Source organism: Geotrypetes seraphini, chromosome 3 (genome assembly GCF_902459505.1).
Source record: "Geotrypetes seraphini chromosome 3, aGeoSer1.1, whole genome shotgun sequence".
NCBI classification, from domain to species: domain Eukaryota; kingdom Metazoa; phylum Chordata; class Amphibia; order Gymnophiona; family Dermophiidae; genus Geotrypetes; species Geotrypetes seraphini.
In genome coordinates this window covers 138,237,658-138,495,998 of record NC_047086.1, presented here as the reverse complement: position 1 = coordinate 138,495,998, position 258,341 = coordinate 138,237,658, and the positions used below count along the sequence as shown (strand labels likewise).

General features: G+C 45.1%; 1 protein-coding gene across 10 annotated transcripts; it reads right to left on the bottom strand.

Moving 5' to 3' along the window:
• Positions 1-54,072: 54,072 nt before the first annotated feature.
• On the bottom strand, positions 54,073-257,962 carry MAPRE3 (microtubule associated protein RP/EB family member 3). Of its 10 annotated transcripts, XM_033939399.1 has the most exons (11): positions 257,735-257,823; positions 199,574-199,627; positions 172,207-172,332; positions 151,471-151,547; positions 126,011-126,138; positions 119,043-119,188; positions 107,937-108,138; positions 89,370-89,524; positions 86,998-87,150; positions 55,579-55,682; positions 54,073-54,348 (listed from the first exon to the last, which is right to left on the bottom strand). In XM_033939399.1, the coding sequence occupies exons 5-10, from the start codon at positions 126,129-126,131 to the stop codon at positions 55,614-55,616; spliced, it is 846 nt and encodes a 281-aa protein (XP_033795290.1). In that variant the 5' UTR covers positions 126,132-126,138; positions 151,471-151,547; positions 172,207-172,332; positions 199,574-199,627; positions 257,735-257,823; the 3' UTR covers positions 54,073-54,348; positions 55,579-55,613. The 10 variants fall into 10 exon arrangements, with proteins under 10 accessions (XP_033795290.1, XP_033795285.1, XP_033795281.1 ...); XM_033939394.1 differs by lacking the exons at positions 172,207-172,332; positions 257,735-257,823 and adding exons at positions 172,333-172,534; positions 257,835-257,961 and having other exon boundaries at positions 54,073-55,682; XM_033939390.1 differs by lacking the exon at positions 257,735-257,823 and adding an exon at positions 257,835-257,961 and having other exon boundaries at positions 54,073-55,682.
• Positions 257,963-258,341: the final 379 nt, after the last annotated feature.

Here is a 258,341-nt window from a genome sequence, read left to right as displayed (position 1 = left end):
TTCCACTCCCTCTTCGGTGGCTACTCTGTTACAAATCTTGGTATCATCTGCAAAAAGGCACACTTTTCCTTCTAACCCTTCAGCAATGTCACTTACATACATATTGAACAGGATTGGCCCCAGCACCGAACCCTGAGGGACTCCACTAGTCACCTTTCCTTCCTTCGAGCGACTTCCATTAACCACCACCCTCTGATGTCTGTCCGACAGCCAGTTTCTGACCCAGTTCACCACTTTGGGTCCTAACTTCAGCCCTTCAAGTTTGTTCAACAGCCTCCTATGAGGAACTGTATCAAAGGCTTTGCTGAAATCCAAGTAAATTACATCTAGCATATGTCCTTGATCCAGCTCTCTAGTCACCCAATCAAAAAATTCAATCAGGTTCGTTTGGCACGATTTACCTTTTGTAAAGCCATGTTGCCTCGGATCCTGTAACCCATTAGATTCAAGGAAATACACTATCCTTTCTTTCAGCAACACTTCCATTATTTTTCCAACAACTGAAGTGAGGCTCACCGGCCTGTAGTTTCCTGCTTCATCCCTGTGACCACTTTTATGAATAGGGACCACATCCGCTCTCCTCCAATCCCCAGGAATCACTCCCGTCTCCAGAGATTTGTTTAACAAGTCTTTAATAGGACTCGCCAGAACCTCTCTGAGCTCCCTTAGTATCCTGGGATGGATCCCGTCTGGTCCCATCGCTTTGTCCACCTTCAGTTTTTCAAGTTGCTCATAAACACCCTCCTCCGTGAACGGCGCAGAATCTACTCCATTTTCTCGTGTAACTTTGCCAGACAATCTCGGTCCTTCTCCAGGATTTTCTTCTGTGAACACAGAACAGAAGTATTTGTTTAGCACATTTGCTTTCTCCTCATCACTCTCCACATATTTGTTCCCAGCATCTTTTAGCCTAGCAATTCCATTTTTTATCTTCCGCCTTTCACTAATATATCTGAAAAAATTTTTATCTCCCTTTTTTACATTTTTAGCCATTTGTTCTTCCGCCTGTGCCTTCGCCAAACGTATCTCTCTCTTGGCTTCTTTCAGTTTCACCCTGTAGTCCTTTCTGCTCTCCTCTTCTTGGGTTTTTTTATATTTCATGAACGCCAACTCTTTCGCCTTTATTTTCTCAGCCACTAGGTTGGAGAACCATATCGGCTTCCTTTTTCTCTTGTTTTTATTGATTTTCTTCACATAAAGGTCCGTAGCCATTTTTATCGCTTCTTTCAGCTTAGACCACTGTCTTTCCACTTCTCTTATGTCCTCCCATCCTAACAGCTCTTTCTTCAGGTACTTTCCCATTGCATTAAAGTCCGTACGTTTGAAATCTAGGACTTTAAGTATCGTGCGGCCGCTCTCCACTTTAGCCGTTATATCAAACCAAACCGTTTGATGATCGCTACTACCCAGGTGGGCACCCACTCGAACATTAGAGATACTCTCTCCATTTGTGAGGACCAGATCCAATATCGCTTTTTCCCTTGTGGGTTCCGTCACCATTTGTCTGAGCAGAGCCTCTTGAAAGGCATCCACAATCTCCCTACTTCTTTCCGATTCCGCAGACGGAACATTTCAGTCCGCATCCGGCAGGTTGAAATCTCCCAACAGCATAACCTCCTCTTTCCTTCCAAACTTTTGGATATCCACAATCAGATCCTTATCAATTTGCTGCGATTGAGTCGGAGGTCTGTAGACTACACCCACGTAGATAGAAGTTCCATCTTCTCTTTTCAGAGCAATCCATATCGCTTCTTCCTCTCCCCAGGTCCCTTGCATTTCGGTCGCTTGGATATTGATCTTTACATAGAGAGCTACTCCTCCACCTTTATGACCATCTCTGTCCTTCCTAAAAAGATTATATCCCGGTATGTTTGCATCCCATCCATGTGATTCACTGAACCATGTCTCTGTGATAGCAACAATATCTAGATCTGCCTCTAATATCAGGGCTTGCAGATCATGAACTTTGTTGCTTAGACTGCGAGCATTTGTGGTCATCGCTTTCCAGCTATTTTTCAGCGATAATCTCCTTTTTCGTATGGATTTTTGTGTAGTTTCACTTTCCGTTGCAATACTAAGAAATGAGTTGCTGATATTGCTTATGTTGCAGCCTTTACTACTATCACATCTTTTCTTTTGCCGGGGGTGGTCTCTATAATTGTCCTTCGTACATACACCACCCCCACCTTCTAGTTTAAATGCCTAGAAAAATATTGTCTAAATTTCTCTGCAAGGTTTCTTTTTCCTGCTGTAGTAATATGTAGCCCATCAGTGCAATATAGCTTCTTGTCCTTCCATGTATTTCCCCATCCTCCTATGTACCTGAAGCCTTCTTGATGACACCAGGCTCTGAGCCATCTATTAAAGTCCTCTGTGTTTTTCACTCTTTGCTCTCCTTTTCCATATGCAGGCGGTATTTCAGAAAAAGCTAAAGTCTTTACAAAAGGTTTCACGCCCTCACCAAGCTCCCGAAAAGCTTTCTGTGCTGCAAGTGTGGAGTTGTTGGCCAGGTCATTTGTTCCCAGATGGATAACAACATCAGTGTTAAAATCCTTAGTTTCTTCCTTAATTATAGTCAATATTTGCCTGGAACTCCTGGTAGCTGAGGATCCTGGAAGACATTTCACTATTTTGGTCTCCTCGCCCTGTGTTCCAAGGTTAATGCCTCTGATGATGGAATCCCCCAACAGTAATAGTTTTCTGTTTTTGGCTTTTTTATTTGTACTTAGGGTGCGCTTGTTCTCTTGAGTTACCTTCATTGGTTCCAGTCCCACCTCCCTTCTGTTTTCCTGAGTATCGCAGTGCACTAGTGGAGCGAAGAAATTCTGTAGAGGTAATATTAGTGAAGGTGGATGAAGTAGGCAGCCTATTCTCAACTTGTGGGTGACGTCATTCACAGTGCCCAGATGCAGATAGCTTCGCAAGCTGATTTGCTTGCAGAACTTAAAGTTCACAACTGCCACACCACGCATGCGCGAGTGCCTTCCTGCCCATGCAAGGGCGTACATCTCCTCAGTTTTCCGCAGAACCGAGAAGTTGTGTATTTGACGCTCTGCGTTAGACTCAGTTCTACTTCATGCCTTATCTCACCGCGGCTCGTATTTTCTTGTTTTATTCAGGGTCGCTGTGTTTCTTGCGCGTTTTTTTCTTTTTTTAAACTTTACTTTTATTTATTTGTCATGGTGGGGCCCGCTTTGCGGCCCGCACCACCGGGTTTCAATTTTGCTGAGGCCATCTTCCCGCCTATGTCCAGGCAGGTCACAGGCTTCAAAAGTGTAGCCGTTGCCAGCGCGCAATCTTCCTCACTGACCCACATAGGTGGTGTATTCAGTGTCTCGGGCCTGACCATCGTCCGGAGTCGTGCACTCGCTGTGCTACCCTTCAGCCTAGAGCTTGCAAGCGTCATCAAGTTCGTTCAAGCGGTCTCGACCTCGCAAAATCCGGTCAAGCCTCTCATGGGGATTCTGCCTTCTGCCTCGACCTCAGCTTCACCCTTGATCAAGCCTGCCTCATTCAGGACTTCCTCTTCCTCGGGCAAATTGGCTAAGTCTTCTCCTGATGAGACGCTTGCCTCGCTGCCTCCCTCAGGTCAGATGCCACCAGTAGTTCTCAAGCTGCCTAAGAAGCATGTCTCCAAGTCAAAGACTCGTTCTTCCTCGGAGACCACTCCTACATCAAAAGTTCCAGACTCTCCAGTCTTGGAGTCACGTTTGGAGGTTATGATCCAGACCATTTTGGATCGTCAGTTGGGCACTATCCTTGCCAAACTTCCTGTTGCCTCGACTCTGCTTCCTGCAGTCCAGCCTAAGAACTCAGCAGTTGCACCTGGCTGGGTCTCGAGCTGAAGCCACTCCATCTATACAAGGAGTCAAGTCCTTGGGAGTGCCTTGACAGGATTCTACACTCAATATGCAAGGAGTCAATTCTTTGCGAGTGTCTCGTCTGGAGCATGAGCACGATATTCAAGGAGCAGAGTCCTTGACAGTGCCTCGAGATGCCTTGACACCAGAAATTCAATCTTTGGTGGTGTCTCGATCTCCAGCCCTCGTTCCTCGCATAAAGCATCGCCCTTCCCAACGCACAGGGCAAAGACTGCTCGATAGCGAGACCTGCCTGCTTCAAGGCACAGTTCTCCACACAAGTCGAGGCATCCATCAAGGCACGGATCCTCTTCTTGAGACACGCCTCGTCTCTCTACACCTCGAGGCATTTCGAGGTTTTCTACTCCGAAGTCGAGGACACCAACTCCATCGAGGGATTCTTCTCCTAGTGAGTCGTCTCTTCCTGCATATTCAGGCCTCAGGTGTGAATACTCCAGGGAAGCTTTGCATTCATTCTCTGCTCGAGGCGCTTCAAGGTCGCCTTCTCAAGGTCAACCTACCTTGGAACAGATCTCCTTCTCGACTTTTCTACGTCAAATGAGTATGGAGCTCAAGATTGATTTGGGCTCTGATTTCAAATACACTACTGAGTATTTAGAGGAGATGGGTATGTCTTGACCCCTCCGGAGTCTCTCAAAATACCCATAAATAGATTCCTCTCAAACTTTCAAGAGGAACCTTGAAACACCCAATTCCATTCCTGCTGTTCCAAGCAAGCTGGAATCCCGTTATAGAATGATTCATTGCAAGGGCTTCGAGAAGTCTCAATTATCACATTAGTCCCTTCTCGTGGAGTCCTCTTTAAAAATGAATAATCCTTCCAAGGTGTATGCCACTATCCCGCCTGGAAGAGAAGGCAGGACCATGGACAAGTTTGGAAGCCGTTTGTATCAGAATTCTCTGATGGCAACCAGAGTTTTGTATTACAACTTTATATTCATCTCCTACTTCAAGCATTTTGTTGACACACTGCCTGCATATTTCAAGTATATTCCTCAACACTGTCAGGTTTCAGAATGCCATTACTATTCTGAACCAACTCCGCATGCATCTCCTCCAATTTTCATATGATGCATTTGAGCTTTCCTAGAGGGTCACCACCTTCTCAGTGGCCATGCGTAGGCTTGCCTGGCTTCGCACTGTTGACATGGACCCTAATCTACAGGATTGCCTCGCCAACATTCCTTGACTACAATCTCCGCAAGACATATGATGGTTCTCTTGGGTCACATGGCTTCTACAGTTCACGTGACTCCTTTTGCCAGACTTCACCTCAGAATCCCTCAGTGGACCCTGGCATCTCAATGGGCACAGGCTTGCAACCCACTCTCAACGCATCCAAGTGATTCCTTCCTTGAGACAGTCTCTCCACTGGTGGATGCTCTCTTCCAATCTCTCCAGAAGTTTACTGTTTCAAACGCCCCTTTATCAGAAGGTCCTCATGACAGATTCCTCGACCTACCGTATTTTCACCCATATACCGCGCACCCGTGTAAAATGCGCACACGGGTACAGCGCACGGGGAACACAAATTTATGTAAAAAAAATTTAATAAAGCACGCACACGCGTATATCGCGCATGCTAAAACCTCCTCCCGCCTACTCCGAACCAGCATCCTCCCCCCCGCTTGCTTACCCGCGTTTTACAACTTTTTTTTTTCAATCCGATCCGGCATCCCCCCCTGCGAACCGGCATCCTCCCCCACGATCCTACATCCCCCCCAGCACCGCAAAACATCTCTTACCCGATTGGGCACCGGCACCAGCACCAATGCACAGGATGTGCCAGTGCCCGAAGATCCTCCCTCGTTGGTTTGGTTTGGGCTGGGCTGGGCGGTGCGGTGCGGGAGAGATCCTCCTACCTGCGCCGGGCTGGACTAGGCTTTGAACATTTGCGCATGCTCAAAGCCTTCTGGTCTCGCTCTCTCCCGCACCGCCCAGCCCAGCCCAAACCAACGAGGGAGGATCTTCGGGCACTGGCACGTCCTGTGCATTGGTGCTGGTGCCGGTGCCCAATCGGGTAAGAGATGTTTTGCGGTGCTGGGGGGGGATGTAGGATCGCGGGGGAAGGGGGGTGACGTGAGCGGGGGGGAGGATGCCGGTTCGCAGGGAGGATGCCGATCGGATTGAAAAAAAAAAGTTGTAAAACGCGCTCACACGTATAACATGCACGGTTTGTAAAATCGTGTATAACACGTGCGTTATATGCGTGAAAATACGGTACACTTAGGGGGCTCACCTCAATGGTCTCTGTACTCAAGGCCACTGGTCCAGCACGGATCGTCAGTGTTATATCAATCTGTTGGAACTCAGAGCAATCTTCAATGCTCTCAAAGCTTTTCAGCATCTTCTCCACGACTAGGTAGTCCTCATTCGCACAGACAACCATGTAGCCATGTACTATGTCAACAAGCAGGGAGGAACAGGATCTCTCCCTCTTTGCCAGGAAGCTCAATAGGTGTGGCACTGGGCAATCCATCACAACACCTTCCTGAAAGCAGTTTATATTCAAGGAGAGAAAAACTGTCTGGCAGACAAACTGAGTCGTCTTCTGCAACCTCACGAATGGACACTCAATTTCTCGCCTCCATCACATTTTTTCTCAGTGGGGAACTCCTCAGATAGATCTCTTTGCATTTCCCCACAACCACAAACTGCCTCAGTTCTGCTTCAGGATATACTCTCCTCATCGCCTCAAGGCAGATGCTTTCCTTCTGGAATGGACGAATCAGTTTCTCTATCCATTACCTCCATTTCCTCTGATTCTCAAAACTCTTGTCAAACTCAAACAGGAGCATGCCACCATGATTCTGATAGCTCCTTGGTGGCCCAAGCAACCTTGGTACTCCCTTCTACTTCAACTCAGCAGCAGGGAGCCACTGCTTCTACCAGTTTTTCCCTCTCTGCTTACACAGAGTCAGGGGTCTCTACTTCATCCCAATCTGCAGTCTCTGCACCTGACAACTAGGTACCTCTCAACCTAACTGCCACTCTACAGTTTTCTCAATCTGTACAGGACATTTTAGTGGCTTCTAGGAAGCCTACTACTAGACAATGCTACAATCAGAAATGGACTAAATTTTCTGCTTGGTGCATCATACATCACAATGAGCCCCAATCTACCTCCTTGTCTTTAGTTTTGGATTACCTGTTCCACTTATCATAATCAGGCCTCAAATCCACATCCATTCGAGTCCACCTCAGTGCAATTGGTGCTTTTCATCAGCCTATTGAAGGGAAACCCCTTTCTGCTCATCCTGTGGTTTCCAGATTTATGAAACGACTTTTCAATATCAAACCACCTCTCAAACCTCCTCCAGTGGTTTGGAATCTCAATGTTGTTCTTGCTCAATTGATGAAGCCTCCTTTCGAACCAATGGATTCGACTCAATTAAATATCTCACTTGAAAAGTGGTTTTTCTCATTGCTCTTACGTCCGCTCGCAGGGTCAGCGAGCTACAAGCTTTAGTTGTGGACCTACCTTTCACAGTCTTCCATCATGACAAAGTGGTTCTCCGTACTCATCCTAAATTCTTACTTAAAGTGGTTTCGGAATTTCATCTCAACCAATCAATTGTACTTCCATTGTTTTTTCCAAAGCCTCATTCTCATCCTGGAGAAACAGCTCTTCATACTCTGGAGTGTAAGCGTGTTTTGGCTTTCTACTTGCAATGCACAAAACCTCATAGATCTTCACCTTTTTGTCTCCTTCGATCCAAACAAGTTGGGACATCCGATTTCGAAGTGCACCATCTCCAACTGGTTAGTGGTTTGCATCTCCTTCTGTTATGCTCAAGCTGGACTACATCTACAGTTGAGTCAGAGCCATGGCGTCATCAGTAGCTTTCCTTAGATCTACTCCTATTGAGGAAATCTGCAAAGCTGCCACTTGGTCCTCGGTTCATACTTTCACCTCTCATTATTGTCTGGATACTTTTTTCCAGATGGGATGGCCATTTCGGCCAGGAAGTATTACAAAATTTATTCTCCTAAATTGCCAACTCTCCCACCATCCCATCATGGTTAGCTTAGAGGTCACCCACAGGTTGAGAATAGGCTGCCTGCTTGTCCTAGGATAAATCACAGTTACTTACCATAACAGGTGTTATCCAGGGACAGCAGGCAGCTATTCTCACAACTCACCCACCTCCCCTGGTTGGCTTCACTGCGTGAGCGGGAAGGCACTCGCGCATGTGCGGTGCGGCAGTCATGAACTTTCTAAGTTCTGCAAGCAAATCAGCTTGCGAAACTGTCCACATCCGGGCTCCATGGATGATGTCACCCACAGGTTGAAAATAGCTGCCTGCTGTCCCTGGATAACACCTGTGCTTTATAGTTTATAAATCTTTCCTTTTAGCTAAGTCTTAATAATAATATTGTCATTTATAGCTAAAGAGACATGATTAAGAAACTTTTATTTTACTTTTGTGATTATAATAAACATACCGAGGGCCTCAAAATAGTACCTGGCAGGCTGCATGTGGCCCCCAGGTCACGAGATTGAGACCACTGGCTTTAGGGTTACCAGATCTACGCATGTGCTGATGCCTTCCTGCTCCACAAACAGGCAGTTCGGGGCGGGGAGCTGGGCATAATGGGCCGGGTCTAGGGGTCCAGATTATACTAATGTAAAATCTGGTAACCCTAAGTAAGCTCTGCCTGTAAGGGGTGCTGCAGCGTATTTCTCTGGTCACACTACCTTCAACATTTTTTCATAGCATTTAAGAGGTTTTTTAAAGCCAGTGATGTTTAAGGAGTTTGGCTGATTTTCTGGCTTTCTTCAAATCTGAGGCTTTTTCCTTCATTGAAGTTGGATATTTTTTAATGTGTAGTAGCAGCTAATTGGAGTTGTAGGATGGTAGAATTTTGTTCCTCCATTTCTTTTCTTTTTGGAGCTCTGCCTTAACCGCACAAGCCTCAAACATTTATGATTTTAAAGTATTTGTGGGAGAAGGGGTACAATGCAGACTTTACAGACCTCGAGGATCTAAAACCGCACATCCTTAAAAAACTGAGGTCCATGCCACTTGTAGTTTCTGGCTCTGACGGATCCTAATGCTTTTCCCTCCCGATGCTGAGACTAGCGGCAAAACCTTTGCCCTGAGGTCTGTGCCACTTTTAGTCTCAACATAGGGAGGGAAAAGCATTAGGATCTGGTAACTGAGTTCAAAGAAGCGTGGGATGAACACAGAGGATCTAGAATGAGAAAATAATATTAAATATTGAACTAAGGCCAGTACTGGGCAGATTTGCACGGTCTATGTCTGTTTATGGCGGTTTGGGGGAGGATGGGCTGGAGAGGGCTTCAGTGGCTGGGAGGGTGTAGATGGGTTGGAGTAGGTTTTGATGGAGATTTTGGCAGTTGGAACCCAAGCACAGTACCAGGTAGAGCTTTGGATTCTTGCCCAGAAATAGCTAAGAAGAAAAAATTTAAATTGAATCAGGTTGGGCAGACTGGATGGACCATTCGGGTTGTTATCTGCCGTCATCTACTGTGTTACTATGTTGGTGCTAAAATGTTATAGAGGTCTGTCAGAGCCAGAGACTAAAAGTGGCGCGGACCTCAGATTTTTAAGAATGTGCAGTTCAGATCCGTGAGGTCAGAAGCAATGCAGACCTTTGCACACATTTTTTAACCCCCCCCAACCCAGCTATTTGCCATCCAATGTCATATCACGGGGGCTCTTGGAATCAGTGCGGAGGGAGAGATCTGGAGGAAGGAACGATTGGGCTAATTAGCAAAAGCCACGGTGCGCCTCCTCCCTCCTTATCCATTAGGGAAGGCAGAACCGAGGGGGGCCCTGAGTTGAGTGTGCAGGGAAAACGGTGGAATAAGTTAAAAAGTGGACTTGTCAATGCACGGACCTCAGATTTTTAAGGACGTGCGGTTTTAGATCCGTAAGGTCTGTGAGGTCTGCGTTTTACCCCTTCCCTGTTTGAGGCTTGTGCAGATGAGGGCAGAACTTACAGGAATGGAGCGGGAACAGGAAAGAACACGCCAGGAAGGGAAAATGAACTCCCTTGGGGACAGGGAAAAATTTGTCCCGGTGTCATTCTGTACCTGCGTGCATGTCATCGCATCGACATGCACAGAGGCTCTCCAGATGTGGGCCCGAGCTTGGAGCCTTCCAAAACCTGGACAGACTGCTGCCAAATATCTTCTTACTTGAGGCCATAACACCAATAACGCTTTATGACATTCTTTTAAACAAACTCAGGGGGTGGCTATGGGGGCTACTTTAGCCCCATCGGTAGCAAGCCTCTATGTGGCTAAATTTGAAAAAGATTTAGTGTATCCAGCCCCTGTATTTTGTCAACATGTACGATTATGGAAGAGATATTTAGACGACATTCTGATTTTCTGGGAAGGGTCCGAGTCTGAATTGGAGAACTTTTTTGAATGGCTGAATACCCTCGATACCCACCTATCTTTTACTATGACTCACCATAAAGATCAGATAGCTTTTTTGGATATTATTGTAGCTCGAGAGAGAAAATACATTTCTACTACTCTTTTTAGAAAGGAGGTAGATAGGAATAATTTTTTACATTTTCAAAGTTTCCATCCATACTTTCTCAAATATAATATCCCTATTAGTCAATTCTTGAGGATCCGTAGGCTATGTTCCCATAATGAGGAATTCGAGAAGCAAGCTATAGTGTTGAGAGATCGCTTCTATGCCAGGGGGTATCCCAAGAAAGCAGTTCGTAAAGCATGCCTAAGGGCAAAATATGCCCAGAGATCACTGCTACTAAAAGAAAAAACTAAGAATAATCAAGAGGACATTTTAGTATGTGTCCTCCCATTTACAGCTCTCAGTAATTATTTTTTTGCTAAAATTAAACATCATTGGTCGGTGCTCCAATTAGATATTCAATTAGAGAGGCTCCCTATAGTTTCCTATAGGAGAGGGAGAACGATAGGTGAGCTGCTATCCAATCATCGTTTTGCAATTAAAGAAAAAACAATAGATGAGATTTTTAGTCATGAGAGTTGTGGTACCTGTCAATGGTGTGACTTAATTATGGGGGGACCTACATGGATGCACTCTAGTACGAAAAAGATCTACCGGGCAATCTCGAATACCTCTTGTACTAGTACTAATGTAATTTATATGATCGAATGCCCCTGTAAGCTCATCTATGTGGGTAGAACTAGCAGGAGGATTAATATTAGATTAACGGAACATAAATCACGGATCACTACAGGAACCTTGGAGGCACCTTTGGTTCAGCATTGGCGAGAGATGAAACATAACATCTCTGATATGCGCTGGAGAGTTATAGACCAGATACAGTTGGGGGTGGGCGGGAGGCAACTTTCAAGAAAGATTGAATTTTAAAGAACAAAAATGGATTTATAATTTAAATTGTGTGAAACCTTGGGGTTTAAATTCAGAAATCGAGTGGATGACATTAGTCTGATATGTCATTACTGATAGGCCAGGAGCGGGACGTATACGTATTACGTCCTCATCATGTGACTAGTTTGAAATAAATTGAGAGAACGCCGCGGCCATGTTCCCTAGCTGACTGAACAACTTAGCGCGGGGAGCATGAGTCGCATAGTGTAAGGTATTTATCTATTTATTTATTTATGTATGCCTGTTAAATTATTCTAAAAATGCTATTGAATTATTTAAAGTATATTTATTGTCTTCTATAATATTTGAATTGCTTGTTTGCACTTTATAGGGGGACTTTCCTTGATAAAGTCCAATTTGGGCGAAACATAGTCTCTATGTCGGAGTGCTGTCCCCACGCGCGTAGATTGAGATGAGTATTGTTTCTATACTACATGAGTTAATAAAGAAGTTATACTATTGATCTCTGCGTGCCATTGGTCTGTATGAAAGAAAGTTGGTTTTCATGCAGTAAGCACTACTGAGGTGTTGAAACCTCTTAAAGTACTATGAACATACACCCACAGAGACCATATATACAACAGACTATTCTTTCCTACAGAACATCTGGCCTTGGTCACATGTGCAGAACACAGATAAACCCTATGCAAATACAGGACCACAAACTAAAAGTCCTAATATACATAAACTAAACCCTAAGATGCCAGCTCTGCATGCAGTACAATACAAGAGAAATAGAAAGAAATATGTTTCTTCCTGAACAGTGCTAAATATAGAAAACTGACACACTTCAATCACTAAATTGAAAATAAAATCACTTTTCCTACCTTTGTTGTTCAGTGATTTTATTTTTCTATTTATCTTTTTTCAGTCTCTGGTTGTACTTCCTTCTGTCTGTGCTCTTAACTCTGTTTCTAGGGCCTTCTTATCCATTTGCTCTTTTTCTCTCCTTCATTTTCTGCCCTACATCCATCTTTCAAAATAGAACAAAACACAAAAGATCCCCCCCCCCCATCAACACTGGGCAAGTTTCCCAAATAATATTATCATATAACATTTAAAGGCTTTTAAATATTTAAATGTGCTCATAAGCTCTTCAGCAAGGCACTACAGCAGCGGTACAATGTCGCTGGAAAAGTGCTTGAATTTTAATCAACACATTGCATTGAGCAAGGATTCTTACTTCTATTGGTGTCAAATGTTATGGCTCTACAAAAGCTGTTTAACAGTAGACCACTTATCTGAAAAGGTCAGTTCATGGCTCCAACACAGTCTGTGTTTCGCTAAGCTACATCAGGAAGTCGGAAGGATAAGCTTTTTACATTGATTTTATTTGCAATGCCTGAGTCCTTTGAACAGGTATTGATGGATGGGAAGCAGGGAAGAGGTGCTGCTGGACAGGGGGGAGGTAAAATAAAGGTAGAAGGGCTACTGCTGGACAGGGGGAACAGGGAAGGGGTGCTGCTGGACATGGGGAAGGTAAAAGGAAGGGAGAAGGGCTACTGCTGGACAGGGGGAGCAGGGAATGGTGGTGGTAGACAGCCGAGGAAAGAGAGAGAGACAGACAGAAAGACAGCGGCCAAGGAGAGAGAGAAAGAAAGACAGACACACACATCTATTTTAGCACCCGTTAATGTAATGGGCTTAAAGACTAGTATGATGATATTATTTGAGAAACTTGCCCAGTATTGATGAGAGGGGAGTCTTTTGTGTTTTGTTCTATTTTGAAAGTATTGCCCCCTCGAGTAGACTGTAATTCAAAATCCCCAGTCTGTTGGATCAAACCTACATCCATCTTTGACATTAACTTTTAACATTCATCTTTCTTCCATATTTCTGCTTCCTTCTCAAATCTCTTCTTTTCCATGTCTTCCATTCCCCTCTGTCCATGTGAACCAACTCTCCCTCTTTCTTCTAGTTCTATCTATCCATAAACATCATTTCTTACATTGTCTTACTTTCCCCACGCCTCCCATCCCTATGCACAATCTCCTCCCTTGCTCTTCACTTCTCCTTCCCCACCTCTGTACACCATGTCCTCTCTCCCCTTCATCCCTGTGTACTATCTCCTTCCTCTCTTATGGTCTGCCATCAGCCTTTCCCCTTTCCTCCTCCTATGGTCTGGGATCTTTCTTTTTTCCAAATCTGGCATCCTTCCTTTCCCTTCTCCTCCCTTTGTGGTCTGGCATCTCTTTGGCTTTCCCTTCTCCCCCTGCCTTAGTCAGGAACCCCTACCTCCTCCTTCTTTTTCCTAGTCCGACATCTCTCTTTTCTTCTCCCCCTTCCCCATCCAGTAGTCTGACATCTCTCTCCTTCTCTTCAGCCCGTGGTCTGGTATCTCTATCTGCCCCTTCCCTTCTAGAGTATCTTTCCTTCCCTTTCCTCATTCCTGCAGCCCAGTGTCTTTCTTACCACTACCACCCCCAGGATCCGGTCCTTGCTTATTCGGCACTTCTGTAAATTCTTCATGCTATCAGTACAGTGAGTGAACTAAACACGCTGCTTTCGGTGGCCCAGAGGTTTTTCCTCTGTAGAGAGAAAGCTTCCGGGTCACCGAAGGCAGTGCACTTAGTTCACTCAAGCTGCCGACAGCACAAAGAGTTACAGCAGCACTGGGGGAGTAAGCATAGGGTCCCACAGGGAGTGCTGGGTGAGTAAGCACAGGATCCCACAGGGGAGGAGAGGAGAGGAAGGAGGACTCTAGATAGGTGCGTGAGTGTAGGGTTACTAGATGTTCGGTTTTCCCATACAAAAGCTGCCCGGACTCGTGACAGTCCTCAAAAAGAGGACATGGCCGGAGAAATCAGGGATATGGTAACCCTATGCAATATATAAACAGAGTGAGGGATTGGGAGGGGGGTGAATTAGAATTTCTGATAGAATAGGAGAGCAGAACATAGTGGTATTTTGAAGCAGGCTGGCCACACAGGAATCCAGCCTGTGGACTACAGCCCTCTAACCCAGTGTATTTCAAACTGTGTGCCTCCTGAGATTTCAGGTGTGCTGTGGCACACTGGGGAAGAGGGGAGGCTAAGTAGTACCTTACTGGTAAGCATCTCTGAAAAGGAAGGGACTAGAGTAGAATACTCTTGTTTCTCTTGAGTATGAAGAATAAGTGGTGGAAGAGAGAAAGTCAATGTGTAATAGTGTAATCACAAGGAATAAAAGACCCTTGGTCTTGAGAACCTAATTCATTATTTATTTTTTACATTATTTAAATCTTTTTTTTAATAAGTTAACAATTTAATTCATTATGTGCAAAAATATCAAGTGAAAACATCACTAAAATTTTAAAACATACATCCACATATTCATAGTGTTCCAAAAGGCCCTTAACTTTATGTTGGAATAGGGCAAAAAAACCAAACAAACCCAAAGTTATCCTTGTAAGGATCAGCTGTTTAGTCCTTCAATCAGTCTGTTGATTCGCTCCTTATGGGCCAATTCAGTATTTTGATTGATCCAATCTCTTTTAATCCAGTCTTTAAAGTCTAATCCTTAGTTCAATCTTCTGTAGTATCTTTCTGGTCCAATCTTTAAAGTCAAGTTCTTAAATTGTTAAAGTACAGTTCAGCGGCTCATCCGTTTCACAATAACTGCTTCATCGGGGACATGTTATAAAAATCATGATATATATAGAAATATCATTTATTCCTTGGAAAACATGGCATTACCATGAAGGTCAGGCTCCTACATGCTGGATTGTTCCCTTTCCGTTCCCGCAAGTTATTTTCCTTGCTCATTTCTGCAAGTTCCATCCTCATCTGCACATCAAACACTTTAAAATCATAATGTTCAAGGCTTGTGTGGTTAAGGCAGAACTTACAGGAATGGGACAGAGACAGCAACAAAACTCACAGGGACGGGATGGGGAAATTTAGTTTGTGTGGGGATGGGGACAAATTTGTCCCTTTGTTATTCTCTACTAGGAAGGTCTTGTTGTTGTTATAATCTTCTTTGAAGTGCACTGAGTGAGCCAGTAGAAGAGATGGGTATTTGTTCCCATTATGGAGCAGCATGGCTTTAATACTCATAGATGAGCTGACAATGAAGAGAAGCCACTCTCACGTTACAGTGATTCCAGTTGCCTCAAACAGACTGGTCACATTGTGGTAGAAGCAGAGCCCAAGATGGGTGAAGAAGGCTTGGTGATGCTTCCTCTGATCTGTGACTTGCACACTTTCATCCAACAAGTTTCACTGCTTGAACCTAGACATCAAAAGCTCAGCATTGGACTTGGTGAGACCAAGATCTCTGATTAAATTGTTGAGGAATTTTTGGTTTGGATATGGATTTCTTTCATATGCTGTACTACTGTTATTGTAAACTGGATCTACGTCTCCCTCACTCTCTGACATGCTGCCCTCTTCTAAAGATAGCTGCTCTTTCTCTGGGGGAGTGGGTATGGGGAGCTCAAGGCAATATGGCACTGGTGCAATGGATGAAGGAAATGTCCAGATATGTGATTGCAGATACACACTTGCTAGTTCGATGTTTGAAAGAATCCACCATGCAGAAGTAGCAGTTGTTTGAGTTGGTCGATGGATTCCCACCAGATTCTTGGGATAGCAAACATTATGGCTCTCTTTTCTCCTCTGTACCATCCTATAGAAGAACAAAATGAACAATTTATTTCACCTATGACTGTGTATAAAATTCTCAGAACATATTTCATATATGATATATTTTCAAATAACATTACAAAATTTTAAAGTTGTAAAAATTAAACATTCTAAGACATTTTATAGCAGAAAATTCCACTAGCCTAGTGAGAAACAAAATTATCTTACCTTCCAGAGTTTTTTGGCAGTGCTCACATGTGACGTGAGGTATCTAAGGTTTGTCTTGATCCCCAACAAGCATGTCAAAATATGCCATGTAAGCACTGCACATCTATGGAGTACTTTTTCCTTCTTGTCTTGATAAATTGGCCGCATATATAACAAAATGCATCTGCTGGATGTTTGCAGCTTCTGGATACCATCTAAAACAATGCAGATAAATTACCACTTAGGGAGTTGGAACTGAACTGAGCTGTTGGGCTTAATATCTCTATATTTATACCTACTGTACTACTATTTATATTGATGGAAAGTTCTAGAATGTTCTTGAAGTTACTCTAATGGGCCCTTTTACTAAGGCATATGGTCAAAATAGCGCAGCAGTAGGTACCTACTGCTAATTTTGGCCCACTGCAATTCAGAAATTACCATGGGTCAAAAAGCGTGACTTATAGGTGTGTCTGCTGAGAGGCAGGTTTCCGCCCACATACACTGCAGTAAAAGCATATCTGAAAAGCCCTTACTGCCTGCCTTTTTTTCAGGTGGTAAAGGCTTCTGTTCTAACCTGGCAGTAAGTGCTGCATGCCTTTCCCACAGCACGCCAGTACATTATGGGTATGCATGCCCACAAGATGCCCCTTCCTCACAGCCGCATCTGAATTGCCATGTGGTAAATCTTTTTACTGCAGTGGCAAGTGCAGTGCACCTGTGGTATTGTTTACTGTGCAGCAATACGCTACCACGTTTTAGTAAAAGGTCCCCTAGGTTTAAACTTGGAATCAATCTTGAATGTTCTGCAAAACAGGTAAATTCCAAAATATCAATGTCCTGGTCACAAAAGCAAAGATTGAGGGGAATAATAGCTATTTTCTATACTTTTGTAGCATAGGCAGTTAAGAAAGAACACTTATTATCCAGGAACAAAAAAGTAAAATAAAATTTTGTTACTTGGTGGAGGGGCATTTTTTAAATATTTTAACATATCATGTTTCCCTGAAAATAAGACCTACCCCGAAAATAAGCCTTAGCATGATTTTCGGGGTGGGTCCTAATCAATGTTCCCTCTAAGCTGTGCGCGCACACACAACTTGCCTAACCCGCGCACACAAATTAAAATAGCGCGCACAAAAAAATAAATTTTTGCCTAAAATGATTTTCACTGCTAAAATAAAATGTTGCATTAGACCAGCTGTTCCGATTTCCCATTTATCACATTTATTGAAGCGCTATAATATAAATTTTAAGTCATTAATGTGATTCCGTTATCATTGGCAGTTGAACTTGACACTTCACATGCCCCATAGGGCCATAGCCTATGGCCCATAGGATATGAAACACTTCAGATTCTTTGACTTCCTGAAGTTCCGCCATATTGTTTATTTCGTGGAATCGTAGTGTGCAGTGTGGTACTGCGGTTGTATAACTTTATTCGTTTATTAAATTGCAACCAGATATAACTCTTAAAATGTCTAAACCGCGAATGGTGAAAAGTGTAAAACGTAAGAGAGCTGCAACAGCTTTTAGGTCTGAATGGCTTGAAGAAATTGTTGAAACGGAGACACCGGAATCTCGAAATACAATGCGTGTTCGACTGTGTGAAATATTTACCTATGACGAAGACGGAGTTGTGTGTTGTTATTGTCAAGATGCCAAAGCAACTGGAAAATTCTCTACTGGAAAAATATGGGATGATGTTTGGAAACTGGACTTTCTGAAACGCCATCTATCAAGTAAATCTCATACTGACAGTATTTGGAAACTCAGAAGTAAAAATCCGAATTTAAGAGGGGGACTGGTTAACATGTTGCTTGAAAGCCCAACCAAAAAAGAAAACAGGCAAATTAGTAATGAACGGAAGCGTTCCAGTCCTGATGAAATTAAGGTTCTTGTCGACAGTGTTGTGCTGGCCATTAAGATGAATATCTCAATGCTCTCTGTTCAAGATATCAATGAGCACATGGCGAAGTATGTTAGTATTAAACCAAAAATAAAACGGAGAGCTACAACCAATAAACAATGGGATTCAAAAGTAAATCTCAAAGATAAGAAAAAGAAATCCCTGAAGGGTATATACCACAGAACAATACTATAATATCAGAGCAATGTAATCAAATTACAAAGTTAGAAATATTGTACATATTTATTAATTTAAAATTTATAAATGTCACAACATTTTCATAGAATAGCATACACAGAACACCATACAAACACTACAAACAAACCAGACAAGGTATAACAACATATAACATGCACTATCAAACTAAGCTGGAAAAGGCCACACAAAAAAATCATACAATGATATATAAATATAGCTGTGTTTATATATCATTGTATGATTTTTTGTGTGGCCTTTTCCAGCTTGGTTTGATAGTACATGTTATATGTTGTTATACCTTGTCTGGTTTGTTTGTAGTGTTTGTATGGTGTTCTGTGTATGCTCTGATATTATAGTATTGTTCTGTGGTATATACCCTTCAGGGATTTCTTTTTCTTATCTTTGAGAAGTATGTTAGTATTCCTGATAGCTGGAGAAGCATAAACTATGCGTTTGAATTTCTTGAAATTATCAATGGCATCGTTCAAGATGATCATATGGCAGACATTAAATTAGCAACGTATCATACGTTAACTGTTGATGAAAGCACAGACATTTCTGTCAACAATTACTTAATACTCTACTTTAAGTATCGGCCTGTCAATTGAAATGAGTATAGGACATCATTTGGTGGGATACTACAGTTGGAAGCATGTGATGCTACATCAATAGTAATAGCAATTAGGGAATTATAAAGGAAACATGAACTTGACCTGAATAAAATGGTTATGTACACCTCTGATGGTGCCTCTGTTATGTTGGGCAAAATAGATGGTGTTGCAGCACAGCTGAGAAAAGACATTCCACATTTAGTGCAGCAACATTGTGTTGCACATCGGGAAGATTTGGGACTTTCTGATTCATGGAAAGAAGTAAAATTGATGAAAGAAGTAGAAACTGTAATGAGAACTGTGTACACAGTGTTCTGTCGGTCTACTAAACGATGCAAATTTCAAGAAATAGCAGATGCATCTGAATGTGAATCAATTGCTTTCAGACCTCTGAATGAAGTGCACTGGTTATCTAGACACTTTGCACTTAAAAGCAATTATTCAAAATTATGATCCTCTGTTAAAATATTTTGAAGAAGACAAAGATAATGATCCTATTACAAAGTACTGCTATAAGAAGCTGAACAGTGAACAATTTCATATTACATTTGAAGTTTTGAATGATGTCTTATCAGAACTGGCTTCCTTAACCATGGCATTTCAAAAACGTGGTCTGACACCATTGGAAGTAGAGAATGACACGGTAGTTGTTATTCGCGGCTAGCTGCGAGTAGCCGCGGGTAACCCGCTGAAACGGGGAAAGAAAAATAGTAGTCTCTGCGGGGATGTGGACAAGGCCATTCACCGCCCCGTGGAGCGGTGAATGGTCTTGTCTCCGCAGTGAGGCATCAAGGATCGCGCGGTACAGCAGCCCCCACCCGCCCAATTGCAGCGTTTAGCCAGCTCCCTCCCTCCACCTCACCTTATATGCTGCTTGCCGGCTTTCTTTTTCCCAGCTGCACGCGTTCAAAAATACGCGCACGCATGGCTGCGCGAGTTGATCAATCTTCTCCTCTGACACAACCGGAAACAGGAAGTTGCAGGAGAGAAGATTGATCAACTCGCGCAGCCGTGCGTGAGCGTATTTTTGAACGTGAGCGGCTCGGGAAAAAGAAAGCCAACAAACAGCATATAAGGTGAAGTGGAGAGAGGGAGCTGGCTAAACGTTGCGATCGGGCGGGTGGGGGCTGCTGGACCGCGCAATTCACGCGTGTTCCCGACTCACACTAGGAAGGAGGGAGTGAAAGGGAAAAAGATTCTGGGCCAAGGGGATGAAGAGGGAAAGAAAGAAACCCACAGTAGGAAAGAAAGGGGAAGACAGGCAGGTGAGCCAGATGCTGGAAGCAGGAGGGGGGGTGGGAAGAAAGAGGGAGAGAAGCTAGATGGGGTTGAAAAGAAGAGACATACTGGTATGGAAGAGGAAGACAGGGGAAATCTGGACACAGAAAGATAACAGAAAGAGGGGAAATTATTTGCATGGGGCAAAGGGACAGAGACATAAAGGGGACATGCCATGGTGATGGTATATGGACACGGGGGGGAGGCAATGCCAGATACATAGGGGAGATATTAGAAATGGGGAAAATAAGAACACAGAAGCGAGATGGTTTGTGGGGATGGGACAGGGACCAAGCTCGCAGGCTCCAGTGGCTTGCACAAATTACATTGTAATATGCCACAAAAATAAGAGGGAGGGAGGTAGATAGATAAGCCACGCGAGAGGAGCTGAAGAAATGTGGTAGAAAGGAACAGATGGTGAAGGAGGGAGGGAAGGGTGGTGGTAGAAAGGACTAGAACAGACATTGAAAGAGGGTAGAGAGGAACAGACCCTGAAGGGAAATGTGGAAGATAGAGTGGGGAGAAGACACTGGAAGGGAAGAAGACAGATGCCAGACTATGGGGGAGCAGGGAGAGGCACAGTAACAGCAAATGGAAGATGCAGAGGGAAGACACACAGTGGATGGAAGGAATTGAATGAGAAGATGTGGAAAGCAGAAACCAGACAACAAAGGTAGAAAAAAAAATTATCTTTATTTATTTATTTTTTGCTTTAGGATAAAGTAGTATATTAGTTGTGTTGATAAAAATTTATAAACAAAGCCCTGCCAGCTGAACATCTCTTTCTCTAGTTCAGCAGCCAGAACTTTGATTTATAAGAAAGGAATAAGCTAAATATTGCAGTATTAAGGCTTATATGGATGCTGCGGGGACGGTGACGGGGCGGTGAAGGGGACGGTGGGCCGGGGACAGGGCGGTGACGGGGACAGATTTTTTCCCCGTGTCATTCTCTAATTGGAAGCTTATCATCTTGCACAGGGTAAATTGAATAAACTTCGAATGCAATACTTAGGCGACAAGGTTAAGTGGAGTGATAAAGTCAACAGTCTTCTTGACAACAGGATGAGGTCTGGAGAAAAAGTTTCAGTGGATACTAATTCCATATTAACCTTCATCAACATCCTATGTTTGCATCTGGGTGAAAGATTTCCTGAAAATGAAGTTGAGGAATGGTCTGCTTTTGACTGTAAAGCAATATCACAATGCGACTTTGACTTCAGAAATGGACATATCAGATCTCTTTTTTTAAAGTATAAACAATTTCTTCCAGAGGAAAGTGTTATTATTCAGCAATTCAGCAAGTGTTATTATTCAGCAAGGACTTTAAATTCCTTGTTGCAGAAAAAAATCAAAAGCAATCTGATAAACAACTTTCCAGATATGACGAAATTTGCATTTCAGAATGATCAATTTTCAGATTTAGCAAAATTGATGGACATTGGTGCCACATTCTTAGCATCTAGTTCAGATTGTGAGCATGGTTTTAGTCTAATGAACAATTTGAAGACTAAACAAAGGAATCATTTACATTTAGAACATTTGGATATGCTGATGCATGTTAAGAGTCACCTTCAAGATGGAGGCTCAACAGATCTTGACAGAATTTATTCAGACTGGAAAAATATGAAAGATCGCAGGGGAAAACTTTGAAAACTAAATTGCTGTTATTTTCTAAATTTTAAGTATAAAGTACATTGATACCTTATTTATAGGTAGCGCTCAATGAAACATTTCAATGAAACAATTTATGTTTATTGAAATGAGACTTTATATTACATAAAGTGTAACTAACATAAAGTGTAACTAAAATTGCATTGTGTTCTCGTTAATTCAGACTAAACTCAAAGACCTGCCCATAACTGAACTCCGGGCCCTCTGGCAATCATTTTTATAGCACACAAAAATTTAGTTTTTCTTTAAAATACACACAGATTAAATTTTTTGCGCACACAGCCTATGAAAAATTAGAGGGAACATTGGTCCTAATATAAGCCTTACCCCAACAATAAGCCCTAGTTGGATTGACCCCCAAGCCAGAAACATCAAGAAACTACTTCTGATCCTTCCATCACCAAAAAGGAATTAAATACAAGTGCATATTTAACATGCTTATCACTTACATTGGCACAAAGACCTAGAACAACCTCCCAACAACCAAAGCAGAACCCTATTATCTTAGATTTCGAAAGAAACTAAAAGCTCTTCTCTTCGAGACAATATACTCCCATTGACAATCGATAGAAAGCTCATAACTCCACTCAGTGTAATCTGTGCCTCTGATGTCCTCTCCTTATCCCCCTTGTAACAGCTCTATTGCTTGTATTTTCACCCCCTTATTATGCTGTCTGCTTAACTACTGCGTTCGTTAACACATATTATATTCTTGATTTGTATGTCATCTTCAACTAGTTAGGTATAGAGCGAATCATAAATTATAGATTAGATTAGGAGCGAGGGGGTTGTGCTTCTTCCCCAACCACTGCAAGGCTACCAGGGATGCAGGTAGGCCCTGAGGCTAGGGAGTGATCTGGAGGGAGGGGGACTGATTGATGCTCCTGAGCTGGGAGAGATGGGGCTTTGTGGGAGGAGGGTGAGAAAGGGCTCCAAGGCTCAAATTTAAAAAAAAAAAAGTGCTATGTGGGTACCAGCCCGATATTCAGTGCCAGCACCTGCATGACTCAGTGGTCTAATTTAGGACAGTGTTTGAGTACCTGCATAACCTTGGGCTCCTAACACTGGCCCCCTCCCACTCACTTTGTTAATGAGTGGTCAGAGGTGATATTCAGCGGCCCTGCCCTGTTTACTGCCGCTGAATCTCAGAGGGACTTTGAACTCTGGAACCAGTGATTAGGTGTGTTATACCTTAGACTTAAGAGGTATCATCTACACACCTGCTCATACATGGTTTTAGTGTCATGGTTTCCCCTCACACCAATCAGATACATATGGAAATTAATTTATGAACTTTTTCTCACAGAGGAGCAATATATCAAAAATATAATAGTATATAATAATAAATTGTAATGTATCGCAACAAGCAGATGTACTGACCATCTCACAAATTGTAATACTTATTATTATGTCTCTAATCAGCAATCTTGTACATTCCATTATTTTTCAATTCAGATTCAAAGTGGATTACAACAAGAAAAACCGTACATTAAAGGGGGCATGCATATTCTGTAATGAAATGTATTAATTTGTTTCTGCCCATGTCCTCTCTAGAGAATGACATGGGGAAAAATTTGTCTCCTTCTCTTCCCCATCCCCACAAGCTCATCACCGTCCCGTCATTGCGAGCTCTGTCCCCGTCCCGTCCCCATGAGCTCGGTCCCCATCACCGTCCCATCCCTGCGAGCTCATTCCCCATCACTGCCCCATCCACACAAGCCTCAAATAGTTTTATACTGAACTTCTTTTATTAAAGTATAAAAAGAAACAATATTATCCCAGGACAAGCAGGCAGCCTATTCTCACATATGGATGACGTCATCGACGGAGCCCCGATGCGGAAGCCTCGCAAGCAGACTTGCTTGTAGAAACTAGAAGTTTTGAGTCAGCAGCACCGCGTATGTGCGAGTACTTTCCCGCCCAGCACAGGGCGCGTCTCCTCAGTTCTCAGTTTTCCGCGGAGCAAAGGGCATTCGGAAAAGTTGAAAGGGGACAGATTCAAAACGAATGCTAGAAAGTTCTTCTTTACCCAACGTGTGGTGAACACTTCTGCTCAGTCTTCACCTGTGAGGCACCGGGACACGGTCCGCAGTTGAAGGCAACACAAAGCACAGAAGACCTGTTTCAGAATTTTGAGTTCACACCAGGTGAAGTTTACAGTGAACTGGCAAGACTCAAGGTGAACAAAGCCATGGGACCAGACAATTTGCACCCAAGAGTGCTCAGAGAATTGAGCGATGTCCTGGCGAAACCGTTGGCTGAGTTATTCAATCTCTCCCTAAGTAAGGGGAAAGTTCCCCTGGACTGGAAATTAGCTAATGTCGTTCCTCTGCATAAAAAGGGTTGCAGGGCAGAGGCTGCGAATTATAGACCGGTGAGTCTCACATCAATAGTGTGCAAACTCATGGAAACACTAATTAAAAGCAAATTGGACACGATCTTGAATGAAGGGAATCTTCGGGATCTCAGTCAGCATGGATTCACCAAGGGTAGGTCCTGCCAATCCAATCTCATCAGCTTCTTTGACTGGGTAACAAGAAAGTTGGACTTGGGAGAGTCTTTGGACGTCGTATACCTGGACTTCAGTAAAGCTTTTGACAGTGTCCCACACCGCAGGCTGCTAAGCAAGATGGAATCAATGGGGTTAGGAGAGACACTAACTGCATGGGTCAATGATTGGCTGAGTGGCAGACTTCAGAGGGTGGTGGTTAATGGTACCCTCTCTAAAACATCGGAGGTGACCAGTGGAGTGCCGCAGGGATCGGTCCTGGGTCCACTCCTTTTCAACATATCTGACTCAAGGGCTGACTCAAGGGCTTCAAGGTAAAATAACACTATTCGCCGATGACGCCAAACTATGTAATATAGTAAGTGAATGCAGTTTACAGAATTATATGGCGCAAGTTGGTCCTCAACCTGGCAGCTAGGCTTCAATGCTAAGAAATGTAAGGTCATGCACCTCGGAAGCGGAAATCCATGCAGGACGTACTTCTTGAACGGAGAAACTTTAACTAGGACTTCAGCAGAACGAGATTTAGGAGTAATCATCAGTGCAGACATGAAAACTGCCAATCAAGTGGAGAAGGCTTCATCTAAGGCAAGGCAGATATTGGGTTGTATCAATAGAAGTTTCGTCAGCCGAAAGCCTGAAGTCATAATGCCGTTGTACAGGGCCATGGTGAGACCTCATCTGGAGTACTGTGTGCAATTCTGGAGGCCACATTACAGTAAAGATGTGCGCAGAATTGAATCGGTTCAACGGACGGCCACCAGGATGATCTCGGGGCTCAAGGGTCTCTCGTATGAAGAGAGACTGAACAAATTGCAGCTCTACACTCTTGAGGAACGTAGGGAGAGGGGAGACATGATCAAAACATTTAAGTACCTCACGGGACGTGTCGAAGTGGAAGATGATATTTTCTTTCTCAAGGGACCCTCGGCCACAAGAGGGCACCCGCTCAAACTCAGGGGCGGAAAATTTCATGGCGACACCAGAAAGTATTTCTTCACAGAGAGAGTGGTTGATCATTGGAACAAGCTTCTAGTGCAGGTGATCGAGGCAGACAGCATGCCAGACTTTAAGAATAAATGGGATACCCATGTGGGATCCCTACAAGGGTCAAGATAAGGAAATTGGGTTATTAGGGCATAGACAGGGGGTGGGTAAGCAGAGTGGGCAGACTTGATGGGCTATAGCCCTTTTCTGCCGTCATCTTCTATGTTTCTATGACACCTGGAATGTGCTTCCAGAGGACGTAATAGGGCAGAGTACGGTACTGGGGTTTAAGAAAGGATTGGACAATTTCCTGCTGGAAAAGGGGATAGAGGGGTATAGATAGAGGATTACTGCACAGGTCCTGAACCTGTTGGGCCGCCGCGTGAGCGGACTGCTGGGCACGATGAACCTCAGGTCTGACCCAGCGGAGGCACTGCTTATGTTCTTATGTTCTTTGACTCTCTGCATTCAACTTATTTACTTTGTGCCTTCTCTCACCGCAGTTTGTGTTATTTTTCTTCACGAATTGCTGTCTTTAGTTTATTTCTTTTATTTCTCGTTAAAAAAAATTTAGTTCTTCCGTTCAGCTGCCGGGCAGGCTGCTCGGCCGCAGCCCAGGGGCTTAGACCTTGCCGCAGATGTCTTTCCTCCTATGTCCCAGCCAACAACAGGCTTCAAGAAGTGTAGCCAGTGTCAGCATGCAATTTCTCTTACGGACCCACACAGTAAGTGCCTCAAGTGCCTTGGGCCAGACCATCACCTTAAGTGCAAGCGCTGTGCTATTCTTCAACCTCGAGCTCTTAAACGTCGTCTGCTTTCAGTGGAGAAACTCTTCGGGATGGATTCGACCACTTCCTCGACTCCAAAGCTGACCGAGGTTCCTCCTGCCTCCACTGCTACGACCTCGAGCCTCATCAGACCTTTGTTTGCAGGGGGTCTTTCCTCGACGACGTCTGCTGTATCTTCCCCTGTATCCTCAGGTCAGATAGCTCAGCAATAAGTTCCAGTGGTGGTGCTTAAGGTGCCTAAGACTTCCAAGTCGAAGCACATTTCCATTGCCTCTGTGGAACCTCCAGCCAAAGCAGGAGGTCCGGTTTAAGACGCAGATCCATCCTTGCCGGCTTCTTTCCAGACCATGTTAGAGCAGCAATTCATTCAGTTCCTCACTAATATGGGACCGAAGCTAGTTACTCTAAGCCAGCCTGGGCATTCTGCAGACTCCTGCAAGGTCTAGCCTCTTCCTATGCCTCAGACTGAGACTACACACTCTATGCAGGGAGCAGAGTCTCTGCGAGTGTCTGGTCTGGCATCTATGCACGTAAAGCAAGGAGCAGATTCTTTGCAAGTGCCTCGACAAGAATCCTCACACTCCATACAAGGAGCAGAGTCTTTGGGAGTGCATCAAGGTTCCTCCATCAAGCCCCTGGAGCTTCGATCCACAGCTTCCAACCCCATCCATTCCTTGGTGCCATCGACTGCTTCCATCTCCGGGGTGAAGTCTCCTCGAACTTCGAGATCTCCTTCCAAGCACCGTTCTCACCGATTTTCGAGGCCTTCATCGAGGCATACTTCCAGGCATATTTCTTCTTCCAAAGAGTGTCCTTCAACTAAGCCTCGATCTACCCCTTCCAGTTCTACCAGACCACCAACTCCTCAATCGAGGTCTCCACTTCTAAACCTTGAGGACTCAGCGGCTTCGATTGCTTCTATTCTTTTGATGCCTTTTTTCCGGCCGAAGCTTCATCTTCGACCCAGGCTACCTTGACCTCGACTCCTTCTCGAGGCAAAGCATTGGCAGATCAGCTATCTTTCTCCTCTTTTCTTCGTCAGATGGCTCTAGACTTGGATCTTCAATTGGATGCTAGTTCCAAATACTCTAAGGAGTATCTCGAAGTCATGCATTTTCCTCAACCTCCAGCAGAGTCACTTAAGCTTCCTCTTCACAAGCTTTTGTCTCAGACTTTTACTAGATGCCTGGAGACTCCTTATGCAATTCCAGCTGTTCCAGGCAAATTGGACTCCAGATATAAAACTCTCCATTGCAAAGGATTTGAGAATTCACAATTATCTCACCAATCCCTACTTGTGGAGTCATCCTTAAAGAAGTCCCATCCTTCCAAGGTTTATGCTACCGTTCCTCCTGGAAGGGAAGGGAAAACAATGGACAAATTTGGACGTCGCATCTATCAAAATGCCATGATGTCCTCTAAAATCCTTAATTACAATTTTCATTTTATAACTTATTTTGAGTTCCTCATTGCTTTTTTGCCTAAATTTATCAGTTATTTAGATACTCAAAAGCACTTTGAATTTCAAGAAGTTATAGCTTCTCTATTACAACTCAGATTACATCTACTTCAGTCTTCTTACGATGCCTTTGAGTTGTCTGCCAGGGCGGCTGCTTGTTCTGTAGCAATGCGCCGCCTTGCTTGGCTTCATACCATTGACATGGATCCTAATCTTCAGGACCGCTTGGCTAATATTCCTTGTGCAGGGAATGACCTCTTCGATGAATCTATTGAGGTAGCCAACAAGAAATTGTTTGAGCATGAAAAATCCTTTGCTTCTATTGTCAGAACTAAGCCAAAGCCAGCTCCTGCCAAGCCTGCATGTCCTCCTCCTATTTATCAGAGGCGTTTTGCTCCAAGAGTGGCTCCTTATACTCGCCCTCCTCTTAAGAAACAGCAGAATCAGAAGCAACAGGAACCTCAGCCTTCTGCTGTACCTAAGGCTACACAACTTTTTTGACTGTTTAAAACAGAACATAACCTTCACCGTTCTGTCTCTATCCTATCTTCCCCCTATTGGAGGTCGTCTCCATCATTTTTACCACCGATGGGAGAAAATCACATCCAACCTCTGGGTACTGTCAATCATCAGGGAAGGATACTCTCTTCATTTCACTCAGGTTCCACCAGAGCTTCCTCCAAGAGAGTATCCTTCCAGTCCATCCCAGACCGCCCTTCTTCTTCAGGAAGCTCAAGCTCTGCTTCGTCTCCATGCCATCGAACCAGTTCCTTTGGAACAGCAGAACAGGGGTTTTTACTCCCATTACTTCCTAGTTCCGAAGAAGACGGGAGATCTGTGACCCATTCTGGATTTCAAGGCTCTCAACAAATTTTTAGTCAAAGAAAAATTTTGCATATTATCCCTGGCATCCCTTTTTCCCCTCCTAGATCAGAACGACTGGTTATGCTCTCTGGATCTCAAGGAGGCTTATACTCATATTCCTATTCATCCGGCCTCCCGCCAATATCTCAGATTTCAGGTGGGGAATCTGCATTATCAATACATTGTGCTGCCTTTGGCCTGACTTCATCTCCCAGAGTGTTCACCAAGTGCCTCGTAGTGGTAGCCACAGCTCTCTAAAACCATGGTCTTCAGGTATTTCCCTACCTGGACAACTGGCTCATCAAAGATTCAACATCTCAAGGGGTTATTGTAGCGACCCAACGGACTACGTAGTTCCTACAGAGTTTGGGATTCGAAATCAACTTACCCAAATCCCAACTTCAACCCTCTCAGAATCTACAGTTCATCAGAGCTGTTCTGGAATTTATCCAACTCAGAGCATTCCTTCCGCAACAACGTCTGGAAGTTCTCCTTCAACTCTGTCACACAGTGTCTTCCCGCTCCTCCATATCAGCGAGACACATGATGGTCACTCCTGGCCTCCACAGTACACGTGACTCCTTTTGCCAGACTTCACCTCACAATTCCTCAGTGGACCCTAGCATATCAGTGGGTGCAGGCTTGCGATCCACTGTCTCAACACATTACAGTCACTCCTTCGTTGAGGCAGTTTCTCCGCTGGTGGATGCTCTCTTCCAATCTCTCCAGAGGCTTGCTGTTTCAAACACCCCTCATCAGAAGATCCTCACAACAGATTCTTTGACCTATGCTTGGGGGGACTCATCTCAATTGTCTCCGTACTCTAGGCCACTGGACCAGTACGGATCGTCAGTGTCACGTCAATTTGTTGGAACTCATCTTCTATGCTCTCAAAGCTTTTCAACATCTTCTTCATGACCAGGTAATCCTCATTCGGACGGACAACCAAGTTGCCATGTACTATGTCAACAAACATGGAGGGACGGGATCTTCCTCCCTTTGTCAAGAAACTCTGAAGGTTTGGGACTGGGCAGTCCTCCACAACACCTTCCTGAAAGCTGTCTACATCCAAGGGGCGAAAAACTGTTTGGCGGACAAATTGAGTCGTCTTCTGCAACCTCACGAATGGATACTCCATTCCTTGCTTCTTCATCACATTTTTTCACAGTGGGGAATGCCTCAGATAGATCTCTTTGCAGCTCCCCACAACCACAAACTGCCTCAGTTCTGCTCCAGGATCTATTCTCCTCATCGCCTCGAGGCAGATGCTTTTCTTCTGGAATGGACAAATCTCTTCCTATATGCATTCCCTCTCATTCTCAAGACTCTTGTCAAGTTAAAGAACGACCATGCCACCATGATTCTGATTGCTACTCGGTGGCCGAGACAACCTTGGTACTCCCTTCTACTTCAAATGAGCAGCAGGGAGCCATACCTTATACCAGTTTTTCCGTCTCTGCTTACACAGATTCAAGGATCTCTACTTCATCCCAACCTGCAGTCTCTGCACCTGACAGCTTGGTATCTCTCAACATAACTCCTCTTCAGTTTTCTCAACCTGTCAGAAACATTTTAGAGGCTTCTAGAAAGCCCACCACTAGACAATGCTACAACCAAAAATGATTCCTCCTTATCTTCTGTTCTAGATTATCTTTTGCACTTATCTACCTCTGGCCTCAAATCTACATCGATCCGAGTCCATCTCGGTGCAATTGCTGCCAGGGCAGGATTAATTCTTTGAGGGCCCCTAGGCACACAAGTACACTGGGCCTCCCTGGCCCTGCCCCTAATCCACCCATGTCCTGCCCCTGCCTCGCCCATGTCTCGTCCCCATTTATCTGTTTTCTTCTTTACTTCTTTATTTCCACTTGTATTTCTTTTTAAAAAAAATTCAAAACAAAGATTAGTATGCGAGTGCACAGTTTTTCTTCTATGCAACCCCCAAACATCTCTGAACAAATCATCTTTCCTTCCCTTCCCACCTACTTACCCAGGAATTTAACTGTGAACCCTTTCCATGCATATATGAAAGTGTTCAAATATTTATAAAGCAGTAATACTATCCAAAATATGTCTATATTAATAACTAAGTTTACAACACCTCTCAACTGCCTCACTCTACATCAACCAACTGTAACCCATATGTATGTATAAACAACCAAATCTGTAACTCCTTTAGTACGTTCCACTCCATGTATGTTAACTTGCAACGAAACAACAAGGTAAGCAGTCCACCAAAGAATCCAACATGAAACAAAAGATTGGCAGAAAATAAGGAGATTCAAATCAGGTTAATTCAAGGTGCTCCTAAGAACCATGTCTGAATCATTTCACCAAACAAGGCTAGTCAACGCTAACAAAAAACCATGTCTTTCATACAAACAGGTCACAGAAAACACCTTCACCTAGTATGGAATATGTAATCACAAACTAACCTCTCCCCCTTTTACAAACTGTAGTATGTTTTTTAGCCACAGCCCATGCTAAAAAAATGCTCTACAGTTTTATAAAAGGGGTGATAAAATAGACAAAGGTTAAATAAAACCACCAAGAAGCTGGACTCTGCATACAATGCAACACCACAGAAACAGCGATGCATGTCCCCTAAAGCAAAAAAAATAAATATAATTTTTTTTTCTACCTTTGTCTTGTCTGGTTTCTGCTCTCATCTTCTAGTCAATATCTTCCTTTCATCTTTTGTCCTTCTGTGCCACTTCCAGAAACTGTATGCCTCCCCCTTCCATCTTTCCCTTCACCCTCATTGGTCTGGCATCCATCTTCTTCCATTCCCTCCTCCAATGGTCTGGCATCTCTCCTCTCTTCTTTCCTTCCCTCTTCCACACCCCAATGGTCTAGCATTTCACTCTCTCCTCTCCCTTCCCCCCACTTCCATCAGCATCAGCCCCCTTTTTTTCCCCTCCAACCCAATTCCATCCAGTATCCTTCCCTTTCCCTGCACACAGTTCCATCAGCATCTGCCCCCTTTCTCTCCCTCTACCACCCTTCCATACCATCCATCTCACAACCCTTCCATACCACCCTGCCCCCTTTCTCTTCCTCCACCACCCTTCCATACCATTCTTCTCACAATCCTTCCATACCACTCTGCCCCCTTTCTCTTCCTCCACCACCCTTCCATACCACACTGCCCCACCATCCTTCCATACCACCCTGCTCCTTTTCTTCCTCCACCACCCTTCCATACCATACTTTTCATAACCATTCCATACCACCCTGCCCCCTTTCTCTTCTTCCACCACCCTTCCATGCTCCTTTCTCACCCTCCAAACATTGCTGCTGGCTCTGCCCTCTGAGCTTCTTTGCCCAAAAGCAGCATTATAACAGCTGAAGGCAACTGCCCCCCCCCCCCGCAGCAGCAACCACAATACAGCCGGATCTGTTACTAGAAGGTCCCGCGATGACTACTTCTGCCGGTCCATCCCCCTCCGACGTTACTTGCTCTGGAAGAAGTGACGTTGGAGGGGGATGGACCGGCAGAAGCAGTCATCGCGGGACCTTCCAGTAACCGATCCAGCTGTATTGCGGTTGCTGCCGGGAGGGGGAGCCCGTTGCGGTTGCTGCCGGGAGGGGGGGGCCATTGCGGTTGATGCCGGGAGGGGGTCCATTGCAGTTGATGCCAGGAGGGTGAGTCGTCCTCTTTCAGTGGGCCCCCCTCATCGTTTCAGGCTGTGTCTAGTGTGCCTATCGATTAATCCAGCCCTGATTGCTGCTTTCCATCATCCTATTGAAGGGAAACCCCCTCTCTGCTCATCTGGTGGTTTCCAGATTCATGAAAGGACTTTTCAATGTCAAACCTCCTCTCAAACCGTCTCCAGTGGTTTGGGATCTCAATGTTGTTCTTGCTCAATTGATGAAACCTCCATTTGAACCAATGTCTACGGCTCATCTGAAGTATCTCACTTGGAAAGTGGTATTTCTCATTGCCCTCACATCTGCTCGAAGAGTCAGTGAGCTGCAAGCGTTAGTTGCTGATCCACCTTTTACAGTTTTTCATCATGACAAGGTGGTCCTCCATACTCATCCTACATTCTTACCTAAAGTGGTTTCAGAATTTCATCTCAATCTATTGTACTTCCAGTGTTTTTTCCAAGGCCTCATTCTCATCCTGGAAAATCAGCTCTTCATACTCTGGACTGTAAACGTGCTTTGGCTTTCTACTTGGAATGCACCAAACCACAAAGAACTGCTCCTCAACTTTTTGTCTCCTTTGATCCAAATAAGTTGGGACATCCAATCTCTAAGCGTACCATCTCCAACTGGATGGCTGCTTGTTTCTCTTTCTGCTATGACCAGGCTGGATTACAACTACAGAGTCGAGTCACAGCCCACAAAGTCAGAGCAATGGTCACTTCAGTGGCTTTCCTCAGATCCACACCTATTGAGGAAATTTGCAAAGCTGCTATCTGGTCCTCGGTTCATACTTTCACCTCTCACTATTGTCTCGATGTTTTCTCCAGACGGGATGGACATTTTGGCCAGAGAGTATTACAAAATTTTTTCTCCTAAGTTGCCAACGCTCCCACCATCCCATTCTGCTTAGCTTGGAGATCACCCATATGTGAGAATAGGCTGTCTTCTTGTCCTTGGGATAAAGCACCGTTACTTACCATAACAGTTGTTATCTAGGGACAGCAGGCAGCTATTCTCACAACCCACCCACCTCCTCTGGTTGGCTTCTCTGCTAGCTATTTGAACTGAGGAGACTCGCCGTGCGCTGGGCAGGAAGGCACTTGCGCATGTGAGGTGTGGCTGACTCGAAACTTCTACATTTCTACAAGCAAGTCTGCTTGCGAGGCTGTCCATATCCGGGCTCCATGGATGACGTCACCCATATGTGAGAATAGCTACCTGCTGTCCCTAGATAACAACTGTTATGGTAACTGTGCTTTTTACTACTTGAGATCTTGCCAGGAACTTGTGACCTGGGTTGGCCATTGTTGAAAAGGATATTGGCTTGATGGACCTTCAGTGTGTCCCAGTATGGTAACTCTTAATGTACAAGGGGTAATTCCACAACACATGTCCCAATTCCCCTTTTGTAAGGCCATACTTAGGACACTGAGACACAGCCCTCCCTACATGTTCTGGCCAGGAAAAATATGCCCTATGTAGAACCCAGAACCAGTAGGCCCTATATTCTGCAGAATATAAAATCTAAGGGATACATTTAATAATACAAATAAAATCTACATTCTCTGGAATTCAGCTCCCTTTCCTATCTACCCTTTGTATCAGCATAAATTTTCTGGGTATCAAAGTTCAACAGGGCTTTATGAAAAAAAGACACTGATAGTGGATCTGGGCCTTTATAAAGAAGCAAGTCTTGTAGTGTTGTAATAAATTCAAAATAAAGTGAAGCAGAATTTAGAGTTAATATAGTGCTGGATCTGGCAATATGCAAATTCATATCCAGTACAGTTTTCCAGTTTTTGTCTCTGCGCCAGCAGTGGAAGTAAGCCTTCAGTATCCAGCATCCAATGCCTAAAAAAAACAGTATCCTATCTGATCCTACGTGCCTGCCACTTCACAAAAATTGTATTATCCTGGCCAGGTGGAAAATTCAAGTTTCCTTAAAGTGGAAGTAAACAGGAGCTTTGGAGATCCTGATGCCAATGTTTTGTCAGCGCTACCCATAAACCCCTGATAGGTTATAAAAATATACTGTGATTAATATGAATTGGTAAATGTCCTTGCTTTGAACAAAATAAGAAGTTAAAATGCAAAGGGGCAAAAAACTCTTTCTCTAGGGAACAAGGAGTATATTTCTCTCTACCAAATACAGAATCCAATCCCCAAGATTTCTTCACAAATATGCCCAGATATAAAGCTTAAAAATCAGGAAGACCTAGTTCTCTCACCATTGTTCCCTCTGAGCAGGAGTACTGTTTCACTCTTATATTTTCAATAGTGAGGTATAGGCAAGTTTTGCAGGACTTCAGGGAACCCACCTCTCCCTAGCCATCAAAAACAATATTGAATCACCTCCTCCCCACACTGGTAGCAATGCAGTTGAAGGACTCCCGCTCAGCTTAATGGAACAGTGCATCCCACTTTCCAATTTCCTATTAAATATTCAAACTGTATTGTTGGTTTCTTCCCTGCCCAGCAGAATAGCAAAGTTACTCACCTGTAGCAGATGTTATCAGAGGACAGTAGGTATACGAGGGGGTGCTAAAAAGTTATCAGCCCAACCAAGAAGAGAATGATGTATATATGGTTCACTCAATGATCTGAAACAATGTCAAAATATAGAATTTTGCTTCTGCAAATTGGCATTTAAACAAAACTATTTTCAGCTATAGTGACAAAATATAGGGCACTTTTCAGCTATAGTGACAAAAATCTCAGAATTTAGGAAGTTGGTTGGTTGGGCTGAGAAATTTTCAGCACCCCCCTCATATGTTCTCATATATGGGTGATGGCATCCATGGAACCTGGTATGAACAGTCAAAAAGTGTACTGTCATTTTAAAATTTAACACCACCCATACTGCATGTGTACTGGTACTTTCCCGCCCGACATTGGTTCATGAAACCTGCAGTTCAGTAAAAAAACTAAGAAGCCAATAAGGGGAGGTAGGTGGATTGTGAGAATAGATACCTGCTGTCCTTGGAGAACAGGTGAGCAACTTTGCTTTCTCCAAGGACAAGCAGTTATATATTCTCACATATGGGACTCCCAGGCTGCTAGGATCATGCCTCTAGGAAGAGGGTTACAGTTAAACATGAACTTGATGAATTGAAAGGGCTGGAGGGAGATTTGGTATTTAGGAAGAAAATAAATTTTGCAAAACTGATTGTCCAAACCCATTGTCCCATCTGGAATAGTGCTCAGAACAGTAATGGAAAGTAAAGGTATGAACTGAGGACCAAATGTCAGCTTTACAAATCTCCTCAATGGGTGAAAAGCAGAGATAATAACGTTAATAATAATAACTTTATTCTTGTATACCACCACACAAAAGTGCCCCCTTCCTGAACCCCAAAAAGTCCCCTCCTGATGCCCACCACGCTGCCATCGGGCCCAGTTCTCCGCAAAAACTCCCCAACATGATGCACCAGGGTGGGGCCTAAGGCTGCAATTCGTTGTTGTAGGCCTGCAGGAGGGACTGAGCACCCCTTCTGCTCCCAACTTTTTAAAGGTACGGGGAGGTGGGTGGGCCAGGCCTGGCCAGTGGGGGGTTGGCAATGGCAGGAGGGAATTGGCATCCCTCCTGCTTTTTTCTTCAGTGGGGTTGCGTTTGTATGTGGGGGAACATTGGAGGGGTTTGGGGAGGGAGGAGGCACTTTGTCGGGGGGGGGGGGGGGGGCGCGGGCTTAAAAATGTTTTTTTTTTAAATCCAACAGTTATTTTGTGTGTGTAATACATGCAAAATATCTGCCCGGTTTAAAAAAAAAAGCCAGAAGAAGCCCTGACAGGAGGCTGCTTCTCCTGTCAATACTGTCGGGGCTCAGACAGGAGGCTGCTTCTCCTGTCAATAACTGTCAGGGCTCTGCCCTGACTCAATCGCTTTTGAGTCGGAAGTTTGCATGCAAATGATTTGCACCTCTGTGCAAATCATTTGCATGCAAACTTGATAGTGAATCAATCACTGTTTTAAAATCAGCCAACAGCGATTGACTCCCTATCTTTAGTGAACCTGGGCCTAAGACCAGTACTGTGGAGACTTCCATGGTCTGTCCCCCGTATATGGACATTCAGTTGAGGACGGGCTGGGGAGGGCTTTGATGGCTAGGATGGTTTAGATCAGTAGTCTCAAACTCATGCGGCCTGTCATGCTCTATTTTGAGGCCCTCGGTATGTTTATCATAATCACAAAAGTAAAATAATAGTTTCCTGATCATATGTCTTTTTAGCTATAAATTACAATACTATTATTAAGACTTAGATTTATAAACTATAAAGAGTTTTACCTCATGCAAAATTGTTATTTCTTTAATAAGACATTAACTATTTTTTTCTGAGGCCCTCCAAGTATCTACAAATCCAAAATGTGGCCCTGCAAAGGGTTTGAGTTTGAGACTACTGGTTTAGATGGACTGGAGTGAACTTTGATGGAGACTCCAATAGATAGAAACTAAGTACACTACTAGGCAGAGCTCTGGTTTCTGGCCCAGAAATATCTAAGAAAAAAGACAGTTTAAATTAAAGGATTAATTTATAGAGCATGTATGGTCAGGCAGACTGGATGAACCATTCGGGTCTTTATCTGCCATCATTTACTATGTTAATCCCAGTAGTTCCAATAGACGAACTGTGGAGTTGATGGCATGCTGAGCTTGTTGTAATGAGGCCTTGATCAACCAGTCATGTAAATAAGGGAGCAAATGAAACTCCCATGAGTGAAGGGTTGCAGCTATTACTACCAGGCATTTTGTGAACACTTTCGGTGCTGCCGCTAGTCTAAATGGTAAAATTGTGGTTTCATACAACAATGTCCCAAAAATAGTTACTTTAACCTTTTCCTATGTAATGTAATGTCCCGGATGACAGGACATTCCAAAAATCTCATTGCCATCATATGTCCTATACTAATAAAGAGCCAGGAACACAAAATATTTGAATTTACAGACGTATGACTTATTTACATTATGTTTACAATAACCGTAAATGATAATGGTGAATACAAAACTTTGCTAAAATAATTACGATTGGAACTAGCGTAACATAAAATGTATTACGATAAGAAAAGGTTAACTGGTGTTATCTGGGAACAGCAGACAGATATTCTCACATGTGGGTGACATCATCCATGGAGCCCAGTACGGAGAGTGTTAAAAGTGAACTGTCACTTTAAGCTTTAAGAAACTTTGCGACTGCCTGCACCACACATGCGCGAGTGCAATTCCTCAGTTCCGTAAGCAAGCTAAGAAGCCAACAAGGGGAGGTGGGAGGGATGTGAGAATATCTGTCTGCTGTCCCTGGATAACAGATAACTGTGCTTTAACCTAGGACAAGCAGGCAGCATAGTCTCACATGTGGGACTCCCTAGCTGAATATAATGGAATGGAGGGAGAGTTGGCCATTAAGAAGAAAATAAATTCTATAACATTGTTTGGGTGAAACAACCATCTCGTCTGGAATAGGATTCTAGAGAGTAGTGAGATGTGACTATGTGAATTGAGGACCAAGTAGCTACTTTGTAAATTTCATCAATGGGAGTGAAACGTAAGCAAGTTACTGTGTGCTGTTAACATGTTCCTTGAGCCGCAGCCCAGCCTGAGCTCAGCAGAAATACATGCCACTAGCCATTTAAAAATAGTTCTTTTGGTTACAGGCTTTCCAAATCTGTTAGGATCAAAGGAGATGAACAGTTGAGGTGAGGTCCTGTGTGGCTTAGTCCTTTGTATGCAGTAAGTCAAGGCATCTTTACAGTCCAAGGGATGAAAAACTGTTTTTCCAGGATGAGCATGAGGCTTTGGGAAGAAAACTGGAAGCACAATGGATTGATTGAGATGAAATTCAGTGACCACTTTCGAGAAGAATTTAGGATGGTTGCCAAGAACCACCTTATCATGATGGAATACTGTGAATGGTGGGTTCGACACATATGCTTGGAGCTCACTTACTCTACGGGCAGACGTAGGGGACAGATTCAAAATGAATGCTAGGAAGTTCTTTACCCAGCGTGTGGTGGACACCTGGAATGCGCTTCCAGAGGGCGTAATAGGACAGAGTTCAAGAAAGGATTGGACAATTTCCTGCTGGAAAAAGGGATAGAGGGGTATAGATAGAGGGCTACTGCACAGGTCCTGGATCTGTTGGGCCGCCGCGTGAGCGGACTGCTGGGCATGATGGAACTCGGGTCTGACCCAGTGGAGGTATTGCTTATGTTCTTATAGATCAAGAAGACAACTTTCCAAGTGAGAAACTTGAGGTGAGAAGGGGCCATTGGTTCTAAAGGTGGTTTCATCAAAGTGGCTAGGACTATATTAAGATCCCAGACAACTGGAAGCAGCTTGAGTGGAGGCTTGGAATTAGAAAGTCCTTTCATAAACCTAGAAACAAGAGGATGAGAAGCCACTAATAGCACCGAGGTAAACTCTGACCGAAGTGATTTTCAGTTCAGAATTGGAAAAATGGAGAAGATAGTCCAATACTAATGATAAAGATGGATCATCTTGTTGATAAGAGTACACCACATATTGAAATGCGACCACTTCTGCTGATAACACTGCTGAGGGGAAAAATTTCTGGAAATAGCTATAATGGCTTATATAGCATCAGAGAGATTAAGATCTGCTGAAATCAGGCCTAAAGGTACTAAATTGTGAGGTGGAATGATTTCAGATTGGGATGTAATAGAGATCCTTGACTCTGAGTGAGCAGAGATGGAAAGATTTGTAATGGAATTGAATCCTTGACACTCAGCTGAAGTAGAAGGGTTGTCTGGGCCACTGAGGAGCTATCGGGATCATGGTGGCTGACTGTCTTGAGTTTGAACAATGTCTTGAGAATGAGGAGGATTGGAGGATATGAGTATAGAAACTTTTCTGTCCAATCCAGAAGAAAAACATCTGCTTCCAGATGTTGAGAATACTGCCTGGAACAGAACTGAGGCAATTTGTGATTGTGGGGAGAAGCAAACAGATCTGAGGAGTCCCCAATAGTGAAAATATGTGGCACAATACTTTAGAATTGAGTGCACACTCATGAGGTTGAAGAAATCTGCTGCGGTTGTCAGCTAGAGGTTTCTGAGATCTCTGCACATACACAGCCTTGAGAAATATGTTTCAAGCAATGGTCCAGTTCTAAACGTACTCAGCTTCTTGACACAGTAGGAGAGAGACCATCCCTCCTTGCTTGTTGATGTAATACATCGCTACTTGGTTGTCTGTGTGAATCAGGAGGACTTGATTGGATAGGTTGCTCTAAAATGTTTGAAGAGCATATAGAACTGCTCTGAGTTCTAAGAGATTGATGTGAAATGTCTTTTCTTGAACAGACCAACAACCTTGTGTGTGAAGACCATCCAGTTAGGCTTCCCAAGCATACATGAATGTGTTTGTGGTGAATACTTTCTGATGTGGAGGGATGTGAAATAGTAGACAGTAGACCTCTGGGATGATTGGTTGGTTCCATCAACCACTGAAGAGACTGATGAAGAGATGCGTTGAGTGCAATCTTTTGAGAGAAGGGATCGAGAATCTGAGACCATTGAAAGGCTAGGGTCCACTGAGCTGGAGTCTTGCAAAAGAGGTAACATGGATTATGGACGCCATGTGTCCCAAGAGCCACATCAACTGTTTGGCTGAAATGGTTTGTAGAAGAAAAACCTGCTCACAAAGGTGAATTAAAGTATCTTGTCTTTGCTGAGGAAGCCCATAGCTGAATAGTGTTGAGAAGAGCTCCTATGAATAGCAAAGTTTGAAAGAGTTGAAGTCGAGACTTTGGAAAACTGACTTCGAACCCTAGCTGTTGAAGAAACTTTATCATCGACTGTGTTGCTGAAAGTACTTTTTGAGGTGAGCTGGCTTTTAATAGCCAATCGTCTCGAAATGGAATTACTTGGAATCCATGAGTATGCAGAGTTGCTGCAACGACCACTAGGTGCTTGGTAAATACTCTTGGAGAAGATGCCAGGCTGAACAGCAGAACTTTGTACTGAAAGTGTTGGTGAGCTATGCGAAACGCAGGAACTTTCTGTGAGCAGGATGTATGGATATGTGTGTAAGCCTCTTTGAGGTCTAGAGAGCATAGCCATTTGTTTTGTTCTAGAAGAGGGTATAGAGTCCCAAGGGATAGCATGCAAAACTTTTTTTGACTAGATATTTGTTCAGGTTTTGGAGATTGAGAATTGGTCTTAGACCGCCTGTCTTCTTTGGAATTAGAAAATACCTGGAGTAGAACCCTTGATTTTTCTGAGGAGGAACTAATTCTATGGCAATTAGCTGAAGCAAAGCTTCAATTTCCTAAAGAAGAGGGGATGTCTGTTGCGACGTGGAAGAGGACTCTCTTGGAGGGTGATTTGGATGTATGGTTACAAAATGGAGAGAGTAATCCTCTTTGATGACTTTTAGGACCCAAGCATCCGTTGTGATGATAGCCCAATGTCGATGTAAAACTGTATATGACCTCCAATAGGTTGGAGAAGAAGTTGAGCAGTTGGTAATCTGGCTATGCTCCCTAAAAGCACATCGAAAAGACTGTGCTGGCTTCTGAAGGGCTGACTATTGAGATTTCTGAGGACATTGTTGTTTTTGCCTCTTCTGTGGTGGTGGTTTGGAAGAGGAAGATGCTGCAGGATATCTTCTCTAAGAATAAGCAGGCGGTCTTGAAGATGATGTAGATGCTTGAGGCTTGAGGCTTATTCTTAGAACGGTTCAAAAGCTCCAATTTTGCTCATGCTGAGTGAGCTTTTGACTAGCCACCTCTATCTCCAAAAATTTCTTCTCCTAGACATGGAATGTTGGCAAGGTGATCCTGGAGGTTAATATCCATGTCTAACACTCAAAGCCAAGCTAGACATCTCATAGCTACTGAGATGGCAGATGCTCAAGAAGTCATCTCAAAAGCATCAAACGCTCTCCAAGCCATATATTTCCTACTTTGGAGAAGGCTGTGAGTCATCTGAAGAAAGTCAAGATGTTCTGATTGGATATATTGTTCGAATTCCGCCAACTTCTTTACAAGGTGTTTAAAGTAGAAAGTCATGTAAAAATTATAATTCAACACTATATTGGCCAACATAGAGGTATGATAAATGCATCAACCAAATTTGTCCATCGTACATCCCTCAAGGTCTGGTGGAGCAGAGGCATAGACTGGTACTGGAGGACTTCTTGAGGGTTGACTCTACTAGTAGCAATTGATGTTGTCTCTCTACTTTCTCATTCCTCTCTCTCCCCTTTCCCTTATCTGATCTCTCCATTCCACCCTGACCCCCTTCCCCTCCTGTAATCTCCCTGCCAGCTGTTTCCTTCCTTTTTTCTTTCTCCCTTACCTCCCAGCAGCATCTCTCCTTCTTCTCCCTTCCCTCCTCCCTCTATCCAACATTAACTCTCTTCCCATCCCTTTCCCTCCTCCCCTTCCAGCAGCATTTCTTCTTCTTTTCCCTTCCCTCCTCCCTCTATCCAACATTAACACTCTTCTCTTCCCATCCCTTTCCCTCCTCCCCTCCCAGCAGCATCTCTCCTTCTAACTCTCTCCAAGTCCAGTAACAGCTCTCCCTTTATCCAGCAGCTTCCCTGCCTCCTACAGTGGCTGTCTCCCCTTCCAGCAGCTCTCAGTACTTGCCTGCAGGAAGTTGCCGGTAAATCACTGCCCTGGCAAGTAGAAGAGCTGGTAGAAGGGGAGGAAGTCACTGTGAAGGCTCCCCAGGATCTTGCTCGCACACGCTGACCATCTCCCTCCACCTGCACCTGTATCTGCAGCTCTCTCCATTCTACTTGTAACTTCCCCGCGGCCCTCTTCAGCAACTCGGCAGGGCAAGACAGGCTGCTGACGTCAGGACCTTCACTCTCTGAGTCCCGCCTATTTTGTTTCAACTTCCTGTTTCCGAACAGGCGAGACTCAGAGAGGGAAGGCCCCGACGTCGGCAGCCTATCTTAATCGCCTGAGGCTTGGAGGAACATTAATGAGCAGGAACCGCAGTCGGCAGGAAATTTAACTGCCGACTTGATCTCGCCGGCCCTGTGCGGACCGGCAGAAATTTTCTGCGGACTGACACCAGTCCGCGGACCGGCGGTTGAAGAACTGTGCTGTAATCCACAGGATTCCTGAAACTTGATCATTCTCTGTTTTAAAAGCTTTTCCATTAATTTGCTTACCACAAAAATCCTGGACAAGAAATAATTCTATACGGAGAATCAATTTTTCTTGGAGCTACAGTGACCGAAAGAGGATTTTCCCAGTTTCGAAAAAGAGCTTCTTTAAGGAGATCATGTAATGGTAACTTTAAAAGCTCTTTAGGTGGTTCATCATAGTCTAAAGCATCTAGAAGTGCTGCCCTGGGTTCAGTATCCACTTCTAGCTTGACAGGCAGAACCTTCTCCAGCTAATATATTTAGTGAAAGACAAGCCTTCAGGAGGAGACAACCTTTGTGGGAAAGGAGGTGATGGATCTGATGGTATCCCATGACTCCAGCGCTGATAGGTTAGGCTCACACTCGGAGTCAGAATGGTGATGAGAAAGGTCAGAATCCTCTACAGGTACCTAGGTGAATCCCTGTATGAAGGAGGAGCATCGAGGAGAATGGCAGGATTGACAAGATGATGGTCTACGATGTCTCCGGTACCACCCCAATGAAGACAATGAAAAGGAACAATGAGGTCTCTTCTGTCCCGAAGCTGAACGATGCGAAGTAGATTAGCCATGTCTCGATGCAGATCATTTGGTTGATGAAGACTGATGATGCCCTGAAGTACTTCAATGTTTTGACGCAGAACGATGATGTTTCAATGTGGAGCATTGCTGCGATAAGGAATGATGTCCTGATGGAGACTGTCACTGCACAATGGAGGATCAATGCGAAGTAGACCGATGCTTCAACAGTGATCCAGATATAGTACCCTGCAGCTTTGACGTGCTATTCTTAGGCTGGGCTGGTACCAAATGAGTTGATGTAAGAAGTAGTGTCGCATGCAACTTGAACATGTCACTGATCTCCCTTTTAAACTCATTTAACTGCTCTTTAAAGAGTTGCACTGGTACCTTTGGCTCAATAACCGGTACCATCGGTGTAGTAGAATGTCTAGGGGTAGGTGACCTTGTGGAGGATGCACGTCCTGGAGAGATAACTTGCAAAGATGGGGAGCGATGACATCACTTTTTAGCCTGCATTGAGGTACTCAATGCTGAAGAGGCTTGCGACCCAGGATGGGAAGAGGATGGCTTCCTAGCTGGCTTTCCCAATGCTGGAATTTCCTCCGATATCGATGTTGATGCTGGTACCATCAGTACTGGAGGCTCAAACTGAGTCTGAGCCGTCAGAAAAAAAAAGTCTCATACAAAGTGAACAAAGACCCACACTAGGGCAAGAACCCGAGTGAGGAAATAAATGGAAAAAAAATTGACTTTTTTCTTTTTTTAAGAAAAAAGGAAAAATAATGAAAACAGAGGACAAAACCTGTAATTGAAACGTAGGTAGAAGGCATGCCAACCAGAAGTCCAGAAAACACTCTTCACTCTGCAGAGAATGAAGAACCGAGGAGCTGTAGGCTGAAGTCAGGCAGGAAGACACTCGCGCATGCGCAGTGCGGGTAGTCATGAAGTTTCTTAAAGTGACAGTTCACTTTTAACACTGTCCATACTGGGCTCCATGGATGACTTCACCCACATATGAGAATATGCTGCCTGCTTGACCTAGGATAATAGAAGCTGTAATCCAAATGAGCCATCTTCACTCCTTGTATCAAGGAGCAGCAACCAGAAAAATACCCATAATATATGGAAACTGTATGGATCTAATACTCCAGTCATCAATCAAGGAGAACCATTTCCAGTAGACAGTTCTACTAGAAATGCATTAGCTGGTTGCACTGCATTAAGAATCTTCATGCAGCCTTGATTCATTAACATGCAGCTTTACTGGGTACAACAAAGCTTAGCACACAGGGGGCAAATTTCTGTTGCTGAGCAGACATTTTAGCCAAGTAGTCCTGGAAGCAAAGAGTTTACTTTGCCTGGTATTTCAACAATTTCCCTGCTCTCAGAGCTGATAAGATGGCCAATGTGCACAAAATTTAGGACTTTTAAAATAACCACTCTTGGACATAAAGCACCCTCCCGCTTAGAACCCCAGTTGATGGACTTCTATATGAAGGGACCTGAGTCAGCAGTGTTTCCAAAAAGCTTTGAATTTATTGTTCAGTCACTGATTCCGGTATACCAACCAGGCACAGGTTATTCCTGTATGCCCAGTGTTCCAAATCATCTCTTCTGTGGTCTCCAGGCACTTCACAAGCTCTTTTCTTATCAGCATGATCTTCCAAGTCAGCCAGCCAGACCTGGAAAGAGGAAGACAGACAAAAATACGAGTATATGGAAAAGTTAAGAGAGGCTGGTTGTGTAGTCAGGAAAGCAAAGATGCAAATGGAAGACAAAATAGCTGACACGGTAAAATGGAGAGACAAGACTTTTTAGATATATTAGTGATAGGAAGAAGTGCAGAAGTAGCATTGTGAGACTTAAAGGTGAAGGGGAGGAATATGAAGAAGCTGATAAAGAAAAGGCTGAATTGCTTAACAAATATTTCTGTTCTGTGTTCATGGCTGAAGTGCTGGGAGCGGGACCTCAGAAGACAAACTTGAATAGAGATGGAGGAGTAATAGACCCTGATCAATTTTCAGAGAGTTGTGTTCGTGAGGAGCTAGCTAAAATAAAGGTAGATAAAGCTATGGGGCCGGATGGTGTACATCCGAGGGTGCTGAAGGAACTTAGAGAAGGTCTGGTAGGTCAGCTGATTGACCTTTTCAATGCATCTCTAGAGTTGGGAGTGATACCGGAGGACTGGAGAAGGGTGGATGTGGTCCCTCTCCACAAAAGTGGAAGTAAGGAAGAAATAGGGAATTACCTGCCGGTAAGTCTGACTTTTGTGGTAAGCAAATTAATGGAAAAGCTTTTAAAACAGAGAATGGTCAAGTTTCAGGAATCCAGTGGATTACAGCACAGTTCTTCAACCGCCGGTCCGTGGACCGGTGTCGGTCCACAGAAAATTTCTGCCGGTCCGCGCAGGGCCGGCGAGATCAAGTCGGCAGTTAAATTTCCTGCCGACTGCGGTTCCTGCTCATTAATGTTCCTCCAAGCCTCAGGCGATTAAGATAGGCTGCCGACGTCGGGGCCTTCCCTCTCTGAGTCTCGCCTGTTCGGAAACAGGAAGTTGAAACAAAATAGGCGGGACTCAGAGAGTGAAGGTCCTGACGTCGGCAGCCTGTCTTGATCGCCGCCCCTGCCGAGTTGCTGAAGAGGGCCGTGGGGAAGTTACAAGTAGAATGGAGAGAGCTGCAGATACAGGTGCAGGTGGAGGGAGATGGTCAGTGTGTGCGAGCAAGATCCTGGGGAGCCTTCACAGTGACTTCCTCCCCTTCTACCAGCTCTTCTACTTGCCAGGGCAGTGATTTACCGGCAACTTCCTGCAGGCAAGTACTGAGAGCTGCTGGAAGGGGAGACAGCCACTGTAGGAGGCAGGGAAGCTGCTGGATAAAGGGAGAGCTGTTACTGGACTTGGAGAGAGTTAGGAGAGATGCTGCTGGGAGGGGAGGAGGGAAAGGGATGGGAAGAGAAGAGAGTTAATGTTGGATAGAGGGAGGAGGGAAGGGAGAAGAAGGAGAAATGCTGCTGGAAGGGGAGGAGGGAAAGGGATGGGAAGAGAGTTAATATTGGATAGAGGGAGGAGGGAAGGGAGAAGGAGAGATGCTGCTGGGAGGGGAGGAGGGAAAGGGATGGGAAGAGAGTTAATGTTGGATAGAGGGAGGAGGGAAGGGAGAAGGAAAAAAGGAAGGAGGTAAGGGAGAAAGAAAAAAGGAAGGAAACAGCTGGCAGGGAGATTACAGGAGGGGAAGGGGGTTAGGGTGGAATGGAGAGATCAGATGAGGGAAAGGGGAGAGAGAGGAATGAGAAAGTAGAGAGACATTGATGCTGGAAAGGGGGTCAGCAGAGAAATGAGAGAGGGATAAAGATGCTAGATCTGGTGTAGGAGAGATAAAAATGAAGAAGGCAGTGAAGCTGGAATGAATGATGTAAAAAGGAGAGAGGAGGAACAGGCTGGATGGACAGGAAAGAGGGGCATAGAAAGAAGTCAGATACATATGGAAGGGGGAGAGGGCATACATTGGATGGAACGGGCAGATGCTGGAAGGAAAAGAGTGAAAAGAAGATGAAAGCAGAAACCAGAGACAACAAAAGGTAGAAAAAAAATAATTTTATTTCTATTTTGTCATTAGAATATATAAGATTTGAAATTATACTTTAATAAAATACGTTCAATATAAAATCATAATTGCGGCTTGTGCAGATGGGATCAGATGGTTTGCGGGGACCGAGCTCGCGGAGATGGGGCGTAAACGGGGTTTTTAAATTTTAGTCCTAGTAGTTTGCCGGGCCACAAAATAATTCTTTTATTTCTGCCGGTCCACGGGTGTAAAAAGGTTGAAGAACACTGGATTACAGGACTGGAGGCAACATGGATTCACTAGAGGTAGGTCTTGTCAGACAAATCTGATCAATTTCTTTGACTTGGTGACCAGAGAATTGGATAGAGGATGTGCACTAGATGTGGTGTATTTAGATTTTAGCAAAGCCTTTAACAGTGTTCCAAACAGACATCTAAATTGAGTGCCCTCTGGATGGGTCCCAAAGTGACGGGCTGGGTCAAGAATTAGTTGAGTGGAAGATGACAGAGGGTAGTGATCAATGGAGATCATTCTGGGAAAGGGATGTTACCAGTGGTGTGCCTCAAGGTTCTGTTCTTGGGCATGTTCTTGTTAACATTTTTATAAACGATATTGCTTAAGGGTTGGCTGGCGGGTAAGATTTGCCTCTTTGCGGATGATACCAAAACCTACAATACAGTAGACACGCCGGATGGTGTTAATAACATGAAGAAAGACCTGGCAAAGCTTGAAGAATGGTCTGAAATTTGGCAGCTAAAATTTAATGCTAAAAAATTCAAGGTCATGCATTTGGGCTGCAAAAAACCAAGGTAACGGTACAGTTTAAGGGGTGAAGAACTTATGTGCACGAAGGAAGAGTGAAACTTTGGTGTGATTATATGTGATGATCTTAAGGTGGCCAAACAGGTTGAAACGGTAATGGCGAAAGCTAGAAGGATGCTAGGGTGCATAGGAAGAGGTATGGCCAGTAGGAAAAAAGAGGTATTGATGCCCCTGTATAAGATTTTGGTGAGACCTCATTTAGAATATTGTGTACAATTCTGGAGGCCGCACCTTCAAAAAGATATAAAAAGGATGGAGTCAGTCCAGAGGAAGGTTACTAAAGTAGTGAATGGTCTTCATCATAAGGCGTATGGGGACAGACTTAAAGATCTCAATCTGTATACTTTGGAGGAAAGGCGGGATGGGAGATATGATAGAGATGTTTAAATACCTATGTAATATAAATGTGCATGAGTCAAGTCTCTTTCATTTGAAAGGAAACTCTGCAATGAGAAGGCATATGATGAAGTTAAGAGATAATAAGCTCCGGAGTGATCTAAGGAAATACTTTTTTACAGAAAGGGTGGTAGATGCGTGGAACAGTCTCCCGGAAGAGGTGGTGTATAGACTGTGCCTGAATTCAAGAGATTCTGCGATAGGCATGTGGGATTTCTCAGAGAGAGAAAGAGTTAATGGTTACTGTGGATAGGCAGATTAGATGGGCTTTTTGGCCTTTCCTTAGCAACAGCAGCAGATGAATCCAGAGACCAGTGGGATAGCACACATCTACCAGCAGGTGGAGATAGAGAAACTCCAAGAGGCATGCCAGCCAATTGGACCACCTGTTAATCCAGGGGTAGGGAACTCCGGTCCTCGAGAGCCATATTCCAGTCGGGTTTTCGGAATTTCCCCAATGAATATGCATTGAAAGCAGTGCATGCAAATAGATCTCATGTATATTCATTGGGGAAATCCTGAAAACCCGACTGGAATATGGCTCTCGAGGACCGGAGTTCCCTACCCCTGGATTAACAGGTGGTCCAATTGGCTGGCATGCCTCTTGTATCTTCAATATGCTCTATCTCCCAGCAGGTGATGGTCGCTATTCAACTAGCTCCTGGATTCTGGCTGTGTCTGGAACCTTATTTCTTCTGTTGAGGTTTTCTCTTCAGTGAGACAGGGGTGTCCGGCTGAATGGTGCCAGCTTTAGGGGTTACACCTGGGCCCTCCCAGGTCCCTGCCTCACCCTCCCTCCAGTGATAGAGGGTCTGACTGGGTCTCTATGTATATTTTTCTTTTCCCTTAATTTAAAAAAAAAAAACCCAAAAAAAACCAACAAACAAATCACAGGGAATATATACCATGTCTGCCCTGCTAGTGCTGAGCAACCAGCAATTACTGGTGTCAACCGGTACTTGCCGTCATCTGCAAGTCCTAACTCAGAGTTTATTGTGAGTATGTTTTGGTTAGGCTTCTTGTTCGCTGCAGGTTCGTTAGTCGCGGGTGTGTGTTTGTGAGGGAACCTTTCCTCTATTGGTTCCGGCGTCATGGGTGAGTGGCTTTGATGTGAGCAATTTTATTTCTAGCCGCATACTTTGCGAGGTCGGGTTTTGGGTGGTGTTCAACGCCTACCTTTTTTCGGCACAGGAGTGACTGTTGCTGTGGGGAGCTCCGGGTATGTATTTACCGGAGAATGGAAGGAACGGTTATTTCCCGCGCGTGGGAGCCGTGCGCTTCTTTCTTACACTGTCAGCAGTGCTGCAGCTTTCAAGTAATTCTCCCCCAGGCAGTTTTTCCTCCACTTTTGCGGCGGCCTATGTTGGCAGGGCAGTGCCTGTTTGCTGAGGGAGCTCTGGGTATTTACCGGAGCATGGAAGGAACAGTTATTTCCCGCACGTGGAAGCTGTGCGCTTCTTTTCCTACGCGGTCGGCGGTGCTGCAGCGTTCGAGTGGTTCTCCTCCAGGTTGTTTTTTCCTCCTCGGTGGTGGTGGCCTGTTTGTTAGTGTTGGCCGCGTTGAAGATATTACAATAGTTGTTGAAGCTGTGGCTGTCGGGTTTGTTTTCTCCCGAGTGCTGATTTTCATATCATATGCGTTCTGCTGGCATGGGGCCCATCTTGAACAGCCTGAGGGCGTTTTAGGGGGTGTTTTCACTCAGTGCTCATCAGTTTTGGATGGTCTTTGACATGGAGCAGCAAGAGGCTCATAGTAGCACAGATTTCTCAATGCCAGCAGAGTACCCTGTGATTAGTCCAGGTTTATCATAGTTGCTATTTCACTTTTTCTATGGTAGAGTTTCCTTCTTACTTCTCCCTCGGTACAGCACTGCGTTTGTCTGGTAGCCCTATAGAAATAATTTCTAGTACTAGGAGTGCGGCTTCTTGGGTTCGGGGAGACTCTATTGGCGGCCCTGGGTGACCTAGGGGGACACTCCATTTGTTCGTGCAGACAGCACGGTATTCTCTTCTAGGGTGAAAGTGTCTCCATATTGTTCAGGCTGTAGCACAGGATTCTGAAGCTCCCATCTTCTCCTCCCACGTGCCTGTCAGTTCCCTAACATGACAGCAAGAGCGGTACAGCTATTTTTACCCTTGGCACTGAATAAGTCAGTATATGAGTCTCTTTTCCCAAGTTGGTGCCTCGTCACATTATTATGCTAGCTCTATTTGAGGCTCCGCACCACACTACAGACAGGTTTCAGGGTGGCGCAGGCTGTGTCACTTGGGTCTCCCCTGAAGTTCTCTTCAGGATGCGAGCCTTGTATTGTAGGTATCAGGGTGAATGTAGCTTCTCGTTTGCACCTAGGGCGTCTGCCCTTTAAGGGCAGTTTGTTTTTTGGAGAAGCTTGGGTGACGTTGGTAGTGGATTTTAAGGATTCCGGATAATAGAGATCCTAGGAGTTCTTTTTGTTTCCTTCCTGTCATGGCCCTCTTTTTAGGTATTCTCAGAGGTTGGCAGTATGCTACTCATTATGTTTCTTGGCTGTTTCACAGGAGAGTTCTGTTCTTTCGTCCAGGACTTTCAACTTTCGTCCAGCTTGTTCCCCAACCTCCCGTGCTTCACTTGGAAGGGGTTTCATCTCCCTCTCGCAGCTGTTTAGCCTTTCTCGCACAGGGGAGGCCGTGCTGATGTCCGGTCCATAGGCTTAGCTTATTGTTCAGGATGCTTGCTCCTTTGAATACTCCTCTCCTATTCCACATTCTTTCTTGGAGTCGCCGAGTATTGAGCAGCCAAAAGGTGATCTACTGCTATGCCTCTTAAGATATTAATGGAACTCAGGGCAGTAGTTCAGTCCCGCTGGAACAAAGGGATGAGGGAAGTTCTTCTAATCTCCTTTAGGGTACCCTAGAGGAGTTAGGTAAAAAAAAAAAAAAAAAAAACCACAACAAAAACAAAAAACGGTATTGCTCATTACAGGGGTTCAGCTGGAGGATTTCCTTTCACCGCTTATTCTAGAAGATTACTTACATATTGTCTTATGGACACTGCATCAGCGGTAGCTTCCCTATGCTGTCCTCGGGCAGCGCTATCATTTTAAGCAGGTGCCATTTGCCCTAGCCTCGGCTACACGTACATTTTCAAAGGTTATGACAGTAGTGGTGCTGTTTTGGTGCACTGATGGGTTTCAGGTATATCCTTCCTTGGATGCCTGGTTGAGTTGAGAGTTTTACAGACAGGACAGTTTCAAGGTAACCAATGTGGGTGACTTTTCTTCTTCAATCTGTAAGGTGGATCTTCATATTTTCAACAAGTTCTCTTCTCCTAACCCAATCATTGGTACATTTGGGGTTGTGTTCCACACGAATGTGTGGAATGTGTTTCTTACCAGATATAAAGGCAATAATTTCCTGTGTCAAGTTGGCCTTCTACTCCTTCAGTCCCCCAGTCTGATAGTATGGGCTTATCTACTTGGTTCTAGAATCCGGGTGGCAACTCTAGAAGTTGGTCCAAGGCAGCTTTCACTTCTGTCCCAGTGGTTTCTGCTATCTCAAGGCTGTAATTGTAGTCTCCAGTGGTCTCCTCTATCATTGATCAGCCTGAATTGGTGCCTCAGTGAGATCTTTCTGTTCAAAAGCTTGCACACTCTACTCTGCCTCATTGTTTCCAAGAATGTCATCTGTTGGTTTGTGGAGTTTAGTGCCTTCAATCTTCAGCACAGCGACTCTGGTCCAAGGAGGGGACTCAGTGATCGCTCATTCTTCTGGAGTTGTGGACAATCAGGCTAGCGCTTCAGGCGTTTCAGGCCATGCTTCAGGGATGACCGATGAAGGGCTTTTAGGACAGTGTCAGGGCAGTGGCATTTCTCAATTGCCAGGTAGGTACGCGAAGTCCTCGGTTGTCAAGCACAGCTAAAGTCCTGCTTTGGTAAACGGTTCCTTTTCTTCTATCGGTGGCTCACTTTTCGGGACGGAAGTAGTGTTTAGACAGACTTATTCAGCGAAACTCTTATACATCCCGGAAATTCAGAACTGTCAGCTCAGCTCTTCCAGCTGATTGTGTAGAGGTGAGATCTCCTAGACTTAGTCCTCATGGCCTAGTTTCAAAATGCAAGCTTCCTCCGTTCTTTATCAGATGCAGGGAGTAGAAGTAAGAGGGAGTTGATGCAGTCATTCTTTGCTGGCTTCGGGGGTCGTCTTCTTTAAGTGTTTCCCCTTAGCCGATAGTTGGGTGTGTGTGACATCTCATGGCTCGCTTTGACAACATGGTCATTCTGGTTGCATTGTCCATGGTATGCAGATCTCAGGAGTAGGTGATTTACGGTACCTCTGAATTTCATCACCCAGGGGTCGATCACCATGGAACTTTGTTCCACTTGGGTATTATGGCCTAGCTCTTGAACAGTCATGGCTGAGTCAGAACGGGTTATGTCTACTCTTCTCCAGGCAACTCAGACTTCTACATCTGCGATTTCCACTAGCATCTGGATGGTTTTAGATTCTGGGCTAGTGCTCAGTGTATTTTGCTCTTTAAGACTTTTCTGTTCTGTATTCTGCCTTCTCCTAGAAGGGGTATCTTAGGGCTTAACGTATGCTTCACTTCCGCTTCACCTGTGGCACCCATTGTTTATTACAGGGGCCGAATGTCTCATTTTTTCACTTGATTCTCGGCTGCTGTAGTTTGCTTCCTGAATAGACTACTGCATCTTTGTCCATCTGTTATGAAATCCTGTTCAGACGTGAGTTTTAAGTGTTTTTTGAAAGTTTACAAACGGCTCCTTTTGAACTTTTCTTTCCTGAGGCTCTACGGTATGTCGGGTTGAAGACGGGGTTTCTTGGGGGCATACCTTTAGCTTGGCAGTTTTCTAAGTTGAAGGCCTTGTTCTGCAGGGTTTCCTTTTTGGTGCTTTACACATTCTATGGTGTCAGTTTGTTCAGTACCAGTTTCTTCCTAAGGTGGTGTCATCCTTTCTTCTTGCTGCTCTCACTTTTCCTTCCTGCTTTCTGAGAGGAGGACTGGGGAGGCAAGCTTTTCTTCACTGCGTTTCTTAAAAGTACGTAGACTACTTCTACACTATCTGTAGGTTTCTAGAGACTTTCGTCTTGTCCATCATCTCTTTTTTTATTCAAGGGATGTGACAAAGGTATGACAGTGTTCAAGGCCTCCAGCGCTTGAGCGGTTATGGAGGACATTCTTTCCAATTCATGGCAGGGAAGTGGTTGGTGGAAGACATTCATCACCATTCTGCCTGAGTGATGGCTACTTCTTGGACTCAGTTTAGGTTTTTCCTTGGACTTTGCTCTGTCTATGCATTTCTGATTAGAGGTGGTGTCACGTTCGGAGGCTGTTTTTAGTACTTTGGTTGTTGCGGAGGCAGTGTTTGCTTCCCACCCAGATTGAGGATTGCTTTGCTACATCCCACTGGTCTCTGGATTCATCTGCTGCTGTTGCTAAGGAAGGAAAAATTATGTTTTTACCTGTTAATTTTCTTTCCTTTAGATGCAGCAGATGAATCCAGAGCCCCACCCTTTCTGGATGTTTCTGTCAGGTTTCTGTGTCAAGATTTCGGACGTTTTCTTATGGTTGGTGGTTGTGTTCTATATTATTATCTTTGCAATTTGGTATGGGAAAGAAGTTTTTTACATGCTGTGACTATTGCTGGTTCCGGATGCTTGGGCAAGGAGCAATACTGAAGATACAAGAGGCCTGCTAGCCAATTGGACCACCTGTTAATCAGTTTCTCTATCTCCACCTGCTGGTAGATGTGTGCTATCCCACCTGTCTCTGGATTCATCTGCTGCATCTAAAGGAAAGAAAATTAACAGGTAAGAACATAATTTTTCCTTATCTGCCATCATGTTTCTATGTCCCTATATCTGTGGTTTTCATCCTGCTCTCCAAGGATTCCATTTTATTATCATAATGCTTCAGGAACTTCACTTCCCATGACTTCTCTCATCAGTGCAAACACCTCTTTCGAGTCTCCTAGGTTTACAGCAAGCCCCAGGTGAGCAAGTGGCATCTGCCTTTTTGTTGTCCATAGTGCAGGTCTTGTCACAGTTACACTTAGGGAGTTTAGAGGCCATAGAAAACAGGAACAATCACACCATATCATTGGGGCACTCCTCAGGTAATTCTTCTAGCTGTGTCATGCAGAATTGGGGTGATATATGGCGACAGGGCAGCTATTCAGAGGTTCAGGCTTAGGAATTAAGAAGCTTTCCTCCCACTCATCTTCTTGATATCACCTAAAGCCCCTCCACAGTTGCTTGTGTTTTAAATCAGATTGTTGTTAACTCCTGATGCAGTCACTCAGCACTAAAATATAAAATCATGTTGAGTCTGAATCTATCTTCTGAATTCCCACCATCTTTTTGAGATTTGTTTTATATAGACTCATGGTCTTTTTTAAACAATAAACTTTGTTTAAACTATTTATTTGTATCGGTCCACCCTTATTTAAAGGGTTAAACATATCCAAATTACCATTAGTGTCACTGATATGGGGAAAAAACCTATGGAAGCAGTACTTCTTTTACTAGAATATACCAACAAAAGGAAATTTTTTTTCTTTTTAGCAAAATGTCCTCCAATTAGGAGAACTATAGAAAAAGATAGTAAAAATGGAAGATGTTAGGCAGGAGAACTCCCAAATAAGTTACTGCTGGGAATAGACAATCTTACATGGGAAGGTAAGTTGAGATAAGACCAAAGAAAAGATAAGACCACTATTCTCTGTCTTTAACCACACAAGTTTATTTCAAATAAAACTTAACACAAATGCAGGTTTTGCACAGCGGTGTCATGGCCACAGTACCAATCAGACAGGTAACGTACAATAGAAAAAAAAGTGCAATGTCCCAAGGCAGGATCGGTGTAGCGTCCTTTGCAGAAGCAGCATAAACTGAATGGAGGCAGCACTGGAAAACCGGCACTCACCATGCAGCACCCACCCACAAACCTTTTGCTTCACTTTTCTTATCTTACACAGTCTGTTCAACAAACATCTATAGAGTAATAAAGTAGAGACGATATGAATGCTTGAAGATACTAGCATTATTAAGTTATTTTCCTCAGGCATTGTCTGCTCCACCCTCATACCCACTACTTATTTTTGTTTTTAGAATGCCAACCAACTGTACAATTGCATCAGATCTGCAGTTTACAGAACCTTAAAACCAAGCGGAAGTAAGTTGTAAAGGGAAAAAGAATGCAATAGATCACAGTTTTCCAGGTTGTCCACCTCTGTGGGTCACCTGGAGGTCCAAAATTTATTTAGGGCTTCCAAGTGAGTAGCATACAAGTTACTCATCTGTCTTTGCCATTCCATGATAGCTTCAGCCAAGCTATACTTATTCCTCTATAAATACAGATTTTTTAAAGATAAAAACAAATGTTTCTATTATGTTAAAACATTCCAGTGCTCATCCAGATATGCACAGAATAAAAACCTTCCAGCAAAAGCTCATTCCTAAACACATTAGGTCTTCCTAGTTTCAAAATAAGTTGTATATTTCCCCCTCCCCTCAAAGAGATCAACTCATCTCAAGCTGCATGCTATTACTAAAACAGAAGGTAGCCAACACTGGCATCCCTATCACTTCTCAGCCTTTCTATCATCACCCAGTGTGGCTCATGCCCAGGACTCGTTAAAACCAAACTGCCAGTTCTATTACTGTGAAAACAGGCAAAAAGTGCAAGTGAAATTCATTAAGAAAAAAAAATATACAAATGAGTTCTTTTTTTTTTTTTTTTTAATATAATACAGTTGGATCAGGAATGGGAGTTGAAGAAAAAAGAGGAGGGAGAAGGGTTTTCAACTATATGAGGTGTGCAGAACCAGAGTAGAGGATCATTTTCCTTTTCAGTTTGGAAGGGCACAATTAAGACAACAACAAAAATAAATATGAGACAAATCAGGAACTGACAAGCCCAAAACAAGCCCCAAAAGAGAGACAAGGACTCTATGGCCATGTCAGCCATAGCACTATTTACATTTTCTTTTATATATATATATATATTTATATATATCATATATCCAGTGGCTTACCCACAGTATGCTCAATTTACAGAAAAGAAACTGCTTGTGTTGGTTGGTAACTAGTAATAATGAATGTTAGTGCAGGACAGCTGAGACCTATCCTAACCTCATGAGTTAATGTCAGTAACTGGCTTGAGGAGGGGAAGGGGGTATTTAATAACAGAACAAAAAAAAACAAAATTTAAAAAAAACCCACGAGACACAGAAACTGGGGAAGCTGTTCTGTCACAGTTAGTATTCATCTTGGTCCTCTGGCTGCTGTTCATCAATTTCATCATCATCTGGAGGAGCAAATCCTTCCTGCAACAGAAAACACATGAGAAATGAGGTAAAATTCCCTGCCTGAAATGCTCCTTCTCTGATTAGACTAAGAAATATTGCATTTATCTATTTAGTTCAATATTTAGCTAGTCATGCAATGAACTCAGGATGAGTTAGAAACCATGACAATTAAAATAGAAAAATATTGATGATTTCATAAGCAACAGCAAACTTTTCATTCTAAACAACAGACTGAATAATTACTCTTCTCATTCCAACAGCTTTCATCCAACATAGAACAAAAAATAATTGCAGCACAGAAATTGTGGTAAATTATTCCAGAATAGTGGAACAACATGCGGATAAGCACATACACATACTCTGGAGAAGCTCCAATACCATTCTCCCTGTGACTGCAAAAGGTAGGCAGGTTGGTAATTTGTAACCGGTCAATTATATACCCCAGATCCAAGTTATGCAAAGTCTTAAAAGCTACAATTAATACCTTAAAACAGGCTCACTGGGACACAGGTAATCAATGAAGGGACACTCCTTTAATCCAGTCAAATCCAAATGCTTCACTGTGACTTTACTGACTCAGGCCTAGATGCACTAAAGAGGATTGGAAAGACCGTGAGAGTCTCTCCGATCCAATATTTTGGCCAATTCAAAAAGAGCTATTGATACACTAAAATGTTTGCATGCAAATGATTCATGCAAAAGTTTGTCATAATCCCCATCTCTCACATTCGATTGATGGGTGTGAGAGCAACTCCCACACAAGCGCAGAGCCAGTATGGAAAGCCTGAAAGCTGAGAAGCAGGAGAAACCTCAAAAGCAGCCTCCTGCCATGTGGCTGTTCGGGCCAGGAAACCTTTTTTTTAATGGGCACAGATGCTGTGAGAGTTACACATGCATAATATCTACCCCATTAAAAAAAAAAAAAGCATCCCCCGACGAACCGGGTGAGTTGGTAGGAGGGAGTAAGCGTTTCTCCTGCCAATTTTCTTTCGTGTGGGGAAGATTCACCATGGCAGGAGAGAATGAGCATCCCTCCTTATTTAATAAAAGTAACAAGTTACTGTGAAAAGTAATACATTAACAATTACTAGTTACTCTAGAAACATAGAAACATGATGGAATATAAAGGTCAAATGGCCCATCCAGGCTGCCAATCCACAGCATGCACTCTCTCCTCCTCTTCCTATCCCTTGTGCCTGTCCCACGCTTTCTTGAATTCAGACACAATCTTTGTCTCCATCATCTCTACTGGGAGACTATTCCACACATCTACCACCCTTTCTGTAAAAAGATTACTCCTGACCTTATCACCTCTTAACTTCATCCCATGCCCTCTCACTCTGACGTTTCCTTTCAATTAAGAGACTCGCCTCATGCGTATTTATACCACAATGATACTTAAAACATCTCTATCATATCTCCCTGCTCCCACTTCTCCTCCAAAGTATACATATTGAGATCTTTGAGTATGTAATGGAAGCATTGCTGAAGGAAAGAATAGTGAATTTCTTGGAATCTAATGGATTACAAGATCCGAGGCAACATGGCTTTACCAAAGGAAAATCATGCCGAACGAATTTGATTGGCCCATATTCTATAAACGGTGCCTTAACTTACGCACCCTACTGTTTAGAGAATTTGGGCCTTTGTAGACATATTATAGTTAATATAGTTACTTGTTTAATAAAAGTAGTAAGTTGCTACTGTGAGAAGTAATCTGTTACTAGTTAAGTTTAAAGTAATCTATTACAGTTACTGATTACATTTTAAATAAAAGTTACTGCATCTACATAGATTATTCATCAGTGAAAAAAGTAATGATTAGAATTATTTAATTTCATATGAGCAAAAGTTATCATTAGTTAGTATTTTTAAGTATATATATATATATATATATATATTCTGGTCATTTGTTCTTGGCATCAAAATGTTGGCACTCTTTTCAAACAATTACTCTCTTAATGTTCTATATTAAGAAAAAATCCCTAGTAGCAATGGCACAGACACAAAAATTGGCCTTTACTATCGACCCCCATGACAGACGGAGGAAACAGACTCAGAAATGATAGAGGAAATCAAACAAGAATGCAAGGCAGGCAATGTAATAATCTTGGGAGACTTCAATTTCCTGGGGATAGACTGGAACCTGGGAACCTCCAACTGCGGCAAGGAGGCCAAGTTCCTGGAGGCGCTAGGGGATTGCTTCCTGGAACAAATGGTAAGAGAGTCGACAAGAGGCAATGCCACCTTGGACTTGGTCCTAAATGGCCTCATGGTACCGACAAAAGAAGTAGAAGTCACACTGTGTTTCAGGGTCTAAGGAGAATACACACATTGCAAACAATACCAAAGGAGCCGATGGAGCTCAATCGGGAATATCACTAGATAGCCATAACAAACCTAGGATTTGGAAGGCTATGTACGTCAATGCCCACAGTTTGGGCAACAAGATTCTGGAATTGGAGACGGAAATGAGGGGCGCCGACCTAGATGTGGTGGCGATATCCGAAACCTGGCTTACGGACTCTCACAGGTGGGACATGGTCATACCGGGTTACAATTTGTTCCGCCGAGACAGGGAGGGCAAAATGGGAGGAGGGGTAGCACTATATGCCAAAGATGACATCAAAGTTACCAGAATCACAGATGTTAGGTACACAGGGGAATCCCTTTGGGTAAATTTGGCCAGGGGAAAGGACAAATGCCTGTACCTTGGCATAGTATACAGACCTCCAAGGCAACAGGAAGACCTTGATATGGAATTAATCGAGGACATAGAGAATATCACCTTGCGTGGGGACACAGTATTGATGGGTGACTTCAATATGCCTGACGTGAATTGGAACACACTTTCCTCTGCGACCGGCAGCAGCAGAAGGCTATTAAACTCTATAAAGGGAGCAAGACTCAAGCAAATGGTTTTGGAGCCAACTAGGGATCAGGCGATTCTAGACCTAATATTTACCAACGGAGAAAGTGTCACAGATGTCTCTGTGGGAGACACGCTGTCATCCAGTGACCACAACATGGTATGGTTTAACCTCAGAAAAGATTTCACCAAATCCAACACATTAACTAAGGTCTTCAGCTTCAAGGACACCAACTTCGAGGACATGGGGGAATTCATCCATCAGTCGCTGCAAAACCAAGCAGAGACTGATAATGTAGAGGAATTGTGGTCAACACTGAAAGCTACCATACACGAAGCAACAAACCGATTTATTAAATCTGTAAGTAAACGACGAAGAAAAAACAATCCGCAGTGGTTCTCTACGGAGGTCTCCAACCTCATAAAAGAGAAGAAAAGAGCATTCATCTCCTTCAAACATTCAGGGAAGCAGGGCTCCAGGGAAGACTATCTGGCCAAGTCAAGAACCGTCAAAACAGCAGTCAGAGAGGCCAAATTGCAGGTGGAGGAGAATCTAGCAAAGAATATCAAAAAGGGCGATAAAGCATTCTTTAGGTATATTAGTGATAGAAACAGGAACACAGGAGGGATAGTACGCCTTAGGAAACCCGACGGGAACTATGTAGAATCAGACTCCGAGAAGGCTAAACTGTTAAATGAATACTTTTGCTCAGTTTTCACCCGTGAGGCGCAGGGATCCGGCCCTCAGCTACCAACAGGGGATAGCTCGATAGACCCGTTTTGCAGCTTCGAGTTTACGCCCAGTAGTGTTTACAGTGAACTATCCAAACTCAAGGTTCACAAAGCTATGGGGCCAGACAACATACACCCCAGAGTACTCAGGGAGTTAAGAGACACCTTGGCGAAACCACTATCAACACTCTTCAATCTCTCCCTCAGCAAAGGAAAAGTCCCGCTAGACTGGAAAACGGCTAATGTCATTCCAAAAAAGGAAGCAGGACGGAAGCTACGAACTACAGACCAGTGAGTCTCACATCAATAGTAAGCAAACTAATGGAAACTCTAATCAAACACCAATTGGATACGATCCTTAACGAGGGGAATCTGCGAGATCCCCGTCAACATGGGTTTACAAAGGGGAGGTCCTGTCAATCCAACCTGATCAGCTTCTTTGACTGGGTGACGAGGAAGCTGGATATTGGGGAGTCCCTGGACGTCGTGTACTTAGATTTCAGCAAAGCATTCGATAGCGTACCACACCGCAGGTTGTTGAGCAAGATGAGCTCTATAGGTTTGGGAGATACCTTGACTACATGGGTGGGGGACTGGCTAGGAGGTAGACTTCAGAGGGTGGTGGTGAATGGCTCCCCCTCCGAAACGACAGAGGTGATAAGTGGAGTGCCGCAGGGCTCGGTCTTGGGCCCAATCTTGTTCAACATCTTCATAAGGGACTTGGCTGAGGGGCTTCAGGGTAAATTAACGTTATTCGCCGATGACGCCAAATTATGCAATATAGTGGACAAGAACACAACAGGACCTGACAACAAATCCAAGACCGATAGTATGGCACACGACCTCCTCCTACTGGAGAATTGGTCCAGGACCTGGCAACTAAACTTCAATGCCAAAAAATGCAAGGTCATGCACCTTGGCAACAAAAATCCATGTAAGACTTACACTCTTAATGGTGAGATCCTAGAGAGAACTGTAGCGGAACGAGACTTAGGGGTAATCATCAGTGAGGACATGAAGACTGCAACTCAGGTGGAGAAAGCTTCATCTAAAGCCAGACAAATCATGGGTTGCATACGAAGGAGTTTCGTTAGCTGTAAGCCCGAAGTCATAATGCCATTATATAGGTCCATGGTGAGACCCCATCTGTGTACAATTACTGTGTACAATTCTGGAGACCACATTACCGCAAAGATGTGCTGAGACTTGAATCGGTCCAGCAAATGGCCACACGGATGGTCACGGGGCTCAGGGATCTCCCGTATGAGGAACGGCTGAATAAATTGCAGCTCTACTCCCTAGAGGAACGCAGGGAGAGGGGGGACATGATCGAGACATTCAAGTACCTCACGCGCCGTATCGAGGTGGGGGAGGATATCTTCTTCTTCAAGGAACCCACGTCAACACGAGGGCATCCATGGAAAATCAGGGGAGGGACATTGCATGGCGACACCAGGAAATACTTCTTCACCGAGAGGGTGGTGGATCGATGGAATGGTCTTCCGATGCAGGTGATTGAGGCCAGCAGTGTGCCTGATTTTAAAGCTAAATGGGATCGAAAGGTGGGATCTCTTCGCAAAGGGAGGTAGGGGAGGGTCATTGGTGTGGGCAGACTTGATGGGCCTTGGCCCTTATCTGCCGTAACTTTCTATGTTTCTATGTTTAAGTCACGGTCCTGCTGGGGACGAGAGATATCAACATGATCAACTTTAAACTTGACATCGGGAAAAGAAAACGTACCAAAACCTTAAACTAAACTAAGCCTTAAGTTTATATACCGCATCATCTCCACGGAAGTGGAGCTCGACACGGTTTACAAAGTTTAAAAATATAGGAAAGAGAGGAGAAATCTTTACAAGAGCATATGAATAGAGGAGGATGTGGACAGGGGAGGAGATGTTAAATGTTAGAAAAAAGCCAGGTTTTCAGTTGTTTTCGGAATAGTTGGAGGGAGCCTAGGTTCCGCAGCGGGATAGTGAGATCGTTCCAAAGGCCCGTGATTTTGGAGAGAAGGGATCTTCCCAGTTTGCCAGCGTGGAGGATGCCGTGTAGAGTGGGGAAGGATAGTTTATATCTGTGAGCGGATCTGGAGGTAGCAGGCATCCGGACGAGGAAGGATAGAGGGATTAAGGGCGGAAGGATGCCGTGAATGATCTTGAAAGCCAGGCAGGAACATTTGAAATGAATTCTGGAAAGTACTGGGAGCCAGTGGAGATTGGTAAGTAGAGGGGAGACGTGATCAAATTTGCGTTTAGCAAAAATCAGCTTGGCTGCAGTATTCTGGATAAGATTACTTAACCATGACTTTAAAAAGGGTAAATACGAACGCATGAGAGCCATGGTAAAACAATAGCTCAAGAAAAAGATGGACAAAATTGAAACAGTAGATCAGGCATGGTGCCTACTGAAAAATATTATCACGGAAGCACAAAATTTCTACATTCTGCAGATTTCCAAAGAAAGGAGAACTAAAGGAGAACCGGCATGGCTTACCAGACAGGTGAAGGAAGCCATAAAAGAAAAGAAGGACTCTTTTAAAAAATGGAAACGCACGAAACAACCGAAGCTTGGAACAAACATAAAGATGATCAGAAGAAATGCCAAAAGGTGATGAGGGATGCCAAAAAGGACTATGAGGAGAAAGTAGCGCAAGAGGCCAAAAACTTCAAGCTCTTCTTTAGATACATAAAAGGGAAAAAACCCCGCAAAAGAGGCGGTGGGACCGCTGGACGACCAGAGAAGAAAAGGGTACATCAAGGAAGACAAACAAATGGCAGACAGACTAAATTCCTTCTTTGCGTCCGTCTCTACGAAGGAGGACACCGCAACAATACCAGAAGCAGTGGAAGTGTTTAAAGGAGTAATAGAAGACAGCCTCACCACAGTAGAAGTGGACCTGGACCAGATATACTACCAGATCGACAAACTTAAGTGACAAATCCCCTGGACCGGATGGAATTCACCCGAGAGTCCTAAAAGAATTGAAGGTTGAAATCGGAGAGCTATTGCAAAAACTTGCCAACCTAACAATTAGAACTGGACAGATACCGGACGACTGAAAGATAGCAAATGTCACGCCAATTTTCAAAAAAGGATCAAGAGGAGAACCGGGCAACTACAGTCCAGTGAGCCTTACGTCTGTCCCTGGAAAGATGGTTGAAGCACTGATTAAAGATAGCATAGTCTGGCACTTGGATACACACGACCTGATGAAAGCCAGTCAACATGGCTTCAGGAAAGGGAAATCATGTTTAACAAATTTACTTCAATTTTTTGAGACTGTGAACGAACAAATTGATAGTGGAGAACCGGTGGACATAATATACTTAGACTTTCAGAAAGCATTTGACAAATTTCCACATGTAAGACTTCTCAGGAAACTACAAAGCCATAGAATAGAGGGGGATATACAAAGATGGATAGGCAAATGGCTGGAGAATCGAAAACAGAGAGTGGGCATAAATGGGAAGTTCTCCGATTGGGAGAAAGTGACTAGCGGTTCACCCCGGGGCTCGGTACTTGGGCCGATCTTATTTAATATTTATGTCAATGACCTAGAAGGAACATCCAGTGAGATCATCAAGTTTGCAGACGACACACAGCTATGCCGGGCGATCAGATCGCAGAAGGATAGCGAGGAACTCCAGAGCGACTTGTGTCCTTTAGAGAAATGGGCAGAGAAATGGCAGATGAAGTTTAATGTGGAGAAATGCAAAGTAATGCATTTAGGCAGAAAAAATAAGGAATACGAGTATAGAATGTCAGGTGCAACTATGGGTAAGAATGAACAAGAAAAGGACCTGGGTGTACTGATAGATAGGACCCTGAAACCGTCAGCGCAATGTGTGGCGGCGACAAAGATAGCAAATAGAATGTTGGGCATGATAATGAATGGAATCACGAGTAGATCGGAGAGGGTCATAATGCCGCTTTATAGAGCAATGGTCAGACCCCACTTGGAATACTGCGTCCAACATTGGTCCCCCAACCTGAAGAAGGATATAAAACAGCTGGAGAGGGTGCAGAGACGAGTAACGAAGCTAGTAAAAGGTATGGAGAAACTGGAATACGAGGATCGACTTAAGACACTGGGATTGTTCTCCCTTGATAAAAGGAGACTGAGAGGGGATATGATCGAGACCTTCAAAATACTGAAAGGAATCGACAAAATAGAGCAGAAAAAATTATTTACATTGTCCAATTCGACATGGACAAGAGGACATGGGATGAAGCTAAGGGGGGGGACAAGTTCAGGACAAATATTAGGAAGTTCTGCTTCACGCAGAGAGTGGTTGACACCTGGAATGCTCTCCCAGAGGAGGTTATTGCGGAGTCGACCATCCTAGGTTTCAAAAGCAAACTAGATGCACATCTCCTACGAGAGGCATAGAAGGACATGGGTGACTAAACATTACGCCAGGTGTACACCTGGTGGGGCCTCCGCGTGTGCGGATCGCCAGACTTGATGGACCAAGGGTCTGATCCGGAGATGGCGCTTCTTATGTTCAGAACTCCTGTACGAAGTTTAAGACCAGTTCGATAAAAAGACTCTTGAAGGTAGATAAGGGAAATAACCTATGTTATGCAAGTTTTCCAGCTCTGCTCTGCAAGGTTTACAGGCTTCATCCAAGGCTAGGCAAATGCAGGGTTGTATCCGTAGGAGCTTTGTAAGTCGGAAGCCCGACGTCCTATTGCCACTGTACAGAACCATGGTGAGGCCTCACCTGGAGTACTGTGTGCAATTCTGGAGACCACATTACCGTAAAGATGTACCGACAGTTGAGTCAGTTCAGCGAATGGCCACCAGGATGGTCTCTGGGCTCAAGGATCTCCCATACGTAGAAAGGCTGAACAAATTGCGACTATACTCTCTCGAAGAACGTAGGGAGAGGGGAGACATGATTGAGACATTTAAGTATATCACTGGTCGTATCGAGGTGGAAGAGGATATGTTCTCTCTTAGGGGACCCACGACCACAAGAGGGCATCTGCTAAAAATCAGGGGCGGGAAGTTTCATGGCGACACCAGGAAGTATTTCTTCACCGAAAGAGTAGTTGACAATTGGAATGAGCTTCCAGTGCAGGTGATCAAGGCCAGCAGCGTGTCAGATTTTAAAAACAGATGGGATGCCCAGGTCGGATCTCTAGGAGGGTAGAGTTAAGGGGATGGGTCATCAGAGCATGATATCTGAAAGGGTAGCTAGTAGGGAGGGTCAATAGAGTGGGCAGACTTCATGGGCCTTGGCCCTTTTCTGCCGTCACTTTTCTATGTTTCTATGATTTGGAAATGAATAACTGGACAGATACATACCTTGTCATATAACTCACAACTGCATATCTACTCTAGCATCACAGCAACTTGACAAAATTACAAAGCACTGCAGTGTGCAAGCCAAAACAATTATGCACAACTACATGCTGTGTTTAAACTATAGAGTCTGATACCAATATAATGTACTCGTACACTGTGCATTGAAGTAGATTCCTAGTATGTGTCCAGTTAGGATAAAATCTTGTATCGAAAAAACTTGTACTGTAACTATAGCAAATTGTAACCTATTAACTATATATTATGTATGTTACCCTGTTCTGAGCTCTTTGGGGAAAACAGGATAGAAAACAAAAATAAATAAGTACAATACAATGAATATTTTCTGTCAATAAATCAACATAGAACAAAAGGCAACTGACCCCCTTGTTACTTGGTGCTTTGGAGTTCAATTAGCTCAACTCCCTTCAGACAGACACTGAAGTAAAGCACAGTTACTTACTGTAACAGATGTTATCCAGGGATAGCAGGCAGATATTCTCACTGAAGGGTGATGTCACCGACAGAGCCCCGGCACGGACACATGAAAACTACTTGAAAAGTGAATTGCAATTTCAAGTTTTAGAAAGTTTGTGATCAGTCCACGCACGCGCGACTGCCTTCCCGCCCGACGTAGGCATGCAGTCCCTCAGTTGTCAGCTAAGAAACCAACCAGGGGAGGTGGGAGGGTTGTGAGAATATCTTCCTGCTGTCCCTGGATAACACCTGTTATCCCAGGACAAGCAGGCAGCATATTCTCACTGATGGGTGACGTCACCAATGGAACCCCAGTACGGACACTTGAAAAGTGAATCGCAACTTTTTAAGTTTAGAAAGTTCGTGATTAGCTCGCACCACACATGCGCGAGTGCCTTCCTTCCCAATGTAGGCATGCGGTCCCTCAGTTTTCTAGTTTCAGCAGAGCTAGTCAGACGCATTTTTCAACACCTGTTGAATTTTTTTCTCTCGCTTGCCTTCCCGCTCTCGTGGATTGTGACTTTTTTTTGTCACAATTCTTTCGTTTTTTAATTTTATTTTCTGTCTCAAGTAAAAAAAAAAACCAAACATAAAAAACCAACTCTTTTTTTCTTTTTACTTTGCCGTCGCGGGCTTTGGCCCAGCAGGGCCTTATGGACTCTTCGCCATACAGTTCGATTTATCAACGGCTGTCTTCCCGTCCATGTCCCGCCCGCCAACAGGTTTAAGAAGTGCGGTCGCTATGCTCGGGCCATTTTTGTAACCGACCCTCATCGCTGGTGCTTGCAGTGTCTGGAACCCAAGCACCATGCCGACTCCTGCTCCCGCTGCTCATCCCTTCAGAAGCGCACTCTAAAAAAATCAGTTGCTTCAACAAAAACAACTGTTCAGCGCCACAATGGACACTGTCCGCGCCCACCAAGACCGCACCGAAGATGGATCCACCAACTTTGACTCCAGTGTCACAACTCACTCTGGGTAAGCCAGCTAAGAAGCCTTCCACTATCACTTGCGAGAGGCAGGTCGAAGCTGCAGTGAGCCAAGTCCTGCCGACCTCGTGTAAGTCCCGAGTGCCTCCTCTTCGGCCTCAACATCCCCGAACCGTGTTGATCAGCCATTTGTACCGGCCAAAAAAAAGAAAACAGTACTGGCACTTTCCCTTAAGCAGAAAATTGACAATCTGCTTCGGGAGCAGTTAGGAGAGCATTTTACCCTCTTGGTGCCGGCTCACTTTTTAGCAAGCAAGGCACTGACCCTCCAGGAACCAGTCTGGTCTGAGTTGCTCAAGGCACCGACCACTCCTCTTAATGCTACTCCACCAGTGCAGACATTCTCGACCCAAGACTCGAGCATTCCAAACCGGCACTGATCCTCCTTGGCTACATCTCGAGAGGATACTCCAGCACAGTCAGGCAAAGACTCCAGTAAATCCAAACATTGGAGATTTCGACACTGAGCCATCGACATGGACCTCATCCTTTCAGATTTACTGAGGGATACTGAGCTTAAAATGCCATCTACTACCGATGTGGACTCTTCTGCTTCTGGGTCACCTAGACGTTCCCCTACAGCTTCTTCTCCTTCAGAGAATCTTTCTTTTTCCAAATTTTTGTGACAGATGGCACATGATCTGGATATTTCATTGGAGGCTGATTCCAAATACAGCAAGGAGTTCTTGGACACACTTGATTATAATCTCCCTCCTAAAGAACTATTAAAGCTTCCACTCCATGCCATTCTGAAGGAAACTTTCTATAAAAACCTGGAGACTCCTCTCTCTGTGCCAGTGGCTCCTAAATGTTTGGAATCTCTTTATAAAGGTGGTACCCTTGCCCGGCTTTGATGAGCCTCAATTGCCCATGAGTCTCTCATGGTTGAGTCCACTTTGAAGAAATCCTCTGGGGCGAGTGTGTATGCGTCTGTTCCTCCTGGTAGAGAGGGTAGGACAATTGTTAAGTTTGGTAGGCGCCTGTACCAAAACTCAACGTTGTCAAACAGAGCATCCAAATAGCACAGTTACTTACCGTAACAGGTGTTATCCAGGGACAGCAGGCAGATATTCTCACATGTGGGTGACGTCATCTACGGAGCCCCAGCGCGGACAGCTTTTCAAGCAAACTTGATTGAAGTTTCAAGTTTGCTATGCTGCACCACGCATGTGCATGCCTTCTTGCCCACTAGAGGGCGCATCCCCACCTCGTGGTCCTCAGTTCCATATCCAGCAAAGAAGTCATCCCCGGGGAGGAGGGCGGGTTGTGAGAATATCTGCCTGCTGTCCCTGGATAACACCTGTTACGGTAAGTAACTGTGCTTTATCCCAGGACAAGCAGGCAGCATATTCTCACATGTGGGTTACCTCCAAGCCAACCAAAAAAGGGCAGGTGGGAGGATGGCAATTTAGGAAAACAGATTACGCAAAACCGACTGGCCAAACCGACCGTCGCTTCTGGACAACGTATCCAGACAGTAGTGGGAGGTGAAAGTATGAACCGAAGGCCAAGTGGCAGCCCTGCAGATGTCCTCCACCGGAGTAGACCGGAGGAAAACGACAGAAGCTGCCATCGCTCGGACCTTATGTCCCGTGACCCGACCATGCAGCGCGAGACCAGCCTGAGCGTAGCAAAAAGAATACAAGCAGCCAACCAGTTGGACAAGGTACGCTTGGAAACAGGACGTCCCAACCGATTAGGGTCGAAGGACAAAAATAATTGAGGAACCTTCCGATGAGACTGAGTGCGTTGAAGATAAAAAGCCAACGCCCTCTTACAGTCAAGCGTGTGAAGCGCCACCTCGCCAGGATGCGAGTGGGGCTTCGGAAAGAACACCGGAAGAACAATGGACTGATTGAGGTGGAAATTAGAGAATGACACGGTGACGGTTTACCCGCGGGCACCGCATTTAAGCCGCGGGTCACTGCCGAAAACGGGGAAAAAAACTAGCAGTCGCTGCGGTGACGGGGACAAGGCCATTCACCGACCGCGGAAACGGTGAACAGGTTTGTCCCCGCGGGCCAATGTACCCCCTTCTAGGAACCGCTATTTACCCGTGTTTCACCGTGCTCCTCATTTGTCAGATCAACCCTTCCTGCCAATCGCAGCAGAAGGGTACCCAACCCCTCCTGCCGGTCCTCCCAATGGCCTCCCCTAAGATCGCCGGCAGGAGGGTACCCAACCCCTCCTGCTGGACCCCCCCCCAACGAACCCTCCCACCCCGGAACCCCCTTAGTCTTACTTTCCAAGTTGGACCGGACAGCTCCTCGCTCGTCTGGCCAGCAGGCCTGCCTCCGTCCAAATGGCCTCCCCTAAGATCGCCGGCAGGAGGGTACCCAACCCCTCCTGCTGGACCCCCCCCCAACGAACCCTCCCACCCCGGAACCCCCTTAGTCTTACTTTCCAAGTTGGACCGGACAGCTCCTCGCTCGTCTGGCCAGCAGGCCTGCCTCCGTCCAAATGAGGCGGGCCCTCCCCTCCCCTGCCTAACCCACAGGATCCTAGGGCCTGATTGGCCCAAGCACCTAAGGCCCCTCCTATAGCGGGAGTGGCTTTAGGTGCCTAGACCAATCAGGCCCTAGGATCCTGTGGGTTGGGCAGGGTAGGGGCGGGCCCGCCTCATTTGGACGGAGGCAAGCCTGCTGGCCATACGTGTGAGGAGCCGTCCGGTCCAACTTGGAAAGTAAGACTAAGGGGGTTCCGGGGTGGGAGGGTTCATTGGGGGGGGGGTCCAGCAGGAGGGGTTGGGTACCCTCCTGCCGGCGATCTTAGGGGAGGCCATTGGGAGGACCGGCAGGAGGGGTTGGGTACCCTTCTGCTGCGATTGTCGGGAGGGCCGTTGGGGGGGTCTACAGGAGGGGTTGGGTGCCCTCCTGCCGTGATCGCTGGGGGGAGGGGAGACTTGCAGCCGTAGCCGCGGTCACTATGCTAATCACGGCAGGGAGATCTTTGCCGCGATTAGGTACAGCGGCCGCGTCTAATTACCATATAGGCTAACATTGTAAGCATTTAAAGTACATGTCGTGTTTGTTTTTGCATTGCTAGCCCCAGGGGTGGTGGAAGATTAGTGATTGAAAAACTGTATGAAAAATAACTATTTTAAATTTAGTGATCAAAATGTGTCAGTTTTGAGAATTTATATTAATTAATTTTTTCTCTGCGTGTTTTGTTTTTGTATAGTTATTAACTAATATTTAACTAAGTTTTAAAGTTTTAAAGAATGTTTCCTTTATACGTAAATAAAGAAAAGTGAATGGGATTGCAGTGGCGGTGACGGGGCGGTGAATGGGGTGGCAGTGGCGGTGACGGGGCGGTGAAGAGGATGGTGAGACGGGGACGGGGCGGTGACGGTGAGACGGGGACGGGGCGGTGACGGGGATGGTGAGACGGGGACGGGGCGGTGACGGCGACCAATTTTTTCACCGTGTCATTCTCTAGTGGAAATCAGACACAACCTTTGGCAAAAATTTAGGATGGGTGCGAAGAACCACCTTGTCATGATGGAACACAGTAAAAGGTGGGTCCGCATCCAAAGCCTGCAGCTCACTAATCCAACGAGCGGACGTGAGCGCAAGTAAAAAGATCACCTTCCAAGTGAGAAACTTAAGATGAGATTTGTCAATAGGCTCAAAAGGAGGCTTCATCAGCTGAGCCAAAACCACATTGAGATCCCAAACTACAGGAGGAGGTTTCAGAGGAGGATGAACATTCACAAGACCCCGCATGAAACGAGTCACCAGAGGATGAAGAGAGAGAGACCGACCCTCAAGATGCCGATGGAAAGCAGCAATAGCACTAAGATGCACCCGAATGGAAGTCGTCTTCAGCCCAGATTTGGACAAATGCAACAAATATTCCAGAACTGAAGACACCGGAACCAGATGGTGCGAGGAACACCAGGATGAAAATCTGGTCCACTTCTGGGAATAACAAAGCCGAGTCGAGACCTTGCGCGAGGCTTCCAAAACCTCCCTGACAGACTGAGAAACAGAAACCGAAGTCAAGGGGAAAGGAACCAAGCAGTCAGATGTAAGGACTGAAGATTGGGATGCAACAGCGAACCCCGACTCTGAGACAGCAGAGAGGGAAAAACAGGCAGAAGCAGAGGCTCCCTGCCACTGAGTTGAAGGAGCAGGGAGAACCAGTGTTGACGAGGCCAACGAGGCGCAATGAGAATCATAGTGGCTCTGGACGACTTGAGATGAACCAACGTCCTCAAGATCAGAGGGAAAGGAGGAAACGCATAAAGGAACCTCCCTCCCCAGTCGAGAAGGCATCGGCCTCGAGACGGTCCGGGGAGTACATCCGAGAACAACAGAGGGGCAGTTTGTGAGTCTCCGGGGAGGCAAACAGATCCACCTGAGGAGTCCCCCAGCGGTCGAAAACCTCGTGCAGAACTCGGGAGTTTAGCGACCACTCGTGCGGCTGGAGAAGACGACTGAGTTTGTCGGCCAGAATGTAAACCCCCCCCGAAGGAAGATGTTTTGGGAGACCGCCCATTCCCAAAGGCGCAGGACTTCCCGGCACAGGGACCAAGAGCCCGTCCCCCCTTGCTTGTTCACATAGTACATTGCCACTTGGTTGTCCGTCCGCACGAGGACTACCTGATCGTGCAGCAGGTGGCAGAACGCTCGAGCTGCCAGAAAAATGGCACGAAGCTCCAACACATTGATGTGACAAAGACGGTCCTCCGCCGACCATAGACCTTGAGTCCGCAGACCGTCGAGATGAGCCCCCCACGCGTACTCCGAAGAGTCCGTGGTCAGGACCTTGCGATGCGGAGGGACGAGAAAGAACAAACCCCCGGAAAGATTGGAAGAGTTGGTCCACCAACGGAGCGAGCGTCTCAAGGAAGGTGTCACTGTTACAGGAAAGGAGAGCGGGTTCCGATCCTGACGCCACTGGGAGGCCAAGGTCCACTGAGGAAGCCTCAGGTGCAAGCGGGCGAACGGTGTGACATGCACCGTTGACGCCATATGGCCGAGTAGAATCATAAGACGCTGTGCCGACACCGAAGTCTGCAGCAAAATCTGGGAACTCAGGCGAAGCAGGGCCTCCAACCGCGGAGGCGGGAGGAACGCCCGTAGGCAAACCGTGTCCAGCACGGCCCCGATAAACTGAAGGGATTGAGCCGGGCACAACTGAGACTTGGGAAAGTTTACTTCGAACCCCAGACGTTGAAGGAAGATGATAGTCTGTCGGGACGCTGAGATAACCCTCTCCCTGGAAGGGGCCTTGATCAGCCAATTGTCCAGGTAGGGAAAGACCTGCAGACCCTGAGACTGCAGGGCCGCCGCGACAACTACCATACACTTCGTGAAGACTCGAGGGGACGAAGCCAGCCCGAAGGGGAGGACCCGATACTGAAGGTGCAACTCTCCCACCTGGAATCGAAGAAACTTGCGGAAGGCGGGATGCACCGGAACATGGGTATAAGCCTCCTTCAGGTCCAGGGAGCACATCCAGTCCCCTGCTTCCAACAGAGGGTACAGGACTGGAAGCGACAACATACGGAACTTCTCTTGGACCAGGAACTTGTTGAGCTTCCGGAGGTCCAAAATGGGGCGCAAGTCCCCGGTCTTCTTTGGGACCAAAAAATAATGGGAGTAAACCCCCCGTCACCGGCTCCACTGCCCGAAGTCTCAACAAGGCCCTGGCTTCCGAGAGGAGAAGAGGAAGCTGATGTCGATTGGAAGGAGCCGCGTCTGGCGGGCTTTCCGGCGTCGTCGTCAAGAAGTTGAGAGAGTAACCCTCCGAGATGACCCGGAGCACCCAAGCATCCGACGTTATCTGAGCCCATGATGAATGAAAGGTCCGTAACCGGCCCCCGATGGGAAGCGGGTTCGGCGTCAGTGCGGAGAGGGCCTGCCCCCATCCGCGCAGCACGTCAAAAAGACGGCGCGAGTTTAGACGCCCGTTGCGCCTGAGGCTTCTGGTGGGACGCTCTGCTCTGCTGAGTGGCACGCCGAGGCGGAGGCCTGGAAAACGCCGGCGTAGTCTTCTGCAGATAGCGCCGCGAAGGCGGTCTGAACGGCTTCGGAGTCGCCACCCGGGGTTTGGGACGGACCAAGGAGGCGATGGAGCGCTCATGTTCCGACAGGCGTTTGGTCGCCGCCTCAAGTGATTCATCAAACAATTCAGAGCCGACACATGCCAAATTGGCCAGGCGCTCCTGCAAATTTGGGTCCATATCAACCGTGCAGGGAGCCACGCGAGACGGCGCATGGCCACCGCAAATGCAGAGACCCGGGAGGACAACTCAAAGGCGTCGTAAATAGCGTGAAAAAGGTACAGACGCAGTTGAGACAAGGAGTCCATAAACTTGCCAAAATCCCTCTTATGGGAATCCGGCATGACCCCGTGATAATGGGGCATCGCCTTCACCATGTGCCGCAAATAGGACGAGAAGGTGAAGGCATAATTAAGGACCCTGTTTGTCATCATTGAATTGTGGTAGAGGCGACGACCAAACTTGTCCAGGGTCCGCCCCTCCCTCCCAGGCGGGACCGCAGCAGAGACCCGAGAAGGCTGCGACTTTTTCAACGCCGACTCGACCAGCAAAGATTGGTGGGACAACTGCACCTTCTCGAACCCCTTACAGGGGACCGTACGGTACTTCGACTCCATTTTTGAAGGAACTGCCGTGACGGTTAGAGGGGAGACCAAGTTCCGCAGAAACGTCTGGTGAAGCACCTTGTTCAAAGGCAGACGCGGAGACTCCCGCGGAGGAGATGGCAGATCTTGCTCCTCCAAAAATTCTTTAGTATATTGAGATCCCGACAAAAGATCGAGATCCAATGCCCTCCCCATGTCCAGAACAAATTTCGAAAAGGACGAGGGCCTCGAAGGCGGGGAAGGAGAATGAGAGGCCCGCGCCGCCAAAAAGGATGGGGAAGCCTCACGGGAATACCGGGGTCGACCAGTGCCAGACCCCGAGCCCCAGGAAGCCCCACCAAACGACTTCGGTGGGGTCGGAGACCTCCGATGCCCCGAGGACCCCCTCTGGGAAGTCCCCGGGGTACGAGGCACCGAGGCAAGCTCCCTCCCCCTTGGCGAGGGGTCCCTCGATAACCCACCCTCAGAGGAACGGAAAAGCCTCGGATTATCGAGGCGGAGCTCCGAGACGCGCAAGGTCTCCATCCGGGTCGGCAAGGAGCGACCGCGTCGTCGAGGAGAGCCCCGATGGCGTTTGGGCTTTCTCGCCCGACGCTTCGCCCGAGGCCGACGAGCCCCGGGAGGACCTCGACGAGGAAGAGGTGGAAGAAATCCGACGAACCCTATGCACCTTGTCCCGAGACCGCACACTCTGCTCAGGCTGGTCTACTACCGAGGTCGAGGGCAAGGACGGATTCGAGGCCGGGACCACCCCGGGGTCGAGGCGGAAGCCGGCTGCAGATGCGCGAGGGCGCCGGACAGCTCCGAGGCAATCAGCGCTCGGAGCAAGTCCTGAAAGACAGGGACGGCCAGCATGGACGGTAAGTCCGGGTCCGGCAGGTGCTCCCTCGAGGGCGACCTCGGTCTCGAGTATTCCCGCGGGGCACCCGCCTTCGACGCTCGGGGTGGGGCCGAGGACGACCCACCCGCCCCCATCGAGGAGCCCGAGGATGGCTTCTTCGATGACCCTGGAACAGAAGACGGAAGTGAAGACTTACCCACCATCTACTTTGGGGTCGAGGACGCAGGCTTCGACAAGGAAGGCTGTCGCGGCGAGGCTGAGGGAGTCGAGGCCGAGGTCAAGGCCGGGGCCGAAGCCGAGGCCGACGTCAAGGCCTTCCCCGCCGCGGGGTCCACAGCAAAGAGCTCCGCCATTCGAGCGCGACGGCGGTGGAGAGCTCTCGGCTGGAATGTAGAGCACCGAGTACAGGAGTCAGTCGGGTGCTTGGCACCCAGGCAAAGCAAGCACCACCAGTGGGGATCGGTTATGGAAAGCAACCGATCACACCGGGTGCATTTTTTAAAGCCCGTCAAGGGGCGGGACATGAATCAAAAAACCGGCCGGGAACGAACGAGGTCCTGCGGCCGCGGCTCCCAGGAGCCCCCGGAGCCGAATGAAAACTTTTATTCTTATTTGTTTTTTGTTTTGACGTACACGCGAACGAAGAAAATAACAAATAAAGCACAGCGACCGAGCGAAATCAATCAGTCGTGGTGACAGAAGGCCAAAATGCACGGAGCACAAAACGAACAGGGCTTCTGGCTCCGCGGAAAAAACAGAACTGAGGACCACGAGGTGGGGATGCGCTCTCTAGTGGGCAAGAAGGCATGCACATGCGTGGTGCAGCATAGCAACCAAATCAAGTTTGCTTGAAAGGCTGTCCGCGCTGGGGCTCCGTAGATGACGTCACCCACATGTGAGAATATGCTGCCTGCTTGTCCTGGGATAAATACATTTTTCTTTTCCTGTTATATGAAGTATCTTCTTAAACAAATTTCATCGCTTCAGCGATATCCGACTTCACGTAAAGCCAAGAAATTTCAATCTCTGGTCTCTACCTCTCTGCAACTTTGAAAGTACATGGTGGGATCTATTTATAATACTTTCGAACTCTCATCTAGAGCAGCAGCTGTCGGTGGCGATGAGATGGTTAGCATGGTTGCATGTTTCAGACCTTGACATTAACCACCAAGACCGTCTGGCTAATGCTCCATGCCTTGGTGATGAGCTCTTTGTATCCTTATTGTAAACCACTTTGAACTTATATAGCGGTATATAAGAAATATAGCGGTATATAAGAAATAAATTATTATTACTAGTCTTATAGCCCGTTACATTAACGGGTGCTAGAATATATGTGTGTGTGTCTGTCTATTTTTTTTTCTCTCTCCTTAGCCGCTTTCTGTATTTCTGTCTGTCATTTTTTTTTTTTTTCCATGGCTGTCCACTACCACCCCTTGCTTGCTCCCCCTGTCCATTTTCCCTTCCTTATACCTCCCCTGTGTCCTCCACCACCCCATCACTGCTCACCTTATCCAGCAGAAGCCCTTCTCCCTTTGTTTTACCTCCCCCTGTCCATCATCACCTCCTTCCTGCTCCCCCTGTCCAGCAGTAGGCCTGTCTTCATTTTTCTGACCCCCCTCCCTGTTCATCAGCACCTCTTCCCCTGTCCATCAACCCCTTTTCTGCCCCTCCATTTCCGTGTGTTGCAGCATTTCCCTCCCACCCTACTTCCCTGTGCAGTATTTTTCTCCCCCTATACCTTCCTCCTGAACTCCATGTTAAAATGCTTTCCGGGTTTGGCTGCCGCGGCCTGCAGCCACCAACAGCCGCCGCGGCCGACATACGACTCAGGCCGCCACGGTCGACATCCGTTTGGGGGGGGGAGGAAGAGAGAGAGCGGAGAGAGTACGGTGCGCAAGGGAACGATGGCGGCGGGGACGACCAACTTACAGGAAGGGAGGGAACGCAGGTGAAGATCGTGAGAGTAGCCATCACTGCGTCTTTCAACAGGGAGCAGGCCAGACCGTAAGCCGTGCATGCGCACTTCCTATGGGTCGCTACAGCTCACGGAAAACCGGCGCACGCATAGGAAGTGCGCATGCGCGGCCTAGCGTTTTATTATATTAGATTATTGCCACCCAAAAGCTGTCCGCTCATGAGACCAGATGGGATGTGCTGGTTAAGCCCAAAAAGAAGCCTCCACCTGCTCGGCCTTTTAAGCCTGCTTCCTCTTACCAACGCAGATATGCTGCCAAACCTACTCCTCAGGCACCTACTCAGCCTCGTCGACGACGACAACAGCCACGTCAACCTAAACAAACCTGCACAGCTTTTTTGATGTGTTCCTTCAGAGCATAGCCAGAGCTCCTCTGCTACTTTCTCTGCCTCAACCCATAGGGGGACGTCTTCAGATTTACATCAACGCTGGGAGCTCATTACATCAGATCTTTGGGTCCTCAACATCGTTCGTCAAGGGTATATCCTTCATTTTCACACCCTTCCTCTGGACCATCCTCTAAAAGAATCTGCTTTAAATCCGACGCAGTCCTCTCTCCTATTCCAGGAGGTTCAATCTCTTCTCCTCAATGCCATCGAGGAAGTTCCTCATTCTCAACATGACCAAGGCTTTTACTCCTGATATTTCTTGGTCCCCAAAAAGACAGGAAGTCTGCGACCCATCCTGGATCTCCGAGCTTTCAACAAATATCTTGTCAAAGAGAAGTTTAGAATGCTCTCTCTCACCCTTCTTTATCCCCTATTAGCTTACAACGAATGTCTATGTTCTCTGGACCTCAAGGAAGCCTACACGCATATACCAATTCATCCGGCTTCCAGGAGATATCTTCGCTTTCAAATCAGTCATCGTAGTACAAAGTTCTTCTCTTCGGCCTGGCATCTTCTCTCAGAGTCTTCACGAAGTGCTTAATTGCAGTCTCAGCAGCCCTCCAATCCCAGGATCTTCAGGTGTTTCCTTATCTGGACGACTGGTTGATCAAGGCTTCGTCTCAGGAGGTGACCCTGGTGACGACTCACTTCATTTCTTTCCTTCAAACCTTGGGCTTGGAAATCAATTTCCTAAAGTCCAACCTCCAACCAACTCAACATCTTCAGTTCATAGGGGCTATTCTGGATACTACTCTCATGAGGGCATTTCTTCTTCCAGATCGCCTAGCTGTCTTGCTTCATCTCTGTCAACAGATGTTTCAGCTACAAATAATCTCTGCGAGACACATGATGGTTCTCCTGGGCCACATGGCCTCCACGGTTTACCCCACTAGCCAGATTGCATTTCCGCACTCCTCAGTGGGCCCTAGCTTCTCAGTGGTGTCAAGCGACAGATTCGCTCTCACAGCATATTTCTGTAACCTCATCTCTTCTGCAGTCACTCCACTGGTGGATGACCTCTTCCAATCTATCCAGAGATCTTCTTTTCCATCTTCCTCCGCATCACCAGATGCTTACGACGGATGCTTCTACCTGAGGAGTGCACATGAACGGCCTTCAAACGCAGGGTTATTGGACTTCCAAAGAATGCAAATTTCATATCAATTTGCTGGAGCTCAAAGCAATGTATTATGCGCTAAAAGCTTTTCAACATCTCCTGACCGACCAAGTCCTCCTCCTTCGCATAGACCAGGGGTAGGCAATTCCGGTCCTCGAGAGCTGGAGCCAGGTCAGGTTTTCAGAATATCCACAATGAAAATGTATGAGATGAACTTGCATGCACTGCCTCTTTGAGATGCAAATCTATCTCATGCATATTTATTGTGGATATCCTGAAAACATGACCTGGCTCAGGCTCTCGAGGACTGGAATTGCCTACCCCTGGCATAGACAATCAAGTAGCAATGTACTACATCAACAAGCAAGAAGGTAAGTGCTTTCTTCCCTTTTGGATTTGGCTTTGGGCGACCGCAATCTTTTTTCTGCGAGCAGTCTACATACAGGGAGAACAGAACAGGGAGAACAGGGACAACCTCAGCAGAATTCTCCAGTCTCACGATTCGACACTCAGCCCTTCAGTCCATCTTTGCACAATGGGGCACTCCTTAGGTGAACTTGTTTGCAGCTCCTCACAACCACAAACTGCCTGCTTCTGCTCTAGGCTTTACTCTCCTCACCGCCTGGAAGCAGATGCATTTCTTCTGGATTGGGCGCAAGTGTTCCTCTATGCGTCCCCTCCCACGCCTCTCATCCTGAAAACTCTTTTCAAGCAGGAGTCAGCCATGATACTCATAGCTCCTCAGTGGCCCAGACAACATTTGTTCTCCCTTCAACTTCAACTCAGCACCAGAGAACCCTTACTTCCAATATATCCTACTCTGCTTACACAGAATCAAGGAGCTCTTCTTCATCCCAACCTGCAATCGTTACATCTGACAGCTTGGCATCTCTTGAGCTGACATCAATTCATCTCTCTCAGCCTGTCCGCACTATTTTTGACACTTCCAGGAAACCGGCCACTCAACAGTGTTATCAACAAAAGTGGACTCGGGTTTCTTCCTGGTGTCTCCATCATCATCATCCTGATCCAGCTTCCTTGTCATTGGAATTGATCCTGGATTATCTCCTTCATCTCTCTGATTCTGGTCTTAAATCTACATCCATCAGAGTCCATGTCAGTGCTATTACAGCTTTTCACATGCCAGGCAAGGGAAAGCCTCTCACTGCTCATCCATTGGTCTCCAGATTCATGAAAGGGCTTTTCAATGTTAAACCACCTCTCAAGCCTCTACCCGTAATCTGGGACCTTAATGTAGTTCTTTCCAGGTTGATGAAACCATCATTTGAACCAATGGCAACAATTCATCTCAAATTTCTCACCTGGAAAGTAGTTTTCCTCATCTCCCTCACTTTTGCAAGGAGGGTCAGTGAGCTACAAGCATTGGTCGCAGATCCACCTTAAAGTTTTTCACCATGATAAAGTGGTTCTACGCACGCATCCTAAGTTTTTACCGAAAGTAGTTACAGTCTTTCATCTCAATCAGTCCATTGTTTTTTTCACTAAGCCTCATTCTCATCCAGGAGAAATGACGCTGCACACTTTGGACTGTAAACGTGCTTTGGCCTACTACATCGATCAGACAAAGCCTCCAACTCTCTCCAACTCTTCATCTCATTTGATCGTAACAAGTTGGGTCATCCTGAAAAACGGACAATATCCAACTGGTTGGCTGCCTGTATCTCAATCTGCTATACTCAGACTGAACTGCCTCTGTAGAATCGTGTCACTGTTCACAAAGTCCATGCTATGGCAGCTTCTGTAGCTTTCCTCAGATCTACTCCTATTGAGGAAATCTGCAAAGCTGCCACCTGGTCCTCAGTTCATACCTTCACTTCTGTATGAAATTTTTTTCCAGACGGGATGGGCACTTCGGTCAGTCAGTTTTGCAAAATTTGTATTCTTAAAGGCCAACTCTCCCTCCATCCCTTTCTAGTTAGCTTAGAGGTCACCCATCAGTGAGAATATATTGCCTGCTTGTCCTGGGATAAAGCACAGTTACTTACCATAACAGGTGTTATCCAGGGACAGCAGGCAGATATTCTCACAACCCATCCACTTCCCCTGGTTGGCTTCTTAGCTGGATTATCTTAACTGAGGGACCGCGTGTCTACGTCGGGCGGGAAGGCACTCGTGCATGCACGGTGCGGGCTAATCGCTAACTTTCTAAACTTAAAGTTGCAATTCACTTTGCAAGTGTCCGTACCGGGGCTCCGTTGGTAACATCAACCTTCAGTGATATCTGCCTGCTGTTCCTGGATAACACCTGTTATGGTAAGTAACCGTGCTTTACGGTAAGTAATCCTGTTTCTGAGAGAATGATTTCAAACTGCCTGGCTGCATGTATATCGTTCTGCTTTGCTCAGACTGGACTGCACTTGGAAAGTTGTGCCATAGCCCACAAAATTAGAGCTATGGCAACTTCTGTAGCTTTCCTCAGATCTACACCAATTGAGGAACTCTGTAAAGCTGCCACCTGGTCCTCAGTTCATACCTTCACTTCACTATTGTCTGGAGTCTTTCTCCAGATGGGATGGGTACTTTGGCCAATCTGTATTACAAAATTTATTTTCCTAAAGGTCAACTTTCCCGCCATCCCATTCTAGTTAGCTTGGAGGCACCCATCAGTGAGAATATGCTGCCTGCTTGTCCTGGGATAAAGCACAGTTCCCCAACTTATTAGGATCAAATGAGATGAAAAGTTGAGATGTTCTATGTGGCTTTCTCCTGTGGATGTAATAGGCCATGGATGTAATAGGCCAAAGCACATTTACAGTCCAAAGTATGGAGCACCGTTTCTCCTGTATGAGAGCGTGGCTTAGGGAAAAAAACTGGAAGAACAATTGACTGATTGAAATGAAACTCCATCACAACTTTCGAAAGAAACTTGGGATGTGTGCGTAGAACCACTTTATCATGGTGAAAAACTGTAAAGGGTGGATCTACCACCAAGGCTTGTAACTCACTGACCCTTCTAGCAGAAGTGAGAGCGATAAGAAAAACAACTTTCCAGGTAAGAAACTTGAGATGAGATGAGGCCATTGGTTCAAAAGGGGGCATCATCAACCTGGAAAGAACTACATTAAGGTCCCAGACTACAGGAGTAGGTTTGAGAGGTGGTTTCACATTGAAAAGTCCCTTCAAGATTCTGGAGACCAAGGGATGAGCAGTAAGAGGTTTTTCCTTAACTGGTAAGTGAAAAGCTGTAATAGCACTGAGATGGACTCTAATAGATGTGGATTTGAGTCCAGAGTCAGTCAGATGAAGTAGATAATCCAATACCAGTTCCACTGACAAGGAAATTGGATCGTGCTGATGGTGAAGAAGACACCAGGAAGAAAATCTAATCCACTTTTGTTGATAACATTGTTGTGTGGCTGGTTTCCTGGAGGCATCAATAATATTGCGGAAAGGCTGGAAGAGATGTAACTCCTATGGATTCAGCCCTAGAGAAACCAAAGCTGTCAGGTGTAACGATTGAAGGTTAGGATGTAGAAGAAATCCTTGATTCTGAGTAAGCAGAGTAGGAAAGATTGGCAGAGGAATTGGCTCCCTGGAGCTGAATTGAAGTAGAAGGGAGAACCAATGTTGCCTGGGCCACCGAGGAGCAATGAGAATCATGGTGGTTGACTCTCGTTTGAGTTTGAACAGTCTTTAGTATGAATGAGTAAAGAAACATGCTCATTCAGTTCAAAAAAATGCATCTGCTTCTAGATGGTGAGGAGAGTATAGTCTGGAGCAGAATTGAGGCAGCTTGTGATTGTAGGGAGCTGAAAATAAGTCCACTTGTGAAGTGCCCCACTGAACAAAGAGTGGAAGAAGGGCTGCAGAATTAAGAGTCCATTCGTGAAGTTGAAGAATTCTGCTGAGGTTGTCTGCTAGGGAATTCTTCTCCCCCTGAATGTAGACAGCCTTTAAGAAAAGTTTACGAGCTGTTGCCCAAAGCCAGATTTTCTGGGCTTCCTGATATAACTAACATGAGAGAGCCTGTGCCTCCTTGTTTGTTTATGTAGTACATTGCTACTTGATTGTCTGTGCGAAGGAGGAGGACTTGAGGGCTTGAGAAGTGTTGAAAAGCTTTTGAGAGCATAATATATTGCTCGGAGCTCCAGCAAATTGATGTGAAATTTGCGCTCCCTGGCAGACCAATGACCTTGAGTTTGAAGGCCATCCGGGTGCGCTCTCCGGGCATAAGGAGATGTGTCCGTCATTATCACCTTCTGGTGAGGGGCAAATGAAAAAGTAGACCTCTGGATAGATTTGAAGAGGTCATACACCATTGAAGCAACTGCTGAAGAGATGTTGTGATAGACGATCTGTCGCTTGAGACCACTGAGAAGCAAGGGTCCACTGAGGAATGCGAAGATGCAGCCTTGCTAGTGGAGTTACATGAACTGTGGAAGCCATGTGGCCTAGGAGAACCATCATATGTCTCGCTGAGATGGTGTGTATCTTCAACATCTGTTGACAGAGGATAAGAAGAGTGTCCAGATGATCTGGAGGGAGAAATGCTCTCATAATTGTAGTGTTGAGGATAGCCCCAATGAATTGCAGACGTCGAGTTGGAACTAGGTGAGATTTGGGGAAATTGATTTTGAATCTCAATGCTTGTAGACACGGAGCCAGGCAAGGCGTCTCATAGCCACTGACATGGTTGCCGCCCGTGAGGTAAGCTCAAACATGTCATAGGTAGAATGAACCATATAATTCCTCAATTGCAAAACTGCAGCCATAAGATTTTGAAAAGCTTGAGTTTTACGTGAAGGAATATATTTTTGAAAAACTGAAAACTGCTTAACCAGATGTTTAAGGTAGAAGGAAAAATGGAAATTATAGTTTCCAGCTCGGTTCGTCAACATTGCATTTTGGTAAAGGCGTTTACCAAATTTGTCCATTCCTTTACCTTCTTTGCCTGGTGGTACAGAAGCATAGACACTAGCTCCTGCAGACTTCTTCAAGGTCGATTCTACCAGAAAAGACTCATGAAGAAGCTGAGGTTTATCAAACCCAGAAATAGGAACCACTCTATATAATGAGTCAAGCTTTCTAGGAGCCACAGGAACAGAAAGTGGAGTTTCCAGATTTTTGTAGAAAGTCTCACGCAAAATATCATGAAGAGGAAACTTTAGTAGTTCTTTTGGTGGTCATAGTTTAGAGCCAAGAACTGTTTACTATACTCGGAGTCCGCCTCCAATGGAATAGAAAGGTCCTCAGACATTTGCTGGAGAAACCTTGAAAAAGATGACCTCTTAGAAAAAGCAGGAGGTTGACGCTGAGGTAAATCTGACCTAGTAAAATCCTCATCATTAGACGAGAGTGGTTCTTGCTCCGAGTCTCCCAAATAAGTCTGAGTCCTGAATGGAATGAGGACAGTGCCGAAGACTCGGTGTCGAAGGCTCAATATGCTTCATCTTATGAGAGGCCTTACGGGACCGTACCAGTGTCGCCTCTCTAGATGTTTGAGTCGACGACTGGTGCCGTGGAATGAGATCAATTGACTATCATGTCAATGATCTCTGCACCACTGGAGCATCAATGTGAGGTTCGGTCAGTGTCACTATCTGCTCAGACTGAACCGTCACCTGGAGAGCCGGTGTCGATTTAGCTTAGACAGTCACTGGACAAACACTGGAGACACCAGCGATGTGGGTCAGTCACAGATATGGGCTGAGCACAGCGACCGCACTTTTTAAATCCCATCTGTGGGCGTGACATCGATGGAAAGACCGTCTCAGCCAAATTGAAGTTGGAGGCTGTGGTATTCAGCCTATGCCCGCTAGGTCTGTCCCCAGAACAGTGTGCAGTTCAGCAGCAGACACTCCACAAACAGCTCCATTTAAACCCCAAACTGAGGAATTGGATGACTTTCCTTCTCTGACCTATAGAGGGAGCGGGAGAGCAGAAGTGCAGGTTTCCCATCCCTCACATAATCCTAGGTTAGTTCCCAGGAAATCATTTTCACCTGAGGGTTTTGGGCATGGCTGTCGAATGTTATCCCAGAGGCAGAAGCAGAATCAGAAGGAGCAGCTACAGTTAGAGGACAGGCAGCTGCACTCAGGGCTGAGAGCTCTGAATGGCATCCCCCATGTGGAATGCATGGAGTTGACTGAGGCTGGAGCGGAACCGCCTCTCTGCATGCCTGAAGTTCCTCAGGACATGGAGCTGGACCCAGAGCCAAATGCTGAGTTACAGAATGAAGTCCTGCCCATGGAAGTTTGCTGTTCCAGAAGCAAGTAGTTGATACTGCCTATGTAAGTAACTGAAAAAATCTTGCTTATCTAAGCTGCCTCCAAGTTGTTTTTGGTAACCCTGTGGGAGCTGAAGAACTGTGAGGGCTTCTATGGGAACTGTGAAAGACAAGTTTTGAATTTTGAGGAGGTTTTTTTCTCCTACATGAGGGGGAAAAGGACTGTTCCAGTCCCAGGCAATGGGGTTTGCCCCACGTTCTCAGTGGTGGGATAGAGGGCCTATTGTTGGCAAAGTTATTACCACGCGGAGCACATTGCCTGGCCAGCACGTCAGCTGCTGGGAGGGTTAGTGCCGTAGCACTGACTCAGGCTGAAGATATCAGCCAAGGGACTGTTTTTGGTTTTAAGTTTTTCCAAGTGATTGGATTGTTAATTGGCTGGAGAGCCAGCAACAGCTTTGGGGAAGATTTGCCTTCTGTGTTTGGAACTGCATCTAACCTACATTTACTCAGAGACTGTTTAATGATATATTTTGATTGTTTTTGGGACTATTCTTGTTCACTGAATATCCTGACAAATTTGTGTTTTGTTTTGAACTGATTAATATGAAAGCAAGCAAGTTAGCTTGATTTATTTTGGTTTCAAGAATAAACCCAGTTATTACTCGAAGATTACCTACCTGGTGAGGTGGTGTTTCCTTCTGTTAACATTTCTTTTCCTTTCCTTGTGCTGCCTGCAGTGGCTCACAAGAGTTTTTCCTTGTCCCGGTGTCCCAGGACCCATTGCTCTGAGGCTGCCAGTAACAAGGCCAAGGTGGTAACAACAGGCCCCCACTGGGCCGAACTCACGAAATGGAAAAAAAGTATGATTTTTTTTTTTTAACCAGAGGTTAAAGGACAAAGAAAAAAGAAACACAAAACTGACTGAAAAAAATCAGAAGCATGAGCAGAAAGGTGAAAAAATTTCAACAGCCTTTGAACGCGTCTTCTTAGCTCTGCAAAAACTGAGGAACCACGTGCCTACGTCAGGCGGGAAGGCACTCGCACATGCACGGTGCAGACTGATCGCAAACTTTCTAAAACTTGAAGTTTTGATTCACTTTTCAAGTGTCTATGCCAGGGCTCCATCGGTGATGTCACCCATCAGTGAGAATATGCTGCCTGCTTGTCCTGGGATAACTAAATTTATGTACAAAATGCCATAAGAACCAATCAAATTTGAAAGCAAATAACTCTTTTTAATGCTGCACTGGAATAGTTGAGATTCTAGTGCAATTTGAGCAGCTAATGAATGTGACGGTTACGAGCAGTGTTCCCTCTAAGCGGGCGGGTGTTGTGAGCAAACTTTTTTCACCGTGAGCCAAAAATATCGGGCGCCAGCAAGTTATGAGCCAACTCGCCCGATTCTCCTCTCGCCGCCCTGCCATCTGCCGTACGCCTCTTCCGATTGTGCGCTGTGACGAGAAACGTGTGCGCTGCGATGTAATATTTTGTGCGCCAGCGCAGCTTAGCGGGAACACTGGTTCAAATGGTTTTATTTATTTCCCCAAATTTATTTTTGTTATACGCATTGAAAATATTTGATATTGCGTTTAAATCAAAATCTCAATAAACTTGAAACGAGTGCCCGTGAGATTGTGGGAGGGTTAAATACTCAAAACTTAGAAGTTTTTGCTACGCCAGCTTTCTGGTATCTTTACATACAGTGGCGTACCTAGCATATGTAACATCCGGGGCCCATCATTTTTTGGCACCCCCCCCCATCTGTAAGAAAAACATGATTTTTAGTAACAAACCACACGTCACACATGAGTACCTAGGAAAAGGCAGCATCTTACATATTGCAGTGAGCAGTACATCAATACACCCATTGTAAAACTAAACAAGCCAGACCAGCACAGATCAATCCTACACCGTCAATCCTAACAGAAAACACACAGAACACAGAAAACACCTTCGCCTAGTAAGGAATATGTAATCACAAACTAACCCCTCCCTCTTTTACAAAACTGTAGTGTGGATTTTAGCTACGGAGGTAACAGCTCTGATGCTCATAAAATTGAGCATCAGAGCTGCTACCACCAAGGCTGGTGCTAAAAACGCTTCACAGTTTTGTAAAAGGGGGGATAAAATAAAAATACATAGACAAAGGTTAAATTGAACCAGCAAGAAGCTGGACTCTGCATACAATGCTTCACAGAAACAGTGACACATGTCTCCTAAAGCAATAAATAAATAGAAATTTTTTTCTACCTTTGTCTTCTGTGGTTTCTCCTTTCCTCATCTTCTTGTAACTCTCTTCCTTCCATCCACTGTCTGCCGTCTCTCTTCCCCTATATGGCATCTTCTCTCCTTCTATGCCCCTTCCAGAAACTGTATGCCTCCCCCTTCCATCTCTCCTTTCACCCCATTGGTCTGGCATCTCTCTCCTCGCCTTCCCTCTCCCACACCTCTCCTCATAGTCTGGTATCTCCCCTTCCCTGATTCTCTGGCATCTCTCTCCTTTCCTTTTCTTCCATCTTTCGCTCCCCCTCCATGCTCTCACATCTCCCCCTTCCTTTTCCCTTAGACTGGCATACCTTCCTCCTACGCTCCAAGCCCTGGCATCTCCTTTAATTCCCTCCCTCATCTTCCTTCTCCCTCCAGCTGGGTACCGCAACACTCTTCCCTGCAGCTCTGCACTTCCCCACAATTGCCATGCTTCGGTTCCTCTTCTTCCTTCCTTCCTCCCCCCCCCCCCCCGCGGGACCCTGCGGCACCATCAACTCTTACTCCCTCTAATGTCGGCCCTGCAGCTCCAGACTTCCTCGCACCTTCTCCCCTCCCCCTTTGGATCGCTATTATTTTAAATGTTATAGCCGCGGAGCTGTATCCATCAGTGGAGATGTCTAACCTCGGCCTGCCCCGGAACTCTTACTGCAACAGTGACTTCCTGTTCCTGCCTAGACGGGCGGCTGCTGCAGTAAGAGTTCCGGGGCAGGCCGAGGTTAGACATCTCCACTGATGGATACAGCTCCGCGGCTATAACATTTAAAATAATAGCGATCCAAAGGGGGAGGGGAGAAGGTGCGAGGAAGTCTGGAGCTGCAGGGCCGACATTAGAGGGAGTAAGAGTTGATGGTGCCGCAGGGTCCCGCGGGGGGGGGGGGAGGAAGGAAGGAAGAAGAGGAACCGAAGCATGGCAATTGTGGGGAAGTGCAATCCCCCCAATGCGTCCCCTTACCTTACCTCCCCTTACCTTTGCGACGCGTGTGCGCGCTGTGAAGAGAAACTTGTGCGCTGCGATGTAATATTTTGTGCGCGAGCGCAGGCCAACGCAGCTTAGCGGGAACACTGGTTACGAGTTGTGCATAGAGGTGCATAGAGGATTCTGACATGGTCTCACAACATTGACAAACCACAACTAAGACTGATCAAATGGCAGGTCAGTGTTATCCTGTATATAATTTTGGAAGAAGGCACTTAGCAGACACAGAATCTATTACTTGAAAAATGGCTGTGATGTGACCTGTTATGTGAAGGACTTTTTGCACTTAATAGATGATTTGATATTTGTCTGAAGGGAAGGCTATGTTAGTAGCAGTGTTCCCTCTAAGCTGCGCTGGTGTGCGCTGGCGCACAAAATATTGCCTCGCAGCGCACAATGTCACGTCACAGCGCACGGCGTACGGAGATGGCAGGCCGCGGCGAGAGGAGAATCGGGCGAGTTGGCGCTGGCGCCCGATATTTTTAGCGCACGGGGAAAAAATTTTGCTCACACCACCCGCCCGCTTAGAGGGAGCACTGGTTAGTAGTGGAGTCTATTTTGGGTGGCTCTCTGGATTTGCTGACCTCAGTGGCGTATAGAATATCTATAATCTTGGAAAGAACGCCTGTGTTTTCACTTTCATGCTCTTGACAGATGAGCTCAATGTCTCGTAGTTTGCTGAAATAAAAGTCTCGTTCCTTCTCGAGGCCATCCACCGTCACTTTCAATTCCATCAACTGTCAAAGATTAAGAAAAGAGAAAATAAATGATCAGAAATCTCACAGTGGAGACACTGCATATCCCACCCTTCTGCTGTTATTCAATTACAGTATGAAAACTCATCAGTAGGAAAGAGGAGCCTGGACATAAGGTATGGCTAAGGATTCAAGAAGTTGTTTTTAGATTCTGAGATTCAGGAAGAATATTGCATTTATCATAAAATGGCTCTACCAGTGTGGATTCCTGATAACATGTTACATATTATCTATTATCTGCTTTTTCATTAAGCACCACGGTAACATCTGTGAAAAGATCTGATCCACAACAACTACTACTATTAATTATTTCTAGAGCACTACCAGACATATGCAGCACTGTACATAATAACTTGTGCTATATTTAAAAAAAATGGAAAATAGTATTTTAAGCCTACAAAGTGCCAAATTCATGCAGTGTTGTCAAATTGTTACTGAAGGACACAAGATTGAAAGTGTTCTGCTTGACTGGACACCAGGGACTGAAGAAATAGCATTACAGAATTGTACTGTCTCTAATATCAGATTAAAATAACAACAGATTGCAGTGTGCTTCAGAGCCTATCTTCCTCATCATATGCCCTCTCCTTACTTTACAATCATTTATGCATGCTTTTGCAGAAAGCATGGGAAAGGGAAGGACAGATCAATAATCAAATAATCTACTTTTTCATGCCTTCCCTTCCCATCTATCCATGTGTACCACTTTAAAGTGGATAATATGGTTCATATTTACAATCTCTAGACAGCCTTAGTCTCAGCCAAACAAAGAGCCCATCTTGGGACATTTAAATTCATGACGTTTTACGTTTCACGTTAATTACATGCAGTATATACATCAGCTGAGCTCATGGTGGCATTCCTTGTCAATTGACAATATGAACTCCGCTGTAAAAGCATGAAGTTTTTGGTCTTAATAAATCACAAAATTATAAGTGGTTGCAATTGAAGCAGGCCATTCAGGTAGGGTTCCCTGAATGGAAAAATGTTAGTGATAAGTATAGTTTGCCTTTCTTGTGTTTTCAGGTGGACTTTCTGGGATACTGGGCTGCTCAGTGGTACAAATTGATATCTGGATTTATGAATAAAAAACTAAGGACTGGTCTTCGGGACATTTGGAGCATTGAGATTAAGCATCAAATTACTGAGTCTCAATGGCCACGAATTTGGTCTTGGAGGATGATGTACAGTGTCTGCATCTATGAGGCAAACTTGGTTTTTTCTGTTACATAGAGCATTTTGGACCCCGATTCGTTTACAGAAGTTAGGTAGCTCTAAATCTAATAGATGCTGGCACTGTCATCTTGAAGCTGGGACATTAGATCATTTGTTATTCTACTGTCCATTCATTCTTGCTTTTTGGAAATCAATATGGGGGTCAAATAAATAATTTGTTAGAAAATCCAGTGGCATTATCCTATGACACTGTATTGTTTGGCATGTCAATGAGGGCTAAAAGCCAAAATATCCTCTAATAATAATAGGCTTCTGCTCATTATGACAGAGATTGCCATACAACAGAATATGAATAACTGGAAAAATTGGAAGAGGCTGAATTACAGCTTTTGGTGGAACTCTTTATGCCACATATTCAAAATAGAAAGGATAATTGCTATGCAGCAGGGAAATTTTAAAAAAATTCAGGTTATTTGGGAGCCATTAACAAAATATTGCAAAGATTGAAAGTATTGTATAGAATAAACATTAATCTTTTTTTCCCCTTTGATTCATATACGTCCAGGGTGAGATGGGGGATGGGAATATTTTATGATTTCTTTTACTTATTAATAACTATAGGATACAAGGGAGAGGGATTATTCGTTACAGTTTAGAATTTGATGATATATTAAATGTGATTTAAGTATATATGATTGTATTATATGTTATACTTACTGGGAGCTTTAAAAATGAATAAAGATTAATATAACAAGTTATGGGGAAGGAGGGGGAAATGATTGTTTTATATATTAATTGTGTATTTAAAGTGCCTTCTTTGTAGTGTTTATATCTAAATTAATTGTATGGCACTGTCAAAGTTTGAAAATCAATAAAGATTAATAAAATTAAAAAAAAAGAAATTTCACATTTATTTATCAAAAGTGACTAAGTTCACAAATTTGGATACTGTTAAATGATGGTAGAAAAATATAGTCCTGACACAACTAATGGATACAAAGCAAAAACTGCTTGCTAATTCTTACCTGTTGATTGAGTTCTAATATCTGTGCATCTGTTTCACCACCTCCATTTCTGGCTGTGGGCGGGTTTTTTCTAAGATTTGAAGGTGGAATAGCATTCGGTGATCGTACTGGTGTTGGCATTGTTTTTGGACCTGTGGGAGATGTTCTCTGTGGGACTGTACAACAGAGATAGCCAAAACAGAGGAAAATAAGCCAGTTTAGGAAATGTTGTGCTACAAATTATTTTGTATAATGACTAGACCAAGCTTGTTTCACAAGAAATGTACAAAATTATCTTTATCTGTATCTATCACAGAAATGACATAATCTGTAATTCCTGAAAACAGTCAAAAATATATTGTGTTAGTCCAGTAGAGACATCACATAAAACACTTATTTATTTATTAATTATTCAATTTTCTATGCCGTTCTCCCAGGAGAGCTCAGAACGGTTTACATGAGTTTATTCAGGTACTCAGGCATTTTCCCTGTCTGTCCCAGCGGACTCACAATCTATCTAATGTACCTGGGGCAATGGGGGGATTAAGTGAGTTGCCCAGGGTCACAAGGAGCAGCGTAGGTTTGAACCCACAACCCCAGGGTGCTGAGGCTGTAGCTTTAACCACTGTGCCACACTTATTAAATTTATTTTCATTTATATAATAATAATAACAATTTTATTTTTATATACCACAATACCACAAGCAGTTCAGAGCAGTTTACAGAGGAAGAGACTGTATATAGACAGTGATGTTACAAAAAAAGACTTTCAAATTACATTAGCATGTCAAAAGTAGTCAGGATTTATCAGAAAGCATTTCAAAGATACAAGACAGGAAAGGAGTCAGAGAAATTTATCAACGAGATAGGTTTTAATTGATTTCCTAAAGGTTTGGTAGGAGGGTGCATTTGAAATGAAGTTGGTTAACCATTTATTCCATTTGCCTGCTTGGAATGATAATGATCTATCAAGGAATCTCCTGTAGATACAGCCCTTCAAGGATGGAAAAGCAAACAGGTAGGCACTACATGTGCAAGTGGTGCCTGGAAATTCAAAAAGGTGCAACAGATAGACTGGGGATGAACCTACTATGGTTTTGAAGCAGAGGCAGGCAAACTTGAAAAATGACCCTTGCTTCCACCAGCAGCCAGTGTAGTTTTTTGTAATACGGGCTTACATGATACGATTTATTTAGACCAGGGGTGCCCAACACGTCGATCGCAATCAACCAGTAGCTCAGGAAGGCAACGTGAGTCGATCGCAGAGCCCATCCCGGGCTCCGTGATACTCATGTTGCCGTCCCGATCTACCGGGCCTATCAGCCTTCCTCTCCCCGACGTCAAAGACGCCGACGCCGGGCATTAGGCTGTTTTTGTCATTTCGGGGGTGGGGGGGGGGTGGGAGCGTGGGAGCGGTAGCCTGAAAAAGAAATCATCCTGGCTGGGGTCGGTGTCGTGCTCCGGAGCTTCTACAGCCTTCCTATCTCCCTCTCCCTTCTACCTGCTTCCGGCCACACCCCCTGCTCCACGGCTCTCTTCGGCAGCAGCGATCGACACAAGCTTCTGACGTCGGGGCCTACCCTCTGCGAGTCCCGCTTGTTTCAACTTCCTTTTTCCACAAAGGCGGGACTCGTAGAGGGAAGGCCTCAATGTCGGCAGCTTGTCTTGATCACCGCTGCTGACGAGTTGCTGAAGAGAGCCGCGGAGCAGGGGGGTGTTGCCAGGTGCAGGTAGAAGGGAGAGGGCCAGATGCAGGACTCGTGGGTGAGGGAGGAGAAGAGAGAGAGATAGAGAGAGGGGAGGGAAACAAAAAGAAATATTTCATACTGGGCTGGGCCGGAGTGGAGGGAGGGTGGAAAGATTCTGGCTACAGGGTGCAGTAACAAAGGAAAAGGGGGGGAAAGCTGAAAATGGAGATAGTGACACAAAGAAGAGAAAGGGTAAGCAGGACCTACTGAATAAGGATAGAGATACAGAGGGGACATGAAGAAGAGGTGAAATAGAGACATAGAAGTAATGCTGAAAAAGTGTGGGGGGGGGGAGATAAAGACATTGAAAGGGCAAATGGTGAACATGGGGTAAAGACAAGGACAGAGACAAATGAAGATTCTGAAAAAATGGTGAGCTAGGGATATAGTGAGATGGACACAAAGAAGGGTGATGCTGGAAAATAGGTGGAATGGTAATTCTGACAGACACAGAAGGGAAATGCTGGATCAAGGAGAGATGGGGCTCAGGCTGGATGGAATGAAGAGAAATGCCTTGTTTTCCCGGAACTTCCTCTCCTACGTCAGAATTGACGTCAGGGAGCAGAATGCTGGTCAGCGCAACGCTTCTGCAGGGAAAGCTTGGGACGGCGGTGGCTTGGGGGCTGTTCCCCGATGGCGGTGGCAGCAAACTGAGTGGCTTGGGGGAGGGCATGGAGAAAGAAAGAAAGGGGGCAGACAGGGAGACAGAAAGAAAAAGTTGAGAATGAGGTCTGGAGGAGAGGAAACATACAGGAGGCTGAAAGAAAGGAAGAAAGATTGGATGCACAGTCAGAAGAAGAAAGTGCAACCAGAGACTCATGAAATCACCAAACAGCAAAGGTAGGAAAAATGATTTTATTTTCAATTTAGTGATCAAAATGTGTCTGTTTTGAGAATTTATATCTGCTGTCTATATTTTGCACTATGGCTCCCTTTTACTAAACCGCAATAGCATTTTTTAGCGCAGGGAGCCTATGAGCATTGAGAGCAGCGCGAGGCATTCAGCGTAACTCCCTGTGCTAAAACCTACTATTGTGGTTTAGTAAAAAGGGAGGGGGTGTATTTGTCTATTTTTGTATTTTGTTACTGAGGTGACATTGCATCTGCCGTGACCTCTTTGAAAAAACCCGGAATATGAATAATTAACATTTTCTCTGCCTTTCAGTGTGCTTTGTGTTTTTTTTAAAATTTTATTGTTGGTAGATCATTTTGACTTAGTCATTATAAAAGTAGCTCGCAAGCCCATAAAGTGTGGGCACCCCTGATTTAGACCATAAATGAGGCGGACAGCAGCATTCTGAATGACTCTCAATCGTTTGATGGATTTCTTAAAGGATCCCAAGTATATAATATTGCAGTAATCTAAGATGCTTAATATCAGAGATTGTACCAAAAGTTGAAAAGAGAGGAAGCCATATATAAGAGTTTTCAGTCACTTGAATTTTTTAAAATAATTATTGTTTATTAAAAGCTTCTATCGAAAGATTAGGTTCTTACCTTTGCTAATCTTCTTTCTTGTACATTCACACTTTATTCCAGGCCGACTGGGTTAATTCTGTATACCTGCCAGTAGTTTGTAGGAAGCCTCAAATTATAGAGACTTAAGCTCCACCCCTCTCACTTCAGCACTGACCCCCCTCCTGCATCAGTAATAAAGCAGCCAAGAACTTCTGAAAGAGGACAAAAACAAGAGAGAGAGAGGGGCACAGGGATATTCACCAACCAAGTCATCTAATCTGCTCATGGTAAGTAATACAAAACAGGAACAATTAAACATAACTCAACCAGGTTAATAAACATTATAAACCGGAACAACGAGAAACAGTGATATAAGGAGACACAGCCTGCACTGTCAGAGGGGGGGACTCCCTAACTAGGATCCCCCCTGATGGCATGATTATAAAGGATGATCAGAAAATAGAATCCAGCTTACCAGTACTTGGAAAGACAGAATCAGCAAATCAGCAAAGGATAGGGTGGGTTCCCAGAATAAAGTGTGGATTTACAAGAAAGATGATATATCAAAGGTAAGAACCTATTCTTGTACAATCCCACTTTACTCCAGGATGACTGGGAGATAACAGAGCAGTCCCAAAGAATCAGAGTGGGACTGTTGAGCTTGCTGCCAAAATAGAGGCACCAAAAGGAAAATCCTGCTTGGTTGCCACATTGATCCTGTAAAACTTGGTGAACTTATACAAAGAGGACCAGGTAGCGGCCCTGCAAATCTCTTCCAAAGAGATCGCCAATGACTCTGCCCAAGGGGATGAGATACCTCTGGTAGAATAAGCCCTCACATTAAGGGGGTGCTTCCTTCCAGCCACAGCGTAAGTCATGGAATGGCCATACAGTTCCATCTGGAAATGGTGGCTTTGGAAACTGCCCTGCCCTTATGAGCAGGACCCACCAGAACAAAAAGATAATCAGAGAGGTGAAAATCATTCGTAAACTCCAGGTACCGCAACATGAGCTTGTGCACATCCAAGGATTGCAACACCCAATCCTGCTCCCTCGACATGGAGGAAGCAAAAGCAGGAAGCCAGACTTCCTGATTCACATGGAAAGTGGAACCCACTTTCGGAAGAAAAGAAGGAACAGTGCGCATCACATCAGAATCTTAATACGCAGAAATGGATCCAGGCAGGAAAGAACCTGAAATTCCGAAACTCTGTGGGCTGAGGTAATGGCCACCATAAATACAGTCTTGATTGTAAGATCCATGAGATGCCTGCTCCAGAGGCTCATAAGGTGGACGAGCTAGAGAGAACCAGGTTGAGATTCCAAGTCAGACATATTACATTACATTAGTGATTTCTATTCCGCCTTTACCTTGCAGTTCAAGGCGGATTACATAAGAATTGTTATGATCTTAAGAAGTACATATTGATAAGATATTAAGAAGTATTTAAGGAATAGTTTGAACATTTTCTGATTTGCTAAGGAGTAGTTGGTAATGAAGGTGCAGCACAGGCCAAAGTCTCAGAGTGCCTCGCAGAAAACGGACTACATCCAGATGAGCAGCCAAGGAGTCCCTCAGAGAAGAAAACACACAAGAAAGACTGGCTATCTGCACCCAGAGAAAAGCCACCACTGGGCCTTTCATCAGGCCATCTTGCAGAAATCTCAAAGCCTTCACATAGGCAGCCATTATGAATTTCTTTTTGCTGCGAAGCAACGTGGCAGCTACTGTTGAATAGCCCCGGCTAATTAAAGCCAAAACGGTCTGGATCCTGCAGCGCAATCGGGTCCTGTGTGAGGAGGCGAGGGTGATAAGGGAGCTGGAGCCCCTGGTCCCGCTAGAGCCGAACCAGGTCAGCATACCACAGCCAACCGGGTGTGACAAGGATTATAGGGCTTCTGTGAGCTGCTATCTGTCACAACAGATGCCCTATCATGGGCCATGGAGGGAAAACATATAGGATACCATCCCATGGCCAGGATTGAACCAGAGCGTCCAGACTTTGTTTCCAGCCTTGCGACGGCAACTGAAGAACTAATTGGCTTTCTTGTTGGCCACAGCTGCCATGAGATCACTATGCAATCGAACGAACTTTGAGACAGGGACCACTCTCCAGTGTCCAGATTCTGACAACTGAGAAAATCCACCTGAACGTTGTCCACTCTGGCCACATGCACTGTTGACAGCACCACAGGTATCTCTCCGCCCACAAGAAGAGAAGCTGAGCCTCCATGCTCAGAGAGACACTACTAGTGCACCCCCTGCTGGTTGCAGTAAGCTACTGCCGTGGCACTGTCAAAGAAGACATGAATGGCTTGATGACGGAGATGACCTTTGAAGTGGAGGAGAGCTAGCCAAATCGCCCAAAGATCCAGATGATTGATTGAACATTTGCACTCAGAGGAAGCCCACCAGCCTTGAACAGGAATGGTCACACAGCCCCCCAGTCTTTGAGGCTTCCATCTGTCATCAGAATCACCCACTCTGAAATTCAGAGGGGAAGACCCCTGGATAGTGAGAGAGGTCAAAGCCACCAGGTGACTGTTCCACGCCACTGTTGTTCAGGGTAGAGTGGATGTAATAGGTCACGTTGCAGACTCCAGCGCAAAATCAGAGCATCCTGCAGTAGACGCAAATGGGCTTTGGCCCAAGGGACATCTATTGTCACCACCATGGTTCCCAGAACCGGGAGGTATTGCCATGCCATTGGGATCAGAGTGGCCAGAAGGTCCCTGATAACCTATCAAAGATTCTCCCGACGGTACACAGGGCAGGAACACTTTATTCTGGCCCATGTGAAATCAAACTCTCAGGTATTCCAAATCCTGCATTGGCTTAAGGTGACTCTTCCTGAAAATGATCATCCAGCCCAGGCACTGCAGCAACTATACAAACTGATGAACAGCCTGATACTCCTCGGTCGCTGAGGTTGCTCTGATCAACCAGTCGTCTAGATACAGGTTAACCAAGACACCCAGGGTGTGAAGATGGGCCACCACTGCCACAAAAGCTTTGGTGAAGGTCCTGGGCACCATTGCCAAATCAAAGGGCATCACTACAAACTGGAAATGTTGCTCCAAGAGGTGGAACCTCAGATACTTCCAATGGTCCAGAAAAATAGGAATGTGGAGATACGCCTCTGTCAGATCCAGGGAGGCTAGGAACTCCCTCGGAGCCACCAAAGCTATCACTGTTATCCATGCGGAAACAGGCACTTGCAGTGCTGTATTGATTGCCTTGAGTTCCAGAATTAGTCTCCAATCTTCAGAGCCCCTCTTGAGAATGAAGAAGTATATTGAGTATCTCCCAGAGCATGAGTCTTGCTCTAGGATGGGTTCTATAGTCGAAATATCTAGTAATGTAACCAGCTTCCACTCTTTAACTACCTCGTAGTAATCTTCCTGCTTCATCTGACGTTTTCCTAATTTTTCTACCTATCTTGTACCCTCTTCTCAAAACTTTATTATGAAACCAGCTCCTTAATTGTATAATGTAACCAGCTCCTTAATTGTAACCTTTTTCCTGGAAATGTCCAGTTATCTTAATTGTAACTTTCTTTCCTGGAAATGTCCAGTTATCTTCTGATGTAATCCGCTTAGAACTGCAAGGTACAGGCGGAATAGAAGTAAGTAATGTAATGTAATGTAATCTATGGACCGTGGATTGTACCCGAGCCGCCTTCTCGGGGTGGCCTACCAGTGAATCCAGGAAATAGAGGACGGCTTTTTATTTATTTATTCCATTTGCGCGTCACACATACCTATACAAGCTCTGGGTGACATTACAGAGGAAGGGGTTAGAAGAGGGTAGGGAGGACTATGGAGGGCAGGAAGGAGTGGAGAGGATCGATGCATGTAGAATATTTCATAGAAATTCCTAACTTTACAGATAGGAGCACCATCTATATAAATGATATCTAAATGAATTAAAGGAATATGTAAAAAGGAATAGAAGGGAGGAACTGTTAAACAATAGAATTCAGGGAAATTCAATTAATAAAATAAAAAGAATAGAGGTAAAAACAATGGAATAAAATTTAAAATAATTCATAAACTGGAAAAAAAAAATCAAATAAGTCTGACAGAAGTCCAAATTCCTGAAGCAGCTCAGTTACAGAGAATCTCTAAGACCCAACGGTCAGAGGTAATGGGCTGACATTTGGCCAGAAAGGCAAACAACCAGCAATACAGAAGCAATTATGCCAGTAAGCAGAACAGTGTCTGAAGGGGGAGATTGAAGGAGATTTAAAGCGATTTTGTAGAATAGACTTGGTTGGTTTTGTTGTAATAAACTCCATAATTACTTTGAAATTTAAGTCTACAAAGCATGACTATGACAAGAGTTATGCTATATACTAGTTTCTTCAACTGTCGGTCCGCGGACTGGTGCCGGTCCACAAAATAATTCTTTTATTTCCGCCAGTCCATAGGTGCTAAAAGGTTGAAGAACACTGTTCTAGATCAACTGTTCTTCAACCTTTTGACACCTATGGACCGGCGGAAATAAAATAATTATTTTGTTGACCGGCACCAGTCTGCGGACTGGCGGTTGAAAAACACTGGGCTGCTTCAAAGGATGAATCACTAGAGCACTGCCGGATCCAAAGCATCCTGCGAGCCGAAACGGAATAGGCGGAAAGCTTAGAGACTTTCAACATGTCAACCGGGACATTAGCCATATAGTCTACACCTGAGACCAGGAAATCCAGGTCACGAAGCACCACAGTGTCAGGATCTTGGCGAAGCTTGTAATGGCATGCCCTGGCCACGAAAGAAGAGGTTGATGCTGCCTTTATGCCAGCAGCCACTGAATCAAACAGGCATTTCAATATGAAATTGATATGCTGGTCCTGGACATCCTTCAAGACCACCTCTCTGTCACTGGGGAGAGAAGTACACTTGATGACCTGCACCACTGATGAATTCACCTTCGGGGAAGCAAAGCATTTTTAAAAAGCATTCACCATGAGATAACACAGAGACGTCACATGGGCATATTTCAAAGGACCCTCAAGTGCCTCCTAAATGTCATTAAGAATCCAAACCAGATCAGGATGATCAGGAAAAGAGGTGGATTGCGGCCTCTGGTCACTCATGAGGGAACATTCTGCAGTGACAGACTGCTCAGACTGCAGCTTCAATTCCTGGAGAGATTCAGAAATCAAATCCCCCAGATGTGTGGGCTTGAAAAATCTGCACACAGTAGGATTCTCCCCAGATCTGGGGTTCCACTCAGATCTGGATCCTGACGATCTGCCAGATCTGCCACATCTGCAGAAGCCATGGTGCTCCCCTGAGTAAGCAGAGGCACGATAAGGGTATCTGGTGCAACCGCAGGCACTACCGGCTTGCCTGCCGGAACCTCAGAAAGGAGACAAGAGAAAAGACCCTGGTCCAGAGGAGGAAGGGTCTCTGCAGCTGGTAAGGACGCTTGTTGAAGGGTAACAGGCAGATATTTTTTAGCCAAATAAGCCTGATACATCATATTAATTAAATCAGGAGAAAACCCATCCTCTATGGTGGGAGCTGACTCCTGCGGACCTTTCTTGGAATGTTTGAAGGATTTATGATATTTCTCCTCAGAAACATTCTTGAATTTCAACACAGGTGTCATATCTGCACTCCCCATGGTCCCCCACCCCTGATGCCATTTTCATGGTTACCAGGGCAGAAATAAAGGGAAGACCCCCCTTCAGAATTCGAAGGAACAGGGTCTGGGTAAGTCTTGCCCCCTTTGTGGGCTGCAGCACACATGGAACATGGCAGCGCACCCAACAGACATCCACAGCAAATAAGGTATGAATCCATCATATCCTACCATGGGGAGTCCACCTGAGTGGTTTTCTTGCAAAAACAAAGCGTGCAAGTGCTAAAAATAACTTTAAATCAAAATCGGGAAAATCCAAGATAGTCATGGCACGTGCTGATTTTGACTAAAAATAGCCCCTGAAAAACACAGGGCGACCTCAAAAATGGCGATTTTAGGGGTGATGGGGGGTAGGGTATGCAGAGAAACCACCTAAAAACTCCTTCTGAAGATCCCACAAAATCACTGATTCAGGCTGTCAGCCTGTACTCAATATGACATGTGCTGAATGGGAAAACACTGCAGAGAGCTGAAATAGCTTACAGGGAGATCCTCTGCCTTAGAAATCAGGCAAGCTTGACTTCAATTCTTCTGACTGTCCCACCAGCCGGACATCCACGGCTGGGTATCTCCGCCACCCTTGGACACACCACGCAGAGGAATGCAGTTTGGCCCCAATCTCGGGTGTGCCTCCACGGAGCCACGCAGCCTGCACTCGAGCCACTAGTGGATGAACCTGGGGTGCGCAAGCTCCCAAGGGAACAGTCCCTGAGTCCCAATCTGAAGTGCAGGGTGTACAGACAGGCAATAAATCCCCTGGAAACAGGCTTTTCCAAAGGTCTGTGATCTCGCACAGTCAGAGGTGTCCCTCCACAGCACGAGGGCAAAAACTACAAAATAAAAGACTGAAATTACACAAAATAAAACACAAGCAGAAAAGACAAACTTTTACAGCCTGACATGTAGGAAGGAAACTGATTCAGGAGGGATTAGTGCTGAGGTGAGAGGGGTGGAGCTTAAGTCTCTGGAATTTGAAGCTTACTACAAAGTCCTGGCGGGTATAAAGAATTAACCCAATTGCCCCAGAATAAAGTGGGATTGTACAAGAAATTGCTACTAATGACTGGTTTATATGAGCTTCTGTAATAATGTTACAACATTTGAGCTTCTATATGGAGTTGCAATTAATGAACTTCTATAATAGTTGTACACAACAGAGTTTGAGCGTTTCAGTGATGGTTATTACAAAATGAGGTTACATAAGAACATAAACAATGCCATACTGGAACAAACCATAGGTCCACCAAGCTCAGTATCCTGTTTCCAACAGTAACCAAATACAGGTCACAGTACCTGGCAAGGTCCGAAAACAGTAAAACAAGTTTTTATGCTGATTATTCTAGAAATAAGCAGTGGATTTTCCCAAGTTCATCTTAATAATGGCTTAAGGACTTTTCTTTTAGGAAATTTCCCAAACTTTTTAAAAATCCTACCAAACTACCTGCTTTTATCACATTCTCTAGCAACGCATTCCAGAGTTTAATTACAGATGATGGAGCCTGGATGTAGGGGTGATTGGTTTGTTTCGAGTTTTGCAGCATTTCTCGGGGCTCCCTACTGTCATGGGGGGTGACTTCAATGTGATGTATGAGCCAAGTTTGGATAAGACTAATCCCAGGCCTCAGGAGCATTTGGACTCTTCCAGAGGTATTCCCTATTAGAGAATGACACGGGGAAAAAAATCTGTCCCCGACACCGCCCTGTCCCCGGCTCACCGTCCCCTTCACCACCCCGTCACCGCCATTCCCTTCACCTCCCCGCCACCGTCACCGCCATCCCCTTCACCGTCACCGCCATCCCATTCACTGCCCCGTCACCGTCTCCGCAGCATCCATATAAGTCTCAGTACTGCGAAACACCATGAAGACAGAAGAGAGTCCTGCCACTACTACTACTGCACTGTGAATCTGTTTCAGTGCCTCTGCCCTGTAGTAAAAACAGAACATAAAATAAATCAATTGACTTGTCCTCCCTTGCAATGACGTGTCCCCCATGTTCACCTATAGCTTGAATCAGGTCAATTGTGCACACTAAAAATGCCCACCTGAGCACATAATCATGCAGATGCTGCAGTACAATGAGCAACAGGAGGATCTGGAACGTGAGTGCAGGCAGGCAGTGATACAAAAACAGCAGACACCCGACCGATTACAGCGTTCCGCCATCTCCCTCCCTCCACCTCACCTTAGATGTAGAGTATGCCGGCTTTCTTTTTCGCCCAGCCGCACGCGTGGCTGCTCATTTGTTCAATATTCTCCTCTGACGCAACCGGAAACAGGAAGTTGCAGGAGAGGAGAAGATTGATCAACTCGAGCAGCCGCGCGTGCGCTGCTTTTTGAACGCTTGCAGTTGGGCGAAAAAGAAAGCCGTCATACTCTACATCAGTGTTTTTCCATGGACCGGCAGAAATAAAATAATTATTTTGTGGACCGGCAAACTACTAGGACTAAAATTTAAAAACCCCGTTTCCGCCCTATCTCCGCGAGCTCGGTCACCTCAGTAACTATAGAAAAATAGACAAATATAGTGCAAAATATAGACAGCAGATATAAATTCTCCAAACTGACACGTTTTGATCACTAAATTGAAAATAAAATCATTTTTCCTACCTTTGCTATCTGGTGATTTCATGAATCTCTGGTTGCGTTTCCTTCTGTCTTTGTATCCTTTCTTTCATTTCTTTCTTTCTGCACTCAGGCCCTAGAATTGTCCCTTTCTGTTCCCTCCCTTTTTCCTTCCTATGTCCTTAGTGCCCCCGGTGCCTCCTTCCCATGTCTTTAGTGCCCCCAGTGCCTCCTTCCCATATACTTAGTGCCCCTTCCTGTCTTTAGTGCCCCCAGTGCCTCCTTCCCATGTCTTTAGTGCCCCCAGTGCCTCCTTCCCATATCCTTAGTGCCCCTTCCTGTCTTTAGTGCCCCCAGTGCATCCTTCCCATGTCTTTAGTGTCCCTAGTGCCTCCTTCCTATGTCCCTCTCACTGCCTTCCACACTTTGTCCCACCCCCACCCCCGAAGCCTGCCTGCCTGCCTGTCTACCTCTCTCCCTCCCTCCCTAGCCATAGCCAGCCTGCTGCCTCCCTGCCGCTAAAAAAAAAAAAAAGCCTCCCTCCTTCCTTTCCCCTGCTCTTACCGCCATGCTGCAGCTGGCTGGCCCAGAATGTCCTCTCCGACGTCAGAATTGACGTCAGAAAGACTTCCTGTCGGCTTTAGCAACTGCAGCAGGGCGGTAACAGCAGGGGAAAAGGAGGGAGGCCTTTTTTTTTTTTTGCGCCTGTCCCTTAATCTTGCCAGCCCTGCGCGGACCGGCGGTTGAAGAACAGTGCTCTACATCTAAGGTGAGTGGAGGGAGGGAGATGGCGGAAAGCTGCGATCGGGTGGTGGGGACCGCGCGATCCTTGATTGCCTCACTGCGGAGACAAGTCCATTCACCGCTCCACGGGGCGGTGAATGGCCTTGTCCCCGTCCCCGCAGAGGCCACTATTTTTTCTTCCCCATTTCGGCGGGTTACCCGCAGCTACTTGAGGCTAGCCGCAGGTAACAACCACCGTGTCATTCTCTATCTCTGCTCTTCTCTTGATCTCCTTGATATCTGGCGTACTCTGCATCCTGGAGAGAGGGATTATATTCACTTTTCCCAAGCCCATGGCACACAGTCTCGGATTGACTATTGGTTACTTTCTAAAATCCTGTTCTCTAATATGCATTCCACTGGGATTGGACTGTATTGCGTTTCTGACCATGCTCTTATTTGGTGTATACTGGAGGTGGGTAAGTTGGGAGATGGAATCCATCAGTGGAGATTTCCTCCAAAATTATATACATCCCCAGGGTTATTTTGATCATTTGGTGCAGAAATGGCGTGATTTTCAATTTCACAACGCTCCTCATTTGGATGATTCGATTTTGTATTGGGAGACGGCAAAAGTGGTCCTGCGTGGGGAGATTATTGCCTATTCCAGTTTTCGGAAAAAAGCCCGGGATCGGGAGATACTCCATTTGGAGAAGCAGGTGCTAGCCAATAGGATATGGTACGCTTGTCACTCTACTCCCTGGCATCGGGCTGCCCTTTGGCTTCCCAGGCCTCTCTGAATGAGTTGATTCATGCTCGTATGTCCCAGTTCCTTCAATACTTTAAGTACTAATTTTACTTATATGGCAATAAAGGAGGGAAATTGTTGGCTAATTTGGTACATGCAGCCAAGGGGTCCACTAGAATGTTGCAGATGGAACTCTGGTCCATACAGATACTGAGGCGGTATTTCAGAGGTAATATCAACAGCTATATGCTGGATCTCCAGAGATGCCGGGGGAAACTTATTTAGCTAACATCCCTGTCCTTCAAGTGTCAGATGTCCAACAACAAATGTTAAGTGTTCCCATCTCGACAGATGAGGTTTCTTTGGCCATTAATTCTAGCAAGTTATGGAAGAGCCCGGGTCCTGATGGCTTTCATTCAGAATTTTATAAACTACTTACTACAGAAATAGCACCGGTGCTGGCATCTATCTTTAACACATATCTAATCTAATCTAATCTAATCTAATCTAATCCTTAGGTTTGTATACCGCATCATCTCCACATGTTTTCCAAGGGGCTCTACTGCCGTCTTTACAGGAGGCCCATATTGCAATGTTGTTGAAACCTGGTTGGGACCCGATTCTGCCGGGATTTATCACCCTATTTCACTCCTAAACACCTAAAACTATTTGCAAAAATTTTGGCTAATCGAATGGCACGTATTCTTCTTTGCTTTATCGCAGATCCACAGGTGGGGTTTTTTGGGTTTGTAAAGTGGCGCGTAATCTTCGTCGCATTCTGACTTTTATGGAATATGTTGCTCAACATCGCCTTCCATCGTTATTAGTTAGCTTTGACACAGGAAAGGCGTTTGACAGGGTTTCTTGGACTTTTCTCTTTGTTGCCCTCCACCATTATGGTTTTAGCGGATTTTATTTTGATGCTATTTGAGCTCTGTATAATTCCCCCCAGGCCTTTATTTGGGTTAATGGAGTGCTGTCGGTGCCTTTTGAGATCAGGAAGGGTACTCAGCAGGGCTGCCCCTTATCACCTCTTTTATTTGTTCTCTTTGGATTCCTTGATTCGAGATATTTTCCAAACTCCGGATATCCGAGGAGTTCGTATTGGTGTCGTGGACTTTGGCTTTTGCGGATGATCTTTTGGTGCATATCACTGACCTGGACTTTGCTGATGGTAATGCAGTAATATGGAGATTTTTGGGGTTTTGCTTCAATCTGGACAAGTCTTTGGCTTTAGCTACTTCTAGTGCTGTCCGAGAGGGTTGGAGGGGGAGCTTTCCTTTAAAGTGGGCTGATTCCTCTTTTTGTTTTTTGGGGATACACCTAGCTCCTTCTGCTGCTTCTCTTAAGAACTGTAACCTCCGGTTGTTGATGGATTCTACGTGTCAACAGTTGGAGGGGTGGTGGGTTTTCCCCCCTTTCTTTACACGGTAAAATTCAGCTCTTCAACATGGTACTTTTTCCATGCTGGCTCTATGTTTTACAGTTGCTTCCCATCCGCCTTCTTCAAAAAGACCTGCAAGCGCTGTATAAATTATTGTTATTCTTTTTTTGGGAGGGCAGAAAACCCAGAGTAGCTTTTCGTTTCTTGTTGGGGTCTTGGTCCCAAGGGGGGATGGGAGTCCCTGATATGCAGAAATATAATCACGTCTTTTTCGGTATCTGGGCAATTGGATTTTGGAGCAGGAGATGTATATGTGCTTTGATTATGAATTGGCCGTTTATCATCCTTGGATCTTATCCTCATTACTCCATGTTCTGAAAGCGGTGCTTCCTGTCTCCTTGCATTCTAGTTTTTTATTAGGTTCCCTTTGGGATACGTGAAAACACCTAGTCCTTTTGTTAGGTGAGCAACCTGGGAATTCTGACCAATTGTTGATTCTGGGAAATCTTCAGTTTGCCCCAGGAAGGGATAACTTCTCCTTTCAGCGGTGGAGGCGGGCGGGTGTAACCTTATTGGAACATGTACTTTGGCCAGATGGTTCTTTGGTGCTCTAGCAGGAGTTTCAGCACAAGGAGGGGATCACTTTGCTTATTTGCAGTTACTACATTTGCAGCATTATCTACATTCTCTGAGGGTGGACGGTTTTTACTGTGGACTCGGTGGTAAGCTTAGGGTTTTTTTGCCCAGTTTCTGGATAAGGGCCTAACAGTAATGCTGTTGCATAAAACTCTTTATCAGATTGCTCCTGCTCGATCGTGGGAATCTCTATGTGCGACCTGGGCACTTGAGTTGGGACTACACTCTCAGGATTTGGATAGTAGTAGCTATATTCATCGTATTCCCACTCTTTCATGCTCCGCTGAATTACGGAGTGTCAGTTTGAGTTATTTCCAGAGCTTATTTTACGCAAGTTCAATTATTTTGGGCAGGTTTGGCAGTTTCTCCCCAATGTGAAAAATGCACTTTGGATTACAAGTCTTTTTTACTTGCATTTTAGAGTAGAGAGTTGCGCGGGGACAGAAATCCCACCCGTCCCCGCCAAAGTCCCACCTGTCTCCGTGATAACTCCCACCCGTCCCCGCGAGGAATCCCTCCGTCCCCACCCGTCCCCGTGAGGAATCCCCTCCGTCCCCGCGAGGAATCCCCTATGTCCCCGCCCGTCCCTATAAACTACAGAAATAGTTATTTCATTTAATTATGCTACTGAATTAAAGGCTCTGGTAGAAACCCATTTAAAAATAAGCAAAAAGACTTTATTAATTTGGAAATATTAATTGGGAAGAATACATACTTTGTAAACGGGTTTCTACCAGAGCCTCTAATGTTTATAAATTTTTATCAACACAACTAATATACTACTTTATCCTGAAGCAAAAAAAAAAAAAAAAAAGAATTTTTTTCCTTTGTTGCCTGGTTTCTGCTTTCTTCATGTTCTCATTCAATTCCTTCCATCCACTGTCTCTCTTCTCTCTGTGTCTTCCATTTGCTCTGTTACTGTGCCTCTTCCTTTCTCCCCCCTCCCAAATTGGTCTGGCACCCATCTTCTTCCCGCCGCTCCCCCATAGTCTGGCATCTCTATCTTCTTCCCTGCCAGCGTCTTCTCCCCACTCTCTCTTCCCCATTTCCTTTCAGCGTCCTTCTCCCCCCCCATCTTCCCCATGTCCTGTCAGGCAGCATCCTTCTCCCCCCTCTGCCTTCCCCATGTCCTTTCAGCGTCCTTCTCCCCCCCCCCGTCTTCCCCATGTCTTTTCAGCGTCCTTCTCCCCCCTCTGTCTTCCCCATGTCCTTTCAGCGTCCTTCTCCCCCCCGTCTTCTCCATGTGCTTTTCAGCATCCTCCCCCCCTCCCGTCTTCCCCATGTCCTTTCAGCGTCCTTTCCCCCCCCTCTGTCTTCCCCATGTGCTTTCAGCATCCTTCCCCCCCTCCCGTCTTCCCCATGTCCTTTCAGCGTCCTTCTCCACCCCTTTGTCTTCCCCAGTGCTTTCAGTGGCCTTCTCATCCCTCAGTTTTACCCATTTCCCTTAAGCATCTTTTCTTCTCCATTCCACCTTTCCTTCCTTTCTCACTCCCTGCCCCTTCCCCACCCGACCGACAACAGAACAGGCCCGGTCGGACAAATCTCCCTGTCCTGTAGCCGCGAACCTAAATTACCTTCTTACAGCAGCTGGAGTATTGAAGCTATTTGGAATATCTGTTGGGGCGTTCGATACTTGTATCCCCCTTGGGATTTCTTCTAGATAAATTTGAGGCCTTCCATTTGACAGCCAAATCGGGTTAATTATTGGTTCGTAAAGCTGGTCTTTTGGCTAAAAATATCATTCTGGGGGAGTGGACCTCAGCACACCAGCCATCTTATTGGCTTATTCTTGAGAAAGGTAGGGTGCATGGTTCCTTTTGCCAATCTAAGTTTTTCCTTCAAACTTGGGGACCCTATATTAATTCTTTGTCTCACTGGGCTCATAGTTGATCCTTAAGACCTTGAAGATCTAGCATCCCTCTGGTTTGGGATTTTCCTTCTTGGTGAGCTGGGAGGGGTTCTTTGGCTATCTAGTTGCCTCCCCCTAGTTTGTTTGTTTGGGGGGGGGTTCTGTCCTTCTTTTCTTTCTTTTGTTCTCTTTCTCCCTTTTCTTTTCTTCTAGGGTTTGATTTTGGGTGGTTAGTTGGGGGGGGAAGGGGGATTTGTTCACTACAATTTGCTTGTTAGGTTGACAGTAGGAGGATACTACAGGGTTGCGTCTCTGTTCCTTTATCTTTCCGGTTTTATAAGAATCAAGGGCCTTGGGCTATTGGTTAGTTCCTTTCTGCTGGTAGGCGGGAAGGCACTCATTCATGCAGGGTGTGGGCAGTCTCGAAGCTTCGCAAAGCTTAAAGTGACAGTGCACTTTTCACTGTCCATACCAGGCTCCATGGATGACATCACCCACATGTGAGAATATGCTGCCTGCTTGTCCTAGAATAAATGATGTTATCCTATGAGTGACTTACCCAGGGAAAAGTAATCACCCTGAGCATTCAGTTAGGAGTCAGAGAAAACTCATCTAGTTGACACTTAAAATCACCTGTAATCTTTTCCTCCCCCTCCCCCCTCTCGCTCCCCCCTCCTCTTCTCTTCTCCCACCCCTCCGCCTTCCTCACCTCACCCACTTCTTTAAGTCGCCTTGAGCCCACCTAGGTATGAGCGACGCAGAAATAGAAATAGATATAGAGGGTATTATCTGCCTTTTTGATTTAAGTTTGTGAGGCCATAAAGAAAGAGTGCACTAAAAACAATCCTTGCCTAAGGTGTTTTGTTCAGTTCTTCCCCTGACCATGCATTTCTATTCTGATTTAGGAGCTGGAAACCTCTGGCATACATGCCATATGGTAGCACAACCAAGCCTTCTCACACTGTCACTGCCAAAATGCCAACACCATCAGAGATTTAAAAACTCACTGAAGTGCTCTGCCATCTCATGTTACAAAAAGGTGACCTGTTTCTTGGCTGTGGATGCAGGAAAAACATGGCAGCTAAAACAGAAGAGAAACTTTTCCTTGCAGTAAATGTTGAAGGGGCCAACAAAGATTGCCGAGTCCTGTTCTAATTCAAGCAAAATTATATGTGAAAAAGAGATGCCTAATATGAAGTCTTAGGGTAAGACTCTATTAATCTGCATTCTCTCTAATGTTGGTTTAATGTACTTAAAAAAAATACAAAATCTTAAATACAAGACACTTTTTGTTGGGATGTCATCAATAACTTTTTTTTAAGTGCTACTATGTGTAAGCAGTGCAGTGAAGATGCATGTAAGAGAGTCATTAGACCACAGAGATTATAATCTAGTCAAGAAAAACATCAATGAGAAAGATATTCTATTCAATACATTATAGAAAAATGGTCAAGATGTACATAAAGCAATTTCAAAAAGATTAGTTTTAAGTCTGGATTTGAATGCAGCTACAGAAGGAGTGTGACAAACCAGCTCAGGAAGTTTGTTCTAAGTAAATATGGAGCAAGTTTGAAAGAGTAGACACAGGAATAAGCAATGGAGAGAAAGAGCACAATTAACAAATTACTCGCCAGATGAATAGAGTTTACAAGGAAGAGTACTCATATAAGGAAAGAAGAGAGAAGTAATGATGAGCTGAAGAGTGTATGTATTTGTAGATGAGGAAGATATATTTGAATGATGTACAGAAGCAGATAGGAAGCCATTGTAATGGCTTAAGGTAAGATGAGATGAGTAACTGAATTTTGAGGAATTCTGCCCTATCTGTTACCTGCAGTGCCAATGGGTTTCTTGGGCTTATTGAAGACCTGCTCTCCAGGATTGGGTGGGGGAACCAAATCTTGTCCCTGTCTTGCCAGCAACGGATCATATTCCTTTCCATCGTAGTTTGCATCAAAGAATTTCTTAAACCACTGAACAAACTCAAAATTATCCTGGAACTTGCCTTTCACTAATTTTTCTACTGGAATAATCTAAAACAAGACAAAAAGTCACAACAAAACAGAGAAATCATTTAGTAACTCCAGTAACATTCTGCAATTGAATCACATACATCATTGTTAAACAGCAAATCTTCTAATTCAAGTAGATAAAACAATCACAAAAAAGCAAAGGCTCTTCATACTGAGCTAGCTTATGACTTATGAAAAATTGTCCATAAAAATTATCAACCTAAATGAGATCCAAAGAAAAAACTTCAAAGAAAATAAATATCCCCATCTTACCCAAATCTGTGACTAGTGCACAAGGGCTTAGAAGAGTAGGGAGTAGTGCAGGATATGAGAGAAAGGAAAGGCTCACTTAAATGAGAAAGTGGGTCAAACTGGATCTCCTTCAGATGACACACATAGGTAAAACATCAAATAGAGGAAAAGAACTAGAGCAGGGGTGTCCAACCTGCGACCCGAGGTCCGCATGCGTGAAGGATTTTGTGTGGCCCCGGTCGAAGGCGATGCAGTGATTTCCTCTGCTGCCCCTGGGTGTTTACCATCTTGCCGGCTCCCTCCTCTGTCTTGCTGCAGCGTTTGCGCATTTGTGCTGCCCCAGAAACATTTTTACCGGCCAATGCGGCCCAGGGAATCCAAAAGGTTGGACACCTCTGAACTAGAGGATTACAGAATGATAAGGTGCCTGTCCTGTAATAGTGCAATCTTCTGGCTGTAGAACTTTGAGAAAAAGATTAAATGCTTTTTACAGACATCTCAGGACACAGGGAGTAATGAAACCTCTTGGCTAGTATTCAAACACCATAGCCAGCATTTTTTTTAAAAAGGTCTACTGCAGTATTCAGCACCACTATCTGGATAGCTGATGGTGCTGAATATATGTGGTGAGCTGCGACTATTACAGTTTCTATGGATATTCAGCAATATACAGAATTTCCCCTTCTGATTCCCCCAATTATTGTATATATGTCACACTAAATGGTTTCTTATGTTTAAACATAATGTAATATTAGACAAAGTGAATCTGAGTAAATGCATACCCTTAAAGAATAAGGAGGCCTGATTTCTAAGCTGCGAAAAGCAGTTAATATGGGCTGTTATTTTCCTTCCCATTTTGTTTACCAGAATTTTGTAGTTTTCTCCCTTCCCTCACTATTATGTCTTTTACCTCTTTTAGAACGTACAGCACCTAAAAAACACTGCCCATAATGCAGGATAGAAAGTTCTTATTAAACCTAAAAACTTGTGTGGAGCACCCTTGAAGGATACTGTTGAATCGGAACATTTAGGAAGTCCCAATAGAGAGGTTTCAAAAATGGTGAAAGAAAGCCAAGAGTGCTTAAAAGGGATGTAAGCAAACATGTCAAGTTATCCCAGTATCTTCTCAGCAGCCTGTAGATACAAGGAAAAACACAATTTGAAGTATCTGTACACAAATGCTAGAAGTCTAAAAAATAAAGTAGGAGAGTATATAGCACTGAATGATGAGGTAGATATAATAGGCATCTCAGAGACCTTGTAGAAGGAGGACAATCAATGGGACACTGTTACCTGGGTACAAATTATATTGCAATGATAAGAGTAGATCAAAATGGAGGGGGGGGGTTGCGCTATATGTTAAACATTCTGCACGACACAGATAGCAGTGTGGAATCTATATGGATAGAAATTCCATGTGTGAAGGGAAGGAATATACGGGTAGGGTTATACTACCGTCCCCCAGGACAGAATGAGCAGGCAGATGAAGAAATGTTTTCAGAGATTAGGAAAGTTGGCAAACTGGGCAATAGTATAATAATGGGTGATTTCAACTACCCAAACACTGACTGGATAAATGTTACTGGATAAATGCTAGGGAGGTAAAATTCCTAGAAGTCATAAATGACTGCTTCTTGGAGCAACTGGTCCAGGAACCAATAAGAGGGGGAGGAGCTATTTTAGATTTGGTCCTTAGTGGAATGCAAGGCATAGTACAGGCGGTATGTTGGACCCGCTGGGAACAGTGATCATAACATGATCAAATCTGAGCTGATAACTGGAGTGACATTACCAAAGAAATCTACTGTAGTGACATTTAGTTTTTGCAAGGGAGACTAAGATAAAATGAGGAAAATGGTTAAAACAAAGCTAAAAGGGTGTGTGGCAAAGGTCTGAAGTGTAAACCAGGCATGGATGTTGTTTAAAATACCATCGTGGTAGCCCAGACCAGATGCATTCCATGTATAAGAAAAGGTAAAAAGAAGAGTAAATAAGAGCCGGCGTAGTTGAAAGGTGAAGTGAAAAAGGCTATTACAACCAAAAAAATCATTTAAAGAATGGAAAAAGGATATCAATGAAGAAAATAAGAAGAGACATAAGAACTGGCAAGTTAAATGCAAAGCATTGATAAAGAAAGCTAAACATGAATATGAAGAGCAATTTTCCAAAAAGGCAAAAATTCATAGTAACAATTCTTTTAGGTACATCAAAAGCAGAAAAACTGTGAGAGAATCTGTGAGACCATTGGATGATCAAGGAGTAAAAGGTGTGCTCATGGAGGATAAGGCTATAGCAAAGAGACTGAATGATTGACTTCAGTCTTTACCAAAGAAGATGTAAGAAATCTTCCTGAATCCTGAACCGGAAATGGTTTTCAAAGGTGATGTGGTAGAGGAACTGAAAGAAATCTCGATGAACCTGGAAGACGTACTAAGCCAAATTGACAAGTTAAACAGTGATAAATCACCTGGACTGGATGGTATACATCTGAGGGTACTGAAAGAACTCAAACATGAAATTGCTGATCTGTTGCTAGTGATCGGTAACCTGTCGCTAAAATCGTCTGTAGTACCTAAAGACTGGAGGGTGGCCAATGTGTTAACGTCAATTTTTTTAAAAGGCTCCAGGGGAGATCCGGGCAAAATAGTGGAAACAATTATAAAAAATAAAATTGTGGAACTTGTAGACAAACATGATTTAATGAGACAGTGTCAGCATGGATTCAGCCAAGAGAGGTCTTGCCTTCTTTCAAAGGAGTGAATAAATATTTGGATAAAGGCGAGCTGGTTGATGTAGTGCAGGGGTGCCCACACTTTTTTGGCTTGCAAGCTATTTTTAAAATGGCCAAGTCAAAATGATCTACAATAAATGATCTACAATAAAATTTTAAAAAACACAAAGCACACTGTACGTAGAGAAAATGTTAATTATCATTTGTATTCGGGTTTTTTTTCAGAGGTCAAGGCAGATGACTTTAAAATATGCAATGTCACCTCAGTAACAACTATACAAAAATAGACAAATATACCCCCGCCCCTTTTACTATACCGCAATAGCGGTTTTTAGTGCAGGCAGCGTTGAATGCCCCTCACGGCTCCCTACGCTAAAAACTACTATCACAGTTTAGTAAAAGGGGGCCATAGTGCAAAATATAGACAGCAGATATAAATTCTCAAAACGGACACATTTTGATCACTAAACAGAAAATAAAGTTATTTTTCCTACCTCTTTGTCTGGTGATTTCATGAGTCTCTGGTTGCATTTCCTTCTTCTGTAAATCCAATATTTACTTATTTCTGCCTTTCTTTCTTTTTGCCCCCTCCCCTTTTCTTTCTGTCTCTCTTTCTTTCTCCCCCTGCCCCCTCTTTATTTCTGTCTTTCTCTCTCCCCCTGCCTGCCTGTCTTTCTTTCTTTCTCTCTCCTTGCCCCCCTCAAGCCATCGTGCCAATTTCTCCACTTCCCCAATTCTTTCTCTCTCCTTGCCCTCCCCCAAGCTACCGCGCCGATTTCTCCCTGCTTCCCTGAGACAGGCCTGGCGCGTACAACCGCCAGGCCCACAAGCCTTCACCTCTGACATCAATTCTAACGTCAGAGAGGAAGTTCCAGGCCAGCCAGGCAAAGATTAGCCGGCCCAGAACCTCCTCTCCGACGTCAGAATTGACGTTGGAGGTGAAGACTTGTGGGTCCGGCACTTATACGCACCAGGCCTGGCTTGGGGAGGCAGGAAGAACAAGATCGCAAAGGCAACACGATCGACTCGTGTTGCCTTTGTGATCTACTGGTCGATCGCAATCGACCATTTGGGCACCCCTGATGTAGTGTCTCTGGATTTCCAGCAAGCTTTTGACAAAGTTCCTCATGAGAGGCTCCTGAGAAAATTAAAGAGTCATGGGATAGGAAACAATGTTCAATTGTGGATTAAGAATTGGTTATCAGACAGAAAACAAAGGGTAGGGTTGGAAGACTGGGCGTCCAAATGGCAGATGACATATAATGTGGACAAATGCAAAGTGATGCACATTGGGAAGAATAATCCAAATTATAGTTACCAGAAGCTAGAATCTACCTTGGGGGTCAGAGCTCAAGAAAAAGATCTGGGTGTCATCGTGGACAATGAAACCTTCTGCCCAAAAAAGCAAACAAGATGCAGGAATTATTAGAAAAGGGATGGTAAACAAGACTAATAATGTTATAATGTCTCTGTATTGCTCAATGGTGCGACCTCACCTTGAGTATTGTGTTCCATTCTGGTCTCCTTATCTCAAAAAAGATATAGTGGCACTAGAAAAAGATCAAAGAAGAGCAACCAAGATAATAAAGAGGATGGAACTCTTCTCATATGAGGAAAGACTAAAGAGGTTAGGGGTCTTCAGCTTGGGAAAGAGACGACTGAGGGGAGATATGATCGCAGTCTACAAAATGGGTAAAAATAGATTGATTTTTTACTGCATCAAGATTTACAAAGACTAGGGTGCACTCAAAATTGGAGAGTAATACTTTTAAAACCAACAGGAGGAAATATTTTTTCACTCAGAGAATAGTTAAGTTCTGGAATGTGTTGCCAGAGGATGTGGTAAGTGTGTTTAATGTAGCTGGTTTTAAAAAAGGTTTGGAGAAGTTCCTGGGGGAAAAGTCCATAGTCACTGCTTGCCCTGGATCTATGGCTTGGAATGCTGTTACTATTTGGGTTGTTGCCAGGTACTTGTGAATTGGATTCCATGAAGATGGAATACTGGGCTAGATGGATCATTGGTCTGACCCAGATAGGTATTCTTATGTTCTTGGTTTACCACGAGGTAGATAGTAGCTCAAACTCACACTGTTATTTCCTGTATTAAAAAGGCAGGACCCAAGTGGGCAGGATCTGGACATGACATGGATGAATGGAGAAATGGCCGGCTATGAGGCGGTAAGTGCAGTTGCACTACCTGCAGTCAGTCAGTGTGGCTGTCGTCAGAATGAATAGCAGCTCACACTCTCCAACATACACATCTGATTCTGCTAGGGGTCATGACAGCCATTTTGTTCCTCAACCAAAGCTCAGATGGGGGTAGAGGGGCCTGCTCCCACCCTGGCATCACTAATAAAAATTACTGAAATGTAAATATGTTGTGAGTGCAAAACTTTAACTCAGTTTAGTAAAAAGGCCCCAGAGTAATCCAACACCCATGTCACCCATGTAAAAACATAACTGTTCCCATACTTATTAACTGGTTGCACCACTTTAGCAGTAATAATTACAAATACTTTCTATAATTTGATATCAGTCTTTCACATCACTGTTAAGAAATCTTAACCCACTGTTAAGAAATCTTAACCCACTCTTCTTTATAGAATTGCCTTCATTTAGACACATTCGAAGACTTTCATGCATGAAATGCTTGTTTCAGATCCTGCCACAGCATTTCTGTTGGGTTCAATCAGAATTCTGACTAGACCAATCCAAAGCTTTAATTTTGCTTCTCCTTAGACTTGCTTTTCTGGATCATTGTCTTGCTACATAACCCAATTACATGTCAGCTTATGGACAGATTATTGGACATCTCCTTAAGAATTTTCTAGTATGACCCATAGAATGGAAATATTTTTGTAGTGTCCATAGAGTGAAAAGCCATGGAGTCTGTAATGAATAAAATTGTTATGGCAGCAAACGTGCTTGAGAATAATGTTAAGATGTGTATTGCTGGTACTTGACTCCAGATAAGGTTAGTCAATGGAACCCTTAGGCAGTAATGTAGCTAAGCAGCCAATTTTGGGTGGGCCTGAGCTCAAAGTGGGCAGGCCTGCCCTGGCGGAGTATGGCGGAGCAAGTGCCCCCACCCCCCACACACACTTATGGAGCTGGGGCTACGATGGGCAGAAATTCACTCGTCCTCAGAGGTGGCGCACTGAGCTGTACATGCAGTGCCACTGCGAGGATTGGCACTGCAGCCTAGTCAAGGCACCACCACATGCTCATGCCATGAGACTGGGTGGGCATGAGTCAAGATTGGGTGGGCACTGCCCAGAGCTACATTCCTACCCGTGGGCTTTATTGACCTGCTGGCGACAATGTGCAGCTAAATGGATACTAGGGCATATAGAAGAATGCCCCAATGCCAGAGATTTTTTGAAAGAGTATAAGGTTTCAAATCAAATGGCTTACATAGCTTTGGATTCCGTTTAATAGGAAAATACCAGGCTTCGAATACAAACAAAATTAGTGAGACATTGCTTGAATGCAACAAAATTGACACTGGCTCTCAGTTGAAAGGAATTGGGCTAAATGGAGGGCCACATTGAATTATGTTTATTAAATGGAAACACCGATAGCTGTACAAAGAAATTTAATGGGGATATATACCAACTGTACAAAGCTTGACCCACTACAGCAGTGTTCTTCAACTGCTGGTCCACAGAAGTTTCCTGTCAGTCCTCAGGGCCGACACATGCATCAGGCCCGAAACAGTGTTCTTCAACCGCCGGTCCGCAGTGCGATCGGTGCGGCATTATCTTCGAGCTAGCTCCTTCTTCCTCACTGCCGCATTGCACAAAGCTATGGGCAGCAGCTCCTACGCACGTCCTGCGCCTGAACTGGAAGCCTTCTTTCTGACATCGCAACGTCAGAGGGAAGGCTTCCAGATGAGGCGCGGGACACGTGAGGAGCCGCTGCCCGTGGCTTTGTGCACTGCATCAGTGAGGAAGAGGGAGCAGGCCCAAAGATAACACTGGGAGCGGCTTAAAACAGCCAGGCGGGAGCAGGTCAGAAGGTAAGGCACAGCATGGAGGGAGAGAGACAATAAAGGTAGGGGAAATGATTTTATTTTTTGAATTTAGTGATTGAATTGTGTCAATTTTGAGAATTTAAATCTGCTGTCTGCATTTTGCACTGTTCAGGAAGAAATGCATTTGTTTCTTTTTCTCTGGTGTTGTACTGCATGCAGAGTCTTGCATCTTAGGGTTTGTTTGTACTTTTAGTTTTTGGTTCCGTATTTACATAGGGGTTGTCTGTGTTCTTGTAGGAATGAATGTTGAGACGCATACAGTTGCTTCGTGTAGTATAATTTTGTGGTTAACCATTATGTGTTGTTAATAAGATTATATTGTAGGCTTCTTTTACTAAGGTGCGCTAGCGTTTTTAGCATGCGCTGAATTGCCGCACGTGCTAAACCCACGCTACGCGGCTAGAACTAACGCCAGCTCAATGCTGGCATTAGCGTCTGGTGCGCGCAGCAATTCAGTGCGTGCTAAGCACGCGCACTAAAACCGCTATCGCAACTTAGTAAAAGGAGCCCTGTGTGTATATATGAAAAATGAATGGAAAAAAATAGTGTTACAATTAGTACTATTATGGGGTTGGGGTCTGGGACAGAGATTGGGTGGAGATGGGTTGGTCTGGCCCATGACTTAGCCCAGTGTTTTTCAATCGCCTGTCTGCGGACCTGTGCCAGTCCACAAAATAATTATTTTATTTCTGCCAGTCCATAGGTGTAAAAAGGTTGAAGAACACTGCACTACAGGACATAATTTTTTTGCCCAATCAGTTCTTGTTTCCTTCCTCATAAAGTTCTATACTCTCCTGGGTAAAGCAACATCAGAAAACAAAGGTGGTAGAGAGAAAACACAGCTAAAGAATTTAAAGTAGCCTAGGATCAGTAAGGAGCAAGCTCTCTGATTTCTACACCCCTAAACATACAACTCTACACTTTATATTGGCACTATATCTTAGCTGTTAAGTACTTAATCACTCCTGAAGATTTCTTGTATCACTCTTCATTTTGGGGTCCTTTTACTAAGCAACACTTCTAAATGGGCTTAATGCGTCCTAACATGGGACTTTCATGTGCACTAAGCCAATGTGTAGCACGGCCATAAATTCAGCTTTTTTCAATCATATATTTTTCTGGCTGTGTACTAATGTTAGCATTAATGCATAGCCACTGATAAAATTGATGGAGGAGCCAGTGGCATAGCTAGAACTGAATGGGTCCTGGGTGGGGAAATTAAGATGGGCTCTCCAATAACACCATCTCTCCCAGGGTAATGGGGACTAGGTGGGAGAAGGAGGAGGAGGAGAAACCCCTTCAAAGCTCCAGTAAACAAACCCTGCAAACAAATTCAAGGCCTATATAAAAAATACCTGTCATAGAAATAGAAACTGAAATGCAAGCTATCAGAGATGCACATTTCCTAAAGCCGATATTACAATTAATAAATTTTAGAAAATATACACTTTTTTCTACATTTGTTGTTTCTCTTGTCTACTTTTCTGGGGTTTTTTCTCAAATCTCTTTCCAGGACATTTTGATACTTTATCTTTCTATGTCCACTATCCATCCTTTGTCCCTATCCCTATCCTCCCCTCATGTTCAGTACCTATCCTTTCATTGTCCCTATCTCTCCCCTGTGTCCCTATCTCTCCACTTATTGCATCTCTCTTCCCTTTCTTTAACACCTCCCACCCTGGACCCATTGTGTGTGTGTCTCTCTCTCTCCCCCTTCCACAGAGTGGCATCACTCTGTCCCTCCACTAGTTCAGCATCGATTTTCCTCAGGGTCCAGTATCTCCCTATTCCCACTCTCAGTTTCCGTCTCTCTCGCTATTCCCTCCACTCACCCCCTTTGGTCCATCATTATCTCTCACTTTTTCTTTCTCAGATCTCAATATTCCCTCTTCCTCAACAACCCCCCCCCCCCCCAATGCACAGGCCCCAAGTATCTCTCTACTTTTCCTCCTCAGGCCCTCAAAATCTGCAGCAAGAAGCCCACAGATACAGCAAGGTAAGCAGACTGCCTCCAGTCAGAGTCCTTCCTCTGCCTTATCTTACCTCTCTGATGTCACTTCATGTAGGCAGAGCCCAGCAGTGGAAAGGCCCTGGGCGGTGTCAGCTGGAGACAGTGTTTACCTCACTGCTTCTGCTGGCTGCTTGCTATGGATTTGAAGGGCCCCCAAAGGGAGAGAGGGGTGGGGGAAATACTAGTCCTCTGAGGGAGCAGAGAAAAGGGAAGAAATGCCAGGACCTGCAGGGAGAAGAGTGCAACCACAGGGAGCCCCCTATCATTGGGCAGTCCTGGCATTTTGCCAGGCTCACTCATTGATAGCTATGCCCCTGGCAAAAGCACTTACTATTTAGGAGGTGCTTAGGGGTAACACTTTAAATCAGCATTATTCATTTAGTAGCATCAGTAAACTAGCTGAAAAGCACTTCCATGCCCATTCTCTGCCCTTAATACACACCCTAAAAAAATGCTATATGGTTAGTGCACTTATATTGTTCTACTAGTGTTTAAGCCCGTTACATTAACGGGTGCTAGAATAGATGTCTGTCTGTCTTTCTCCTGTCCCCCTCTCTTTCTTCCTTTCTTTCTGTCTCTCTCCCTGCCCTGTCTATCTTTCTTTATTTCTTTCTATCTTTCTTTCTCCCTCCTGCTGTTTATATTTCTTTCTTTCTTTCTAACTTTTTTTCTTTCTGTCGCTCTCCCTGCCCAGACCCTCACTGAAGCCGCCTTCCAGCTAAGGGATCCTTTGCCCTTTCCTCAATCCAGCTGTGGTCAGTTGCCCGCACATTCCTGGCGGGGGAGGGGAGGGGTTACTTTAGCTCTCATTCGCTGAGGTGGTGGTGGCCCACCCCATCCATGCACTCTCTCTCTCCTATCTGCACTCCAAATGCCTGCTTCTCTCACCCGCCCAAAGCCTCTCTCTCTAGTGGCTATCCCATGTCTCTCTTCTCCTCACCAACCCAGGCCCCAACTCCCAATCAGGCATCTCTTTCTGCCCCCACCCAACTATCATTCTCCTCCTTGTCCTCCACCTTCATCTCATGATTGATTCCCTTGCTCCTGCCCCCAGCTGACCGTCTAACCTGCCGGTTCCTTCTTCGGACAGATGGGAATGATCTCCCTCTCCCCCCTTGCTCCAGGGGAGTTTACTTTGGGGGGGGTCACAGTCGCGGGCATCGGGAGTTTTTGTTGTTGCAAGCTCCCCTTTCCCCCCTACATGCCAGCGATTGTTGGGGGTTTGTTTGTTTTTTTCCGGCAGACAGAGAGAGGGCGGGAGGAGGGGAGTGGCTGCTGTGGTGATCTCCCTTGCCAGAGTTATTTTTCAGTTTAAAGGTGCCGCCGCGGCTCCTCTAACGATCCCCGCCTGCATTAGAAGTCTTCTCTGAAGCAGGTGCGGCTTGTGACAGGAGCCGCGGCGGCACCTTTAAACTGAAAAATAACTCTGGCAAGGGAGCCGGCCAACTGGCAGTTCAAGTCGGAGCTTCGGTCTGGCCTGCTCACCTTGCCGTATTGTATTTTTTAGTTGAAAGACGCGGCGGCGGCTCCTCTCATGATCCCCACCTGCGTCGGAAGTCCGACGCAGGCGGGGATCGTGAGAGGAGCCGCCGCCGCGTCTTTCAACTAAAAAATACAATACGGCAAGGCGAGCAGGGAGCAGGCCAGACAGAAAAACAGGATGAAAAACAGAACCATAAGCGCGCATGCGCACTCCTACCTGCGGGTCCCTACAGCTCACGGAAAACCAGCGCACGGAGTGGGAGTGCGCATGCGCGGCTTAGGGTTTTATTATATTAGATACTATTTTGATGGTTGTGGTAGATCTTCCTTGATGATGTTCTTTATTTAAACTAGGGTAACCCAAATATTCTAATAAATGTCTACTTGTGAAAAACTGAAGCACCAAAAACACATACCTTATCAACATTCATTTTCTTAAATGCCGCCTGTAATACTTTGAAGTTGTGGATGTATTCGTGTTCAAGTTTTGCCTGAAATTTAACTTTCTTCAAATGTATGCAGCCTGGGAATAACATGTCCATAAACTGGCAGTATGCTGCACCTGGAAAGAACAGACACTTCATATTAGGGGAAACGAGGCAGCAATCACTTTCTTTTAAACAGCTTTGACGAGCAGCATAAGTCAAATATAAAACTACCAGTTGTACTATACACACACCCTTAGAAGAGAGCGAGTTGGACTTAACCAGACTGGTCCACTCTGCTGAGAGGACGCTCACTGCTTCATAACCTTCCCTAACCATGTAAACCGTTCCTTCCCTAACCATGTAAACCGTGTCGAGCTCCATCTGCGGAGATGATGCGGTATATAAACCCAAGATTTAGATTAGATTAGATAACATATGAGGGTCATTTCATAAATAATGCACAGTTGGCAACATTGGGGAGTGGCTGATGCAATTGGAGTAAACCTTGTTTCACTTTCACTTCAGTGCCTGAAGCAGCAGGATGTGTGCTTAGGAGCTCTGTAGTGTACATAGTGTGGCTGTGACAAATGTGGGAAATGGAGGCTGCAGGTGTCTCGAGTATTGTGTCTGTTTACGATCAGAGACGCCTGGACAATGTAACCGTGCTGAAACAAAGATTCAACGTTAAAGGTCAGGCATTCTTGAATTGCATTATTGCTATTGATGAAACGTGGGTCTTTGAGCCGGAGCTGAAATCACAGTCCAACGAATGGAGAGTTCCATCTTCCCCATGACAAAAAAAATTTCGACGAGCTCAATCAAAAGTCAAACAAATGATGTTTTTTCTTATGATCACTGTATGTTTTTTCTTATGATCACTGTATATAACAAAAGACTACAAGTAAATATCTGATAAGAACAAAAATGAGATAAAAATGAGGTCCTCAGACAAGCACACACAAGTCAACAATTATGGCATCTCACAGAGGCCCCAAACACCATCTTCCTGCACAAAATGGTGTTTAAAATTATAAACCGCTATGCTGTTATTGCGAAGGGCGGTATATTAGTTTTAATAAACATAAACAACCAATGTTCCAGGACTTCATCTAACAATGAAGCAAAATAAGGGGTTAGAATTCAGCATGGTAATAAACACTGAAATGTATTCATTAATAAGTCTCTCCTCAAGACAATGAACCCACATAAATATTTATTTATTTATTTTGATTTTTATCCCATTTTCCCAGAAGCTCAGAACGGGTTACAATTTGACATTCTAACAGAATAGTCATAACAACAATTAGGTTTAAATTTAGACAATTACAGAATTATTCGAGAGTCTAGCCTAGTCATAATAAAGAATAATTGGAGACTAAATTGAGGAAGCTGTTCAGTTGAGGCCCTATTGTTGGAAGAGGAAGGTCTTTATTGATCTATGAAAGGACATTAGTGAGTCTAGTGATCTTATCTGTGTGGGTAACTGGTTCCATAGCTGAGGGAGGAAATGGCTGTAGGAGCGTTTATGTGCTGTGCTCATCCGGAGGGATCTCCCTGCGAGAATGCTGAGTCTTTGTTCTGCTTTGGAGTGGAGGGGGCGGTTAGGCGCAGCTTGGATGCTAGACCAACAGCTTTACTCAATTTTTGTCATGGAGTTTGGTTCAAAGATTTTATGCCCCAACACTCAACAGAGATTGCCCTCACCAAAGTCTGCAGTGACCTGTTCATGGCCAGATCTAAGGGCCTTACTTGATCCTCATCCTTCCTTACCTGTCTGCTGCCTTTGATACTGTTAATCACAGCTTATTCCTTGATACGCTGACCTTGCTTGGATTCCACAAATCTGTTTTCTCCTGGTTTGCCTCCTACCTCTCCCATAACACATTTTAGTGTATGTGTTGGTGGGTCCTCTTCAGCTGCTACCCTGCTAGCAGTTGATATATCCCAGGGTTTTGTCTTAGGAGCTTTTTCTTTTCTCACTCTACACCTCTTCCCTCAATGCCCTGATCTCCTCCCATGGCTTCCAGTAGCATCTATTAGTGCTGCCCGATTCAGGAAAAAATATTTCTATTCGATTCAGCCTATTGAATCGATTTTTCGATTTGATTTTCCTGCCCAATTGGGTGTTTTTTTCCAAACAACCTGGTGGGTTTATTTTATAGCCTCTTCACCCCCTTTGCCCTCTCCTACCCACACTGGTGCTGTGGTACAAACAAAATAAACAAACAAAAAAGACTTTTCCTCTCTCTGTTAACCCTTTCAGGACCATAAGGATCGTAGGCCAATTTTTGTGGTTTTGACGACATTTTTATGGTAAAAAGGGCTTGCAGATGCCAAAAAATTGATTATTTTTGTGAAATATCATTATTTTTATTTAAAAAAATCACACTTCTGGCTTATGGACAGTGTGGCAAGTGAATCTTCTCGTCAATCTAGCAACGACGCTAATGAATGAATGTCGGAACCAGTTTGTTTACATAAAGGCAGTATCATATGGAATCCGTACATATCAAATTTAGAACTGTAGACTATCCCAATCAAAATTTATAGGATTTTAAAGTTATGGGACAAATATGTCCCTTGGTCCTGAAAGGGTTAAATCCTAGCTCATATTCACATTCGCTATCGCTGCTTTTGCCTGGCCAGGGAAGAGAGGAGAAATACTTCCGGCCGGGAAAGAGAGAGCCTTGTTGCTGCCGATCTGCACACACAGACCCGTTCAGGCTTTCCCTCTGCCACCGGAGTCCTTGCTTCTGATGTAACATCCAGTTTTGCAAAACCAGAAGTTACATCAGAAGCAAGGACTCCGGTGGCAGAGGGAAAGCCTGAACGGGTCTCTAGCAAGGGGGCTGACGAATCGGTAAGTTCGATTTTTTTTCAGAAACAAATTGATTCGAATCGATTCACCCAAAGTGAATCGGTGAATCAATTTGAATCGTGAATCGGGCATCACAAGCATCTATATGCAGGCTGCAGAGAGGTATGTGACAGGAATGTCCCCCGTCTCCGCTTCACTTTCTCCTAGCTATTGAACCTCTGGCTGCTAAGATATGGCAGGATGGGGATATCCGTGGGATTCAGGTCAGGGATCAGGAGTGTAAAATCAGTCTCTTTGCCAACGACATCTTGCTCTATTTAGACCAGGTCACTCCCCACTTGCAGAGAGCTCTGGATGTGATCAAAGCTTTTGGAGCCCTGTCTGGCCTGCAAGTTAACTGTAGCAAATCTGAGCTTTTATTGTTGGGGGGCAGTCCCCTGGCACCTAGGCATGCCTTGCTGCCTATTCCCCCTACAATCAAACCTATGCACTACTTGGGTGTCTACCTAAGTACTGACCTAGCTACTCTTTATAATGCCAACATTAAATGTCCCCTTGTGGCCATTGGGAAGCTTAAACTTACCTTGAATTAATGTTTGGGTGGTCTCAATGTCCCTGACCTTCAGCTGTATAATGTAGCCTTGCTTCTACGATGGATCCATGAAGGATACACCGGGTGCACTCAATACTCCCCTTCGAAATGGCTGGCGGGATGGAGTTCTCCCTTTCAATTTGCTTCACTTCCAAGCAGATCCCAAGAGGTGGTACCAATCTTGTTTTCGCTTTCTTCAACCGTTCCAGATGGCCTGGCGGTGGTGGCGGCGTAGACAGGGCCTAAATCCGGAGATCTCTCCTTTCTTGCGCTTTGAGGGTAACTCTCAGTTTCTGCCAGGCTGGGGCCGGACGGTGTTTCGGGACTGGGCGGACCGGGATTGTGTGGCTATGAAACAATTGCTTGAATTGAATTCCGAGGATTTCCTTTCTTTCCAACAGATCAAGGATAAGTGGGGCCTCCCCCTTCGTTACTTATTCCCCTATTTCCAACTCCGACACTACTGGGATGTTGAATGTAGGGGCCGGGAGGGGACATGGGGCGACTGGATATCCTTTTCTCAGCAACTCTGGCGTCAGTTAACACCCTAGCCCACTGGTATCGCTTACTGAAATCCTCTATCTCCCTGTCTGTGCTTACACCACTGAAATCCAGATGGAAGCTGGACCTGGGGCACAGTCTCCCTAAGACGCAAATTTTGGCCTGTTCCAGACCCTTTACTCCTTTACTAAATCTGCTGATTTCCAAGAGCTTCAGTTTAAGATCCTTCACCGAGCCTACTTTACCAAACAGAGGTGGCGCGATTGGGGCTTTGGGACAGTGACCTTTGCATTAAGTGCAAATGTCAGGCTGGTACTTATATTCACTCTTTCCTGGAGTGCTCCACACTGAGTATCTGGCGGGAGGCACTTCCCCTCTTGGAGAGCACCGTGCACCACACTGTTGAGTGGGACTATGGGGTCCTCCTACTGGGTTTGCAGACCTCTCTCCAGGATCAGGGCTTTACTATTCCCCAGTGCCGTTTCTTTTATAACGTTATCCTTGTTAAGAAATTGATCTTGACTTACTGGATGTCGGAGGATTTGCCTCCGGTGCCTCAATGGAGTAGACTTTGGGAGTTGGCCCAGTTTGAGATTCAGTCATATACCGGGTCTTCGCATCTGGCTAAGCAGCAGTACGTTAGCTTGTGGAGAGACTGCGGGAGTTGGTGTCATCCTGAATGGTTGGGGGGGAGGTGGGGGTGTCCTTGCACCTCCGTCCTCTCTTTCCTCTTCTTTTTTTTTTTCCCTTCTCCCTTTTCTTCTTCTCTTTGGCAGCCACTAGTTCTAAGCTGAGCCTCACTTTCGTTGGTACCTCGGGGTTGGAGGGGGGGGTTCTGGTATGTCTAGGGGTCTGTATGTTCTGTTGCAGGGAGTGGATGTTGGTGTGTGTTGTGGTAATTGCGATGGTTGGTCCTTTTTGGGGACGTTTAAATTCAAAATGGTGGAAGGTTGCAGCACTTGATGTATTGTTATATTGCACCTTCTTGTCCTATTGGGCTTCCCCTGGCCGAGCATTGCTCCATTTTGCTCTCTTGTCCTTATGAGACCCTGGCTGGGTTCGGTTGGGGGGGATTGATGTTGTTATTCTTGGTGGCTATATCTTGTATTTGGACATTTTTACATTTCCGATGTAGACTTTGTATTGTGTCTGGTTGTGATCTTTTTCACTTTCAATAAAAATATGTTTAAAAAAAAAAAAAAAGCATCTATATGCTAATGACTCCCAGATCTACCTCTCTACACCTGAAGTTTCACCTAAATTCCAAGAAAAAATTTCTCCCTGTTTGCCTAACATTGTTGCCTGGATGGCCTGTCATCATCTGAAAATAAACATGTCCAAAACTGAGCAGCTTCTCTTTACTCATAAAACCTCTGCTCTTAAACTCTCTGCTCCTCTCCTTCCATCTCTGTAAATAATACTGTCATCATTCCAGTTAGAGAATGACACAGTGACTGTTACCCGCCAAAGTAGTGGCGTTGTCGCTCAATTAGCTATGATTTATCAGAACACATATTTATGTTTTGCAAAATTGCAATTCCTTTATTTGTGATTTATAGCAGTACCGGACCCCAGAAGAAGGTCTCTTTTGACCGAAACACAGCCCATACCAGGTCTATACCACAATTCATTTACTGTGTATTTTTTTTTTTTTGACTGCACCATTTACATTAAGACTGGTTGAATACAAAACTTTAATAAAGGATTTCATCAAAATCATCAGTTCCACAGTTGTTCTTTTTGTTTTTGTTTTCCAGTAACCTATCACCACAAATACTAGGAATAGGGGCATGAAGCTACTAGTAGTAGATTTAAAACAAATTGGAGAAAATATTTCTTCACACAAAGTGTAATTAAACTCTGGAATTCATTGCCGTAGAATGCAGTGAAATCAGTTAGCTTAGCAGGGTTTAAAAAGGGTTTGGATAATTTCTTAAAAGAGAAGTCCATAGGCCATTATTGATATGGCTTGGGGAAATCCACTGCTTATTCCTAGGATAAACAACATAAAATCTGTTTTATTACTTGAGATCTAGCTAGGTACTATGGATCTGGGCTGGCCACTGTTGGAAATAGGATACTGGACTTAATGGACCTTCAACCTTGTCCCAGTATGGCAATTCTTATGTTCTTATGACTTTATCTGCCAATATTTACTATGTTATATAAGATGAAAAAGTGCTGTATCTTCACCATCTTCCCCAGTCTTTTAGGTATTCGGGAATATACAATTCTCAATCAACTACTATTTCCAGTTTCAAAAGAGGAGAATCAACCCCATAGATGTGTCGATCAATAAAAGTTTATAACCTTTATGCACTGAAAAGGACTAAGGGCTCCTTTTACAAAGGCACGCTAGGGTTTTAGCGCATGCTAAAATGCCACATGTGCTAGCCGCTTACGCCTCCTTTTAAGCAGGTGGTAATTTTTTGGCTAGAGTGCACCAATCCTGTGCGCGCACTAAAAAAACTCCTTTGTAAAAGGAGCCCTAAATGGTGTTCTCATCAGAGTCATACACCTGCAAACTGAATGTTCTGATTTTTTCCTTATGCTGTTTGTTGTATACATGGTTTAGCACCTGATTATCTTGTGGATAATTTTTTATTCATTAATTCACAACGCCCAAGACATAATTGTAATTTGTTTGCTTTTCTATCAGTAAAAGGGTCATTTATACAAGAGCTATTTTCAAGACTCCTATCTTTTCAGGCAGCTTCTTGTGGTAAAGAGTTTGTAAATCTGTTAGTCAGCAGTTTAGGAAATTATTGAAAACCTATTTATTTAAGAAATTTGTGTAATTTCTAAGTCATTTGTTTTTTGTTGTCATTGTTTCAATTTTCTTTTGTAAACTGCACAGAACTCCTATGATACTGCGGTATATAAATAAACGTTTATGTTATGTTATATTTGTGACACATAAATCCATTTTTTGAGCTTTAATTGTAGATTCACTCTCAAGCCCCAGTTTAGGAACACTGTGCAGTCAAATGGGCTGGATACTTAGCAGGTAGTTAAATGAGTAACCTCAATTCCAATCCTACTTACCCGAGCATAACTGTTCTATCTTGCTGTAATTCAGCTGAAGGGAATCATTGACCCATGCTAGCATGTCATGTCGACTCAGGTTTTCACTGGTCACAGATGTGGAATACACATTGACAGCCATCCCCCAGCTGTGAGAAAACAAACTTATAGTATTAGAGACATCTTTAGCTGATGTAACAAATTGGGAAGGTACATGTTACAAATTACGAATTCTATGACATTTTCTCATATTAATGGAGAAATCCTGAGTTTTCTGCAGCAGAGAAAAGCTCAGAAGCCAACAGATTGTCAGTCACTATTCCAAATTCTATATTCATCCCATTAATAAGCAATAGAAAGAAGAAACTGCAATTCAAAGTACATGGTACAAATAGGATGGGAAAGTGTAGTCATAAGATGGCAACTCTAGTGAGCAGACTATGGAGAACTCTTTGGTCAGAATGCAGCATACACAGGTAGAACATAGTTTTTCAACAGATCCCTTTTTTGTTCAAATTGTGAAACGTACTTCTTACAGCCAGATACACAGAGAACATTGAAATGACATGAGCTTCCAAAAGCCCCACCATAATATTTTTACACTATTCAAGTCCTGTCCTCTCCTCCACCCAGAACACACCTAGTCTGGTCACTGTAGTGGCAGTCCTTGGCCAGGGACACCGGGGCTTCCTCCAATATCTGCTAAATACCATGACTCCCTTCTGTCCCCTTGAGGGCTGTGAATGCCAACCAATGACATCCTTGGCCTCAAACTCAGCTGATAAAAGGTGAAGAAAGCCCAGCATGTGACCTGAATCATATGAAAATACAACAACACTGCCCAACTAAGTCACTGAATTGGCCCAGAAAAATGTATTTTGTCATAGGTCAATGATAAGAGTTTCATGACTCATTCAATATGAAGATTTTTGGCATCTCATTATGCCTTTGCTGTTTATCTTTCATCTTGAATTGCCCCATTATTTGGATCTTGTTTCAGCTTTAGGATGGCAGATACTGGCTTTAAGTCAGACTAAGATATAAGGCTGTGATGTGAGCAATAGTATGAATTTATTCTTTGGGCTTTGCCAGGTACTTGTGATTAGGAATGACCACTCTTGGGATTCTGAGCTTCATAACCTGTGGCATATACTATATCTTCTTATTAAGGGTGTGCATAGACAAAAACAGTTTGGTTCATTTCAGGAAGTGATAGGGGGAGGGGGGAGCTAGACATTTTCCAGGCATTTCTTGGTTCATTTCATACAGTCATTCTAGTATAATTTTTTAACATGCATTAAAACCTTTTAATGCATGCTAATCAACTCTATATATGCTAATTTACATGTTAACGAGCATTACATCAATTCTGTACATATCTAGCGAAGTTTGAAGATTGGTTTGAAATTCGCCAGCTAATATTTAATGCTAAGAAATGGAAAGCCATGCATTTGGGCTGCAAAAACCCAAGAGAATGGTACAGTTTAGGGGGTGAAAAACTTTTATGCACGAAAGAGCGGGACTTGTATGTGAAAGTATGTGATGATCTTAAGGTGGCCAAACAGGTTGAAAAGGCAACAGAAAAAGCTAGAAGGATGCTAGGGTTTATATAGGGAGAGGTATGGCTAAGTAGGAAAAGAGGTATAGGAGGTATAGACTCTGGTGAGACCTCATTTTGAATACTATGTAGAATTCTGGAGTCCACATCTTCAAAAAGATATAAATAAGATGGAGTTGGTCAACAAAAAGGCTCCTAAAATGGTCAATGGTCCTTAGTGTACAATATAAAATAAGCAAATGAAAGGAATGCCATTGTCCATAGGATAGAGCCCCCCCCAAAAAAAAAAAACCTCCCCACAGAATAACACAGATAAAAGACCAGATAAAAGTCTTCAGTATCATTACTTTAACAACCATATGCTCTCTACTCCACAGTACCCTAAAGTTTATCTTTCCACTAACGGAATCCCATTTGTTGGTGTTCCTTTTAAATGTTTGTTTTGTCAACCACTTTGATTCTGGTTTTGAAAGGCGGTATATCAAGATGAATAAACTAAACTAAACTAAGAAGTGCTCCTCACTGGCAACTTCTGTCAAGAGTTGACTTTCCAGGGCAAAGATCTGTCTTGGGAAGCAGTGAATTAGCAAATACGAAAGGCCTCTTGTAAGCATTTTGATCTTAGACATCTGCATAGTTTGCCTATGGATTAATCTAGTCCTTGATAAATATATGTAGGTAGATATATATATATAGATAGCTAGAGAATCTTTATACCCCTTTCTGAAATGTTCACTTTTTGATGTTGTGACAAAGGCTATGAAATCCTGTCCCTTCCTTGGGTAAGTTCAGCTCCTCAGACAGGTTTCCTAGAGAAACCTCCAGCACTGTCCCCTGGCCAGCTGGAAGAAAGGCAAGGACAGCTCAGAAAGGGAAACAGCTTCAGGAGAGGGGGAGGGGAAGAAAGTGTAGAGAAGTAGAGAAGGAAGGTTTAAAAGGAAGAGCCAGGATCAGAATTGGGGGTCCCAGAGTGAAAAAAGGATGTGGAGGACCAGGAGAGAACTGTAACTTACTCCCAACTAAGATAGGAACCCACTGAACTGAAGTTTTTGCTTACACAGGAATAAGTAAATTATAACTTAACTTCAACTCAAGTCCTCAATATAGGATCCAAGGTGTAGAATTAGCGAGCAATATTAATACACTAATCAAAGGTATAACAAAGAAAAAGACTCAATTAGTTGAGAGAGGATATCAAATAAATCAAACAACACTCATGTTTTCCCTTCTTCCAGGCAAGCCACTGACAAGAAAGTTGTCAATTGGCTAGGGTCAAAGAAAACATATTTTTTCATACGATACTGTATCACACATTTACGTGGGTGGCGAAGAAAAAAAGTCGTCCCAAGAGCAATAACACCTGGCTTTAAAATCAAAAATCCACGTCACCGTTTTTGTGTGTCACGTGCCAGGTCTGGAAACATTAATATTTTATACCCAAGAAATTCTTTGTTTGTTTTTAAAGAAAAGTCTGAGTAACCAGTTTTTATCTGGTGCCAGAGCTACAGTAAGAAGTGTTGCTGCTGGTGCAAATTCCTTATCCGAGAGTTCCAACATTGTTGAAATATTGAGTGGTTGTTGATCACCTTCTTGTAATTGTTCCTCTCTTTTAGCAGGTAAATAGTAGAGAATGACACGGGGAAAAAATCTGTCCCCGTCACCGCCCTGTCCCCGGCCCACCATCCTCTGCACCGCCCCGTCACCGCCATTCCCTTCACTGCCCCGTCACCATCACCGCCACTGCCATCCCATTCACCGCCCTGTCACCATCCCCGCAGCATCCATATAAGCCTTAGTACTGTAATATTTAGCTTATTCCTTTCTTATAAATCAAAGTTCCTGCTGCTGAACTAGATAAAGAGATATTCAGCTGGCAGGGCTTTGTTTATAAATTTTTATCAACACAACTAATATACTACTTTATCCTAAAGCAAAAAAATAAATAAATAAATAAATATAATTTTTTTTTCTACCTTTGTTGTCTGGTTTCTGTTTTCCACATCTTCTCATTCAATTCCTTCCATCCACTGTGTGTCTTCTCTCTGCGTCTTCCATTTGCTGTTACTGTGCCGCCTCTTCTCCCTCCCCCAATTGGTCTAGCACCCATCTTCTTCCCTCCGCTCCCCCATAGTCTGGCATCTGTCTTCTTCCCACTCTGTCTTCCACATTTCCCTTGAGGGTCTGTTCCTCTCTACCCTCTTTCAATGTCTGTTCTATTCCTTTCTACCACCACCCTTCCCTCCCTCCTTTACCATCTGTTCCTTTCTACCACCCTTCAGCTCCTCTCACGTGGCCTATCTATCTACCTCCCTCTCTCTTATTTTCATGGCATGTTACAATGTAATTTGTGCAAGCCGCTAGAGCCTGCGAGCTCGGTCCCTGTCCCATGCCCACAAACCATCTCGCTTCTGTGTTCCTATTTTCCCCATTTCTAATATCTCTCCTATGTATCTGCCATTGCCCCCCCCCCCTGTGTCCATATACCATCCCCATGGCATGTCCCCTTTATGTCTCTGTCCCTATGCCCCATGCACATAATTTCCCCTCTTTCTGTTACCTTCCTCTGTCCAGATTTCCCCTATCTTCCTCTTCCATACCAGCGTGTCTTCTTTTCAACCCCATCTAGCTTCTTTCCTTCTTTCTCCCCCCTCCCCTGCTTCCAGCATCTGGCTCACCTGCCTGTCTTCCCCTTTCTTTCCTGCTGTGGGTTTCTTTCTTTCCCTCTTCATCCCCTTGGCCCAGAATTTTTTTCCTTTCACTCCCTCCTTCCTAGTATGAGCCGGGAACAAACGCGATCGCAGAGCCTAGCAGCCCCCACCTACTCGATCGCAGCGTTTAGCCAGCTCCCTCCCTCCAACTCACCTTACATTCTGAGTTTGCCGGCTTCCTTTTTCCCTGAGCCGCACGTGTTTAAAAAGACGCTCACGCGCGGCTGCGCAAGTCTATCAAGCTTCGGACGTGATCAGTGGAGTGCCGCAGGGATCGGTCCTGGGCCCGATTCTATTCAACTTATTCATAAGAGATATGACGCAAGGACTTAGAGGAAGGGTATCACTGTTCGCTGCCGCCGCCAAACTTTGCAACATAGTAGGCAGATGCTTATTACCTGATAATATGACACATGACCTACTGCTGCTGGAACAATGGTCAAATACTTGGCAGCTAGGCTTCAATGCTAAAAAATGCAAGATAATGCACTTGGGCAAGAGAAACCCGCGTAGAACTTATGTACTAAATGGTGAGACCTTGGTTAGGACCACGGAGGAACGCGATCTAGGAGTGATCATTAGCGAGGACATGAAAGTTGCCAATCAAGTGGAGAAGGCTTCCTCCAGGGCAAAACAAATATTGGGGTGTATCCGCAGAAGTTTCGTCAGCAGGAGACCTGAAGTTATGATGCCGTTGTACAGAGCCATGGTGAGGCCACACTTGGAGTACTGTGTTCAGTTTTGGAGACCACACTACCGAAAGGACGTGCTGAGGATCGAGTCGGTTCAGCGAACGGCCACCAGGATGGTCATGGGGCTCAAGGATCTCACGTATGAAGAAAGACTAAAGAAATTGCGACTGTACTCACTCAAGGAAAGAAGAGAACGGGGAGATATGATTGAAACGTATAAATACATCACGGGACGCATCGAGTCAGAAGATGATATCTTCTGGCTCATGGGACCCTCGACCACCAGAGGGCATCCGCTGAAAATCAGGGGAGGGAAGTTTCATCCATGGCGACTCCAGGAAGTACTTCTTCACTGAAAGAGTGGTGGATCATTGGAACAGACTCCCACTCCAGGTGATAAAGGCCAGCAGCGTGACGGATTTTAAGAAAAAATGGGATACTCTTGTGGGATCTTTAAGGGAGTAAATTCAGGGGGGGATACTTGGAATGGGCAGACTTGGTGGGCTATAGCCCTTTTCTGCCACTTTTTTCTATGTTTCTATGTTTCTCCTCTCCTGCAACTTCCTGTTTCCGGTTGCGTCAGAGGAGAAGCTTGATGGACTCGCGCAGCCGTGCGTGCACAGCTTTTTGAACGCGTGCGGCTCAGGAAAAAGGAAGCCGGCAAACTCAGAATTTAAGGTGAGGTGGAGGGAGGGAGCTGACTAAACACTACGGGCGGGTGGTGGCTGCAGGGACCGCGCGATCCTTAATACCTCACTGCGGAGACAAGACCATTCACCGCTCCACGGGTGGTGAATGGCCTTGTCCCCGTCCCCGCAGCGACTGTTATTTTTCATTCCCTGTTTTAGTGGGTTACCCGTGGGTAAACGCGGCTAGCCGCGGGTAACCGCCACCGTGTCATTCTCTAGTAAGTAGTACACTTGGGTAAATGGTGGTAACATGTCCTCTGGAATTTCTAGAGCCTCCATCATATAGCGTTTCAACATGTCTCTAGGAGTTACAGCAGCTACTCTAGAAAAGTTAATTAATCTAAGATTATTATTAAGAGAGAAATTTTCTAGAGACCCCCCCAGCTTTTTTCTTGTATAAAAAAGGAATAAGTAAAAAGGCTGCATCTTAAAACTCTCCCTCTCAGAGATGAGGTTGCATGAACTGTGTTTCCTGAATCCTGGCTGGGTGCGAAGGACAGTCACCCAGAACTCTGAACTGACTAAACTGAGAGGGGCAGTGTATTTTGGGAAAGCAGCAGATTTCTGTGAGGGGAGATCTGTGAAGAAAATCGACCCCTGATTTTGTGTAAATAAAAGATTATTATCCTACCTCCCCAGACTTTTTGTTAGGCTTGGTGTGACTCTTGTTTGGGTAACTGGGCTACGGCTGTGGAGGCAGCACTGGGAGACCGGCCCCGGTATTACTCAAGGATCTGGAGACTCTAAGGCAGGAAAAGGTTCCCCCTCCCCCCCCCCTCTTTCTTTCATGGCATAGCCTAAGGAGATAGCTCTGGCTGGAGTTAGAGAGGGATTTCAAAACAGCCAGCAAGTGCCTAACCGGGAGGTGTGCAAGGATGATATTTTATCATTTCATTGGATAAACGCCTGTGGGGTACTGCAGGGTTCTCCCCTTTCCCCTACTTTGTTTAATATTTATCTTGTTTCTCTGGGAAATTTGTTGCAAAGCTTAAAGCTTAAATTCTATATCTATGCAGACGATATTCCTATAGTCATCCCACTTACTTGTCTGTCATCTGAATTTATAAACTTTCTTGCAACTATTATAAATCAGATTGAGCTTTGGATGACGGCTTTCAAATTGAAATTGAATAAGGAAAAAGCTAAATTCTTTCTGGCAACACCTAATAATAAGCTCAGAGAAACAATGATATGTGTGAATGGGTTGGATTACAATATAGAACAATCCATTAAAATATTAGGGATAGCGCTGGATAAACACTTTACATTGGAGAAACACACCGGTTTACTTATTAAGAAATGTTTTTCAGTGCTCTGGAAGCTTCATACCATCAAGAAATATTTTGTTGAAGTCTCTTTTCGGTTGTTGGTGCAATCTTCCAATTTAAGTATACTGGACTACTGTAACATTGTATATGTCTTATTTGAAAATTCTTAAGAGATTAAGGGTAGTCCAGAATATTGCTGTTCGCCTCATTTTTGGTTTAAAAAAATGAGAGCATATCACTCTTTTCTATCACAAACTGCACTGGTGGAGTCTAGAATATTGTTTAAATTTTCTTGTATTTGTTACAAAGTAGCATTTGGTCTGTCACCAGGTTATCTCCTTTCTCATTTTTCTTGGGAGTCATTTTAATAAAAATACACGGAGAGCGCAGTTATTTACTTATCCTTCTATAAAATCTTGCCGCTATAAGAGGTTCCTTGAGAAAACTCTCTCTTTTCAGGCCGCTAAAATGAATATATGGTTCATAAAAATGATATTAGAAGCTTCTTCTTATTTAGAGTTTAGGAAATTACTAAAGACTCAATTTAATAGGCTGACATTGTAATGGGTTTCACCTTTTCTCTTATTTCAAACCATGTGTGCATTTTATTCTTATGTTTCTTACTTGCATGGTTTGCACTTTCAGGAAACGCCTTGAAGGGGAGATAGTAACAATTTAATTTATTAGATTACTCTTATATCATTCTCAGCTATCCGCCTAATTGGTAATTTGACATTGTCTTTTTTTTTTCTTTATTTTGTTCTTTCACTCAAGATTGCATCTTGGATCTCTATATTTGGGACTTTAAAATGATTAAGTGAATAATTTTTCCTCCGATTGTTATTTTTCTTAATGTCTTAATCATATTCTGTACAAGAAGTTTATTCTTGATAATTTGTTTAAATAAAAATAAATAATTAATAAAATTAAATTAAAAAAAGGATTCCTATGACCTTGGTGTTAGTCCAGCGGGACGGCTTTGGCCCCATGGGTAAGGCAACCTACAGTCACCCAGATACCATTCTCGGATCAGCTGCAATCCTCCCAGAGAACTGATATTCCAAACAAAGATGCCTTTTCCATGAAGTCGGAATGAACTCATCTAGCCACTCACGAGATCATCATGGAGCCTGGAATAGTTGTCCGCCAATGACCCTACCGGATCCCTGAGTCTTGACAACACATGGTGACGAGGGAGGTCGAAGACATGTTACAGGAGTATAAGATTCTGTATTGACTTTTGAAGGGTAAATGTGTTGACCAAATTTGATATCTACCCCATGTATTTCTAACAGTATAACCAAATCAGTATTTTTATTTTTAATATAACCATAAAACTAAGCTGAAATGTTATTTTTCAAAAAATGAAACCTTCATTTGGTTGTAAATATTAAGATTATACCAGCTAGGTGTCTTTCTGTAGAAAATAATGATTTAACTCAAGTCTGACTAGTGAGTAAAATTGATTTGATTTAAATCAAATCCACTTTGATAAGCTCTAATTTAGTTAATCGCCAGTTCACATCAAGTGAACTGGTCCCATCTGCGTTAACCACACAGATTCAAATGATGATAGGGAAAAATAAGCAGTTTCTCTTGCCTCCTTCTGCTAGGCAGTGCATTTCAAAGCAAATACCCAAATATGAGCAAGAGGGAGTTAGCAAAACATCGAGAACAAAGCTATGAAGGAAAAGTCCATTGTCTGCTATTGAGACACATGGGGAAGCCAGAGTTTGCCCTGGGATTGGTGGCATGGAATTTTGCAACTGTATGGGTTTCTGCCAGGTATAATATAGAAACAGGATACTGGGCTAGATAGACTATTGGTCTGACCCAGTATGGCTAATATGTTCTTATGTAGAAAAACTGCAGTTTTTTATTATCTCCCAGAGAGAGAGAGAGACATCAAAAGACACCTGGACAATTCATCCAAGTTTAATCACAACTCCAAAAGCAGTCACATTGAACAAAACATTCTAGATTTTTTCACAAGAGGAACATTCAACATTCATTTTATATTGATTCAAGTTATAAACACTTTAAGCATCTTCTTTGGAATGTTCATGTTGCCAAAACTGATGCATGTTGGCCAGGGTATGGTAAATAACTGAAGGAGTTATCCATGGATAAGCACAGTCAAACACTTCTGTTACTTTAAGGAAACAATAAAACTATTCCCATTAACTAGAGCAGGGGTCTCCAAAGTCCCTCCTTGAGGGCCGAATCCAGTTGAGTTTTCAGGATTTCCCCAATGAATATGCATTGAAAGCAATACATGCACATATATCTCATGCATATTCATTGGGGAAATCCTGAAAACCCGACTGGATTCGGCCCTCAAGGAGGGACTTTGGAGACCCCTGAACTAGAGCAAATCTAAACTGGAGTAAATCAGACAAGGGCTAGGAAGAAAATGCAGAGACTACCTTCAGACTTTTAAATATTGAAGAAAATGGAAGCATTCTGTGTTTCCCTCATCAGATGCTATCCAGTCAAACCTCGGGTTTGCGAGTAACCCGGTTTGCGAGTGTTTTGCAAGACGAGCAAAACATTCTCGCAAAACTTGTCTCGTAAACCGAGTGTTGATTCGATTTGCGAGCACCTCCCCCTCGAGAACCAGCATTGCTCCTCCCCGCTCGCAAAGGCCCCCCCGCTTGAACCGGCACCCCCCGCCCAAACAACTTGAAACTTATCCCCCATCTCGATCCTGGTTCCACTGAGACGCAAGAGTCCATTGTGAAATACGAAGGTGAAGTCTGGCAAAAGGAGTCACGTGAACCGTAGAGGCTATGTGACCAAGGAGGACAATGAAGAGCCAAGCCGGGGCCGAGGACAGATGGGTCACCTTCCGGCATAAGCGAACAAGGGCTTCTCGACGAGGCCGAGGCATGAAGGAGCGGAGACAACCGTGTCCAGGACCGCTCCAATGAATTCCAGAGAATGGGACGGACAAAGGTGGGACTTGGGAAAGTTCACCTCGAAGCCGAGACTCTGCAGTAGCGAGATGGTCTGATTCGTCGCTCGCAGAACTTCGTGGCACGAGGACGCCTTGATCAACCAGTCGTTGAGGTAGGGAAACACTTGCAGCCTTGGAGACGCAGGGCCACAACTACCACAACGAGACATTTCGTGAAAACCCTCAGAGAGGCCGCCAGGCCGAAGGGAAGGACACGATATTGGAGGTGGAGATCCCCCACCCGGAATCTCAGATACCGGCAAGAAGCAGAATGTGCGTGTACGCCTCCTTGAGGTCCAGTGAGCACAGCCACTCCCCCTCGACTAAGAGGGGGTACAAGGTGGGAAGGGTGAGCATCCGGAACTGTTCCTTGACCAGATATTTCTTTAGAGCATGGAGGTAGAGAGCTGCACGGGAATGGGGACGACGGGAATCCCGCGGGTTCCCCCTTAGGGTCACGGGGATCCCGTGGGGATGCCCCCTAGGGTCACGGGAATCCCGTGGGGACGCCCCCTAGGGTTGCGGGGATCCCGTGGGGATGCCCCCCTAGGGTCGCGGGGATCCTGCGGGGCTGGATGTACTCAGTCGCGCGGCTCTTCTTCTCTCTACCTGCTCTGCTTGCAGCACAGAGCCGAATGGAAGTCTTCCCGACGTCAGCGCTGACGTCGGGAAGACTTCCGTTCGGCTCTGTGCTGCAGGCAGGGCAGGTAAGGAGGCGGAGAGTAGCCTCGCGGTTCGAGTGGCTACCAAGGGAGGGGGCAGTCCGCCCCGGATGCAGCACAGCCGGCCAAGTCCCCTTACTTTTGTGGCGCTTCCCCGACCGACCGACCGACAACAGCCCTGGTCTGACAATCCTCCCTGCCCTGTAGCCGTGAATCTAAATTACCTTCTTACAGCAGCTGTAAGAAGGTAATTTAGATTCGCGGTTAAGGGCAGGGAGGTTTGTCGGACCGGGGCTGTTGTCGGTCGGTCGGGGAAGCGCCACAAAAGTAAGGGGACCTGGCCGGCTGTGCTGCACCCAGGGCGGGAGAGAAAGAGGGGGGAGAAGGACGCTGAAAGCACTGGAGAAGACAAAGGGGTGGAGAAGGATGCTGAAAGGCCATGGGTCGGTAGGGGGAAGGACTCTGAAAGCACTTGTGGAAGACAGAGGGGGGAGAAGGATGCTGAAAGCACATGGGGAAGACAAAGGGGTGGAGAAGGACGCTGCCTGACAGGACATGGGGAAGATGGGGGGGGGAGAAGGACACTGAAAGGCCATGGGGAAGACAGAGAGGGAGAAGGATGCTGAAAGGACATGGGGAAGCAGAGGGGGGAGAAGGACACTGAAAGCACAAGGGGAAGACAGAGGGGGGAGAAGGATGCTGCCTGACAGGACATGGGGAAGATGGGGGGGGGGAGAAGGACGCTGAAAGGAAATGGGGAAGAGAGAGTGGGGAGAAGACGCTAGCAGGGAAGAAGACAGAGATGCCAGACTATGGGGGGAGCGGCGGGAAGAAGATGGGTGCCAGACCAATTTGGGAGGGGGGGAGAAAGGAAGAGGCACAGTAACAGAGCAAATGGAAGACACAGAGAGAAGAGAGACAGTGGATGGAAGGAATTGAATGAGAACATGAAGAAAGCAGAAACCAGGCAACAAAGGTAGGAAAAAAATTCTTTTTTTTTTTTTTTTGCTTCAGGATAAAGTAGTATATTAGAGAGGAAGTGACGTTACCGATGCGAACGGGAGCTTAATCTGTAAGCTCCGTTCGTACCCGGCGCATTTTCGCCGATTTTGCTGTGCAAACCGCGCAAAAATTACTTTCCTGCAGTGGAGTGGAGTGAGCGAGGTGCAGGGACCCCATGGCAACGCGCAAAAAAAATCCCGATGGACAAGACCGGCCAGCGCACGCTGGAACAGGCGCTGAGCCGGACGGCACGTGGCGGCGTGGGCCTGGAATCGAGCAGTGGAGAGGCGGTGCAGTTGGTGGGGGGATCTGGCAAAGGCGGGGAAGGATCCCCTTCAATGTGCTTCTTATCGACCGATATCTTTGTTGGGGGTAGATACGAAGATATTTACACGGATTTTAGCAGATAGAATGATGAGTTGGATTCCTCGGTTGATACATCCTGATCAAACGGGCTTTGTGGTGGGGAGGCAGGTGGGAGATAATACTCGGGTTTTTAACCTGTTCAAGAGGGCTAGGGGTGGTGGTCGGGAGACGGTCTTCTTGTCGGTTGACGCCGAGAAGGCTTTGATAGGGTTTCCTGGCCTTTTTTGTTTCGGGTCTTAGATTTTGTAGGTTTGGGACCTCGTATGCAGGAATGGATTCGGATCCTTTACACTTGTCCTGTTGGCTGTATTAAAGTGAAAGGGGGTTACTCTGATACCTTTTCTCTGGGCCGGGTAACACGGCAGGGGTGCCCTCTTTCCCCGCTCCTTTTTGCGCTGACAGTGGAACCTTTAGCACAGCGGGTGCAGATGAATCGGGATATCAGGGGGGTTTCGGTTCCGGGCCGTAACGATAAGTTGTCTCTGTTTGCGGATGACCTTCTTTTCACAATGGAGGATCCCGAGAGTTCCTTGCCGGCCATTTTGAGGGAGCTAGAGGAGTTTGGCCGGGTGTCGGGGTTTCGTGTTAATGTTGGGAAATCTGAGCTACTTAAAGTTAATTTACCTCCGGACAGAGTGAATCTTCTTTGGGCTCGGTTTCCGTTTAGGTGGGTGCAGCATTCTATGCGCTATCTTGGGGTTTATTTTGGTCCGCCGGGAACGGAACTTTATGATCTTAATTTTCCCCCACTTTTTCGTCGTATCCAACGAGATCTGGCAAGTTGGAAAGATCAGTTTTTCTCCTGGTTAGGTAGGGTGGAAATAGTGAAGATGATGATTTTGCCACGCCTTCTGTTCTTATTCCAGGTGTTACCGCTTTGGGTGGGTAGGCGTACGTTGGAGGGGGTACAGCGGCACATTTTTTATTTTATTTGGGCCGGTAGGAGGCCTCGCGTGAGTAGGTCGGTTATGTGCTTAGGTCGGAGTGATGGGGGGTTAGCTGTTCCCAATGTGGTGAAGTATTATCAGGCTGCCCAGTTGCGAGCCCTGTTGGAATGGCAAACGCAAGTCCCGAAGCCATGGGTAGAGCTTGAACAACGCTTATCCACTGGGGTGCCCCTGTTGCATTTGCCCTGGGTGCCTGGGAGGGTACGGCCTGAGCGAGTATTGTCATCGGTAGACACATCCTTGCGGGTCTGGAATATGACCCGGCGTAGTTTGTTGTTGGGTAGGCACCATTCTTGGTATACGCCGTTGCGACATAATGTGGCCTTTGAGCCTGGTCGGGGTGAGGGTGTGTTTGCTAGGTGGGAGTCTCATGGATTGGTGTGTGTGGGTCAACTGTGGGATCCGCTCTCAGGCAGTATTAGGTCTTTTGCTGAACTTCAGGGATGTCATGATCTTTTGGCTCGGGATTTGTTTCCCTACTTGCAGGCTGTTCACTACTTGCGGGCCTCAGGGGCCCTACAGGACGTACGGGCGGGTAAGACACCCTTTGAGTTGTTGTTGGGCCCGACTCTCCAGAAGGGTGCTCTTTCTGCTATCTATCGGTGCCTTAATGGTCGGGGGGGTTCGGCCCTTGCCTTACATGTTAGCTTGGGAAGGGGATTGGGCTTCTGCTATTTCTCTGGATACTTGGGGGGACATTTGGAGAGAAGTTGCTTCGGCGGGCATTGCAGCATTGGTGGTTGAAAATGGGTATAAAGTTTTATTCAGGAGTTACTATACTCCTCAGGTTCTGGCTCGTTGGCGCGGGGGGGGCGAGTGCTCTTTGTTGGAGGGGTTGTGGGGAGGTAGGCACCTACTTGCATATGTGGTGGCATTGTGGGCGGGTGATTGGGTTCTGGACTGAGGTGTTCTCTCGAGTTTCCCGGATTCTCACTTTGCAGGTTCCGGTGGACTGGAGACATGCCCTGTTGTTTTGGCACCAATTAGATCTGGATTGGGGAGACTCTCTATTCTGCAAGTTAGCTTTTACTGCTGCCCGGCTGGCCCTTGCATCTTTGTGGAATCAGGGGCGACCCCCCACTTGGCATATGGTAGAACAGCGCTTAACTAACTGGCAGCTTCTTTATCAGTTGACGGCTTTAAGGGCTATGCTCATATTTGGCGTAGGTTTCGGGCTTCTATAGGGATTAGTGGAAGGGGGGAGTGGGGGGTTGGATTGGATGTTTAATTGGGAATCTGGGACTTGAAGAGGCCCTATCATGCCTGTTTTTATTGGTGGGACTAGGAGATCTTTTACCCAAAGGGGTGGTGTGGACATCGTGCTTTATCCCTGGGGGAGTGGGGGGGGGGGGGTTTGCTGTGGTTTTGATGGATTTGTGGTTGGTTTTTGAAATGTTGGGGTTATAACTACTGTTTCAGTTGCTACAGCAATGTTGATTCTTTCCTTTGTGCTTTGCTGTTGTAGTGTGTCATTGCTGTATACTTTTGTGTTATTCAATAAAAGCTTTTATTTGAAAAAAAAAATAAAGTAGTATATTAGTTGTGTTGATAAAAATTTATAAACATTAGAGGCTCTGGTAGAAATCCGTTTACAAAGTATGTATTCTTCCCAATTAATATTTCCAAATTAATAAAGTCTATTTGCTTATTTGTAAATGGGTTTCTACGAGAGCCTTTAATTCAGTAGCATAATTAAATGAAATAACTATTTCTGAAGTTTATAGGGACGGGCGGGGATTCCTTGTGGGGACGGGTGGGGACGGAGGGGATTTCTCACGGGGACGGGTGGGGATGGGTGGGATTCCTCACGGGGACGGGTTGGGACGGGTGGGACTTTGGCGGGGACGGGTGGGATTTCTGTCCCCGCGCAACTCTCTACATGGAGGTCCAGGATCAGACACAGATCCCCCCGTCTTCTTGGGTACCAGGAAGTACCGGGAGTAAAATCCGGAATTTCACTGGTCCGGAGAAACCTCGACCGCCCGAAGGCAAAGAAGGGCCTGAGCTTCCTGCAGAAGGAGAGGCAGCTGAGACCGGGCAGAAGGAAACTCTCTTGAAGGAAGGTCCAGGGGCACGTGACTGAAGTGAAGGGAGTACCCTTCCCGGGTGATGAAAGCACCCCACTGTCGGTGATAAGACTTTTCCACTGGGTGTAGAAATGATGGAGACGACCCCCGATGGGGAGGGGGGAGGGCTCCAAGAGGAAGGGAGCCCGAAGGCTCAGACTGGAATTGTCAAAAAGACAGCCCAGGCTTCGCCGGAGCTGGCGGCTGGGCCTTAGCTTGTCGCTGCTGCTGCTGTTGCAGCCGCTTCGAAGGAGGCTGAGAGAACGCAGGAGTACATTTCTGCGGGTACCTCCGGAGAGGAATTTTGTATTGCTGAGCCGGAGGGGGTCTTTGGCTTAAGTCTCACCAGAGACATGAAGGATCGTTCGTGCTCCGAGAGGCGCTTAGTGGCCACTTCGATGGAATCATCGAACAGCTCATTACCCACGCAAGGGAGATTGGCCAAACGATCCTGGAGATTTGGATCCATATCGACAATCCGGAGCCAAGCGAGGCAACGCATGGCGATCGCAAATGCCGTGACCCTCGAGGACAACTCGAAGGCATCATAAGCCGCTTGAAATATATAGAGGCGGAGTTGGGAGAGGGTCTCCTCAAGGAGATGAAACTCTTGCCGCCGAGACTCCGGGACATCCTCCCGGAACGAGTGGAGGGCTTCCACACAGAACCAGAGGTAGGACGTGAAGATAAAGTTATAGTTGAGGACACGGTTCGCCATCATCGAATTTTGATAAAGATGGTGACCAAATTTGTCCATTGTACGGCCTCCCGTCCCGTCCCAGAGGGACGGCAGCGTAAACCTTTGAGGGGTTGGACTTCAAGGAAGATTCAACCACCAAGGACTGGTGAGAGAGCTGAGAACTCTCAAACCCCTTAACCGGGATGGTCCAGTAGCGGGATTACAACTTGGAGGGAATGGCCGTGACCGCATAGGGGGTCTCCAGGTTCCGAAGAAATGTTTGCCGGAGAACCTGGTGCAATGGCAAGCGAGGTGCCTCACAGGGCTGATGATCAACCCCCATTTCTGCCAGAAATTCCTGGGAATAACGATACTCAGACTGGAGGTCCAGGTTCAAGTCCCTACCCATGTCAGAGATGAAACGAGTAAAGGAGGAGTGTCAAGAAGATGTCTCATCCTCCGGAGGAGACCCCGAGCGAGATTTGAGGGCAGCCAAGAAGGAGGGAGAGATTTCCCTCGAATAGTGAGCCGGGGCCTCGGAATCCCGTGAATGGGAGATGGAAGAGACTCGATTAAAGTGTCAGGGGGCATGGAGGAACGGCTCCATGCAAGATGGACTGGGGAGGACCCTAGAGTCCGAGGAATCAGTTGTTTGAGCCTCGGAGAAGACGGGGCAAAGGAAAAGTCCTCCACCAGTTTTGAAGAAGATCCCTTAGAGGCAGACATCTGCCTCGATGGGGAACGCACACTGGAGTCCAACTCAAGGATAAGCGTGTGCCTCGAAGGTTTCATGGGCGAAGAAGACCGGAGCTTTTTATGAGGGGCAAGCCTCGACAAAGTAGCAGGAGAAAAGCGAGCCACCGCCCTGGACTCACGAAAAGTCACCAGGGAGTCGGGGGACGATGAGTCGCTCGAGGAAACCTGACGAGTCTTGCGGGCACGGCCCCAAAACACGAGAGAAAGACGCTCAGGCTAGTCAGACCGAGGCTGGGTCGAGACCAAGGTCAGAGGTGTCAAGGTAGGGACAAGTTGGCTCACCACCGAGGAAAGCTGTGTGGTAAGTATAGCCTTAAGCATGTCCTCGAACATAGGCACCGAGATCAAGGGCTTTTGGCTCGTAGGTGCAGCAGTGCGCTCCTTCGGGGGCGACTTCGAGGAAAAGTATTCCCTACGTGAGGAGACACGCTTAGAATGATGTCTCGAAGATGTCGACGAGGCAGCGCTTACATGAGACTCAGAGGTAGGCTGCTTTGTCGGCACACCTGAGGAGGCATGAGGAGACTTACCCGAATCCAGAGTAGCAGGAGGAGCCGAGGCCAAGGGGGACTTCGAGGCCGGGGCACCCAACAAGGGCATCGAGGCCGAACTCGAGGCCTGTCCCGCAGGATCCATGGGGCCAAAAAGTTGGAGAATCTTGACCACCATTCGACGAAGAGCCCGCAGTTGCAGTTGCAAAGTCGCAGAACAAGGGCACGAATCAGCGCGGTGCTCCACACCCAGGCACTCTACACACCAGCGATAAGGGTCAGTGATAGAAATAACCCGGTTGCACCGAGTGCAGTTTTTAAACCCGGAACGAGGCCGGAACATAAGAGAAGAGACGGTCATGGCCCGCGAGGCCATGCAGCCAAACCAAGACCGGGGAACCCGGTCAAAATACCCGAATGTGAAAAATATAAAGAAAATGAAGATGCGAGCACAGCAACTTAACCGAAAAAAAATAAAAAAGCCGTGGTGCAAGAGGGACGAGATCGCGCAAAGCAAGGGAGCAGTGCTTCTGGCTCCGCGAAAAACATAGAACTGAGGCCACGCTGAGGAGACGCATGCCCTAGGTTGGGCGGGAGGGGCATGCGCGGGCCAATCGCAAGCTTGAAGGTCTTCAAGCAAGTCTGCTTGCGAAAACGTCCGCTACGGGACTCCACAGATGATGTCACCCACATGTTGAGAATATGCTGCCTGCTTGTCCTTGGATAAATAATGGGTCTAAAAACAGAGGAGAGGGAGTGACATGGTGGATAATGGGATTTAGGGAGGGAAGGAACAGAAAGGGAGAGAAGTTGGACACAAGGGATCGTGTGGAGGGGGGGATAGAGATACTGGATATGAGATTAGTTGGGAAAAGAAAGGGAAAGATGGTGGACTGGGGTGGTGGGGAAGGAGGGAGAGATGCTGGATAAAAGGGTAGTTGAGAAAAGGTGGATCTGTGGATGGACACGAAAAAAAGGAAAGATGCCAGACCTCCGGGGGAAGGAAGGGAAACGGAAGGGGAGGACAGGGATGGCAGATGGATGGTTAGCTCGGAGAAAAAAAGAGACCCTGGCAAGCAAGTTATCAGAAGACAACCAGAGCCGGTGAACAATAAGATTTGAATAATGACCAGACAACAAAAGGTAGAAACAATAATTTTATTTTCTGTTTTGTGATTACAATATGTCAGATTTGAAACGTGTATCCCTGCCGGAGCTGGTGTTAGACCGCATGTGAGCTAGGATTTAACAGAGAGAGGAAAAGTCTTTTTTTAAAATTTTGTTTACACCACAGCGCCAGTGTGGTTAGAAGGCAAAGGGGGTGAAGAGGCTATAAAATAAGCCCACCTTTATGTTTGTAAAAAAAAAACCCAATTGGGCAGGAAAATCAAATCGAATCGAAAAATCGATTCAATAGGCTGAATCGAATCAAATTTTTTTTCCTGAATCAGGCAGCACTAGTGCAAACTACCAACAGGTAGCAAACAATGTAAAATAATAAAATTTGTTTTATTAAGTTTTTAGCAGTTCTCCATCTTGGCACTCAGAACATAGTTTCTTAGTGAAGGCTATATCACGTGAACCAGCTAGGCACTACAGCAAGCATGTCAAACTCACAACAAACATCTTTGTGGCCGAGCCAATGTAATCCAATAAGTCATAACTAGAGTTGTGAAATTTCTCCCACAATCCATCGGCACCGAGCAGTCACCTATCTAAGTCAGTCGAAAACAACGATACAACGTACGAGTATAACCAATTGCTTATTCTTATTAAGTACTACAATGCAAATGCCTTTGGTACCTGAGACATGTTCGCACCTTTAGTCATAACGCACCATTTCCTCCCACTAATACTAGCAATGAATCAGACGATAAAGCACAGTTACTTACCGTAACAGGTGTTATCCAGGGACAGCAGGCATATATTCTCACATGTGGGTGACGTCATCTACGGAGCCCCGATGCGGAAGCATTTTCAAGCAAACTTGATTGAAGATTTAAGTTTGCTCTGCTGCTCCACGCATGCGTGCCTTCCTGCTCCACTAGGGGGTGCATCCCCTCGTGGTCTCCAGTTCACTTAACTAGCCAAGAAGCCAACCTCGGGGAGGTGGGCGGGTTGTGAGAATATATGCCTGCTGTCCCTGGATAACACCTGTTACGGTAAGTAACTGTGCTTTATCCCAGGACAAGCAGGCATGATATTCTCACATGTGGGTGACCTCCAAGCTAACTGAAAAGGGATGGAGGGAAGTTGGCAATTTAAGCAAATAGATTTTGCAATACCGATTGGCCGAACCGGCCATCGCTTCTGGACAGTGAGTCCAGACAGTAGTGGGAGGTGAAGGTATGAACCGAAGACCACGTGGCAGCCTTGCAGATTTCCTCAATAGGTGTGGACCTGAGGAATGCTACGGAGGCTGCCATCGCTCGGACCTTGTGTCCCGTTACTCGACCATGCAGCGCGAGACCAGCCTGAGCGTAGCAAAAGGAGATGCAATCGGCCAACCAGTTGGACAAGGTGCGTTTGGAAACTGGGTGACCTAACCGGTTTGGGTCGAAGGACAAAAACAGTTGTGGGACTTTCCGGTGTGACTGAGTGCGTTGGAGGTAAAAGGCCAACGCTCTCTTGTAGTCAAGAGTGTGGAGCGCCACTTCTCCGGGGTGAGAGTGGGGCTTGGGAAAAAACACAGGCAAGACAATGGACTGATTGAGATGAAAATCAGACACTACTTTAGGTAAGAACTTTGGATGGGTGCGGAGTACCACCTTGTCGTGATGGAATACCGTGAAGGGTGGGTCCGCTACCAGAGCTTGTAACTCACTAACCCGCCGGGCGGAAGTGAGCGCGAGCAAGAAAATCACCTTCCAAGTGAGGAATTTTGGATGGCATTTGTCTAGGGGCTCAAATGGAGGTTTCATTAGTTGAGCCAGAACCACGTTAAGGTCCCAAACCACCGGGGGGGTTTGAGAGGAGGGTGGACGTTCAGAAGACCCTTCATGAAGCGAGAGACTAAGGGATGGAGCGAGAGGGCTTTCCCTTCTAGGGGCTGATGAAAGGCCGCAATCGCACTGAGGTGTACTCGAATGGAGTTGGTCTTTAGGCCGGAATGAGATAATTGGAGTAAATAGTCAAGGACCAGAGGGACGGGGACCGACACCGGGTCCTGGCTGTGGGAGGAGCACCAGGTTGAGAATCTGGTCCACTTTTGGGAGTAGCAGGTTCTCGTCGAGGTCTTTCTAGAGGCCTCCAATATCTCCTTGACTGATTGAGACACGGGGAGAGCAGTCAGGGGGAAAGAAACCAAACATTCAGATGAAGAGATTGAAGATTGGGATATAACAGCGAACCCTGACCCTGTGATAGTAGAGAGGGAAACAGAGGCAGAGGCAGTGGATCTCTGACACTGAGTTGAAGTAGAAGGGAAAACCATGGCTGGCGTGGCCAGCGAGGGGCAATCAGGATCAGGGTGGCTTGTACTGTTTTCAGGTGGACAAGCGTCCGCAGTATCAGAGGAAACGGCGGGAACGCATACAGGAACCTTCCCTCCCAGTCGAGGAGGAAGGCGTCGGCCTCGAGCCGGTCCGGGGAGTACATCCGGGAGCAGAAGAGAGGCAGCTTGTGGTTGTGGGGGGATGCGAATAGATCTATTTGAGGCGTCCCCCACTTTTCGAACACCTGTCGTAGGATCTGAGAGTGCAGTGACCACTCGTGTGGCTGGAGGAGGCGGCTGAGTCTGTCCGCCAGACAGTTTTGTTCTCCTTGTATGTACACCGCTCGAAGGGAGGTGTTGTTGGAGATTGCCCATTTCCAGAGGCGCAGGGCTTCCCGGCAAAGGGACCAAGACCCTGTTCCCCCTTGTTTGTTTACGTAGTACATTGCTACTTGGTTGTCGGTTCGGATGAGAACCACTCGGTCGTGGAGCAGATGTTGAAAAGCTACAGCTGCGAGATAGATGGCCCGAAGCTCTAGCACGTTGATGTGGCAGTGACGGTCTTTTGCTGACCACATCCCTTGAGTGCGTAGGCCGTCTAGATGGGCTCCCCAAGCGTACTCCGACGAGTCCGTGGTGAGTATCTTGCTGTGAGGTGGGGTGAGGAAGAGCAAACCTTTGGAAAGATTTGAAGAGTCGGCCCACCAGCGGAGCGATCGTTGCAAAGAAGGCGTCACTGTCACGGGGCGGTCGATCGGGTCCAGGTCTTGACGCCATTGAGAGGCCAAGGTCCATTGAGGAATTCTCAGATGGAGGCGGGCGAAGGGTGTGACGTGGACGGTGGAGGCCATGTGGCCCAGAAGAGTCATCATCTGCCGAGCTGATACCGAGGTCAGCAGGGAAAACCTTCGACTCAGACTTACTAACGCCTCTAGACGCGGAGGGGGGAGGAAGGAACGGAGGCGAACCGTGTCCAGCGTGGCCCCGATGAACTGCAGGGACTGGGAGGGACGTAGTTGGGATTTTGGGAAGTTTATCTCGAACCCCAGACTTTATAGGTAGGTAATAGTCTGTTGGGTCGCTGAGATAACCTCTTCCCTGGACGGGGCTTTGATCAGCCAGTCGTCCAGGTAGGGGAATACCTGGAGGCCCTGGGAGCGTAAGCTTGCTGCGACTACCACGAGGCACTTGGTGAAGACCCGAGGTGACGATGCTAGGCCGAAGGGGAGGACACGGTATTGTAGGTGCCAGTCCCCTACCTGAAAACGCAAGAACTTGCGGTGAGCGGGGTGCACTGGGACATGCGTGTACGCCTCCTTCAGATCGAGGGAGCAGAGCCAGTCGCCCTCGTCGATCAGGGGGTAGAGGGTCGGTAGGGAAAGCATCCGAAATTTTTCCCGTACCAGAAATTTGTTGAGGCGTCTCAAGTCTAGTATTGGGCGTAGGTCTCCCGTTTTTTTCGGTACTAGGAAGTAACGGGAGTAGAAGCCCTTCCCCCGTTGGTCGGGGGGAACCTCCTCCACTGCTCTCAGGCGAAGCAGGTCTCGAGCTTCGGAGAGGAGTAGGGGTAGCTGCGTCCGGTTGGGAGGGCAATTCCTTGGGGGGTTGTCCGGAGGAATGGCCCGAAAGTTGAGAGAGTATCCTGATGAGATCACGCCAAGGACCCATGCATCCGACGTGACTTGTTCCCAGCGAGGGTAAAAGGCTTTGAGGCGACCCCCGATGGGAAGGAGGCCTGGGACTATGGCGGAGGGGGCCCGCCCCCTTCCGCACATCCCGTCAAAAGGACGGGGATGGTTTGGTAGTCGCAGGCGGTTGGGACTTGGGCATGGCCCGGTGGTGGGCTTGCGGACGCCTGGGTGGAGGCCGCAAGAAGGCAGGGGTGGATTTTTGTGGGTAGCGGCGCGGAGGGGCCCTGTACGGCCTGGACGCGGGCGGTTTAGGCTTTTGCCGGACGAGGGAGGCGAACGAGCGTTTGTGTTCGGAGAGGCGTTTTGTAGCCGCCTCGATAGTGTCATCGAACAGTTCTTTTCCCACGCAGGGGAGGTTAGCCAACCGGTCCTGCAAGTTGGGGTCCATGTCGACCAGGCGCAGCCAAGCTAGTCGGCGCATGGCGATAGCAAAGGCTGCCTCTCTGGAGGAGAGTTCGAAGCCATCGTATGCCGCGTGGAATAGATGGAGGCACAGGTTGGAGAGGGACTCTAAAAGCAGGCCAAACGCTCCTTGCCGGGAGGCCGGGAGGTCAGTCTCAAAGGCTCTCAATAGTCCAATGAGGTGTTTGAGGTAGGATGTGAAGGTGAAAGTGTAGCTTTGCACCCTAGAGGCCATCATCGCATTTTGATATAGTCTCCTGCCGAACTTGTCCAGGGTTCGGCCTTCTCGGCCTGGGGGGACCGCAGCTGAGACCCGGGATGGGTGAGCCTTTTTCAAGGAGGATTCTACTAGCAGCGACTAGTGGGAGAGCTGTGGTTGTTCGAATCCCGGGTAGGGTACTGTGCGGTACTTGGCCTCCATTTTGGAGGGTACGGCTGTGACCATGTAGGGGGTCTCCAGGTTCCTGAAGAAGGCCTGTTGGAGTACCGGGTTAGGTGGTAAGCGAAGGGACTCTCTGGGCAGTGATGGCATATCCAGCTCCGCTAGGTACTCCTTAGAGTATCTGGAGTCGGACTGGAGGTCTAAGTCCAAAGCGTGGCCCATGTCCTGGACAAAGCGAGTGAAGGATGGGCGGGATGTTCCCGGGGCCCCGTGCGGGGTCAGTGAACGAGACCTCCGTCGGGTGGAGAAGGATAGGGAGGCTTCCCTCAAGTATCGAGGTTCCTGCTCCGATCCACGCTCTGAGACCGGGGAAGCACTGTGAGAGTGTTCCGGGGTCATTGATCTTCGGCGTCTCGAGGAGCCCCTCGGAGACGATGCCGGGGTTCGGGGTACCGATCGATGTCGAATCGGTGACCTCGACCCGGACTCCCTCGGAGAATACCTGCAACCTCGGGTCGGGGTTCCGGTCCGAGAGGGAGTTCGGAGGATGCGCGGGTTGGAGAGTGATAACTCAGCCACCCTTAGTGGTCCCATACGAGGTGTAGGAGAACGGCCTCGTAGAGTTGGTGAACCTCGGGCCTTCTTGGAGGTACGGCGGTTCGAGGTTTCTGTCGTTTTAGCACGATGTTTTGCCCCGCGGCGGTCTGCGGAGGGAGAGCGTCTCGGGCGCCTCGGCGAGGAGTCCGAGGAGGATGGGATGCGGCGAAGCTTGCGCACTTTTTCCTGAGGTTGCTCGATGTGAGGCTCAGGCTGGTCTGGCACCTGCGGGGTCGAGGTCGAGGCCGATTGTAACTGGGCCATTGCAGCGGACAGCTCCGACGAGATCATCGCTCGGAGTAGGTCCTGGAAGACGGGCACGGACAGCATCGAAGGCATGTCCACTGCCTCGGTGCACTCCACCGAGGGCGACCTCGTATCAGAGTATTCCCTTGTGGTGGAGGCACGGCCCGAAGGCTTGGAGGGCTTAGCCGAGGCTATAAGCATGGGGCTTCCGCCATGCGTCGACAGTGTCCCCGAGACTGGCTTCTTCGATGTTACGGAACCTGAAGAAGGAAGAGGGGACTTACCCGGGGCCGAGGCTTTCTGCTGTCCCGAGGGCTTCGGATTCGGGTCTCGGGGCGATGCCGAGGTATTCGGGGCCGAGGTCAAGGCCGGGGCCGACCTCGAGGCCGAGTTAGAGGGTTGGTCCGGAGCAAAAAGGTCCGCCATGCGGGCTTTTCTTCGACGGAGGGCCCGGTTCTGGAAAGTAGCGCACTGGGGGCAGGAGTCGGTTGGATGAGCCGCCCCCAGGCAGAGGATGCACCGGCGATGTGGGTTTGTGATGGAAAGAAGCCGCTCACACCGGGTGCACTTTTTAAAGCCGGTCAAAGGCCGGGACATAGAATCGAAAGTAGCCGCGGAAGCCTCTGGGTCGTCAAAAACGAAGCAGGAATCAAGTTGAAAAGTAAAGAATTCGCGCACAGCGACTTAATCGAGAAAAAAACAAGAAAAAAATTGCGGTGCTAGAAGGTAGTTGGGGCAGAGCCTGAAAAACACGACTTCTAGGCTCAGCGGAAAATTTTGAACTGGAGACCACGAGGGGATGCACCCCCTAGTGGAGCAGGAAGGCACGCATGCGTGGAGCAGCAGAGCAAACTTAAATCTTCAATCAAGTTTGCTTGAAAATGCTTCCGCAACGGGGCTCCGTAGATGACGTCACCCACATGTGAGAATATCATGCCTGCTTGTCCTGGGATAATAATATCTACCACGCCATTAATCTTGTATTGACTTGTTTGGTGTGCCTAATAGGAAATATTTTGCTTTCAGAGTACAATAAAAATACGAGTATAGGTTTATCTATGTTACACTTATTAATTTGTACAATTATTCTGTGTCTGGTAAGTAAATATTTAAGAAAAGATATTAATTTTTATTGAATTTTTTTGTGTGTTAACGATTACTCATTTATTTCAGCTCTTTGTATTCAGTATGTCTTTATCGAAACCAAGTGATAGTAAAACTAAACGAGAAATTGCTGAATATCGAAATTTCCAAGAAAAGTGGGAATTGAAGTAAAAGATAAAATAATTTGCTCAATATATAATAATGCTATTAGTGTGCCAAAGTTATATAACATTAAACGGCACTATAAACAGCATAAATCAAAATATGACAATTACAAAGGATTATTGAGACAAGGAAAGTTGAAAGAGCTCAAGTTGGGAGTGCAAAATCAACAGTTCATGTTTACTAAAGTATCACAAGAAAGTGAAGCAACGGTACATACAAGCTACGGTCCTTGTCGGATTTGATAGTTAAACACTCGAAACTTTTTACCGAAGGTGATTTCATCAAGGAATGTCTAATTAAAGCTGCAGAAATTGTTTGTCCTGGAAGTGTGAAGGTTTTTCACTTCACACTTCTGTCTCAAAATACAGTTGCAGAAAGAATTACTGATTTAGCTGGCAATTTAAGTGATCCAGATCAAAGCAAAATCATCTAGTTTCAAAGCTTTTTTCCATTGCCTGTGATGAGAGTATGAACACTGGAGATTAGCTATATTTCTTCATGCTTGTGACACGAATTTCAACAGTTTTGAGGAATTATTGGAACTAGTACCGATGTGTGGCACTACAACGGGACAAGATATATTTAATTGTGTTTATGAACTTCTGCAAAAATACAATTTACCTCTGTCAAAACTAACTTCTGTAGCTACAGATGGAGCTCCTTCAATGGCCGGAAAAACCAATGGTTTTGTGGCATTACTGCGAAAAAAACAAAGTGAAACTTGTGACGGATCCAAGATTCATCATACGCATTGCATTATACATCAAGAAGTATTATGCACAAAGGTAATAAACATGGAAAATGTGTTGACATTTGTCAAAAAAATTAATTTCATAAGATCTCAAGGCTTAAATCAGCGACAATTCTCTGCTTTCTTAAGTGAATTAGAAAGCGAATATTCTGGTTTGTCCCTCCAGTTAGAGGATGTAAACTCAAAAGACATCATCAACACCTTCTCTCACATCAGGCAGCACTATGGGGTAAAGATCTAGAAAAATTGCTTACGCCTACTACTTATGGGGAATTTAAGAAATGCCTAAAAACATATCTGTTCATGAAGTATTTAGGCAGCTGACCCATACAATTCTTTCCCACAATAATTGATCCCTAGAGCTGTTAATCACTAGCTTTTAACTCTGTTAAGTTCACTCAATTTGTACCATCTTTAATCATTGTAAACTGAATAGAACTTCACGGTCCTGCGGTATATAAACTGTTGTTATTACACTTCTCCCTCGTCATTCGCGGGGGATACGGGCAGAGCCGGACCGCGAATGAAGAAAAACCGCGATTATCCGGCTCTGACCCATCCCCATCTCTCTGCCGCCTTCCCGGCCTTACCTGGTGGTCTAGAGGGCTTTCGGGGCAGGAGCGATCTTCCTACGCTCCTGCCCGTGCAGATCGCCATCAGGAAATGGCTGTAGGGAGTTCCCAACGTAGTCTCGAGAGACTACGGGAACTCCCAGCAGCCATTTCCTCCAACCACCGGGTAAGGCCGGGAAGGCGGCAGGGAGGGAAAAAAGATGGATTTTTTTTACTTTAAGACTATTTTTTTTATTTTCCCCCTCTCCAGAAACAAATCGCGATTATATGAAACCGCGAGTGCAGGAGCCGCGAATGGGGAGAGGGAAGTGTATTATTATTATTTACTGAGGTACGTTGGCCACCCTGCTCCAAGGTCCTTAAACAATTCTGGAACTTGAAAAAAGAAATATGTCAGTTTTTAATAACTAAAAATCAAGACACAAGGTTGTTTTCTGATCAAGTATGGTTACAAGATTTATCCTTCTTGGTTGATATAACAAAACACTTAAACAATTTAAATTTAAAACTGCAAGGAAAAGATCAGATCATTACGAACATGTGTGATCAAGTTAAAGCATTCCAATGTAAGCTAGTTCTTTGGGAAAAGAAGTTGAAAAATGAAACAAATCAAGTTTAGGTGAAACAAATCAAGTTTAGGTGAAATTGCATCATATCAAAAATATGGAGAAAAAATTTTAAGCCTTAGAAATGAGTATGAAACAAGATTTACATATTTTAAATCTTTGGAAGACACTCCATTGACTACTACTCTCTGTCATTGTCCACTCAACCAGTTTCTGACCCAGCCCGTCACTTTGGGGCCTATCCCGAGGGCACTCAAGTTTATTTATTAGACGTCTGTCAAAAAATCTAAATATACCACATCTAGTGTACTCCCTCTATCCAATTCTCTGGTCACCCAGTCAAAGGAATTGATCAGATTTGTCCGGCAAGACCTACCTCTAGTGAATTCATGTTGCCTTCGGTCCTGTAATCCACCAGATTCCAGAAATTTTGTGTTGGTCCCAGGCTCTTGTTTCTATTTGTTTTCTCTTAACTTACTCGCTAGAGTCTCCTGCCCATTTGACGTTTTCTTCTTTCTCCATGCTCACCATTCACCTTCCATCTCTGTACATTCCAATTGCCCTATCTATCATTTCTGTTTCTTTCCCACTACCATTTCTCTCTTCTAGTCTTGTACCCTGGGTCAAACCTCTCTGTTCCCCTCTATGCAGCATCTCTCTCTTCCTTCCCTCCATTATCATGTGTAATATTTCTCTCTGCCCCTCCCATGTACCATCTCTCCCTGCCCTCTACCCTATGTCCAACATTTCTCCCTCTCTCTTCTCCATACATGTCTCCCTCCCCTCCACCTTACGCAGGATATCTCCCTCACACACCTTTCTGCCTCTTTGTTCCATCTCTCTTCCTCTCCTCCACCCTATGTCTAACAATTCTTCCTCTCTCCCCCCATGTGCAGCTGTCTTCCATCCTTCCTATCTCCCTGTGCAGCACATTCCAACCAATTCCCCCCCTTCTCCCCCCGGTGGGACCTGACATCATACCTCCAGGCCTCCTAAAGCAATGGTGGCTGGCTGACAGAGGCAGTGCTGTAAACAGGCTGCTCGCCGCCACTACTTTAGGAGGCCTCGGAGCAGAGGTATGTCAGGTTTCACCAGGGTAGGGGTTGCTGAATTGATGAATCCAATTTTGGGGGCGAATCGGGCAGCACTAGTGTTAGGGATGGAGTCAGGGAGTGTCGGGGACATTCGGGGGGGGGGGGGCAGCTTTGGGGATCGATCTTAACTAGGGCTTATTTTTGGGGTAGGGCTTATATTAGGAACATCTTTTTAAAAATCATGCTAGGGTTTATTTTCGGGATAGGGCTTATTTTCAGGGAAACATGGTATCCTTCATGATCCTCAAGAGCAAGCAAACACTGAGTGAGTCTAGATCTAAAAGTGTGTGCGCCATCCACTTGTGAACTACAAAGGAAATAAGGAAAATAAATATCAAATACCCAAGAAGGAGGTTGAGGGATGACAGATTAGAAAACTTAAGTAAAGAGACAGTCCACAGGCACACTATCCAGTTTCTCTTCAGTCTTATACTGATGTAAGGAATATTGCCTGGTAAGCAGCACTCAATCAAAGCAGGTGAACAAAATCTTTAAAATAAAACCGACCGATACAGAACGTTGTTTATTGCATATGCAGAAAGGAATAAACATACAAGCTCAAATTCAGACTATGGGAGATCACCAACAATCTCCAGAAATTCAATGCCGGTATCATATCTGGCTACTGGCATTGAATTTCCAGTCAATTTTTGGCCAGCTGTGCCAGTATTCAGTGGCTAGCCGGCTAAATCTCAGCAGTCAAAAGATATACTACCCTTTTAGGAGGTGTGTCTTTGGCTACCTGCAAGTCATTGAATATTGGCAGTGACTATGTTGCATGACATAGCCAGTCACTGGCTATCTGTGGACCAAGATATTCAGTGCTAGATAACGTGTTTCCCCGAAAATAAGCCCTACCCCCAAAATAAGCCCTAGTTAGATAGACCCCCAAAGCTTCTTCTGAATGTCCCTGACACTCCCCGACTCCATTCCTGACAATAGTGCTGCTCGATTCGCCGACGGCAGCACTTCCCCCCTCCATGTGCAGCTTTTTTCCTCCCCTCTCACCCATCCCCTTGCGCAGCATCTTTCCATCCCTCCCTCCCCCATGCAGCAGAACCACACCGACCCTCCCACCCATCCCCCTGCGCAGCATCTTTCCAGCCACCACTGCGCAGAACCCCTGCACACGAAACCGACATACCTCCACTCCAAACAGCAGCAGCGGCGGCGGCAGCACTCTGAACAGTCTGCTTGGCCGGTGCCGGGGCCTTCCCTCTGATGATGTAATCAGTGACACAGCACAAGGAAGGCCCCGGCGGGGAAGGCCGCAAATCAGCCTATTCAGAATGCTGCCGCCACCGCTGCTGTTTGGAAGGGAGGTACTTCCACGGGGACGCCCCCTGGCCCACGGGACTCCCACGGGACTCCCACGGGGATGAAAACAGCCTACCTAAATTCTGGCGATGCAGGCGTGCAGCTTACAAATCCGGCGTCGCGGCAGGAAATAGCCATGCTGAGCAGTGAGTTCAGCACGTACACAGATGAAAGCCTTGCTTGCTGATTGGTCCGGCGGCCCCGCCCCGCCGTGCCGCCGGACCAATCAGCAAGCAAGGCTTTCATCTGTGTACGTGCTGAGCTCACTGCTCAGCATGGCTATTTCCCGCCGCGACGCCGGACTTGTAAGCTGCACGCCTGAAAAAGAAATCATCCTGGCCGGGGTCGGTGTCATGCTCCGGAGCTTCTACAGCCTTCCTATCTCCCTCTCCCTTCTACCTGCTTCCGGCCACACCCCCTGCTCCGCGGCTCTCTTCGGCAACTCAGCAGCAGCGATCGACACAAGCTTCTGATGTTGGGGCCTACCCTCTGCGAGTCCCGCTTGTTTCAACTTCCTTTTTCCACAAAGACGGGACTCGTAGAGGGAAGGCCTCGATGTCGGCAACTTGTCTTGATCACCGCTGCTGACGAGTTGCTGAAGAGAGCCGCGGAGCAGGGGGGTGTTGCCAGGTGCAGGTAGAAGGGGGAGGGCCAGATGCAGGACTCGTGGGTGAGGGAGGAGAAGAGAGAGAGAAAGAGAGAGGGGAGGGAAACAAAAGGAAATATTTCATACTGGGCTGGGCCGGAATGGAGGGAGGGTGGAAAGATTCTGGCTACTGGGTGCAGTAACAAAGGAAAAGGGGGGAAAGCTGAAAATGGAGATAGTGACACAAAGAAGAGAAAGAGTAAGCAGGACCTACTGAATAAGGATAGAGATACAGAGGGGACATGAAAAGGAGGTGAAATAGAGACATAGAAGTAATGCTGAAAAAGTGGGGGGGGGGAGATAAAGACATTGAAAGGGTAAAGACAAGGACAGAGACAAATGAAGATTCTGAAAAAGTGGTGAGATAGGGATATAGGTGAGATGGACACAAAGAAGGGTGATGCTGGAAAATAGGTGGAATGGTAATTCTGACAAACACAGAAGGGAAATGCTGGATCAAGGAGAGATGGGGCTCAGGCTGGATGGAATGAGGAGAAATGCCTTGTTGGCCCGGAACTTCCTCTCCTACGTCAGAATTGACATCAGGGAGCGGAATGCTGGTCAGCGCGTCGCTTCTGCAGGGAAAGCTTGGGACAGCAGTGGCTTGGGGGCTATTCCCCGATGGCGGTGGCAGCAAACCGAGTGGCTTGGGGGAGGGCACGGAGAAAGAAAGAAAGGGGGCAGACAGGGAGACAGAAAGAAAAAGTTGGGGGAGAGAATGAGGTCTGGAGGAGAGGAAACATAAAGGAAGAAAGATTGGATGCACAGTCAGAAGAAGAAAGTGCAACCAGAGACTCATGAAATCACCAAACAGCAAAGGTAGGAAAAATGATTTTATTTTCAATTTAGTGATCAAAATGTGTCTGTTTTGAGAATTTATATCTGCTGTCTATATTTTGCACTATGGCTCCCTTTTACTAAACCGCAATATCGTTTTTTAGCGCAGGAAGCCTATGAGCATTGAGAGCAGCGCGAGGCATTCAGCGTAACTCCCTGTGCTAAAACCTACTATTGTGGTTTAGTAAAAAGGGAGGGGGTGTATTTGTCTATTTTTGTATTTTGTTACCCAGGTGACATTGCATAGAGTCATCTGCCGTGACCTCTTTGAAAAAACCCGGAATATGAATAATTAACATTTTCTCTGCCTTTTATTGTGCTTTGTGTTTTTTTTAAATTTTATTGTTGGTAGATCATTTTGACTTAGTCTTTATAAAGTAGCTCGCAAGCCCATAAAGTGTGGGCACCCCTGCTTTTACTCTGGGGCACCAGACCTCCCTCACGGCACACACACGGCAAATGGAAGAAAGAGGAGAATTTTTGGTCGTAGGGAGGAAGGTACAGAATGTGATAGGGAAGAACAAGATGAGAGTGAGAAATGTGGCAAGGGAACAATGGGACAGATTGAAAGGGATGCAAGAGGGAGGAATATTGGACAGTGGTGAAGGGAATGGAGGGAGAGATGTGGCATAGTGTTGGAGAGGGGTGATAGAAGGAGAAATGTTGGGCATGGGGCTGGTGGGCAGGCATGAAAGATGAGAAAGAGATAAATGCTGGACCATGGTAGGGGAAATCAATGGACAGCAACAGAAGAATTTAGAGAAGATGGGAAAGTGGAAAAAAGAAACTGGGACCAACTTTATGGAAAAATAAGTCTCCAGACAACGAAGGTAAAAAATGGAATTTATTGACTAAAATATGTTAGCTTTGGGAAATGTATATGGCAGATGTCTTTGTTTTGTGTTCAAAAGAAAAGGAATTGCATTTCTGGTTTTATTTCTACAGTGTTGAAGTACTTGTTGACCCTTGCTGTGACTGGTGGGGATCCCCAAGCACCGCCAGCAGAGGACCTCCTCTAGAGATGGCCAGAACTCCCCTCCACCAAATGCAGCAGTCGCTGGCAGCATCCATGAGCCACTGAGGTGCCAGCATCTGTGACTCAGGGACGCTACTGCTGCCTGCTAAGCTTGGCAAAAGGGACCCCCGGCCAACTGCAAAGGAAGTCCTCAGCTGACAGTTTGTGGGTTCTCATCAGCTGAGTATTTATATTTTATATTTACATTAGAGGTTCTGGTAGAAACCCATTTACAAAGTATGTATTCTTCCCAATTAATATTTCCAAATTAATAAAGTCTCTTTGCTTATTTGTAAATGGGTCTCTACCAGAGCCTTTAATTCAGTAGCATAATTAAATAAAATAACTATTTCTGAAGTTTATAGGGAAGGATGGTGACGGAGGGGATTCCTCGCGGGGATGGGTGGGGACGGAGGGGATTTCTCGCGGGGACGGGTGGGGACGGAGGGGATTCCTCGCGGGGACGGGTGGGGACGGAGGGATTCCTCATGGGGACGGGTGGGGACGGGTGGGATTTTGGCGGGGACGGGTGGGGACGGGTGGGATTTCTGTCCCCGCGCAACTCTCTAAGTCGGTCTCTGCTGGCTAAATAGCTCTGAATATAAGCCTCATAGTATTTAATTCCTCTTATTCTCCCTTGGGAATTAAACAGCATATCTTGTTCTCAACTGAGTAGGAATAAATTAGGTGACTGAATGTAGCCATGTAGTAGGGCCCAGTAGCCCGTTCTCACGGTGGCCAATCCAGGTCACTCGTACCTGGCCAAAACCCAAAGAAAGGCAATATTCCATGCTACCGATCCAGTGTACATAAGCATCTCATATCTTGAAAACCTAAGCAAAGTTCTTCAAATACACATCTGCAAGGAGAGGGATGAAAGAAAGCAGAAAGAGAAATGAAGAGGAAAAGAAAATGTGCCCTGTTAAATCTTTCTTGCAATAATTTTGTTACTAATATAAAGGTTACTAAGAATACATCTTGCTCTCATTTGTCCTCTGCAATGAAGAAGACACCGTCTACAAAGAACACTTGTTCTAATGGAGGGAAATGGTGCACAGGGTTGAAGGGGATAGGGAGAGAGATGGTGCACAGGGAGAAGGAGGGAGATGGTGCACAGGGTTGGATGGGAAGGGGAGAGAGAGGGGGAGGGAGGGATGGAGATGGTGCACAGGGTTGGATGGAAAAGGGAGGGAGAGAGAGAGGAAGGGAGGGATGGAGATGGTGCACAGGCTTGGATGAGACGGGGAGAGAGAGAGGGAGGGAGATGGTGCACAGGGTTGGATGGAAAGGGAAGAGAGAGGGAGGGAGGGATGGAGATGGTGCACAGGGTTGAATGGGAAGAGCAGAGAGAAAGGGAGGGATGGAGATGATGCACAGGGATGGAGGAGAAGGGCAACAGCAGGATGAGGGAGATATGAAATAGAGACAGACTGGTTTTACTTTTATTAAAAATTTTTGCCTTAGAGTAGAAACTTTCAGGGCAGTTTACATTTTAAAATGTATTACAACAAACAAAATTTAAGAAAATAGGGGTAGAAAAAGAACTCCATTCAATTTAGATTAATTTAATAAAGACTGAAATTAAGATAAGGAACTGTAGTGCTGCAGAATGCAGGGCTCTTTGATCAGGACCCAATCACCCACAATAACATTAAGACATCTAACGTTTAATATTTTAGGCATCCTGAAAGAGAAATCAGTGTTCTCCCCAGAAAATTTTTCCAGCCGGGTGGCATGAAAAAGTAGCCAGATGGGGTGGGATGGGGAAATTTGGTGATGGGGAAAATTAAAGGCTGCTTTTACTAAGCTGCAATAGCGTTTTTAGCACTTGCAGAATTGCCGCACTACACGGCTAGAACTAATACCAGCTCAATGCTGGCGTTAGCATTTAGTGTGTGCGAAAATTCTGCGCGAGCTAAGCACACGGTAAAACCGCTATCACAGCTTAGTAAAAGGAGCCCTAAATGTGTACTATTTGTATTAGTTAATTATTATTAATTATTTTCCAATGCTCAATATGACTTCCTTTCTTAAGGTTTGACACTTGTTCCATAATATTTTTATTATATTTAAGAAGTATCCCAAGTCAAACTTAGAAGGTTCTTTCACCGTTAGAATATAAAATAATATTAAAACCAACTCAAATACATTGAATCCACATAACTGATGAATTAAAGTAAAAAAAAGTAAAAACTGGATCAAATCAAACCTCACATTCACTCAGTCATAGGTTGTTCCTTTTGTCTTAAAAACTTCTTAAGTTTCTCAGGACTGTCAAAGTTAATTGTTTTGTTATCCACTGTTATTTTAATGATAGCTGGATACAATAAACCATACTTAGTACCAATTTCTCGCAATGACATTCTTAGATCTAAAAACTGTTTCCTTCTCTCCGCCGTGGATTTAGCAAAGTCCAGAATGATATGAATCCTGGCATCTTGGCACCGCAGGTTTTGATTTTCCTTTGCTAGGCGAATAATCTCTATGGCGTGCTGGTATCTTAAAAGTTTAAAAATTAGCGGCCAAGGACCAACAAATTTATCAGATCTTCTAATAGGGACCCTGTATGCCCGCTCAATCTTAATCAGATGTTTTGATTTAAAGGGGAGGACTTTCATTATGAAGTTTTCTAAAAAGGAAATTGGATTCCCTTTCTCCACCCCTTCCGGTACCCCTAATATTCTTAAATTCGACCTTCTCATCTGGTTTGAACAGTCCTCCAGCTCCTTGGTAAGAAAGACAATTTTCTCTCTGTCCTCATTAAACTGCTTCTTTTCAATTTGAAACTCCTCCACGTTCTTTTCCAGTTGGTTTACTTTTATTTTCAACACCTCCGTTCTCCTATTTAGTGTAGATACTTATGTTCATCTTGTAAATCATTTAATTTTTTTGAGTTTGACAGAACTATTTCTTTAATTGCTTTGATTTCTTTAAACATTTCCTCTTCCCATTTGCTGTCTTTTGGTAGCGGAGTTTTCGATGGTGTTACTGGCTCTGGTTTCGATCTCTTCACACTTACACTTAGTTGAAGGAGGGAAGGGGTTCATTGGGAGGGTTTATGATCTTATAATGAATAATGGGCTTAGGAGGGTGGGGAGAGGGTTGCATTTATATTTATAAGATACACTGATAAGATGTTCAAGTGGTCTAATTAATAGTGTTTATTATGAATTTTGTACACTTGATGAAAGTTTAAAAATGAATAAAGAATTAAAAAAAAAAAAAAAAATTTAAGAAGTATCCAATTCTAGAAGTGAATAATTAGATATTTGCCCTCTTTCAAATGGTATAGAGAAGCGTGTCTCAAACTTTTTTTTAACTCCGGCACACTAAATGGAGCAAATGTTTTTTTGTGGCACACTAAATGCAGCAAACATTTTTCATGGCTGGAAAAAATTTCTGGAGAGAACACTGTTGCCATTAGTTTTCAAAGTCCAATCACGTCAAAGAATGATGCTTATCTGGGCAGTTGTATAATAAAAAGAATGGACAAGATAACATGAGAAGTGAAATTATCATGAATCTGAGGGATACATACTTTGTAGGTCCTAAAAGCAGGCTTGTGGATTAGATATAAACTATGAAGGCAGTGGCGTACCTAGCATATGTGACACACGAGGCCCATCATTTTTTGACACCCCCCCAATCTGTATGAAAAACATGATTTTTAGTAACAATCCACACATCACACAAGAGTGTACCTAGGAAAAGGCAGCATCTTACATACTGCAATGAGCAGTACATCAATACACTCATTGTAAAATTAAACAAGCCAGACTAGTACAGATCAATCCTACACAGTTAATCCTAACTGAAAACCATGTCTTTCAAACACACAGAACACAGAAAACACCTAGTATGGAATATGTAATCACAAACTAACCCCTCTCCCTTTTACAAAACTGTAATGTGGTTTTTAGCCATGGTGGTAACAGCTCAGACTCTCATAGAATTCTGAGCAATTACCACCATGGCCGGTGCTAAAAAAAACACTCTACAGTTTTGTAAAAGGGGGGATAAAATAGAAAAACGTAGACAAAGGTTAAATTGAACCACCAAGAAGCTGGACTCTGCATACAATGCAACATCACAGAAACAGCGATGCATCTCCCCTAAAGCAAAAAAATAAATAAATAGAATTTTTTTCTACATTGTCTTCTCTGGTTTCTGCTTTCCTCATAGTCTTTCGTTTCATCCACTGTCTACCCTCTCTCTGCCCCTTCTATATAGCATTTTCTCTGCTTGTATTCCCCTTCCATCTCTCCCTTCATCCCTATTAGTCTGTCATCCATCTTCTTCCCACTGTCTACCCTCTCTCTGCTCCTTCTATATAGCATTTTCTCTGCTTGTATTCCCCTTCCATCTCTCCCTTCATCCCTATTAGTCTGGCATCCATCTTCTTCCCTTCCCTCCTCCAATGGTCTGGCATCTCTCTCCTCTTCTTCCCTTCCCTCTCCCACACCCCCATGGTCTGGCATTTCACTCTCTCCTCTCCCTTTCCCCCACTTTCATCAGCATCTGCCCCTTTTCTTTCCTTCCAACCCAATTCCATCCAGTATCCTTCCCCCTTATGTCTCTCTCTCCTTTCCCTGCACACCAATTCCATCAGCATCTTCCCCCTTTCTCTCCCTTCACCACCCTTCCATACCACCCTGACCCCCTTTTTCTCCCTCCACCACTCTTCTATGCTCCTCTCTCCCTCCAAACCAGCAAGGTCCCATGATGACATTGGAGGGGGTGGGCCGGCAGACACAGGGAGTTGTGGCAAGGTTCCACGATGACTTCAGCTGCCGATCCACCCCTTCCGACGTCACTTACGTCTTCCGGAGGCAGAGGCGGCAAATGCAGTCATCGCGGGACCTTCCTGCACTTCAGTGCGACTGCCGACTCTTCTTCGGAATAAGTACGGCAGCCGCACTGAGGTGCAGGTGCCATTTAGAGCAGCTCAGAAGGTTCTGGATCCAGCCGGCTGTGTACCCCCCTAGGGCTGGCACCTGGGGCGGTCTGCCCTGTATGAGGGGACAAAAAATAATAAAAGAATGGATAACTTGACCAATTTAGATATGTCATACAATTATAACCACAAAAATATGTCATAAAATGTAATTCTATACTCAAAAGACTCCAGACGAAAAGCAGACTACAGAAAGGAAACCAGAAAAGACCAAACCCATAGTACTAAAATTCAGATGCTAAAATCGGACATGTCCATTATGAAGAGACGTGTGGATCACTGCTAATTATAACGAGTGAGTCTTTAAAATATGAGACGGTAACAGATAGCTAGACCTGGTGGACAGAAGTGATAAATACTGGAGCCAAAACCAGAGCACCGCAATGAAACTTGAATGGAAATATGGATACCTATTTATACTTTTGAGTAAAATTGCGATGCGAACATGTCATAGAAAAGAATAAATAATGTATAAACTAAAAACCAAGAACATATTGTAACACCGAACTCAGAATTAATGAAATAAAATGCTAAAATAACTTAAACCCCCCCCCTAAAATAGGGCATATACATACTTAAAATGACAGCTGGTTACAAACAGTATGTCTAGATTATATAGACCTAAACAGGTCAAAAGTAAACATATGGGAAATGAACAGCTGATAATACAGAGTGTATCTTGAAAACATAAGCCAATAGTAGCTCAAAGACAAGCCAACTGGGTAGATGAAAAGTGAAACCTGGGAAAGATCTAAATTATTGTTCAAATGAGCTTCTATTAAAACCAAAAAATAAAACCACAGCACTCGGGAAAGTAAAAAAGGGAGAGTAAAATGGACTTACCGAAAAGGTCTCTGCACTGATGAGATAAACTCATAAGCAGAATAAATGTGAACACGCAACAGTGGGGCTATGATATTTGATCCGTTGAAAGAGGCGCCAAGAAAGTGTCAGCAGTGAATTGGATGCACACTGATAGGGGGAGGGGCATCGGGCTGTCAAAAAAGGCTGCTTTAATAAATAAATGAAAATACTGGTGAAAAACTAAATAAAAAACCCAAACCATGATAAAATGCCGAACCTGACTGCAAATGGTAGTGAAAGTAGCATAAGGCACCCGTAGTACTGTTAGTGCCAGAGCTGCTTAGAATAAAGAACCATGAGGAGAAAAAATAAATAATAAAAGAATGAGGTGATTAAGATGTAAAGTGCTGGCCTCTTACTGCACCACTTGATAAAACTAAGGAGCGATGTTCAAGAGAAATGCTTCCGGGTCCTGCCTTCGTAGAAACAGAAAGTAGGCAGGACTTGGCAGCAAGAACAGCAAATTGTAAGCTTCACTGACCTGTCTCCCGCCTTAGCCCATAGCGAACGCATGCTCCGGGGCTCTAACATGTGCATGCCGGCTTCTCTTCTCTTCTCTTCCCCCCCCCCCGGACATAACTTCTGGTTTTGGAGGGAAGAGAAGGGAAGCCAGCATGCACACGTTAGAGCACAGGAGTATAAGTTCGCTACGGGCTAAGGCGTGAAATCTCCAAGCCGTTGTTTTTTTTTATGTTGATCAGCGGCGGCAGCAGCAGAATTCACAATCGGATGACAACCGGGCGGTCATCTAAATTAGCTGGGCGGAGCGCCCGGCTAAAAGGCTCTAGGGAGAACACTGGAAATGTTTTGAGGGCACAGCAGAAATCTGTATAGGAGCTGGTTGATGGTAATTGAAGGGGAAGAGCATTCCAAAGAGATAGGCCAATGGGTAGTTAACAGAGTAAGTAGGTGAGTGGATCATGTGAGATGGCACTGGGGCTGCTGGTATTAGTGTCAGCTGTGCAGCCAGGAAGTGGCCTCAAGTGTCAACATCAATGACCCTTCCCCGTCTTCCCTCACCCTTAAGTAACATCTACATCTGACTAGAGAACTGCACAGGAACGGGGACGACGGGAATCCCATGGGGATCCCACTTTGGGTCATGGGGATCTCATGGGGACGCCCCTTGTGGTCTCGGGGATCTCACGGGGTTGGGAGGCAGCTCGAGCTGAGTGGCTCGTCTTCTTTTCCTGCCTCCTGCAGCGCTCCCAGCATGCCACACGTAGCCGACCCAGAAGTCTTCTCCTGACGTCAGAGCTGACGTCGGAGACAAGGCTTCACGTCAGCCATGTGGAGCGTACAAGGCCCGCTGCCCTGCAAAGAAGTGCAGCACTCGGGAGAGGTACAGTCTTGCGGGAGGGGGGCAGAAAAGGAGGGAGGGAGCTTCAATGCACTTTCAGTATAGTTTTAGGATGTCTTCCATTTAAAACATAGAATTAGTTTGATGAAAGAAAGAAATATAATCTGATTTTTTTTAGAACATAAGATCCACAAACAGACTGAAAGGGGTGATAGGAGAAATGTTAGGCATGGGGCTGGTGGGCAGGAGCAAAAGATGAGAAAGGGATAAATGCTGGACCATGATAGAAGGAACCAATGGACACCAACAGAATAATTTGCAGGAGAAGGGAAAGTGGAAAAAAGAAACTGGGACCAACTTGATGGAAAAATAAGTCTCCAGACAACAAAAGTAAAAAATGGAATTTATTGACTAAAATATGTTTGCTTTGGGAAATGTATATAGCAGATGTCTTTGTATTGTATTCAAAAGAAAAGGAAATGGCCCTCAAGAAGGGACTTTGAGACCCTTGCTGTAGCTGGTGGGATCCCCAAGCACCACCAGCAGAGGACCTTCTTGAGAGACAGCCAGAACTCCCCTCCACCAAGCGCAGAAGTCACTGGCAGCATCCATGAGCCATCGAGGTGCCAGCATCTGTGACTCATGGACGCTACTGCTGCCAAACTTGGTAAAAGGGATCCCTGGCCAACTGCAGAGGAAGTCCTCAGCTGACAGTGTGGGGGGGTCCTCATCAGCTGAGTATTTATATTTTATATTTATATTAGAGGCTCTGGTAAAAACCCGTTTACAAAGTATGTATTCTTCTCAATTAATATCTGGTAGAAAACCGTTTACAAAGTATGTATTCTTCTCAATTAATATTTCTAGATTAATAAAGTGTCTTTGCTTATTTGCTACCAGAGCCTTTAATTCAGTAACATAATTAAATGAAATAACTACTTCTGAAGTTTATAGGGACGGGCGGGGATGGATTTGATTCCAGCGGGGATGGATTTGATTCCTAGTGGGGATGGGTTTGATTTCTGTCCCAGCACAACTCTCTACATCTGACTCACCCAACTCTCCTTTATGACCACTGTCTGGTGCCCCCACCTAGCCAACCCCCAAGCTCTCAAAACCCCATCATGGTATCTCTCCTCCATACCTTCCTCCCACAAAACCCTTTTCCAGCATCCCACTCCTTCCACATCACTCTGTCACACTATTAATTCCTATTATTAATTCCTATTAGGAGGCTAGCCCCTCTCCCCCACACACACACACATTTTGTTTCTTCCTTCTGCTGCTCTCTACTGGTAAGAGAGGGCTTTTTTTGCAGCCTTCATTCTCCATGCACAGCTCCCTTGTGAATATTTTAAAAATGCAAACAACTTTTGGGCCCCCATCCTGACTCCTGGACCCCTCCACAGTGTACCTTTAAAGCCCTGGAGTGATCTTACTAAACTCCTGCCCCTTGCAGATCCACCATCAAAAACGGCTGACTCAAGTTCCGACTTCGGTCTCACAAGACCGTGGGAACTCACGAGACCAACATGGAAACTTCAGGCAGCCGTTGTTGATAGCAGATCTGTACGGGGCAGGAGTATAGGAAGATCGTTCCTGCCCCATTTCACCATCTTTTTAATCATACCCCCCTGTACCTTTTTTAAAAAAAAAAACAAAAAACCATACCTTTTTTAATTCTTCCCTCCCTCCACGGTTCCATATGATTTCTGAGCAACAGGTGCATAAGTCAGGAGTGCGGAGGTCAGGATCAAGCTTTACATGCTCCCACTTGGGCCTGCGCCGTTTTCCGAATGGCTGTCGGCAGTTCTCGTGAGTCCCACAAGAACTGCCGCCAGCCATTCAGAAAGCGGCGGTGGGGGGGAGGGGGGTTGTTTTAAAAATGTGGTCCGCCAGCAGTGTTTAAAAAGGTGCTGTGGCGGGGGCTGTTTTTTTTTCTGGGGGGGGCTGTACGGGGGATACAAATTTTGCATCTTCGCTTCATAAGACATACCAAAATTTCCACCCACTTTTGGGTGGAAAAAAAGTGCATCTTATGAAGCGAAAAATATGGTAATTATGCACTTGCACTGAATTGTATTTTTTGAAGAGAAGTAAGCTGTCAGCATTATTGATCCAAGCTGGTATACTGAAAAATGGAGCTGGATTGTTTATTCTAGATCAGTGGTTCCCAACCCTGTCCTGAAGGCCCACTAGCCAGTCAGGTTTTCAGGATAGCCCTAATGAATATGCATGGAGTAGATTGCATGCCTGAAACCTCCATTAGATGCAAATCTCTCTCAAGCATATTCATTAGAGCTAGCCCCAAAATCTGACTGGCTAGTGGTCCTCCAGGACAGGGTTGGGAGCCACTGTTCTAGATGAGATCATTGGACAGAAGAATCGTGGTGGATGGCCATTTAGGTCATGATGATCTGGGACAATCCTGCACATCCATGAAAGTGGTCAGAGGACAGGTCTGCTGAGACTCTCCTTTAATGGACCTATCAGAGAATGGGTTGTGTATGCTATAGCTGACCTGGCCTTTGCATCATAGGACCAATTCCCATGACTTAATCTTCATCAAGCTGGACCAATCATTACTTCCATGTTAGCCTATCAACAGCCAATGACAGGACTTGCCATTAATAGCTATGGAGACAAATCCTATATAACAATGGATTTCCTGGACATTAAGAAGCGAGGAGAGGAGAAGAAGGAGATGGAGAGTGAGACTGAGACAGAGAGAACTGGTGGCTTCCAGCCCTGCAAAAGGGCTGGAAAGATGTGCCATGGAGAAGAGTGCCTTGCCAGAAAGGGGGGAGGGGGAAACAACAATCTCTTCCTGGGCAGAGGTGAGAAATGCTGCTACACTGAAATTCTGTTTTAAATCAGACTCTTTTTTGAGCAGTACTATGACAGCAACTAGCAAAGTTCAAGTCCATTCACTAAACAAGGGGTAGGCTAGAGTAAATATTTAGTATTGACTGTGTGGATACATTAAATATACCATCTTACCGAGACACAGAGATTGTAAGCTACAGTACTATATATTTCTTTAATCTGATCTTAATTAGGATTGTTGATCTGTTACTATTGATTTGAGCTAAATAAAGCCAATTTTAAATCTCAGCCTCCTCTTGTATATACATATAAAGCAAAACACTAAGAACATATAATCAGATCCCATTACAACAACACCCTAATGTCTCTCCCAATCAAGAATGATTCTTCCCCCCCTCAACCTCCTCTTCCATAGATAAGCCAAATTGATGTTCATTCCAACTCCAGACATCCAGCTCTCTACAGAAAACCACTGCATCACTAAAAACTACCTTTTCAATTAATGAGCCTTTTCCTACCTCCTGACAAACTCCCCCACTTACAAAATTGGTAAGAGTTCTCAAAATCTCTTAATTATTTAATAACTCCATGTAGAGAGAGGGCCCCTACTTTACATAACTTCTCTAAGCTCACCCAGTTTCTTGTAATAGGAAAAAAGAGAGCTTCCAAATTATATAAAATTATGCTTGAAGTGAGAAGCAAAGTGGTTATCCCCTTTGACGACCTCTGGGCGGAAGAATTGAATTCAATCCCTGATGAAATAAATTGGAACTCCTTCTGGTCTCTATCAGCTCGGCCCACCATGCCAGCATCAATTTGTCCATCTACATTTTTTGTTTTGCATAGGGCATATTTGACCCCTAATAAAATAGCCAAGTTTAAACACTCAGTCTCATCAGGGAAATGCTGGTCTTGCCATACACATCCAGGCACTCTTATATATCTCCTTTATAAATGAACTAACGTACATTTGTTCTGGTCAAGTATATGGCCTAGAATTCTTTCTATAACTCAATTAGACATTGGTTTGCCTATCTCTTAAAAGGCCATTATTCTGCACTCCTCAAACCCAGAAGTCTCAATTCCATCAAAGTTCTTAAAAATATTTCACACTATAGAAACATGATGGCAGTTAAAGGCCAAATGGCTCATCTAGTCTGCCCATCTGCAGTTAACCATTATCTCTTTCTCTCTCCAAGAGATCCCACGTGCCTATTCTAGGCCCTTTTGAATTCAGGCAAAGTCTGTCTCCACCACCTCTTCTAGGAGACTGTTCCATGCATCTACCATCTTTCTGTAAAAAAGTATTTCCTTAGATTACTCCAGAGCCTATCACCTCTTAAATTCATCCTATGCCCTCTCATTGTAGTTTCCTTCAAATTGCCTGCAATTGGAAAGACAATTCTAATCTCAAATTTCAAGAATGGTTGAATCATTTGTGTATAATTAGAAAATTTGAAGAAATAATTGCTTTCAAACATAACATTATTGCTAGCTTCAATAAGAAATGGGCCCCGCTAGACGATTTCTGTAGAAACACTTTTTAATCTCACTTGACTCCTCTATATCTGAAAAGATTATCTGCAGCTCTTGTGCATTTTGTTTTATTATATGTTTAATTTGTCTAATTTGTTTTAGGTTATTTTTTCTATCCTTTTGTTTTCAATATAATATTGAATTATTGTATGTAATTAATTTATATTGCTTGTATTATTTGTATTTGATGTATTTACTTGGTAAAATTAATAAAAAATATTGTGGGGAAAAAACCTCCACCACTTAGAACTGCTCCCTCCTCTCCTGAATATAATCAACCTCAGTCTTTCCTCAGGCAGTTTTCTGAGACCTTGGAAGCTAGCAAGTGTCTGCCCAATCCTAAAAAAGCCCTCTCTCTATCCCTTAGACTCGGCCAATTACCATCCTGACTTAAACCTATGTTTCATGTCTAAAATCCTAGAAAAGAGTTCACTCAACTTTCCTCCTCCTGTGATAATCTTCTGCCCTACATTCAGAATCCAACATAGCACAGGAACTTTGATAATTCCCTCCTAAGCGAGGTACATTCTCACCTTGACAGACATGATATCATATTGGCAGTCTCACTTAACTTAAATTCCGCCTTTGATCTGATAGACCATCAACTTCTGCATCGTTTGCAAGCACTGGGATTATCAGCAACTGTGCTGTCCTGGTTTGAATCTCTCTCACTAACAGTGTCTTTAAGGTATGCACCTCCCTCTCTCAGTCACCTAACCACCCATTAAACTGTGGAGTACCACAAGGCTCCATTCTCTTGCCCCTTCTCCTGTTCAACCTTTTCATAAGTTCCATCTCATCACTAATCCAAACACAAGGAATCTCAGCTCAATTTTACAAAGACAACATTATCTTGCTCTTCCCAATGAACGCCTCACCGAGGTCCCCTATACAAAACGGCTTAGACTTGGTTGCAAATTGGCTGTCACAAAACAGAATAATATTAAATAAAGACGGATGCCTATTGGCTCACCGGTGTCCTCACAAAATACCTGACACTTCCTCTTTTCAGAAATAAGATAATTTCAGTTGATATCCTAGGCTCCCAACTATCTTTTCTCCCCCAAATCTCAGCCATTACCAGATTGAGTTTTCTGACCTTCCACCAGCTCTGCTCTATTCGCCACCTATTCAATCATGACACTTTCCAGACACTAATCTTCTCATTCTTTGTCATAAGAACATAAGAAATGGCTTCGCCGGATCAGACCCTAGGTCCATCCAGTCCGGCGACCCGCACTCGCGGAGGCCAAGCCAGGTGTTCCCTGTTGAGAAACCTTGTTTACTCGTATCCCTCAATGTGATTTGCGAGAAGGTGTGCATCCAACTTGCCCTTGAATCCCGGAATGGTGGTCTCCATCACGACCTCCTCCGGGAGTGCGTTCCAAGCGTCCACCACTCGTTGTGTGAAGCAGAATTTCCTGATATTTGTCCTGGGCCTGGTGCCCCTCAGCTTCAATCCATGACCTCTTGTCCGAGTCACATTGGACAATGTGAATAACGATGTTTCTTGCTCTATTTTGTCGAATCCTTTTAATATTTTAAAAGTCTCTATCATGTCCCCTCGCAGTCTTCTCTTCTCGAGGGTGAACAATCCCAGTTTTCCGAGGCGTTCTTTGTAGCTCATGTTCTTGATACCTGTAACTAGCTTCGTGGCTCATCTTTGCACCCTCTCCAGCAGGGTTATATCCTTCTTTAGGTAGGGAGACCAGTGTTGGACACAGTATTCCAAGTGTGGTCTGACCATTGCTCTGTAAAGCGGCATTATGATGTCCTCCGATCTACTCGTGAAACCCTTCTTTATCATGCCCAACATCCTGTTTGCTTTCTTTGCTGCCACTGCGCATTGTGCTGATGGCTTCAGGGTCCTGTCTATCAGTACCCCCAGGTCCCTTTCTTGTTTGCTCTTGCCCAATGTTACACCTAACATTTTATATTCATGTTCCTTGTTTTTCTACACTGAACCACTGTAACATTATTTACATAGGCTCCCAGATTACACCATAAAAAGATTTCAAACTACAAAATGTGGCTGTTAGACTGCTTTGTAAAGCTGATAGGCATAAGTCTTCTAAAATCTCACCACTGGTTCCCAGTTAAACAGAGGATCAAGTATAAGGTTCTCCTGCTGAAGTTCAAAATTTATCGATTCAGAATCCCAGGGTACCTCGATCATCCCACCATCCCCCACAATCTAGTCCAGTTCCTACGCTCCCTGAATGATTCTTGCCCCACAAGTACAACTGGAATACACTTTACCAAACCATGCCTGGAATACTCCACCCCTATTTGTAGCATTCCCTCTCTCAAGGAATTTAAAGTTGCCCTCAAGATATAGCTATTCACTCTAGCCTTTTCACCTATGTAACATAGGTATGTGGACACCCACTAATTATCACTGCTGCCAAGCTACCCCTGCAGAGTCACTGTCCTCCAAATTGTCCTCCTAATGCTTGTCTCTTACTCCACGATATGTGTTGCATGAGTTGATACCCTCCTTTCCTAACATCACACTGGCATCCTTTTTTTCTACGTGTTGATTTCCTTCTTAGAATGTCCTCCAAAATTAATGTCTTTCACTCCACTTTAGATGCTACTCTACTTTCCTATTTACATACTGGTATTCTTTTCCTACTTTACTGAAACAGTTTTTAGACTATAAACTGTATACACCTGTGGGTACGGTAATTGCAGTATAGCAAATTATTTATTCAATTTTCTTTACTGTTCTCCCAGGGGAGCTCAGAACGGTTTAAATGAATTTATTCAGATACTGAAGCATTTTTCCCCCGTCTGTCCCAGTTGGCTCACAATCTATGCCCCTGAGGCTCTCCTGGCTACAATTCCTTGCACTCTCAAGTTATAAGGAAAGGCCCAGAATTAAACAGAGAAAGCAACACCCCAAGTAAAAAGAGGAGCAACTATTGGGACATTTGGGACTGAAATGACAGCAAACAAATGTTAAATAAATAAACTATCAGAGATCTCATTAAATATGGGCTGTATTTGGGAGGCATCAGTGACCTCGACAGACAAAAATGCAGCACTGACGAACTGCTCAGTGACCTAACTGGATTACCTTCTCAGTGGTACAAAGCAAATCCAAAATTCATCGGTCTTGTTATAAATAGCCGGGCCCAGTCAAGTTTCAGGAGAAGAAAGACAGATTTATGGAGAAGCTTGACACACTGATGGACATTCTTACCTGCAAGAGTGAAATAAAGAGTTGTACTGATGTGGAATGCAATTCTGCCTGTGTCAGTGGACTACACACACTTTTTGACTGAAGCAGAGAGAAGATTCCTGTTATTGAGCTAGCCTTTATAAAAAATAAGAGAGAGAAACTTTGGAGTGTTGGACCTCATCAGATTGGATCTGTCGACCTTCCTGAGATCAGAAGACAAGAGCTAAAGAAGGAAAGGCAAGCAAAAAAGAAAGAAAAATGAAGGCAGTTAAAGACTATATGGCCTATCTAGTCTGCCCACCCATGCCATCCACTAACCCCTCCTCTCCCTTAAGAGATCCAATGTACTTGTCCTAAGCTGTCTTGAATTCAGATATACTCTTTGTCTCCAACAGGCTGTTGTTACAAGCATTCACTACCCTTTTCCATGAAAAGGTATTTTCTGAGGTTACTCCTGAACCTATCCCCTTTCACTTTCATCCTATGCCTCCTCATTCCAGAGCTTCCTCTCAAATGAAAGAGACTAACTTCATTTGCATTTATGATATGTAGGTATATAAACATCTCTCTCATATCTCATTCCTCCAAAGCAGGGTGGATTTAAAAGAAAGAAAAAAAAAAAAAATCAACAATTTAAAAAAAATTAAATTGATATATATTTTTAAATAATTTCAATCAGATTTTTTAAAATAAAAATATTTTTTTTAAGAAAAACCTATCTTAAGATAGTTTTCTATTCAAGATACATTACAGTTCAAAAATTATTCATCATAAGGATTAGTTTTTAATTATGCAGCATGAGGCTTATATTCACGCAATGTTTACATTTTTTGGTAAATAAATTCCATTAAGCCAGGGGTGTCAATCGCAACGTGAGTCGATCGCGGAGCCCAGGATAGACTCACGTTGCCTTTGCGTTCTGTTCTCCCTACTTCCCTGACGCCAGGCGAAGCGCATATAAGCACCGCGCCCACAGCCTTCCCCCCAACTCCCCCCAATGTCAATTCTAATGTTGAAGAGGAAGTTCGGGCCAGCCAATCGCTGCCTGGCTGGCCCGGAACTTTCTCTCCAATGTAAGAATTGACGGTGTCGGGGAAGCAGGGAGAAATTGGCGGCGGTGGCTTGGGGGGGGACAGGAAGAGAGAAAAACAGACAGAAAGAAACAAAGGAGGGGGTAAGGAGAGAGAAAGACAGACAGAAAGAAAAAGGGGCAGGGAGAGAGAAAGAAAAAAAGAAAGAGGGGGGAATTTGGGGTTGGATAGTATTGCCTTATATTGAATAGTACCAGTATGACTATTTATGTTTTGGGGTGGGGATTTGGTTATTTGGTGTATTGGTTGTATTGTTTTGTGCTGTATTTGCCATTGTGAAAATTCAATAAACTTGTTAAAATACAAATTTAAAAAAAGAAAGAAAGGGGAGGGGGCAGGGAGAGAAAGACAAAAAGAAAGGGGAGGGGCAGGGAGAGAGGAAGAAAATTTGGACTCATGGAGGGACAGAGAGAGATGTTGGTTGGGGAATGGAATGAGGTCTGGAAGAGAGGAAGCATGCAGGAGGCAGAAAGAAATAAATATTGGATTTACAGTCAGAAGAAGAAAGTGCAACCAGAGACTCATGAAATCACCAGACAGCAATGAGTAATGACCACAATGATCCTGTTGTATATGCCTGGATAACAGAACAAGGGAATGTCTTTCTTGCAAAAACAATACCTCAGGAAATGTACAAACAGGAAGAAACAGCAAAAGCTTTAATAAAATGTGAACAAAAATTCAAATGTCTAGTACACAGTTTAGTTACAGACAATCCAAGATGAGTAGAAACTGAGAACAGTATTAAGAGAATACCAAGTTAATAACAAATAGTTGCAGTGCTCATTTGCAGCATCTCCTAGACAAAGACTTCTGTGTCCCAGAAATAAAGACTAATGTCATTGAAGTTGCTAAATACTTCCATAACAATCATTTTGCTGCAGCAACTCTGAAAAGAATAGGTGGAACCAAGCTAATGCTTCCACAAGAAATTAGATGGAATTCTGTAGTGGACTGTTTTGAGCAGTATCACCTTATTTCCTTTGTTTTTCGCTTTATTTCTTTATATTACCTTGGAAAGTGGACTAACACAGCCACCACACCATTTCACTCGAACAGTATATCAAAAAACTGGTCTATTCTGATGACAGTTTGTGAACAAAATTGAAAGAAAATAACTGGCACTATTACAGCCAAAATCCTCAACACTGGGCTTAAGTGAAATGTTGAAGATATGTTGATAATCCTGAAACCAATTTCTGAAGCTTTAAAAAAAAGTACAGAAAAATGGTTCTTTTATTGCTGAAGCTGTTTGGAAGGAACTGAGTGAGCACTTAAAAAAAGAACTGCCCAATAGCAGAATTAAATTACAAGCATTAAAAAAAATGAATGGGTCAAGTACCGTTTCCAGCTCATTTTCTTGCAAATATTGTCAATATCAGCAAGCAGGGTCAAAACTCAAGTACTGACATGCTATCCAGGAATCATCCATCTGTAATACCAACTAATTTCAGAGCTAAGGGGGAACCATTCAAGAAATATATCTTTGCCAATGTTTTAAAGAAAGTCACACCAGTGAACTGGAGGAGGTCACTTATTAAGCACTTGGATTTAAGCACTTGGATTTAGAGACCGTTGAAGTAAGGATTTCATTTTTAACAGCAGTAGCTTCTTCTGCTGGCATAAAAAGAATATTCTCTTCCTTTGGACTCATTCATTCCCAATTGAGACATTGTTTGGGACCCAATAAAGCAGAAAACTTGTTTTTCTTTTCCAGATTATGAACAAACAAAAACATGAAAATGAGTGAGCTACAGAAGACAGTATTTTAAGTTTTTCAGGTGTGGACCTGGCTGATAGTCTTAAGTTTTTCTTTTAAAGATACTTTGTTTAACCACATCAGTTAATATGGATGTTAAAGCAAATACAATACATATGTTATTTTTTTGGTTAAATAAAATTATTTAAATTGTTACAAAGATAATTAATGATCATTATTTTTCTCCTTTCAACAAAATACAGCAGAAAGGTTATTCAAATATGAATGATTAACCTACTAAACTTGAGATAGTTTACCTCATAATAATTTCATAATTATTTATCTACTAGTGTATAAGACCGTTAAATTAACAGGTGCTAGAGTAGATGTCTTTCTATCCTTTTTTCTTTTTCTTTGCATCTCTCCTTGGACGCTGTCTGTCTGTCATTCTTTCTGTCTGTGTCTCTCCCTGGCCCCGTCTGTCTTTCTGTTTCTGTCTCCCTGGCCCCTGCCTACCTGTATTTCTCTGTTGTGCCATGCCTGCCTGACTCTCTGTGACCCCCCTTCCTATGTCCTCAGTGTCCCATCCTATGTCCTTAGTGCCCTCACTGCCTCCTATCTATGTCCTCAGTGTCCCATTCTATGTCCTTAGTGCCCTCAGTGCCTCCTATCTATGTCCTCAGTGTCCCATCCTATGTCCTTAGTGCCCTCAGTGCCTCCTATCTATGTCCTCAGTGTCCCATCCTATGTCCTTAGTGCCCTCTGTGCCCCCAGTGCCACCTTCCTATGTCCTTAGTGCCCTCAGTGCCTCCTTCCTATGTCCTTAGTGCCCCCAGTGCCTCCTTCCTATGTCCTCAGTGTCCCATCCTATGTCCTTATTGCCCTCAGTGCCTCCTTCCTATGTCGTTAGTGTCCCATCCTATGTCCTTAGTGCCCCCAGGGCCACCTTCCTATGTCCTTAGTGTCACATCCTATGTCTTTAGTGCCCTCAGTGTTTCCTTCCTATGTCCTTAGTGCCCTCAGTGCCTCCTTCCTATGTCCTTAGTGCCTTCAGTGCCTCCTTCCTATGTCCTTAGTGTCCCATCCTATGTCCTTAGTGCCCCTTCCTATGTCCTTAGTGCCCTCAGTGCCTATGTCCTTAGTGCCCCCAGTGCCACCTTCCTATGTCCTTAGTGCTCTCAGTGCCTATGTCCTTAGTACCCCCAGTGCCTCCTTCCTATGTCCTTAGTGTCCCATCCTATGTCCTTAGTGCCCTTAGTGCCTCCTTCCTATGTCCTTAGTGTCCCATCCTATAGAAACATAGAAGATGGTCTGCCCACTCTACTGACCCACCCCCAAGTGTACTATCCTAGGGATTCCACACCTGATGATAGGTTTCCTTAGCTTAACCTTCAGTCTAAGGGATCCCACATGGGCATCCCATTTGCTCTTAAATTCTTGCACGCTGTTTGCCTCGACAACCGTCACCAGGAGCTCGTTCCAAGGATCAACCACTCTCTCAGTGAAGAAATATTTCCTGGTGTCGCCATGAAATTTCCCGCCCCTGAGTTTGAGTGGATGCCCTCTTGTGGCTGAGGGTCCCTTGAGAAAGAGAATCTCTTCTTCCATCTCGATACGGCCGGTGATATACTTAAACGTCTCGATCATGTTTCCTCTCTCCCTACATTCCTCGAGTGAGTAGAGCCACAAAATTTTCAGCCTTTCCTCGTACATGAGATCCTTGAGCCCTGAGACCATCCTGGTGGCCATCCGTTGCACCGACTCTATTCTCAGCACATCTTTTCAGTAGTGTGGCCTTCAGAATTGCACACAGAATTCCAAATGAGGTCTCACCATGGTTCTGTAAAATGGCATTATGACTTCAGGCTTCCTGCTGACGAAACTCCTGCGGATGCAGCCTAACAACTGTCTTGCCTTAGATGAAGCCTTCTCCACATGATCAGCAGTTTTCATGTCTGCGCTGATGATCACTCCCAAGTCTCATTTTGTTGAAGTTCTAGCTATGATCTCACCATTTAAGGTGTAGGTTCTGCACGGATTTCTGCTGCCGAGGCATGATCTTGCATTTCTTAGCGTTGAAGCCCAGCTGCCATGTCGAGGACCAAAGCTCCAACAAATGTAGATCCTGCGTCATACTATTGGGTGAATAGCTGTCGCTCACTATATTGCATAGTTTGGCGTTGTCCGCGAATAACGTTATCTTACCTTGAAGCCCCTGAGTTAGGTCCCCTATGAATATGTTGAAAAGGAGCGGGCCCAAGACTGAGCCCTGCAGTACTCCACTGGTCACCTCCGATGTTTTAGAAAGGGTTCCGTTAACCACCACCCTCTGAAGTCTGCCACTCAGCCAGTCATTGACCTATGTAGTTAGTGTTTCTCCCAACCCCATTGATTTCATCTTGCTCAACAGCCTGCGATGCGGGACACTATCGAAAGCTTTGCTGAAGTCCAGGTATACGAAGTCCAGGGATTCTCCCAAGTCCAGCTGTTTTGTTACCCAGTCAAAGAAGCTGATGAGATTGGATTGGCAGGACCTACCCTTGGTGAATCCGTGTTGACTGGGATCCCGTAGATTCTCCTCATCCAATACTGCGTCTAATTTACGTTTGATTAGTGTTTCCATGAGCTTGCATACTATTGATGCGAGACTTACCGATCTGTAGTTTGCAGCCTCTGCCTTGCAACCCTTTTTGTGCAGTGGAACGACGTTAGCTGTTTTCCAGTCTATGGGGACATTTCCCGAACCTAGGGAGAGATTGAAGAGTCCTGATAGCGGTTCTGCCAGGACATCACGCAGCTCACTGAGCACCCTGGGGTGTAGATTGTCTGGTCCCATGGCTTTGTTCACCTTGAGTTTCGCCAGTTCGTGGTAGACGTCGCCAGGTGTGAACTCGAAATTCTGAAACGGGTCATCCATGCTGGCCCTTGCCTGCAACTGCGGACCATGCCCCAGTGCCTCGCAGGTGAAGACCGAGCAGAAGTATTCATTCAGTAGTTCTGCTTTAGCGGGGTCTATGCCTTTGGTGCCCTCAGTGCCTTCTTCCTATGTCCTTAGTGTCCCATCCTATGTCCTTAGTGCCCTCAGTGCCTCCTTCCTATACCCTTAGTGTCCCATCCTATGTCCTTAGTGCCCTCAGTGCCCCCCAGTGCCACCTTCCTATGCCCTTGGTGCCCTCAGTGCCTCCTATGTCCTTAGTGCCCTCAGTGCCTATGTCCTTAGTGCCCCCTTCCTATGTGCTTGGTGTCCCATCCTATGTCCTTAGTGCCCTCAGTGCTTCCTTCCTATGTCCTCAGTGTCCCATCCTATGTCCTTAGTGCCCTCAGTGCCTCTTTCCTATGTCCTTAGTGCCCCCAGTGCCACCTTCCTATGTCCTTAGTGCCCTCAGTGCCTATGTCCTTAGTGCCCTCAGTGCCTATGTCCTTAGTGCCCCCAGTGCGACCTTTCTATGTCCTTAGTGCCCCCAGTGCCTCCCTCCTATGTCCTCAGTGTACCATCCTATGTCCTTAATGCCCTCAGTGCCTCCTTCCTATATCCTTAATGTCCCATCCTATATCCTTAGTGCCCTCAGTGCCTCCTTCCTATGTCCTTAGTGCCCCTTCCTATGTCCTTAGTACCCTCAGTGCCTATGTCCTTAGTGCCCCCAGTGCCTCCTTCCTATGTCCTCAATGTCCCATCCTATATCCTTAGTGCCCTCAGTGCCTCTTTCCTATGTCCTTAGTGCCCTCAGTGCCTCCTATGTCCTTAGTGTCTCCAGTGCCACATTCCTATGTCCTTAGTGTCCCATCCTATGTCCTTAGTGCCCTCAGTGCTCCTTTCTATGTCCTTAGTGTCACATCCTATGTCCTTAGTGTCCTCAGTGCCTCCTGTCCTTAGTGCCTCCAGTGCCACCATCCTATGTCCTTAGTGACTCCTTCCTATGTCCTCAGTGTCCCATCCTATGTCCTTAGTGCCCTCAGTGCCTCCTTCTTATGTCCTTAGTGCCTCTTCCTATATCCTTAGTGCCCCCAGTGCCACCTTCCTATGTCCTTAGTGCCCTCAGTGCCTATGTCCTTAGTGCCCCCAGTGCCTCCTTCCTATGTCCTCAGTGTCCCATCCTATGTCCTTAGTGCCCTCAGTGCCTCCTTCCTATGTCCTTAGTGCCACTTCTTATGTCCTTAGTGCCCTCAGTGCCTCCTATGTCCTTAGTGCCCCCAGTGCCACCTTCCTATGTCCTTAGTGCCCTCAGTGCCTATGTCCTTAGTGTCCCCAGTGCGACCTTTCTATGTCCTTAGTGCCCCCAGTGCCTCCTTCCTATGTCCTCAGTGTCCCATCCTAGTTCCTTAGTGCCCTCAGTGCCTCCTTCCTATATCCAGTCCATTCCTATATCTTTAGTGCCCTCAGTGCCTCCTTCCTATGTCCTTAGTGCCACTTCCTATGTCCTTAGTGCCCTCAGTGCCTATGTCCTTAGTGCCCCCAGTGCCTCCTTCCTATGTCCTCAGTGTCCCATCCTATGTCCTTAGTGCCCCCAGTGTCTCCTTTCTTTATCCTTAGTGTCCCATCCTATATCCTTAGTGCCCCCAGTGCCACTTTCCTATATCCTTAGTGTCCCATCCTATGTCCTTAGTGCCCTCAGTGCCTCATTCCTATGTCCTTAGTGCCCCTTCCTATGTCCTTAGTACCCTCAGTGCCTTTGTCCTTAGTGCCCCAGTGCCAGCTTCCTATGTCCTTAGTGCCCCCAATGCCTCCTGCCTATGTCCTCAATGTCCCATCCTATATCCTTAGTGCCCTCAGTGCCTCTTTCCTAAGTCCTTAGTGCCTCCAGTGCCACCTTCCTATGTCCTTAGAGTCCCATCCTATGTCTTTAGTGCACTCAGTGCCTCCTTCCTATGTCCTTAGTGTCCCATCCTATGTCCTTAGTGCCCTCAGTGCTTCCTATGTCCTTAGTGCCTCCAGTGCCACCTTCCTATGTCCTTAGTGCCTCCTTCCTATGTCCTCAATGTCCCATCCTATGTCCTTAGTGCCCTCAGTGCCTCCTTCCTATGTCCTTAGTGCCCCAAGTGCCACCTTCCTATGTCCTTAGTGACCTCAGTGCCTATGTCCTTAGTGCCCCCAGTGCGACCTTTCTATGTCCATAGTGCCCCCAGTGCCTCCTTCCTATGTCCTCAGTGTCCCATCCTATGTCCTTAGTGCCTCCTTCCTATGTCCTTAGTGCCACTTCTTATGTCCTTAGTGCCACTTCTTATGTCCTTAGTGCCCCCAGTGCCACCTTCCTATGTCCTTGGTGCCCCCAGTGCCACCATCCTATGTCCTTGGTGCCCCCAGTGCCACCATCCTATGTCCTTGGTGCCCCCAGTGCCTCCTTCCTATGTCCTTAGTGCCCCAAGTGCCTCCTTCCTATGTCCTCATTGCCCTCAGTGCCTCCTTCCTAAGTGCCCCTTCCTATGTCCTTAGTGCCCTCAGTGCCTCCTATGTCCTTAGTGCCCCCAGTGCCACCTTCCTATATCCTTAGTGTCCCATCCTATGTCCTTAGTGCCCTCAGTGCCTCCTTCCTATGTCCTTAGTGCCCTCAGTGCCATCTTCCTATATCCTTAGTGCCCCCAGTGCCTCCTATGTCTTTAGTGCCCTCAGTGCCCCTTCCTATGTCCTTAGTGCCCCCAGTGCCTCCTTCTTATGTCCCCCTCACTGCCTTCCAGACTTTATCCCACCCCACCCCCATAACCAGCCTCCCTTCCTCCCTTCCCCCGTACAGTAGAACCTGGCATTTTTCTATTCCTCCTTCTCATCCCCCTGTGCAGTAGAACCCTTGAGCAGTATGTTTCCATCTCCCCCGCCCCCCCCCCCCCCGCCGCCATGCAGCCGACCCCACTGACCTTCCCATCCGACCCTCCAACCGCGAGACGACCGACAAATCTCTCGGCTCCAGCAGCATCCTCAGCACTCTAAATATGCTGCTTCGCGGCCTTCTACTGCCCATGATTCCCTCTGCCGCATCTCTGATGTCGTCATCAGGGATGCAGCAGAGGAAATCAAGGCAGTAGAAGGCCGTGAAGCAGCGTATTTAGAGTGTTGCGGACGCTGCTGGAGCTGGGAGGTTTCTGGTCATCTCGCGGTGGGAGGGTCAATGGGGGTTTGGTTGAGGCGGGTAGGGGTGCGCCGGGGGGGCCATGATGACAAACAGCGGGCCTTACAGTAAGTCAGGGCGGGAGGGGGGAGTCGCCGGTGTGTTCCAAAATGGAATAAGGCCATGGAACAGAAAACACGGCAGCAGGGAATACGAAACCCTAAGTGCGCATGCGCGCTTAGGGTTTTATTATATAGGATGTATTTCTAATAGTATAACCAAATCAGTAATTTTTTGATGTAATTGTAAAAATAATCTGAAAGTTATTTTTCAATAAATGAAACCTTTATCTGGTTGCACAAAAAGGAACACGAGTATCTGGGAGTCCAGGAACTGTATGTTTATTAAATTGTCTAAGTTAAAACAATCTCAAAATTTATATCAGGTACAAAATATGTGTCACTAATGCTCAGAGATTGAGGCTCAGACCCGCCACAGTCCATGTTTCGGCAACAATCAGCCTTTTTCAGGGGTCCTATGGGTATTGACACAATTTGCATAATACCTGAGTCCTTGATTAAAACTATGTGACGAGTTCTGATGAGCAGAGTGCTAGCAAGTGATGTTAAACTAAAAAGATGATATTTCATCATTAATGAACCAAAACACTGAAATAATGTAAGGCAAAAAAGTTTAATACTGACAACACTGCTTTAAGAAAAAGACAAAAAATTCAAATTGACATTTATGCGCACATACTGTTATAACAGTAAAAAAGATTTTTTAAAAATCTGGAATGGTCACAAAAAGGATTCTTCCCAAAACCAGGAGTCCCTGCAGAACCCAATCCAACCCTCGATGGCCCAGCTTGCAGGCCCAGCACTTTACTAACCTATTGCTTCTGATACATGTTTCTTCCTGAAGGGTTTGCAAGTTTAAGCTTAATTATCTGAACCACATGACATAACAGAAATTAAAGGCACTAGGGGAGGAAGGGAAGTTCAGGCAGGGCTTATAGGGTGTCCATCTTCTTCATTCAAGTTAACATCTTCTCCATTCAAGTTAACAAACAGGGCCTAAGTATTATGGTTTTTCTGCTTAATGCACTTTTACAAATAATAAAGATGCTCTATTGTACAGGAGAACTAAAATAAAAAAAAAAAGCTTAAGAGTTTAAAAATGCCAGACTAATAAAACCAGTCACTGAATTCATTTTCTAAAAGTTGTTAAAATTTTTAAATCATCTGCACTGGAAGGATTGCATAAAATGGAAAAAGGCATGGGAGGAGATTTCAATGTAAACTCAAGGGAATGGATTTTCATTATTTGAATGCTCTTCAGTGTTCTCCCCAGGGCCTTACAGCCGGGCGCTGCGCCCGGCTGATTTAGACGACCGCCCAGCTAATCCTGCTACTGCCGCCGATGCTCCTTCCTGGGCTGACTCGCCGCCGAAAATTTTGTTTGACGCCTGCCTTTTTTTTTTTTTTTTTGCCAGCATGCTTTTACTTGCTTCGTGCCTTCCTGTTGCCAGGTCCTGCCTAATTTCTGTTTCTGTGAAGGCAGGACCCGGCAGCGAGGAAGGCCCGAAGCAAGTAAAAGCAGTAAGTTGTAAGCTTCCCTCCGGGGCTCTGTGTGCATGCCGGCTTCCCTTTTCTTCCCTCCCCTCCACGGGACGCAACTTCCGGTTTCAAAGAGAAGGGAAGCCAGCATGCACACAGAGCCCAGAGGGAAGCTTACAACTTACTGCTTTTACTTGCTTCGGGCCTTCCTCGCTGCCGGGTTCTGCCTTCACGGAAACAGAAATTAGGCAGGACCCGGCAACAGGAAGGCCCGAAGCAAGTAAAAGCAGCAAGTTGTAAGCTTCCCTCCATCGCTGATCTATGAAAGATAGGTCAGCGATGGAGGGAAGCTTACAACTTGCCTAGTGACTACTGGGTTTGTGAGCTGGGAAGGATGGGAAGAGAAATGCTGTTGCTGCACCGAATAGGGGAGGGGAGGGGGAAGAAAAATATTCTGCTGCTGCACCCATTTTGGGGGAAGGGAAGAGAAATGTTGCTGCTGACCCAAATTTTTTTTGGGGGGGAGGGGGAAGAGAAAAGCTGGTGCACCCAATTTGGGGGGGAAGAGAAAAGCTGCTGCTGCACCCAATTGGGGAGGGGAAGAAAAGTGCTGCAGCAGCACCCAATTGGGGAGGGGGATGAGAAGTGCTGCTGCAGCAGCACCTAATTGGGGAGAGAGAGGGGAGAAGGAAGATTAGGGAAGGGAGAGGAGAGGCAAGAGATGCCAAGACCATGGGAGGGAGGGAAAGGAAAGGAGCTACCAGACCATGGGGGGGGAGAGATGTCAGCGCATATGGGGGAGGAGGGAGATGCTAGGGCATGGGGAAGGGAAGGAGATAGAGATGCCAGACCATGGGGTGGAGTGGGAAGAAAGGAAGGAAAGGAGAAGAGAGAGATGCCAGAGCATAGGGGAGGGGTGAAACTGAAATGAATCATGTACAAAGGAGAGAAAGGGCACAGGATATACAGTTTATTGAAGGGACATAGAAAGAGGGAAGATGCCATATAGAACAGAAAAAGGGCTGACACTGGATGGAAAGGGCAGAGAGGGTGGACAGAGAATGCAAGGGGCAGAGCGAGGGTGGACAGTAGATGGAAGGGGTAGAGAGAGAGAGGGCAGAGGCTGGGTGGAAGGGGCAAAGAGAGGACAGATGTTGCATGGAAGGGAGCGAGGATAAATGCTGAAGAGAATATAATTAAAGCAGAAACGACAAAAGGTAGAAAAAATTTTTTTTTGTTGCTTTACGTAGAATCAAGTAGTATTGTAACTGTATTAATTAAAGTTTATAAATAGGAAATTGAAATAAGGCAGTTTTTTGGGGACTAAACCCCTTTCCTCAAGTCAGGACAGGATACCATAACAGCAGGGGTGCCCAAATGGTCGATCGCGATCAACCAGTAGATCACAAAGGCAATGTGAGTCAATTGCTTTGCCTTTGCAATCTTTTTCTTCCTGCCTCCCCGAGCCAGGCCAGGTGCCAGACTCACAAGACTTCACCTCTGACGTCAATTCTGACGTCAGTGAGGTAGTTCTGGGCCAGCCAATCGCTGCCTGGCTGGCCTGGAACTTCCTCTCCGACGTTAGAATTGACGTCAGAGGTAAAGTCTTGTGAGTCCAGCGCTTGTACATGCCTGGCCTAGCTCAGGGAAGCAGCAGGGAGAAATCGGCGTGGTGGCTTAGGGGGTAGGGAAAGAATGGGGGAAGTGGATAAATCGGCGTGATGGCTTGGGGGGGACAGGGGGAGAGAGAAAGAAAGGCAGAAATAAAGAGGGGGCAGGGGGAGAGAGAAACAGGCAGTCAGGGGGGAGAGAGACAGAAAGAAAAGGGAAGTGGCAGAAATAAATAAATATTGGATTTACAGTCAGAAGAAGGAAGTGCAACCAGAGACTCATGAAATCACCAGACAAAAAGGTAGGAAAAATGATTTTATTTTCAATTTAGTGATCAAAATGTGTCCATTTTGAGAATTTATATCTGCTGTCTATATTTTGCACTATGGCCCACTTATACTAAACCGCAATAGCGTTTTTTAGCGCAGGGAGCCTATGAGCATAGGGAGCTTATGAGCATCGAGAGCAGTGCAGGGAATTCAACACATCTCCCTGCGCTAAAAACCGCTATTGTGGTTTAGTAAAAAGGGAGGGGGTATATTTGTTTATTTTTGTAGTTGTTCCTGAGGTGACATTGCATAAAGTCATCTACCTTGACCTCTTTGAAAACTCACGGAATATAAATGATAATTAACATTTTCTCTGCGTACAGTGTGCTTTGTGTTTTTTAAAATTTTATTGTTGGTAGATCATTTTGACTTGGTTATTTTAAAAGTAGCTCGCAAGCCCAAAAAGTGTGAGCACTCCTGCTGTAGAGCTATTCTTGTATGACTGGATGAGCTATATGTATCTTTTTTTTTTAGTTGTTTAAATTCATGCAGAAATAAATGGCTAAATTGAACCTAATGACTTCATTAACGCCTTTCCCTTTTTTAAACCTCTATACCAGGGGTCTCAAAGTCCCTCCTTGAGGGCTGCAATCCAGTCGGGTTTTCAGGATTTCCCCAATGAATATGCATGAGATCTATGTGCATGCACTGCTTTCAATGCATATTCATTGGGGAAATCCTGAAAACCCAACTGGATTGCAGCCCTCAAGGAGGGACTTTGAGATCCCTGCTCTATACCATTTGAAAGAGGGCAAATATCTAATTATTCCCTTCTAGCATTGGATGCTTCTTAAATTAAGTAAAAATATTCTGGCACAAGTGTCAAACCTTAAAAAAGGAAGTCATATTGAGCATTGGAAAATAATAATAATTAACTAATAAAAATAGTACACATTTAGGGCTTCTTTTACTAAGTTGCGAAAATAGTTTTAGCGTGTGCTTAGCGCACACAGAATTACCACACGCGCTAGACGCTAATGCCAGCATTGAGCTGGCGTTAGTTTTCCCGTGTAGCGCAGGAGTTTGCGCGTGCTAAAAATGTTAGCGCACCTTAGTAAAAGAAGGGGTTAATTTTCCCCACCACCAAATTTTCCCATCGCGCCCCACCCGGCTACTTTTTCATGCCACCCGGCTGGAAAAAATGTCTGGGGAGAACACTGCTCTTGTACTTATTAAGCTTTCTCTAACTCTTTGTGTGTTAACAGCCTCTATTTACAAGTATTTGCATATCTGACCTATGTCTGACTGAATCCAGAGTTTGCTGCATGACCAAACTGATAGATTAGTATAATAATACAAAAAAACTAAAAAGGTCTAATAGAAATACAGAGTACTCTCAGAGTTACAGTTTATTTAGCTAAAAGAGCACAAGAGGACCATCAGTTCAACTCATCTGACTGCACATTTGCACTCTCATATTACCATAAGCTCTGGAATAATCCAGGGCTGGATACTCTAAAACTGCCATTAAAATCCTTTTGGTCACTGTAGTGGCAGTAAATTGTCTGATTTGAAATTGCTCTTAGAATCAGATGAAAGTAATTTGGCAGCTTTTCTATCTGGCTGTGGCAAAATCCACAATGGCATGGATAGGTTGTAAAGAAGTAGTACACTTGGTTATCACTGCAACTGGTCAGAAATTACAAAGATTTCTTCCAACCTCTGGTGGAGCAAGGTGAGAAAATATGTGCTAAATCCAATTTAGCAAAGGAAAGCACACCAAAGCTGCCTGCTCTGTTTTCTTTGAATATGCCGCATTTCCTGTTCCACTCTAGCCTAGGAAAATGAAGGCAGTGCATGCCATCTGGCATTTCTTGTTTTCAGGTCACATCTTCAGATTTGGACATGTTCTGGATTCATTGCCAAAGCTGAATAATGATAGACAGGGCGGATCAGAAACTCTGCCTAGTGAACAAAATGCAAGTCTAAAATCCTCCACCCTCTCCCTTATGGAGAGGACTATTAGCAAGAAATAAGAAACATATCTATCACTTATAGAAGTCTGATGAGAATTATATGCATTAGTTAAATAAAGGGAGAAGAGCTATAGGTTAGTAGAAATGCTTCAACAGTAATCAGTAGACTAGCACATGTCAGAACATTATACAAAATGGGTGAACAGCAGCTTTACATCATGAACCCTAGATCTATAATTTCTCTTCAGTTGAAAAAGGTGTCCCTCTTAAGTACCTGAAATGTGTTAATGAAAGATTAGGTTCTTACCTTGCTAATCTTTTTTTCTGATAGAAATCATAGAATTATGTACAGTAGTAGTAATTGTGAATCTGCAGAAGGGTGTCACTCAAAAACTCTGAACTCCTACATAAGAACATAAGAATAGCTTTACTGGGTCAGACCAATGGTCCATCAAGCCCAGTAGACCGTTCTCACAATGGTCAATCCAGGTCACTAGGCCAAAACCCAAAGTAGCAACATTCCATGCTACCAATCCAGGGCAAACAGAGGCTTCCCCATGTCTTAATAAGACTATAGACTTCATCCAGGAATTTGTCCAAACCTTTCGTAAAACCAGCTACGCTATTCGCTTTTACCACAACCTCTGGCAATGCGTTCCAGAGCTTAACTATTCTCTGAGTAAAAAAATATTTCCTCCTATTAGTTTTAAAAGTATTTTCTTGCAGTTCCATTTGTAATTTTTGACAGAATGAAAAACCAATCCACTTGTATCCATTCTACTCCATTCAGGATTTTGTAGAATTCAATCATATCTCCCCTCAGCCTTCTTTTTTCCAAGCTGAAGAGCCCTAACCTTTTTAGTCTTTCCTCATATGAGAGGAGTTCCATCCCCTTTATCATCTTGGTTGTTCTCCTTTGAACCTTTTCTAGTGCCGCTATATCTTTCTTGAGATAAGGAGACCAGAACTGAATGAAATACTTCAAGTGAGGTCGCACCATGGAGCAATACAGAGGCATTATAATATCTTTAGTCTTGTTAATCATCCCTTTTTAAATAATTCCTAACATCTTGTTTGCTTTTTTGGCCACCACCTCACATTGGGCGGAAGGTGGACCCTAGCATCCTGTGGACCCTGTGATTTGGGTTATTCTTTCCAATATGCATCACTTTGCATTTGTCCACATTAAATTTCATCTGCCACTTGGATGTCCAGTCTTCCAATTTCCTATGGTCTGCCTGCAATGTTTCACAATCCACATGCGTTTTAAAAACTTTGAACAGTTTAGTGCCATCTGCAAATTTAGTCACCTCACTCGTCGCTTCAATTTCCAGATTGTTTATAAATAAGTTAAATAGCATCAGTCCCAGTATAGATCCCTGCAGCACTCCACTATTTACTCTCCTCCATTGAGAAAATGACCATTTAACCCTACCCTCTGTTTTCTATCTGATAACCAATTCCTAACCCACAACTGAACTTTGCTTCCTATCCCATGACTCTAATTTTTCTCAGCAGCCTCTCACAAGTAACTCTGTCAACAGCTTTCTGAAAATCTAGATACACTATATCAACCGGCTCATCTTTATCTACATGTGTATTCACACCTTCAAAGAAGTCAAGCAAATTGATGAGGCAAGAGCTCCCTCGGCTGAACCAATGCTGACTGTCTCATTAAATCATATTTGTCTACGTGTTCCACAATTTTATTTTTTATAATTATTTCCACCATTTTGCTCCATTTCCTCTGCATCATCACCCTTGAATATCATTTCCAGTTCTGGTAAATCGCTTACATCTTCTTCTGTAAAGACCGAAGTAAAGAATTCATTCAGTCTCTCCACTATGGCCTTATCCTCCCTGAGTGCCCCTTTTTGCTCCTTGATCATCCACTGCTTCCCCTCACTGTTTTTCTGCTTCTGATGTACCTAAAGGAATTGTTATGAGTTTTTGCCTCTTTGGCAAGTTTCTCTTCAAATTTTTTCTTAGCTTTCTTTATCAATGCTTTGCATCTAACTTGCCAGTGCTTGTGTCTCTTCTTATTTTTTTTTCATTTGGATCCTTTTTCCATTCTTTAAAGGATGTTTTTTGGCTCTAATAACCTCTTTCACTTCACTTTTTAACCATGCCAGCTCTCATTTCCTCTTCTGCTAATACGTAGAATACATCTGGTCTGGGCTTCCACGATGGCATTTTTAAATAACATCCATGTCTGATTTACAGTGCTAACCTCTGCAATTGATCCTTTTAGCTTCTTTTTAACTATTTTCCTCATTTTATCATAGTCTCCCTTTCTAAAATTAAATGCCTCTACAACAGATTTCTTTTGCAATGTTACTCCCAGTATCAGCTCAAATTTGATCACATTATGATCACTGTTTCCAAGCAGACCCAACACAGTTAACTCCTGTACTATGCCTTGCATTCCATTAAGGACCAAATCTCTTGTAGGTTCCCGGACCAGTTGCTCATTAAACCAGTTTATGTCAGGGTAATTGAAATCACCCATTATAATACTGTTGCCCAATTCTCCAGCTTTCCTAATCTCTGAAAACATTTCTTCATCTGTCTGCTTATTTTGTCCCGGGGGACGTACTATAACCCTACCTTTATATTCCTCGCCTTCACGCATGGAATTTCTATCCATATGGATTCCATACTGCTATCTATATCATGCAGAATGTTTATTTATTATTTTTGTATTGAAATTTTTATTGAAATTTTAAGATCAAACATATACGTGCACAACAGCAAACGACAAATACAACTAAGCACCTTAATCAACTAGTGCAATCTCGTTAAAAGCTTACAATAAGTGCAATTTTCACCCCAAAGCCATCCCTCCCTACCCCACAATTAGAATGTCCAAGACAATATATCAACCAAATCCCCCACAACCTCCCCACCTTCCCACCCACTAGCAGACAGAGAGAAGACCAGACCCCTGGGGACCCATTAAAGAGAATCCATAATGGCCCCCACTTTGTGCCATGTGGAGATATGAGACCCATATGTGAAACGGCGTTTTGCCACTGCCATCTCCATCCTCCCCAAGGACACCAAGCGAGAAAGCCAATCCGCATGTGATGGAGCCACCTGATTTTTCCAATGATTAGCTATTAAACATTTTGCAGCTGCCAACCCAAGCGGAAGAGCTTGGTTTGCCAAGTATGTTCCTGAACATTGGCCAAGCCTAGCAGACAATTCTGAGGTGTCACCCCCACAGGGATCCCGAGAAGGGCAGTCAACTTTTGTACCACAGAATTCCAAAAGGAGCGTATGAGTAAACAATCCCACCAAATATGCAAAAAAGACCCCACAATCATGCCGCACCTCCATCATCGATCAGTCACCCCAGGAAACATTCTATGCAGCCGCTCTGGCGTATAATACCACCGGGTCAGGACCTTATATGCATTCTCCTGCACCAAAGCACAGCTAGAAGCCCTATAAACTTCCGCACAGATAGCTCCCCAGTCTTTAGCCATTAGGGTCACCCCCAGATCCCGCTCCCAATACTTCTGAAAAGAAAACTGCTTGGGAGAGAAACCTCTCCAGTACCAGTACACCACCGAAAACGGTCGAGGCACCTTCTGGAGGAGCAACCACAGATTCTCTAGATGTTCCGTCTCCATGGGAGGCTGAGAGTCCCAACCCTGGGCTAGCATAAAGTGTCGGATCTGAAAATAGGCTAGATAGTCACCATCAGGCAAGTCAAATATCCGCTGAAGCATGGCAAAAGACAATATTCCATTTGTCCCCAATAAGTCTCTAAAGGTGAGCACCCCTTGTGGGCCTACCAATAGAAAACCCGATGGTCCCGTCCCGCCATAAATTGGGGCTCCTCTTGTATAAATGCCAAAGAAGACACCGAGGCCCCAGTTCCCAATTTAACCTGTACCTGGGCCCACAACTGCGCCAAATGTCTAACAAATGGATTATCAATGCACCAGAGCCAATTGTGTGGAGACCCAGACCCCCAAAGTTTATGTTTCAGTAACTCCTTACCCCCATAATCCTGTTCCAACTTCACCCCCATTTATGTTCCCCCACTTCCCAATCCAGCACCATCTTTAACTGTGCTGACTGATAGTACCACCATAAATTGGGCACCCCTCTACCCCCTACTTCTCTAGCTGCCCACATAAGAGATTGGGACAATTTGGGAGGTTTCCTCTGCCAAATAAATCTCCGGAGATCCACTCCCAACCTACGCAACTCCCCCAAAGGCACTAGTGCCAACAACATTTGAAAAAGAAATAATAACCGGGGAAGCACATTCATCTTTACAATAGCTATCCGACCCCACCAGGACAACCAGAGTCCATTCCACCTCTGTAAATTAGATCTAATACGCCTATAAATAGGTGGATAATTCTCTGCACATAATTGAGAAAGATCCATGGGAATATAAATTCCCAAATATTAAAGCCCTTGGGACACCCAACGAAACGGAAAGCGCCCCCGTAACCCAGCCACTTCCAATTCAGTCAAAGTCAAATTCAATATTTCCGTCTTATCTAAATTTATCTTTCCCGTAAATATCACACAACTGCAACAAACACGGAATAGAGGCCTCCGGCTGTCCCTCATACAATAAAATATCATCCGCGAAAAGCGCTATATGGTGTTCTTCTCCATTCTGTATAAACACGACCAAATCGGTGACGAATACCCAGAACTAAGGGTTCTATGGACAGAGCAAATAAAAGAGGCGATAAAGTGCATCCCTGTCGGGTCCCTCGACATATAGGATTGGTTAATGCGAAGACAAGCCCGAGGGGATTCATACAAGGCGTGAACCCTTGCACTAAAAGTATCTCCCAGTCTCATATGTCCCATCACGTCCCACAGGAAACGGTCAAAAGCCTTTTCTGCCTCTATTGCCATAAAGACCTTCTTGTCCGATCGAGAACCCACCGCCCATAACAGATGTAGCACCGTCTGATGTTATCGCTGACTTGTCTACGCTGTATGAATCCAGCCTGATCTTGATGGATTAAGGAAGGCAACACCTTTCCCAACCGCAGAGCCAGAACCTTAGCCAAAATTTTAGCATCCAAATTGAGTAGCGAAATAGGTCGGTATGAACTACATTCCAAGGGATCCCTCCCAGATTTCAGGAGTAGCACTATCCCAGCTTCCCCCATGATTGGTGGTAGAGCCCCACCCTGTGGAACTCCATTGGCCACTCTGACCATTAACGGTCCCAGTTGAGCTGAAAATTGTTTATTATAGCGGCTGGTATACCCATCCAACCCAAGGGATTTGCCATTTTTCAAAGATCTAATTACCCCTAAAATTTCAGATAATTTAATGGGCTCCTGAAAATACTCTCGATCCGAAGCCGAGAGCCCAGGAAGGGGAACCGCGTCAAGGAATCTAGCCTGTGCCTCCTTCTCCAGCTGTTCAGCAGGTCCATAAAGATGAGAATAAAAATTTAAAAATTCCTTCTGAATAGCCGTGTCTGTTACCTGCGGCTCCCCTCCCGCAGTCCCCCGAATCTGAGTCATAGTGGCCCGAGCCTGTTTAATCCGGATATACCGGGCAAACTGTGCGCTAGCCTTATTACTATGTTCATATATATTTAATCGAAAGCGTTCCCTCATACGATCGGTCTCGTCCACCTGAAGTTGATATAGTTCATCTTTCACCCGTTGCAGTTGGATCAGTATCTGAGGATCTCGCCCAGCCTGGTGAGCAGTTTCCAGCTGTAATGAACGTGTGCGCAACTGGAGAAAATGTTGGACTCGCTGATGCTTATATCGAGCCCCCCATTTGACAAGTTCCCCCCTAATCACTACTTTCAGGGCATCCCACAAAGTGGCATCAGAAACCTCCCCATTATCATTCCAATCCAAATAATCTCAAATAATATGTTCTACAGCCTCAACTACCTGCTGGGGGCCCAACAAGGATTCATTGAGTCTCCAATATCGTCTGCCTCCCTTATCTAGTAACCCTTTACAGGCCACCCAGACTGGGGCATAATCTGAAAGATGCATGGTCTCTATTTCCGCCCTCTGCAGCCCTCTCATCTGGTTCCTATGAATCCATAACCCATCCAATCTAGTGTAAGAGTTTTGAGCATGGGAGTAAAATGTAAATGTTTTTTGGGTGCCATGAAGCAAGCGCCAACTATCAACCAAACCCAGCGAATGCATCAGTGTTCGAAGCGCCTTAGCTGGGCTCCGGAGTGCTCTACGTCCCCCTCCCGAATGATCCAAAGAGGATCTGGTGGTACATTGAAATCCCCCCTAAATATATTGCTCCATGAGCAAAGGCACCTAAGTCAGTCTGGAGGCTCTGAAAAAAGGCAGCCTGTGCTGTATTAGGTCCATAGATATTTATAATAGTCAAGGGACGCCCCTGTATGGTACCCTTAAGCACCAGACATCTGCCCACTTTTATCCCTGTAGACATGTTCCATCTGAAACCCCAGACCCTTACGTATCAAGATGGTCAACCCACCAACTCTTTTAGTAGCCCCCTCCCCATATCAAATCAAATTGGGGTCTGTTAAGGAGACCAGCATCTCTGGGTCTCAAGTGGATCTCTTATAATAAACAAATGTCCCACCTCATGCGTATTAAATCACGAAAGACCATGCTTCTCTTGCCAGGACTATTCATCCCATTTACATTCCAGGACCCAATTAAGACATCCGGGTCATCTTCCACACATCCCCCGAGTTCCCCCCTCCATCTGCTGCCAATCCCCCACCAAGTAGCCGATCTCGCAAACCTCGAGTCAGCCATTATGAGAAAAGTGTGTCAGATCGAAGAGGCTCTTATCTCCCACCATCCTCTCCACTGCAGTCAAACCCCTCAGGCAAACACAACCATAGAACAAAATTTCGAACTCATTTATCTGCATTCCTTCCATCGCATACAGTAAGCCACTCAATCAAAAAGCTGGGTACAGTACCCCTTCCACTCATGCATTTCAATCCCTATAAGGGACTAAACTATAAGCAAGAAGTAACATGCAATAAAATATACAACAGAACAAAAACTGGAAATCCCAATGCCAACATATCCATCCCTGGACATGGTAATTAATGAAGCTACAGGATCAAAAAAGTGTTCATATCAATTCAGGTAGCTGATGTTGAAGGCTGGACAGCATCCTCAGAGACCCGAGAATCCCTTCCAACAAACTCCACACTCGCATGAGGCTGGCTCCGCTCTTAATGTTCCTCGGGCCAACGACAACCCATGTCTTTCAGGGCCATCCAGGCATCCGCCACAGTATCCACTCTCCAATGTTTCCCATTAATGGTAAATAACAGGCCAAATGGAAAAAGCCATCAGTAAAGGTGCCCCTCAGCACGTAATACTTGGGTAACTTCCCGAAAAGTTCTCCTTTTCTACAGGGTAGCAGTAGCTAAGTCCTGATAAACCCCAACTGCTATCCCCTGCCAGCTAAAATTGGGGCGCTGCCACGCTGCCTGCAAAATCTTATTTTTCACCAAAAAATCCCCAACACAGGCAACGGTGTCACGGGTACCTGAACCACGAGCCGGCCCCAAACTTCTATGGGCCCGAAGGAGGACAACAGATGGCTTCTCAATCCCTTCCTCCTCCCCAAGCAAATGAGAACAAAAGTCCAGCACCACTGCACATGCGTCTTTAAAATGTTCAGTTTCCGGGACTCCCTTAAAGCACAGATTGCAGCGGCGCAATCTATTTTCCAAGTCTTCGTCCAGTTGCATTACCGCTGTTTCTGCCACTGCGGAGGTCTCCTGCAGCGAAATCTTCACCTGATCCAATCGGCACTCAGCTGCCGCAATTCTTTTTTTTTTAAATTTTATCTTTATTTGATTTTTAAATAAGTACAATTGTGCTTAATAGGTAACAATACGATATTAGTACCTCCAATATTTCTATTAATAAAAAATAATCAAAAAGAAAATACATAAGCTGCCACAATTCTACCGCCCATCTCTCTCACCGCCGTCTGAATCTCCATGAGGGCTGTCTTCACATCTGAACGCAGGCCTACCATTTCCGATTTAAGGTCCTTAAACCAGTGTACGATGCTCCCCTCCGCCAAGATCTCACCCTCCTGTGAAGTAGGTTTAGGGAGTCCGGCCTGTAGGGTAACGTGGAGCTGCGCCATCTTGGATGGATTCGCCGCCGGGCTAGGCACATGCGATCTTGTTTTAACGCTGGTAAAACTCGAAAATTGGAACTTTCCAATTTTTTCTTGCTCGCCATGCACTCCGTGGTAGTAATATCCAAAAATCAAGCGCTATAACTGCAGTAGGGAGTGATTAAAATACTAAGCAACACGAGCCCCGACGGAGCTCAAAATTTAAGCAGCCATGCTCCCAAGTGACCCAGAATGTTTATTTTATTTGATTCAATTCTCTCTTTAACATATAGTCCAAACCCCCTCCAACTTGATCTACTGTATCCTTGCAATATAATTTATACCCAGGTAATACAGTGTCCCACTGATTGTCCTTCCACCAAGTCTCTGAGATGCCTATTATATATACCTAATCATTCAGTGCTATATATGCTAACTCTCCTATTTTATTTTTTCCTTGTAACTACAGACTGCTGAGAAGACAGGGAAAATTTGGGTCGCTCACTCTGTCTTCCTCTTAAACCCTCCTGGCTTTCTTTCACCATTATTGAAACCTCTCTACTGTGACTTCCTAAATATCCCCTTCTGTAGTGGAGAACAGCTCCCTCTTCAGTTAGTACCAAAGCAATCAAACTCCACTGAAACAGAAGTGGCACGGGGAACTTCCCTGGCAACAAACCATATTCTGTTCTGCTCTGTAACTTATGATAAGAAAACGATGATTAATAACAACAATTCAACACTGAATAACAAATTACGTACACAAGTGGCTAGGAACCAACCTGTTAAGTGCAATTAGTAGGAGCCATAACACACACACACACACACACACCCAACGGAGAAAGGAATATGAGCCCTCATGTCCCTGTAGTTTTGTCTCTGCTAAACTTTAGATACAGGACAAGAGGTCCCAAGATGACCACTGGCAATGTCCAAGGCAGAAATCAGGCGAATCATAAGTCCAGGCAGGGCGGGGCAGGCAGAATCCTATGTCTTCTATCAGAAAAAAGATTAGCAAGGTAAGAACCTAATCTTTCATTCTGCAGTGAAGACATAGGATTCTATACAGTTGCTGACGCATCAAAGCAGTACCAGATGTCGACAGCTGAGCCTGCCTGCAGTACCGAGGACCCAAAAGCGACATCCTCCCAAGGCACCACATCCACTCTGCAGACCTCATAAAGATGTGGAGAGCAGACCAAGTGGTTGCTCTACAAATTTCATCACACGAAACAGCCTGGGACTAGTGCTGCCCGATTCACAATTTGAATCGATTCACCGATTCATTTCGGGTGAATCGGTTCGAAATAGATTCAAAAACAAAACAAAACAAAAAAAAAAAAAAATCGGCCTCCCAATTCGGCGACTGACCTCATCCCCTAAAGCAGGATCGGCAGCACTGCCTCTTGTTGGCCGGCCGCTACCGCTCCTGCTTTAGAGGGTGAGTGGGGAGTGTCAGTCGGGAAGTGCTTCTGTCCGGCTTCCCCCCTGGCCTCTCGGCATCAATTTACCTAATTTCAGCAGCCTGGATAAGATCGCTAGTGATCTTTACAAGCTGCCATCGGGTCTTCCGAGCTGCCTTCTCTCTGCCGCGGTTCCGCCCCTCCTCTGATATCAGAGGAGGGGCGGGACCGCGGCAGAGAGAAGGCAGCTCAGAATAGAGAGTTGCGCGGAAGAGCGTTCCAGTTTTCCACCACTTTCTGGGTGAAGAAGAATTTCCTTACATTTGTATGGAATCTATCCCCTTTCAACTTTAGAGAGTGTCCTCTCATTCTCCCTACCTTGGAGAGGGTGACAGTCTGTCTTTATTTACTAAGTCTATTCCCTTCAGTATTTTGAACGTCCCCTCTCAAGTCCCCTCTCAGTCTCCTCTTTTCAAGGGAGAAGAGGTCCAGTTTCTCCAATCTCTCACTGTACGGCAACTCCTCCAGCCCCTTAACCATTTTAGTCGCTCTTCTCTGGACCCTTTCAAGTAGTACTGTGTCCTTCGTGTACGGCAACCAGTGCTGGACGCAGTACTCCAGGTGAGGGTGCACCATGGCCCGGTACAGTAGCACGATAACCTTCTCTGATATGTTCGTGATCTCCTTCTTAATCATTCCTAGCATTCTCTTCGCCCTATTTGCCGCCGACTCACATTGTGCAGATGGCTTCATCAACTCGTTGATCAGAACTCCCAAGTGTCTTTCCTGGGAGGTTTCTCCAAGTACTGCCCCGGACATCCTGTATTCATGCATGAAATTTTTGTTACCGACATGCATCACTTTACACTTATCCATGTTAAACCTCATTTGCCATGTTGCGGCACATTTCTCAAGTTGATTATGTCACATTGCAGGTCTTCACAATCCCCCTGTGTCTTCACTACTCTGAATAACTTCCTATCGTCCGCAAATTTAATAACCTCAGTCGTCGTACAAATTTCCAGGTCATTTATAAATATGTTGAAGAGCACGGGTCCAAGCACCGAACCCTGCAGCACTCCACTGGTGACGCTTTTCCAGTCCGAGTATTGTCCATTTACCCTCACTTTCTGTTTCCTATCCGCCAACCAGTTTTTAATCCACATGAGTATTTCACCCTCGATTCCATGGCTCGCAATTTTTCGAAGTAGTCGTTCATGCGGGACCTTGTCGAAAATTCTTCTGAAAATCCAGATATACAATGTCGACCGAGCTTCCCTTGTCTATCTGCCTATTTACTCCCTCGAAGAAGTGCAACAAGTTAATCAAGCAAGATCTTCCCTTGCTTAAGACTTGCTGGCTGGTCCTCATCAGACTGTGTCCATCAAGATGATCAATGATGCGGTCCTTTATCAGCGCCTCTACTGTCTTTCCCGGTACTGAGGTCACTCACCAGAAGAAGGAAATGCAACCAGAGACTCATGAAATCACCAGACAAAAAAAGGTAGGATAAATGATTTTATTTTCAATTTAGTGATCAAAATGTGCCGTTTTGAGAATTTATATCTGCTGTCTATATTTTGCACTATGGCTCCCTTTTACTAAACCGTGATAGTAGTTTTTAGCGCAGGGAGCCTATGAGCGTCAGGAGCTGCGAAGGGCATTCAGCGCAGCTCCCTGCACTAAAAATCGATATCGAGGTTTAGTAAAAGGGGAGGTGGCTACAGGACAATAAGCTAGCACTTAATACACTTAAAACTGAAATCATACTTTTCCCTTGTAGAGAGGGGCTAGAATTAGGAACTGATATTATTATGAATAAAACAATCCTTAAAGCAGTTACAAAAGTGAAAATACTGGGAGTTATAAAATTGAATTACCATGAACAAATTAGCACACTAGTAAGAGCCTGTTTTTATAGGCTAAGAATAATTAGATCACTATCAGCTTTTCTCGATGAATCAGCACTAAATATTTTAATACATTCATTGGTAATATCAAAAATTGATTATTGTAATGCCCTATATAAAGGAGCCTCTTTAAAAGAAATACGTAGAATCCAGATCATTCAAAATACCGCAATAAAAATAATTATGAAAAAGAAAAAATTTGATCACATAACACCACTTTAAAGGAAAAACACTGGCTACCAGTAATCCATAGAATCACTTATAAAATAGCTCTACTTACTCATAAAATACTCATAAATAAAGCCCCGACATTTCTAGAAAGATATTTAATACCATACTTCCCATTAAAATCTTTAAGATCAGAAGACAAAGCCCTATTAACAGTCCCTTCTTTAAAAGTTATATATTCTAGGAGAGTCATGATTTTTTCTGTTTTGGCCCCCCACGTCTGGAACTTACTTCCACTTAATCTAAGGGAAGAAAAACTATTGAATAAATTTAAAAGTCTTCTAAAGAGCTGGCTTTTTAAAGACGCTTTTTACTAGATCAGTCTTACTATATTTTAGGATAGGATAAGGAGGTTCACTATATTTTAGGATAGGACAAGAAGGTTCATTGTAATATGAGGGTATTTGTCTCCCATCCTGTGTGTTCTAAACCTATACCCGATTTTATTTTTGGTTTTAATTTTTAATATTGTAATTTAAGATCCCCTCTTCCCTAATGTTTTAATGTTAATTAGCAATATATGTGATATTTGTGGATTTTATTATTTTATATTTTTATCTGATGTAAATCGCATTGAAATAAGATTTTGCGATCTAATCAAAGAATTTATTAAACTTGAAACTTGAAACTATTTGTCCATTTTTGTAAAGTTGTTACTGAGGTGACATTGCATATTTTAAAGTCATCTGCCTTGACCTCTGAAAAAACCCCTGAATACAAATAATAATTAACATTTTCTCTGCGTACGGTGTGCTTTTAAAAATTTTATTGTTGGTAGATCATTTTGACTTGGCCATTTTAAAAGTAGCTCGCAAGCCCCACCTGAAAACCATGGTGACAGCACATTTGGCGCTACATTGCTAAAATGGTCACAGAATGAACCCACCCTTGCAAGTGATATGATGGAAATCAGGGCTCCAATATAGAATGGGGAAGTCCACACTGTGAAGGATTTGGGGCATACTTGTGACAGGTTGAGAAGATGGACAGAAGACTTGGGCAAGGGGATAGTTAGGGGTTAGAGTGCATTTGGAAATTTTATTTGCATATCTACCAAAATACTGAGCAGACTGAATGGGCCATTTTGGTCTTATTTATCATCATTTCCTATGTTATTACCTCTGCATATGCTTAGAACTATCATTAAATATGCCTCAACAGCACAAAACATTATCTGCTCTCACAAAGCTTCACTCCTACCCCACATGTCCTACATCATTCTACATCTTTTGACAATGTATAGCCTAGTCTGCTAATGCAAAACATTAACCTTCTTGGTTTATTTCCTAAATCAACAGAATTCAGTGAGATGTACATTACTGACTTCTCAAAATAAAGGTAAAGGACAAGAAGGAATTATGTTATGGAGCATTGTATTTACCTGTTGCATATAGATATCCCTGAAAATCAGATCCTGTACTGCAGTGGGGCTCTCCTGCAAAAGAAAATCATAGATTAATACTGACTGCATTCTTCCTCTGTTATAACTTTAGGGACGTAGGGGTGGAGGCAGATATATTTTCAATACCTATTTGTACCTGCATTTAATATATGTAAACTGCTTTAGTTGTACTAGAGAAAGATAGTACAGTCAAACCTCAGTTTACGAGTACCGCGGTTTACGAGTGTTTTGCAAGACGAGCAAAACATTTGTAAAATTTGTGACTCGTAAACCGAGCTTGACTCGCTATACGAGCATGTCCCAAAGTAAAACATCCCGTATCCCCCTCTCCATACCTTGCAATGCACGCTTTCTGATGCTCTTTCACTCAGTTTTGCCTTTTAGGGTGTCCAACCTGGCCCGCTCGAGGGCAATGCGTTTGTTCCTTCTGCCGCCCCTGGATGATTGCCTTCTTGCCGGCTCCCTCCTCCTTGCTGTGTTTGCTCTGGGCCATGGTGGCAGCTCCTGCATGCCTCCTGCGGCTGGCCCTGAGACGTTCCCTCTGACGTTGCGACGTCAGAAGGAGGGCTTCCGGGTCGGCTGTGGGGGGCACGTGGGAACTGCTGCCCGCCGCTTTGAACGAGCACTGTGGCAAAAAGGAGAAAGCCGGCATGAAGGTAGGCACTGCAGCACAGGGAGGGCTTCCAGGTCGGCCGTGGGGGGAACATGGGAACTGTTGCCCGCAGCTTGGAACGAGCACTGTGGCATGAAGGAGGAGAAAGCCGGCACGAATGTAAGCACTGAACGAAAAAGAAGTTAAAGATGCAAGGCCCCAGTGAGGTTGGTTGGCCTTGGAAAGAGCCCCAGTGCCCCAGTTCTGTTATGTTTATGTCGGTCGCTGGCAGCAGTAGCAACAAATTGTCCGAGTCTCCATTATATCCTATGGGGAACTCTGCTTTGATAAACGAGTGTTTTGGTTTACGAGCATGCTCCTGGAACGGATCATGCTCATAAACCAAGGTACTACTGTATATCATATCCACTACTACTACTACACATTATATGTAGGTATTTTCTCTGTCCCTAATGGGCTCACAAAACACAGTTACTTACTTGTAACAGGTGTAATCTGAAGACAGCAGGCAGATATTCTCACATGTGTGCAACGCCATCTATGGAGCCCAGCACGGACAGTGTTAAAGTGTACTGTCATTTTAAAAGTTTTGTTAAGTCTTGAGACCACTTGTACCATACATGTGCCAGAGCCTTCCTATCCGATGTCAGCTTGCAGAACCATCAGTTTAGTAAAAAAAAAAAAATAATAATAATAATAATAAAAAAAAGCTGAGAAGCCAACTAGGGGAGGAAGGAGGGTTGTCCTTGGATAACACCTGTTACAGGTAACTGTGCTTTATCCTAGAACAAGCAGCATATTCTCACATGTGGGACTCCCTAGCTGAAATTATAAGGGTTGGAGGGTAAGCTGGCTTTCAGGTAGAGAACAAATTTTGAAGAACAGCTTGGCCAAACCGACTATCCCTTCTGGAATGAGTTTCCAAACAGTAGTGGGTTGTGAATGTATGAACTGAGGACCAAGTGGTTGCTTTACAGATGTCGTTAATGGGAGTGGAGCACAGGAGAGCTACTTGCTATTGCTCTGACTTTATGTGCAGTGACCTGACCTTCAAGCGACAACTCAGCCTGAGCATAGCAAAAGGAAATACAGTCCACCAGCTATGTGGAGATGTCTTCTTGATGACAGGAGCTCCAAGTCTGTTTAGATTGAGAGAAACAGCTGAATGGCAGTCTTGTAAGGTTTTGTGTAAGCCAGATAAGCCAGAGCTTGTTTACAGTCCAAATTGTGGAGTGCAGCTCCACCAGGATGAGAACAAGGACTTTGAAAAAAAGAAAGAGAGAACTATGGACTGATTCAGATGAAATTCTGAGATGACCTTTGGGAGGAACCTGGGATGAGTGCAAAGAACTACTCTTATCGTAGTAGAATGTTGGGTAAGGTGGGTACAAAATGAGTGCTTGAAGCTCACTGACTCGGCATGCAGATTAAGAAGATCACTTTCCAAGCGAGATGCTTGAGCGATGATATTGCAAGTAGTTCAAAAGGGAGGTTTCATTAGGGTTGAACGTATAATGTTAAGATACCAAGCAAATGGAGGTTTTGATTGGTGGCTTAGTATGTAAAAGGCCTTTCATGAATCTAGAAACTAGAGGGTGTACTGACAAGAGCTTTTTATCCAGAAGTGTATGAAAAGCCTTAATAGCACTGAAGTGAAGAAGTTTTGAGACCAGATTCCAAGAGGTGCAATAGCTAATTGAGAACCAATGGGAGAGAACAAGATATTGGATCTAAAGAGTTGAGGTGACACCATAATGTGAAGTGGGTTCACTTAAAGTGAAAGCAGCGCTGTATAGAGGTTTTTCTAGAAGCTTCAATTATGGCTGATACCAGAGAAGAGAGTGCAAAACATTTAGTCACTGGAAGAGAGATACCACACTGTGAGAGTTAATGAGTGTAGATTAGGCTGGCCAAGAGATTCTGTGTCGGCAACGTTGGAAAGATATGCAGTGTGATGGGATCTTATACACTGAATTGTAGGAGAAGAGGAAACCATAGTTGTCGTGGCCACTGGGGCGCTATGAGAACCATGGTGGCATGCTCTTGGTTAAGTTTGAGTAGAGTTTTCCCCGATTAGAGGTAGCAGAGGGAACACATACAGAAACTTGTTTGTCCAGTCAAGGAGGAATACATTGGACTCCAGGCGACTGGGAGTGTAAATCCTGGAACAGAAGGCTGGGAGATTGTGTTTGGGGGGGGAAGCAAAAATATCCACTTCTGGGTGGGAGGGGATGTGCACAGATGGATCAAGCACTGGTTGTCGGGTAGACTGCAGAGGGTTGGAGTAAAGGGTCAATACTCTGACTGGCGGGGAGTCACGAGCGGTGTGCCACAGGGATCGGTGCTGGGGCCGTTACTCTTTAACATATTCATCAATGACCTGGAAAAGGAGGCAAAGTGTGAGGTTATAAAATTCGCAGACGATACCAAACTGTGCGGCAGAGTTAGGACCAGGGAGGAGTGTGAGGACCTACAAAGAGACCTGGACAAGCTGGAAGACTGGGCAAACAAATGGCAAATGCGCTTCAACGTGGACAAATGCAAGGTCATGCATATAGGGAAAAAGAACCCGTTGTTCAGCTACAAATTGGGGGGGGTATTGATGGGAGACAGCAGACTCGAGAGAGACTTGGGTGTGCTGGTGGATGCATCACTGAAGCCATCTGCACAGTGCGCAGCAGCTTCGAAAAAAGCCAACAGGATGCTGGGCATCATAAAAAAGGGCATAACAACCAGAACACGGGAAGTCATCATGCCATTGTATCGAGCGATGGTGCGTCCGCATCTGGAATACTGCGTTCAGTACTGGTCGCCGCACCTCAAGAAGGACATGGCGGTACTCGAGAGAGTCCAAAGGAGAGCAACGAAAATGGTAAAAGGGCTGGAACACTGCTCATACGCCGAGAGGCTGGATAGGCTGGGACTCTTCTCTCTGGAAAAGAGGAGGCTCAGGGGAGATATGATAGAGACCTTCAAGATCATGAGGGGCATAGAGAGGGTGGATAGGGACAGATTCTTCAGACTGAAGGGGACAGCAAATACAAGGGGTCATTCTGAGAAACTGAAGGGAGATAGGTTCAGAACAAATGCAAGGAAGTTCTTTTTCACCCAGAGGGTCGTGGACACTTGGAATGCGCTACCGGAGGAAGTGATCAGGCAGGGTACGGTCCAAGGATTCAAACAGGGATTGGACGGATTCCTGAGGGATAAAGGGATCATGGGATACTGAGGGAGGAGCTGGGATGTAACAAAAGTATAGAAAGTTTGTCAGGTAATGAGTATAAACCAACCAGGTCGTGCATGTGCAGGACCGGAGGGCTGGGACTTCGATGGGAAGGCAGGACCAAATTGGGAGGCCAAGGTGGCAGGGGAGCCCCTTCAGATGATTCAGACAGGTCGTGATCTGTTTGGGCCGCCGCGGGAGCGGACTGCTGGGCAGGATGGACCTATGGTCTGACCCGGCAGAGGCACTGCTTATGTTCTTATGTTCTTATGGAGTCCCTGAATGCACAAACATTTGTCACAACACAGCTGAGTTGAGTGACCATTTGTGAGACTGTAGGAGCCTGCTTAACCTGTTTGCTAGGACATTTAGTTGCCCTACAAGATAAAACAGCTTTGAGGAATATGTTGCACAGGATTGCCCAGGACCAAATCTTCATCACTTCCTGACTGCGGAGGCGAGATAATGTGTCCCCTTTTCTGTTTACATAGTACATGGCTACTTGGTTATCCATCCAAATAAGTATTACTTGATTGAAGTGGGGATCCTAGAAGGTGACGAGGGAGTTTCAAATTGCCTGAAGTTCGAGAAGATCAATATGGAGAGATTTTTCTTGATGAGTCCATCAGTCTTGAGTATGGAGACCACTGTGATGGATGGGCTCCCCAACCTAGTCTGGAAGCATCTGTGGTCAATATTTTTTGATAGTTCAGAGTGTGGAAGAGAAGACCTCTGGAGAGACTGGTTGGCGATACCCACCACTGAAGGGAGGGCGAAGCGGTGAGGTTACCTGTATTCAGTGGGATAATGGATCGGTGGCTTGTGACCATTGTGTCAAGAGGGACCACTGAGGTACCCTGCGATGCAGACGAGCAGACAGAATAACATGGATTGTGGATGCCATGTGGCATAGAAGATGTATCATCTAACGCACTGTGAGGCATTGAAGAGACATGTTAACGGATGTGAATCAGATTTTCATCTCTTTGTTGTGGCAGAAATGCTCAAGATTGTGTCTAGAAGAGTTCCTATGAACTCTAAAGTCTGGGTCATTTGTAAATGAGATTTCTGATAACTGACTGCAAATGCGTTTCCAGAGGGTGTAATAGATCAGAGTATGGTATTGGGGTTCAAAAAGGGATTAGATGATTTCCTGAAGGAAAAGGGAATAGAAGGGTATAGATAGAGGATTACTATACAGGTTCTGGACCTGATGGGCCGTCGCATGAGTGGACTGCTGGGCATGATGGACCTCTGGTCTGACCCAGCAGAGTCACTGCTTATGTTCAAATCTTAAAAGTTCTAATAGCTGCATTGTCGCAGTTATGGTCTTGTGAACCTGAAGAGATGTTGATCAACCAGTTGTCCAAATAGGGGATGACATGGAAGTCACATGAGTGGAGGCATGCAGCTACCACCATTAAGTATTTTGTAAATACTCTGGCTGCCCATGCTAATCCAAATGGAAGCACTTTGTATTGGAAATGGTGCATTCCCACTTGAAAGTGCAGGTATTTTCTGTGTGCTGAGATGAAAATATCTGTAGAAGCTTCTTTCAGATCTAGATTGAGAGCAAAGTCAGTCGTTTTGTCCGTAACAGTAGCAACAGGGTTCCCAAAGAGTGCATGCAAAGCTTTTCCTTCACTAAGAATTTGTTGAGAGCATGGAGGTCTAAGACTGGACAGAGTTCGCTATTCATTTTCAGTTTGAGGAAACACTGAGTAGAACCCTCGGCCCATCTCTAGAAGTACTTTTTCAATGGCATTGAGCTGGAGAATAGTTGAGAGCTCTTGGTGAAGGAGCACTTTCTGATGGTCTGCAAGTTTTGTGTGTAATCAAAGGGCATAACCATATCTAATTACTTTGAGGACCCAATGATCTGTAATTATAAGGGTTCATCGATGGTAGAAATAAGTAAGATGTCCCCCTATAGGAAGAGCCTGTGATGGAGGTTGTGGCATACTGGTTAGACTCTAGAAAAGCCTGTATCTTGGCATTGTGTACAGACCACCAAGACAAAAGGACGATGCAGACAAAGAACTAATTGAAGACATTGAGACCATCACACTGCGAGGAGACACAGTGCTGTTGGGAGACTTCAAAATGCCCGATGTGGACTGGAACAAACTTTCCGCTACAACCAGTGACAGCAAGAGGCTACTAACCTCCATACGAGGAGCACGCCTCAAACAGATGGTATTAGAACCCACCAGGGATCAGGCGATCCTGGACCTGCTACTCACCAACGGGGACAGTGTCACAGAGGTATCGGTGGGAGAAGCTTTGGCCTCCAGTGACCACAACACGGTGTGGTTCCACCTGAAGAAAGGAATCACTAGGTCAAATACATTGACTAAGGTCCTAAACTTTAAAGGAGCAAACTTTCAGGGCATGGGAGACTATGTCTACAAAGAGCTGCAAAACCAAAGCGCGACGGATAGTGTGGAGGTACTATGGTTGGCTCTGAAATCAACCCTGCAAGAAGCAACCTATATATATACATAAAAACCGCAACCTATATATATACATAAAAACCGTGAGAAAATGGCACAGAAAAAATAGACCACAGTGGTTCTCTGCAGAGATCTCAGAACTAGTAAAGCAAAAGAAAAAAAGCATTCGTAACATACAAACAATCACAACGAGGAAGAGACACAGAAGATGGAAATCTGCGCTTACACCGAGGATAGACTTAAGACCCCCGAGGAACCTCCTACTAAAGCAGATTGGGATAATAGTCGGAGATTCCATATTAAGAAATGTGGATAGCCACATTGCGGGAGGAAGAGAGGATAGGCTGGTCACCTGTCTGCCTGGAGCAAGAGTGAAGGATGTGGCTAGCAGGATCACCAGGATCATAGACGGAGCAGGAGGAAAGGATACTGCAGTGCTCATCCACGTGGGTACCAACGATGTTTGCGGGAGGAAGTACAACAGGGAAGAATTGAAGGATCAGTTCCGCTCACTTGGAAGGCAGCTGAAGGTCAGGGAGGTGAAGGTGGCTTTCTCAGAAATCCTTCCGGTACCAAGAGCGGACGCAAAGAGACAGGACGAACTGAAAGCTGTGAACGCCTGGATGAGGCATTGGTGCGAGGATGAAGGCTTCGAATTCGTGCGAAACTGGATGACATTCTAGGGTAAAAGCAGGTTATATAGAAAGGACGGACTACACCTCGCCAAAGAGGGAGCGAGAGTCCTGGCGGAGAACATTAAGAAGGCCACTGAGAAGGCTTTAAACTAAAAACCAGGGGAGAGCCGACAGTCGACAACCGGTCGATGGCCCGGACACCAGGATACCATGAGGAGGTAAATTCAGGCACAGATCCGGGGCAAGATCATGATGGCACCACGAGAGGCGATGAGAAAGATCAAATGGATACAAAAAAGGATGTGAGGACCACTAAATCCAGGAAATTGGCACGAACAGAATTTAAATGTATGTACACGAATGACAGAAGTTTAGGAAACAAAATGGGCGAGCTGGAAGAATTAGCAAATAGGAATCAACTGGATATCATAGGAATAACAAAAACATGGTGGAATGAGGAAAATGAATGGGACACAGCATTGCAAGAATATAAACTATACAGAAGAGATAGGATTGGGCAAAAAGGGGGAGGCATTGCTCTGTATGTCCAGGAAGAAATAGAGTCTGTTAGAAAAGGTGACACAGGGGGGGGCGTGGCCTGACTACCGCGGAGCTAACACGTATGGCATAGCTGCTCCTCCTCACCCGCACTCAAACAAAGATTAAACAGTGCTTTTCTTCGCGAAATTTCGCAAAATTTTGTGATTTTCGCCGCGATCTTGTTGCCAGGATCCCCTATGTCGCCTCCGAAACCGGCAAAAAACGACACCGCTTCACCCGCGCCCCTCGGAGGGAAAAGGCTGAAACCCGATCCCAGCACGCCGGAGAAAATGGCGCCAAAACCCGACGAGGCCTCACTAGACCTGCTCCTGAAAGAAGTAAGATCGATTAGGGGCATAATACAGGAGCAGGTTGAAGAAACTAAGCTGCTAAGGAGTGAAATAGAGGCACTCAACTCACAATTTGTGGATGCCCGTCACAGATTGGATGCACTGGAAGAAAAATCGACTGCCATTTCATCCCTGCAAGAAACAGTAGCTAACCATGATAAACTGATTACTACCTTGCAGAGAGACTATGAAGATCTCTCTAATCGCAGTAGAAGATCTAATATCAGAATTATTGGGCTACCTGAATCTTCGGAGGGCTCTGATATGGCTTCCTTTCTCTCTACCTTCCTGCCTGCTGCCCTGGGGCTTGCCTTTTCACCTCCTCTAGAAATAGAGCGTGCTCACCGCGTGCCATCTCACCTCTCTCCACATGCCACTTCTCCCAGACCCATAGTGGCTAAGTTGCTCAGATTTCAGCATGCGCTGCAAATTCTCACAGCAGCAAAATCTAAATCTCAGCTCTTGCATCAAGGTAGGAAGTTTTTCATTGTGCCTGATCTTGCAAAAACCACAGCTTTGAAGAGAAAAGCGTTTCTTTCCCACCGGCAGGAGCTTAAAGACATTGGAGCTAAATATGGTCTGATGTACCCTGCTAGGATGAAGGTGACTTACAATAACCGCACTACCTCCTATACTGATCCTGAGGACCTGGCAACATTTCTGGAATCCTTGAAAATGAACTAACATGTTGGGCTGCGGATTTATTTGTTTACTTCTGTCTCTGATGTTATAAATCGCATATGTTTAATTGTGCAATTCACTGTTAATTATTGTTCATGTGGATAAGCACACTACTCTCAGGTTTTTCAAAATTGAGTGGGTGTGGAGCTTTGCAAGTTGTTCCGTATGTGTTTTCTCCCCGTGCTCACAGGAGCACCCTTAAAATGTTTCATCTCATGCATGATAGTATGGTCTTTTTCTTTTCTGACCTTGCTTCATGCTTTCATTGCTAGTTCACTTGTTCTTACTCTCTCTCTTATTCTCTCTTTACTTACTCTCTCTGGCAGGAGTGTCTACCTGATATTATGGTTATATTATTTATCCTTTCCCCAAAAAGGTGATATTTACTATGTCTTGATACTGCTTGTAACAAAATATGGCTGATTTACATGTTTTTTCTTTTAATGTGAACGGTTTGAATCACCCCATTAAGAGGAAAAAGATAGCTAATTATGTATTCAATAAACATCCTGATGTGATTTATTTACAGGAGACCCACCTCCCGCCTGCTGCCGCCTCAAAATTTAAATTGAAGGGATATTCCACTCATTTGTACTCCTCCGCAACTCAGAGGAAGAAAAATGGGACATCAATACTTCTCAGCGACAAATTATCTCCAGTTATTCACTCTGTTAAAACAGACTCTGATGGTAGATGGTGTCTGGTACACGCTGCGTTGCACTCAGTAGATTTTGTACTCCTTAATATTTACGCTCCTGTTTTAGACCACCCAGACTTTTTTAAAGATCTTCAGCTGGCGTTAGTTGAATATGGGTCTTGCTCTCTGATATTAGGAGGTGACTTCAACCAAATTCAAGATATCTATATAGATCGGTCATCCTCCTGTAAACCTTCAAAGTCCAGATCTTTTTCAGCTTTACATGCTTTAATGGAAGCCTTCTCCCTAGTAGATCCGTGGCGCTTATTACACCCGAAAGGTAGAGAATACTCTCATTTTTCACCACCACATAACACTTATTCAAGAATCGATTTCTTTCTTCTCTCCCCATCGCTTATTCAAGAAGTAGCAAACACTATCATACATCCAATATCTCTTACAGACCATGCAGCCATTTCCTTACACTTAACCGTCTCCGCCCCACGCAAAGAATCTCCCTCTTGGCGACTTAATAATGCCTTGCTTTTAGATGATGCAATAGTGGACAAAATCAAATCCTTCACCACGGAATTTTTTGAAATTAACACTAAGGATTCAGAAACCTGCCCCGCTATTGTTTGGGAAGCTTATAAAGTTTCTCTCAGAGGCGAACTGATTAAACTCGCCTCCTGGAAAAAGAAACAATCCATACAAAAAGAAAAAGAATTAGAAACTTCTATTAAAACCTTAGAATTACAACATATGTCAACTCATTTGCATGACCCCTCCATATTCCAACGCATTCAAAATCTTAAATATGAATATAATACTATGGTCTCCCATACAGCCCGGCGTGACATTTTTATCTCCTCTTCTGGTCATTATATGGGAGACAACCTTATGGGTCGCCCTTTAGCTAGATATCTTAAAATTAAATCAAAACGTTTGCACATCTCAGTTATTCAAGACTCATCAGGACGATTAGCTATAACCAGATCTCTGATTTCCTCCCAATTTGAAAAATTTTATTCTGCTTTATACCAATCTGAACTTTCTACTCCTGAATCAGACATGGATTCTTTTCTTACCTCCTTAACCCACCCAACTATATCAGAAACCATTAAAGCAAAACTAGACGCTCCCATCACCACGTCTGAAATTGAAACTGCTATATCCTCTTTACCCACTGGGAAAGCCCCAGGTCCAGATGGCTTCACTAATGAGTTTTTCAAGAATTTCCGAACTCTCTTGGCACCTCAACTCCTCACGTATTATGATTTTCTTCACTCCACTCCGGATAAACAATTCAATTTTGCTGAGGCCACTATTGTAGTTATTCCTAAACCAGACCGAGATGCCACCTTGGTTAAAAATTTTCGTCCTATCTCTCTCCTTAATCTGGACTATAAAATTATGGCAAAACTACTAACATTGAGACTCACCACAGTGATCCCATCCCTTATACATAAAGATCAAACAGGTTTCATCAAACAAAGATACATTGGAGATAATTTACGCTTATTTCACCACATCAATGCCCACGCCAAAACACTGTCAGATCCTGTGATTGGTCTGGCCATAGATGCTGAAAAAGCCTTCGACCGTGTGGAATGGCCATTCCTATTCCGAGTACTGAAATGGTACAATTTTGGTCCCTTCTTCACAGATTGGATAGAAACACTGTATAGACAACCCACAGCCCGTATTTTGATTAATAATTCTCTTTCCAACAAATTCCCCCTTCATAGAGGCACCCGTCAGGGCTGTCCCCTATCACCATTATTATTCGACTTAGCGTTGGAACCTCTCCTATCAGCTATCCGACAATGTCCCCTAATTAAAGGTATCCCCACGTCCAATCGAGACATTAAATTAGCAGCCTATGCCGATGATGTTCTTCTATTTCTTAGAGATCCTCTTGTTTCTTTGCCCCATCTTATTAACACTATCTCTCAATACTCTCAAATATCTGGATATTCAGTTAATTGGGAGAAATCAGAGATCTTTCCTCTTAATGACCATATTTCCTCCTCGGATCTAGCTCAATTTCCTTTTTCATGGTCACAGAAGGCTGTGAAATATTTGGGGGTCCTAATTCATAAAGATCCAACACATGCCCAAGACCTTAACATTTCCAAAATCAAATCATTAGTTTCAAACACTACAACTCGTTGGTCACCACTTTATTTGTCATGGTGGGGTAGAATAGCTTCCATTAAAATGACTCTAGCCCCACAAATTAATTATACCCTCTCCATGCTTCCTCTCTTATGCCAGAAAACATTCTTTCGCTGGCTTAATATGAAACTCTCTGAATTTATCTGGAACAAGAAAAAACCCCGTATCGCTCTCGCCAAACTGAAGGCTTCTAAAATTAATGGTGGATTAAATCTACCAGATTTTTATCACTACTATATCGCATCTCTAGCTAAATATGGAGCTCATTGGATAGTTGATTCTAATCCTCAGGATCAACCAACATGGTTCGAAATGGAACGCTTTTTATGTGCACCATTGCACACCTCCTGCTTCCTCACGGTGTCAGTACCTAAACACTTGAGAAAGTATTCTTTGCTGAGTGCAACGCAGCACGCTTTTCATCTTCTAGATGCAACGGCTGAGATTTCTATTAGTGAAAGCCCATTCATGTCCCTTTGGAATAACTCTAAAATTCAAAATAAAGGCAGATCCCTCTCATGGAAGAGGTGGCAGCGGGCGGGGGTCGAGTTTGCTCATCAATTGGGCTCCTCTACTTCATTTATTCCTTTTGACATTTTTTGTTCTGCATATTCACTTCCACCCTCTATATATCCCCAATGGCTTATACTTACTGGAATACTGTCTAAAATACATATGCGTCATGACTTTATGACCTCTATTCACACTGTTCGTCACTGGTCTACTCTGGCCTTAATAAAGGGTAGAGCGATATCTCTTTTCTATGGTATTCTAAGGGACCATTTTTTCACCTTTTCACCTCAGTTAATGAACCATTGGGACTCGAGTCTACAGACTGCGTTAACTGACATAGATTGGGAACTTTTCTGGTCTTCCACAAATCGCCCTCTTCTATCTTCCAGAGTCTCGCAATCAATGTTCTTCGTTATGTGGAATGCAGTATGGACTCCATTTCGCATGTGGAAAGCGAAGCTAAAACAAGATTCTACTTGCTGGAACTGTTTGGCAAAGTCTGGGACTCTTGACCATATGCTCTTTCAATGTTCTATGGTTCACTCCTTCTGGATTCATATTTGGGACACTATAAAATCTATAACTAAATGTTCAGAAGAGATCTCCTTGGACATTGTAATTCTTCGTTCTCAGCATCCTTGTTTTGCACACACAAACTGTCCGCCTAAACTCATTGATGCCATGTTTGTAACAGCCCTTATGCATATTCTTAAAAACTGGAAATCACCCTCACTACCCGACTACACCTTTTGGTGGAATTCTCTGAGCATGTATCACAAATTTGAATCTTATGCATATGAGAAAAACATGATCTCTCGACTCTCCACGAACATGGTGGGGAAAAAATCACCTTGGTCATTTTTAGATTCATATGTTCATTCTACTCCATAGACACTTCTGCCTCTCTTTTCTTCTTATCTATCTCTTGCTTTCTCTTTGTCCCTCCCTCTATCTCCCTTTCTCTTTTTCACTCTCCTCGCTTTTCTGCTTTTCATATATCTTCTACTAGCAGTTGCACATATCTTGAATTTTTTTATTAATCTGGTTATATGTTACTGACTATAGACATGGTCTTATTTTATGTCACTGGTTCTCAGTCAGATTTTGTGTGTTTACACTGCTTTCTGTATATTTCTTGAAATATTCAATAAAAATCATTGAACAAAAAAAAAAAAAAAAAAAAAGAAAAGGTGACACAGAAGAAAATGGTAAACTAGAGTCACTCTGGATAAAGATTCCGGGACAAAAAGAAGCAGACATACATATCGGCCTCTATTATCGACCCCCGGGTCAGACTGAGGAAATGGACAAAGAAATGATGGAGGAAATTAATCGTAATTGTAAATCAGGAAATGTGTCAATTATGGGAGACTTCAACTATCCAGGGGTAAACTGGAAATTGGGAACATCTAACTGAGGAAAGGAGATAAAATTCCTGGAAATGATAGGAGATTGCTTCCTTGAACAAATGGTAGCAGAACCGACAAGAGGAAATGCAATCCTGGACTTGGTCATAAATGGCATTACTGGAAGGACAGCGGATGTAGAGGTTATGGCCCCGCTAGGGACAAGTGATCACAATATGATCAATTTTACCATTGGCATTGAAATGGGGAAACCAATCAAGACTAAATCCACGGCCTTTAACTTCAAAAAGGGGAATTACGCCAGCATGAGAACCATGGTTAGAAAAAGGCTCAAGAAGGGCAAAGCGGAATACCAAACAGTCGATCAAGCATGGACTCTACTGAAAAACACTATCACGGAAGCACAGAATCTACACATTCCAAGGATATCCAAAGGAAAGTGAAAAAAGAACAAAGGTAAACCAGCTTGGTTATCCAAAGAGGTGAAAGAAGCAGTGAGGGAGAAGAGAAACTCGTTTAAAAAATGGAAAAGGGAAAAAACAACGGAGGCCTGGAACTGTCACAAAATCAACCAGAAAAAGTGTCACAGAGTGGTAAGAAACGCCAAAAAAGTCTATGAAGAAAAGATAGCACAAGAAGCCAAAAACTTCAAGCCCTTTTTTAGATATATAAAAGGGAAAAAAACCAGCAAGAGAGGCAGTGGGCCCTCTAGATGACGAAGGAATGAAGGGGTCAATTAAAGAGGACAAACAGGTTGCCGATAGGTTAAATTCATTCTTTGCCTCGGTTAAATTCATTCTTTGCCTCGGTCTTCACAAATAAGGACATTTCATCAGTGCCAGACATAGGGAGGATATTAATCGGAGGCATAGAGGACAATCTCGCAACAGTGAATGTGACATTGGACATGATATACGTTCAGATTGACAAACTAAAAAAATGACAAATCCCCTGGACCAGATGGAATTCACCCGAGAGTATTAAAGGAACTTAAGCTGGAAATTGGTGAACTATTACAAACCGTAGCTAACATGTCAATCAGAACAGGGCAAATACCAGAAGACTGGAGGACAGCAAATGTAATCCCGATTTTCAAAAAAGGATCAAGAGGTGATCCAGGAAACTACCGACCTGTGAGCCTCACATCGGTTCCTGGGAAGATAATTGAAACACTTATTAAAGATAGCATTGTGCAACACTTGGAGGATCACAACCTAATAAGGGCTAGTCAACACGGCTTCAGGAAAGGGAAGTCTTGTTTGACAAATTTACTACAATTCTTTGAGAAAGTGAACAAACATATGGATACTGGTGATCCAGTAGACATAGTTTACTTGGATTTCCAGAAAGCGTTTGACAAGGTCCCACATGCAAGGCTTATGAAGAAATTACTAAGCCATAGAATAGGAGAAGTGTATAGATGGATCGGTAAATGGCTAGAGAACAGAATGCAGAGGGTTAGCATAAAAGGAAAATTCTCGGACTGGGTGAAAGTGACTAGTGGAGTGCCCCAGGGCTCGGTTCTTGGGCCTATTTTGTTTAATATTTTTATAAACGATCTTGAAGAGGAAACAACATGCAATATAATAAAGTTCGCCGATGATACAAAATTATGTCGGGCGGTTGGCTCTCAAAGGGACTGCGAGGAGCTTCAGAAGGATCTGAGACAGCGGGAATCATGGGCAACAAAGTGGCAGATGAATTTTAACATAAATAAATGCAAGGTGATGCATCTAGGAAAGAAGAATAAAGAACATGAGTATAGAATGTTTGGGGTAACATTAGCAAAATGTGAACATGAAAGGGATTTGGGGGTACTGATTGACAGAACCATGAAGCCATCGGCGCAATGTGCGGCGACGGCGAAGAGAGCAAACAGGATGTTGGGCATGATTAAGAACGGGATCACGAGTAGATCGGAAGAAGTCATAATGCCACTTTATAGAGCAATGGTCAGACCACACTTAGAATACTGTGTCCAACACTGGTCTCCTTACCTCAAGAAGGACATAACTCTGTTGGAGAAGGTGCAAAGGCGAGCCACGAAACTAGTCAAAGGAATGAAAAATTTGAGCTATGAAGAACGCCTCAGGAAACTGGGACTGTTTACACTCGAGAGGAGAAGACTGAGAGGCGATTTGATAGAGACTTTTAAAATATTAAAAGGATTTGATAAAATAGACCAAGAAGCATCATTACTAACATTTTCAGATGTGACACGGACAAGAGGTCACAGCCTGAAACTGGCTGGCAGCAGGTTCAGGATAAATGCCAGGAAGTTCTGTTTCTCACAACGAGTGGTATGTGCTTGGAATTCTCTTCCTGAGGATGTTGGGGTGGAGAATACTCTACGGGGTTTCAAGCACAAGTTGGATATACACCTTCTTGCAAATCATATTGAGGGATACGGTAATTTCAGGTTTTCATAATAGAGAACCTAAATGGGCCGCCGCGGAGCGGATCGCCGGACTTGATGGACCTCGGTCTGATCCGGTGAAGGCATTTCTTATGTTTCTTACAACCAGAAGCTAAAGAAAACTATCTGACGAAATCTAAAAATGTTAAAACAGCAGTCAGGGAGGCCAAACTCCGGATGGAAGAAAGTATAGCAAAACAGGTTAAAAAGGGGATAAATCCTTTTTTAAGTACGTTAGCGACAGGAAAATAAACACAAGCGGTATTGTGCATCTGAAGAAACCTGATGGTAACTTCGTAGGCTCAGACACAGACAAAGCAGAACTACTCAATAACTACTTCTGCTCGGTCTTCACCTGCGAAGAGCCAGGATCCGGACCTCAGCTACAGACAAAGGGGTGCACGGAGGATCCATTCCAGGACCTTGAATTTACCGCGAGCAATGTCTACCGCGAGCTATCAAAGCTAAAAGTAAACAAAGCTATGGGCCCGGATAATCTACATCCCGACTACTTCGGAAATTGAGAGATGTCCTGGCAGAACCGTTAGCTGAGCTTTTCAATCTTCCCCTACGCAAGGGAAAAGTCCCCTTGGACTGGAAAACTGCCAACGTTATTCTGCTCCACAAAAAGGGATTCAGGGCAGAGGCTGAAAATTACAGACCGGCGAGTCTCACATCAATAGTGTGTAAACTCATGGAAACATTGATAAAAAATAGATTGGATGCGATTCAAGATGATGAAAGATTAAGGGATCCACACCAGCATGGCTTTACGAAGGGAAGGTCTTGTCAATCCAACTTGATAAGCTTCTTTGAATGGATAACAAAAAAACTGGATGGGGGAGAGTCCCTGGACATCGTGTATTTGGACTTCAGTAAGGCTTTTGATAGTGTCCCACACCGTAGGTTATTGAACAAGATGAATGCAATGGGCCTAGGAGAAACACTGACTGCATGGGTAGAAGACTGGCTTAGCGGCAGACTTCAAAGGGTGATGGTAAACGGTATTCCCTCAAAAACATCAGAAGTTACCAGTGGAGTACCGCAGGGCTCAGTCTTGGGCCCGACACTATTTAATATCTTTGTAAGGGATCTGCCTTAGGGACTTCATGGCAAAATTACATTATTTGCCAATGACGCTAAACTATGTAACGTTGTGGGCAGTGCAGCAGAACTTGACAGCACAACTATGTCCAACACTATGAAACAGGACCCGCTTTTACTGGAACAATGGTCCAAAACTTGGCAACTGAATTTTAATGCCAAAAAATGTAAGGTGATGCACCTTGGTAGCGGAAATCCATGCAGAACGTACACCCTGAATGGTGAAAACCTAACAAGAACTGTAGCAGAACGGGACTTGGAAGTAATCATCCGGGAACATATGAAAGCTGCCAATCAGGTGGAGAAAGCTTCAACAAAGGCTAGACAAATGCTGGGTTGCATCAGAAGGAGCTTCCTCAGCCGAAAGCCTGAAGTCATACTGCCGTTATACAGATCTATGGTGAGACCTCACCTGGAGTACAGTTTTGGAGGCCACATTATCAAAAAGATGTCAAGAGAATGGAGTCGATTCAGCGAATGGCCACTAGGATGGTCTCAGGACTTAAAGATCTCCCATATGAAGAACATCTGAGCAGGCTGCGCTTATATTCTCTTGAAAAGCACAGAGAAAGGGAGGACATGATAGAAACATTCAAATATATCATGGGCCGCATTGAGGTGGAGGAAGAAATCTTTTTTCTTACCGGTCTCACGGCGACAAGAGGGCATCCGCTAAAGCTCAAAGAGGGAAGATTTCATAGGGATACCAGGAAATACTTCTTCACCGAAAGGGTAATTGATTGATGGAATGGTCTTCCACATCAGGTAGTCGAGGCCAGCAACACGCTCGACTTCAAGGGACGATGGGACAGACAGGTGAGGTCGCTCCAGAGGAATGCTTAATAGATGGATTATCAAGGGAGGGAGGGTTCTTGGTTGGGCAGACTAGTTGGGCCGTCGGCCCTTTTCTGCCGTCATACTCTATGTTTCTATGTTTAGAACAGAATCAAAATGAAGGTTGAAATTTCTGGTGCAACTGAGGTTGCACTTTTTAGGATCTCTGCTGCCTAGGCCACTTTTGCTGCGGAGCTCAAGAAGAGGTAGAAGGCGCTGAATATCTTTGTTTAGGATAGTAAGAAGATCTCCTAGGGGTGTAAAATCTCTTATGAGTTGAGACTTAGAGGCTCTTAAGAATAAGAGTGGTTATAGAGTCCTCATGTCTTTTTATTTTTCCTCCCAGGAAAGAGACTTGGGAGTTCTGATCGACAAATCGATGAAGCCTTTGGCACAATGTGCTGCAGCAGCAAAAAGGGCGAACAGAATGCTAGGAATGATTAAGAAGGGGATCACGAGGGGGTCACGTGATGGCCGGCACCTGATCGGATGCCTGAACGAGGAGCTCCGTCCTCCCTGCACCATTCGGCTCCCCAATCGCCTGCCGCCGCCGGTAATTTTGTGATTTTCTCGGCTCCTGCACTTCTGGGATCGCTCCCGCTGGGCTGGGGAGCGTTTGGCGCGTGACTCACGGTGGCGGCGCGGGGGATGCCGACTCGAGCCCCGAAGGCCCCAAGAAACAGCGTGGCACCGGCTCTCAAAATGGCGGGGACGCAAACGGAGGCGCCGGTGGACCGCACCTCGGATGAGGTGCTCCAGGTATCCATGCGGAACCTCTCTCAACTATTAGACGATAAACTGGCCAAGCTGCATGCTTCCATGGACAAAATCAAAGATGTGCTGGCTGGCCATGCGACGCAGATCCACCAGGTGGAGGACCGGGTTTCAGCACAAGAAGATAGAGCGGTGGTCGCCGATGGCAGGCTTGACTCCTTGGAGACCCGAGTGTGCCAACTGCTCGAGAAAGTGGAGGACCAGGAGAACAGGGCCCGCAGAAAGAACCTCCGTCTGATAGGGCTCCCGGAGTCAGTTAAAGATTCTGAGCTTCTCCACGTGGTGGAAAGATGGCTGCCGAAGGAGCTGGGCCTGGCGGAGCAGGCTGGCCCGGTGGTGGTAGAGCGGGTCCATCGTGTTGGTCAACGTCGCGATGGAGACGGACCGGGCCGTCCGAGGCCGGTGCTAGCCAGATTCCATAATTATGCAATCAAAGTGCGTCTGTTGGACCTGTTCAAGAAAAACAGATCCCTGTCCTATGAAGGGGCTAAGATTATGCTATTTCAAGATTTCTCCACCAAAGTTGCGGAGCAGCGCAGGGCCCTTACGCCGTATTGCTCGCAGTTGGTCACGACGCAGTGTTCCCGCTAAGCTGCGCTGGGGTGCGCTGGCGCTCAAAATATTACCTCGCAGCGCACAAGTTTCTCGTCACAGCGCACACAGTGTAGAGCACAGTTCTTCAACCGCCGGTCCGCAAACAAAATCTTGCCGGTCCGCGAAGGATTCGGTCCCCGCCGCAACGAAAGGCCGGCGTCAGCTGACTTGCAACTTCCTGTTGCAGTCGCTGTGCCGGGACTCCTGCCTTCCACCGCGTTTGCCTCCTGCCTTGTCTCCGCACCTCCAGACCAGCAGCGGCAGCTGTGTATGCTTTTAACTTCGGCACAGAGCTGCCCCTAATCAATAGTTTAGCGCGGTTTCATAAGGCAGCCTCGGGGCCTTTGCTAGGCCGGCCCACATCGCATCATCGAAGCGGGCCGGCTATCAAAGGCCCCGAGGCTGCCTCATGAAACCGCGCTAAACTATTGATTAGGGGCAGCTCTGTGCCGAAGTTAAAAGCATACAGAGCTGCCGCTGCTGGTCTGAACTCTTGGGCCGCTGAAGGAGGGCAAAAAGTAGCTGTCCTGGAGGTTTCCCTTCCTCTCGCCTTTACAGGTTCCTTTTTTCCACCTTTTTTTTTTTCCTTCAAACGGCAACGGGCCCCAGCATCGACATCAATCAAGTAAGTTCCACTGTCAATCAAGCGGTTCTGCTCGGCCAAAGCTTCCCCTGTGACATGAGCCACCCTCAGGGGAAAGAAAGTGACCCACAAAGGTGAGGGGAAGGGGGGCAGATGATGGAAGTTGGGGGGGGGGAGAGAGAGAGAGAGAGAAGGGGCAGATGATGGAATGGAGGAGATGAGAGAGAGAGAGAAGGGGACAGATGATGGAAGTGAGAAGAAGGGAGAGAGAGCAGAAGGCAGATGGATGTCAGTTGAGAAGGGAGAGCAGATGCTGAATGGAAGTGGGGAAAGAACACATACTGGATGGAAGGAGGAGATAAATAAAGGGGGAAGAAAATAGTAAGATAATGGAGGGGTGAGGGAAAGGGGTGACAAGCTGTGTGTAGACACAGTGAAAAGAGGGAAACGGGACTAAATAGTAAGAAAGAATTTAATTTAGATGGAGGCAGAAAATAGAGAAGGAAGACCAGAGAAGAAAAGGGAAGAGAGAGCAGAGAATGATCAGATCTGAGTGGAGGAAATGTGCTAAAAACCACAGGGGGGAGGGAAGGATAGAGATGCCAGACCATGAGGGGAACAGAAGGAAGATGATGGATGCTAGACCAAATTGGGGGGAGGGGGGGGGGCAGGAGGAGAGATGGCAGGGAAAAACAGACAGTGAATGGAAGGGGCAGATGCTGGACTGAAGAGACAGAGAAGGTTATCATGCTGCTGTACCGGGCCATGGTACGCCCTCACCTGGAGTACTGCGTCCAGCACTGGTACTTTAAGAAGGACACGGTACTACTCGAAAGGATCCAGAGAAGAGCAACTAAAATGGTTAAGGGGCTGGAGGAGTTGCCGTACAGCGAAAGATTAGAGAAACTGGGCCTCTTCTCCCTTGAGCAGAGGAGATTGAGAGGGGACATGATAGAAACATTCAAGGTACTGAAGGGAATAGACTTAGTAGCTAAGGCAGGGAGAACGAGAGGGCACTCTCTAAAGTTGAAAGGGGATAGATTCCATACAAACGTAAGGAAGTTCTGTGGTAGAAAGCAACATATTTATTTGGCTCATAACTTGCTGGCGCCCGATATTTTTAGCTCACAGTGAAAAAAGTTTGCTCACAACACCCGCCCGCTTAGAGGGAACACTGGTCACGAGGGGAATAAGATTTGCATTTCTTTACCCCGCTAAGGTGAGACTAACTCATAAAAATCAGACTTTCACCATGAGCACGGCGGATGAGCTGAAAAAGTTCCTCGAGAAGCTGCCGGCACCTTAGGAGTGCTGATGGGCGTCTGTCGTGTGATTTCTGGTGGTGTTTCTTCGATCAAGTTGTTTTGGTCATCCGACAGTGTGGTGTTGACTCTGTCCTGATCACTGCTGCTGGGGGCCTATGTTTTGCTGCCGCCAGTGTGACCTGCTTGCATGGCACGACTCCAGTCTATACAGCCTCCTTGAGCTATTGGAAGCCATACCGCCTCGACACCCATCGGGAGAAGGGGACCTGCACTGCAAGGACTTCTGGCCTCTGGACACTTGATTTGAGATTATGTTGAGTGCCTGTTTGAGAGATTTGCCAGTTTGTTGTTTATGCAGCTCTCTTTGCACTGTTTTGATGTGTTTTCCATATACCTGGGTGTTTTAGCCCTCTAGAGTTTTTGTGGGGGTTCTTACTTTAGTTTTCAGTCGGGGGGCTGGGTGGTGGATGGGGGGACGAGAGTGTTCGTGTGAGAAGGGAGAGGGGAATGGAGGTAGTGTTGGGGTTTTGGATGTGTGTGTGGGGATTGTTTGGTGTGAGAATGGTTGAGATGTGTGGGGGACCTGGGGGCAGGGTTGAGGGGATGAGAGAAGTTGGGATTGGGGTGGGAGGGGGGTTTTGGTGGGGCAGGGTGGGGGGTGGGATGCACCTGGGGTCTCTGATCAGTAATGTAATGATAATTCAGTGGGTGGCGTGCTGGTTTGGCTGGGAGGCCGGCGCTGCTGCCCCACAGGCCTGTTGTCTTTGGGGGGACTAACTTCTTACCAACTGCTATTGTGAGTTCTGTTAAGATTGCCAGCTTCAACATTGATGGCTTGCACTCCCCAGTGAAGCGCAGCAAATTACTTCAATACTGTAAGAAATTAAAAGTAGATGTTTTAATGCTTCAGGAGACTCACCTCAGCGTGACAGAACATGTTAAACTGAAGAGGGATTGGGTAGGGGAAGTAGCTTTTGCTTCATATAACTCCAGACAGCGAGGTGTTGCTCTCCTCTTTCATAAAAAGCATCCTTGTACTATGCACAAGGTAATACATGAGCCTGAGGGGCGATATGTGATCTGGGCAGGAGTTTTCTTGGGGAAGAAATATATGTTTTGTTCTCTTTATGCACCTAATGTATACTCTCAGATTTTTTTCTGTATTAGTAGCGGCTCTGATGCCTTTTTCTGAATACCAATTGGTACTAGGTGGGGACTTTAACATCACTGCAGACCCACTTGTTAATTGCAAGCCGCCTAAGCCTCGATTGAAAGGAGGCAATCACAAGGGGGTGAACTTTGTGATGCACCAACTGGGTCTGATTGATGTCTGGCGCACACTGCATCCTACTGAATCTGACTTCACTTTTCACTCTCAAGTGCATGATGTTCATAGTCGCTTGGACTACCTGCTAGTGGCTCCTTCTCTGCTGGCGGGTATTCCACGAGTGGTGATTGAAGATGGTGTTTTGTCAGATCACCACTTGGTTTGGCTGGAGCTCATTGATAGGCCGGGGTCCCAGGGGTCGACTACTAGTTGGCGTATGAATCCCACGTTATACGAAGATGATGAGTTTAAGGATTTCCTGGAACAACAATGGGATTTCTTTGTAACGAAAACCCTGCTTCTGATGTATCAGAGGTGGTGTTTTGTGAGGCGAGCAAGGCGGTCTTGCGTGGTAAAATTATTGAGTATACTACCCGCAAGTGCAGAGCCCAAGATAAGACACTGTTGGACGTGACACAACGTTTGGCCGCGCTGCGTGGGAGTTTACATGCTCCTGGTGTCACAACAGCTCGATCTCAATATTTTGACCTACGTAGGCAAATTAATGACTTATTGGCAGAAAGAGCCCTTAGAGATATCAGATTGTATAAATATCGCCTCCATCGCGGGGTAACAAAGCGGGGAAACTGCTTGCATCTTTGGTTACCTCAAGGGCTCCAAAGCTCATTATTTCAAGGATTCGGGCACCTGATGGTAGAGAGGTAACTGCCCGAGCTGGGATACAGCAGAGTTTTGTTAACTACTATAGGGCTCTATATGATAAGGGGACCTGTGACACAGGACAGAGGATGACTTTCTTTCAAGACCTACAGCTTCCGTCCCTGGGACATGAGCAGCGGGAGGTGTTAAATGCCCCGGTGCGAGGGTTGGAAATCCAACAAGCTATTCGGGCCTTAAAATTGGCTAAAGCCCCTGGGCCTGACGGACTGGGTTCTGAATATTATAAGTTGTTGGGGGTACGAGTGGTGGGCCCATTTCAAGCCCTATGTGGGGCTCTTAGTAGAGGTGAACTGCCTCCGCATAGACTAACTCACGCTAATATTGTGGTTCTACCGAAACCGGGTTGAGTGGAAGATCAGCTGGGATCCTATAGACCTATTTCTCTGCTCAATCAAGATATCAAGTTGTTTGCTGCTATTATGGCGGCTCGCCTGGGTCGGGTTTTGCCCAATTTAATTCATTCGGACCAGGCAGGTTTTGTGCCGGGCCGCTATTCATCTGCTAATGTGCTAAGGGCGCTTTCGGTGCTTCAGAATCCTGGAATTGTTGGGCAACACCCGGGACAGCAGAACGCTCTTATAGTTAGTTTAGACGTGGAAAAAGCGTTCGATAAAGTGTTATGGGATTATCTTTTTTGGGTTCTTCCTCAGTTCGGCATTATGGGGAGCTTTCTGACTGGGATTCGATCATTATACGCTCATCCTATGGCCCAAATCCTGATTAACGGGGAGCTTACCTCTTCTTTTGAACTCGAGAAGGGGACGCACCAGGGCTGTCCCCTCTCCCCGATGCTTTTTGTCTTGGCTCTAGAGCCTCTTGCGGCTAAGCTCCGTCAGAGCCCCGACTTGCGTGGTATTTGGTTGGGTTCCCAGGAATTTAAAATTAATTTGTTTGCGGATGACATGCTCATCTTTCTGGGAGATGCTGAAGAGGGGGTTCCTCGATTAATAATCTTATACAGAGATTTGGAGCCTTTTCTGGGTTGCGAATTAACTTTGATAAGTCAGAGGCTCTGGCGGTCCGCCCCCGCCCCCCCCCCCCCCCCCGTGTGCTCTGTGGCATGATCCTTCCTTTCCGCTGCAATGGTCTAAGGGTACGCTCAAATATCTGGGAATATATCTGCATGCAGATCCGGGGATGGTCTATCGGAAGAACGTACTTGATAAATTAGATGCAGTCCGAGCTCTGTGTAAGAGATGGATGGAGTTTCCCCTTTCGCTCCTGGGACGCATTGCCCTTATTAAAATGGTCCTCTTGCCGAAGCTCCTGTATCCACTACAAATGGTGCCCATTTGGATCAAACAGAAAGATGTGCAGGCTTATAGAGGGGTCGTTTCGTCCTCTGTATGGCGCTCCCGCCGGGTGAAAATTGGCTATAACAAACTGATTAGGGGGCGCGAGCACAGAGGTGTGAATTTGCCCGATTTGCGTCTTTATAATGTTGCTGCTTTTTTGAGATGGGTGCATGAATTATATACGGGAGTTGCCAGGTTTGCCCCGGTTGGATTCTGGTACATTTTGTCAGCTCCGGTGTCAGTTTTTAACCTCCTGTGGCATGGGGCGGGACCCTGCCCTTCTATGCTTTGACCCTTACGAATGGCCTGGTGCTGGTGGCGGTCTTCCTTGGGGGGCGCGGTGGGTCCTTCGCCTTTTACGGAATTGATGGGTAACCCTAAGTTTCCTGCTGGTTCGTTACATGCATTTTTTGCCTCAGTTCGGACGTCTGGGTGTCGTTTTGTGCGGCAGGTTGTTAAAGTGGGGTCGGGATCGGTTCCCTCTTTTCTGGCATGTAGGGACCGCTGGGGTTGGACCGCAGGGTCTATGTTTGCATACCTGCAGATGCGTAGTTATTGTTTGGCGCTCCGTTCGCCGGAGGGCAGCTTGCCCACTTTCACTTCCTTGGATCAACAGTTTTTGTCCGCCCCATCTGAATTTAACACGCTCTCGGAGTGGTATAAAGTGGGGAGGGAAAGACGGTCTGATAGGTTTCTTGATGCTATGGCAACGGATTGGACTTCAGCTTTGGGAGAGCAGGTCACTGCTGATGAATTAGTTCTGTGTTTTCAGGAATGTGCCTCTGCCTCCCCTAATGTGAGTTTGCAGGAAGTACATCTGCAGATTCTGCACCAATCTTATTTAACGAGATGTAAGGGACGAACGATGGGGTTATGGCCTGATGACTGCTGCCCCCGTTGTCCGGCTCGTCTGGACACCTTGGTACATCACTTTTTGGAGTGTTCACATGTAGGGCCCCTGTGGATTTTTGTGCTTCGGGAGCTGGAGAAAGTTATAGGATTATCTATAGACTGGTCTTATAAGACGTTGCTGTTGGGTGTCACAGGTCCCCTGGTGGAAGCGGGTGTTAGCGATCCTGGAAGGAGCTTTCTTTTAGTGGCCTTAGGAATCACAAAGAAACTAATTCTTCGCCACTGGATTGGTACCACGCGGCCAACAGTGGCGGGCTAATATGTCTCTGATGGCTGGGTGGGAGCAGCAGCACCGCCGGGGGGCTGCGAGCTGGAAATCTAGGACCTATTTGGATTATTGGAGTTCCTTTTAGGGCTGGTTAGAGATCATGGGTGCACAGGGTAGGGGGGAGGGGTTGGAGGGGAGGGTTTCATTCAAAAATTAGATCTGCATGGGGATGATATGCTGTGGATTTATCTACGTTTGTTTATTCTTTACCTGCACCCTTGATTATCATACATGATGTCTTTCTTGTATGGTCATAATTTATATTTTCTCGTATGCATTGATCCTTTAATAAACATATTTTAAAAAAAAAAAAAAAAAAGAAGGGGATCACGAACAGATCGGAGAAGGTTATCATGCCGCTGTACCGGGCCATGGTGTGCCCTCACCTGGAGTACTGCATCCAGCACTGGTCGCCGTACATGAAGAAGGACACGGTACTACTCGAAAGTGTCCAGAGAAGAGCGACTAAAATGGTTAAGGGGCTGGAGGAGTTGCCATACACTGAGAGGAGACATGATCGAAACATTCAAAATACTGAAGGGAATAGACTTAGTAGATAAATAATAATAACTTTATTCTTGTATACCGCATTACCATGGAAGTTCTATGCGGTTTACAGATGAAGAGACTGTACATTTACAGCGAAGTTACATTTTCGGAGATGCTACGTTTACATTTTTGGCGATGTTACATTTACGGTGAAGTTATTTTACAGCTAGGTTACATTTGCAGAGAAGTTACATTTGCTGTAAGTTACATAGAGCGGTGTTACATACAGCAGTTACCAGATGGTGTAGATATATACTGCGGTGTTCGATAAGGCAGAGCAGAGGCATTTAGTATGGGGAGTAACGAAGACAGGGTAATTAGTTGGATAGAGTGATCCATTTTGTTAAGCCATTTAGTGGCTGACAAGATTGGAGGAGTCGAAGAGTCTGGAGGTAAGTCGAGGTCAGAGGAGGAAGTCAAGGAAGAGGTGGGGAGAAGTTAGAGGAATTTGTCAAACAGGTAGGTTTTGATTGACTTCCTGAACATTTGGTAGGGGGGGGAATTGGAGATGAGGGCTGTGAGGCATTTGTTCCATTTGCCTGCTTGGAATGCTAGGGATCTGTCAAGAAATTTCTTGTAGAGGCAGCCCTTCAGGGAAGGAAAGGAAAACAGGTAGGTGTTTCGTGTACGAGAGGGGCCTGCAATTTCAAGGTGCTCAGACAGGTAGATTGGTGAAGAGCCTGCTAAGGTTTTGTAGCAGAGGCAGGCAAATTTAAAGATGATTCTTGCCTTCACCGGCAGCCAGTGGAGTTTAGTGTAATTGGGGCTAACGTGCTCATATTTTTTGAGGCCGAAGATGAGGAGGACGGCAGCATTTTGAACTATTCTTAAACGTTTGATGGTGTTCACACTCTCCAAGGTAGGGAGAACGAAAGGGCACTCTCTAAAGTTGAAAGGGGATAGATTTTGTACAAACGTAAGGAAGTTCTTCTTCAGCCAGAGAGTGGTGGAGAGCTGGAACGTTCTTCCGGAGTCTGTTGTAGGGGAAAACACCCTCCAGGGTTTCAAGACTAAGCTGGATAAGGTCTTGCTAAACTGGGACGTACACAGGTGAGGTTGGGCTCATTTAGAGCACTGGTCTTTGGCATGGGGGCCGCCAAGTGAGCGGACTGCAGGATGGACCACTGGTCTGACCCAGAAGCGGCAATTTTTATGTAAACACAGAGTAACTCAAAAGGCTAGTTGCATTAGCGGGAGGTCGTTATAGTTGCCAAAATGCTGGCCTTCTGATAACGATCTCAATCCGATACTTCGAAGCTCCCCAATATATACCTTCAGTCCAGTTTGACATCATTGGCTGTCAGCCAATCCACTAAGAGAGGCTGTACTTAAATTTAGACAAAGAAAATTCCTTTACATGTTTAAAAATTTCAGAAATCATATTTGTTTGTTTATATTCATTTCTGAATATACATAAACATTTTATTACATATCCAATATTCTTTTTGTCCTTCTTAAAACTTATTTCAGACAGTTTGTCTATGTATCAGGCAAGTTGCTGAAATGTTCTCAGCCTTATCCTGGAGGAGGGGTACTCCCTCCTCCTGCTTTGAACAACTGACAGTTTCATGTTACACCTACACAGTCCTAAGTGTGGGCTACCAATGCCCTCCTTCCTATGCTGGAAACTGGTACAGCAGTTTCTGACTCTAATTATTTCCAGATGTTACCTTAGGATTTTTCCTTAGTGTTCCTTATATAAAACATTTCACTTTAAGTACCCCTTCTTTTATAAATCATTCATATCACCACATATCACACATTCGGGGGACCCAAACATTCATAGCTTCACACATTATATGTCATTCATATTTAATGCATGTTATATCTCAGGTTGGGATACATTATCTAATATGCTTTTCCTAACCAGCCTAAGGCACATCTGGTATCAATTAGAACCACGAGATTAAAAGCGGGAAAAACCTGAACAAAGACTAGGGACATAGGCTGAACACAAAATAGAGTAAAGCCAAGCAGAAGACACAGAAAAACAGAGATGGAGTTCATGTATATCCTGATTTCCTCTATGATCTAGCTTAATAGCAAAGTACATAAAAAGAATATTATTATGCTTTTCCTCAATGTTAATCTGTAGTATGTTTTTCTGGCCTTGGCTACATCCATATTCAGATTTTTATTCACCAACTTTTCGTACGCTTCTATTGGGCAGGGCCTTAACTAACAGATATGCTTGTATCTAACTAGAGTTACCCAGAATCATACGAAAAACAGGCGCTTTTGTAGAAAAATTCCACAAAATACTGCCCTATCATGTCCTGACGTCCATTCCATTACCGTCCCATAGACATCGCCCCCCCACTGGCCACGAGCCAGTTTGTCGTGACAGATTTTGACCAGTTTATCAGGTGCTATAGCTCCAGAGCAAAAGTAGATACAGACTTCAGATTTTTTTTATCACAGTTTATCTTTGCACTGGACACTACACTGTCAAATCTGCAACAATTCAATATGAATAGCTGCATCAGAACATTCCTTCAAATTTTGCACCATTAACACAAGGGCTGAAATTTGTCAATTTTCAGGGTCAATTATAAAAAAGAGTCTGCCTGAATCTTTTCCTGGCTAGTACCATCTGAAAGAGGAAATATTACTCTACAAGATTTATATTTATTTGTTTTGCAATGCAACCCATATTGAAATATAAATTTGCTTAAAAGTGTGAGACTTTTTTGTGCACGACTCTAAGGCTAAATTGCTTAATAGAGTAGGACATGGTGACTGTTACCCGTGGCTAGCTGCATATTACCCGTCAGAACAGAGGGAAAAAAAATCAACTGCTTACCATGGCTACGGGGACAAGGTCCCTGCAATAAAGAACCTGCCGCGAGTTGCATTTCTTCCCACCCTTACGGGTCAGCAGCCCCCCTCCCTTACAAGTCCAGCAGCCACCCTCACTCCCTTCGCATCCAATACATTCGCCACCGCCGGGGATCCCTTTTATAAACAGGAATCCTTCCTGCCCTCCAGCTACATGCCTCCCTCTGCTAAAGCTGACTTGAAAAGCTTCCCTCCGGTGTAAGAACTGATGTCGGAAGGCAGACTTCCAGATCAGCTGGGGATTCCAGTTACCTTACTCAACAGTCCTCCTTTCAGCTGGGCTGCTCCTTCTTGCTTTCAGCTGTACCTGTTTGCAGGGATGCGCCACAAGTAGCGGCTCTTGAATGCTGCACATGGCTGACCTGTAAGCCATCTCTCCTGACATCAAATTTATTCTCACCATATATTAGACATGCCACAGCATTTTGGATCATCTGTAAGGCCTTACTTTCTGCTGATGCTATCCGCAAATAAAGGGCATTAGAATAATCTAACTTTGCGATGATTATTGGAGCCTACGACGGGAGCTCATGGCAGCCACTTCCTATGAGCGATCTGCACGGGGAAGATTGCTCCTGCCCCGAAAACCTGCTAGACCACCAGGTAAGGCTTATGGTGGGGCTTACAGGGCTTAAAATAGCCGGGGGAAGCGGGGCTTAGTGGCAGAACCAGCTCGAATATTATTTGTGGTTTTTTAATATTCGCAGGCTGGCTCTGCCCCTAACCCCCCGAGGATATGGAGGTAGAAGTGTATTAAGGATATGTAAGGTGACATGAGCTGTGTGAGCTGTTGGGATACAGCTTTGTTATTGCAAGTAAGTACTTATAGTAGTGGCCAGTGATTTTATGATAGGATAGGTTGATTTTATCCTGCACTCTTTTTAACATCGCTGTCATTATATGCAGGGAGTGTTGTGAAATGTATTGGATAGGAGTAGATATGTTATATGTTGTTTATGATATTTTGCTAGGTTGTTAGAAACAGTATTCTCATAAGACTTTAGTGAGTGATATATTTTGAATTTGCCATCGGTTGATGGTTAGCAGAAGAAGCTATTTTAAAGTAATGCTGAGTAGCTGGGAGGGTTGGTTTGCACAGTTTAAATTATGTGGTATGATAGTAGGAGTTAGAGTGTTATGCTGAGTGAATGTGTGTAGTGTGTTGATTGTATTTTCTGGATTACTATTTTTTCCCAGACATAAGAACATAAGAACATAAGAATTGCCATCTCCGGATCAGACCCATGGTCCATCGAGTCCGGCGATCCGCACACGCGGAGGCCCAGTCAGGTATACACCTGATTGTTCTAATCACCCATATCCCTCTATGCCTCTCATAAGGAGATGTGCATCTAATTTGCCTTTGAATCCTAGCACAGTGGATTCCTTAATAACCTCCTGTGGAAGAGCATTCCATGCGTCCACCACTCGCTGCGTAAAGCAGAACTTCCTGACATTTGTCCTGGACCTGTCACCCCTTAGCTTCAAACCATGTCCTCTTGTCCGTGTCACATTGGACAATGTAAATAATTTGTTTTTCTGCTCTATTTTATCGATGTCTTTCAGTATTTTGAACGTCTCTATCATGTCCCCTCGCAGCCTCCTCTTCTCAAGGGAGAACAATCCCAGTTTCTTGAGTCGTTCCTCGTATTCCAATTTCTCCATACCTCTTATTAGTTTCGTTGCTCGTCTCTGCACCCTCTCCAGCAGTTTTATATCCTTCTTTAGGTTGGGAGACCAATGTTGTACACAGTATTCCAAGTGTGGTCTGACCATTGCTCTATAAAGCGGCATTATGACTTTCTCCGATCTACTCGTGATTCCTTTCTTTATCATGCCCAACATTCTGTTTGCTTTCTTTGCCGCTGCCGCACATTGTGCCGACGGCTTCAGGGTCCTATCTATCAGTACACCCAGGTCCTTTTCTTGTTCGCTCTTACCCAGAGTTGCTCCTGACATTCTATACTCGTGTTCCTTATTCTTACTACCTAAATGCATTACTTTGCATTTCTCCACGTTGAACTTCATCTGCCATTGCTCTGCCATTGCTCTAGCTGATACAAGTCGCTCTGGAGTTCCTCGCTATCTTCCTGCGATCTGATTTCCCGGCATAGCTTTGTGTCGTCTGCAAACTTAATGATCTCACTGGATATTCCGCCTTCCAGGTCATTGATATATATATTAAATAGAATCGGCCCAAGTACCGAGCCCTGGGGCACACCACTAGTCACTTTCTCCCAGTCTGAGAACTTCCCATTTATGCCCACTCTCTGCTTCCTGTTTTCCAGCCATTTGCCTATCCACCTTTGTATATCTCCCTCTATTCCATGGCTTTGTAGTTTCCTGAGAAGTCTTTCATGCGGAACTTTGTCGAATGCTTTCTGGAAGTCCAAATAAATTATGTCCACCGGCATTCCACTATCAATTTGCTTGTTCACGGTCTCAAAAAATTGAAGCAAATTCGTTAAACATGATTTCCCTTTCCTGAACCCATGTTGACTGGGTTTCAGCAAGTCGTGTGTATCTAAGTGCCGGACTATGCTATCCTTGATCAGTGCTTCAACCATCTTTCCAGGGACAGACGTAAGGCTCACTGGTCTGTAGTTGCCCGGTTCTCCTCTCGATCCTTTTTTGAAAATTGGCGTGACATTCGCTATCTTCCAGTCATCTGGTATCTGTCCAGTTCTGATTGTCAGATTGGTGAGTTTTTGCAATAACTCTCCGATTTCAATCTTCAATTCTTTTAAGACTCTCGGATGAATTCCATCCGGTCCAGGGGATTTGTCACTTTTAAGTTTGTCGATCTGGTAGTATATCTGGTCCAACTCCACTTCAACTTTGTGCACTTTATGGTTCTCTGATTCTCTGAGGAAGATATTGCGAAATGAGCTCGTCAGAATCAAAATGAGTTTAAAACAAGTTGCCTGACATTATCAAGATAAGTGGTTGTTACACTTTTGATATTATTTATATATTATCAATGCAAGTTTGCACAGCATGATTTTTGCACATTAATTAAGGGTGGTGGAGGATGGCCAGTGATTGAAATTGTTGTCCACATTAGCTGAATGGCCAGTGGGCTGGCATGTGAAAATGGACACATGATCTGACATATTTTTCCAGTCTTACATCTACAGTTTTATGATTTTGTTTTGATTTTTGTAACTTTTGGTTGTTAATTTTGATTCTTGTTTTTACATTAATGTGCCACATATGCTGAAACATATGGTTTACGAGCATAATTCGTTCCAGAAGCATGCTCATAATCCAAAGTACTCGTATATCAAAGCACATGTCTCCATAGGCCACAATGTAAACTGAAACAATTTGTTCCACAACCAAGGTTTACTATGGTGACCCAGGATGGGTACCTGCCTGTGGGTGCTGCAGCCCTTTCAGCGTGGTGGCTTCCTTTCCTCGGGGTCCCCATGCAACTCTCCTCCCTCTTCGGCCGATGCCTCTGCCGTCCACCAGCGCCTCCCGGCTTCCAATTCAAGCCGGTCCCCATCCTCCCGATGCTTGCGCAGGACCTCTCAACTCCCCATCAAGCCGGCGCCGCTCAACAACACGCGCACTACATACAAGCACGCAGGACGTAGGGGGAAGTGAAGTCACTCTAGATCAGGGATCTCAAAGTTCCTCCTTGAGGGCCACAATCCCGTCAGGTTTTCAGGATTTCCCCAATGAATATGCATTGAAAGCAGTGCATGCACATAGATCTCATGCATATACATTGGGGAAATACTGAAAACCCGACTGGATTGCGGCCCTCAAGGAGGGACTTTGAGTCCCTTGCTCTATATCATAATCATCTCCATCTGTTGTAAGGAGGATGAATACTTAACTGGAAGGATAATTAGGAAATTAAATTCAAGGTCAAGGTATCATGGCATGAAGTTAAGGTTCTGAGGAAGTAAAAGAAAATACTTTTTGCTGGATACCTGGAATACTCTACCAGCTGAGGTAATAAGAACCAAAACTATGATAAAATTCAAGGAGGCTTGGAACAGATAAAAAAGTATGAATGGTAAGGGCATGTGAAGAAGCAGCAGACAGAAGAACTGGCATAAGACACTGAAGTTTCGTCATTCATATAGAAAACAGCACCAAAAATGTAAGATGACAAGTGACCCTGTCTTCCGGGCTCTATCAGAGGCTCACGCTTCTCCGATTCAACTTTCTGAACACCTGGGCAGCTCGTGTCAGAGAAGCGTCAGGACTGCCGTGTCAGGGACCCTCCGAGACCAAAAATTTTGGTTTTGAAAAGTGCCACGAAGGCGAGAGGAAGGGAGATGGCCCAATAAGGGGAGGAGGATAAGTGGCACTTCAGACTTATTGTGTGGAGAAGGGGGATGGGGGCGGCATGACAGATGTTGGATGGAAGATGGGGGGAGTGAGAAGGGAACAGATGCTGAATGGAAGTAGGGAGTACAGAGAAAGGGAAGCAGACCCTGGAAGGAAATGGAAGAGAGAGAGGTGAGCTGACCCTGGAAGGAAGTGGAGAGGAGAGAGAGGGGAAACAGTCATTGAAAGGAAATGGGGAGGAGAGAGAGGGGAGCAGACGCTGGAAGGAAGTGGGGAGGAGAGAGAGGAGAGCAGACGCTGGAAGAAAGTTGGGAGGAGAGGAGACGCTGGAAGGAAGTGGAGAGGAGAAGGGAGGAGACACTGAATGGAAGTGGAGAGAGGGGGAGACACTGGATGGAAGTGTAGAGAGAGGGAAGCAGCCGCTGAATGGAAGTGGGGCGAGAGAGGAGAAACAGTCGCTGGAAAGAAATGGAGCGGAGAGGGGAAACAGTCACTGGAAGGAAGTGGGGAGGTGAGAGAGGGAAGTAGACACTGAATGGAAGTGGGGAGGAGAGAGAGGCGAGCAGATGCTGGAAGAAAGTGAGGAGAAAAGAGAGAGAGGAAAAGCAGATGCTGGATGAAAGTGGAGAGGAGAGAGAGAGGGGGAGAAGATGCTGGATGGAAGTGGAGGGGAGAGAGAGAGAGAGATCACATACTGGATGGAAGGAGGGGATAACGAAAAAAGGGCACATGCTGGATTGGGGAAGAGAATAGTTAGTGAGATACTGGAAGGGGTGAGGGAAAGAGATGGCAAGCTGTAGGTAGACATAATGAAAAGAAGGGCATTGAGGACTGGATAGTAAGAAAGAATTTAATCGAGGCAGAAAATTAATTGAGAAGGAAATCCAGGGAAGAAAATGGAAGGGAGATCTTGTTGCCTATTCTCTTAATTAATAACATAAATGTTGCCATACTGGAACAGACTGAAGGTCTATCAAGCCCAGTATCCGGTTTTCAGCAGTGGCCAATCCCGGTCACAATTATCTGGGAAGAGCCTTAAAAAAAACAACTAAAAAAAAACAACAACAGAGTTTTTGCTGCTTAGCCTAGAAAAAAGTAGTGGATGTTCTCAAGTTTTTGTAGACTGGCTCACCAGGATCACCCACATTTTTAATCTCGGTTTTTACTTAATTGAGTCTTCCTTTTTGGTTGGGGGACGGTCACCTCGGTTTATATTCGGATCAGTTTATATTCAAGTATATACGGTATTTATGTTTAACCTGTAACCCATTCCGAGCTCTTTGGGGATAACAGAATAGAAAATGAATTTAATTAATTAATTAATTAATACACATCTGGTTGTCAAGTTATTACAATAAGTTTCTGCCTCTTTGGCAATTTCCCTTCATATTTGTTTTTAGCCTCATCAATGCTTTGCATCTAACTTGCCAGTGCTTATGTTGCTTCTTGTTTTCTTCATTTGGATACTTTTTCTAGTCTTTAAAGCAGGGGTGCCCAAAAGGTCAATCGCAATCGACCAGTTGATCGCAAAGGCAACGAGAGTCAATTGCGTCTCGCATTGCCTTTGCGTTCTCCCTGTTCTCTGACGCCACATCAGGCCAGCAGCGACTTCCGAAGCACCAGGCAAGCAAGGCTTCCCCCCCCCGAAGTCAATTCTGACGTCGGAGAGGAAGTTCCGGCTAGCACGGGGGAAGGCTGCTGGCCTGTTGCGGCATCAGAAAACAGAGAGTGTTCTGCGGCAGTGGCGGCTTGTGGGGCCTGTTTCCAGACATCAGCGGTGGCTTCGGGGCCTGTTTCCAGACGACAGTCCCGGTGGTGACTTGGGGAGAAAGAACAGGGAGACAGAAAGACAGGGGGGTAGGGACACAGAGAGAGACAGCAGAGAGAAAGAAAGTAAGAAAAGGGGCAGGGAGACAGAGAAAAAGAAAGAAAGAGGGGCAGGGAAACAGAAAGGAGAGGGAGCAGGGAAACCTCCCTGACCGACTGAGACAATGGAAGAGAATTCAGGTGGAAAGGAACCAAGCTGTCAGATGTAGAGAATGCAGATTGGGATGTAACAGTGAACCCCGACTCTGAGACAGCAGAGAGGGAAAAACAGGCAGAAGCAGAGGCTCCCTGATACTGATTTGAAGAAGCAGGGAGAACCACGGCTGCCGAGGCCACCGAGGAGCAACCAGGATCAGAATGGCATGCGTAGACTTGAGATGAACTAGCATCCGCAAGATTAGAGGAAAAGGCGGAAACGTGTAAAGGAACTTCCCCTCCCAAGCGAGGAGGAAGGCATCGGCCTCAAGACGATCCGGGGAGTACATCCAGGAACAGAAGAGAGGCAGTTTGTGATTGAGGGGGGAAGCGAACAGATCTATCTCAGTGGCGTCAGGACCGGGACTCGATCTCCAGTCCCGTGACGGTGACTCCCTCTTTGAGACGCTCGCTCCGTTGGTGGACCAACTCTTCCAATCTTTCTGCTCTTTCTCGCCCCTCCGCACCGCAAGGTCCTAACCACGGACTCTTCGGAGTATGCTTGGGGGGCTCATCTGGACGGGCTGCACACTCAGGGGCTGTGGTCAGCGGAGGACCGTCACTGCCACATCAATGTCTTGGAACTTCAGGCCATTTATCTGGCCGCAGTGACCTTCCGCCACCTGCTTCACGATCAGATGGTTCTCGTTCGTACGGACAATCAGATGGCGATGTATTATGTGAACAAGCAAGGGGGCACGGGGTCCTGGTTTCTGTGTCGGGAAGCTCTTCGACTCTGGGAGTGGGCGATTTCCCACAACATCTATCTTCGAGCGGTTTACATTCAAGGGGAGCAGAACTGTCTGGCGGACAAGCTCAGCCGCCTACTCCAGCCGCACGAGTGGTCGCTTCACTCTCAGGTCTTACGACAGGTGTTCGAGCGCTGGGGGACCCCCCAGATAGATCTGTTCGCCTCCCCCTCAATCACAAACTGCCTCTCTTCTGTTCCCGGATGTACTCCCCGGATCGTCTCGAGGCCGATGCCTTCCTCCTTGCTTGGGAGGGGAAGTTCCTCTAAGCGTTTCCGCCTTTTCCTCTAATCCTGCGGACGTTGGTCCATCTCAAGTCTACGCAGGCCACTCTGATCCTGATTGCTCCTCGGTGGCCTCGTCAACCATGGTTCTCCCTGCTTCTTCAACTCTGTGTCAGGGAGCCTCTACTTCTACCTGTTTTTCCTTCTTTGCTGTCTCAGAGTCGGGGTTCACTGTTACATCCCAATCTGCGGTCTCTACATCTGACTGCTTGATTCCTTTCCACCTGAGTTCTCTTCCCTTGTCTCAGTCGGTGAGGGAGGTTTTGGAAGCGTCTCGTAAGGTCTCGACCAGACTCTGCTACTCTCAGAAGTGGACTAGATTCTCTTCTTGGTGTTCGTATCATCATCTGGATCCTTTGTCGGTTCCAGTGTCCTCGGTCCTGGAGTATTTACTTCATTTGTCTCACTCAGGTCTTAAGACAAATTCTATTTGTGTGCATCTTAGTGCTATTGCTGCCTTTCATCGGCAACTTGATGGGAAGTCCCTTTCTCTTCATCCTTTGGTTTCTCGTTTCATGTGGGGTCTCTTGAATGTCCATCCTCCTCTCAAGCCTTCCCCTGTGGTTTGGGATCTCAATGTAGTTCTGGCTCAACTTATGAAACCTCCGTTTGAGCCTATGGATAAATCTCATCTCAAGTTTCTCACTTGGAAGGTGATCTTCCTGTTTGCGCTCACTTTTGCTCGAAGAATTAGTGAGCTGCAGGCATTGGTAGCGGACCCGCCTTTTACTGTGTTCCATCATGACAAGGTGGTTCTCCGCACTCATCCTAAGTTTTTGCCTAAGGTGGTGTCTGATTTTCATCTCAATCAGTCCATTGTTCTTCCGGTGTTTTTTCCGGTGTTTCTCATCCTGGAGAAGTGGCGCTTCACACACTTGATTGTAAGAGGGCGTTGGCTTTTTATCTTCAACGCACTCAGTCTCATCGGACGGTTCCTCAATCCTAATAAATTGGGACGCCCTGTTTCCAAGCGCACCTTGTCCAACTGGTTGGCTGCTTGTGTTTCCTTTTGCTACGCTCAGGCTGGTCTCGCGCTGCATGGTCGGGTCACGGGACATAAGGTCCAAGCGATAGCGGCTTCTGTTGCATTCCTCAGGTCAACACTATTGAGGACATTTGCAAAGCTGCCACTTGGTCTTCGGTTCACACTTTCACCTCCCACTACTGCCTGGATACTCTGTCCAGGAGCGACGGCCGGTTTGGCCAGTCGGTTTTGCGTAATCCATCCGTCATCTACGGAGCCCCAACGCGGACAGCTTTTCAAGCAAACTTGATTGAAGATTCAAGTTTGCTGTGCTGCACCATGCATGCGTGCCTTCCTGCTCCACTAGAGGGCGCATCCCCTCCTCGTGGTCTCCAGTTCATATAACCAGCTAAGAAGCCAACCTCGGGGAGGCGGGAGGGTAGCGAGAATATCTGCCTGCTGTCCCTGGATAACACCTGTTACGGTAAGTAACTGTGCTTTATCCCAGGACAAGCAGGCAGCATATTCTCACATGTGGGTGACTTAGTCCAGTGTTCTTCAACCGCCGGTCCGCAGACTGGTGCCGGTCAACAAAATAATTATTTTATTTCCGCCGGTCCATGGGTGTGAAAGGTTGAAGAACATTGATCTAGAACAGTGTTCTTCAACCTTTTTACAACTATGGACCAGCGGAAATAAAAGAATTATTTTGTGGACCGGCACTGGTCCACAGACTGGCGGTTGAAGAACATTGGGCTAAGTTGTGGGCCAGACCCCTCCCATCTCCGCACCAGACCCCGCCCCATAATAGTATTAATTGTAACACTATTTTTTCCATTCATTTTTCATATATACACACACAATATAATCTTATTAACAACACATAATGGTTAACCACAAAATTAAGCTACACAAAGCACACTGTATGCTTCTCAACATTCATTCCTATCAAAACACAGATAACCAAAAACTAAAAGTACTAACATATACAAACAAACCCTAAGATGCAGGACTCTGCATGCAGTACAACCCCCAGAGAAATAGAAACAAATGTATTTCTTCCTGAACAGTTCAAAATACAGACAGATGTAAATTCTCAAAATTTACAGAATTCAATCACTAAAATTCAAAACTAAAATCATTCCCCCTACATTTGTTGTCTCCCGCCCACCGTGCTGTGCCTTAACTTTGGGCCTGCTCCCGCCTGGCTGTTTTATGCTGCCCCCCAGTGTTATTTTCGGGCCGGCTCCCTCTTCCTCACTGACTCAGTGCACAAAACCATGGGCAACGGCTCCTCCCGCCTTCGGCGCCTTATTCGGAAGCCTTCCCTCTGACGTTGCAATATCAGAAAGAAGGCTTCTGGTTCAGGTGCAGGACATGCATAGGAGCCGCTGCCTGCGGCTTTGTGCACTGTGGCAATGAGGAAGAGGGAGCCAGCCCAAAGATAGCACTGCATCGATCGCACTGCAGACCGGCAGCTGAAGAACACTGTCTTGGGTACTATACATCTGCTGGCGCTGTGGACCAACAGGAAAATTCTGTGGACCGGCACCGGTCTGTGGACTGGCAGTTGAAGAACACTGATCTAGAAGACCTAGACACCTAAGCTCAAATCTCAATTCTACCACTCCTGAGTGCCACTGAACAAGTTATGTAATATCCCTCCATTCTGGCACTCACAGTAGGCATTTTTTCCATCAAGGACTCTGCTGTAAATGGATGTGTTTATTATTTGTGAAAGAGCTTGTGTGAGTTATTCTTACCAGTGTAAGTTTAGGATCAAAATCTGCATTCACAGAGAGAAAACCAATTCAGAATCCCCATAAATATGAAATCAGTCTTATACTGGTCACAGTAACACATATTTATCCAGACAAAAATGTTCTTTTTCATTTGTTGTGACTAAAAGGTGTTTTCCTTTCTGCCCACACACTTCTTTTAAGTCTGCTGTCCTTTTTTATGCATGAGGTACTCTCCCAAGTGGAAGATTACCTTGGAAACTGACTCATCTAACTAGCTAATTCCTATTTTGAACTTATTTAAAAGTACCATTAGCCACCAGCATTAAGCAAGGAAGTCTACAGTGACTTGTAGAAAACAGTTCAAATCTCTAAGGCACCAGCTAAGGTCTCTATGCAGCAACAGAGAAGAAACATCACTTTTTTTAAATCAGCAGGCAGTGAAAACCATTCTGGGTACTATTTTACCATCATGATGATAAACAAAAGGCAGAAGAAATGCTATCAGAGTATTTCTTAGAATATATGGGAAAGATACTGTGAAAGAAGATTGGTTCAAATGGCACCTGAATAAAAGCGATGGGAATGCTTTGATAATGCCCCACAATATTTGCATTTGGAGTGAGCAAATATTGTGAGCAAAAATTTGTAGTAGCTTAAGATAAGTTACATTCAGATACACAAGGTATTTTCCTTTACCTAGGCAGCTTTCTTCCACTGCCTCAGGTAGAACGTGGATAAAAATCAGATTTTATTTTTTTTTAATATATAAAATGCTTTTTTTAGGAAAAAAATTTATCTAAAGATAGTTTTCTATTTAAGATATATTATAGTCCAAATATTATTCATCATGAAATAAGGATGTTTTTATTTATTTAGGTTTATATCCCATCTTCCCAGAAGAGCTCAGAATGGGTTACAAGTTTACATACACAATAACACAAGATTAGGTTTTTACCTTTGCTAATCTTCTTTCTTGTAAATCCACACTTTGTTCTGGGACCAATGGGTTATTTCTCTCTATCCACCAGAACTTTGAAGGAAGCCTCAACATTTCAGATATTTAAACCCCTCCCCCTCACACCTCATCACTATGAGAGTGCCTCAGTACTTCAGTCAGTCAAAAGCTGCCAGAATCATCTGTGCAGAGGATAACAACAAGAGAGAGGGGAACGGGGAGAACTCCCCGACAAGTAAATCAATTCTTTTTATATCAACAAATGCAAAACAGCAACAATGAAAAAAGAGAGAACAGGCTGGAAAACATTAGAAACCTGAATGAAAAAACAGTTATATAGGGAGACACAGCCTGCACAGTCAGGAGGGGGGCGCCTGAAACAGGGACCCGTCCAAACTAAGTGCTAAACCCATTCTGATGGCACTCTTATAAAGGCTGGTCAGAGAAACAGAAATTCAGCTTACCAGTACTTGTAAAGGCAGACAATCAGTGAATCAGCAAAGAATAGGGCTGGTTCCTGGAATAAAGTGTAGATTTGCAAGAAAGAAGATTAGCAAAGGTAAGAACTTAATCTTTCATTTTTGTACAATCCCACTTTATTCCAGGACCAGTGGGATGTAACACAGCAGTCCTGAAAATTCAGGGTGGGACTGATGAGCCCGCTGCCAGAACAGAGGCACCAAGAGCAGCATCCTGCTTGGCCACCACATCGATCCTGTAGAACTTGGTGAATGTATATAAGGAGGACCAGGTAGAAGCCCTGCAAATCTCGTCCAGAGAAACAACCGATGACTCTGCCCAAGAGGATGAAACACCTCTGGTTATATGAGCCCGCACCGCAAGGAGGTAGGGCTTCTTCCTGGCCACCCCTAAGCTGCGGAAATGCCCATGTGAATTCACTTGGAAATGGTAGCCTTAGAAGCTGGACGAACTTTGCAGGCAGGACCTGCCAGAACAAACAGGTGGTCAGAAAGGCAAAACTCATCGGTGACCACCAGATACCGCAACAAAATACCGTAACACCCAGTCCTGCTCCCTCAAACCAGAGGAAGCAAAAGTAGAAAGCTGCACTTCCTGATTTAAAGTGGAAACCACTTTCGGAAGAAAAGAAGGAACAGTACGCAGCATCACAGTAGTAATATGCAGAAAGGGATCCCTGCATGAAAGAGCCTGTAGCTCCGAGACCCCGCGGGCTGATGTAATAGCCACCAGGAAGATCAACTTGATCATGAGATACATCAGAGATGCCTGCTCCAGAAGCTAATATGGTGGACGAGCCAGAGAGCGAAGAACCAGATAAAGATTCCAGGTTGGACATGGAAGGCGTTAAGGGAGGCCTAAAATGCAGAGTGCCCCGCAGAAAACAAACTACATCCGGATGGGCTGCCAAGGAGCCCCTCAGAGGAGGGGGGCCCATACACAAAAGACCAGCGATTTGTACTCAGAACGAAGCTATCACCAGCCCCTTCTTCAGGCTAGCCTGCAGAAACTCAAGAACCCAAGGAATTGGTGGAAGAGACAGAACCACCTGTCTCAGGTTTCACCAGGCCTGGCCTACCATTTGTATGAAGCAATGTGGCAATCACAGCCAAAGCGCCATGCCGTAAGACCAAAGCAGTCCGGATCCTACATCGCAACTGGACCCCATGTGAGCAGGTGAAAATTACAAGGCAACAGGAGCCCCCAATCCTCCTGGAGCCAAACCAGGTCGGCATACCATGGCCACCTTGGCCAATGGGGTGCAACCAGAATCATCAGGCCTTCGTGGGCCGCAATCTGCCTCAATAGATGCCCTATCATAGGCCACAAAGGAAAGACATTGAGGAGACCCTCCCGTTGCCATGGCTGAACCATGGCGTCCAGGCCTTTGCTGCCGGCCTCACGACAGCAACTTAAGAATCAATCGGCTTTCTTGTTGGATACAGTCACCATGAATACGGAGCACTCCCACTGATCTACTATGCACTCAAACGCTCTTTGGGACAGGGACCACTCTCCAGAGTCCAGCGTCTTGACGAAGTCTGTTTGAATGTTGTCCACTCCTGCCACATGTGCTGCTGACAGTACCACAAGATGTCTCTCCACCCACCAAAAAAGAAGCTGAGCCTCCATGCTCAGAGAGGAACTCCTCGTGCCCCCTGTCAGTTGACACGAGCCACAGCCATGGCATTGTTCGAGAAGACAAGTACAGCTCGATGACAGAGATGATTCTTGACATGAAGAGCCAGCTGAATAATTGGAAGCTCCAGGTGACTGATTGATCACTAGCGCTTTGAGGGCACCCACTGGCCATGAACAGGGATGGTCATACATACCACTCCCCAGCTGTTTAGACTCTCATCTGTGGACAGAATCACCCAAACCGAGATCTGAAGGGGTAGGCCCCTGGAAAGCGAAAGGGGTCGCAACCACCATGCAAGGCTGTTCTGCACCACAGTCGTCCAGGGCAGGGGTACATGCAACAGGTCCTGCTGGGGATTCCAGCGCGAAAGCAAAGCATCCTGCAGTGGATGTAGTCAAGTTCAAGCCCAAGTCTAAGGGACCACATCAATTGTAGCCACCTTGGTCCTCAGAACATGAAGATACTGCCATGCCATCGAAATCGGAGTGACCTTCCCTGACAACCTGTTGCAGCTTCTCCTGACAGGAGACAAGCAAGAACAGCCCAGCACAGAGCGTTGGCGTAGACTTCTGGACAATCGGGACTGTAAATATAATGTCAGTCTGGGGTAGGGAGGAGCGGGTAGTGGAAGGTAGGAGTACCTAAGATGGTGGTCTCCTCTGTACTTTTCTTTTGCCACGATCCAACCCCCTCTGAAAGAGAAGTACAAAAGGAGAAACAAAAGGATGGGGTTAAAAACAAGTAAGTCCAATACAAGTGGACTAATAAAAGAAAGAAGCTTAAAAATCCTTAAAAGGACACTCAAACTTGAAAAGCATCTTTAAAAAGGGATATCTTAAAAAAAGACTTAAATTTCGAGGTTAGTTATCTCTCTTAATGCGTTAGGCGCTAAGTTCCAGAGGGAAGGGGCAACTACTGAAAAGATAGTGTTTCTTCTAGTGTTTATATGGTTCAGGGATGGGATTGCTAATACCGGTAGATTTTAATCCTTGAATTGAAAATTGCCTTGAACCTAGTTAGGCATAAAGCGACTCATAAATTGTAGATTAGATTAGATGCTATGTTGAAATGTGCGTAGTTACATTACATTAGAGATTTCTATTCCGCCATTACCTTGCGGTTCAAGGCGGATTACAAAAGAAATAAAAAACAGAGGGTTACAATGGAAGAACATTTGTCCTTTCTAGAGAGGTTATGTAGTTTCTGTGTGGCGGGAAGAGGGAGGGGGGAAGGACGGTAAGTTTGAAGTTAGGGCTGTTTCAGAATTTCTTGAAGAATGTAGTTTTTATTTCTTTTCTGAAGTTATGGCTGTTTCAGGAATTTCTTGAAGAGTATAGTTTTCATTTCTTTTCTGAACGTCTTGTAGTCTGGTGTCATTATCAGTAGATTGGAGATTTGGTTATCTAGTTTAACTGCTTGAGTGGCCAGGAGGCCATCGTATAGTCTTTGATCGAGGGGTGTGTGAATGGAGTGTGTGTTTTTCTATGTCTGATTGAGGTGGTTTGGATGAGGCGGTTGTTCAGGTAGGTTGGGCTGTCTCCGTTTAAGGCTTTAAATAACATACAGTAGAATTTAAATAGTATTCTTTCTTGGACTGGTAGCCAATGTGAGTTGATGTATGCTTCTGTAATATGGTCGTGTTTTCTCAATGAGTAGATGAGTCTCAGAGCTGTATTTTGGATTGTTTGTAGTTGTTTAGTCACTGTAGCAGGGCAGGGGAGGTAGAGGATGTTGCAGTAATCTAGTAGACTTAGGATTAGGGATTGTACTATAAGCTGGAATTGTGTTTTTTCGAAGAATTTCCTGACTTGTCTTAGGTTTCTAATCACTGCAAAGGATTTCTGTATTGTTTTATTTATTTGCGGTTGCATGGTGCAGCATCGGTCTATAGTCATTCCTAGTAGTTTTATGGTAGTTTGAATGGGATAGTTGATTGTGTTAATTTCTATATTGGTTATGGTTGGGACTTTGTCATTTTCGAGGAGGATGAATTTAGTTTTGTCTATGTTGAGTTTCAGTTTGTGATCTTTCATCCAGGTTGCTACTGTTTCTAGTGTTCGGTGTAGTGTGTTTGTCATGGCGGTCTTTGGTTGATCAAAAGGTATGAGAATGGTAATGTCATCTGCATAACTGTAGGTGGTAATGCCTAGATTATCTAGGTATGTTCCAAGAGATGCAGTGTATAGGTTGAAGAGAGTAGGAGATAGCGGGGATCCTTGTGGTACGCCGCAAAGGTTGTACCAAGGTTCAGATTTTTCTTTATCTGATTTTACTCTGTATGTTCTGGATTTTAGGAAGCCTTCAAACCAAGAGTATACTTTATCTGAGATGCCTATTGCATCCAAAATTTGCAGTAGGATGTTATGGTTTACCAGGTCAAATGCTGGGGTAAGGTCTAGTTGTATGAGAAGCATTTTTTTTCCTGTGCTGAGGTGTTGTCTGGCTGTGTCAATGAGGGAGCCTAGTAATGTCTCTGTGCTGAAGTTGGATCTGAAGCCAGATTGCGTGGGGTGAAGTATATTATGGTCATCTAGATAGTTGGTGAGGTGTTTGGCTACTAGTCTTTCTGTCAGTTTGGCATATAGAGGTATTGAGGCAATGGGTCTGTAGTTGGATGGTTGGTCTGTTGGTCCTTTTGGATCTTTTTGGATTGGGGTGATGATGATTTCGCTGAGGTCAGTTGGGAAAAGGCCGTCAGTGAGCAGGTTTGTATCCATTGCAGAAGTAGAGTACGGAATTTTGTGCTGGAGGTTGTAAGGAGATATGATGGGCAGTGGTTAAGGTCACAGGATGCGTGGCTGTACTTTTTGTAGAGTTTACTGAATTCAGACCATTGTATGTTGGGGAATTGAGACCATGTTCTGTAAGCTGTAGTTGATTCTTTATCTGTAGTTTAGAGTTCTCCATCATTTCTGTTATCTGTGAGTGGACTGAGTTTATAGTTTCATCATGTTCACTTGCAGCCATGGTTAAAAAGAATATTCATCCACATCCATCAGTCATTCCAGTTCTTTATGGGGTGACTGATCTTCAGATTTTTGGAAGGCTAAGCATGAGAGCTGCTGTTACTACTTCCTAATAAAATCATTTTACCTCTAATAACAAATGATCACTGTGGCAGCAAAACCTATTAATAGCAGTCATGTTTCTAGGTATAGTCTAGCCTTGAGCCCTACCCTCTCTCATGACAGATTCCAACTGACTTCATTGTCATTCTGGAAATTACTCATAGCTAGTTATCACCCCCTCAGTCAGTGTAAAAGCAAATTTATATATTGTTTACATTTTATATTTTGACCTAATACACTAAGCTTCTGGTTAGAGTAACAGAATATGATGGGTCTGTAGCTGGTGCTTGGAATGACTATTGCATGCTATAATGTTTACTTGCCTTTATGTTTGGTTGGTTCCTAAAGACACATGGTTCTCTCCCTTGAATTATTGCCTGCTCCTGTAATTGCTGCAGCATAGTCTTTCTTGAGTGTGAGACGAGAGACGAGAAATTGTCAGCTTAGAAGCAGTATAAATGCATGTTATGAAAATGTATGCAGCGTGTAGAGACATGGATATGCCCCGAAGAACCTGCAGGCTGAACAGCTGCTCCAAAAGGAGGAATGAGACTTAGTATCACATCTATTAGTGCTGAAGATTTCCCAGGAATATTTCGGATTTAGCACATGCTTTTCTCAGTAGCTCAAAGTGAGTTGCATTCAGGTACAATAGGTATTTTCCTCATTGAGGAGGGCTTATAATGTATTTGTACCTGAGCAGGGCGGATTTGATTTAAATCATAGTGACACAATGAAAAGAGGAATGGAATTAATTTACCCCAAAATTTAAATATTGCATGACTATATAGCCTCATCCTACATACTGTCAGGCACTAAAATGTACTGTCAAGCTCTATTAGTTATCGTAATGTCATACCAAACTCATAACATCACTACCCCATGTTGTATAAGGTCTTGTCCTGTCATATCCTATTAAGTATTTCCATGCTTTTTGAGTACTATCATGTCATGATCTAAAATGTACTGGCATGCTCTACAATATTTTTAAGAATTCAACTGCTCCATCTGGAGCTTTCTTAAAACACCCAAGGCTGAATGTCACGGATTCATAGAAACATATAAACATGACAGCAAATGGCCCATCTAGCCTGCCCATCCCTACTTTCTTTCTTGTCTAAACTCAGTTAGCATCCAGATGTACAGCTATGTCTAGCTTATTTTACAAAGACACAACGTATATACTTGAATATAAACCGATCCAAATATAAACCGAGGTGACCTTTCCCTCCCCAAAAAAGGTTGACTCGAATATAAACTGAGATTAGAAACTTGGGTGATCCTGGTGAGCAAGCCTACAAAGACCAAACATCCTTGCCATAAGTTTTAACAAATTTTTTTTAACATTAAATATTTTTATTTAGTGCAAAACCCTTGAGAGGATTTTGATCTCCATAAGTTAGTAAAAAAATGTATTAAAATTAGTCCAATAAAAAGATTACCTTATTTCCATTTTCTAGTTACAGCTACAATACTACTTTATTCTAAAGCAACAACAAAAAAAATTTTTCTTTACCTTTTGTAAGCTCTGATTTCTGCTTTTCTATCTTCTCTTCATTCTCCATTCCATCCAGCATCTGTCCTCTTTTTCTGTTCCTGCCATTTTTCTCTGTCTCCACTCTCTCCCCCGTGCTCCAGTATCTCTCCCTTCTCCTTTCCTTCCTTCTTTCCCACCCCAACTCACCCCTTGGTTTGTATTTTGCTTCCCTTCCCACATGCCCTGTGATCTCCCTTCCTCTATATTCCGGCAATTCCTTTCAATCACTCCCTTCCTTCCTGATGGTTTGGCATCTCAGCCTCATTCCCTCCTCCCCCCTCCATGCTTTGGTATCTCCTCTCTTTCCTTTCCTTCCCTCCCTGGTTTTCCATCTCTGTCTCCTTTCTTTCCCTCCCCCCATGCCCTGGTATCTCTTCCTCCCCTCTCCATGGCCTGGCCTTCCTTTCCTTCCATCCTTTCTTTCCCCATCGTCTGGCATCTCTTTTTTGTCTTCTCTCCCTTCCCTGGTCTTCTGTTTCCCTCCCTCTCCCTCCTCAATCAGGTACAGCATTTCTCTCCCTCTCCCCTCTCTCTCTCTTTGTCACCCTCCATTCTTCAGCGCAGCCTTCATAATTTGCTGCTCTTCAGTGCAGCCTGCACAATTTGGCATCGGGTCTTCCTCTCTGCTAGGTCTCGTTTACTTCCTGTTTCCCCAAAAGCAGGACCCATGAGAGAGGAAGGCCCGATGCCAAAAGCAACAAATTGGGAACACTGCTGTTGCTGCTGCCCAGAAGAGGTTCTTGGCGCCAGTCATCAGAGCACCTGTAGCGAACCTCTCCCGGTGCATCACAGGTCACTAAACTGCCTATGGGTAGGGCACCGCTATCCACAACACACACCAGAGACGCTATCCACAATACATACTCCCACTCCCTGAGTCACTGACCTCCAAATACCCATTGGTGGTGTTGCTGCCACCGCTGCAGATTCAATAACCTTCATACACCCAACAGAGCCATTGACCTCCTTACACCCGTAAGTTCTGCTGCAGCCAATCCTCTGTATGTTGAAAGGATGGAGGCTTGAGCATCTGCCTCCAAGATTGTCAGAGAAGGCGGGAGCCAGCAAGCCTTGAGCATGCACAGATGCTCAAAGATGTTCAAGGCTCCGCCTGGTTCAACATAAAGCAGATCAGCGGCAGTACAATCCATGAGTGTATGGAAGTCAGTGAATTTGCGGCGGCAGCACCAACGGATATATGGGGATCAATGACTAAGGGGTGGGGGCATGTATGTGGATAGTGGCTCCAGAAACTGTGCATGTATTGTGGATAGTGACTCGGAGGGGAGGACGCCCCTGTAGTACAGCAGGAAGAGGATAGCTGTACCAAGTGGTCAGGTGGTAGCTCGAATATAAACCGAGACCTCCATTTTTGGGCCATTTTTCTCACCCCAAAATCTATTTATATTTGAGTATATAAGGTACGTATCTTCAACTTATTCAGTTTATCCATCATCCACTTATTTATTATAATAACTTTGTATTTTCTTGTCCCCAACTATATATTACTATTAATTATTTCTAAAGTGCTATTATTTATTACGCATTATTTATTTATTACGCATCGCTGTTCAGAGTCACAAAGAAGACAGTCCCTGCTCGAAAGAGCTTACAATCTAAGATCGAAGAACTTCATGTTTTCTATAGTTGGTATAAAACTTTGGAATTTACTTCCTGGGGTTTTGAGACTGTGTAAAGATCTTATGAGGTTCAAGGAACAGCTAAAAACCCAACTATTCGTAGATGCCTTCATGTGATGTTTAAAGGGAGGTCTTCAACCTAATTGGAGCTATGCTATGTCCCTTAGGGCTGAGAGATGTTTGATATAGTAGGAGTTGTAATTTGATGTAGTAAAATCAACATCAGATTTTACTTATTTTTGAGACATTTTGTCTGTTTCGATATTATGTATGTTTTTATGTACATGCTTAGATTTTAAGCAGTTTATACTGTTTTTAATTAAATAGACAAGACAGATAAACAGGATGTTATGGATACAATTAAGGGGAATGATTAATCTGCTGGCTGGGTTGGTAGGCAGTGGGGAGTACGGTAATGGATTGAAGGTGGGTTTTCGGTCTGCTTTTAAACAAGGGAAGGGGCTTGGCAGACAAACTCGGGTAATTTATTCCAGGCATAGGGGGCAGCTAGATGAAAGGAACAAAGTCTGGAAAATTAAAAAAAAAAAAAAGAAGAAAGGAACTAAGTCTGGAATTGGCAGTGGAGGAGAAGGGTACAGCTAAGCTAAGAGCAGTTTATCTGAGGAATGGAGTTCTCTGTAAGGGGTATAAAGAGAGAGGAGAGATATTAAGGGGTAGCAGAATGAACACACTTGTAGGTCAGCAATAGGAGTTTGAACTGTATGCAAAGGCAGATAGGGAGCCTTGAGCATCTGTACATGCTCACGGCTTGCTGGACTACCTTCAAGAATCCTGGAGAGGACGGGAGCCAGCAGGCCTTGAGCATGCATAGATGCTCAAGGCTCTTCAGCCCAACACAGAGCGTCGGTGTTGGCTTCCAGAGTGTCGGGACTGTAAGTGTGATGTTGGTCTGGGGCAAGGGGGAGCAGGTAGTGGAGGATAGGAGTGCCAGTCATCGGGCGGGGGGGTGGGAGGGGGAGAGAGACAGCAGTGGCCATCAGTGGGGATAGCACTGCCGATCATTGGGAGGGGGTGGAAGATAGCAGCGCCGGGCATCTGGAGGAGTTAAGAATAGCAGTGTCGAGCATCTGGAGGGGTGGAAAATAGCATAGTTGGTCATCGGGTGGGGAAGGGAGGGGAAAGAAAAGCACCATCATCCAAAGGAGGCTCAAATATAAACTGAGAACCCAATCTTGGGACCAAATATCTTGGTTTATATTTGAGTATATACAGTAGTTCTACTATACACGAGCTAACCTATAAGACAAGCACATGCTCTCCAAATAAACTGTTCACTCAATTTAAAAAGTGGAGCATCTACGTTTATAATTAATTATTTATTTACCCACTTTCACCATTTTAGATTTCTTATTTATCCTCTTCATTTTTTTAAACTATAAACTACTTTGCTATGTCCTTATATAAGATTGGGAAATAGTATGTTAAGATTTTCAATAAACTAAACTAAAGCAAAACTTGGGAAAGAAGTTTCAGAAAAAGAGGAGAGACCGTAAAAGGGTTGCTATTACAAAAAAGTTAAAAATTTTTAAATTCATAAGCAAGAGAAGAGACTCAAAGAACGATCCACATAGGATGCAACTTTATTAAGGAATATTGTCTGTTCCAGGAATGTTGGAAATTAAAACCTTGAATAAAAATCATGTACCATTGCTCAAACAAAGTAACCTGCAAGCTCCTTACATACAATTTTTACCATGTATTTTACATTTGTTGACTGAAATATTAAAAGAAAAGCCTGAAGAAAGAGGAAAAATAGCACAATGTTTGGAATACTTAAAGATTTTAAAAAATTGATTGATTCCAGAAATTACTACCAATGCACGTACAAATGCATTTTGTTAATAGATGCAGAACTACCAAGTTACCCAGTTCCAGACTGGAGATTTTGGGACAGTCCTAGTGTTGAACTTGCATCCCAAAGCACTGTGGGTGGGGTTGGTAGTACCTGACTGAAATAAGTATTGCAGGTCTCATAATACACCAGGATGGGGTGGTCAGAAATCCTGGGCTGTCTTCAAATTTCCACCTTGGAACTGGGTAACTTGGCATCTCTGTAGATCTTCATCTAGACTTCTAGAGTAAATCTGAAACTAACAGGGGTAGAACATTTTCACAGGTGAAAGTAGTGTCTTACCTGAAGCATTTTCTACTGGCATAACTTAATTTAGTTTCATTAGCTATCATCAGAGCATAAAACTTCTATGAAAAAAAGTGTTTCTGAACATGCAAGATCAGACTAAAATTTTGATTGCCAGCAAAAGCCACAACTACTTCCTTTTTCCTTTAACTGGAATCCATCCATTTAACTCAGATTGAGACAGTAGACTTGGGAATGTAAGAACAAGAACAACCATCTTACTGTACAGTAGACAAGGCAGTAAATGAGATGGGATAAGTCTGCCAGTGGATGAGTAGTACAGATTGAATGGAAGAGGAAGAGACTGAGGCCAAATAGAAATTGTTGAGAGAGAGAGGGATAATTGAGACTTGGTGAGGAGAGTAATTGAAGGAATAAACCACATCTCATCAACACATGGAATATACAGTATACAACACTGTTGTACTACTCGGAACAATTATGCTATATTGGAAATTCTAGCAAACTGCACCTTACCATTACTTATTTCTATAATGCTACTAGACATACATAATGTACACAAAGAGCTTGACAGAGTTTACAAACTATTCAAGAAAGACAAACAAGCCAAATAAAACAATATAATGCATTATGATACTGAAAATACACTACTTAAATGATCTTTCAGGAGTTGGCATCAAAATTAATGATGGTTCCCAGACTGGTACAGCTTTGGAATAACTATCTGGATTTGCCAAATCTAGTGCTTTGACTATCATCTCTTTGAACTTGGGAGACACACCTACAAATATCAGGACTTCTCAAACCTGTCCTGGTGACCCTCAGTCTGTCAGATTTTCAGGCTATCTACATAAGAGTATACATTAGATCTACTGGTGCTGGATCTTCATCTCAAGCATATCCGTGCGATTTTATTGTCTGTGTTATTTTTACTGCAATATCTCACCAAAAGCATTTTTCACATATAAAACCTGAATGGTTGTGAAGTCACCAGCAAAACAAGAAGAAACTGCAGACAGATGTACAATGATGCAGGCTAAATTTACTGTATCAAACCAAGAAGTGCAGTTAACATTACCACCTTAAAATAAACCAAGGGACCCGACATGGTCCGTGTTTCGGTTAACACGCCTTCATCGAGGGTCCCAATTTGATAGGGTATCAGTCAGAACCGCAAACAAAAAACATTAGCCTGTGCAGCAAACAATCGACAAAAGGGGCCCATGCATAAACTCCTAGAATTTATTGTGAAGTCACCAGGCCATATTTGGAAAGCTTTGGTACATATCAAGCTTCTGCTTGACAAACAGCGCAGCAACTGCCTCACACAGAAATTAAGGGATAAACAAATGTTATGTAGCATGCCTCATCTGATTTGCCCTTCTATTTTCAGGTAGATTTTAAATCAAGTTATTGTGCTTTCAATGAAACCTACTGTCTCTAATCGATCTAAAAGGTACCTCATGATTTACAGCATCGAAATTCTTAGATGGATCTAAAAACACTGCACTATTTATAAAGCCTAGATCTTTTGCAGCCTTCATTAGTGCTATTCACTAGAGCTGGCTTTTTTAAAGCATATGGGGAGAGACTTATAGATCTCAATCTGTATAGTTTGGAGGAAAGGCGGGAGAGGAAAGATGATAGAGACATTTAAATACCTACATAATGTAAATACGCATGAGTCGAGTCTCTTTCATTTGAAAGGAAGCTCTGGAATGAGAGGGCATAGGATGACGTTAAGAGGTGATAGGCTCAGGAGTAATCTAAGGAAATACTTTTTTACATAAGGGGTGGTAGATATGTGGAACAGTCTCCGGAAGAGGTGGTGGAGACAGAGACTGTGTCTGAATTCAAGAGGGCCCGGGATAGGCACGTGGGATCTCTCGGAGAGAGAAAGAGATAATGGTTACTGTGGATGGGCAGACCAGATGGGCCATTTGTCCTTTATCTGCCATAATGTTTCTATTCACCCCAAGGCCTTAGTTGATATTTGCTTCAGTTATGTCTACTGAGAAGGTGAAGTGTACCCAGTGCCATGCTGGTCACATGTTTCAATCCTCTGCCTTGCTTCATCTGTAAAGCACCGAATAAGACTTGCCTCTGGCCTCTATTCTGTGCAGTCTGATTTCAGTTCTCAGTTTGTTTCTGAGCCCAGACGGGATATAAATAAAGCTATTTTTATTATTAAAATTGAACGAATGATATTTTTTTCTGCAGCACCAAAAACAACACAAAATAATCACGCTCATATTTCACACAACTCACAAAACCTTGAAATATTTCATACGATTTAATATTTTCATTGTATCCTAAACCAGAATTCACCTAAGTCAGACAAGTTAGTTTGCACTTAAACCATCCAGTTATAAATTAGCCCTGCAGCATAACTCTAGCCAAAGCCTGTATGGGTTAGAGAGGACAGCACATATTTTATAAGTACAACTGAATTAAAAAAGCTAAAGCAACTTTTTATTTACACTACAGTATCCAAGGTGGAGACAAATGCCTCACTCTCACTGGGAGTTAGTTACCTGAGTGGAGCTCTGCTTCTGCCCAGACCTTCACAAGGAATTCCTCCACAAAGGCTTTGAATCCACATTACTGAGAAACAACCTGTTCGTGCAAGCTTATTTTATACATAAGAACATAAGCAATGCTTATGACAAGTAAACTCTTGACAAGTAAACTCTGTCAAGCTTCTACTTTCCAATAAATCCCAAGCTTTGCTAACACTGGGTAGTTTTTTTTTGGTTTAATAGCAAGCATATAATGAAGAAAACTAATAGAGCATTTTCTCTTCAGGTCACAGAAACCGGAATATTAAAAACCTAAGAATTACCATTCTGGGATCAATCAAGCCCAATATCCTGTTTCCAACAGTGGCCAACCCAGGTCCCAAGTATTACTTGTGGCCTTTAGGTTAAGAATGATTTCTTCTGAGCTATTAGGTTGATATTGAGAACCTATGCAATTTAGAAACATGATGGCAGATAAAAGCTAAATGGCCCATCCAGCCTGCCCATCCGCATTAACCATTATCTTTCCCTCTCTAAGGGATCCCACGTGCCTATCCCAGGCTTTCTTGAATTCAGGCACAATAAAAATTTAGGAGCTGGGAAGACAGTGTTGGTGATCAAACCTCCTTTCTTTATAAGGTTCAAACAATGTCTACTAGATAATGCAGCTGCACATTGGTTTGAGGAGACACAGGTTCCTTCCTCAAATGCAGACTTCATCTTTGGTCTTGATTTCTGTTTAAATTAAATCTATCTTCCACCTTATCATGCCCTGTATCTTCTGCTCAAGGAAGAGACTAAGGGCTAGATTCACTAAGCAAACCGATCGTGTACCGATTGGTTTGCGAGCCCTTTACACTAACCTGTGTACCGATCTGATCCGGATCCGTGCATGCAAATGAGGGGAAACGGCATGCAAAGCAGGAAGGACATAATTCACTACACTTTTTCCTGACACACCAACTGGCTGGCTGATCATAAAACAAGCAACTGGTGAGGACCAGTTGCTTGTGTAAAAAAACTGCTCTCTGCCCCCTACTCTCTGCCGCTTCTCCTTCTCAGAACAGCACTGGAGGATAGCCCTTACACTGCTCTTGCCACCCTAACTCTCCTGCTCTCTTCCGCCCTTCCCCCCAATGCAAGCCCGTGTTTTAACCCACGGGTTAAAAGCGGGGCTGCACTGCGGGGAAGGGCGGAAAAGAGCAGGAGAGTCAATAATTATGCCTGCTTTTAAAAAAAAGTTTGCTGTGGCTCTTCGCAGCAGGGACTCACCGGGGCTAGCTGTGGCTCTTCACGCGGCAGGGACTCGCCGAGGCAGTGAACTTGAGTGCTGCTACAGTATGCACTTTTGTCAAGAGTCGAGTCGGCGAAGGGGAAAGGGCTGCTGCCGCCGGGGATTGCCCTTCCCTGGGAGAGCAGGAGAGTCGGGGCCAATTTTTAAAAAAGTTTTTAAACCCAGCAAAAATGGACAGCAAACACATGTGCAAACCATCTACAGGCAAAGTAGATGGTTTGCACTTGCATGGGGATCGCTACCTAGCGTCCCATTTGAATATTCTTTCTTCCTGAATCGATCGGGCAGGTTAGTGAATCGGGCTCTATGGGGCAGATGCACAAAACTCCAGCAAACCAGAAAACACTAGGTTACAGATGATTCTAACTTATCGGGCAATGCTTTACACAAATAGCAAGTAAATTATATGCACGATTCTTGAGCATCAGTGGTACAATGTGGAAAAACGTGCCTGGTGTCTGAACACAAGAACTGAGCGGTTGGCACATCTCCCGTATGCCAGCCCAGTGGACAGATGTGATCGCTGTAGCTCCAAAGAGGCAAGCAGCAGCAAGCGAAAAAAAACACCCTTCCAGTTGCAGCTGAAGCCTTTGCTATGGAAAGTTCAGAACTCTTTTTTTTTTTTAGTTCCACTGTGAATTTGGACACAGCTGTTATTTGTGTCCCACATATGATTGCTTAAATTCAATGACGCAGCTGTTAGGCGTGCAACACACATGCACACAAACATGTACAAACTGTTCCTAAATTCAAGCAAAAATGCTCCTACTGAAGCTACCAACAGCTCCAGACCTGTCTGAAAATGTTGACCACTGAAAGACGAGTGTTCCTTGCTGTGAATTACAAAGGAGTTCATTTTAATATTAGTGATACTAATGATACATTGCAAGGAGTATTAAAATGTATATGCATAGAACTATCAGGCCAGGATTCTCAAAAACTCGCATTAAAAAGTAACAGTCTGCTAACGCAGCTGTTTTGATAGAGAATCTAAAAAAAGTGAGACATTCTCAAAAATCACACATGCAAATAAAGTCGGCAGACAGCAGCGAAGATTCGCTAAATTTGCAAGTGCCCATTGCTGGTGACAGCAATAGGCACATGTGCAGAAAAAACGCATCAAGAACCCCCCCCAAAAAAAAAAACCCCAAAAAACCACAACAGCGGGAGAGATGCACACACACTCTTGCTGCCCTGAAATCCCGGCTGCGTGAATTCCACCCCTTGCAGCAGGACAGATGCCCACACTATCTCGCTGCCCAGAAATCCCAGCCATGCATGCCCCACCCCCTGCAGCAGGAAAGATGCACACACTCTCCCACTGCCCTAAAATCTCCGGCATGACCACCCCTCTACAGTGAGACAGATGCCCATACTCCCGCTGCCCTAAAATTCCCACCACATCCACACTAACCCGCACCCAGAAGGGGCCTAGGCTCCGATTGGCAAGGACGCCCCATAGGGGGGGGCCTTAGATGTCTGGGAAAATCAGAGCCTTAGGCCCCTTCCCGAGGCTGTCAGCTTAGCTGCATGTTCCCTCTGCTGCGGTCCTGCCCCTCCTCTAACATCACATCCTGTTTTGGTCTGGGATGGACCACAGCAGAGGGAACAAGCAGCTGAGGCCGACAGCAGCCTACTAGAATCGCTATATCACCAGCAATCCTCTGCAGGCAGTAATTAGTTTTTAAGGTGAAGCCAGGGGGAAGCCAGACGATGGTGGAGAGAAGAGGAAAACATGCCAGCCTTCAGGAAGCCCTCTAAAACTGCAAAGCTGACGGTACCCACAGCGTTGGCACCTCTGCAGCACTTCCCAACCAACCCCCCACCCCACCATGAGCTCTGATATCGAGCCTCCTAAAGTAGGAGCAGCAGCGGCAGCAATGGACAGCCAACAAGAGACAGCACTTAGAACAGGCTTTTCACTGCCAGAGCGCTGCTGCTCCTGATTTAGGAGGCCCGAAGATATGCGGGGAGGAGGTTTGGTCACTGAATTGGCCAGCCCGATTTTTTAAGAAAACAAATCAATTCACCGAAGTTATTCGATGAATCGGGCAGTACTACCAAGAACCCTTTTGTGCATTGGAAGTTGAACAGTAAGCTTCTGAGCTTATGCCCATGAGGCTCCTCTGGTTACAATTCCTTGCGCTCTCAAGTTATAAGGTAAGGCCCAGAATTAAACAGAGAAAGCATCATCCCAAGTAAAGAGAAGAGCAACTACTGGAAGTACAGTACTCCCCCGCTTATTCACATTTTGCATCCCTAGTCATTCGTGGTTTTTTCATCTGCAAATTTCCCTCACTCAATCGCAGTTTTTCTTGTATTTTCCTGATGAGAATTAATTTAGAACTATATAATGAACAGTAATTCTTATTTCTTATTGTTGTTACAGAAAATTACTGATACTGTACTCCCGATTGCTGCCTCATTCTTCCCCATGTACCGTACGGTCGTTGTTTCTTCATGATGGCAAGGAAAGTTTTACTGTACATGTTTGAATTGCAACATCAATGCCATTTTTATTAACTTTGAGAGTCCGAACCATACTGTCTGGTGCTCCCATGCTTCAATCATCCCTTGTGAGCTAAATTTACATATACAGAATGTCTGGAAGCACAGTGGCCAATCAGGATGATTGAAAAGGTTTGGCGGGAGTTTTGAAAGTAGCCAGTCAGAGTGTAGCTATCTCGAGTGTTTCACGAACTGGTGAAAGCCCTAAGATGTCACCCAAATGCTCGAAGAAGAGGCGCCACCCAAGGAGCTGTAAATCCTCTGCTTTGCTGTTTTCCTGTCCATACCTTCATCATTATTGGTGAGAACACACAAACTACTTTATTTAAATTTGATTTGGAGGGCATATGTAGCCATTTTCGCACCACATCCAATATTCGCAGATTTTCAAAATTTGTGAGTGGTCTTGGAACGGAACCCCCACGAATTTCAGGGGAGTACTGTATTCAACATTTGGGACTGATCTGAGAGCAAACAAGTCAAAGTAACCACATGTCAAAAAGAAAAATATACTGTAGTTATTTTTTATGTATTTAATCATTCATTTAGCCTGTCTTCCCCAAAGAGCCCAGAATGGGTTTTATTGGAGAAAGCAAATGCTGCTGCTGAAGATCATTAACTATTTGAAAAATGGTTTTCCATAACTTCACAGTTATTAAATTCTGTCTAATTCTGTAATTCCTTTGCGCTAGGATGTTATTTTTTCCCCAGCTATATACCCCACTGTCAGAAAAAGGCTGTTCTTGGGGAACACAACAGAGTACTACAAACTCAGCTTGGTTTGTTTCAACTTACTTCCAACTATCCCCAGTGTAGGCGAGCAGATAGATTTCAACACAACATGCTGAAAATCCCTTAAAAACACGCAGGAAGACTCTAGTAAAAAAAAAAAAAACCTCTTTGCTTCAGCTCCCTTTCTGTATCCCTGGCTCCTTTGAATCATTGCCCTGCGCGGTTCTGGCAGTACTGAACACTCTAGGGAAGGGCTTAGGACCTTACGTGGTTGGAAAGGTCGGCTCCCCGGACTTAACTTTCCTCTGGGGGGCACAAATGTAGGATCTCTCTGCCCCTCTAGAACCTGAAGGGAGTGGGAGCTCTTCCCGAGACATCTTCAAGCACACAGCAGGAAAGTTCCTGGCAGTCCAGAGAAAGATCAGCCAAGGGCCCCGAAAGCGAGGAAGCTGCGACACACACGAAGCTGGCCAGTACCACGGGAAAGTCTGCCCACGGAGCACAGGCCATGAGGACAGGATTTCTAATGAAGATGCCAGTCAGCAGGAAGACTCTCCCACAGAGATTCCCCCCCCCCTCCCCTCCCCAACCACCCGGCACAAGCCCTGATGAACAGTAGGTTTTGCTAATTCCCTCGGCATTAAGCCTTTTTCTCCTGAAAGCAAGCAACGATAACCCTTCGTCTAAACGGCGTGCGGCAAGAGGCTAAAGATCAGCACCACCGAAGGCAGCGAGAACCGGGAGAAACCTGCGCTAGCCTCGGCCAGGCCGCAACGCCAAGAACCCTGCAACCAGCAAAGCCACAAAAAGGGCCGGCAGCTGCCCGGCTCGCAGCGCATCGCATCGCAACCCCGGTACGGAGGCCAGGGCCAGGGAAGAAGCAGGGGGGAGGGCGCGCTCCCTCCCAGCGCTCCGGATACACTGAAGCCCCATCCATCCCCGCTACTCACCGAGCTCACGATAAGCGGGACTGGGCCGGGAGAAGATTCGAGCGTCCACCGCCGCACCGGATCCAACGCTACACTGCCGGCGTTGCGCATGCGCACTCACCTGCGCCACCAAGAGACAGCCATCGCAGCCTGGAGACGGAGCAACTCCCAAACCCAGAGACACTCTCACGTTAACCCCGCAGACACCCTCTGTCACCGGCTTCCAGTCCCAGAGACAGTCTCACACCCCCTCAGCATTAACCTCGCAGACACCCTCTGTCACCAGCTTCCAGTCCCAGAGACAGTCTCACACTCCCAGTATTAAATCCACAGACACCCTCAGTCACTAGCTTCCACTCCCAGAGACCCCCCACCATTAACATCCCCATCATTGGTTTCCACTCTCACACCATGACTATCAACCCCACAGACACCCCCCCCCCCCACACACACACACACACTGAGACCACAACTATTAGCCCTGCAAAATTTCCAGTCACTGGATTCCACTCCCAGAGACATTCTTTCCCCCCATTAACAATCACACACCCTCTGTCATTGGTTTCCAGTCCTAGAGACACTCATATTCCACCAGCATTAACCCCACAGAGACCCTCTGTCACCAACT

Excerpts from the sequence above, each read along its gene's own strand:
- MAPRE3 (XM_033939398.1), bottom strand. The coding sequence starts at position 126,131 with ATGGCTGTCAATGTGTATTCCACATCTGTGACCAGTGAAAACCTGAGT. Across the intron at positions 108,139-119,042 it reads AGAAAATGAATGTTGATAAG|ATTATTCCAGTAGAAAAATT; the intron begins GTATGTGTTTTT and ends GTCTTGTTTTAG. Across the intron at positions 55,683-86,997 it reads ATATTCTATACGCCACTGAG|GAAGGATTTGCTCCTCCAGA; the intron begins GTCAGCAAATCC and ends TTTCTGTTGCAG.